This window comes from Amblyomma maculatum, chromosome 8, assembly GCF_055883805.1.
Source record: "Amblyomma maculatum isolate TAMU_Amacu chromosome 8, ASM5588380v1, whole genome shotgun sequence".
NCBI classification, from domain to species: domain Eukaryota; kingdom Metazoa; phylum Arthropoda; class Arachnida; order Ixodida; family Ixodidae; genus Amblyomma; species Amblyomma maculatum.
In genome coordinates, this window is record NC_139351.1 from 106,125,505 (window position 1) to 106,348,587 (window position 223,083).

At 45.7% G+C, this 223,083-nt stretch overlaps 10 protein-coding genes across 13 annotated transcripts; 6 read left to right on the forward strand and 4 right to left on the reverse strand.

Annotated features, from left to right (window-relative positions):
* Positions 1 to 1,621: 1,621 nt before the first annotated feature.
* On the reverse strand, positions 1,622 to 81,549 carry LOC146182120 (sodium-dependent glucose transporter 1B-like). 2 transcript variants are annotated; one of them, XM_084577131.1, is made up of 5 exons: positions 81,286 to 81,549; positions 8,141 to 8,237; positions 5,499 to 5,625; positions 3,657 to 3,815; positions 1,622 to 2,757 (listed from the first exon to the last, which is right to left on the reverse strand). In XM_084577131.1, the coding sequence occupies exons 1-5, from the start codon at positions 81,345 to 81,347 to the stop codon at positions 1,727 to 1,729; spliced, it is 1,476 nt and encodes a 491-aa protein (XP_084433257.1). In that variant the 5' UTR covers positions 81,348 to 81,549; the 3' UTR covers positions 1,622 to 1,726. The 2 variants fall into 2 exon arrangements, with proteins under 2 accessions (XP_084433257.1, XP_084433258.1); XM_084577132.1 differs by lacking the exon at positions 81,286 to 81,549 and adding an exon at positions 19,786 to 19,914.
* Positions 37,207 to 41,988, forward strand: LOC146182121 (solute carrier family 60 member 1-like). The gene is made up of 3 exons (XM_084577741.1): positions 37,207 to 37,237; positions 37,470 to 37,628; positions 40,947 to 41,988. The coding sequence occupies exons 1-3, from the start codon at positions 37,207 to 37,209 to the stop codon at positions 41,966 to 41,968; spliced, it is 1,212 nt and encodes a 403-aa protein (XP_084433867.1). The 3' UTR covers positions 41,969 to 41,988.
* Positions 46,976 to 57,288, forward strand: LOC146182122 (uncharacterized). 2 transcript variants are annotated; one of them, XM_084575604.1, is made up of 4 exons: positions 46,976 to 47,228; positions 53,632 to 53,758; positions 55,169 to 55,327; positions 55,973 to 57,288. In XM_084575604.1, the coding sequence occupies exons 1-4, from the start codon at positions 47,163 to 47,165 to the stop codon at positions 56,962 to 56,964; spliced, it is 1,344 nt and encodes a 447-aa protein (XP_084431730.1). In that variant the 5' UTR covers positions 46,976 to 47,162; the 3' UTR covers positions 56,965 to 57,288. The 2 variants fall into 2 exon arrangements, with proteins under 2 accessions (XP_084431730.1, XP_084431732.1); XM_084575606.1 differs by having other exon boundaries at positions 55,238 to 55,327.
* Positions 62,646 to 79,172, forward strand: LOC146182123 (BBSome complex member BBS2-like). Its single transcript, XM_084577742.1, has 11 exons — positions 62,646 to 62,804; positions 64,711 to 64,935; positions 65,340 to 65,465; positions 66,461 to 66,523; positions 67,749 to 67,931; positions 69,786 to 69,872; positions 72,161 to 72,296; positions 73,014 to 73,111; positions 73,941 to 74,036; positions 76,943 to 76,999; positions 79,074 to 79,172. Exons 1-11 carry the CDS (start codon positions 62,667 to 62,669, stop codon positions 79,170 to 79,172), a joined length of 1,308 nt encoding a protein of 435 aa, XP_084433868.1. The 5' UTR covers positions 62,646 to 62,666.
* LOC146182124 (BBSome complex member BBS2-like) lies at positions 81,512 to 94,663 on the forward strand. The gene is made up of 7 exons (XM_084575899.1): positions 81,512 to 81,630; positions 83,075 to 83,182; positions 86,146 to 86,275; positions 88,904 to 89,035; positions 90,950 to 91,087; positions 92,935 to 93,047; positions 94,393 to 94,663. Exons 1-7 carry the CDS (start codon positions 81,512 to 81,514, stop codon positions 94,661 to 94,663), a joined length of 1,011 nt encoding a protein of 336 aa, XP_084432025.1.
* Positions 94,664 to 107,278: 12,615 nt separating this feature from the next.
* LOC146182125 (metal cation symporter ZIP14-like) lies at positions 107,279 to 137,560 on the reverse strand. The gene is made up of 9 exons (XM_084577133.1): positions 136,801 to 137,560; positions 126,223 to 126,394; positions 123,977 to 124,146; positions 123,359 to 123,484; positions 122,638 to 122,769; positions 120,832 to 121,030; positions 118,867 to 119,054; positions 116,095 to 116,151; positions 107,279 to 115,289 (listed from the first exon to the last, which is right to left on the reverse strand). Exons 1-9 carry the CDS (start codon positions 137,275 to 137,277, stop codon positions 115,098 to 115,100), a joined length of 1,713 nt encoding a protein of 570 aa, XP_084433259.1. The 5' UTR covers positions 137,278 to 137,560; the 3' UTR covers positions 107,279 to 115,097.
* Positions 137,561 to 141,695: 4,135 nt separating this feature from the next.
* Taf8 (TBP-associated factor 8) lies at positions 141,696 to 146,057 on the forward strand. The gene is made up of 6 exons (XM_084577136.1): positions 141,696 to 141,860; positions 142,204 to 142,302; positions 142,567 to 142,629; positions 144,207 to 144,331; positions 144,803 to 144,950; positions 145,408 to 146,057. The coding sequence occupies exons 1-6, from the start codon at positions 141,716 to 141,718 to the stop codon at positions 145,578 to 145,580; spliced, it is 753 nt and encodes a 250-aa protein (XP_084433262.1). The 5' UTR covers positions 141,696 to 141,715; the 3' UTR covers positions 145,581 to 146,057.
* A 3,760-nt stretch (positions 146,058 to 149,817) lies between these two features.
* cdm (importin-13-like protein cdm) lies at positions 149,818 to 199,778 on the reverse strand. 2 transcript variants are annotated; one of them, XM_084577134.1, is made up of 21 exons: positions 199,417 to 199,778; positions 191,556 to 191,678; positions 190,366 to 190,533; positions 188,185 to 188,283; positions 184,977 to 185,030; positions 183,089 to 183,354; positions 182,063 to 182,171; positions 181,265 to 181,393; positions 179,297 to 179,510; positions 177,734 to 177,783; positions 177,363 to 177,634; positions 175,043 to 175,241; positions 174,169 to 174,444; positions 169,777 to 169,878; positions 168,933 to 169,071; positions 162,183 to 162,235; positions 161,747 to 161,813; positions 160,640 to 160,698; positions 157,497 to 157,586; positions 156,489 to 156,673; positions 149,818 to 152,641 (listed from the first exon to the last, which is right to left on the reverse strand). In XM_084577134.1, exons 1-21 carry the CDS (start codon positions 199,462 to 199,464, stop codon positions 152,530 to 152,532), a joined length of 2,814 nt encoding a protein of 937 aa, XP_084433260.1. In that variant the 5' UTR covers positions 199,465 to 199,778; the 3' UTR covers positions 149,818 to 152,529. The 2 variants fall into 2 exon arrangements, with proteins under 2 accessions (XP_084433260.1, XP_084433261.1); XM_084577135.1 differs by having other exon boundaries at positions 149,819 to 152,641; positions 182,063 to 182,147.
* Positions 199,779 to 200,181: 403 nt separating this feature from the next.
* On the forward strand, positions 200,182 to 212,899 carry LOC146182128 (protein FAM151B-like). Its single transcript, XM_084577137.1, has 7 exons — positions 200,182 to 200,246; positions 200,390 to 200,464; positions 201,964 to 202,027; positions 204,320 to 204,695; positions 206,547 to 206,713; positions 207,535 to 207,823; positions 209,209 to 212,899. The coding sequence occupies exons 2-6, from the start codon at positions 200,458 to 200,460 to the stop codon at positions 207,821 to 207,823; spliced, it is 903 nt and encodes a 300-aa protein (XP_084433263.1). The 5' UTR covers positions 200,182 to 200,246; positions 200,390 to 200,457; the 3' UTR covers positions 209,209 to 212,899.
* Positions 212,900 to 212,943: 44 nt separating this feature from the next.
* On the reverse strand, positions 212,944 to 222,528 carry beta4GalT7 (beta-1,4-galactosyltransferase 7). Its single transcript, XM_084577138.1, has 2 exons — positions 222,027 to 222,528; positions 212,944 to 221,432 (listed from the first exon to the last, which is right to left on the reverse strand). The coding sequence occupies exons 1-2, from the start codon at positions 222,291 to 222,293 to the stop codon at positions 220,836 to 220,838; spliced, it is 864 nt and encodes a 287-aa protein (XP_084433264.1). The 5' UTR covers positions 222,294 to 222,528; the 3' UTR covers positions 212,944 to 220,835.
* Between the last annotated feature and the right edge of the window lie 555 nt (positions 222,529 to 223,083).

Genomic DNA, 223,083 nt, shown 5'->3' on the forward strand with positions numbered 1-223,083 from the left:
CAGGGAGACTACACCACATCCGCTCCAGGCGCGCAGCACTGCACGCGACGACTTTCACGACGGTCTCGACGAGTCTCCATCGACAACTGGCCGATCGCCTTCTTTTATGGGGCCCAGGAAGCTGTTGATATTCGAACTGTCCAATCGGGACGCTGTAGGTGGCCGCGGGTCAAGAGGCCCAACGAGCGCGCTGGGTTCCCGCCGCGGTGCGAGAAGGCGGGAGAGGAGAGCGCGCCTCCATGACGCCGACCATCGTTGAGGCGCCGAAATGTCTGGCAGCTGCTCTGTCAAGTCCAGACAAACCCGACGTTGAGACTCCTCCTAAGTGCGCCGGTGCCATGCGGCGCAGCACTAGGCTTGTAAGCGGGCATATAGGCGCTCGCCCGCACCCGCTTGGAAGCCCGATCATAACGGCTGGGAGCCCGATCATAACGCTACGCTAGCGACAGGCGCTTTTGTAGACTGACGCGTGTTGTTCCGTAGTTATTCCGTGCCCCCTGCTCACGCATGTAGGCAGGCAGTGAAATGCTAATGGGATGCGAGCGGCCCTCGTGGGCGAGGTGCGACGCGGCGAGGAGCGAGCGTTGACCGATCGCACAAAGGTGCATTAAGGGACAGAAAGGTAAGGTGTACAAGATTGAACAATCCTGTTTCCCTGTATACCGAACATTCCTGCCCTTCGATATCCTGCCAGCAAAAAACAAATATCAAGTGCTACTACCGGTGGCGCCACTGTAAGCGATGTATTTCGTTCAAGGTTCCGTGTTTTAATGAGCCTTCCTTATTGCGTCGAATACGCTTTCCTATACTTTATATTTTAATAAGCTGGGGACGTAGTTGAAAACCTTTCAACCGCCGACTTCTCCATGCACTAAAGAATACAGAGATCTACATTGCGTTAATTACGGCAAAGGCAAGGTGTACAGCTTCTAAATTCAGACAGCATCAGTGGAACAAGCTAAGCTGCTCTCGAATGAAAACGAACAAAATTATAATATTCATTTATGATTACTCCAGAAGTATATTTGACCGGCAGAAAGTTTAATGTCTAAATCACGAGTATTCATAGTGACTCCAAATATCCAAAAGCCAATTTAAAAGAAATCGAAAATATCCTTTTTCACCATGCGATTGTTCCCGTTCAAAATACAGTGAACTGTGCAGCACCAGAAGAATAATCATATTCAGAAGCAAGCGGTGTACGCATCTCCAAAGCATAGGCGCGAAAATTTCGTAGACAGTAATGATAACGCAATCACTTGACTTGTTATGGTGATATCTTCCCCAGTGCAGGATGGAAAAAGAGAAGATGTATTTCAGTGTTTTGTTATTAGGATCATATGGTGAAACATTCGGTTAAATAGAATTTCATTTAAGAAAGTCTCCCGAAAACTGCAGTGATATTTCCTTAAAATTCAAGCAACCGATTTGCTATTTAATTTATGTTTGACTGCAAGCCGACTTGCAGTTTCCACAAATGCAAGACATATCATATGTTCGCCAGCGTCCATCCTGTTATTCTCCTAGAAAGAAGACCGCAAATAGGTTTTTGACTTGTCGAGCACTTAGGATTTACCTCAGGCTCTGTGGGCTAAAAAGTAATAGAATATACGAAGAAATATCTATGCAGCAGGATTATTTTATTAAACTACGACAAATGTTTGCCATTCTGCAGCCTAGGGCCACGGTACCAGCGCGCCCGAGGCACGGAGTACACCGGAACCGGCTAAATCGACAGCATTTCTTGGGGCTTCTCATAAGTCCCGTTGACGTTTTCCTTTTCAATGGTTAGAAGGGGCCTTTTCCTGACATAAAAATATATAGCGACAAAAAAGACCACACATAGCAAGACCGACGCGAAGCACACATACAGAAACACGTTTGGTACGTGGTCCAGAAACTGGCCCACCAATAGTGGCGGCGAGAGAGCGCCGATGCCCGCCGTAATAATGACAATGGACATCATAATGTTGCTCATGTTGATATAAGACACTGTCCACGCGACCGCTGCCGCGTAGACGGGCCCCTGGCCAATGCCCATGAGTGCACTGCTCACCCAGAGCACGGGGGCGCTGCTGGAGCCCCAAATGAGGAGAATGATGCCCGTGACAACGAGAAGCACGTGGGACAAGACAAGCATCTGGAATGGTGACATCTTGATCGTGATCAGTGCGGCTACCAGGCGGCTGGCCGCAAAGCAGAAGAAGTAGACGGCCGCCAAGCGTGCACCCGCAGACTTGGTGAAGTGTAGGTCACTCTTGACGGAGTACGCGGTCAGCATCTGAGACGTGGTGCACTCCAGCGCCACGTAGACACACACGTGCGTGCTCAAAAGGGCGAGAAGGGCGCGGCTGAAGAACACGTCTTCTGTCTTGGGCGCGCCACCCTCGCCTGCGTGGGGTGGTTTGACGTCGGAGCTGTCGATGAAGTACAGCACGACCATGGCTATGGCCAGGAGCAAGTGGAAGGCACTGACGATGCCAAACGAATAGTAGACCTTGCTTTCGCTCCCGGATAGCTCATCGACGCCGGTTCCGTTGAGAAGTGGCTCGAAGGGGCTGTAGCCGGAGTCGTTGGACGTTAGGTACGTGGTCAGGTTAGCCGTCTGATTCAGTGCCTCCTGACCGACACCGGGAGAGAGGAATGGCTCTGCGATGAGCGGCGCCACCAGGCAGCCGACGCCAAAGGCCAGGTGGAAGACCTGCAACGCCGGGCTGCTGTTCTCCGGCCACAGCCTGATGATCCATACGTTTGCACCTGCAAAGAAGGTGGTTAGATCGTGGTAGTCCAAATGCTTTACAGGTCTCATATCATACCAAATGTTTTGCGCGTCCGCGGTATCCAGTGCCGATATACAATCGCCATGCAGTGCAGTTCACCACCCTGACATCACCCCTGACAGACGGTGGTCAGGGGTGAGGTGACCACCACGATGGTCAGTCTTGAGAGCATATCATCAAGCAGACTGTTTCGCCTCCTGAAGTTTTGCACGGTGGGCTATATATAGTTTTATCGCAAACGTATTTATGACAGATGCCGTTCCTAATTAAAAAAACATTTTTAATCTGCCTTTTTAGATTCCATTTTCCTTTTTCTTCAAAATAAAATATAGAAACAGAACCCAGTAATCCCTCAAAAAAGGAATCCGTGTGGCCAAGGGCGCCGATAGATTTTCATGACGGTGCGGTTAACCCGTGATAAATAGCCTCTAACGTTAGTGCGACAAGGAAGTATCGGATTACTCTACCACTAAACGGGATTACCCACGGGTTAGCCTAGCGTGTCAGTGGATTAGTCACGGATTAAAATTGACGTCTTTGAATCGTAGACCTGCTTTGTTCCTGAGTAGTATCCGACTTTATACACCTAGTAGAGGCCATTTATACTAAGCCTCGTCCTCTATGTGCAATACGGTGCTGACAGCAACGCATGATAAACGGCAACTTATCGACGTAGTTATTTGTCCTAGACAACGATCTCTTCAATTCTCTTGGCTTATGCCTAGGCTATAGATAATTTTCTAAATCTCATCCCTTATTTTTCTTTTTTCTTTTTTGAAGCTTTGTCTATGCATTGTCAGGCACACAAGACCGGGTAGACCTTTTCGACAGAGGGCTGTTACTTGAGGAATCGGTTCGCCAGTATAAGAGGCTCACCTGTGTCAACGGCGCCAGAGCTGATTCCGCCGAAGAAGACCATGGCGTGGGCAAGCCACAGGCTCCCGCTGAGAGGGATCATGAGCACCGCCACACAGGCGATCACCATCATCAGGATGGTCATGATCTGCACATTGTACATGTCGTACAACTTGCCTCCTGCACATCGGAGAAGAGCGGACATGTTCAGTGTCGACTCAGAGAAGGGAAGAAAAATGCCTCATTACAGTAACTCACTTCTAGGCCACCGTCGTAGCATGAGAAAGAGGTCTCTTAATAAGTGAGCGTCACTTGTTCTCTCCAGTGGCTTACCTTCCGGGATGCAAATGATGTGAATCGCTAAATGTTGCAGTTGAAACCTGCTATGTTCTGTAGCTATAGAGATGTACGAGAAAGCGGTAAATATGCACTGGAGGCAAATGGCATCAGATAGGAGCTGAGTAGCACTTATAAGAGGAGGAGCAATTTGATGATTAATAGGTCCCGTGGTGCAGATCCGATAAATATCGTTGCTTGTTGGAACATACACAATATACATGCCTGAAACTCTAGATGTCCGGAACGCGACTGGAAGCAGCATTATATTGGTGTGGTATTCAGCTGTTTCATAACAAAAATAAAATTAACGTTCGTCGCTTTGAATTGAGAATGTATTACATGGAATATACATATACAAATGTATAAAGAGTTCTTCTGGGCGTGGAAGCAGGAATCCGCAAATGACTCTTCTGCGGTATCAAACATTAGACGAGGCTCCCAGTGCCAACGCACGAGCTATAGACTGTTTTTAATCTCAACTTTGTAAATGTAATATTTGAATTCGTTCGATGAGATTTCACAGGCGACATAGTTAGTATAGACAAACATCATGTCACTGTATTGCTATTAATCACGCATGGAGTTGCTAGACTAACATTTCTGAAAGATATGTATGTTCCACGAGGTGTGTCTATGGTTCTATATTCGATTACAGGTAATTCATATACGAACGCTGCTGACCCCTGTTGCTGCATGTGCTAAAATTATGTTTGAGCGCTCTTTAAAGGTGCTCCTTCTGAAACCTCCCCTGCTTGGGCTGTCTGAAGTATATTGAAATAAATAAATAAATAAATAAATAAATAAATAAATAAATAAATAAATAAATAAATAAATAAATAAATAAATAAATAAATAAAACTATTTCCACTGAAAGGAGTGGAAAGCTCATATAAAGACATTCGCAAGAATAATATGGCCTACAGTGATAGTGTCATAAAATTAGATATATAACAAGGAAGAGTGGTTTGAATAATGATTCCCAAGTCGCAAGTATATCATCAATGATCCTTTCACCATTTGTCGTATGTACGCGGCTCTCATTTGAAGCCTACAAAACGAAGATAAATTGTATAAACTGTAAAGAAGACAAAGAACAGAAAAACGCTGCGGCATCGCCATCACCATCGCTTGTCTCCGGCGCCCATCTCGCTCGCGCTGAAGCTGTGCCCTGCGGCTGGTAATTCGACCCTGCTGTGCCCGAAGTACTGCCAGTGCTAGACGTTCCAGCCAACCATTAAATCCACATTTCATAAGGAACAAATTTCCAGTTAATCGCAGTTGAATTACAGTTGGAGATTCATTGTTATCCACCTGGGATGAACTTATGAAATGTGGATTTAATGGTTGGCTGGAACGTCTAGCACTGGCAGTACTTCGGGCACAGCAGGGTCGAATTACCAGCCGCAGGGCACAGCTTCAGCGCGAGCGAGATGGGCGCCGGAGACAAGCGATGGTGATGGCGATGCCGCAGCGTTTTTCTGTTCTTTGTCTTCTTTACAAAACGAAAATTTGAAGGTCACTCACCGACCAGAGAACCCAGCAGGCCACCAACACATCGCGTCGTAATCAAGTGCGATACGCTCCCTATGTCGGAACCGTAGATCTCCACCAGGTCAAGCAACGCCACGCCGGTCAGGGCGAGTATGAGGCCCTGCGTGAAGCATGAACATGAGGCTGGAGGTGGCGGACATAAGGCCCGGTCCTCCGGCACGGGTAATTCAGCCCTGATGTAGCTGAGTTACAGACGCGCGCCCGCAGCGACGCCAAGAAAGGTTTTACAGCTGCTGGTCTCCCGGTCGGTAATAATAGTAAGGTGTCTGGAAACGAAGAAATGCAATCGCAGCTGGCCAGGCCAAAGCAGGTGAAACGAAAGTTTTTTTGCCTTTGTATATTTTCTTCACAGGAACGTAAACAAGGAACCAGTTCATTTTGAAGGTAGCGCGAAAAACTAGGACCGAGAATAGAAGGACACAGCACGAGCGCTCGTGTAGCGCTCGTGTTGCGTCCTTCTATTCTCGGTCCTCGTTTTTCGCGTTCCTTCAAAATGAAGCAGATACAACTCGCCCAACTTTCATTGATCAAATTACCTGGGAGTCCTACATCCGCATCCCAAATGTGGATGAACAAAAGATCGTCCTACGCCTGGCGGAGGAGGCTTACTTCGAGACCTTCTCTGCGGCCACGGCACAGGAGAGCCGGCAAGGAGACCCTCCCCCTAGCTGAGTCCCTGCCCCGAGGTCCATGTCGGTGTAAATAAAGTCTTCTCACTCACTCACTCACTCACTCACTCACTCACTCACTCACTCACTCACTCACTCACTCACTCACCAACTTTCAACCTTACTAAGGAACCAGTAATGACCCCGAAGCACACTTTCTACCATCTTTGACTAGGTCGCTGACCACAATTCTTCGTCTCCGTAATGATCACCCTGACCAGATAAAATTTTATCGAACTCATGACTACTAAGGGACTTTGCTCTTCCAAGTGTTAGCACAGTTTTAACTGCTGTCCACAAGTTGAAGAGATGACAGGAAAATTTTGTAGGATTATCTCATAGTTCAGAGTCGTGCGTCACCGTTGAAAATTGAGCTTTTGCATGTATTAATTATTAATTGCCTTCTTAGATACGCCCCGGTGAAATCTTAAAGGTAAAAAGTTAGATTCCTCCGGCCCCACAAGAATATTGAACACCATTTCATAGCTGCCCTGCAGCATGTGTGAACACGCTCATCAGCACAGCGAGTAAGTCGAAGTATCGCGCTTGCACACTCGCATCCCTGCCATATACCATACACTGTTCTTCAGCGGACAATACGCCGTAATCAATCTCGGCAACAACGGCTGCATTTAGAAGGAGGAGGAATGCGAGAATATCCATCAAGGCACGTTACTAAGCCCCAGGGGACCAAGATTAATCAGTTGCAGTACATTAGGGCGTCTCTTACTACTCATGTGCTGCTTCGAGACGGCAAACCCGACACGTACAAAGAAAGGAAGTCCGCGACAAACGTTGCTGCTCAAACAGAACAGCCAGCTCAAGGATAAAGGCGCATTTCTCCCAACTCCAAAATCCTCACAAGGCCGGATAGATCAAAACTTTTCAGCAGTAGCCCCAATCGGGGTCCATCATGAGATAAGAGAGCCCATATAGCCGGTATCTTGCGTGACCTAATCAATCGACAGCTCTCACATATTAGGCGACTCCGTATTTCCCACTGTCATATTCATGGCAGTTAGACCGACACAGAACACACTTCCTCAGGTCCATGCGTCACCCAACCTGCTCTTCCCACGTGTTCTTCATGAGCATGTTCTATTCACATGGGAGATATGTACTGCTCTACCACCAGACCTGCGCCCTGCTCTTTGGTTTCGGGTCGCACGACGCATGGGAGGGTGCTAAACTTTTTACGCATGCCAATACATATTCCCAGGAACTTTGTATTGACAGCCTGGACGTAAAAATTTACGTAACAAAAACTCTACACTCACTCACTCACTCACTCACTCACTCACTCACTCACTCACTCACTCACTCACTCACTCACTCACTCACTCACTCACTCACTCACTCACTCACTCACTCACTCCGAGTAACTTAAGGCTAATAGAAGCGGTTACTTTCCTTTCTGTTCGTATTTGCTCTGGTGTATGGTACGATATGGCACGGTGTGGTATGGTATGATGTGGTATGATACGGTATCTGAGATCTGACGTCTCAAAGCTGCGCTCATATGTTATGACAAACGAGGACTCCAGTTTAATTCTTGATTTTACGTTGGCACTACAGAGTAGACGGAAATTTTTTCCTTCGTCCTTTCTTTTTCATTTCGCAATTTCCTTTGATACGCAGCTTACGCGACCGTAATCCTAACCTACGTCCTCAAGCTCACTAACAGAAGACCACAGCCGCGGCGGATATGTTTTCAAGCGAACGAATTCGGAAGCGCGACCGTAAATGCACCCATCACACAAGCACTCTTTCCACTTTCACTCCGACCTTCCTCCCTTCCCTTACGGCACGGTTCAGGCGTCCACAGAGCAAGTGTGACAAATACAGCACCTTTCCCTTCCTGCGAACCAAATATTAATAATAATGCACTCCAACAGACAGTTCTGTGCCCACATGAATTTGTGCTGGCAAGTACAGAATGCCACTCACCATTCCCATGCACGCCAGGCAGAGATTACAGGTCCTACCCAACCGAAGTAACATCTGGCCGCGTGGAGACAGCATCCTCTTTCTGGGGCCGTATTTGCTGTCAGGGCAAGAAGAAAAAGGGACAGTCTCGTTACCGGACAGCGCAGATCTCTATGACCAGGGAAGCAGTGACAGGAAGGCGACTTGTTTCGACAGGACCCCAACCAGGAGCTTACAGGAGGAGAGCGAGATTAGACGCTCATCTGGCTGCTAGGATATGTCCACGTGTCAGGAAAAAAGGCTTATCTCGAAATTACGCGCCCTGGAACACAGTCTTATTGCCCCTCATAATACCTCTAAATGTTGCACATCCCGGGCTCCTGGAAGTGAATGCACAGACAAGAGGGTTTCTTAGGGCAGTAACTCGTTCCCTTGAGCTCTCCAAGAACTATCCATTTTGCTTCGCCTTGAACATATTAGGACATACTTTAATTGAAACAGATAAGATTACAGCGTCTCAGCTTTCCTGCGATCGCTCAGGAAAAAAGTGCGCGTGCGCTGAAGTCTGATTGCAGCAGTAGCCTTTTTTTTTTTTATTCATTCCTCAAAGGTCTCCTGTGAGACATTACATGAAGGAGTAGGTGTTACAGGGCAAATAAGTATAGCAAAAATTATAATAAGATGTTTTCGATGAGTCGCTTGAAAGTTTTGAGGTCGATGATCAAAATGAGATGTTTTCAATGACACACTTGAATATTTTGGGGTCGATGATTGTAGCGACATCGGCGGGCAGGCTATTCCAGTCCTGTGCTGTGCGCCAGAAAAATGACTGTTTTAGTTGAAATGCTCTACAGATTGCACCCCTGCGTAATATTGTGCGTGTGACAGCAATTTACGCTGTAGTTTGCCCTCAATTCGGGAATTTCAATAAACTCCGTTCTTAACTTTCACTTTCAGGAGACGCGTGCACCGGCTGCGGTAAATTCGGTTATATTTGCTCGAAAAGGGTAAATTAGCCAGCGTATGGTACACCTGTTTGAGCACTCGAGGACTACACTTGAAGCAGCTGTGTGTGTGTGTGTGTGTGTGTGTGTGTGTGTGTGTGTGTGTGTGTGTGTGTGTGTGTGTGTGTGTGTGTGTGTGTGTGTGTGTGTGTGTGTGTGTGTGTGTGTGTGTGTGTGTGTGTGTGTGTGTGTGTGTGTGTGTGTGTGTGTGTGTGTGTGTGTGTGTGTGTGTGTGTGTGTGTGTGTGTGTGTGTGTGTGTGTGTGTGTGTGTGTGTGTGTGTGTGTGTGTGTGTGTGTGTGCGCGCGCGCGCGTGCGTGCGTGCGTGCGTGCGCGCGCGCCCGCGCGCGCGCGAGCACGCGCAAAGGGGGGAGGGGGGTTGTGTTTGGCCACCAATTCATGTACTGCGTTTTAGGTCTAGATCTGCCAGAGTTATGAAGCGTGCTTAGTGCTTTATACAACGTCGATGCATACAGCTCCACGACTGCTCTTTTGCAAGCACATTAGTAGCGTACTAGTTCCGTTGAGTGAATTAGCAACTCTCATTTTTCTGCTGTGTAAAACGAACAAAGTACCATTTTACCTGAAAATGCTTTAAAGCTAGTGACATAAATGGGCGTTAGTCTCGTGTAAGTGCTTGTTATGATATACTGGGCTTAATGCTCCAAAGCGTCAGCGCCTATATAAAAGCCGTAATGGACGTTTTCGTATTAACTTCGACCCTCTGTGGTTCTTACTGGGCACTGCACAATATACGCGTACGTCGAAAGGCGGCCGTCGTGTACAGGATCTAACCCGAGCTATCGGCCTCAGCATTCGAGAGGCGGCACTTTATTCTTGGAAACTTACGCTTGCATACAGCATATAAAAATGCATCAACACCTGGCTTACCGTACTTTGATGCGCCTTCCGCATTGCGGAGTACTGTGTTTTCATTATTTTGTCATATTGAAAATGCCAAAACGTGCGATAGTAGTGCTGCTCGTACACTTCCTTTCTCACTCTCCTCCTTCCCGTAGCTGAATATTTCCCGAGCCCTTTTCCAGTCTGCTCCTGCTTAGGATGAGGCGTCCGGTTGGGCAGCGAGCAGTGACGGGTGGCATTCTGAAAGTAGGGTTGCGTCGGTCAGCAAGTGGCATGCGTTATAGGAGAGGTGAGGTTTATGGCGGCGTTCACAAGTTCGCACGCCGACCCGTCATAGTGAAAAAATATATATGCCAATTTTACTGCCGACGGAGTTGAAATATGGAAACGCACAGTCGACGCCACCATGCATGAAATGAGGGCTACGAAATTAAATTTCCAAGTGTAGGTAGAGCATGCGATGTAGCGACCATGTTTTTGATTCGACACATCTCCGTTGTTAGAATCAAAAGTACTGGATTTCATTAACCCATGTAATCAGAGGTGAAAGTAAAGCCTACTCTTTGGTGTTGCCTTAAACGCCGTGCAGACGCAATGGCGACGCTTTGGTTCCTGCATGAATTTTCTCTCCTTTTTCTCCTTAGCCACTACTCGCGGAATCCGGATATCGTTGCTGCAGAGACTACCCGCTGTTATCTTTATTGCGGGTAAGCAAGGCTCAAATGCACGCTGACGGCTTTCACAAGGGCACGGAGGTTTCGTTACAGTGGTGCCTCTTTTCAACAGTTCGCTAGCACGCGAAACCTCGGAATAGGCCGTCCAAGCAAACAAATCGCATTATCCCCGCGCAAGGTTCGAACTCAAGCAACAGATTAATCGCTAAACTGCACAGTGTCAGTGTCCTCTACTGCGGGTGACCCAGGCGCGGTATCTGCGGCGTACATCCATAAAGTATGATGCATGGCTTATGCAGTGGCTACTGGGCTTCGCTGCATCGTCAGCATAAGCCGAGCGAAGAAAGGATGCTGGCAGCAGGCATTCATAACGCTCGCTATTGCTACATTGTGCATCGAAGCACTAGAGTTTACCTGCATGTACGCACCTGTCAACTCTTCCGAAGTTTCCGTATAATATGCGAATATGAACCCTATTTACAATTTTAGAAATCTCTCTTTACAATTTTCGGGAAATAATCGTTTAGAAACACATCGTTGCGGCTGGTCCCTTGATTGATCCGCTAGGAGAAAGCAAGGTGCATATCATCCATGTAATCGCCATCAGCAGCTGCAATGTTGTGACTTATATCGTCATGGGGAACACGAATCAATGTCCGGAACTCGATGGGAGCCTAGCAAAACTGCCTTTGTACTTGCATTATTCTAGTTTTGTTGGCTTTGCTAGGTCTTTGCTCGCGGATACAGTCTTTGTTATCACCTCGCTTTCTTTTTTGTACGACTAGCTGCCGGTCCTGAAGCAACGTGGCTGATGCTTTTCTCAGCTGCCTTTCGAGTGTGCTTTCGTGCTCTAAGCCTCATTTGTGCTACCGAGTATTTTTGCATCTTACACGTCAGAACTTCTACGCTTCGCGCCGTCTAACAAAATGAGAGAAAGTGTGCAAGTTCTCCTTGTGCGCCACATGTAGATGCGGTGTGAACGTTCCACACGGTGGCAAGGCTGACATCATGGCCCGCATTATCCCCCCCCCCCCCAAAAAAAAAAAAAAAAGACGAAAACAAAAAACCAGACATTAATGAGCGAGCTGCGGAGAAGCAGCCTATCCCGGCACGGTTGGCAGGAAGAGATAGCGAAATAGCTTTGATGCGTACAGAACGTGTCTTCAAGTTGCTGTTACTTGAACACAACATCGCGCTAAGTGATAGTGATCCCGCTAGACAATTATGCTGCAAAATCGTCGCCAAACGCCGCGAAGATAAGAGCTATAATCTTGTGAAAACGTCAGAAAGCTTCTTGCAAACATAACAATGTGAAAAAAAAAAAACACGATTTTTTCCATCTTTTGCCACCCCTCCCCGTAGGCGCGAGGAAGCTGAGGAATTTTAGTCTTCAGGTCAGCAGCTAGGATTTACGGGTGGCTTCGATGAGACAGGAAATAGAATTTTAACGTAATAGGGTTTAAGCGGTACAGAAAGCCTCGGGATCACAACGAAATTCCTGATTGGTCAACAAACTGATGACGTCACACCTCGTGATCTCGTTTGTGGGGATTCACAATCCCCTTCCTCCATTATAACGCCCGCGCGTAATTAACACGCGTGATTACGCGCGCTGGCAGAGAGGTTGGCGGAGGAGAGGGCACGCTGGCCACCCCCCGCCGCCTCCCGGGACTGCGGCGACGCTGCCGCGGGCTTCCCTCTTTCCTGCCGGCGTAACCGGGAGACCTCCTCTCCCGTTCCGTGTCGAGGAGCGCGACTGTAGCAACTCGCTTGGGGTTCTTCGGCGAATGGGCGCGCAGCGCGCGGTTCATGATTTCCGCCGAGGAGTCCACCGCCGTCACCGAGAATCGCCCGCTGACCGTAGGCTCTTACCGCAACGGGATGTGAGCGAGAAGCTGTGTCAGGTGAGAAGACTCCTCCTCTCACCTCCTTGGCGCGCTTCCCCATTAGGTGGTTGTTATTGCACCCCCGTACGCGGCTTTCGCTCGCTACACGGCGGTTGTTCTTAATTGCTATTCTCTTGCCGTGTACTCGAGCAGTGCAATAAACTCTTGTTCGAGTACGCAACTCGGTGTTTGTCCCCTCTGGCCCGAACCCGCCGCAGTGGCGATTTCTCGCACCGCGGGTTGGGGGTCACAGCTCTGTCTGCTAGGGCTGGCACGTCGGGGCTAGAAGGCGACCGTAGCGTCTAGTCCCCTCGTGGCGCATTCTCTCTCTTACGAGAATTAACACCCCCATATTTTGGCGCCCGAACGTGGGGCCAGAGGTGTGACAAATCGAGTGTCTGTGTGTGTACGACGCCACACATAGACTAGCCATGGCAGTGAGCAGGACTGACTTTTCAGTATCTTCTCATACTGCAGTGGTGATTGCACAACGGCAAGCGAGCAAAACCACCTTAACTGTTATTATTGCGAGAGATCAGGAGCTGACGCTAGCCACTGTGATCTTGTAATTTTCTGCGAGGGCAGGATGTCATCTCACACGACTCCACCGCTCTGTAGCAGGGTGACGCGCGGACGCTGGTGTGACGGGCATTCTCTCGTAGTGTTTTGACTTACCATGCTCTACGGGAGAACTGGAAACGTTGTAGCGTATGTACTTTTGCACGCGCACGTTGAAGGCATGAGAAGTGTTATTACTATCCTTTCTGCCGCGCCCGTTAGCCAGTTCGTCGCGATGGCTCGCAGCCTCAGAGAAGGGCCGGCCTACCCGGCTTCTCTGAGTTTAAGTGCTGACCGTTTTAATTCCATCAGAGCAGTGGGGAGCCTAGTCAGCCTTAAGGGAGCTTTATGAGGAAAGCGGTAGGATCCTGTTTTTTATTTTATTTTGTCGACCAGTGTTCGACGGGCTCTGGGAGCCGAGCGGCGCGGCCGCGGCGCACATAAGGGCACGCTGGTATTGCTGCCTGTGCGGGCGCTACACAGCTTGTATTGCTGTGAGCGCGTTGGATCCCTGCCGTCAGTACTACAGCACCTTGCGCAATCCTTTCCCCACGCGAAGGATACACTGAGTCCTTCGAGGTTGGTCACGCTGAGACGAGCTATATCGCACATGTGCATCGCTGAGCATGCGAACGGCCCTAAGACTTTTCTTCAAGTTGTGTCATTTCGCTGCCTAGTGATGTGCATGGTGACGTTGTCGAATGGGTAAAACTTGCTCTATAAGTTCGCAACAACGCCACGGTTGCTGCGTTGGGCACACGCCGACGCGCGACAGAGCTGCAAGCAAAGATGGCGGAGCTAGACTTTCACAAAGCGCACCGCAATCCGAGCCCCGCTGCGTGGCCCGAGGAGGACGCACTCCCCCACCAGCAGGCAGCTGCAGCGAGAGGCAAGGCTTGGGATTTCGAGCATCGCGCCTCGTTACGACTTGCGCCCACGGCAGACGTACTCTGACCAATGCGCAGGGAGTAATTTCTTGTGCTGAATATGGATGGGACGCTCTGTTAATATTCAGCGCATTTTACTTCCAGAGCAAGCACGCGCTTTCTCTTGGAAAAGATCGAGCGGGGGTAGATTTGAAAAAAGAAAAAAAAAAATGTAACTAGGGAAAAGACAGCATTGCAGCCAGCAAGGAGGGGAGCCGGCGGAGGCCACGACGACCGTTGCAGCATCGAGGAGCAGGCCGTCCAAGGAGTGGCGTTCCCGTAGCCAGAGCCTGCTGTCACCGTCAACCGGGCCAAGACAAACGGTTTCCGGTCGGCTACGGAGCGAGCCAGCCGGAGTTCGTGGAACAGGCCCCTGCGTCCAGCACGACGAAAGCTGCAGCAAAGAGCCCGCCTCGGCGCCGTTCGGTGCTCGCGGCCGTGGCTTCACCAGCAGGAGCAGCTTGGCGCCCCGCTGCCCTCGCCATCGGCGGCGTCAACGACGGAGGGAAAAGAGGCCGACCGGGAGCGAGCGGACGACCCGCTGAGGGGGGCCTGCAGCATGCTACGCAACGCGAAGACGCAGTTCCTAACCGTTCCCCGGCAGGCTGCCCTGGCTGACCGACGATGAATGCAGTAGCAGGCCTGCAGCCATCGACACTTCCAAGCCTGGCCGAGTGACGGTGAAGAAGCGGGACCTGCGGCCGCCGCACGTGTGCCCCCGGCTCCAAGGTCGTCTCGTGTGGTCGTCGGCCTTGCCTCCCCCTCCGATACCCGTGGCTGTGAGCTGTCTGCAACTTTTTGTATATTGGCACTTTTCTTTGGGTTTAAACGGTTTTCTTTGAGTTTAAAAGTTAAACGGCGTTTAGCCGGCCCCCTCGATATATCCCTCGGTGAACGTGACTACTTTTAGCCGTACGGCGGTTTTAAGGAGGGGGGGATGTGGGGATTCACAATCCCCTTCCTCCATTATAACGCCCGCGCGTAATTAACACGCGTGATTACGCGCGCTGGCAGAGAGGTTGGCGGAGGAGAGGGCACGCTGGCCACCCCCCGCCGCCTCCAGGGACTGCGGCGACGCTGCCGCGGGCTTCCCTCTTTCCTGCCGGCGTAACCGGGAGACCTCCTCTCCCGTTCCGTGTCGAGGAGCGCGACTGTAGCAACTCGCTTGGGGTTCTTCGGCGAATGGGCGCGCAGCGCGCGGTTCATGATTTCCGCCGAGGAGTCCACCGCCGTCACCGAGAATCGCCCGCTGACCGTAGGCTCTTACCGCAACGGGATGTGAGCGAGAAGCTGTGTCAGGTGAGAAGACTCCTCCTCTCACCTCCTTGGCGCGCTTCCCCATTAGGTGGTTGTTATTGCACCCCCGTACGCGGCTTTCGCTCGCTACACGGCGGTTGTTCTTAATTGCTATTCTCTTGCCGTGTACTCGAGCAGTGCAATAAACTCTTGTTCGAGTACGCAACTCGGTGTTTGTCCCCTCTGGCCCGAACCCGCCGCAGTGGCGATTTCTCGCATCGCGGGTTGGGGGTCACAGCTCTGTCTGCTAGGGCTGGCACGTCGGGGCTAGAAGGCGACCGTAGCGTCTAGTCCCCTCGTGGCGCATTCTCTCTCTTACGAGAATTAACACCCCCATACGTTAAGCCACAGTTGGGGAGTGCTCCCTAAGAAATAAAAACATTCTTGTGGAAAACAAAAAGTTGTCGAGTAGGAATCCAACCCCTGTTCCATTTGTTGCAAGCCGGGCGCATAACACTTCAACACAGAGGAGCTTTCTTGCTCTTTTTAAGCACATGGTATTTATTACAAGCGGTTATGTACAGGAAGGAATGTGTGTGTGTGTGTGTGTGTGTGTGTGTGTGTGTGTGTGTGTGTGTGTGTGTGTGTGTGTGTGTGTGTGTGTGTGTGTGTGTGTGTGTGTGTGTGTGTGTGTGTGTGTGTGTGTGTGTGTGTGTGTGTGTGTGTGTGTGTGTGTGTGTGTGTGTGTGTGTGTGTGTGTGTGTGTGTGTGTGTGTGTGTGTGTTTATAATGCACTCAGATGATGGCTAAGATGCGGAGCTTGGCACTATAGCTTGACAGAAAAGACAACTATGCGGGCGGCAGGGATCGACACCGCATCGACAGCGGAAACCAGCTTAATAGAAAATCATTTTACACATAAATGTCCTTTAGCTGATTCTTTAGCAGGCTGTATAGTCCAGTCTGGAAATCACGCCATATGTGGTTCATGATCAGCTTGAGTTACCGGAAGGTATCGCACACTGCTAGAAGTTAGGACAAAGTATTTCATCTTTGCAACATGTTCCAAAATATAATCTCGTCTTTCCAGTTAATAAAACGGTGTTCAGTGGTTCCAGGTACATCGCACATACGGCAATTAACAGATACTAAAATTCTTTGTTACCGAGCCACTCTTTAATAGGTGGAGCTTCGGTGTGTAAGTTTAAAAATAAGCCATTCGGTGCAACAGGAAATTGTCATTTTGCGCACCCCCGTTATAACGTGATGACCTTTGATACCAAATTATGAATAACGATAAAATGGCGGCATTCATCAAACAGTGCGAGACAATGTTTCATATGAACACGTAAGGTTGCCCGAAAAGAACCTTGTTTCTAGGCTCGTGTTTGCCACTTGATATTGAACAGGGTGGCCACCCTTTAAGCTTTAAGCGTTGTGGGGTCCTTCAGCATCACAAAACTTCCGAACATCAGACTGTTAGAGACGCCTGTGTACTGGACGATCATGGAGGATTTCAGGCGGTCGAGCAGAATCTTGCGCTCCAGATCAGCCAGTGCCAGCAGTGCCAGCTCTGCTAAGGATACCCTCCTGGGCCACCCTAAGTCTACCCACTCGTTGCGTCGACGGTGACAGTCGCCTGGACACTAAGTACGCTTTGACCTTGAACACGGGCTACGAATGGCCAGCTCGACAACAATAGTCGTAGTGTGACAGCTTCGGCGTAGTGTCCGTGTTCTCCACAGGAAGAAAAGCTGCGCGGCGAGCTACAAGGCAGCGAACCGCCGCACAAACTCGCTCCCAGAACATCCTATAGATTAACACTGTTTCCTCTGCACACCGTTCTAAACAGGTTTCAGAGAGAAGTCCTCAGCCTGGGCAGCCTTTTGTGCGCTACTGAGCATCGGTCGCTTTCTGACATAAAGATAGGTAGCCGCGAACACCGCTATCGAGAGGAACACAGTGGCGAAGCACACATAAAGAAAGATGTCCGGACACGTGTCCAAGAACTGTCCCACCAGCAACGAGGGCGACATAGAGCCTATGCCTGCCGTGACTATTACCAATGACATCATCTTATTGCTCATGCGTATGTAGCTGACCGTCCAGGCAACGACAGCCGCGTAGTTGGGCCCCTGGCTCAGGCCCATCAGCGCACTGCCGACCCATAGCACAATGTCGTACGTTGAGCCCCACACGACCAACAGGACACCGGTGAGTGCCAGCACGATGTGGGCCGCAACCATCATTTGGAAGGATGTGACCCGTATTGTGATGAGCGACGCCACCACGCGGCAGGCGGCGAAGCAGAAAAAGTACACGGCTGCCAGGCGCGAAGCGGATGTCTTGGAGAAGTGAAGCGCGCACTTAACGGCGAACGAGGTGATCATCTGTGCGTAGGTGACCTCCAGCGCCACGTACACGCATATGTACGTGCTCAGAAGGGCCACAAGCGTGCGACTGAAGCGTAGGTCGGCCTTCGCCTGGCGTCTCGCTTCGTCGCCACCGGACTCCTTGGCGGGAGTCTCGGACTTGAAGTCGCTCCGGTCCATCCAGTACAGGGCGACCATGGAAGCCAGGAGGAGAAGATGCAAGGCGGCAGTGATTCCGAAGGCGTACTGTATTCTTGTTGCGTCGGCCTCCGGACCGAGCACAGTATCGTTCAGAGAGGAGTTCTCGTCGAGTCGCGAAGCGGAAGACGAGGTCCAAGCGGCGACTTCGGTAGTATTGGCGCCGGAGAGCCCTGGGCTCGAGACATAGGCGGACATAAACGGCTCGGCGATTAGCGGTGCCGAGAGACAGCCCAAGGCAAAGCTCAGGTGAAACACTTGCAGGGCGGGACTGCTGTTTTCCGGCCACAGCAGGATCATCCACACATTAGAGCCTGAAATAAAGCAAATAATAAGGCACGTACATCGCAACACAGCGCGTTTGTGCAGGAAACAATAAGCGTAGGAGTCAGAAGCATATGTAGTAGCTACCTGGAAACCGACAGCGTTTCGCTTTGATTATACTGAACACTGTTTGCTGTTTAACTTTCTTATACTGACTTCTCGTGTATAGGCACCCACAAAATCATTAGGAGCGCTCGATAGGCACCAGCTCACCAGCGAAGTGCGTCGAAGAAAGAACACGGCTATAGTCTGCGCATGCGCCTCCCTAGAAAGCGACTTTTGTCCCTTAGTGAACCTAGACTAGTTGGTTTGTGGGGTTCATCCCGAAGCGACTCAGGCTATGAGAGACGCGAACCTAGACTAGTTGCGTTGCTAACAATTCTGAAACTCTAGGGCATAGCCGCCTCCTATGAATAATATAGGAGGCTATGCCTAGGGACACTCTAAGTGTACTACAGTGAGGTGAAGGGTGAAAGCTGCGTAACTTGACGGTTCGCATCGTGAGGAGCAAGTCGTGGTTTGGTGCGTACGGCGTGCGGCACATCTCGCGTCGTTATCTTTAGCCGGCCGTGCAAAAGCCATTTGTCGTATTGGAATGTTTGTGTTCCGCAATCTGCCTTCCCATATCACTGGAAGCTCCTTTCCTCAAATCCCTTCTCGTGCAGTTAATCGGCAAATCCGAAAAATGAACGTGAAGAGCCCTGTTTAGACAGGTTTAAAATTCTTTTAGGGCGCTGAACATATTCACCAGGATAATGAAGGGTCTAAAGATAATACATTTAAACGACTCAAGGCCGTACCAGTGTCGAAGGCTCCCAGGCTGATGCCTCCACCAAAGACCATAACGTGCGCCAACCACAGCGTTCCGCTCAGTGGTAACATGAGCACAGTGACTGTAGCCAGTAGAGTAGTGGCAATCATCATCAGCTGAGTGTTGTAAGTGTCAAAAAGCTTGCCTCCTGGAGAGAGAGAGAGCGGCACAGATCAACTAACATGCAAGAAGGGCAATCAAACGCTCGTATTGTGCCTACATACACGACGTGGCATGCCAGTGCAGTCAACTGCTGTTTCCTAAACTTTATTCAGTTTCAAACGCAGCAAGAAATACAAAAAAAAACTAAAGTTGCGTGTAACCTTACAGAAGATCATGTACGTAGCTACAAAAATTGGCTTTTGCCAAAAAAGAAAAAAAAGAAGGAAACCTGGGTTAATTTTTAGCTTCAGTGCGTTCCTATTTGAGTATCTGCCTCTCCTGACGAAATAATCGGACCTCAAGCTCTCATATTACCTGAAACTCAAATATCAAAATTTTAAGTATACAAATAACTTTATTTTACAAGCTGCGCTATTTTTATAGGGTAAAGTACATGTATGGAACACTAACTACAACCTGCTGCAGTGAGAAGAAAAAAAAGACGTTATCACAGTTTGATGCAATTTTTTTTCGTTCTCATGATTTTTTTTTCACGCACACTCATCTGCGGCTACGGCTGGTTTATCAGAGAAACCTTTTATCAGAGAAAGCGCGGATGAGTATTCGGTAGATGCTTAGCGGAGACCAAAATAGGAAAGAAAAGTTGCCCCAACCATGACGTCACGAACGATAGTGGGCAGTGAAACCTCACCCAAAAGAGATCCAACCAGGAGGCCGACGCAGCGGGTGGTAATGAGGTGGGACACGCTTCCTACGCTGGACTCATAGATTTCGACCAAGTCGAGAAGAGCTACTCCAGTCAGAGACACAATGAGACCCTGCGAGGCAGAAACCATCGTTCACGCAACTGACGGGCTTCTTCGAGCATGTTTATTTATGCAAGAAAGTAACAGTTCTGCGCAACTAATTTATCGTAAAAAAAAGTATGTTCGACCTTTCATTCTAGCAACCAGTTTATCTTCAGAATAAAATAAAAATAAAACGAGGAAGTTGTTGACGTGTATCCAGTGACGTCAGCACAGACATCGCTGTCCATACAAGACAAGCGCAGTTCGTATGATTGTATTGTATTGTATTGGGGTTTTTTGGCGCATAAGCAACTGAGGCTATCGATGCGCCAAGAGCAAGGTTAAAATCTGTTCTTATTTTAAAAGGGGAAAAAGGTTCGTTAAAGTTTACAGTTTATTCAGAACGTCTGCTTCTTTTAAAGCTACTAAATTCCTCGTAATAAAATAACACATTCAAGAGAAAGGTTTCATTGCTCCCTGAGCTCCGCCGCGATAGCTTAGTGGTTAAGGCACTTGACTGCTGAGGCCAAGGACGTGGGCTCGATCCTGACCGGCGTGGGGCGAGCTGCGTTTCGACGGAGGCAAAATGCTTAGAGGCGCTGTGTGCTGTGCGATGTCAGCACACGTAAAGATCCACAGTGCACGTTGAAGATACCCAAGAGACCAAAATTTTTCCGGAGCCTCCACTACGGCGTCCTTCGTAACTAATTTCCTTGGGACGTTATAGGTAAAACCTGAGTGGATGAAGCGCGCGCGCGGGTGTGTGTGTGTGTGTGTGTGTGTGTGTGTGTGTGTGTGTGTGTGTGTGTGTGTGTGTGTGTGTGTGTGTGTGTGTGTGTGTGTGTGTGTGTGTGTGTGTGTGTGTGTGTGTGTGTGTGTGTGTGTGTGTGTGTGTGTGTGTGTGTGTGTGTGTGTGTGTGTGTGTGTGTGTGTGTGTGTGTGTGTGTGTGTGTGTGTGTGTGTGTGTGTGTGTGTGTGTGTGTGTGTGTGTGTGTGTGTGTGTGTGTGTGTGTGTGTGTGTGTGTGTGTGTGTGTGTGTGTGTGTGTGTGTGTGTGTGTGTGTGTGTGTGTGTGTGTGTGTGTGTGTGTGTGTGTGTGTGTGTGTGTGTGTGTGTGTGTGTGTGTGTGTGTGTGTGTGTGTGTGTGTGTGTGTGTGTGTGTGTGTGTGTGTGTGTGTGTGTGTGTGTGTTTACCTGTGTGTACCTGCGCGTGATTTCATGTGCTTTCATTCTAAATAAACTGACACTTCCGACAAAGAACTGCCTAAGGTAAAGTCTACTAATGACAGTACGAAATCTCCTCAGACCACGGCTCCGTAAATTGTCACCGAAACCACTGAGGTATCAGTCGTGGCCTGCCCTCAGGCATGCTCCCAAAAACGCGGAAACAGTTCCACCCTAATCTTTACCAGGACAACAAACCTCACCTCATTACAGCAGTCTGAGGACAATTCTGTCTAATCTTTGTTCTGCCTAAAATTATATTTGTGCCTGTTTCTTCCCATAATAAATTTGTTCGGGAGCAAGACAAGAAGCCGTTGCCAAGGAAATTGAATTTAAGAACGGAGTACATTTCCACAACACACCATAAAACTCATTTTCAGTGATCGCTGTTTGGAAATCAATGGTGGCGTAACTTAGCTTAATAGATGCGTGTAGAACTCTCTTGACATCACCCCAGTTTTCTAGCAAAAGTGGTCACTCGTGGCAGTGCCCGCATCCAGTTTTCTGACCTTCTCTATCATATCAGCTGGTCCTTGAGCGAAAGTAGACTATGTCATTGTAACGCGGTAAGCTATCAACACAGGCTAGGTTGGGTCTATGCGATTCAACATCTCAAAGAAACGCAGGCTTTGAAGGACACCGCAGTAACAGGCTCTGGATAATTTCCACCCCCTGGGTCTTCTTTGTAGACACCGCGCTGTACACATGCACCTTTCTTTTAGCCTCCATGAAAACGTGGTAGCCGCAGCCAGGTTCGAATCTGGGTCCCCCGGCTCAGTAGTCGAGTGTCCTAACCATTCAACCACAGCGGCGGTGGTACAGGGAAACTCTAGTTCGTCCTTAAATTAAGCCCCTTAATACGAACAGGCTAAGAGATGAAAGGAATTCCTGCACGTACCATTCCGAAGGATCCAACATTAAGATTGAAAGTCCGCCCCAACTTGAGGAGTAGCTGCCATTTCTTGAACATCATTTTGGTGCAGCACCGTGCCTGTCTATCGAGCTTGCTCGACTGCACTCCTTTACCTGAACAGCAGCCCCTACGCGCAAGCTTTAGCACAGATAGTGGCTTCATTAGGCGACCGGAGGTCGGCTTTTATACCATGGTCATTGACCTCAGAAACCTTAGGGACATTAAAACATCGCCGGTGACCGCGTGCCTTGGATCCCGGAGACGCAATCTCAGGGACTGCCTTATCGCACAACACGCGCCAAGGGTCTAAAATGGTACACGCTTGTTTTTGAGGTCGTATAAATAGTTGACCCGCCGCAATACACGCCTCAGAGATGATAAGTTGCTCCGTTCTTTTGCAGTCAGCGTTGCTGGCAGACCCGCAGCGTATTTCATGACTCTCGCACCGTGTGTTTTCTTTTCATTACACAGTCTGCTCTTATCGAGAGCCACTAGCCTCTTCTTCAGGGTGGCGACAAAGGGTTGTCGTGCCTTTGAGGTAAACGGTGTTTTACAACTGCCACGAGGTCTCTAACCGGAACGAACCGGTTTACCCAACCTGAGACGTCTTTGACCGACGCGAATTCCCCCAAATGAGCGGAGTCAACATCTCCGAACAAGTCTTGAGTTTCAATCAGTTACGCCATAGCATCGAAATTACCCGCAGCTATAATAAGCCGCCAGTATGGTGCGACGATCTCATGCAACAGGAAGTGTCAAAAGTCTTACAGCGCTCCAATGGGAGTGAACCCTCTTTTTGACTTCAGATCGGGTACTGCCGGTCGTAACCGTAGATTCAGTGCGAGGTATTACGGCTGGCCGGCTTGAAGATGCCGATAAGCATGGAAAACTAGTGAATGTGAATGAGCGCCCTCGCAGAGTGGGCGAGCTGATAAGCGGCCTGCTTCTCTTGTTAGCCGTCCGGTGCTGCAGTATACGGGTGGTTTGTGACTGTGTGACCTGGCGTATACCGATCCAGTCAAGGATTCTTAGGAAAAGCAGAGCTTCTGATCGATGGTGCTCATCAGTAGTCGTGAACTGTCCAAGGAAGTGGACGCGGCTCTAAGATCGTATTGGTTCTCGACTCTTTTCTTCTGGCATCTCGTCTTGGAACCTGAATGAATGGAACTGGCACCAACGGTAAATTGCAAGCGCATTCAGTTGCTTCATAGGTCTCAGATGCTCCGAAAGTGCCAAGTCTTGAAGCTCTTCGCCAATCTCCACAGGAGGTGGATGTAGCTCCGCCCTCCTTGAGTGTATATAGCACTATACCGACTGGCTAACATTGGATTTCTTACGCAATGGGATACCGACGAACTACATGTCCCACCAAACTGCGGTACCTAGCGCAATTGCGGACAATTCCGAAGCCAACTGTATGAGAAAATCTCCCAGCAATATCCCAAAAAGTCGCACATCGCTACAGCTTGACTGAAGCAATTATCAGTGTCATATATCTATTTACGCATAATGAGTCAGTGCACGTTTCTGTCGCTGGCTCAGTAACAACCACCTCTTTAGCAGAAGCGTTTATAATACCTTAGAGCGCCTACAGCCACTCTTGTTTTAAGCTCGTATACACAAAACATCCTCCACAGCAACCAAATTCGTAGGCACACGGTAGGTCATCCGCTATAGAGTATTGGTATTATTGTAGAGCAGGGAATTAAAGCGCTGGTGCGGAAGCTGAGCTTGCCCATGCTTATCAGGCTTCCACATAAATCTCTTTTTCGAGGAGCGACGCCGCAGCTTTGCCGACTCAGTAAATAATGAAACGATATCAGCCATCAGCACGACAACATTTCTCGCCTTGATGAAGGTTTGAGACTTCGCCTATCACCAAAAGGTGATCTACTACAGGAAACTGCCGCATCGTTTACAGCTCAATGTAACATATCCAAACTGCTGCCTTCATAAGATTGGAGTTCAAGCCAGCCCGAACTGCTTGAACTGTAATGTTCCAGGGAGAATATGTGCATGTTTCTTGCGAGTGCACTCACTATATTGATGAAAGGATGACCTTGGAAACTGCTCCCGGCCAGTTGGACAGTCATCCTCTTCGGAGAAAACTATTCTAGGCGTCAGGGCGAAAACTGGCTTGCGATGAGGGCTGTATTCAAAGTTTTAGGAAAAACTGGTAAAGATTCCCGCTTGCGATATTTGCGTAGGTTCTGCTGTGCGCGAAGACACGGTTCAGAGTGTGTAACCAACGATCACACACGTTTCTGGTGGAACATGTGAAGTGCCTTTTGAAATTATGGTGTGCGCGCTTACGAGTTTGTGCCTGTACATGAAAATGCGGTGCTCCTCTTAGCAAGTGCGCCGGTATGTGTGCAGAGATGACTGGTGTGTGCGGACGACATGTACTGCGTGTGCGTCAGGCTTGTTCTGGCGCAGTGCGTGATGTACGTGTTTGCATATTTGTGCCTGCAACAAAAGTGCAGAGCTCTTCTTTTCAGCTGTGCCGGTGTGTAGCTGAGACTGTTGTGTATGAAAGATACTTGAAGCATGTTGCGTAAGACGAATGTCACCAAGTGTGTAAGTGTGTGCGAGGCCTCCTCAATAACTTGGACCAGCGCAAATGATTTCATTGGACTGTGACATCGCCACCCTCCTTTCGCTCCTTGACTCTTTTACTTCCCTCCTCATCCTCCCTCAGTATGGAGACAGACCAGCGTCTGTACCCCTAGCCGACCTCTCCACCTTTTCTTTCATTAAATCTCTCTCTCTCTCTCTTGTCTCTCTTATGCGTGTTCATATGTGTAATCAAAGTTGTTATAGCAGTAATAGCTCAATCTCTCCCCCAATTCATCCTCATGTCACAGATCAGGGTTCCCCAGAGTGAAGCGCATTGATGGCCATGCGCAAGTTAAGAACGATTCGATCCGTCTTGTTGTTGTCGTTGCAATAAAAAAAAAAAAAATCGAGGAAACTACGAGCGTTTAACCAACTTTTCGATCACAGTCTAACGCATCAAGTCGTGCGTTGCTGTCAATGAACCAAGGCCTCGCTTTAATGGTGGTTATGACTGACCTCTTTCAGTCGTCTTACGACTGAAACAGTTCACAGAAGTCATGCTAACCGTCGAGAACTTCATCACATCGGGAGGGCCGGAAGATACCGCTGTCATCTGAGCCTTTTCGCACTTTACGGTGTACTAGTGCCCTCAAAATAAAATGGAGCATGGACCTGTGCAAAGCGTTTTCTCCGTCCGGGCTGCTGATAAGGTGACCACCAAGAGTGTCAAGCTGAACGTCCGGATGTCCCACACGCACCCAAAGTATACACATGCGCATCCGCTTGCAGGGCGCGCCGCGAAACGAAATTTTCTTCGTTCGTGTTCTCCGTTTTATTTTGAGGGCACTAGAACTAACACCGGATCAATACGGCTGATGGTGACTGGTGACTTCGATCTGCGCCAGATAATATAATCTCTCGTTACACCTCCAGAAAGCACGGCATTGTGGAATGAAGCAGATGAGGCGAATTAGTGATCCACAAGCTGTCGAAGATCATTCAGTCGAGCGTAAGAAGCTATAGCACTTGTTTTGTGATAGCTATACAAGCTTATGTGCTGTTACTGATCATGTTAGCAGCCGGCGCGGCATATCTTGAACACAGTTCAGTGACTGAAATTGAGACAGCTGTCCGAAGCTTGTGAACTGGTGTCAAGCATTAGAGGAGACGTCCGGGTAGATAAAGCCTGTGATAGTTTCGCAGTGCACTGAGTGCGTTGTTTACGTTATTCTTTCTATGCGTGCAAACGATGACAACCGATTTCCACCGATTTTTTTTTCCATCCGTGCGAATACCGAGGTTTATACTCTGAAACACATCTGCGAGTGCCTTCAAGACAATAACGTTAATTTCAATTAGGCGTCGTTGGAAGCTCTGACAAAGAATAAACAATGCGAGATATTTCAAGGCCCCTTCTCTTGAAGCCTAATTCCTTCCAAGTCGCATGGGAACTCGAAAGTCAGCCTAATTCCTTCCAAGTCGCATGGGAACTCGAAAGTCGTCCTGAATATTTCTCCGCTGGTATTATAAAATATTTATAAACAAGTGTTCCATCTATTGCCGCGTTTCGACAAAGGAGGAGGAAGATGAGGAGGAAAGGCAGGGAGGTTAACCAGTAAAAGCAACCGGTTTGCTACCCTGCACTAGGGGAAGGGGATGAGTGGATATAAAAGTTGTGAGAGAGGGATAGTTGAAGTTAATACAGTCACATAACAGACACGCCACATCACATCACGTTACAGTCATGTGATAGCAAACTCATAGTCTTTCGACTAGGCCTGTTATTCTCATAAAGCGGAGCAGTGCCTGGGAGGCCTTCACCGCAGACGATCGCCGTGGCCAGGGACCTAAAATCTTAGTTTCAATGGGCGTCCATCTAGATGCTCCAGCGAACGGCACAGACACTGCCTTTAATCACTATATATCGGACACTCACAAAGAATGTGGCCTATAGACTCGTCGCATCCACAGTTTGTATATGTAGGGCTGTTTGCATGTCTATCATAAAAAAATACGAGTTTGTGAATGCTACACCAACCCACAGGCGGCACAGCAAAGTTTCTTCGCGTCGGGGTAGGCAAGGTGGAAGGCGGAGCTTCAGGCTAGGGTCCAGGGATTTTAAGCGGCAGTTCGCAAACTGGCTAGAATTCCACAAGGAGAGTGTGTGTTCCCGCGCACGTGCGCGAAGCCTGCCCGCTGCGTCTGCCCTGGAAAAGGGAATCAACACACAATCGCCGTCTTGGTGGGCTGTTCGTGCGACTTCGTCCGCCCGAAGATTGCCCGCTATGCCGCTGTGTCCTGGAAGCCACTGGAAGATGATGTCATGTCCTCCATTAATTGCACAGTGATGAATTTGTCGTATTTCCGCAACGAGTTGCTTTTAATGCTTGCAGGGCTGCTTTTGAATCTGTGAAAATAGACCACCGCTGGGGGCTCTGCTGACTGAAATGCCTAATTGCGACACAAAGAGCGATTAGCTCTGCAGCTGTTAAAGAAGTCTGGTGGACTGTCCTAACTTTTATTTCTGTATTAATTGAGGGTATGACCATGGAGCCTGAAGAACTCACGGCATTCACTGAACCATCGGTGTAGACGTCCAAACGATTTGCATGGTGCTCATGGAAGTATTCAAGAGTGATTTGCTTCAGTTCTGCTGTCGATAGCTCGACGGCAGACGACAAAGGCGAAACGCAAAAGGCACACGCCTGTTTCGCGATACCCAGGTGGTCTAAATTAAACCAGATCCGGTTCCCCTCGTAGCTTGAGTCGCTTTGGAACGTTGGGAGGTGACACCCCACATACCATATTGGACCTTTACGTCTGCTCCAAACTCCACTCAATCCCCCACCGTGACCAAGAGTAATGTCAACGGAATGCAATCGCTACTCTGGTATCCCCCGTTCTCAAAGACTGCGCTAAAGGCGAAGAAGACAAAGAAGACGTCAAGGTACAGTGGCGTTCTCAAACGCCTCACGAGACGGCACAAGTGGCAAACGTAAAACAACCAGCAAGAGCGCAGTGGTGCCCGGCAGAGGTAAGTACATTTACGGCATTTCCAATTGTGCCCTCCTGCAAAACAATTTGGAACGGTGCAGTGTTCCCACACGCTTCAACGTCGTCGTCTTTGCCGCTCGCTGCGGGACTGGGTAGGCATCGGCGCAGCCGTGGGGAGCAAGTCGGCCGAGCAGTCCGGAGGCTGCTCCGTGAGGTGTACACACCGTCGCCTGCAGGGCCAGCCCTGAGAAGCGACGTACGCCATGGCAGACCAGCAGCCGCCGAAGCAGGAGGACAACGAGGAAGAGGGGCGGCCCATGATTACCTACGAACCGGAAACCGCCGCTCCCAAGTCGACGCAGACCTCGCCTCAGGTGTGAACGCTATGTTCGCTCCCAGACACCTAGCGCCCTCTATTATGAGCAATGCGAAGCATTATCGCATTATCGCATTATCTTACACGCGCCGGCATTTTGTGCATGCCCGTTTCGCCACACAACTACAGCACGCAAGTCTTTACAAGCGCGGGGAGTATTATTGAATTGAAGTGCACTTTTTCCACTTGTTAATTCTCTCGCTACGACTTCAGTGCAGTCTAGTTGTAGAAGTAGAGCGATTTGGGCGAGTTGTTAACGATCCATCGCATTGGACAGCGCTTTAGAACACGGGAGCGCTCGTCCTGTGTCGTTCTTTCTTCAGTCCTCGTGTTTTCTCGCAACGTTCGATGCGATGGCAGTCCACGTGATTCGCATCGGTTGTACTTCTTCGTGCTATAGGAACAAACACGGGACTAAGAAATGCGCTCAGTTGTAACGCATGCAAGTATGCATCTGTTATGTTGTCCTTAAAGAAACCCGTGGCATGAATTTTCTGCGCTCTAGTTAGCAGTCAGTGCATGTGTTACGAATCATGCTGCCTTTGTTCCTGTACAGTTGACATGTTTACGTGCATAGCTGCTCCTATGCTCTGTTGCCTTTCGAGCACCCGAGCAGGGATAGGCCTTGATGTATTCTTTTCCACCAGGAACGCGGCGCCCAGAGCCCCTGTGCAGAAGACACGTCTCCGCGTGCTCAAGGGCACGTCCAAAGTCTAATTTGGCATAAATTTATCCGGAACGCTCCACTGCATCGTACCATAGCCCAATGAAGCTGTGCATCTGAAATACGAGTACTATATAGTATTGGGAGCATAATTGTTTTCATTACTAAAAAAACGGTAATAATCGGCTGTGCTTTTTCAATGATACCAGTAATTTCAGTGTCTCGACACATTTTGCCCCTCGAAGGCAATTCATGCAAGAAGTTTCTCTTTCCATAACTAAAGTCAAGACACCGGTATTTCCGGTGCTGACGCCTTATGTCAAAGACGTTGAGCGCGTCAACTACTATACGCTATTTTACCACTTCGGTTTCCTCTTCTGAAATATAACTCGGCATATCTAAGAGACACCCAATGTGATCAGGTAGACTTGGTGTGGCGCATGTGAGTACACTCCACTCACACCAGTCGTGGTATTAAAACTTTAATATCCGACATATACAGGATAGATGTTAGACTATCCACCTAGACGGCGGCCTGGAGTCCCTGGACCCGGACGGCGTGTTCGGCCAGTCCGATTAGGCTCTAGCTGAGTTTCAGGGTGTGCCGGGATATATCTGGTACAAATGATACGGACGTGTCCATAAATCCAAAATATATATCAGGAGAAAAAAAACTGAAGAATTTTGGGAAATTTACTGTTGAGTTCACACTCAATGCGGAACGCAAAATTTACGGTATAAGATGCGAGTCCATGCGGAAACATTGGACACAGCAGTGCACTCCAGTGCATTCTAACTGCATTGTTACGAATCCTGCTTGTTCATCGCGCCTCGCGGAAATCGTGCGCATAATCACTTTTTGAGCGACATATATGTCAATCTCCATTGGCAACAACAAGCGTCCTTCTCAAGAGATTGATTTAACGAGTGAATTGCTTTATATATAACCAAACTCGCTGTGAAGGCAAGACACCCGAGCATGTAATGTTATCCCGGAAATGACGCAAGCGCTGTTCAGACGAACGGCGCTTGCGTCAACACATATTATATATATATATATATATATATATATATATATATATATATATATATATATATATATATATATATCATGTAAAATAGACAGCTCTGTAGCAGACATAGAAAAATATCAAAAGAAGAAATCGTACACTAGGAATCAAAAGATGTGGAATCGGATCAGATCAGGCAGAAGTCGCAGGTACCACGTGTGGAAGAGTCCATTTCACAGGAGGTGTCTCTGGATTGAGGTACTGATGCACCCTTTTTGTGGGAGCTAGGTAGGTTATAAATACGGAATTTACCTTTAAGTGTACAATTTTGTTTACAATGTGGTATCTTAAGGTATAAGTCGCGTACAGGCTGTTTCCCACTTAAAGGGAAACTGGGAACGCCCGACCATCGCGCTTTGCGAATCCCCACCATGCACCAACAACGAGGGATAATCGGCGACAAATGTGTATATGCGCAGTAAGCATGGCCAGCTGCTTTTCCGCACATGTGACATGATTCACGCTTTTCTCGTCGGCTTTCGGCGGCGCACTTCACAAAGTTTCCACAAATCCAGATGGCTAGGCGCTTCCAGTTCCTCTATAATTGTGAACCAGCCTGTAAATACGTGGGATATAACGTCTCGAAGCCGTGTGCGCGCTATCCAGTGTTGCCTAGGTGAAGGGTTCCGAGTTAATTTTAATCACGCAACTTTTAACGTGCACTGGCGTCACTCAGCACACAGGTGTTCTTGCATTTTGGCTAAGCATCCTACCTATCACGAATGGCCACCAGTCCACCGCAGTTGGGAGCATGACGAGGGCCCTGAAAATACTCGCAAAACGACCTGTACCCAGGGGTGTGAAGCATCCTATGCTTCGCGTAACAGTAACACATGCCCTCACTGCCACGGCCAGTTACATCAGTGAGGTATACGGCGTGCAACTGAGCAATGGCATAATATTTTACTTGGACTTGACGTAACACACAGAAAGCTACGAAGCACTACCTTGGGCTAGACTGGTAGAAACAGAGGAACACTTTACTGTTTATGATCGTCCTGTCTGCACTCTCTCACTCCGCAATGGCGGGCGTTATCAGGTGCTACTTAGCCCAATGCCTAAATCGGAACCGATGCTACCGGTGTCGCCTGGTGACGACATGCACGCATCGGAACCAGAGTCATCGGTGCCGCACACGATGGCCGACTCCCCTCAGCACTTTGGCGGGACGCCAGAGCGCGGTCCGGTTGTCCAACCGCCGCAAGAACAGACAGAGCAGCCTAGCACGCCGCCGGTCACCGCTTTGCCCCCGGCCACGTTGTCCGAGATGGGCTCTCTCGGCACGGCAAAGACGCACTTCGAGCCGCCACCGACCACCGCGGCCCACAGTTGGCCGTCTCAGCCAACGTCGCCGTTCGTCGCGACGCCGCCAAAGGCCTTTACACCGCTGAAGACCACTGGAGGTCTACCAAACGCTTTCGGAACACCAACGAAAGCCGGAGAGGCACCACCGAAGACCGTTGGCACGCCACCCAAGGCTACCGCGACAACACCGAAGGCCGTCGCGATACCTCCCAGAAGTGAAATGCAAGGTGTGCTTCGTTCACGGTAAAATTTGTTAATGCCACGTTACAGCTAACTTTAATTTTTTCTGGAGTGTCAGACCCATTTCTCCCCGCACAGGGCTACAACAAACAGCTTGACCACACGCCCCGTTACAAAAAAAAAAAAAAAAAAAAAAAGTAAGTTTCAATCACCAAACCTATCGCCAAATGAAGGCAGGATATACCAGATAGCTCCTCCTGCCTGCATCAGAAATAATGCTAGACAGTTTAAGCGAAACAAAAATGCAGAAACTGACAGAATCTGCCAACATTGAAGAAAGGCAACAGTTTTTCTATACATGCTTCAAATTTCTTATACAGTATTGAAGATAGGCAATCGGACCGATATCTGAGCAAGTGAGTTTTTCAGCCCCCCGAAAAACTTCGGAAATTGTCCATACTAGATAAAGCCGAAGTATAGCTACAAAAGAAACCAATGAACATGAGACTCATTTGGTCGCACATCAAGTAGCTACCATCTATTTTATTCCACTGCCATGCGGTAAGCAGTACATCGGACAGACGGGAAGATGCCTTAACGAGCGCCTAAGGAAACACAACAGGTATGTTTTCAACACAATTGAAGAAGTTTGCGGCGCCTCTTTTCATGCCTTCTTGATTTCAGCAACTTCAGGGTAGGTAAAAGTCTAATTTCAAACCACTGGAATCACGGCATGGACATGCGCACTACTGCCACGATGAACCGATGCTGACCAGCTGCACCAGAACCAGTTCTATTTTTTTTTTTTTTTTTGCGCTTACAGAGACGAGCCAAACCTCCGCTTGGGCAAAGGGAACCGCAGTTGCGGTCATAGCATGCCACGAGCTGCTAGCTTCACGTGTTGACCGGTGAATATGCCGTCTAGCTGAGCCGTATGCCTTAACGGGTCGGGCGTATATTTGCACATGAGTACAAATCTCTAAATTTAGGGCGTCCAACTCTTATAGTTAACAATTATTTATCAGAAATTAGTTAACCAGCTTGCTAGGTAAAATTGTCGACCTTTCTTTTTTCTGCTGTCACCGACAATGTATTACGACGCTGAAGAAGCAGTCTTCATAACTCTAAAATCCAATTTATAAAAACCAGTGGCCGGTTTCCCTGAAAAACCTGGTATGCTATTCTTTTTTTTAATGTACAGAATGTAGTGTACATTCCGTAATCACACAAGCAACTTGTGCTTGGGAGTGACCGGCACGGCGGGGGTTAAATGCATCTATTGCTTCCACTCATTTGCTCCGCAGGACGACTGTTAGAAAAGCTTAATGTTCTGAGTGCTGTTTCACTTACGCACATAGCATGTTATGCTCTGCGAAACAGTGCATGTGCCAAGAACGATGTGAAAGACAAGGCAGCGTTATTCCAAAATAGTGCGTTGCTTCTTTGGGCCGACATCAGCACGTCAGCATTCCCCAAACCACGTTTCGAAATTCATAAATAAGGATTTGAATCCCTTCTGCCGCTTTTTCGGCGAGAAAGAAAACTTCGATCATATAATCTGGGCGCGCAAAGTCCATAAGCCTCCCTCGGAACCCTTGCCTGATCCCTGTAAAGAAGCTTGGGATAAGCTAAGGTCCAGAAATGACCCTGACATTCGGTCCAAGGTCGTCGAATGGGCCGGCATCGCCAAAGGTCTCGATGGCCTGCGCCACGCTAGCTAACTTCCCTCCATTCGTCCACACTTATTCGCTATAAAATTCTATCAGCCTCAGCCCCTTACAAAGACAAGTTGCTGCTGTTGTCTTCATTTTTTTTTTTTTTTTTTGCGTTTGCCACTTTCTATAACATAGTGTGTCAAAAATTGCTCTCGTCCCTGTGTAGCGGGTCCTGTGCCTGCAACCGGCGTACTTCTAAGATCGGACTCGGAGCCAATCGCGATGCCTGCCAGTGGCCCTGTACTGACGCAACAGACAGTCCGGAAGTCTGCGACAGTGGGTGACGTCACGAACGTGACGGAAAAGCAGGAGCTGCAACGGAAGTGGGAGGGTCATCAATACTTCGAATCTGCACCAGCCAAAGAGTACCAATTGGAGGTCAGCCGCCGAGAGAGAATCGTGAAATCCATGCAGACTTTCAGCATCCACCTCAGCTTCTTCGGAATGGTGAGCCATCCCTGACTCGTTCGAAGCCCCGGTATAGCTGGCCACATTTAAAGGCGATATACGAACCGACTCGCATATAACACCGCACACGAAGGTCGCAAGCAAAAAAGGGTAGTCACCACAACGACTCTAATGAACCGACAAACAAAGGATACACTGCAGTAGACAGACTGCGGAAGCCACGGGAGCGAAAACAGGGGCAGCTTCACGAGATAGGTAAGGATTTCGAAGGTCACGAGCATGAAACAAAACACTGCCGTAGCTGTGGTTGCACTGACACAACGATTTTACGAACACGTGAAGGAGCACGACATAGTGACCGGTGTCGCAAAGTCAGGGCACCCAAGGCAACACCGGCAACGCGGCTGGCGGAGCTCACGAAACATGGAAACCAAATGTTCAAACTACGCCAACGACGCGCGAGAGTGCAGCGGTCGCGAGGTGACGGCGGCGCGCCAGTCGAGAACTGGAAACAGATAGACAAAATAGGTAGAAGAGAGATAGGGACTTTTCTCCTGGCGCCAACACCCCCGCCTCCAGGTGATAGGAGGTTCTTCGAAATACCCGGAACAAAAGTGGTCCATGCTTTCCTCTCCCTGATGGTACGTGGTTGCGGTGGTAGTAAAGCAATGCTGACCCTTCATTTAGCATTCCGTGTATAGTGGTACCGTTACAAGGACACAACAGCACACGTGGGAGATTTGCCGCGGGCGACGGCGGTATAGCTAGACACAGCGTAACAGCCGACGCCTTGCACCTTAGCTGAAGCAGAAATTTATAGGCTACTGCGAGAAGAACACTCCGATAGAAAGCTACGCATTTACATTTGCAATAGTGACTAAATTTTCATAAAAACAATGCGTTATTTCTGCACAATCGTAACTTGCGGACTATGAGGAAAGAAAAGAAAGCTACCGAGCGCTATACTGGCAGTGGCCTAATTGAGGTTTCTGGCGCATGAATAGTGGCCTTCCCGCAGAGGTAGTAATGTAATGGTGGGCCTGCGCGCAACTTTGCTCCATGCGGAAGCAGATACAGGGATATTGAATATATAGTAACACTACTTGAGAATGTTCACCAGCGTCAACTTCTTTCATAGCGCCGGACGTGCTATGCCTTGTATTATACCGCGGGTGTCACGTGGAACGTGACTGAGCAGGAAAAGCAGCATCTGTGCCACAGCCTTCATATGATATATACCTATATCATCCGAGGCTTTCAATACAGGTAGAGAGATCGGGACAGTGGAGAGAGGGCACGACGTGTCACACGGTGACAGAACGGTGACCTACAGACTTGATCACAGTCAGAATATTGCCAACACACTCTCAACGTCGGGCCAAATGTTTATTTTGCCTACACTCCTGAACTACGCATACACTCACACGCATACGCATACGCACTCCTAACGCATACACTCCTGACGAACTCCTGCTTACACAGCATAGGCACTAGTGTAAGTTGTTGAGCATCACAAGCGTGATCTGGTGCACGTTGTAGAAAAAGAAACAAATTGGTACATTCGTGCTTCCATGCGCGTCTCTCTCCACTCTGCTCACACCTGACAGGGCATGTACAACGCGCTGTTCGGCCCAACTCTGCAAGACCTGGCGGTGACACTAGACGTCGACCTCTACCACGGGCTGTTTCTGCTAGCCGCCAGGGAAATAGGCTACTTTCTTGGCGCTGTAGCAGGTGAGAGGGCTTCTCTGGTCCCTTGTGGGCCGTTCGCAATGCACAAGATTCGTTCGCATGCTCATATTTGACGCGATTTCATTTAAGCAACCAACAATTCGTGCTCGCGCTAAGGCGCGGGTTGGGGGGGAGGGAGGAGTGAGATTATTTGTCGCAATACAACCCATTTTATGGTGCTACCTAGCGATGCTCTGGTTCAGGCCCATATATGACAGAAGCGGTTACTCAGCTATAGGCCTGGTCAGCGCAAGCAGAGCGCCATGTCTGGCCGTGCAGGTTCCCAAGCAGCACAAAGATCGGTCCAACATTATGACTGTGTTGGCAATGTCCGGTCTTATGTAGGGCTAGTAAATTTCCAACGCACTTTAATACTGAGCCGGTGGTTTGAGCTGTTTGTGTCCATCGCGCCCAGACATGCTTAAGCCTTTATGATTCGCAACATTAGCAGTCTTTGGACAAAGAAGAAAATGACTGAAAACAACGGACGTGCCGATGCCCACATAAAAAAGCAGGTTTGGATGAGCGCACACGGCCAGCCAAGTCTGCAGGCGCCTGATGACATCGCTGTACATCGATTTGGCCCCAAGGCGAAGCGGTGACGTCACGTGAACTCGCCGGCTGCGCGACTGTTGCGCGACTGTTGCGCAGATTCTTTGTAATGGATAAAACGCGTCGGCGTAACTGCGCTATGTCGCAATCGAAAACTCCAACGTTTCCCCGTTAGACCCTGGCAACGCTCTGCAGCTTTGTCCACAGTATGTTCTACACACTTCAACACACAACAGTGGTGTGTATAAAGACGCCTCCCTTGAGACTCAGTCTACACACTGTCTATATAGTCATTACAGGTCATCTCAGGGTATATATAGTCATTACAGGTCATCTCAGGGTATGTGCCCATATGCCTTATCAACTGCCCGTTTCTGGTGTGCAAGCCAAAGCTTCGGTGACCCGGCCGAGCCTAAGGAGCTGTGTTAATATCAGTTTCCAAGCTGCACCGCACGTGACCATGTGATGTAACGTCGACCGCTGCTTAAAAAAAAAAAAAATGGCTTAAGTTCCGCCTTTAAGGGTATGACGTGATAGCGTAGGCTACCACCTCACTTATAATCACCGTTTTAACCAAGCCATATAAACGTGCCTGAGTGGCCTAGGGGCAACGTGAATGCAATAGTTCTAGCAGGCTCATTCTAATATCGCAGTCCCACACGAAAGGAGAGCTCCGAGTTAGTAGCTAACCCTACGTCCAGTCATTGCCCGCCAATTCAGCTACCGCTCACAACGCCAACGCCGCCAACGATGCCGGCGACGACTCCAGATTTTCTGTTGAACGGGGCCTTTAACGCTATCACGTTAGAAGTGTTAAATTAGACACGAAAGGCTCCAACTCGTAAAGTATGCGTATACGTTTATATACCTCCTTCCTCACAAGGACAGCAACAAACACTACATTCTTAAGTCCAATCTCTGAAGTGCAACTTAAAAGAGCTCTTTTTTTCTGAGTATGTCAAGTCGCTGTCTATTTGGCTAAATGACAAGCACAAAGCAAGCTCTTATTAGGGGTGGAAAGCATGCACTGCAGCTACATGACTACACATGCAAAACTACATGCACTGACTGGTATATAAACTGAACGTGCTTGTGTACCATACATGGCAAAATTACTTTTGAAAAGGAATTAAATTGCATTACTAATTAATTTGCTCAAAATTGCATAAAAGGAATTAAATTACATTACTCATCACTGCTCCTAAAATGTAATGAAATTCCATTGCAATTACTTCGACTGAGTAACTCAATTACTTTCTAAATTAATTTCTAGGTTTCATCCATGCAAAAGCTAAGTAAAGCTACGAAACAAAACAACAACTTGTTCTCCACACACGAAGCACGCACATTCTTTCGTCTTCCCGCCAAATTCCGTCCCAGAGAACTATTCCTTCCCTCTTTCCTACAGGACACCTCACGTTGAAAAAAATAACACAACCGCAAAAAGAAAAACAACAAAAGCAGAAGCATGGTCGAACGATCGTGAAATGAGCGGCGAACCTGGCGTCTTGCTGGCCCGGAGCTGTCTCCGCCATTTGAAGGTTCCGAAGAAGCTAGCTATTTATTGCTTCCGTAGTCCCAAGAATCGTCCTCGGCACCATGCGCTCAGTAATGCTCACGCCACGGTGGCTCACGGCATGGACCCTTCTGCCTGTCTACCCCTGCCATGTATGTTGTGTATGTGTATACACTTTCCCTTCATAACTCCCTGGATATGTAGTTTGTGCATACAAGCACCTGCAAACTTCTCGCTTTTTCGACACCATGAATGAACAGCGGACGAAGGATACATAAAGCGCCGCTTCCTCGTACAGGATGACGGCCGAAAGCTTCGGGAGCACTTGCTTCTCTATTTTCGATCGGATGTTGTGTGAGACGTTCTTCTCCATTCTACATCCAGGTGGCGTGCTCCTAAGACCCCTGAACCCTCAGGTTCTTCTCATCATGCTCGACTTCTTCCTAGCCATGGCCTGCCTCGGCGTGTCCTACTTCGACACGCTCTTACAGAGCCAGCTAGTCTTCGGGCTCGGAGGCTTCGCTCTGGGAGCCATCAACATCGGTCAGTATGCGTGAGCAAGAACGCACCCGTACACTATAGCCGTTAGTGGATCTATATAGTGTCAAATGTGGCAACGGCGTCAGATGCGGCAATAGGGTCAATGGCGGCACGTCCATATTTCACCCGCCTGGGCGTAATAGGACCCCGGCAAAGCGTTTTGCTTGGGTGAACAGATCAATTTCTTGCCGTCCGATTTTATGGGAGAGAGATGCGCAGTTTGTTTGTAGTTCAAAGGCCTAAAATCACAGCAGAACTACCGCAAGCGGATAAAAATATTGCCTCAGTTCTAAACAACTGCACTGCGACAATATCATACTGCTTGCTGCGCAGGGCTAAACCTTTAGTGTGCTTTTTTAAAAATGTAAATTTGTTCATAGAAAAACAAAGGCGCAGTATATGTTGCACATCACCGTGCAGTACACATGAATCGCGCTGTATAAGGGAAGGGAGGAAGGTGGCGTTGAAAGAAGAGAGAGATGTAGTGGACGGCTCCGGAATAATTTCGACCGCCCGGATCTTTTACGTGTACTGACACAGCACACGGACGCCTTGACACATTCGCGTTTAGCCTCCATCAGAACATGAACGCCGCAGTCGGACTGAAACCCGGGTATTCCGAATAGCCAAGCGTATTAACCACTCGGTGACCGCTGCGTGTCAGAGGCTTCCTGGGCCCGTGTTTCGAAATGCGCAATTAAGTGTCGCTATAAGAAGATGTGAGGACATTTTTGGAAATGCTTGAAGCTTCTACTTAAGAGTAGACGCGACAGCGCCTTTAACACTGTTTACGTTGTTTTTCAAGTAACGGAAGGCTTAGTACCTGTCTTAATTCTCGATGGATGCCTACAGTTACAACTAACGGCATACAATTGGAGGTACATAGTATATCGCAGATTCGAGTCCTTACTCAAACTAGCCTCCAACTTAACTAGCAGCAACATACGTACCTCCGATTGCATGCCATTAATAGCACGTGCACGCGTCCATGCGCACGAAAAACACACATGCCCCGCCGGGGTGGTGCAGTGGTAAGACGCGCGACTACTGTGCCGGAATTCCCGGGTTCGAACCCGACCACGGCGGCTACGTTTCGATGGAGGCGAAAAGAACAGGCTTCCGTGTGCTGTGCGATGTCAGCGCACGTTAAAGATCCCTAGGTGGTCGAAATTACTCCGCAGCCCTCCACTACGGCTCCCCTTTCTCTCGTCCCACTTTTAATCCCACCTTCTTCCCTTCCCTTACGGCGCGGTTCAGGTGTCCACAGAGCGTGACAGATACGGCGCCTTTCCCTTCCTGTGAACCAATTATTATTATTATTATTATTATTATTATTATTATTATTATTATTATTATTATTATTATTATTATTATTATTATTATTATTACCGCGCGTTCCTCTCTATAAGAAGCAGCTTGAAAATAAGTATATAGATAAATCGCGAAATGAAAGAGTGCTGCAAAAAAAACCATCGCGTCCTCCGAAAACGAAGACTGAGCATTGCCAGCCTCGTCCACTTCTATAGCTATAACACGATCACTGCTTTATAAAAGCTCCATTGCGCATTGCACGGCCACGCAATAAAGCTAAGTGGCATGTCATGCAAAGCATCACCGCAGGGCACTTCTATGTTTGTGTTGCTTTGCTTCCATATAAGCGCACGCCGATATAAGCGCAACAAAAAGAATAAGATTGGGATGGAGCGCATTTGGCAAGCACTCGCAGATTATGTCTAGCAGCTTACCGGTATCGCTAAAAAGGAAAGTACATAACAGTTGCATCTTACCTGTACTCACCTATGGCGCTGAAACGCGGAGGCTAACCAAGAGAGTTCTACTTAAGTTGAGGACAACCCAGAGGGCTATGGAACGAAAAATGGTAGGGGTAACATTAAGAGATAGGAAGCGTGCAGAGTGGGTCAGAGAAATAACTCAAGTTACTGACATTCTAGCGGAAATTAAGAAGAAGAAATGGACATGGGCAGGACATGTAGTGCGAAGAGAGGATAACCGATGGTCGCTTAGGGTAACAAACTGGATTCCAAGGGAAGGAAAGCGTAGCATGGGGTGGCAGAAAGTTAGGTGGGCGGATGAGATTAAGAAGTTCGCAGGGGTCAAGTGGATGCAGCTAGCACAGAACCGGGTTAAGTGGAGAAATATGGGAGAGGCCTTCGCCCTGCAGTGGGTATAGTCAGGCTGATGATGATGATGATGCTGATGAAGCGCACGCCGGACGCAACGTTGCTTTTAAAGCTGTGCCCGTGTTATAGCTAGAAGTGGATGACCCTGGCCATCAGCGTATGGTTATAATCACTGAAATACTACCTGACATAGGTACAGTCTTCGTCAAAAGTTCAAAGGCCAGGGGGTTTGCTTCTGAGCCGCACCGTGTGGCTCGTAAGCCTTAACAAACTTCCAGTGTTCTTAATCTCCTGAAGCGAAGGTAAGACTTTTTTGCCCGTGTTCACCAGCGAAGTCACAGATCGACAGTGCCTGCCGCCTGCCGCTCTGGCTAGTTATGAACTTCAAAAAATAATTTCTCCCATCGAACAAAATTTACATAAAATCTTCTAGATTAAAAGCTAAGGCGTTAAAGTATATATTGAGCCATCAAAATGTACTTCTTTTTTTTTCTGTAAGGTCTTCATTCCGAATATAGGTCTGAATATCAAGGAAAATTTACTTTTTACGGAGTTCGGACGACATTTATTTAAAAACCGTTTCATTCAACAAGATCAAACTATTTTACCATAGCAACGTGTGAAAGAGTAACAAAATTGTTTCGGCTGAGACTTTATCGAGGTTAATATTTAAAAAAAAAGTTCTAGACGACACCTTTTGCTTTTTAGTGATCCAAGAAAGTACGACAACTTCTTATGTTTCATTTATGAAGTTCATTTTAGCATTCTAAAATAACAGCTGTAATGACATCTTGCTTCACATACTATTTATATTTTTCTCAAACCAACTTTCTTCGCCAGAACTTCAAGATGCACTAGCGTACGTCCGCAAAAAATAAATCAAAGATACTTCAACAAAAGGCATTTCGCACAATTCCCAACACGGCCAACGTATTTATAAGAATTTGTGGCGATCGCTTGTGGAGTCTGGGATGTTTAGCATGGATTGGCCCTAATACGACCCCTGATTCCGAGGTCGGCATCATCCATCTAACGGAGCAGTCGATCGGCCACTGAAGGGGTCTCGAGACCAGAATTGCTTCGTCAGGGGCACTCGCATGCAGTTTGACGTGGTTCAACACGTGGTGGGCGGGGCCTTTTACTTTAGCTCACGATACCACATCACAGTAACGCATTTCAGAGTCCAACTACTTCGAATTCGTTCGCTTTGACGGCGAAGCAGTCTCTTGTCTTGCGCGTGCAGTGGGTATCCTATGGATATCAGCGCTGCACAGGGACGCAAGTGGCTTCCTCGTGCAGACGCTCGGCTTCATGTACTGCATCGGCTGCTCCCTGGCTCCCATATTGGGGGAACCGTTCCTGACTCAGCGGAGCCTCCTGCAGCCGCGGGTCGACCTACCGCCTGCCATCGAGAGCGAACTCGCCTTCCTTACGAGTCTCGAAGATAAAGACTTCATTTACGTCGCATACGCCTACTGGGTAGTGGGCCTCTACGTCTTCGTCGTCGTCTTCCTTACTCTTGTTGCCTTCTCCTTCGACCCTCGTCACCAGGACCTCAGGCCCATGGAAACACAATGTCCTATCGTACCTTGCAATGGTCTGATAGTCGTGCTGTTCTTATACCTGCTCACGTCAGTCGCCATGGAGATCATATACAGCCAGCTTGTCGCTCCGTATACCCTCCTGCTGGGACACAACAAGACCACGGCCGCCTACGTGACGTCGGCTTTCTGGGCCGCGTACAGCTCTGTTCGTGGCGTATCCATAATGTGCCTCAAGCAGCGCGGTTCCTTCAACGTCCTCTTGTGCTGCAACGTCTTTCTTGTGGCAGCGACCGGCTGCGGATCCGTCTTTGGCTACCAGACCAGGGTCATGTGGATCGGCACGGCCCTGGCCGGCGCTTGCATGGCCCCCATGATGCCGTCCACGTTACTGCTCCTGCACGACTACTCGGGCGTCTCTGTGAGCAGGTTCATCCTCGCGGTGCTCACCGTCACAGCGAGCTCGGCGTTCGCGCCTCTTTGCCTCGGAGCGGAGCTGGAGCGCAAGCCGATGCTTTTCTACTACACACTGGCGGCGCTGGCCGTTCTCTGCCTTTTACTTGTACTCGCGGCAAGGACGATGGTGCGACGCACGGCCATTGAAGATGGCTATGCTCTGCTGCGTGTCGACCGGCGGCTGTCGCACAAATCTTCGAAATGACGCTGACGCCGCATCTCCGTGCCCCCTGCACATAGCAAGTGAGCCAGAACTCATTTGTGAAAGGGGGGAGGCTCTCTCAGCACAGTCGTTGACAAATTTCTCGGGTGTCCTGGACTCTTATGAGTACCAGAGGTCGCGCGCCAAATTCGCCTCGTGATGGAAAACATGCATGTTTCGTGTGTTCTCATTCGACGTAGCTGCCCCATAATAAATCAGCACAAAATGTATGCACTAAGCAATGCTCTATATTTGTCCAGACAACTCGGCGCAGCCTCAATATAGAACACATACATTTTTTTCTGACTGCCTCATACGTTTGTTCTAGGCCGTACCATCACGGTCAAATGAATCACGATCGATTCTAGCTATTTAGGTTGTGACACGTTTTCTTTATTTGATTTTCAAACAACAGCGTTGAAAAGGTAATTTCATGTATATTTTCCAGGTCCCCAAATTACAAGTGGTATGTCAAAATGATTTATGTCATCGTTGTACTAACTACTAGATTGTTAATCTATTTTTATAATTTGCTACATTGCTGACATGTTCCAAATATCATATTTGCATCTGAAATAGTATGCACTTAATCCCCCTACAATAATGGCATATGGACACAGCAAATACATGCAATAAATAATAGGTCAGCTTCCTTGGAACTTTCGTCGGTAGCAAGGCCGGCGTTATAGTATGTCAGGACATCGCGCGAGGCAATGACAAAAAGCGGAGAAAAACAAACGCCCAAATTGGAACAGCATTGTTCTAATACACGAAGGTTAAAAGTGCTTTCCGCGAACTCTTGCCGCTTCGTCACTGGAGTTCTTACTTGTACAGGGTAGGAATTACCCCAATGTTGATAGCACATGTAAAGTTTTTAAAGATTTAAGCACAGTAGCGGCGAACGGTTGCGGCCGGAGCGCGCCCAGCAATCGGAGAACACGCGCGGTCGCCGCCACGGAGGAAGAAGGGGGATACACGCAGCGGCGAACGGTGGCGGAAGGAGCGCAGGGCTTTAGCGCTACGCTCTAAAGAGCTGCGCTCTAAAAGGGTTCACCTCCTCCTTTAGAGTAGTCTGTGGGGTTGTGGTATGTCCGTATTTGCTCAGAGGCAATTCGCAATGAAAAGTGATAAAACTGCATCCTATTTAGCTAACTTGAGTAAAGGCAAAGTACGTGCGATGGCACGTCACGTTTCATTTGGTTTTCTACTTGAGTCTATAGGATTTCGAGGTTATGTTTTCAGGCGAATATCAGAGAAATAGGTTACTGGGGGGCCTTAATAGTAGCTCCTCTCAAATGTTTGGACTATATTTTTTTTTTCATTACCGATTTCGGCACTGAAATCAATAGGTTACAAGAAAGACTTTTCAGCTACACTTCGGCCAACACGGCTTCAATTTTTTTTTTTTAACAACACCAATTCATCCAGCAGAGACATTCATTGTGGTGGATCAAGCAGTGCTTTATACACATTTCTTAAGCATGCAACACTCTCAATGAAATGTTCACGAATCGGGCGAACAACAAAGCGCGCGTGTTAAACTGCATTCAAGTTTTTTACACAGCGTGGAGGCTGAGGACCAGAATGAAGTCATACGGTGTATCCTCTGATGTACCCACAGGCAAGAAGCGTATGCGGTATGTGTCCACTGCTTTTTTTTAATTAATTTCTTTGAAGTACATCCCAGTGAACGTTGAATCAAAATAATATTCACAACTGATCTGAGCTACGTTGTGAATCCTCTTATCAGGTTGACTTATGTGCATCTCGTAGGTGCGCACCACAAACTATTGAACGGAATTTTTGTTCTCACGCATGCCCTGTTCAGAGAACGAGTTACAATTTCACACGTGCAACATACGCTTAAAGCAAAAATTATAAAAGTTAACATATTTTGATTTTGGATTTGGATATGCGGTTTAACTCATCTTGTTAATTTGATGCCAGCCGATTTTTATTAAAACTTTGGACCCTTCAAAAAATTCGGTATAGTTACTCCACATTTGCCTACTCTGCTCATGTGTCACCAGTGTGGTGCGTTGTTTTTTTACCGCATATTCCCGACTATAGTCCACGGAAAGTACATGTTTGGAAGCTGTAATTTAACGAGTTGCTGACTATCTATGGGGCGGTCTATGCATAACTTTTTCTCAGATCATTCGACAGTGCCTATGAATCCCAACTTTCATCTTAGAAATGGACTTCGCCTGTGCGCGCCTGACGAAGAGTGTAAAAAGAAAGTTGAAGAACACAGCCACTGCAACTGTCATGATTATACAGATGGTATGACTGAACACATTTAGCATTTTTAGCATTTGGTACCTTCACTAACCCTTCTCAAAAAGTTAGAAGCCTGGAGCAAGATGGATCTTATGCGTGCACAATAAGTATAGACGGAGACCTAGGGCAGCTTGTACAGTTTTGAGTAAGAGGGTTACTGATTCGTGACATGGGCTGTCCCAAGTCAAGTTATCAACAGCCTCACAGACCCCGTACTAAAAACTGCTGCAGAAGATATGTCGGATTCTTAAGGTGGTGAAGACACTGAGAGGTGCGCGTCACAAGTTTAATTTGTTTTATTCCTACAATCTCAGGGAAAGTGATTTCCACGAAATTTCAGAGCAAATGTTCAATTTTACTGCTTAAGATTTTTTTTCCTCGTTGAGTTTGTACTGTTTGTGGAGAGACTAAGTAGAAAACCTTTTATAAGCACAAGTTCATGCCTGTGGAGTATATATAAGCAAAACCTTTTAGAGCGTTCAGAATAACGGCCTGGGGGTCGAGTTGGTGCATGATGCACATGTGGTGTCCCTTTTTTGTCCGTGTCCGTGTTGCGCCGCCGTTCATTTCCAGCATTTCTACTGCGTTCATTTGCGAGTTTCACGTTATTCCTGGAGTTAGTACCTCATGTGTTCAACAGATGGCGCCACGTAATCCTATGCCGCCCTCCGGAAAATGAGCATGATAGCTACTGCTACCACCCCGTTTCAAAGGGGACGCTCCTATATTCCATCCATCCATACATCCGCATGTTTCATCTCGCGCTGCACAGCAAATAGCATCGTCTTTATAGTCGTTCCCAGACACGAGAGCACTATGTTATCGCCGCAGTCGGTCACGCCTCGTGTAAAACTGCAACACTCTCGCGCTGTGCAGTTGAACATCGTCTTCCTCAAGTTCTAATCGCAAAACACTCGTACTGTGCAGTGAACATCCTCTTCTTCATAAAATTCCATCTGCGCCACTCCTATATTTATTCTAGATAAATAATCCGTACACATGCGACACCGCGCTAAAGACAGACTGCAAACGTACATCTATCATACATCATAAATTCTATTCTTAACCCTGCATGAACTCTGGTCAATCCCCCACTGTGGGTATGTGCCATATGCACAGATGGTGATGATGATGATGATGAAGGCTGTCGCCGTGCCGGACAGGCTGCCAACACAATCGAACAAAGACAGACTAGCCCGTTGCCGAGAAGCTTACCAAGCGTGGAAGCGAGCCAAGTGGCAGCAGCGACTGCGGCCGATGACCAACGCTTATGAAACTTGCTTCAAGGATAGCTGAACGCCTGCTATTTTTAATTATTCCTGGCTAATTGAATAGATATTGGAGAGGCATTTTTCCCTGCAGTGGTTATAGTCAGAATAATGATGAAGTTTACGATGTTTTCATTTAAGCTAAGTTGGCCTGCTTGGAATACACATCACGCTCGGACATTAATCCAGACGACGTCATGAGCCAATATAAAAATAAAGTAGCCCAACACGGATAGAGGTGCCAGAATAATTGTCATGAGTTATTGCCATGTTGAACCTCTCTTTATGGAAGGCTTAAAAAAGAGCTCATTAAAATAGACAGATAAGGAGTCTATCTCCAGTTAGAAAAAGACAGTTCCTTGCCAGAACGACCTCAGCCAGCTCGTCGGCGGCCGCCCGCTATTGGGGAGGAAAGGAGTTAGGGTGGTCACATCCTTTAAAAAAAGAGCTGTCCCTAACCGCCTTTCTCATGAATCGCTAATCCGAAGCTAGATTGAGCGCCGGAACTAAATTATTTTGCAAGGGAAGATGGCGTTTCAGACTAGACCAGATAGATCAGTAATTAGGATCATTGAGCATTTCTTTGCAACCAGCAAGATTGCCAAGGTTGCTGCTGCAAGATTGCCAAGACTACCAAGATTGCCAAGCGGACTTTCCAGTTTCTTTACGTTCTCTCACGCCGTCCATTCATTTTTGCCAGGAGAGTTGCCCTCTTTCTTCCCCGAAATAATGTATTGCTTGCCTTCGAATCCCAAACATTAATCTTGTTTTCCTGCCCCTTATATTCCTTTTTTTTTTATTGTCCAAGTTCTTCCAGAGCCTGAACAGTGAAGAACTCTGGTTCTACACAGCTTTCAAACCGCCGGATAACCATTTGGTTAAAAGAAGCCAATGTCTGGTACAGCAGCAGTAGGAGCAATATATCAATTGCACGAAAAGCTATTTTCGCACGTTTTGTCCATTCTACGAATGTCTTATCATTTCCCTCCTCTCAATATGATCCAGCTCTCTCCGTGCATGTACACAATGAGCAGTGGTAAACCTCGCCTTTCATCGAAGACGGCCTACTAGCAAAAAAAAAAAAAAAACTATACAACGGTAAGGCTACCAGACCCCTTTCATAAGCAAGTCAAAAAGAGGTTTCGACCAGGACTGCAGCCCCGCTAGAGGACGTCGTTGCTTGCAAAATACCTTTAAAAAAATAGACTGCGATGGCAGCGCCGCAGGTGACGTAAGGAGAGCGGCTCGAAGAGGAGCTGTTATAGATAAAGCCCCTCAATAGTTATAGAATGCCAGCAGCACAGCACGAGATCTTCGGCACTGGATAGAAGCCCTTATCATGCCGGCCTTCGTACCTTCCTGCTTATCGGCGACCAGCCGATCGGGTGCGTCACTTATCGAATTCCGTCGGCCGATTGACTCTCGTGCCGCGCACAGAGTAGTGCTCCTACACCGTGCCGCAGCGACGAACGCGGGAAAGAGGGAAGCGACCTTCGCTGTCGGCGGCAGAGGAGCTGCTATGCGCATCCACACGTGTTGCTGTAGTTCCGTGCGCCCAGGAACAGGTGCGTGCGGCGACGGTGTAGGGCGCGCGCACACGGAGTAGCGCGCAGCGACCCCACGAACCCGAGGCCGTGGACCATGCCTTCATGGAGGACGGCCGCTGTCGGCGAGCGGCCAGAGCGCTGGTGCTTGCCACCGCCTTCTTTGCCACGGTGAGTGGCCTGTTTCAGCGAACATTGTTTCAACCGGAAGCAACCCCGGATGGGGGCGCTGCTGCCTGCGCCATAGCAGTGAAACAATTGACCATATTATACTCGAATGCAATGGTATCCATCCGGAAGTTGATGCAGGCGCAATCACTGTTCCTGAAGCTCTGGGGTTTAGAGATAACAGTGGCCGGGTGAATAAACCGGCGGTGGAAACTAGCAAAAAACGGCTGGAAGATTGGTGGCTTAAAAGCAGAGAAGTGACATAATGTTAGTAATGTAGGAGCAAAATTTAATAAATAGAATGATGGTTTAGTTAACAATTCTAAATCAATAATTAAGATATATGGAGAAAAATGAGCATGATAGCTACTGCTACCACCCCGTTTCAAAGGGGACGCTCCTATATTCCATCCATCCATCCATCCAGCTGAATTCCTCACTAAACCTATATATATATATAGTAATGCCCTCTGTATCGCGCATGTGGTGCAGACCGTAAGCACTTCCGTAGTCTTACGATCCTGCTGTGAAACATGTAAGAAATAACGTTACTCTGGCGTAGTCTTACGGTCCTGCTCTGAAACATGTAAGAAATAACGTTACTCCGGCAAAATTAATGTTCCAACATTTTTTTCACGCTAAGCATCAGCCGCAACAGGTGAGGAAAAGGTGTTACAAAACTAAGCGAAATTCTTCTCTACAACCTGATGAAGTCTTGCTGTAGAGCTTATAAATGTAGTCGGATATCACATTCATTTTACTGTGTTCTCTGTTTCGCAAGAAATAAATGTTATGACTTCATTCGCTGAGACGAAAGCAACACCTACTGGGAACAAGACGCTCCAACCGTTTTAAGCCAAGTGGAGAGCCTACTGTGTGAACTGTTTGTTTAGCCTTGTCTCCTCTTCAGTAAGAGTGACCACTGCTTTCTCTAGCGGCTATCTCATGTTCCAAGGACTCTGACCTCCCAAAGCCCTTCCCGCCACAAAGGCTGAAGCGAAAGGCAACTGCAAATATATGTCAGCGATGCTTATACTACCGGTGGGGCAGTACCACAACAGACAGCTCCTTGAGTATGTGCCTTTTCATGGCGGTATATTAAAAACGAATTCTACGTTCACAGCGGACCTCACGGATGCAGCTAAGTTACCTACAGTGTGAAACTTGATAAATCAATGCAGGGTTACTAAAATATATTTTCGCACAAAAGAAGGCACATATGAAACATAACTCTCTTGTTTTCTTGGGGCAGTCGCTTCGTTCTTTGGTTTGTCTTGTTTGCTGTTAAGGTGTTTCTTAGCAATCAGCACTACCTAGCCACGTAGAAAGCTTGATTAAATGTCCGACTTCGAGACGCGCGTCTAGAACCTCTGGAACCTTCCTAAGTCAAGCACGAAACATTCAAATATGAAATACAAAAGTCAGATCACATTTATTTACAGAACCCTTATCTCAAGCGGCCACATCAAATGCTTTTCTAGGTCACCCTTGTCCGTCGTTCCCATCACGCATAGCGGTCTGAAGTTATCGCGCGATAAGCTCCAGAGCAAAGCACCCTGTTCGGCAGAAAAGTGCATTTCAATTAGGTCCATGAACTGTTATTTCTATCACATAACTTTTTCGACGGATTGGGAATAAAGTCACAACGCTGAATTCCGCCAATACATAACGAATTGCAATAACGAATTCCAGACTACATATACACGATGCGGAAAAGCATCAGCGACTTCAGTATATCACAGTGCACCTTAAAATCGGTTGCTATTATCAGTCCAGCAGTCTTCATTTAAAAATACCAAGAATTGTGCGAGACAAAACTCATTGCTGGGCTAGTTGGTGAAGCATGTTAAAAAATATATTCAGCGTTACACAAAGACACGGACACTGGAAGACAGCGCCCGTCCTGTGTTTTCTTCCAGTGTCCGTGTCTTTGTATAGCGCTGAATATCTTTTTACGAAAATTATGCGAGACAACGCTCAACTCGTGTACAATGCAATCGGCCTCAGCGTACAAAACAAAAAGACTGACGTCCCCTGGGAGAATATCTATCATTCCTACCCATCGCGCGATTTTTTTTTTTTTTTGAGCGCCAGTCATCGCGGCTATCGTAACATTCCACACAAAAAAAAAAAAAAAAGTAAAAAATGAGACCTGTGCAGAGCGGCTCGTATCTTTTACTTGCCAAAGTCCACTCTAGCATGCTTGCTATATCACCTTTCACAGCAACGGTTACTTCCACAAAACAATATGTTGGGGCGAGTTGGTTCCGAACATCCTTAATAGCAGCTCACTTGATGGCAGAAACGAGTAGAGAAGAGGACACAACGGTTACTTACGTTGTAAAAGCACGGCCCACGGATATTTTAATGAAAATTACCGCTTCCACGAAAAACCATAACCGCTAAAAGCCATCGGCATTCCGGTATACGGTTGCAACCAGCCTTTACAGACGCCTCTCAGCCTAGCTCTCAACGAAGCATCCCAATCTCTGCGCGCTGCGTGGTTATGATTTACGCCTATGACTTTCAATTCTTTCGAACCAATAATTATTTGAAAATTTGGTTTAGCTTTTAACGCCTCGAATTCATTTGGTGTTCGTAGATTTTTTTTTTTTCGTATAACTGAATGAAAAAAAAAAAAAGACCCGCAAAACCTTCGCCCTGCAAATTGCAGAAGCACAGCCGAATGGCCTGTGGACGGCACGAACGAGTGATGGAGTCAATAACGCCGGATAGACGGGCAGGACAGATGCGTTTCACGTGTTCTCCGTTCAGCTTCCATTTAAATCGCACCGTCGCCTGCCGCTAACAGCTGTGAGCGTGTTTTTTCAAATAGACGGAATGCGCACCCAACGAGAAAACAAGCCCACGTGCTCATGCGTACGGCAACAACAGCTGCTCTGCCGGCGTGGGGCCATGTGTGGCCTCATATCTGCCACACGCACGACCTTGTTCCGCACCACGGCTCCCGACAGATCCTGGTGGAGGAGCAGCACTCGATTACTTCTGTGCCGGCATTGCAGGCGACACCATTGTTCCGTCCGCTCAAGCTTTCGGAGCAGCACTTCAAAGAAATCCGGTGAAGCTGAAACGGGCAACGAACGCTTTTAATGCACCCCGCCGTAATTGCGCAGTGGTTAGGCGCTCGGCTGCTTTACCAAAGGCTGCGAAATCGAGTCCCGGCCACGGCGGCCGCTTTTCCATCGAAGCCAAAAGCAAGACGCCCCTGTTCTGTGCTGTGCGAGTGCGCGTTGGAGGGCCCCAGATGGTCGAAATTACTGGAGCCCTGCACTACGGCATCTCCCATAGCCTGAGTCGTTTTGAGTCGTCAAACACCATAAACCAATTCAAACCGCTTCTAATGCGCCGTTCACGTCATTTTGCATACCCCAAAGAAAGCGCAGCCGTGAAGCTCATGATCACTGCCTTCAACAGGTTGGCAAGTGTATGAAGCACGATGAACGCAAAAGCACAGGAGGATGGTTTACTAGCGAGGCGTACTTGGTCGGCCCCTTTGAGGATACCAACCTGTGCGCAATCCACGCCAAGCGCGTCACCATCATGCCCAAGAACATCCAGTGCACTGTATGGTCTGCGGTGAACGCAGTTATTTTTCTCCAAATAGCCGGCGGTCGGCAAGGCCTATTACTAGCATTGATTCGCAATGCTAAAACGATCGGTATGAAACAATGTGCTGCTCCTGCTCGCGCTTTAGAAAACATGTCTGATCTTCTTCATATGACAAGGTGTGGAAAGGCATATTCAAGGAGCTATAAAGATATTTTGAGTCAAAAGAAGAAGTTAAAAATTGGCCTTGGCAAATGCTTTTTATTTTGTTCAAGAAGTCTGGTTGTCCCATTGAATGTCACACACACGTCGACTACGCATTGTGTCTCTGCGTTGTTGCGCCTCATTCGGGAAGCAAGCAGCTTAAAGTTTGGCTCCGACGACGAAGTTGCAACCAATGGAGCAGTTAGGTTAGGTATTCGCATGTAAAGGTCTTACGCTGTTTTCACTTCACCGCTTTCACTGTTGGGAAGAATACGGCACATATGCCATATTTAGACAGCGAGAGAGTCGTGAGTCGCATTTGGCCAGTGCCCCTGGCATATAGCGTGCCGGACGGAGGTTAGCTGTAAGGCTCTGTTGCATTCTGCTTAATGGCGCTGCGGAGGAGAAATGACGTCAGTGTAGTATAACGAAGCCATGCGAATGAGATGACAAAAGGGCTCGGCAACCACCTAGTTAGCAATGCTCGGAAATGTGGCCTTGCAACGCATCTTGAACAATGCGTGTTATCATGAACGGATACCGCGAGAGAAGAGCGGGACGAATTCTTGAAGCTGTTCTGATACGTTAGTTACCGGCGTCGATAAGTTATCAGTGTAGCTGAACAAAAGTTAGCCTGCCTAACCCGGTGATAAAACTCCCACATATGCATCCTTTATTTTTAATTTGCGTAATCTGGTCTTGCGTGGCCCCGTTTAACTCGAGCAAATGTACGAATTGTCGTCATTAATTCAAATAAATTTCGTCAGCCAAGGCTTCCAACGAGTGTATAACAACAACGAAAAAAAAAAAACACACCAGCTGTAGGGTTTTTTTTTTTTTTCTTTTTTACGCATCTTTAGTGAAATACTTGCACTGCAGTATGCGTATATGACTCAAAATTGTAAAATAATCCCATTGTAGAGGACGACAAACAGGAGCGCTATACAACAGCTGGGAGCAGAAATCGAATTCAGCCAAAGCAACCAGAATGCAAGGCTTCTCAGAGTGCTCTTTTTCCATCACTGTTCATTAGGCACAACGCGTACGGCCTACTGCGGTAGCTCATAGGAGCTAAAAGAAAAATGTGCGTAATATGTATCGAGGCCTGATGAATATTTATACCTTTCTAATCTCGGACGTTACACTGCGAACCTCTTGGCCGGCGCTGGCAGTTTGTCCTTAAATGCATCCCACTCTGTTTCTGTTTTTTTACTCATGTGACCCCCGATCAAATTAAACACGCATTTCATAAAAGATAATAATGGCGTTTCAGCAATGCGCATTCATCGCAGGTAAGTGCCCCTTTGACGCCCGCTGCCGCGAACGTAGGCACAACCGATGAAAAACGTACACGCGGAAACAAAGGATAAGCGTGTGATGATGTGTGTGGTGGTGTATACAGCAGACGACACTCAACGAAACAGAAAAGTACCCCAGAAAAGTACCCCTTCTACGTCCGTTTGCTTCTCTTTTATGTCGCCTTCCTGTAACGTATCCACTTCGCTGTGCACCTCGAGAAACCGGAAACCATGTTGTTCCAGTCCTCCTTTCAGCCTTAGTCGCTTCGGGACGTTAAACACTACAAACCAAACATTTTAGCAACGCTTTACTGTTCTCGTTGTTTACAGAGGATTTTATTTTGATCGTAAAGTTTTAACATTATATATGTGTGTGTGTGTGTGTGTGTGTGTGTGTGTGTGTGTGTGTGTGTGTGTGTGTGTGTGTGTGTGTGTGTGTGTGTGTGTGTGTGTGTGTGTGTGTGTGTGTGTGTGTGTGTGTGTGTGTGTGTGTGTGTGTGTGTGTGTGTGTGTGTGTGTGTGTGTGTGTGTGTGTGTGTGTGTGTGTGTGTGTGTGTGTGTGTGTGTGTGTGTGTGTGTGTGTGTGTGTGTGTGTGTGTGTGTGTGTGTGTGTGTGTGTGTGTGTGTGTGTGTGTGTGTGTGTGTGTGTGTGTGTGTGTGTGTGTGTGTGTGTGTGTGTGTGTGTGTGTGTGCTTTGCATGTTAAATTATTCTTTTTTTAAGAATTATTTCAGCAGCGCTGCCTTATGAACATTATGCATCGTTGCTAAGTTATAGTCTTGTGCTAATCAGTAGGGCCAAATATAGCATACTGCTACTTAGCAGCGCGAAGTATAGTATAGTAATAGTGCCAGTCAGCAGTAATTAGCGGCCTTAATTTCAGCTAAATATTGCTAGTAATTAGTATTAGTGTAATATATAATGGAGCCCGCCCTATCGTATGAGGCAATTCTATAGGGCCTATTGTACTGCACGAAAGCTTCCCCTCAGCGGTGCGATGTACCGCACCCTAGCCGCTTGCAATCGAAAGGCGGCAGTGGTTCAACTTCATCTCTACCACTCTTTTTATTTTCCACAAGAGTATATTTATTCCTTACGAGGAACCTCGAGACGGTGATTGAATTACGTCACTACATGTGACGTCATCACTGCGTTGACAATCGTGAAATTTTGTTGGCCCCGGGGTTTTTGGCGAACGCGCGCTCTGACGCTTTTGCGTTATGAATTCAGCCGGTAATTGCGGAACATCACCGAACGCCTCTGGTTAGACCGTTGATCTGGCTTTAAATCAGAGCACACGAAAGCGGCGTGTTGGGCCTCTTGGTTCTACGGTTGCAGGGCCTGTGCTTCTGCCTGCCGGGACCGACACTGGTGGAGCTGGTCGACCAGACCCATTCCAACTACTCTCGCCTGTCGTACATCTTTGCGGCGCGCTCCTCCGGGGAACTGCTCGGATCCCTGATCGGTACGACGTCACTCTGCTCTATAGCGCGATTGTTGCGAATGCCTGTTACCGTTCCTATTTTAATGCATTTTCAAACTCTTTGTCATAACGCAGGAAATCATTTTTTGGTGCGAATTCCCTTCTAGCCTAGCACGATGGATTTCGTCCATTTTCTTATTCCGTCCACCTAACCGAGTGTTGATATGGCAGATAGCCAAGCCCAGCTTTGCTGAACATGGTAATAATATCACTTGCTCTGAATGACCATGGATAAAATGAGTATCATGATCAAGGTCAACGTCGTGGTCAGGGCTAAGTTGGCTTAATTATCACTAGTTATAACTTGCGCGAAGCATATTTTAGAAAATTAAGTATGGGCGTGGCTGAAGTTCTGAACACAACATGGTGCCGTAATTACGTCTTCCTAAGCCTAACTGAGCGTGTTAGGTTTAGTTAAGCCTAAAGGCCTGTGAGGCCTCAATACAGTGAATGCACATTGATTGTAGTTATATCTGTCTAATCATAAGCAAGCTTGATTAGACTTATCTAAATTTACAAGAGCCTAAATAAGCCTATTTAACTCGAAAACACTTCTAGCCTTCACGCGTAAACCTTGCACTTAGATATGATTAAAGCAGTTTTTTTTTTCTTTTCTTTTTTTGCCGTTAGACCATTACTTGAGAACGTCCCGCAACGGGCTTCCGGAAGTAGTTATTGGACAGAGTGGCTTAGCAAGTGCGGCAGTGTGAGGTACGGTTTCAATAAATCCCTGACACGGAGCGGAAGACGGTTCGTTCCTGAAAAGGCATCCGGGACAGTAAGAGGTAGTAGATGATGTAATGAAACCTTTTAGATAAAAAGCATACTTGCTTATAGAGGCCACACGCTTAAGAGACAAAAAGAATCACTGAAATGGGCTTCTTTCGGCAAATTGTGTAAGTGCATCCAGTCGCTGCCGAAATGCATTTTCCCTGATTGTCCGCAACAGACCCCCTAATTCTCTGGATGCTATATCCTTCTTTACATCTGATTATTATCGCTGCTATGCGGACTTCATAGAATTATGCCACGAAATGTGGATGCCAACCTGAATTTGCGGAAACCTGCATATGCGAGGCCTAGAAAACGCGTTTCTGCATTAAAATAACTGCGTGAGCGCTCTTTTTCTTAACCAGTTAAAAACAAAAACTGCCTTTGCTTTTCCCCGAGGGCCCTCAAGCTGTGGTATAATGCTGCCATTCAAGAGCTCGTGCCCACTGAGCTTAACAAACGTTCGGGATATGACGCTTCCCATATAACCTTAGCCCGCCTCTCGCGAGTTGACATTCTATAACGCCCGAAATCAATCAAGCTGCGCAATAGCTCTGTGCGTGATGTCAATATACGGCGCTTCGTAAACTTCGCTAATCGATCTGTTTCCTTTTCGAGCAGGTGAACAGCTATTGAGCCACTGGAATGGCGAAGTGGTGCTGAGCGGCTCGCTGGTGTTGGCTGCCGCAGGCGCGGTGGCCGTACCCTGGTGCCGAGGTCTGCCGCTGCTCATACTGGCCTTCACGGCGACCGGCATCGCACTGGGCTCCGCCAGCAGTGGTACGCGCCGCATCTGATTCTCCGTTCCGTTACTGCCATAGGCAGCGTGAAAGAGCGGCAGCCGGCTAAAGAGTACTGTGCTTCTCTTCGAATTTACTTCGGCCGCCACGACGAGTAAAGATTCACAAGTTGGTTAGGACATATACATATCTGCGTAAACATTACAAGCTGGCCCAAAGACAAAAGACAGGCCTGCGTGTCTGTTTTTTTTTTTTTTTTTTTCTTGCGTCAGCTCGATCTTGTGCTGACTGTGAGCGCTAAACAGGCTGCCGATATTGTGAGTATAGTGCGCCGAGGTCTCCTCTTGAGATCTTTGAGGGGAAATGCATGCATTTACCCATTCGCGAGGCCAAACGTCTAGCCTACAATTGGCAGGCAACTTCAGCCATATCTAAGCTATTCCCGGTGTTGGTAACATAACCACATAAGAAGATAGTATTTCCTGTCACGATCGCTTTCACTGTTATACTGATGCACTCCATACGGGCCGCATTCAAAAGATCTTAGCATTGTTTTAAAGTTCCTCTTGTTTAACTATATTTAGTACATGACTGAGTACAGCGAGATCTTGCTTGTGTGTGCCGATCGATGCCAGAATTAGTTAACAAAGGCGATTGTTAATTTTTCATCTCTCACGAATTCCAGCGGGTGCGAAGCTGGTTGACGAAGCGACGCTGCACAAGCTGCGCCTGCTCAGCTTGCTGGGCGCCTGCGCCTGTCCTGTGCTCTTCATCGTGATCATCCAGCTTGGAGGGCAGTCGGAAGTCGTCTACCTGGCGTCGGCAGTGTCGCTGGTGGCAGCCTCACTGCCGCCTTTCTTCTTCCGCCTCAAGCAGCACCTCGAGCAGTTGGCCGAAGCGGAAACGGCGGCACCCCAGTCGCAGAGAGCCGATCTGAAGCCGAGCCACGTGTACGTTATCAGGGGCATGGGCCTTACGGTGCTGTTCCTCACATCTGGCTCGCACCTCGCCGTGGGCCAGCTCCTCGGAGCCTTCTCGGCCACATTCTCCGACCCCGGCGCGATAGATTCGAAGCTCGTGACGTCACTGTTTTACGGCTCCAGTCTCGTGCTGAGCGCCATGGCGGGCGTCCTGAGGACTTCCTCCTTCTGGCCTTTAGTAGTGGCCCAGTCGGGTGCCGTCTTGGGCGCCATCTTTCTGACGTCTCTGCCAGGACTGTGGGCCGTGCACTTCCTGGCGGCGGGACTCCTGGGAAGCTCGCTTAGCTGCGCGCTCTCCTTCGAGCCACCGACGGACGCGATACGTAAGATCCCAACCCTGCGGACGACGACGAAGCACGTGGGTGAGATGCTGGTGTGCCTCGTGCTGGGAGCCAGTCTGGACAACGAGGACGCCAGAGCGTTTGGTATTAGGACGTGTGTAGTCGTTGCGCTCGCACTGACAATGCTTCTCGTGCTGTGGTGGACAACTGCGCGCCGGCGCGACGCCGCTGCGACGCCGAGTGACGAAGCGCGGAACGACCAGCGCAAAGTTGACGCGGCCACATCAGTCGCACGCCGTGGAGGTACGACTACGTGGTACGTGCAAGAGACTCAGCCCAGTATCAACTGCAATGCGGTGGCACCTGAATCACCCGCTTGTGCTCCCAAGGAGAGTGATGGTGTCCGGCAGGAATAAGATGCTGCTGGGCCCGGTCGTCACGCAGCGACTAACGGGTGCAAAATAAGGTCATGAGTGTAACACGTGGCAATATAGCGCTAATATTATATAGTGATCGGCGCTTCGAAGCAAGAGACATTTGCGAGCAGAATCGGATGGATTCAAGTGCAAGAGTGCATAAAATAAATATTTCATCTCTCACTATTATCCAAACCCTCATCCCCATAACTGGACCACCTGGCTTCCAAAGCCCAAGCGAGGACCTATGGCGAGCCATGGTCGGACTGGTGATCGATACCTTAGGCTCCTAAATTCAGATTCCCAATAAAAGTGTTTCCTCCTCGCCCACACATTGCATATATAGCAGTTTTCTTTTGCTATACGTAATTATAAAAAATATTGAGGACACTTAACCTCCGCATTTATACACATGATAGTGTATATGCTACCACCTCACAAAGAAAGCCCCGCTTTAACCAAGCGTATGATAGTGCATGCGTGCCATAGCGGTAATGTGAATGCAAACGTCTTAGCTGGCTGGTTTTGATGCATTCTCTCATATAAAAGAACAGGCTAGAGTTGGCAGCTCCTGCCAAATGTAACGTCAGGCAACCCTACTGCCAGATAGTGTGCGGCCATGTCAGCTGCCAGCTGCCGCCTGCCAGCGCCATGATTAGAGAGATTTAGCACACCGTGATCCGCGATCCGCTACCGTGATCCGCCACCGCGCGTTCCATTGCGCATGCCCAGATCACTTTGATGCCGATAGATGGCGCCACATACTTGATGTCGGCACATTGACCTGCCGCATCGGAAGGGTCGCAGCGGCGGATCACGGTACGCTAAATCTCTCTATTGTAATTTTTGAAGCGGAAGCTTTACTACTGTAGCCATCTCGAGCCTTCAGCGTCAGTGTCGGTGGTTGCCTGAAACAGCGCCAACCCGGGCCTCTCCTTTCATGTGGGAGGGTGACATTAGAATCGGCCTGCCATGACATTTGAGTTCACGTCATCCCGATGCCACAGGCAGGAGCTGCCAACTCGGGTCGCTCCTTTCACATGGGAGGGTGATATCAGCACCAGCCTGCCAGAACCCTTGCATTCACGTTACCCCTACGACACGCAGGCACGTTCATACGGCTTGGTTAAAGCGGGATTTTATATGGGGGCTGATAGCCTCTCGCGTCATACCCTTAAAGGATGAGCTTAAGTGTCTCCAATAATGTAGCGCCCTACACTGATGGGGTGTGACAGTGAAATAATATAGCAGGCAACAGAAGCTTCCGCTTCCATCCAAGTTTAACCAGAGCTAAACCAGAGCTAATTGTTTTTCGCTCACAATGCCGACGCCGGATTTTCGGTGAACAGGACCTTTAACGCTATCGCCTTAAAAGCATATTTATTAAAGACATGTATTCGGCAGTGAAGAATAACTGGTATAGGAAACTCCAGTTAATCATTAAAAATGAGAATGTGCCAGTAGAGGCATCAAAGCAACTATCGTTTGTTAGTAAAATAGAGAAAAATAAAATAGCTCCTCAATAAGAAAGTAATCATACATTAGAATCCATCCAAGCACAACCATGCAGCTACAAATGAAAGAGTTCTTAAAAAAAAAGCTCATAGTTAAAGAATATTTCTTCTTGGCCTGGGGTTGGCTCTATGCATTTCACCAATATTATCCGTACGCAAACAAAGACCATGTTTGTTTTCTCGGCTTACACGCAAGTGCAAACAAATGTTTATTAAAAGCAGTAAGACGTAAGAGCAATAAGGCTTGCATGGAGTCATTTTATTCTGCTTAAATAATTGCATGTTTCTGGATGTCAGAAGCCGCTTTCCTAAAATGCCTCTTATATACTTTCGGGTCAGGTCGCGCTTATGGTGCCCGATATCTGTGGCGCATTGGCCGAAGTATATGTTTTCAGGAGCCACCAGTGCACAAAACCATGCAAACACGTTAACATAAACCATGAGCCCAGGGCCGGTTTCTCCCCCTGTCGTCATTCACCCGTAAACCGTTAAAAAGCAACGTGTTGCTCCCGCTTGTTATTAGCTGCTGCTTTTTTTTCTGTCTTCGTTGTTTTTTGTTTTTTCTGGTTTACTGAGCCGTACGTAAGTGAGGGTTGACATCCTGATGCGGGCTGCCAAGGATGTCGTAGCTAGCGAAGGGCCGAGAACTAAATTGGACAATCAGTGGTCAATGTGTGCTGAAATCGCACGAGGGCCTTTTTCCTCGATTGCATTGAAAGTAGGCCACGGCGGCCAGGGTTTGATTCTACGGCCCTGAATTCAACAGCAAACGCCAAAGATCCCAAGCCACTGCGGCGAGAAATTTTTCCTCGATTGTTCGGCTTCTGAAATAATGTGAAAGTCCCTGATAAAGCAACGAAAAGGAGCGACATTTTCAGTTAACTTCCTGTTAAAATAAAAATCTAATGCCAATAACCCAGTGTACACGGCGACAATCCAGGCAAGTACTGCGAAACCAAAACTGGTCTAAAGTGGAAGAAAAACAGCGACCTGGTGAATTTACAGCCTCTTGTTTTTGTTTTGTAAGAGTGACGTAGAAAATTCACAACAAATATTACGCAATCACGATGTCCAACAGTAAATAGGAAGTAGCAATGTTACGTTCTAAGACTGTAAACTTTAACGATATCCTAACACTATGACAATTTATTAATTTGTGTTACTGCTGTCGCGGCAACCAAAAGCTACCCTGTTGTTTCGCGAAGCGCATCACTGCCACGCATCAAACTTAGTTTAGGTACCACACTTCCTTTCAACTTACGTTAGATGCGTTTTGAGGCAGTGGACTCAAAGTCTGCTGATGAGGTTATCATTTTCCATTTATCCTCCTTGCTCAGCCCTCTCAGACTTAAAGTCGAGTTACGATGTTGCAATAGAATATAATTTCATCAAACATTCGACAGTTTCCTCAAAAATATTCAGGGACAGCGCGCAAAAAAAAATGCGGTATCAGAACTTCCACGGTAATTAAACGGCCCAAGAAATTCTGCAGCTAGCACCAGGGCGAGGTGCGGGGATGCGGAGCCGGTGTTTTGCGCCCCGCGGTGAAGAGACGGACAAATATTCGACGTTTATCCAGTAAGCGGGCTGAGCTCCCACTACAGCGATATCGAACATGCGACCACTCGCGTAGAGCACAATTTCATCGGCAGCGACGCAGCTATGGATACATTTTTTACTGGGATACCTCCAGGTGAAATCTCCGCTAACTTGAGCTACCGTTGCAGGCGACAAGAATTGAAGCACGTAGAGCAAGAGCGAAGTTGCCGGGTCAGCGCTGCAGTCAGACACCAACGCTGTTTCTGAAACCTGTCGCAAGATGAATTTCAATCAATCCGCTGAAATTCAACCAATCAATCAATCAATCAATCAATAGATCGATCAATCAATCAAACAATCATTCAATCATTCAATCGATTGATTGATTGATTGATTGATTGATTGATTGATTGATTGATTGATTGATTGATTGATTGATTGATTGATTGATTGATTGATTGATTGATTGATTGATTGATTGAATTTCAGCGGAGTCCGAAGAGGCAGCGCGTGCAGTGTATAATCCGATTGTAAACGCCTAAGATCAGGCGTACGATGTTCCATGCACATAACGTAACTGCGGAACAGAGGACTAAATTGCCCGGGGTCTAACCTGATCAGACCAATGATGCCGTGCGAAGGATTTGATTACCCGCGGCAGGACACGTGGACTGTGATGTCACGATCTCACGGGCCAAACAGGAGTCAGGAACAACGATGGTTGACCAGATTTTTGTTAGGCTCTGACGTTCGTATGAGCATGACAATTACGGCCTTTCTGCTGGGCGGGACCGAAGAATTGTATTTGTAGACTGTACACTCCTGCAGTTCCACAGAATAATTTGTACTCACGTAAAACGGTGAATAATTAACCGCGACCAACAGTTTCATGAACGACCAAATTTCGTCCCCTGCAGAATGCCGCCCGCTATAAACCCCGACAAAGCTTTGCTCGTCTGACGTTTTTTACTTATATACGCATTCTTAATATTTTGAGTGGATTTAAGAAAATATAAATTACTGTCATCCAATCGCAAACTCGGAAGATCATGACCAGTGAATATACGAAAGGTTAGCAAAGGTTTGAAGGGAATTGTGTGCGACAGGCCGCGCTCGAACTTGCCCCTTGTGATTACTCATGTGTGAGCCAGAACACAGACCAACAATGTTTGTTTTTCGAAGTGAAGACAAAACATTGAGATCTGGCGCATCCGCTGTTTTCCGCATTGGTCATGGCCCGGTGATGTCAGTCTTTGTCTCCAGTCACATTTCGCCCCCTAAGATTCGCAGGCGCCTTCGAAAGCGATTACATTCATAAATTCCGCGGTTGTATACGCGGCTATCGCGGCACGCAAGCACACGATTCCGTGTCCTGCGCGCATTTTCTTCAACCGGAAAAGGTTCTTTTATAGCCCACATAAAACAAAAACTGATGAATTTGGACTTCTAGGAGGATCGCTGTACAATTTGTCGCTGGAACTTCCGCCGGAAACGCAACTGCTAATTGATTTTTTTTTTTTTTACTTGGTTTGGTTTGGTTTGGTTTGTGGGGTTAACGTCCCAAAGCAACTCAGGCTATGAGAGACGCCGTAGTAGAGGACTCCGGAAAGTTCGACCACCTGGGGTTCTTTAACGTGCACCGACATCGCTCAGCACTTTTTTTTACTTGATTGACTAATAAATTGAACGCAAGAAACTGCAACTTCAACTACATGGTTAAACTTGCCTCCACTTTTTTTCTGCTTCGGTATACTTTTAATCCTTAGCCAAAGTCAATGTGACAACTGGCGTACGTTAGATGCACATGAAAGCGACAGAAACGCAAATAAGTAATATAATCAGAGATGAAAAAAATATGCCTGCCCGAATGCGTCGAAGTAGAAAGCTTACTGCTTTCATGAACGTTTCCTGCGTTCCCCCGTTAACGTGTGCAAAGAAGCAGAGTTAAGATTTCCAAACAGCTAAATATATCTTAAGCAATGTAGCCATTTGGCATAAGTGATCATAATGTAAAGAACTAAACACAAAAGCGCAAGCCTGTGTCCAGTGTCAGTCATGGTGCCCTAATTCTTCATCCGGCACTAATATTGTTCACTGGTTCATCTATATATGCTGGAACAAACAAAAATTCTAACTGTAGTCCACTTCCAGAAAAGAACAAAACCAATAGTGTTATAGTATTATTTGCTGCGTCGTAAAAGTGTAAACTGGCACACAAAGGTGTTTTATGTCGTAGAAGGTCATTCGAATTCCAGCACGGGCATCCAAAGTAATGCACTAAGGAACAATGCACCAAGCACTACGTAGAGGAGTGACCACGGCACTACACCCTTCGAGTCAATTACAGATGCAAGGAAAACGTCACGAGTGTCCAGGACACTGCGACGAGATGAATTCTGGGGTCACCGCTCACAAAGACCGACCCAATTGACGACATCGCATATGTCGACACAAACCTCGCGCAAGTATTCGCTATTTGTTTTCGCCGATCCGGTCGGTTAAAAGAGGAGCCGTTTCGCTGTCAAGCCACGGGAGACAGCGAGTACGCGACCACTCTGTCGTGTCGGGGAGGACGCATCTCCATGGTGACGCGCGATCAATTCAGGGGTCCCGCAGCAAAGACAGCCGGCGTTCGGAGCGCGGCATAGCATGACGTCCAAAGGAAAAGACAACCTGGTGCCGCTGTTCACCTTCCACCTGAACCACAAGATCTTGCCTCGCAGGGTAGTCGTCGGAAAGTACGATGGCCTGCACCCGTGCCTCACCGCCGCCACCGCTTCCGACAAGGTATGCGCGCATATCTTTCATTTCTCCGTTCCTCAGTTGCTATCAAAAATGATAGCGTGCTGCTTTCGGCTGAGCGGTCCCTCCACATAACCTTGAGCAAAGTAGTAAAATGTCGTTTCCATTTTGGTAATCTAACTTCAGCAATGGGACACGGACAGCATAGAGGGCATACGACCGCAAGGCGACAGTTTTCGGACAGGACACATTGCTTGTCCCGTCTGCACATAGTTGATGTCCGGTCCTCCTCCTCTACGCCGTCTCATCTCTCAGGGTGGTCTACCTAAATGGAGCCAAACCAGTTAATACAGAACCGTACATTTCGATAAGATGATATTTCTTACCGCATGGCTGTGCTCGGACTCCCACTTTGGGCTCTTTCGCCCCCTATGTCGAGACGAGCGCTTTAAACTATCGATTACGACATAACCACTGTACGCCATTTACTAATGCACGAACAACGTAATTCACTTTGTGTCTTTGATTTCGCAGCTTTTGCAACTTTTTATTATACTCAGTTTGGTACTGGAACCGTTTTCAGCGTTTACCTCGCAACCCTTACTTTCTTACGTTTCCCACCTTTTAGTCAGTTCAGTGCGTCATGTGTCTCATTACTAAGGTGAACGACTCATAGGCTGAAGAGACGAATTCATGTCCTCAAAAGTTAGTTGTCCGCATAAAATCTAACCGGAAATTCGGTGACGTCAGGGCGAAGTAATAGTGTCAATGGTTTCAGAGAAGGTAGAGGATTCGAGTCCCAAAGTATGGTCGACTTGCATGCCTTAATTAAGGTCTGGGGTTTCAACCCTGGTTATGTTAGGGTTCCGATCCTACAGAAGGTCACCAGTTCGCGTCCCAGAGAAGGTCGCAGGTCCGAGTGCTTACGTCACAAATGTGATGCCGTACTAGGAGGTCACGGGTTCAAGTCCCTCGCTCACAGTTGTCATTGCAATTGTGACACCAGCCGTTGTCAGTCCACCGAAGCGGCAAGTGGGAGAATGGCAACAGGTACCTCTGTGTCAGGACTCTTCCCCCCCCCCCCCCCCAACCTCTTCTGTCGCCACTGGCGCGTCATTGGCTCTTAAAACACCACTAACGGACACCCATGTGGCGCCAGGATTCATCTCTTTCGCATCAAAAGTGTTCATGTCAAGAGCTCTGGATGGTGTCATAACATTTCGCTGCCCAAATGACATGTATCTCCTGGCCTGGTTAAGTGATACAGAGTCGAACCGACTTATGAGCCTCCAAGTGTTTTCCCTAATCCCCAAACTAGTTCAGCGCTCGTTTACCTACTTGTCTTACCTAGCGTTACCTAACGCAACGCTCGCATTCGAATTGAGCCCCGCTGCGAAAGCAAGCTCTCGCCTTCATACATATTACCGGTCCAAGGTATCTCGAATTTCTCTCCACGAACCATTTTTATTTTCTTTCAACAATAAGCCGTTCACGGTGTTATGAAATAGCGCCATTAAACGGGACTTGCACCTCTTCCCGCGGTAGTCTTAGTGCCAACCTTTTCACGTTTCCTTGCTCATTTTCCCCTATCTTTTTGTAATCAAACCAAATAATAATGAATGCTTATCAGTGCCAAACAAATGTTCACAGACTCTCTCCGGTCGACGAGACTAAATGTGAGTGCAAGAACATTTCTGATATCGCTGGCTGGCTAGTCTAAACATTGCGGGGCACCTAAGTCAAAGTTGTCCTATCATCATCATCATCATCATCAGTCTGACTATACCCACCGCAGGGCGAAGGCTTCTCCCATATTTCTCCAGTTAACCCGGTCCTGTGCTAGCTGCATCCACTTGACTCCTAAAGTTGTCCTAACTGGACATCTAATCCTTTATAGCGGCTTTTCCAGCAGGGAAGTGTCGTGAAAGGTGCTCTTATGTGCTTCACGCAGGTTCTGGTGCACAATAACCAAGGAGCGGCCCGGCAGCGCAGTGGCGACCGCTGGGAGGGCGTGGCCAGCGGGGATGTGTCCCTGTTGAACGTCAACCAGACGGTCAGCTGTGTGGCTGCCGACAGTCTCAAGCCTGGCGCCAAGGAGGACGTGCTGATGGTTGGCACACCGACCTCGCTGCTCGCGTACGACGTGGAGAACAACTGCGACCTTTTCTTCAGGGAGGTATGACCTACACTTTCCCAACACGCAACAATCCGATACGTATTCTCCTCTTATGAGGCTACATCGGTGGTTGTTCCCTCGACCACTGACGTGTTCATTGGGTGTACAGTAATATAAACTGCTATGTGTGATAAACCAATTGCGACCTCAGCCCACACTATACATTGAAGCGCATTGGTTGAATTATGCCAGAAAAACCTAACAGCGTGAAACAGACTTAAACAGAGACGGTAGTAACATTCACGGAGCAACTTACATCGAGAGGGCAAGAAAATAGAAGTATTGACAAGGTGAACGTAAATAGTCTAACCGTCATGGAAATATGTCCACGAGACACCGCTAAAAGCCGCTGTGTCAATTTATTTTATGCTAAATTCACAGTTTTGTTGTCTTCTGTGACGCAGGTGGCGGACGGTGCGAACAGCGTGACCACGGGATACCTGGGCAGCTTGAGGAATCCCGTGGTGCTGGTTGGCGGAAACTGCTCCATTCAGGGCTTCGATCACCAGGGAGAGGACGTCTTCTGGACGGTACAGTTTGTAGTGATTGTAATGTTACAGTTTAAAGTAACTCTCGGGCAGCTCTGGTATTATAGCTGCGACCCCGCTCACGATGCCTGTGAAATAGACACTTGGTGGGCCCGTCGGCGCTCGGCGTTCCCGTGGATGAAAAAAGTGTAAAATTATAGACGAGCCGCATTGAGCAGTCGAATGTAAAATTTACTCATTTTAAACTCGGCAGCTAACCGCAACGCGCTTCCCTCACCGGCTGCTTAAGTAAATTTAACCACTTTATCCATCTTTGAGCGTTGAAATGCTGTTTTACTTTTCAAATAATTTCATGTAGGCCCCACCTGGGTGACGCAGTGGTTAGGACGCTCGACTACTGTGCGCAAGGATTCGAGGTCGAATCCCAGTCTTGGCGGCCGCTTTTCTGTGCAGGCAAAACGCAAGGAGCCCGTGTACTGTGCGATGTCAGTGCACGTTCAAGAAACCCCAATGGTCGAAATTTCCGGAGCCTTCCACTACGGTCTCTCTCATAGCCTGAGTTACTTTGGGACGTTAAACCCCATAAACCAACCAATTTCATTTAGAAAGGAATTTTTCAGACAGATTTATTTGTAGGTTAAATTTATCGTAGATGAAATTTTATTTGTTTATACTCGATCAAGGTGTCGGCTACTGACGTGAATAAAAAAAAATTACTAGTTATGGGTACCTTTGGCCAGTGCTTCCTTCCTCACAGTCTGCTTACGTGTACAGTTGGTAGACAAGCACGCATTAGGTAATAACCATTCACAAGGTATGAGCCAGCTCTTAAAAACAGGACCCCTCGACAAATTACGGGCGAGAAATAAACGCGCATCTGTTTCAGAAGCGTCACACAACGCTACGAAGCCTTCTTCGTAAATCTCTTCTGGTCGTCGTCTTGTACGCGGAACGCCGGTCCTAAGGAGGCTGGACCCTAGCATAAGTTCTCAGCCACATAGGTGTCATGACAGCGTCGTCTTACTTACTTTCCACAGGTGACCGGAGACAACGTAAGGGCGCTCGCCCTCTACGACTATAACAAGGACGGCCTTAACGAGGTGAGACTTCTGCTTCACAGCGAATCTAGCTCACTCACTAAGCAACATGGACGACGCAATGTTTGAGACGAATTCAGAAGCAGTAGTCCACATAGGTCACATTCATCCCTCAGAATGCAGAAAAACACGCAGAATATAGTGAAGTCTTGTAATTATATAGTCTTGTTAGAAATGGGATACAAGGAGCGTTGCTATACGACGGCAAGCCAACATAGCCGCCATGGCCGAAGAGCTAGGCAGTGATTTGGGCAATGACTCGGACACGGAAATATATGATCATCATGGAAATAAACGCTGCATGCATTAAGCAAGAAACCTCGATTTTTTTAGAGCGCACGACATAAACTCGGATCAAAATGGCTGTGGGTTTTTCTTTTTTTTTTTTTTTACTAAAGCGAAGTGTGTCGAGGAAACTCGCGCAGGAAAGTACGCGCATCCCGGCTTCCCAAAGTGCGCGTAGTCATTCGTTCCAGCATGCAGGTCATAGTCCAGACTTTGGAACTCACGCTAAAGTTAGTACAGTGGTGTTCAAATGTACAGTTTCGCGATTTGAACACTCGCTTGCCGTATTTGCTGATCCCATTCGCTTTATGGTAGTGGGATACGTGACAGCGAACGCCGCTTCCTTTCCCATGTATCTTCAGTTCAGCGTCCCACAACCGCGGAGGGTTCCACGTCGCGCTAACATCATCTAAAAAAAAAACGTTCCCCATGTATGATACTCTTTAGGCTATGCAAAAGATTTGGTACGGCGGTAACATCAGCGGGCATTCAAACTTTGCATAACCAAGACATAGAGCACTCATACCTATATATGCTAAAAAAAAAAAAAAAAAAAAAAAAAAACACGAAAGGCTAGCACCTACCATGCGAGGAAATACCAGTCATATTCTGTCAGGCTGGGAGACACCTTTATACACTGTGATGTAACCACATTGGCGAACACCTTACCAACCTAAAATGCGCAGGCGATGTTGGCCTCCACCGCAGCTTGGACTCAGGCGCGGAGACACATTGACTATAAAATTACTACAGCAAATGCGCACATTCTGCATTGCAACTCATAATTCGAGTGGAAGTAGTATTCGCGTTCCTGGTTAACCGAGATAACCGCTCATGTAATGCCCCTCGTGGGCCTTTGGGGGACTAATAAATAAATTAATTAATAAAAAAATAAGCCTGTGCGTCCGGCTGTCAGCTCGAAACCGTGCGCGTGTTCGCACAGTTGCTCGTGGGGTCGGAGGACTTCGACATCCGAGTGTTCCGCGACGACGTCATAGTGGCAGAGATCACCGAGACGGAGGCCATCACGGCGCTGTGCCCGCTGACGCAAGAGTGCTTCGCCTACGCGCTCGCCAACGGAACCATCGGAGTGTACCGGGGCACGGAGCGCATCTGGAGGATCAAGGCAAGAAAGATCCCTTCTCTCTGTCCGCTGCAAGAAAGCATACACACCTGCTGCAGGTTTTGCTTCAATATGTGCCGTTAGAACAGCGTTATCATACTCCTGATACAGATTTTGCACAATTTTGCTTTTCCTGAGACAAGAGCTAAAAAGCCGCTTCTTATCTTTGTGTTTTCCTTTACAGCTTAAAGGCCGTTGCAGCTATTTATAAACCAAATGCACCATTAGAAAGGAGAGGAAATAAACTTTACAAATATATTAGTCACATTTATAAACTATACGAGTGAGGCGCACTAGGCTTATGAATATCACCAAAAGGGTCGCCTTTCCACCACTGGAGTGGGACCGCCACCTTAATGTCGTCATGCACACACTCGCACACATGCGTGTCTACACCTTGCTTTTTAATTGTTGCTGCTGTTAACCTTATGCAGCAAATAACCCATACCCACAGTGGAGAACTGGTCAAGAGTTAGGAAGCAGAGAGAGCTATTCAGGTGTACATTGGAAGTTGATGAAAAGAAAACAAGAGAGAAAGTAAAACCAAAAGAAAAAAAGTCGGACATAAAAAGAGAAGAGGTCATACGCGAGCAAGAACACAGTGGGATCTGTAGTTTAGTGATACTTGCAAAATATACCAAGGCAGTAGGTGAGATTTCAGTAAGAAATTTCGAATTTTATTCTGGCTTTGCTCCTTTGTCAGGTGTTCTTTTTTTCCTCCTCTGGGCTCGTACAGTAAAGATGTTCACTAAATACGCACTCCCAATTAAACTGTGCGCGTCCTTCCATGGGCTGCGAAGAAGGCAGAGTTCGCCTCTGCCTCTCCAATCACGTTCTTTGCTTACAAGATCCTACCGCCTTCAATGTCAAAATTATCGACCTGATATTGATTTCGCCCGATCACATGCCGTAATTATTATCGCCTAAACACGTCCACTACAGAAAAAAGATTTCTCCCGTATATTTCCCACTAACCTTGTCCGATATGTGCTGAAACAACCCTATTATCCCGAGCGTCCTGATATCATCACCCCCCTTTTAAAGCCTCGAATTTCTCTTGGTATATGCTTTAATAAAAATCTAAGGTGCACTTGATTTAAACTGGGCAGTTCTGCACTTGAATTACCCAGATGTGCAAAGTCACCTGGGTACGGTATAACAGTAAAAGGGAGGCCACTTGCTGGAACACTCCTAATTGGTGTTCCGACCAGTCGGCATGGACCGATGAGATGACTTGTCTATACCCAGTAAACACTCCAAGCAGAATACATACGTTCCCTGGCTCTCGATTCACGAGGGAAAGCATTCTTGAGCGCGATATTATAGCGGGGCTCATACTGCGTGAGACAAATATCACACATTGCCTTTCCGTATAACCTCCTCCCAGTCTTTCCCCGTCGCCTTCGCTAACTACGCTGACATCGTGTCCTGTGCAATGTAATTACTGTAGAACTTTCCATCATACGGTTCTTTTTTTCCTTATTTCGCTCCCTCCTCCCACCCTTCCCTCACGGCGCGCCGCTCAGGTATTATTCTTTGAGAAGCGAGACATCTATATCGCGAATTTCCTCTCCTGAAAAAGTTTTGATTTCGGTTGTCGTCTCAGGACGATGTCAGACATAACCTTTCATGACTCCTCCAGGGATGTCCGAACCTTTCTTCGCATAATATACGCTGTTATAAGCTCACTTGCTGTCCAATCAGAGAGCACGCATCACAGCTCGACCTGTCGTTCTGCTTGCTATGTTGCCATGAATTGTACCTTCCTAAAGCATGCATGTTGATCTTATCTAAAGTTACGGCGTCTGGAGCGGTCGCACATGCGCCGTTTGAATGAATCGGTGTCTTCGTGCGCAGTCCAAGAACCACGCTGTGTGCCTACACGGGTACGACATCGATGGCGACGGACAGCCGGAGCTCATCACGGGCTGGAGCAATGGCAAGGTACGACGAACTCCCCGCTCTTCCGTAGATGTGCTTCGAATTTCAATCCGCCTTTTTCACAAAGTGTGGCGCCCTCTGGGAGTGGTTGAAAAGTCGTCTGCTACTGGTTGAAAACGTCCTTGTTCTGGACAGCTACCGCCATCTGTCGCATACGCCTGTCAAGAATATTAACTACACATGGCCTCCGAGATCAGTTACGGCTGTGTCGATCACGGAGGCCAAGAACTGTGCATGTGCAGATTGGGCTGGCGGTTTTTTTTTTTTTTTTTTTTTCAACCAGGGGAGGGGCGCGCATGCGTAGAGCGGCCTTGTGAAAAAGGCGGATTGATGGCTCGACCGAAGCGGGAAAGGAAAAAGCTGTTAATGCCGTATGTAGTGTCAGTAAATAAAACTTGAAATTTCTCCAACCAACACTTTTATTTTAGCTACATTGGCGAAACAAAAAACCTAAAAGAAAGAATTCGGCAACACAAGAACGATGTACGAAATTTTTCAAGAGAACGCAACCCCGTAGCTGAACATTCAGAAGACTCCGACCACAGAATAAATTTCGAAGAAACGTTCATCTTGGAGATCGAGACCAATTACCGCAAAAGACGCCTCCTCGAGTCATGGCACATACAGTCTACCGCAAATAACATCAACCGGACAATAGGCAACCTCCCTGCTGTATACTTGCAAGGTCTTCGCTCTCTCCTGGCCACTTCACAGAAGAAAAGAAAAAAGTCGCCAGCGAGCACACCTGCACCTGCGGCACCCTCACTCGTCTAAACCCCCCTCCTTCCTTCTCATTCCTTTCACACACATCTCACCCCCTCCCCATTCTCTCCCCCCCCCCACCTTCTTCTCCCCCTCGACCATTCCTTTACTTATAGCTGCACGCAGCACCGCGTCATGCAACCCTGAAGAAGGAGCCGAGCCGGCTCCGAAACGTCGGGTTTTATAAAATAAAAGTGTTGGTTGGAGAAATTTCAAGTTTTATTTAGTTATCAACCCAACCAGACAGGCAAATCTGTCGAAATGTTTAGCTTTCGTAGTGTCAGTAAGGACAGGATGGCAAAGGAACATTGCGTTCACATAAACTAATGATAGCCACAGCTGTGCCGAGGTATATTACAGCATGCACTCGGCACGGGACGCGTTGATTTAGGTATTCCACCTTTTCGTGTGTTTTTTGCTTGCACTGCTATAACGTGTCATGTGTCAGTACACGTGCTGAGCTGCTTAATGCAAGATTGATTCGTATGCTCGTTCGTTTCTTTGAAGATTCTTGAATATAAGACTGTGGTTTTCGCTGGTTTGATAAGATTGTTCCTCTCAGGAGGAATCCTGAACGAATATCTGTTTGTTTCTCAGCGGTAGATGAGTATGGAAATTTCTCCGCTTTCGGCGTCGAATGCCCTCTCTGGAAACTCCGGCGCCCCCTGCCGGCCGTTCACAGCATATACTGTCCAGATGGGCCTGGGTTTGAAAGTGTATAAAGAGGACGGTGTAGAACTCACGTGCTGTATAACTCTTCACTATCATATATTTCTGCCACGGCAGACAAGCCGCGAGCATAAAAAAAAAAAAAAAAAAACCTCACATCCTCCGTGTTCTAAAATGAATTTCATAATTTTTTCGCCACTTTCAGTCGATGTTCTGAGAAGTTTGTTTGCACCTTCCTCTCAAATGACCGCAATGCCAGTTAAATCCTTTTAGGTTTAAGCCGATCTGACTCATTACGGAATTAACACCCGGTCGAAAAAAAGTGCATGAAACTTATGTTGTCACAACAGAGCCTCTGTACGGTTAATTCTGACAGTGAGCCTGTTGTGACAACAGAAATTTCTGTAGTAACATCACAATTTTCTGCAGTTACAACATAAAAGTACTCTACAACTAAAACTTAGAGAATAGAAAAACTGCAGAGCTACAAATAGGTATTACGAACGAAAGAAAAATCTGACGTTACAACAGAGTTATAGGATATTTTGCCCGATATGGTTCTGTAATTTTTCGACTCCTTACTTGCATTGTATTCTATGTATTGTATTGTATTGTATTGTATTGTACTGTATTGTATTGTATTGCATTGCATTTTATTGTATTGTATTGTACTGGGTTGTACTGTACCGCATTGTATATCTCTTCGCAGGATCATATTATTTCAACAGCAAAAAGCTAAAAACACCTTTCGCCACCTTAGGCACAAAATTATTCTACTACAGTTCGGTTATTTTCCCAGTCGTGTATATTTCGCTTTCCGAATGGGAAGTCACACCTGATCCTATATTAACTGCCCACAGGTGGACGCCCGGAACCTGCTGACGGGTGAAGTGGTGTTCCGCGACAGCTTCGCGCACAGCGTGGCGGGCATCGTGCAGGCGGACTATTGTCACGACGGCCGCGAAGAACTAATCGTATGCTCCGTCAACGGAGAAGGTTTGTCCCACCGTGCACGGAATTCATATCTTGACTCTAAAGCTCAATCGGCAACCGGAGTTCTCGCTATAACCTTGGTGGCAGTCATTATGGCTACGCGCCACCTGACCGCTAACCACTCTTTTCTATTTGCATCAAGTTGATAACATACTCGATTATCCTGCGGTTCCAACCGGTACCATGATGACTGGTCTTACAATAAAACTGACCTTTACAAGCAGTATTCCCGCGTATAGTTTAAAACATTTTTGCTTTCGCTTGTGCGAAAATTTTATTTTCAAGAACTTTAAACGCTTGCTGATGTCATTGTTCTTTTTTTTTTTTTTGTATCTGCACTTATGCAACCAACGTGTGCTCATCAAGACCTAGTGGTCAAACGCGCGGCACCCAGAAGGCACTGCAGACGGGTTAGCAAATACAAATCTGCTATTACTAATGGATGCCCAGTTTCGGGAGCTTAACAGATAGAAGTGCCACCTACCAAGGAAAGTTTTCCACGATGACCCCCTCCCCCCTACACACACACCTCCGCTATGTGTTCAGAGCAAAGCTCTTCGTCTGAATTCCGCGGGAGGTCTCACAGTCTACTAACCTTTCCGTTTTGAGCCAATCACAGTGTCAGCTCTATACGCCCTAGTGGCTGCAGAGAGTTTCGAAAGGAGTGTGATCAAAGCGCTTTCGAGCAGCACGTTGACGGCGTGTATCCTATTCACGCAGTGCGGGGCTACCTGCCGACGACCACCGAACTCCGGCAGCAGTTAGCGGACGCCACGTTCGAGCAGGACACAATCCGGGAACTCAGCCACAAAAAGCAGGCGAGTGGGCCCTCCTGTGAGGAGGACAGTATTGCAGTTGGGCAACGCCATCTTACCAGAAAAAAATCGTATTTGCTAACGCTGTTATAATCTGATACTAAGTTTTGTCAGTCTGGTGCTTGCACCTTATGAGTTGCGTGCTAGCGCTGTTGGGATGTATAGTGTTTATGTTGTGAGGCTGGACGCTAACGTTTTGTAACATTTGATAATAGCACTGCCAGCAACCCCAGCGCGGAGCGGCTAAATTGCTCAGACAGGTGAAGCTGCTGAACCAAAAGTTGCGGGTTCGTGTCCCAGCCACGACGGCCGATTTCTGACGGAAGTGAATTGCGGAAACGGTCCTGTGACATTGTTATTGTCACTGCACGCTAATTTCTAACGTATACAACGTGGTAGAAATTAAACCGAAAGCCCTCTACAACGACAACCGCCATGCAGCTTCGAGATATTACAAGCTATGTACCATTACCGCAGCATAAGAATATTATAGCCTAATACAAGACAACGATATCACAGCCTAATACAACTAAAGTCTGCACTAACTACCAGACACATTTCCTTCGTGGCAGGAAGTAGACCACTCTTCAGGCTTTCCTGGTTATTAAAATGAAAGGCTAACCATCAGACAAAATTATAAGCTCGGGAATTTTGATGCCTCTGAATTGTTTGGTACAGTGAAATATTAAAAACTGTTTCCGTTTAAATATCCAGTGCAGTATTATACACGCTGCGTACCATTACTATACACATCACTTTTGCAACGTGGCTCAGGATGTGATGCTAATGTCGCTGTGGGATTGATGATAAACGAGCTAACCCGCATGCGCAGATGCTACTGCTCGAGATGCGGAACTACGAGGCAAACGCCAAGGGACCCACGGCAGCGGGAGCAACTGCCACAGACCAACGCTACGGGTCCATACCGGTGAGAGCGCACCTTGCTACGTAACTGCTGCGCCACATCGGCAGCCTGTGCGCAACCACTGCGTGCGCATACATGCAGAGGCTCAAGAAAAGCTTTCCGGACCATAGGTTCCGCCGCAGAAAGCTCACTGCTCTCGCAGCCAACGCGCACAACCTGAAAGAATAATAAGTTGTGCTACTAGCACAGGTCATTACTCTCCGCGTATCCACGGTCCGCAAACTTTTGTTGGCGCATGTAGAGGGATGGTCAAAAGTTCTCAGGCCACAGTATTGGCTTTTGAGGTGGGGCAGTTACGACACCCCCGAAGCTCAAAATGGCTGTGGAGGGTAGGAGAAGTATCATTTTCGGAGCCCTGCAAACTTTATAAGCATCACCTTTACTGGCATATCTTGGCCGCACCTGTATGCATGCGCGTAATGTATGTACTCAGAATTAAAGTCATTAATATATCTTTGTTACGAATAAAAGAAATGCGAATGTGAAAGTCTTTGTGGACTTCGAGCCGCGCCTTGAAGAAAGGAATGATGAAAGAAGTGGAAAAAAGGAGAAAGAGCCATGAACGTAGCGGACGGAAGCAATTAACAAAAGCTCTCAAATTAAACGCTACCATTAGCGGAGGGTGACATCTACATTTTTTTTTTTTGTGGTTTAATTTGAGATACGTTGGGACGGTTGCGTGAACAGAGGCTTGAGTTTGAAGCAATAATTTCGATCTGAAAAGCAATTCCAGTCGAAAAAAAAACTACAGAACCGTGTCAAAAATGCGACAAAATATTATTTATTTCTGTCGTAAACTTCAGATTTTTCTGTAGCTTTGTAATACTTTTCTGTAGTTCTATAGTTCTTTCTGTAGTAATTTTCTGTTGCAACGACAGAAAGGTTTGATGTTACTACAGAAAGTTCTGTTGTCACAACAGGTTTTCTGTCAAAAACTGTACAAAAATGCTGTCGTAACAGAGAATATTCTGTACTTTCTTTTCCGACAGGGATTCATCAAGGTCATTATTTGCTTAACTACGCCTTCTGTATGCAGAGCCCTAACTAATCGATTTGTACTTTCTTTCCTGTTACAAGTTGCAGCCGTCTTAAACTCGCCGTTCGCATCCAATAACTGCTATACAGTCACTTATACTTTAGTGCGTCTATGCAGGCGAGGACACCGAGAGCTCGTTCCTCGCATTCACGTTCCCCCGTTCAGGAAAAAGGCTGTTTCAGAGATGTAACACTATGTGAGGAATAACACTATCGTCATAGGAAACAACTCCATCGAGCTGCTCGTTTCATTCTGTACGAAGCACGGCGCAGCTCGACTCTTGGAGACACTTGAGGAATAACACTATTGTCATAGGAAACAATTCCATCGAGCTACACATTTCATTCTGTACGAAGCACGGCGCAGCTTGACTCTTGGAGACACTTGAGGAATAACACTATTGTCATAGGAAACAACTCCATCGAGCTGCTCGTTTCATTCTGTACGAAGCACGGCGCAGCTCGACTCTTGGAGACACTGTCCGCAGTGCTACACAAACTCCGTCGCACATTCAGGGTCGGGAGCACTCCTCACAGCACGCACGCCATGTGCGAGCAAAGGTGTTGTCAGATAAAGCTCTCCAGTGTTAGCGATAAGTGTCCCCTCACGCCAGTGGCCTTTGTCAAAGCAAACACAAGCGTAACAAGAAACGCTCGCGAAACGAAGCGGTTGTAACTCGCAGAGACCGAGTGCGCTCTTGCATCACCCAGCCGCTGTTCGACATGCTCGTTGAAGAAGCTCAGATAGTAGAAATACCAGCTGCCCCACCGAAAAGTGTGACAATTACTGCGTCTTTCCTTTCTTGCAAAACCCCGCCGCGGTAATTCAATGGATAGGGCGTTCGACTGTTGTACCCAAGGATGCGGGATAAAATCCAGGCTACGGCGGCCGCCTTTCGATGGAAACGAAACGGAATCACATCCGTGTGCTGTGCGATGTCAGAGCCCGTTAAAGAACCTCAGATGGTCGAAACTTGCGGAGCCCTCTACTACGGCGTCTCTCATAGCCCGAGTCTGTCTGGGACGATAAACCCCGCAAACAAAACAAAACCTTTCTTACAGACCAATTTTACAACTTATACCCTTAAACAGGGTAACATGATGCCAAGACAAGTTCCCTTTGCGCAGAAGGTTCACGCACCTTCACGCAGCTGCAAGCTTGCTCTGTGGATGCCGTATACTTACCGAACGTGTTCTGTGTTCAGCACACCAGCGGGATATAATGTATGAAATTGTGTATATTCGTGTAACAATTACGCATGCGTATATTCTTTGGCAAACTTGCGAATTGGTTTTATATGGTTGGATATTGTTGCTGGAATCTAAATGATAAACGGTGCTTAAAAAGTTAATGCATGGAACTCTCAAGATAAATGTTTTCACTATCTCATGAACACACATTTTGTCCATCTGTCCGTGTGCACGATTAGAAACGCAGACCAATGTTGTCCTATAAGAGCACCGCTGTCTTCATTAAGCTCACATTACATGCATCGCCATGTGCAGCGAACGTCAGTGCACAACTGGCCGAATGGCACAGTAAACGCGGATGATACGTTATCAGCAGTATTCAGGAAAACTCGGAGGAAGAAAGTAACGAACGGGAACATGTAGATGAGGAAAAAAAGAATAGGTGCCTTGAGAGAAGCGCAACAGAGGGAAAAAAAAGTTTATGCGTTACTCCAGTTCCGGAGTAGCACGGATCCGACCGGTATTTTTACTGATATGGGGTATGGTGCTCTCATTTCCGGTCATGTTTCCCATCACTAACTACACAAAGAAAACAAATATTTATTACGAACTCCAGCGATGGTTGTCACCAACTTTAACTATGCATCTTGATTTAACCGTGACGACCGGTTTGTACTGCGCAGGCCAACACGCAGCTGAAGACTCTCCTTGCCATCAATTCAGGCTCCGACGGCGTTCCGGTGAGCACCAGTGAATGCGCCCTCATTAAAAATCAACTGCTATAATTAGTTTTAGGCCGTCATTTCACCCGCCACTGCTTCGGTGGTGGACGACGCCTGTTGTTGCGGCGCGCGTCTTTCTCTCCCTCTTCTTTTTCTTTCTTCTCTACTTTCTCACTTCTGTCCGCACGAGGCTGCGGAGGTGGCTCAGCTACAGAGCCAGTAGCAGGCCCGTGCATTTTCTTTTCCTTCTTCCTACAGCCACAACAACAACAACAATTGCGGCTGCAATTGTAGTGCGATATAATCCGTGCGGAGCTCACTTCGCTTCCATCAGTTCAGGGGCCCTTTAGCCGCTGCCTGTCCAAACTTCATAGCCAAGTATACCAAGTTTATTTTTCCTCTTTCTCGTCGCTTTTCCTTTCTTATACGCCAAATCAGACCAGGAGGATAAAATGAAATCAGTAAATGTCGTTTAGCAAACTGGCGTGCCATTGACATGAGGAGTGATATTTTATTGATTTCGTTTCATAACACTTTCTCATGCACATTATTTCCGCAAAAGCGTCCATGTTTACCAGTGTTGTTACCAGCGACTGTGTCGGGCTAGGTTATCTATATATCTGCACTGGCTATTCGTAAGAGACCAAATTTATTCCAGAGCCGTTTCTTCAAGTACATATCGTATGGGAAAAAAAATTAGGGGAGACCAGTTAGATTTAGACGCAATGCGAACGCATGCGCCTTTCCTACTTCGTTTACATCCCATTATTTCTTTATATCTGTCTACCATTATATCCGAGTCTTTCTTTCATTATACTGACTTTTCTTAACCATTATGGGGACGTAGCGCGAAAGGACGAGGTCAAAAAAATGGAGGGACAAGACACTTTTTGTCTCCGTTTTGTGGCGCTACGTTCCGAAAATGCATGTGCACCAACTCGCCCAGTTTAATCCCAGCCTTTTGCTATATACAAGAATTTCGCTATATCCAAGTCCCGTTTATGTCTTAGTCTCGCTATATCCAAGTTTTTTTTTTGTTATATTTTAGTCTATAGTTAAAATTTTGAGGACACTTTGGCGACTAAAGTGATGAAAGGCAAAAGCCTGAGTGCTGCATTCTGCTATGCGACTGTTGCGCATGTAGCGACGAATGCTGCTACGAGTAAAGCGAGCGATTACTCTTTCACATTCTGCGAGTGCATTTATTCAGTGAATTTTGCTTGGCAGCGACAAGGTCGCGCTCCTTGTATCTTCGCGGTTTTACGTTCACTGTCATGCGGTTGATTTTACCGGGTCCGCGGCATTAATTAGTAAATTAACATAGTTATACCTAACAAGTATTAATTAATAAGTCAATAATTAGAAATTCGTCAGTAATTGGTAACTGGATATGTATTAATTATTTATAATCAGTTAGTAATTAACAATCCGTTTTAGCGTTTAGTAATTAATTATCAATCAGTACTTAGCAATTTATTAGTTGATCAGTAACCAGTAAAATCGTTAATTAGTAATTTATAATTGATTGGCATATGGCCATATAAGGCACGCATTCGCGAATACTGTGGTGGTGCTCTGTGATTGGTCGAGACCTCCATGATGTCATCCCGTCTCGACCAATCAGAGCCGCCGCAAAAGCGTGACAGTTTTGCTGACGACAATGACAACGATGGGGCAATAAAGGTTTTCGCCTTAATACAGACTCACGTCACAAAAACCTCACAGACAGCTTCGACCATTAGGCTGGAGACACACTGCGGACAGCGTTCACGTTTATGGCACTCGATTCTAATGCTTTCGCATTCAAAAGAAAAGTATAGACTAAAGAATGTTTGAGATGCAATTTCGCTCAATGATGCAAGGGTAATTTTTCATCTGTCAAAATTACCTGTCGCCAGTGTTTTCCGTGTATAGTCTCTTTTCGCGCAAGCACGTAGACGTGTTCTCGCATTTTCAAAAGCTTCGCGGTAACTATCGTTTCGCGCAGTCTTCACTTCGCTATAAAATTATAGGCGTCAGTGGGAAGACCATCATTCTCTTACTTCCAGTCTCTGAGCACGCGTCAAAATGATGGTGGCTTGGCGCGATGCAGCCGCACGTGGAATTGGCACTGGAGACCAACAACGAGACCGTCATCCGGGCTGTGATCCTCTTTGCCGAGGGCATCTTCGAGGGAGAGAGTCTCGTCTAGTGAGTACGTCCTCCATAGACTGCGAAAGCTTTCCGATTTGTGCATCACGCGTCCGGAGATGTACACACACCGAGTCAGCAAAAGAGGCTAGAGAATTGTGCGTTCGCAAGCCATGCGTTGGTTAAAGGATAACGAAGAGGGCATTGCCGGATCCGTGCTCACGGACATCACGACAAATAGTACAGCTCTCCTAACCTCGACCTTGCCAAATTAAAAGACGAAGAACGGATGCAGTAGATGAAAGGTGTCCGTAGCGTACTGCTGTTATAATTTTCTTTCAGGACGGTAATATGCGAGATCAACAAAAGTTATAATTGTCGCCCGATGTCTTGTGTCACGTGCGAGTGGGTGTTCCACAAATTTAATTACTTCTGAAGTGCGCGCTATTGCTTGACACCGCGGGCGTGGCATGCATTTCAGCTTTTCTGCGAAGACTTTCTGCAGCAGCAATAGCGAAAGAACGTCACGGCGCTAGCGTTGAATCCGCGCGCAGCGTTTCCTTTACGCCTTGCTATTAATAGACCTTCTCTCGACCTCCGTTCTCTGTGCACGTGGAACTAGCGTGGAAGGCAAAACATTCGGTTGTTGCTGACAGCGAGACGCGGAAGATGCGAGGGGAAAAGCTGTGGCGAAATGCATGGATATATGTATGTATGTATAACTTTATTAGGGAGCCGGCAAACGACGGGTTAAAGCGTCGTGACGCTGGCCAAGCGTCTACCCGGGGTTAAGCCCTACTCTGCACTACCTCATTTGACCCGTTTGTGGTGGGTGTGAGGCTTGATACCTAAATTGGTTTATTTCGATGTCAGGGCGTGCACCTCTAAGCCACGCTGTTTGCAAGCAGGGCAAAGTCCATCGATGCGCTAATGAAAACAGAATGGGGCAGCTACTAACCTAAACGTGCATACATGCATGTCAGTGTTACTCTATATTTATACAAAATCGATCACGCATGATGGTCTAATGGTCAGATGGGAGCTCCGAAAGTCACCGAGTTCGAGATGGTTGCCCCACTACACGTAGCCTTCTAGTACACAGTCGATCACATTTTTATCTATATATAGAGCTCCGGAGCAGCCCTTGGAGCAGCCTGCCGTGGAAAAAAAATAAAATCTTATCGGGGATGTTCTGACAAGGCGCTCTTCATAGGTCTACAGGTGTATTCTCTGTCCCCGAGCGCCAGCAGCGAACGTGTAGCACTGCCGCTACAGCGCAGTGACCATAGCCTCGCGCGATGCGATAACGACGGGTGCACGCGTGCGTGCTTTGTCATGCGCGTTTGCGGCTGTCAGCAGTACGCTTCAAAGATACAGAACCGACTCGCGCGACCCGAAAATCAATTAAGCAGGCCTGTATCTCAGGCGACCCGACCGCGAATAGCGTAGCATCACGCTTGTGACCATGCTTGGAACGCTTCTCTCAGAGATATCGAATATAATCCACACATCCGGTACCATCGCTCAAGATTTCGGGATTGCTTAAACTGAATCTTTTTATATAGTTCTGCTCTCAGTATGATAAATCGCGTCATCCGTGGACCCAAGCATGTGGACTGTGTGCTGGTGATGAGAGCGCTCGGCTGACACGAGATGGTCTACAGTTACTACCATTACAACTGGCAAAGCATGGCCTAGGGTGGCATGGCCGTAAGCCTGGCGCCATCTGTCGGAGGTGCAATGCAGAAAGCACGCAAGCCAGCACCTGGCCGCATGACAGAACGAGCACGTGCTCTGCGCGCTCTTCCCGCGTCAGTCGCTGAGCTGCGTCACGTGTCGTCGACGAGCCGCCGCTGGGGTAGAGAGCAACGCTGACGGCTGCACGCAAACCTCGTGTGTCAAGCAGAAAGCAGCCAGGGTTCGGTGCTCTCGTTCCGACAAGAGCGCGCTCAAATTCCGTATCTGTTCTCTTCGTTGTAGTTCAGGTCAAGGGATAGGACAGCTTCTAGACAGCCTATTTTAACACACCACTGCTGGCCTTGCAATGTTGCAAAAGAGGAATTAGGCAAACTTTCCTCTTTTTGTCACAAGTTGTCTGCAGCACCGAAAGTGCGGGCTGCCTGAAATAACGAAGAGGTTAGCGAGGATGTCACCTGTATTAAAGAATAGCTCACCTCTGGTGCTGCTGTTGGCGGTGGTAGCGCACGTCGGCAAACGCACCCGTGTCACGAGCCATGGTTCACCTTGAAAAGTCGCAACGCACACTCACGACAGTGCAAGCATGCACGGCTACTAACCGCGTGGAAGCGATTGCCGCTGAACACGGGGCGACGGAGCGCCAAGATTCCGCCCGGAAGGGAAAGGCCGAGCACGGCGAGGAGGGCGAGGCGAAGGATGAGGATGAGAGAGGCTTGGGAGAAGAGGAGGGGAAACCCAGGCGCGGAACGCAGGACTGACGCCGTCAAAGAGTGGCTGCCAGCAAGTACAGGCTGGGTGTGCAAGACGAGCGAGTGGCTGCTGTGAGGACTGTATGACGCGAGCAGTTCCGGGGAAAAGGAAAGAGGGCGATAGCAAAACGACCGAACGCGCGCATAAAGCGAGATAAAAGTGTCGAAGAATGGAACGGCAAGACTCGAAGGCGGGAATCAAGGTTAAATTTCGGCATCTTGCTTTTGCAGACCACGTCAAGTGACCCCTGCTTTCTTCAGTGAACTACCGTTTCTTGCAGGAGTGGTCCTCTAGAAACTGATTCAGGGGATTCTGTGTACACAGTCTCTGGTTGTACTCAAGAAATGATGCACGCTGTATTTATTTTTTCGTTAATAATGTAAAAAAAAAAAAAGATGAGAATACAATCGCCAGGTTTTATCTAGGGAAAAATGCAACGTTAAATGATCACAATGTTCGTTTAGAAAAAAAAAATGAAATCGTTCGCAGCGAAATCATTGCCGGTTGAAATAAATTAGCTAAAGAGGCTGGCACCAGATGATTGCAGTATCTGTATCTAATAATACACAACGTGGATATAATAACCGCTCTGATGTACAGATTCCGTCGGAAGACACAGCTGACAGAGGCGCCTGTTCGAGGAGCGCTATAGAGCTTGGCAAATCGCCAACAGTGAGCGGCGGCTGCAAACCGCACCGCAGTCGGCGTTTAACCCCCCTCCCCCCCTCCCGTTTCCAATTGCTGGCAGAGAGTGATTTCAAGACGGACGTCAGCATTTAATTGACTCGTTTAAACTGCCGTTATGCGCGTCGCCGATAAATAACGCAGTTTGTGAAAGTCCAAGGGGAAGGCGCTTCGTCGTCTATATCGGCCGATGCATGGGCCTATATACATGTATAATGTCGCCAGACTGCATATTTCGCCACAGACTGCAGGAAAGGGCAAATGTTCCCCAGTAAGCGTTAGATTGCATGGAGTTTTTTTTTTCTTGTTTTGTTTGTTTGTTTTTTTGTTTGTTTGTTTTTTTCTCGCGGAGCATGTAAGAGGCGTAGCTCGTATATTAAAAAAAAAAACTGATGCCCAATAGACCAACTGAGGAACGAGCGAATATGTTTTTTTTTTTTTTTTTCGAAACGTACAACCCCCTTCCAGTCATATAAAAAGGTTATGCCAACGAGAGGTTCGACAACTCTTCAAAATAAATACGTTTCTGGAAGCAGATTAGTCATCGTACGACAGCCGTGTGTTTTGGTACCCGATCTGTTGGTGTCATTGGGCAAATGGTCTAAGCTGATCCTGGTCGTTCACCAACATCGACTTACGTACAGATTCTTATGACAACATATTTAAGAAAGTGACTAACAGCGCCAGTGTTATTTTCTCCTCGCAGTGTTACACTTTTTAGCCAAAATGTTCAGCTTGCCTCAATGCGTGGCACCAATAGCATGTCATGCGCAAGGCATGAAATCAGCAACATTCCATGGTCGGAGACACGATGTGACGCCTCTTGTGCAGCCACCCGAAGGGCGATGCAGTCCGGTCCGAGGTGAGTCTACCGCTGTGTCCGCCCAAGGACCTGCCCGTCGACTTGCACCTAAAAGTCCTCGTGGGACACCGCGACAGGCGAGTCCGATGCCTGCCATCCTTATATCGCGTCGGCAAGCTTTGTAGCGCAAACCTCCAGAAACGGTAAACAGGTTACTCCTGTCCGTTTAAAAGCTATGACCCATTGTTGACCTACGTGGAGTTTCTGCGGGTGGTCGTTAGAAATATTTTTTATGGACCATAAAGTCGCCATACTTCCTATATCATAGCGACCGTACCTGGGGACCATAATCTAGAGACCACAACGACCGCGGCTTACAAGTGGACACATCAAGTGGACACATCAGTGGCTATAGAAAAAACACTGATAGCGACAATGCAAATGATGAAAAGAAAAAATTAGTTGTGGTTTAGCTGTGGTTAACCCTAGTTGTATTGCGAAAGCAACGGCGGAAGCTTCTTTTGCCTGCTACATTATTCCCCTATCACGCCCTATCAGTGTAACATGTATTATTGTATTATTGTATTATTGTATTATTGTATTATTGTATTATTGTATTATTGTATTATTGTATTATTGTATTATTGTATTGCATTGTATTGTATTGTATTGTATTGTATTGTATTGCATTATGTATTATCAGTGTATTATTGGGGACACCTAAGCTAATCATTTAAGGGTATGACGCGAGAGCGTAAGCTACCAGCCCACATATAAAGTCACGCTTCAACCAAGCCGTATACGCGTGCCTGCTGGTCGTAGGTGTAACGAGAATGCAAACGGTTCTGGCAGGCTCATTCTGATATCAACACTCCCATATGAAAGGAGCGACCCGAGTTGGCTGCTCTTGCCCGTGGCATGGGGGTAACGTGATTTCAAATGTCATGGCAGGCTGATCTTTTTATGAGGAGACCGTACATACGCCTCTTCACGGCGTAGTTGCGGCCACCCAAGGTCTCGCTTTGGCTGTCGTGGTATTGCTTCCGCAATAAAAATGGCGCAGGGCGCAAGAATGACCTCCCTGCTATCTGTTTTGTTTCATTATTATCATAATCGTCATCATTGTTCTGTTATTTTCCCGATAAGTGACCTTCCTATTCGCGCTATGTAGTGCAGTGCTACTTCGTTTGATCCGACATTGTAACTTGCTCGAAAATATGCAAGGGCCGAGATAGTGAATGCACAGAGAACGTACGCCTCTTGACGGAAGCTTATCTGAACACTACCAAACCACACGAACAACCTTGATCGCATATGTCGAGGCATTTTTTGACTCCAACAGCAGTAACAGTTGCACTTGTCGAAAATGTCAGCGTTGTCTGTCTGAAGCCTCCTTATCCCATAAGTCCCGCCCACTTCCACTCACCAACGCCTACCGCCAAAAACGCCACCCACCCATCTATATCCACCTTCTACCGAGTATAAGACCACGCAGCAGCGGAGTGAGAAACCGACAGCAAATTCGGATTAAGCCTCGCTCACCAGCCACCATGACACCCTATCCCCCGCCTACACATTAAAGAGTCACACATAATTAACTACCTACTAGAAACACGGCGCAAACTGAACAGGACGAAAGAAATGAACAAACACGGAAGCACCTTGTCCGTGTTTGTTTCTTTCTTTCTGTCTGTTCAGTTTGCGCCGTGTATCTACTCTTGTCAAGTACCAACTAGGCCAACAGTCGATTCTTCTAACCACCTACTTCCACCTACCTTCACTCTCCAATAAAGTAGAACCATCAAATTAACCACTGAGGGCAAATTCAACTGCTATATCAGCTTTCTCGCATGGTTTCATAATCACTGTCATTTTTTAATAGAACGAAATCCCGTGCGCGAGAGTTGTGCGCTATAAAGCCCCTTTAGTGCGCTTAATCTGTCAACGCCTCCTATCGGGAGGCGGAGGCGTTGACAGATTTCAACAAAAATATTGCGCACAAATCCTGTTAGGAGGCGTTGGATCTCTGCGCAAGATTCCGCGAGATGTGTTCTCCTTGTCTAGCGTTCCTGCCATCTGCAATGCCGCACTTGAAAGCGCGCCAAGGAACGCCACGCGACAGAAACGATGGGGTACCGTCCAAATTCACACTTGCCGGAGAAAGTGCCTTTCATTTCCTGGAAACCAGTTATAATTATGTAACACTGCAACGAACACACACCGATAAGAGGCAAACGCTGAAAGACAAATGATAGGAGATGAAAGGTAGGCTTTCGTCATTCTCCTCTTAAGAGACATCAAAGAATATATGGTCGCAATGGTTTGTTTAATTCCATTGTCTCGTGGAAAGTGCCACATCGGCTAGACATATATGCTGGTGTTTAATAATAATATTAATAAAAATAATGTTCATTTTAAGTAGTTGATACAATCTCACACGTGACACAATCACAATATGACACAATCGCATATCGCGGGAATCTGCCCCGCAAGCATGAAGCAATGGGGATGAACTCCTAGTTAAGGAGTTCTGATGCCGATCACGTGGTCGCGGGATTCCTCCCGCAGCCACCGTGGCAGGCTATCAGTGGAGACGAAATACATAAATGTTCATGCTAAATCATCAGGATTAGTGAACACTGGCATTTTTGCAAGACATCACCTCTGAAAATGATACCGGTATCGTTTTTCTTCACATTTAGAGATAATTCCCAGTCGAAAAAAACTACAGATCCTTGTCAAAAATACGACAAAATATTCTGTAATTCTGTCATAAACGTCTGATTTTTCTGTAGTTCTGTGGTATTTCTATAGTATATATCTGTTGTCTGTAATTCTGTACCACTTTTCTGTTGTAACTACAGAAATTTCTGATGTTACTACAGAACGTTCTGTTGTCACAACAGGTATCCTGTCAAAAACCACACAGAAATTCTGTCGTAACAACAGAAACATTTCTGTAGTTTTTCCCGACTGGGAAAAGGCGCGGATTCAGGTTTTCCGTTCCCTCCCGCTGGATGTCGTCATAACTGCAGCGTGTGTAATGTATCCTCACGAAGTTCACGCGTTCTACTCTCCCTAATCCTCCCTCTTGGTGCAGCAGCGAGCACTTCCACGTGTTCGAGCTGTCCCGGCAGCTGCCGCGGTACGCCGCCTACCTGCTGTCCGAGGAGCCGCGCGACAGGCCCGCCGGCAGTGTACGGTTCCGCATCAACGACCGACCGTACAGGGTACGGCTCCGCGTCCTGCATTCCACTGAGGACTCCAATGATTATGGGCATATGCAGCGATGTTGTTGCTTAACAATTTAAGCCCTTCCCAAAGTTGTACGGCTTAACCTGCTGCAAAACTACCTTGCCGCAGGTTAAACCCTAATATAATTAAGGTCAATTGGAGGCTAACGGATTAAACATTTGCCCTATAATCAACGCAGAGTGGTTAATGATGACCGGAAGTTAAACTGTGTTGTATATGCGTAGCTTCCTGATTGCACTAGATACGAAGTTCACCATAGGCATCATGCATCAGAACCGTTAAACAGAATGGTAAAGATAAGATAGCTGCGGCCGTCATTTGTGCTTAATTGATAGTTATGTTGTACTACATGACAACAGCGCCAAGGCAGCATGATTTAATCAATACTTAGCTTTGTTGCTTCCAAAGTGATAAGGAACGGTGGGGATAGACCGACTCACAGAGGTGCAATAAGTGAGACGGAAAAAGTCAGCATTTCCACACGTGGAATTGAGGTGGGCTTCGATGTTTCAAAAGCTAGCGGTCCTGATTAGTATGCCTGGATAGTACCGCGATGGTGGCGCTGCTATCGAGGCACCTTTAGGGTGCCTCGATGGCACCCTAGGCACCTTAGTTCCGATACCCTGCCAAATAAACTCGCAACAACGCTGTGCCCAATTAGACAAGCCGTATTTAAAGAACATTTGTGACAAATCTCTTCCACATGAATGATATAAGGTGGGAGCGTTGTACCAATCAGCCGGGCTCCCGCCATGACGTCGTGAATCACCGACCACTGTATTTGACTTTTCAATTGCCTGCAAGATTTTGGAGCATATCTTGCGCACTCCTATTGTTGCGTATATTAATGATAATTGCATATTTAACCCAGCTCAACATGGATTTAGTAATCATTTCGTGTATTACGAAATTAACAGTATATTCACGCATGACATAGCTGAAGCTTTAGCATTTGATCATAGTCTCTCCGTAGACTGTAAACTTTTAGATTTCCGGAAAACACTTGTCACTGTAAAACATGCTTTAATAATTGGAATACTAGCAGCTTATAACTTTATTCCACAGTTTATTTTTTTGAATATCCTTGTACCTAGCGTTACGTAAGCAGTTTGTCGTTATTAACAGGCTTTAATTTCGAGTCGCGAGCGTCACCTCTGGTGTACCTCAGGAATCATTCTCAAGTCCACTATTATTCTTACTGTCCGTGAATTATACAACTGATAGCACCCAATCTCGAAAGCGATTGTTCGCTGACGATTGTGTACTCTTCAAGAAATAAAAGGCGCGAATGACGTACATGTTCTCCAAAAAAGTTGAAAATAAAGTCTTCTGCGCAATTACTCTTCATTCACGCGCCATCTTACTTTTTCACTCCATGCTGTTCTTTTTTTTTTTGTTCGTTATTACTGAAATCCCTGCCCGCATTTAATTGCTTCATTCACAGACGCGCACAGAAAAAAATAGACGGGGGGGGGGGGGGGGGGGAAGCTGTGTCACTACGACATCTCAGCTTATGCGTTTATGCGTTTGTCAACTTTCGTCCCACAACATCATTAGTCCCCAAATCCAGCTGAGTCATTATGAACCCGACACAGCGCAGGAGCAGCTGCCAACACTTTATTTACGACGCCGTTCGAGAGCTGCTGCCAGCTACGGCAGCGAGACATAAATGATGGTTGGAGCGTTCACGTGAGAACAAAAGATGTTGCGTCGCAGCAGGACAAACTCTTAGCCAGTGCGTTTCCCAGCTTTCTGCAGTCTAAGTGCATGGAGCCATACCGGGATCCTATACCGCGACTAGTTCCTGACTCTCCCGTGGCTGCCTGGCAAGCGGTTAAAAAAATTAATGAAAAACAAAGGGGGCAAATACTACGTGAAGTGCAGGGTTCAATTAATTTCGCACTTTGCAACACTTCAATCCCGTCCGAGGAATGAGACTAAGTTTGAAGTAGGTAAATCCACAATTTTATTTAACTGCATAACGAGGCTAGGAGTGCAGCCTGATTTAAATGCCTATATAGAGTCATCAACGCACTAACTCGACATTACAGGATTTGACCATGCTGGTGTCGTTACTGTCGTATACTTGTCCATCACCTACTGTATACACATATAATCAGCCCACGGCCCTCAGTTTCCAACGGCTGCGGAGTAGCTGTCAATGGCGGATGTCAATCATTCAGCGTAAGTGCTAAGAATATCTCGCTCCGGATATAGGTCGCCATTGGAAACTGAATCTGGCAATGCTTTATAATCTGATCTAGCGGGTCTTATCCAGTTATACGATCGAGCTGATGGCAATAATTAAATAAAAGGAGGCTAGCAAAAAGAGGTGCAAAGGGCTTCAAATTAAGCGAACCTCCTGGAGTTATTTAACGTGCGCGCCGGCATCGAACGCGAAACAACTATGGCACTTTTACATTCCGCGTCCGTCGAACTGGGGGTGGCCGTCGTGGCCTGGTATTCGGATCCGCGCCCCACGTGGTGCCAATCAGCCGACCTCCATGACCACAGACATCCCCATCTCTACACTGATCAATGCAAGTTCTGAGACCCAGTGTTGAGTAGAAGTCGTCTGAGGTCCTCGCGGTGAATGCGCGCAGGTGGCGTCGTGGGTGAACAAGAACTTCCTGCTGCCGGAGGACGTGCACCAGGAGGAAGCCTTCCGGGTCAGCTTCCTGGCGCTTCGCCACCACTTAAAGCCGCTCATCATCGGTGTGCTGGACAACGGAGAGGTGCGTGCTCGTCACCACTAAGTTTGCCCCAACTTTAACCTCTATTACATTTTTAAGGCGAAAGCCTTTAAGCTCTCATCGCTCGGCAGAGGGTCTCACACTTTCGAGGGAGATAGTTAAAAATAAATAAATAAACCTTGTCTTCACCGGGAATCTAATCTCCATCCCTTCGATCTCCAGCCGAGCGCTTTACCAACTGCGCCACGCCTTTTTTTTTTCTTTATTGCCTGTTTTGAGTTCACATCAATTCAAAAAAGATCCACAATAATGGTAAAACTCGCAACAACCAGACTTCGGCTGTCACGAAAGGTTTAAAATTTCTTGAGGACAGCCAGTTCATCGAGCACACTGATCCAGTCAGGTGGATCAGAAAGCACCCGGTACGTTTCTCTAAGGAGCAGCACACTCTCGATAAAGTTCTCGCGTACAGAACGCGTGTTGACATCTGCATGTTGCACTTGCATCCTTGTTTTCCACAGGCTGTGGAGGCCCAAGACCATGACTAAATCCAAAGGAATACCCTCACTCTCGACTGGAAGGAACCGTATGCCATACGGATCTAACGGGAGGTCTTTCTTTAGTGTTCTCTGGAGAACATCCCAGTGAAAGACTGGGTCCCAGCAATCCAGAAAGATATTCTGGATGTGACGATACCGTTGCCGATTTACCGTGCACCACACCGTGGAGGCCCCGGACAGGATGTCTTAAAGCGTGTGAAAAAGATGCCAGTTAGGCCTTCAGTTAAAACGTTCTTCTTTAAGCTACATTCCAACACATTACCTGTTAAAACCTGGTTACATGAAAGAGGCTTATTCGTTCCCTGCACAACAGACTGTCTCCTTTGCAAAAAACCAGAGACAATCGAACTGCGCCACGCCCCGGATCGCGAAACGTTCATAATTCCCCTTGTTTACCGTGCGGATAGCGTGATTCCGCGAGTTACATTTCCTGTAAACGAATTATAGAACGCCGGTGAACTTTGATACGTTCAATGAAATGCTGGTTGTGTTCGACAAGGGCGCGCCATGTACCGTCACGACTGGTCATGACGTCACAGGCGATTCATGACGAAGCTTACCCCGCTGGCCGCCCGATCCAGGCGTCCGTGCGGTGCCTTTCACTTGCCGCTTCCTCGAAGGCCGCACCACACAGCAAACAGAAGCAGTCCCAGATATCTAGGCGACGTTAGAACATCAGGCATCAGCGGCGTTTGAAATTGATTGACAGTATAGAGAAGGCGCAGTATCTGTCGCAATTCTCCGCGGACACATGCTCCATGCCGTAAGGGAAGGGAGGAAGGTGGGAGTGAAAAAAAAGAGAGGGAGATAGAGGTGCCGTAGTGGAGGGCTACCATCCACCGCGCTATAACGGCTTTCGCCTCATCGCACCTTAGTGGTTCAGTACTCCCCTGATGGGGCTGGGACAGGTAGGTCACCGCCGCTTGCGGCGGGGGCTAGCCTGCCACAGAATTTTTATCTGTTGTAGGCCGTCATTGCACCCGCCACCGTTTCGGTGGTGGACGACGGCTGTTGCGGCGCGCGTCTTTGTCTCCCTCTTTCGTTTCTTCTCTGATTTATAACTAACTGATTTATTTATAGGAAGGGAAAGGTTTCTTCTCTATTTTCTCTTCTGTCTGCACGAGGTAGCGGAGGTGGTTCAGCTACAGAGCCAGTAGCAGGCCCGTGCATTTTTTTCCTTCTTCCTACAGTCACAACAACAACCATAGTGGTTCAAAGTGCGCACTAGAATTTTTTTTTTCACTTCTTTTACCTTTACTACCTCTACACAGTCATGCAGTTCACTGAGTTTTTGTCCTAATGAACGCCTTCCGGACACGAACCCTTCATAAGGGGGTTTCTGTTAGCAGTCCCAGTCGGGCGATCGACTGGTCTGCGAAAGAGCACCGACGTGCAGGTAAGCATCGAGACGGACCTTATGGACGTGGCAGCTGACATGGTCCAGTCGCTGGCCTCCTACCTGGAACTACAAGAGCTCGACTCGCGCGCAGACTTCCCCGAGGAGTATGAGCGCCTCCGGTCGCTCGTCGCCAAGGTGCGTAGCCTGGGCCCTCCGGCGAGAACGCAGTTCACCCAGTTTTCATCCGCATAGCATGGTCGTTCATTCTACCCTCACGAAACTAAGTGAGGAGTTGCCATTTTTTTTCGCAATAAGTCAAATCCAGAAACTGAAACTATGAGTAAAACTCTAATGCAAACACATCCAGATAAATTTTCTTTGACAAAAAAAAAAAAAATATTGTCGACAGTTCTCTTTAACGCCTTGAAATCCAGGTGCAAATCATATGTATAATAAAAAAAAAAACAAGCTAGATATTGATGGACGAAGTTTAGTCCCATTTGTCACAGCCGCTTTTCTACATAGCTTAAACTATATACAGCTAGCACAGAACCGGGTTAATTGGATAAATATGGAAGAATCCTTCGCCCTGCAGTGAGTATAGTCAGGCTGATGATGATGATGAAGCTATATAAAATGATCGCGGTTTCATTTATCCCTTCTCCGACTCTACTTCACTAACGACTGGATGGGATATGATGAGATTGGGAAAAAAAATTGAACCCAAAAGACGACGAAGGAATCCTTACTCCGTTCCCGAGGAAGCAAGGGTGCGTCTTGGCTACACTGACCACTACAGCGTTTAATTGGGCTAGTTGGTATTGGCTCCTTAAATTTATTATTACTAACGAAATGGTTGACGCAGACAAGAAACGACAAGAAATACAATTCTTCTGTCGTTTTGTGCGTGTCTGCGTCTACCACTTCGATATTTCTTTATCCAAATAACTGGCAGGTTCCTTTTATATAGATGTATTGCGCGAGTTGGACATATAAATTAAATATCAAAATGCAGGTACTAAAGATGTAAGAGCAAACGAATTATTTATTCAGGGTGTTCCAGTGTCTCAAAATAACAGCTTGAGGGGCTAGTTGGTGCTGCATAATACCCAGAAATGTGGAGCAACAAACACAAACACAAACAAAAGAAGAGGAGTGGTGAAGAGGAAATGTGTGTTCAGATCCATATTACAGTTGGTAGTGTGCGCGTATGTTGTTACTCTTTGCATGTGTTTGTGTTTGTTGCGCCACATTTCTGGGTATTGTGTTCCAGTGAAGTGGAATAAACTCTAGATCCTTTACATTCTATAGTTTGTCAGCCCTTCGCACTATGCATGTCCTGCCCATGCCCATTTCTTCTTGATTTCGACTAGAATATCAGTAACTTATTTCGCTGCCCACTCTGCACGCTTCGTATCTCTAGACGTTACACCCACGATTTCGTTCCATAGCTCTGTGTTATCCACAACTTACGTATAACCCTTTTTGTATAACCTCCACGTTTCAGGTGAGTACAGGTAAGATGCAACTGTTGTATACTTTAGTGCTGAGCGATACCGATAAGCTGCTAGTCATTGGCCTGCGGGTGCTTGCCAAATGCGCTCCATCCCAATCTTATTCTCCTAGTTGTTTCCCTTTCGTGGACTGGATTTGCAGCTAGTACTTCTCCTAAATATAGACACATTTCCCTACCACTTCCACGTGCCTCGCTACCTATTGTAAACCACTATTCCTTTCCGTGGCTGTCAATGACAAAGACTTCTCTATCTCGCCGAAAATTCCCTCATCCAGGCCCAGTGTCGCTTGATCCCCTACTGCACTGTAGCAAACAGGTGAAAAGACGGAAATTCTCTATCATGATGGTGAATGTGATCACGTGGGCCCTAGTTTTTGACGTCAGTGGAACATTTGTTATATTTACTACCAATGCCGACTCGACCACAAATGATAAGCCTCTCTGATAGAATTATACCGCTGTGAAATGTCTCAATACAGGATAATCATCCCCGAAGTAAATCTCCACCGTTTTGTCCTCTCCGTAGGTACGTGAGCACGAGTCCACGAGGCTTACCATCTCGGCCAACATGGCGGACACTGCGAGCATCGTCCGGGGCCTGCTGTTACGAGCCGAGGACTGCCGCCTAATGAGAGACTAGTGAGTCATGGGGAGCGAGTGAACCTACCTTATGAATCAAAAAGGAAAAAAAAGAATACATAGCTTGGTGGGGAGAGACTGCATTAGACCTGCAACACTCACTGAACATGTGACAGTGTGTGGCTCATTGACTTTTCTATTCCGCAATAATTTGCAACAAATTCCGCTGCTTTACTATGCTTATCTACAGAATTATATTAGAAAACGTATACTTACTGCTTGAAATGGACGCATAGTCTCAAAAAGAGCCAAGCTGGATCCGAAACATTTGGGCTCAGTTTAATAAAATTCTGGCTAGAGATGACGCTACATTTACGAGTCCAATCTCAATTATAGACAGGCAATTCTATCGAAACATTTAGTTTTCAGCATATACCTAAATTTTTCCGTTCCGTTCAGCACGCTTCAATGGGCCGGCACCTGAATGCCAACTCTGCACCGTTTGAGGAAGGACATAACGTACGAAGTCGGGAGCAGACACCAGCCGCATGATTTATACTGACATTACATCGAAACCCGTAAACGGGCCTGCGGTATTGAAACAACAGAAAAGGAAACAAAATGAGCAGAACAGCATTGAGCTGAAATAAAAATAAATATTTGGCATTTATTTCCAATATGGACCAGGTAAGGAAAAGAAAAATTGCATCCCGGCCCCCACAATCGTACATAAGAGAGATGCATTCGATAGCAAGGTTGCGCATGGCAGAACAGCGCGGATGTGTTGAAAAGCATGAAGCGCTCCATGAGCTTCATATACTCACCGCTAGCTGAGCTACGTCCACTCAAGTGCGCACCTGCCGCCGCTAACAAAGTGACCCTGCGTTGATCCAGTTGCCACCAACTTAATGTATCTCGCCGTATAACTCTCTGCATAACCTCTTACCGTGTCATCAAATGCATCAGTCTTAATTAAGGGCTATATAGATTTTCTGTTTCTATTTCACAGGTCAATGCTTGTTTCTTCATTTCAGCTAGGATGTCATTAACATTGTTTTCCGGCCCATTGTGCTCTCTTCCTTTCCCTTGGCGTCAACTCTGTTGTTTCTCTTGATTTTGCTCAATTCATACTCCTCACCATCCATTCCAACCAACTCGACCAATAGAGAGATTTATCTTACCGTGATCCGCGATCCGCCACCGTGACTCTCTACCGCGCGTGGGCGGGGCGCTCAAGCTGATTGGTCCCGACGCGGCAGGTCTGTATGCCGACATCTATCAAGGGGCTTTACCGACATCCAGCATGTGGCGCCATCTGTCGGCGTCAAGGGGGGTCTGGGCATGCGTGGCGGATCACGGAAAGCTAAAACTCTCTAAACTGTTCATCGATAATTCACTGTCGCAGCGACGGCATGCGCCGCTGGTACCAGGAGCTGCAAGCACTCAACCGCGAGCTGGTCAGCGACCACCGAGTGCGCTGCCAGAGCCACGAGGAGCTGTCTCGCTGCGTGCGGCTGCTCAACAGAGGCATCGAGCGAGCTGCCGCGCTGAGGGCGGGCACACACAAGGCGCGCACCGTGGCCGCCTGCCGCAAGGCGCTGGGGCCACCCGCGGACGCCGACGCGCTGATGCAGGCCCTCTTGCACGGACACCGAGAGGAAGCCGCCCTTCGGTAGCTGATTATACAAGCAGACTGCCCGCTTGCATCATCACGCTTACAGACGTAAGACGTGTACTGGACGACGCCCTGCCGCAGGCCCTGTTGTATGACAGCTACGAATGAAGAGGCCTCCCTAGAGACACGCTTAATTGCAAGCGGATTGCGGGTTTCTTTATAATGCCGTGAACGCAAGTGTGGCTGACCACAGCTGGCACACTGATGCAGGCCTTGCTGCATGCATGCCCAGTGCTAGAAGGCTGCTTTGTTCTAGTGTCACGCTTATAAGCGGACTTCGGAGGCCACTTACGTCACGCTTACGAGAGCGAGACCGACCGGAGGTCTCCGAATGATGCGATGTCGATGTATAAACACACAGGGTCTTTCTGTGGAAACTTTGACCCTGAATCAATTGTGCCGCACCACCTCTCGTTGTACAAATAAATAGATACTTTTGTTACGCAATGCAGTAAATTTTAAACGGGCTTAGCTCTTCTGTGTCCAGCATGCATGCTTACTCTTTACTGGTACTGGGTTGTATTACGGGAGACGTCAGCTTGCGCGTGAGCTGTCTGTGCCTATCGCAGCGCAGGTATCACTTTGTCCTTTCTATATATACCCGTTGCCTTTCCCTGTGACTCCCATCCCATTCTATCCTCCCCTATCCACGCAAGAGGGAAGCGCAAGAGCGGAGGGTAGCAAGCCGAGGGTCAGCTAAGAAAGACACCGAAAGGAGGAAACAGGGAGATTTCTGGGTGCAGCGGAAGCGCCGCAACGAGAAGCCCCAGTCGGGAAAATAGCAATTGCCCCGCCGGAGTGGTGCAGTGGTAAGACGCCCGACTACTGTGCCGGAGCTCCCGGGATCGAATCCCGGCCTCGGCGGCTGCGTTTCGATGGAGGCGAAACGAAGTGGCATCCGTGTGCTGCGCGATGTCAGCGCACGTTAAAGATCCCCAGGTGGTCGAAATTACTCCATAGCCCTCCTCTACGGCCCCCTTTCTCTCTATCCACTTTCACTCCCACCTTCATCCCTTCCCTTACGGCGCGGTTCAGGTGTCCACAGAGCAAGTGTGACAGATACTACGCCTTTCCCTTCCTATGAACCAACCAACCAAAATAGCAACATGTTGGAATAAATTCTCTCTTTCCACTTTCACTCCCACCTTCATCCCTTCCCTTACGGCGCGGTTCAGGTGTCCACAGAGCAAGTGTGACAGATACTGAGCCTTTCCCTTCCTATGAACCAACCAACCAACCAAAGAAATTACATGATGAGAAGTGCCTAAAGCGGCGGGAACTGAAGTTTTCTTTCCCAAAGCGCAATGCGTGTTTCATGAAGCCGTTAACGCCTTTCGGTCAGAGTTAACACACACTCACGAAGTAGAGCGAGAAAAGAAAGGTGACGAGCACGCAGCCGGGACCGGGTGTCCCGTCGTGGACGCGCTTCCCTCTCATGCTCCTGGTTTTCGTCACTGTTGTGCTGCCGAACTGCCACATTTTGCACCCCAGGCGGTCCGGTCCGCATGTCGGCTTCGCTTTGAGTCAACGATGCGGCCTTGACAAGGTCTTTCTTCGTAGTCGACTAGCCGTCGTTCTAAACTCTTGTCTTTGGAAGTGGCGGCGAGAAGTGGCCGATGAATCGCGCGCCGATTCATCGGCCAGTGAGGAGTTCGTGCTCGAGTTAGACCGACACCACCACGCCCACCATCACGCGTGTCATGGTGAGCGAGTAGCTTCAGACTTCACTACAATTTTTAGAGGACAACGATGACAAAAATAATACACTCAAAATTGCCGGTGTTCTGTCGAATCTTGAGTCCAGTGCACACCGTTACGTTACGTACAAAAGCAGTCATTAATTAGTACTTTTTTTTTCTCAATAAAATCCTGTTCATTTTTATTCATGACTCCTTATTATGGATGACTCGCTTTATGGACAGTTGGTGGTGGACAGGGGTGGTTGGTTTCGGGAGGTTGCGGGAGGCAGCGCGTGGGCCCATAGGAGCGTTGCGCTGCGAAGAGACCAATGTCACAAGCTGCAGACGAGAAGAACCTTCGGAAATATAATCCGCACTGCATAAGATTATCGGATGGTACCCTTAAACAGCTTTCAATCGACATGCGTCTGTGGTTTTCGGGATTAGTATGGTGTGACCAGTAGGGATAGCAGCGACTGAGTGATGCCGCTGATGCCGCTAGCGAGTCAAGACAACGTGGATCTGCGTTACAGCTTGGGATACACGCACTGTGATCCGCTGATATCGAGCCAGCGCTTCGGCAATCGATTGATTGATTAATTTATAGGAAGGGAAAGGCGCGGTAACTGCCTCACTTGTTTTCTGTGGACACCTCAACCGCGCCGTAAGGGAAGGGAGGAAGGTGGGAGTGAAAGCGGAAATAGAGAAAGTGGTGCCGTAGTGGATGGCTGAGGAGTAATTTCGACCGCTTTGGGATCTTTAACGTGCACTAACATCGCACAGCACACGGTCGCCTCCTCGTTTCGCCATCACCGACCGAAACGAAGCAGCCGGCGATCGGGACAAGAAAAGAAAATTTCCACTGTGCGGCACCAGCCCTGGCCTTGTTAGGGGCGCGTGATATACCCCGAGCAACGCTGAAGGCTTCGCATTTCTCCAGTGCAGATTCTGCAGTGCTCTCGCAATATTTTATCAGTCAGTCAGTCAACGAACTTTATTTAGCCAAAGGGTGGTATAGCTTCTCCCCCGTGGGCCTGTCTAAGCGAGGTCCCGGAGGTTGGGCTACCGGGCCGGGAACGGTGGCGTTGGTCGGACACAGCCTCGGCCGCTAGGCTGATGAGTTTTTTCTGCGTAGCGGGATCCTCGCTTAGCAGCAAATCATCTCAGGCTGTTTCATTATTGAACTCAGCAGCCCCTGGTGAGCTGCCACATTCTATAGTTGCGTGCGAAAGTGCCTTTAGCTCCACAGTATTTACATGCCCTGTCCTCTACATTGTGCTGATTGTATATACCTAGAATTTCTGGCGAAAAATTGGTGTTCGTTTGTATCTTCTTCCAGGCCATTGCTTCGTTTAATAAAAGTGATTTGTCTGGGTGCGGTAATTTCCTTCTATTGGGTCTGTAGCCTGCCGTGATTTCTCGGTATGAGACTGGTGCTTTTCTTAGGTTTTTGCATTCTTGTTGCTTCATCGTTACCAGGCGGTAAGTTGCTCGGCCAAGGATGTGCACTGCTTTGCTCCCTCTGACGTGCCCATAATAATGCTCAGATTCTTCCCTTATCCAGACCTCTCAGGATGCGTTCTGCCTCCTTTGTGATTCGGCCTTTGCTGTAGCTGCGTAGAACTCTTTTGCTGTCGCCGATTATCTCTCTTGCACAGGCTGGCGCCACTGCAACTTCTGCCATTTTGATGTTTTGCGTGTTGATAGATGCGGTGATGACTGGATTGCCCTCACCGTCTACAATCGCCGCTACAGCAGCTCCATCCTTGCCTAATGCGGTATCCACGTAAACGACGTCTTTTGCCGGCATTTGCGGTATCTTTCTTCCAGGGTTCTGGCCCTTGCATGTGTTTAGGTATTAAGAGGATCCTCAGTAGCTCCGTCTGGAGTCCAGGCTGATTTTTTTTTTCTCCGACCCATTCTAGGCCCGCCATCCTTAGGATGGTCCTGTCTGCTCCCGTGCCACTCAGCCTCTCAATCTGTGCTGTTCTTACTGCTTCTCCGATTTCTGTCCATCTATTGTGGACTCCTCTAGTTTTTGAGTTGATGTTTGGACAGGAAGTTTTAGTGCCTTCTTGGTAGAGTCCCCGATTGTTACAACTAGTTTTTGAATTTCTACCTGCGTGAGTTCCATATATGGGTTGGCATAGCTGATTCTACTCATTACAAAGGCTTGCATGATCTGAAGAACGTTCCTATCCTTTATGCCATGCCCCTTGAGCGATATTCTTCTCACTATACCTTCGACCCTCTTGCCTCCCGCTTCTAGTTTCTTTAGTGTGTATTTTTACCGCATTCATGGATGGAGAATCCTACTATTCTAATTATGCTGACTTTTGGGACCTCCCGCCCACTCATTATGCTTATTATTGTGGCGCGGTGGTGGTAGAAACATTTTATTGCCATTGAACAGACAGTGGGGACGAAGCCCATTGCATGGCACTTCGGTGCTCCCTTACTATGCGGGAGGCACCATTATAAAGCAAAAGAAAGTCCTTGAAGAGCAATCATCCTCATAGAACTGGAGATAATCTTCTGTTGTTCTTGACTTGAAGTGCTCTTCATGAGAGACTCCCAGTAGGACTCTGCGACGTTTGGTGATGGGGGATGAGGAAAGGTGGGGCATGTAAGAAGGATGTGCATGAAGTGTCCTGGTTTGCCGCAGAGTCTGCATGATGAGGAAAACTGGTCTGGGTCGGCATGTCATCAAGTCTCCATCGGAGTTACCAGCTGGCAGGCGCGTGGGTTGTTGATACACAGCAGCGCAGCTAATATATTGGCGCGCCGGGTGGTCAAAATTAGAGCACTCCATTATCACACCTCTCTTTCAATTCCACCGTCCTCCCTCCCCTAAAGGCGGAGTCACACTGCGGAAACACAACAGCGACATCAACCGAACAAGTTCGCCAAACAAGCCGCCAACAAGTTTCCGAACCAACTTGTTGCCCAACAGCATGTCACACCGCAGAAACAGCAGGGAAGCCGAACAAGTTGCTGCAGTGTTGCCTCGGTGTGACAGTGTTCAACCAAACAAGTTTGCCAAACAAGCCGTCAACAAGTTTCCGAACCAACTTGTTCCCCAACAGCATGTCACACCGCACGAACAGTCGGGAAGCCAAACAGGTTGCTGCAGTGTTACCTCGGTGTGACAGTGTTTGGCAACCAAAACAAGCAGGAAACAGTGTCCGTCAACGGTGTTCGGCCTGTTCGCTGGCCGGGCGAATTTCCGGACGACAACAGACCAACCAAAGTACTCATATTTGAGCTGATTGACTCATTCCTGCGAATTTCCTACTTGCAGATACGGTTTTCTTTTTTTGCAGAGTTTCCATGCAAACCATTTCCCCCGTTGTGGCGTCTTGCAGGCAGCGCATTCACCCGTTGGCAAGGGCGCGGAGCTTCGGCAACGGCGCCTCCCGCGGGTGGCGATGATATGCGCTGCTGCCTGCCAGCCGTAACGTCGCCGGCTGACTTATTGCGCCGGGAATTCCCGCCTTGGCGGCGGCTGTGTGAACCTTGAACCAAACGTGAGCGTCCCGTGTGTGTGCCTGGGAACATGTAAACTGACAACCCCCATCTGCAGCGTCCCTCCGACGATTCGGCGCCGCGGTGGCTGGCGCCGTGCCATTCGTGTTTACCTTGTTTTGGTAGTGGTGTTTTCTTTTTGGAATGGGCTTAGTGCGCAGCAAATACAGCGTCCATGCTTTGATGCGAGAGAGTGCGATCACGGGACACCGAGCAGCAATGCGTGGTGCGTCGACAATGAGAGCGGGCACGTGAAGAAATGGGCGAAGGAGTGAGTGGTGCGTCAGCACGGAGAACGGATGTCTGAAAACTGTGTGCGAACGTGCGTGTGTGAAACGAAGAAGTGTATTTGTAATCGAGTGGTTAATTATTGATAAGGTGTATCACGTGATCGGATCAGCGAAGCTCGCGTGGGCGAGCTGTATGGTTGTGCGGTCAGAACGCCGACTCGACGTCCGGACGAGGAATTTCACTCGTGTTGTGTTGCAAGCCAAGGTGGTGGTCTGTCGGATTCGCGTTCTCACGGTCGAGGCTTCACAAATGCCTCTCATATGGCTTCCCTGTACTCCTGTAAGTATGTAGATAAATCACGGCAGAGATGCCGTAAGCCTCTGCCCATTCCTCCAAACTGCTCATAATTTCTCAGGACGGGACCTGAGGAGATCGACCACAGTGAGAGCCGAACCGAGGGTCCCACAATAACAGTGTAACAGTGCCCTCGTTCATCATTAAAGCAAGCTCAGAGTAATTGGGACAGCCTCTTTGTCTATAGAAGTTTTCACAGGCACGTGTATAGCGCATGAATTTGGGCGAAATAGTAGCAAAATGGGCGGCTCCTGACATCAGCGCCTCAACGAGCAGCAAGTTTCCGCGGTGTGACACGGTGTCGCCCAACTGTCGGAGAACAAGTTCGCGGCAGCTGTTGGAGGGCGACAACGACATGTTTCCCAATAGTTTGTGTTGGCGCGATGTGACAGGGCCGCCAACACTGCGCCAACACGCTGTTGACGGACAGAGTTGACCAACTGTTTCCGCAGTGTGACTCCGCCTTTACAGCATGGTTCAGGCGTCCACAGAAAAAGTGTGACAGATACTGTGCTTTCCTGTAAGCCAATTACTGTGCCCTGCCGCGGTGACGCAGTGGTTAAGATACCAGACTACTGTGCCTTACGGCGGAGTCACACTGCGGAAACACCACAGCGACATCAACCGAACAAGTTCGCCAAACAAGCCGCCAACAAGTTTCCGAACCAACTTGTTGCTCAACAGCATGTCACACCGCACAAACAGCAGGGAAGCCGAACAGGTTGCTGCAGTGTTGCCTCGGTGTGACAGTGTTCAACCAAACAAGTTTGCCAAACAAGCCGTCAACAAGTTTCCGAACCAACTTGTTCCCCAACAGCATGTCACACCACACGAACAGTCGGGAACCCAAACAGGTTGCTGCAGTGTTACCTCGGTGTGACAGTGTTTGGCAACCAAAACAAGCAGGAAACAGTGTCCGTCAACGCTGTTCGGCCTGTTCGCTGGCCGGGCGAATTTCCGGACGACAACAGACCAACCAAAGTACCCATATTTGAGCTGATTGACTCATTCCTGCGAATTTCCTACTTGCAGATACGGTTTTCTTTTTTTGCAGAAAGTTTCCATGCAAATCATTTCCCACGTTGTGGCGTCTTGCAGGCAGCGCATTCACCCGTTGGCAAGGGCGCGGAGCTTCGGCAACGGCGCCTCCCACGGGTGGCGATGATATGCGCTGCTTTCTGCCAGCCGTAACGTCGCCGGCTGACTGCGCCGGGAATTCCCGCCTTGGCGGCGGCTGTGTGAACCTTGAACCAAACGTGAGCGTCCCGTGTGTGTGCCTGGGAACATGTAAACTGACAACCCCCATCTGCAGCGTCCCTCCGACGATTCGGCGCCGCGGTGGCTGGCGCCGTGCCATCCGTGTTTACCTTGTTTTGGTAGTGGTGTTTTCTTTTTGGAATGGGCTTAGTGCGCCTCAAATACAGCTTCCATGCTTTTATGCGAGAGAGTGCGATCACGGGACACCGAGCAGCAGTGCGTGGTGCGTCGACAATGAGAGCGGGCACGTGAAGAAATGGGCGAAGGAGTGAGTGGTGCGTCAGCACGGAGAGCGGATGTTTGAAAACTGTGTGCGAACGTGCGTGTGTGAAACGAAGAAGTGTATTTGTAATCGAGTGGTTAATTATTGATAAGGCGTATGACGTGATCGGATCAGCGAAGCTGGCGTGGGCGAGCTGTATGGTTGTGCGGTCAGAACGCCGACTCGACGTCCGGACGAGGAATTCCACTCGTGTTGCAAGCCAAGGTGGTGGTCTGTCGGATTCGCGTTCTCACGGTCGAGGCTTCACAAATGCCTCTCATGTGACTTTCATGTACTCCTGTAAGTACGTAGATAAATCTCATGTAATGAATTCTCTGCCGTAAGCCTCTGCCTATTCCTTCAAACTGCTCATCATTTCTCAGGACGGAACCTGAGGAGATCGACCAGAGTGAGAGCCGCCCACAATAACAGTGCCCTCGTTCATCATTAAAGCAAGCTCAGAGTAATTGGGACAGCCTCTTTGTCTATTGAATTTTTCACAGGCACGTGTATAGCGCATGAATTTGGGCGAAATAGTAGCAAAATGGGCGGCTCCTGACATCAGCGCCTCAACGAGCAGCAAGTTTCCGCGGTGTGACACGGTGTCGCCCAACTGTCGGAGAACAAGTTCGCGGCAGCTGTTGGAGGGCGACAACGGCATGTTTCCCAATAGTTCGTGTTGGCGCGATGTGACAGGGCCGCCAACACTGCGCCAACACGCTGTTGACGGACAGAGTTGACCAACTGTTTCCGCAGTGTGACTCCGCCTTTAGTACCCGGGCTCCAACCCGTCCATCGGAGGCTGCGTTTCGATGGGGGCGAAATGTTGATGCGACTGTAGGAAAGAAAAGAAAATGCATGGACCTGCTACTGGCTCTGCAGCCGAGCCAGCTCCGCTGCCCTGTGCGGACAAAGGAGGAAATAAAGAAGAGGAGAGGGAGAAAGACGCGCGTCCCAGCAGCCTTCATCCACCACCGAAGCAGTGGCGGGTGCAATAGGGGAGAAAAGCTGGGCCAGGGGGCGCTGCGCCGCTCTGTGCGTCAGCGCCCTCCATGGAGACCCCGTCAAAATCTACGCGCAGCCCGGCCGCGTCGTCTGCTAGCCGCCGCATAGAAAAGCATGTTGTCGTCTGCTCCGCGCTGCTTTCTAGCACGTGTTTGCGCGCGCGCGCTCGGTTGTTTCTCTCCTCCTCCGGCCGCATTGTGGCCACCGTCGCGCTCTAACAATGAGGGGGGAAGAAGAAAGAAAGAAAAGAACTAGAAGGAAAATAATGACGGCGCACTTTTTTCGCGAAGCTTGTGTGGAAACGGTAACGGGATGGTTGTGGGCCTTTCTTTTTTTTTTTTTTTTTTTTTTTTGGGGGGGGGGGGATATCTCGTACCGTTCGTGTGTCGTACTTCTCTAACTGGCGGTGCTGAAGCAGCCATCGTGGAACCGGGTCGGCCTCAAGAAACAGATATTCGTCATTAATGCGATCACTTTACGTCAATCATCCTATCCTCATACGCGATCCTGCTTCGAGAGCTCAAAACTGCGCGTTCGCTATAGGAGATAACTGAACTAGGAATTGCGCAGCGTAACAGTGAGCAACAACAAGAAGACAGCAAGAAGACAAAGATTTCCGTGGAGAGATGTCCCCGTCTGCATGGAAAGTCGTCAGACATTTCCTCGCGGTTCGTCTCGCGGAGAGGAAACTGCCGCAAAAATGGCATGCCTCGGCTTCTGGGGAATGACCCAGGTCGTTAAGAAACCCCTCATCTTTAACAGTAGCTAGGTCATTGATTTCGGATGGCAGCGCTGCAGCAGTGAACTTCCCCTGGCCGGTGTCGGCAGGAACCAAAGGGTAAGGCGGCATGCTTTGTGCCTTTGTAGGGAACGCATCCTAAACGCGCCGAAAACAGGCCCCACGGCGCCGGCAGCACTGCCTAAAACGTTTGCCCCAAAGAGCTGAATAGGCCCCTTTCAAGTGACCAGTCACAAAGGGAAAGGAAGGAGCACTCGAAGGCTGGACCCTTCATTCTGTGAACATGGACAGAGGCATCAAGAGGTGCCGCCTCAAGTCCTTCAAGATACCTGTCGTTTGCCTCCCGCCTTCAAGCAGCGAATTCGCGTTCATTTTTTTTTATGTATGTCTGAGCCTGCCAACAAGCGCTCTTTGAAAACAATGTCCGGCGATCAATTAATCATAATTTCTTGCTTTCAAAAGCACCGATAAAAAACATGCCTCCAGCCAGCCTCTATGTCAGCCGGGGCACAGAAAAAAGCAAAATTAAATCCCACTGGCAAAGAGCGCCGGCTTTGCGCGCGAGAACACGCCACCAACCCCCCTCGTCCTCACTCTCCTTCTCCCGCTCCGCGTGCACGCGCGGCTGAACGTAGCACGCGCTCCCGAGCGAGCGGGCTGCGCAGACTCCGCAGACAGCCACGCGCAGCGCGGGCGCGGATGCGCGTAGGTTTTGTAGTTCCTCTCCGCTCCGCTGGAAACCGAGCGCTGGCGTCGCGGAGCAAACTCCAGCTTTGGTTCCCTATGATGGCCTACAACAGGTACAATCGCAGGTGGCAAGCGAGCCCCCGCCGTTTACCATTCCCAGCCCCATAGGGACAGAAGCAGCCTCCCAGGCATCAGTGTCAGTGCAGTTAAAGATCCCCAGGTTGTTGAAATTACCCAAGCCCTCCGCTATGGCACTTCTTTCCACCTTCCTCTCTTCCTTTACTGCCCGGTTCAGGTGTGAAGAGTGACAAATACTACACCTTTCCTTTCCTGTAAAACCAATTATTATTATGCAAATGCTATACAAGTTGTAGGTGGTGGTACACCCAATATACTACACCACAGGATAATCTCATATTTATGGGCGACTAACAAAAGCCCAAGCAAGGACCCTGCATTTATATAGAAGGTATGCAACAAAGATCTCACTTTGAATTAACCCCATTCAACTACACAATTGGATTCCTGCACAATCTCGTCTCAACAACATTTCATTATGTCAAGCCTGGTTGCAGCACAATTTGAAAGCCAATTACTTTACATACCACAAGACCGCCTTCATGGCTATCAAAGAACTCCTGAATGAAAAAAGATACTTTAATTTACACGTTTAATCATTTTTGTCACTTTGTGTATATCATTTGCCTAGGCATAACAAAATCTGGCAAAGGTTTAAATCAGCTAAACCTTGCAAAAGCTTAGGGTTGGGCATGGTTTGGCTTGGCTATACCATAAAGTATCAACCGAAGCATAGCCAAGCTAAACCAGGCTTAAGCCCAAGCTTTTGTCTTGTCTAGTTAGGTTTAGCCAAGTGAAACCTTTGCCAAATTTTTTTATGTAGTAACATGTGCGCCACAAACGCCTCACATTAGTCAATGCAGCTTTAGACTAGTTTAGTTATGCAACATGTTTTGATGCTTAGGAATATATATATAGAGTTTGCATCTGAAACTAGTGCATAAAAACAATACAATAGTACCCTTTATTCACTATCCAAAGTTCTGGTGATTATGTATCTTCCTGAAATTTATGAAATATTTCCTTTTCTCTTAAAGATTTACAAGCAAACTTTATATTAGCTTGTGACAATTTTGCATAAGATTCACTGTTATATGCCTGCAACTATAGCTTAATTAATAATGCAAAAGCACTACTAGGCTATGTTGGCAAGGTCGTGTATGCAAATGTGTGTACGGAACGCATGTACAGTCGTGCGTCACTCCCGTAACAGTTAGAATCAAATGAGTGGTAATTGAAAGAGGATGATGTGAGGATGCTAAACAAAAATAATGTCATCCAAATGATTAGTTAATTAATTAGAGCCAAAAATGTAAAAGTAAAATCAATCAGGTGTTCAAATAGTCATACGATTAATGTAGACATCCAAGGGATATAATGTCATGCCAACTGGAAGTGAACATGTTTCTGACTTAATGAGCCAAATAAATGTGTGATAGTGATCAGAAGTGTGCAATGAGTGTCAATTAATCAAATAAATGTATAATTAGGACATAAAACAGCAAAACAAATTTCTGAGAACACTGCAGAATCTGCACTGGAGAAATGCGTAAGCCTGAGCATTGCTATGTTGTCCGCGAGATTCTGTGTCTGACAAATACTCTTTCCTTTCCTGTAAACCAATTATAGAACACCACTGAACTTCAATGCATTCAACGGAACGCTGGTTGTGTTCGGCAAGGGGCACGCGATGTACCGTGGACAGCAGCGCTAGGGCTTCCGCATTTATCCACTGTAGATTCTGCAGTGTTTTCGGAATTTTTTCTCCTGTGAGATAAAAACTTCAATATTATCAAAAGGATTTTCCGTACGCCATTAGACAAAAGAATGAAACTTGTAGGTCACCAGAAATAACCGGGCAGCTTCATACATACTTCACAGTATCATCATACATCCCACATGAGTCAGGCATCTTCCCATAGCTAAATTCTAGTTAGTCACAACCGAAGATGAAAAAAAAAGCACTACAATTAAACACGAGATTCATCTCTGTGTTTGTGCCCCAGGTATCTTTTCTGAGTAAAATATTTTCAGATCCTGCTTTCTTGTGATCAGTACTGACATAAAAACATAGTCAAGTTGTCAAAACTCATCCACTATGTGACTATCTTATCTCAAATCACTCATTACCAAAACAATGCAACAGAGTTTGGCTGCTGCAGCTGTTTATCAAATGCTACAGAATACAGCATGCAATCAGGTATCTAGCAATGAGGTTAAATGCTTGAAAAAAGAAAAGGGCAGAAAAGCCATATCATGGCATCAATGTTTTATTGCTAAGTGGTCAAGAGCTTCCACTTCACATAAACGCAATTCAATGATATGTCTGTGCTTCTACACAACCCTCTAGCTGGCACAAGGAGCTAGAAACCATGACAGAGCAGCCACATGTGACAAGGCAGTCGACAGCTGGGAGTAATATATGTCATGGCAAGCTACACAATGTGTGCCCGTCAGTTGGAAATACAATATCTGTGCCAAAGTCTCGAGTAGCACAAACATGTGAGCTGAAAAAAAATGAAACTTTCTGTTCTTCATGTGTGACAGCGCACTGTACAGTCCGACATTACAGCTTCTCTGTGAAGGTACATAAGTTCTGCATACTATAAGCACAAACTGCCTGAAGAAAATGAAAACCTTAAAGTACAAAAACAAGTAACTGAGGCATGGTTATGCAACAATTACTGGCAATATCACAGGGTAAGTTACCACTCCAGCGAGTTGCTCCGTTTAGTTCTACTGCTCACATAATGAAGAGGCACGTGGTTACACATTTCAGCACTAAGGTAACAAGTGTAGAAAAAAAAAAAGAGAAAAGAAACTGTAGGAACGCCAATGTACACATGCACAAAAAAAAAGGCTAATTTAAATACCACTAAGACAGAACCAGCTGCAGATTTTATGTACACACTAGGCACAAAGTTATGTAAGGCACATACAGAAATGCTACCTTAGGGAATGGCAGTCATTTATGATGGTTGGAGGATAATGCATTCTCATGCCCCATTACAAAAGCCCTAGATGACAGCTCTCGGATGTGGCTGCTCAGGTATTCATATCGCCGGCCGTTTAAACGTAATGGTGGTTTCTTTACGACCTTCGCGAGGCATTCTTCCCTTTTTTTTTTCTCTCTAGTATGCTCCAATTGACCTAGAAGTCAAGAAAACATACACTAACAGCACAACAGCAAGGCAGCAGCATTCAAAAACCATGGTGTCGAATGCCCATGCACCAACTTAATAATTGTAATTTAAATTTCCTTCATGAAGTTCCGGTTTCAGTTTCAGCTGCCGAATTACAGCTGTGACATCACTGACACGCTGAGATCACGTGGACATGACTACTGCTTATTGATTTATTTGTTATTTTAATTTTTGGCTAGACTTGCGTGAGAATTTAAACGAATTAATGAGAACAAGGTAGTGATCATACTGCAGTTCTTGTACACCCCACATGACCTCAGCAACATCACAGCTATCACTCTGAAGTTGAAACAGAAACCAAAACTGCATGAAAAGTAATTTATAAATTATTTGCCGCTTTCTCACGCAAAACCATGCAGTTATTCATGTCTAGTAATGTGTTCACGCCTAGTAATTCTACAGACATACTACACAATAAAAATTTGCTGTGTCTACTCCTTTATATTCAATGAGAACATAGTTCAATGTGATGCTATCAGGTCGCCTAGTGCCCTACGAAATCGAATAAAGTTATTTGGTGTCTGCTCATGACAAACACGTTAGAAACACATTGCAAGGCCAAATAATGGCGACAAGGCAACACAACCAACTGAATTGACACATATTGTACAATTCATTATAAAAAAAAATGCTGTAAAATGATAACTGACACAAATGGAAGAACAGCCACAGGAATGAATTAACATAAAGTTGCAACAAGAAGTTACTATATAAACAGTATAAAGAACATGATGACTATGCACAACAAAGGTGTAAAACACAATAAAAAGGATCCCTATGAAATATTAATAAGGCTTACCTTAATCTCAACATAAATTTCAACAAATCATGCAAAATGCAGAATGTCACGATTAATCTTTGGTGTTCTCTCCTGTTGCAAATGAAAACAAAAGACAGCACTGAAGAATTATATTTCACTTTTTAAGTGAAATGCAAAGAGTCAACTTTACACAGAGCTCTTTAGCCACCATGGCTCCTGTCCTAAACTTTAGAATGCAACCATTTTCTACTGACCACATCTCTAACTAAAGCAGAATATGAATAAAAGAAAGGCAGTAGTCTGTAACAATGGGCACTTATTTGATTAAAATCAGCTATGGATTTGATGATCAGCTATTGCAAACAAGCAAGGGGAATCCTCGAGCTCGTAAGTTCATCTGACGGTTAGTTAGCTGCTTGTTTAGATAGCTTTAAAAGCAGACTGCTTTTTGTTACTGAACTGAGTGTGCTGGTCAATGCAGTCTCAAGCTGTATTCGACTATAGCGCTTCCGCACCCCTGAATATGGCAGAACCATACAGCACACTCGAGACTATACAAAAAAAAAAAAGGCTAACATGCTACATTTCACAATCCAAACCCTGGATTGCCCGAAACTAAACTATTGTCCCAGTATTCTTTGAAAAGACAGCCAACACCAGAACCATTCATTCAGCAGCTTACCTTGCAAGAATTGCCGAACTAGATTATTTCTCCTGCTTATCCTTTAGTTACAAATTAATTACAGCAACTAAAAAAGCATGCAATCTATTATTAAAGGGTCCGTCTCATTGTTCTCGGTAAACATTACGTTGACGTTTCACTGGCACTAAAAAAAGGCATTCATCAGTGAGGAAATATTATTTTGTTGCGAAATCGACCGGCAACGGCACCACCTTTATTTCATTTTTGGGACGTTTCTAGCTAACAGTAACTCCTTTTTTTGGTTAGAGTGGTCTCTTCGTGATTAAAACATGGAACTATTCTTTTGACAGAGAACTTCTATTTGCTCTTGGTGATCCTCCATGATATACTACTTAGGCATTAAAGGCAAGTGTATATTCAAACTCGCATTTCTTTACTTTTTATGCAATTAGGGGTTGTCTCACTGAAAAGCTGTGAGCTGGTTGTGTGTTCTATATAGTAGTCAAAAAGGAATTGACTTGAACTGGACATCACCAAACACAGCCTGACTACATCCACCGCAGGAAAAACGCCTTTTTCACATTCATCCACTCAACCAAAACCTTTGCCATCAGCAATCACCAAATCCCCGCAAACTTGCTAATCTCATCCGTCCTTTCTGAACTGGACAACTCAAGTGAAAATGTAGCTTGGGTCATTTGCAGGGTAGAAAATAGCTGCAACCTCAAAACTGCTCAACAAAAAGTTCTATAACTAACACCCAAGGACACACCAATTGCATACTGCAGAAATGGATGCAACATAGAAACCTTTTTATAGATCCTTTTGTAACGGATGTCAGGGATCCCATTACAAGGATGAATATAACTGATGATGCTCAGGTAGTCTGTGATAGCTATTGTGATAGTGATACTTTCAGTGACGCAGCAGTCTGCCAAAAAATGAACACAAGAGCATACTGACTTTCTCTTACACCCTTTTCGTTTAACATAGCAATTACCAGGCCTCTTCCATGAAGGTGTGTCTGCTAAGTACAATCAAACAGCACACAAAACTAGTATAAATGAGTATAAATGTGCTGGTCCCCCAAACGTCTGTAATAAGAAAAATGAATCAAAATGAAACTCCATGGCATCTCTTGACTAGCTTGACATCAAACTGGTCAGTATCCATGAATCTTAAAGGAGCAGAAACAGCAATATTTTGGATGGGTGTTTTTCTTCAGTACAGAATACAAAACAGTAGTGTACAGGACACCCATCTATGCAATATAGGTAATTTATAATGTGAAATTTTTTCTCGTGTGGTTCTGGCTTCGGTTTCAATGTCCAAGAACAAATGTGACGTCACAGAGGAGCAGAGGTACTAACATTACAGCCGCTGCTTGGAGGTTGAAGCCGAAACCACAACTGCACGGTAAAAAAAAAAAAAAAAAAGAGTGCAATTATAAATTGTTTACTGCTTTCCGTGCAGCCATCGCGACTATTTATGTTCTACAATAAGTAGCACATTATTCGAAAGACAAAACATACTATTCAAATTCGATGTTTCTGCTCCTTCAAGATGGGTCTGCAAAACCTAACATGAACACAACACGAAATCATTAACCGGTAGCCCATCATAACGAAGAAACTGCATCCTTTGGCCATGCTCTCCCACCTGCTTCGCTGTTTTCCCATAATTTTCTTTTCCATAGCTTGCTCCTCTGTCCATATGAATTTCAAACCTTTATATAAACCTTGAAACTTGTATATTACAGGTGAGCATGGACAAGACGTACCATAAATAGGTAAGATGCTAATAATAGGTATGGTAATAGGTAAGCCATAATAGGTAAGGGAGTCTATTACAAGTTACACTTGTATAGCTTCTAGCTCCAGTTTTTCACAACAGATGGCGGTAGGCATTTTAATTCTACAGTTTCCTCATCAGATGAAAAGGGTCCCAAACTCTGGCAACAAAACGAGAGTGCAACGGTTTCAAGCAACTCTCTAGATGAGCTACATCCCTTAACACCTTCAATACTTCAAGACACAAAATAAAATGGAAGCTAATGTCAGTAGTGTTTGACAATATAGTAAGAATGTGAGGAAAATGTTTCAGTTTAGTTACAAATGATCTGTTAGTACATGCAAAATATGCAATGCACATAAACAAAATTCTGCTTTATATATCCTCTCAAGAGCATTCTTGAACAAAATAATGCTACTTTATTGCATGAAGCATATTGTCTTAAGCAAAACGTAAAAAATGTCTTATAATACTGGTACAGTACTGATCAGTTCTCTCTGCAGGGAAAGGGATAAAAATTATTGGCCAAAAAATTGCAAATTACAAAATTTGGAAGTAAAGTGTGTTGCAACACACATGCCCTCGTATGTTTTTTCGTCTCCTTCAACCAATTCCTTTCCCACTGAACTGGTGCCTACTTCACAAACGAAACTTATTAGTTATTGCAAATGAAAGATTTGCAATAACTGCTATGGTAGCTACTGCGGCTGAGTAACCTTTTATTTATGCATAATATGCAACCAAATTTCGCACGAACATTTTATGCCGACTTCAGAACTACACTTCATCTTAGGCTAGCATGCTATAGTTGCTTAGTAATTGTAGCTAGGCCCTTTACAATTTTTCATTCACACGCCCAAGACAGATTCCCTACAGAACAAAGCCCTTAACCCTGTAATCTTAAAGCAGGAAAATTATTTCTAGATACAAAGAGGGAATGGTTGTAAAAATGCACTCCGGCCGAGTGCCCACAGCACTCTTTTGAGCCTCTTTCCTTTATCACCTACAGACGATTCCCAACTCAACTGCACAAGATGTATAACCCACCCTCCTTCCTACCATACGAAAATTTTTCTTGGAACCACAAGTATCCTTTGAATCCCTTTAACTGGACTCAAGCAACCATTAATATATAAGCTGTTATTCCATAGTTCATGCTTAATATATAAGCTATTATTCCTTATACCCAACTTGTGCAACCTTGTGTTTTGAGCTTTACGGCCTCAGTTGCAGATTATGTCATTAACCCCAAACTACTGCTTACTACTAGTAAAATGTCAATTATCGCCTAAAGGTCATTTCTTCTAAAAGCGAAAGGCTGCGGTAAAAAAATCTAATGACTGTATTTCAAGGTTGAAACTGTCTACACCCCGAAGGTTGAATGTAACACCCCGAAAAGGGGTCTTTAAGGTAAATAAAGTGATGTGATGTGATACTGCATGCAGCTTGTATCTACTACTCTGCATTAATACAAGAACTGTTACAGCTCATTAGTAAAAGCAGTTTTTATATCGCACCCGACAAGAAACTTAGAGGCGCAGCAAAAATAACTAGAAACACAACTGCAGACTGATAAGATGCCTCCCAAAGCGTCGTGCATCTGGAATACAAAATAAATACAGGAAACAATGACATAAAAGTTTTCTAGAATCAATATGTCCGTGTAATCTGCAAACACTCTCAAACCTCACTCGGCGAAGTTGTTACATCACACAGAAGCCTTGCTTGTCAAGTGGCTTTTCATTATAGGAGATTTAGTGAACAGGCGTTTGAGGCTGTGAAAGTGCTAGTACAGTCGAACCCGGATAATTCTAATTTTGGTTATACCAAACTCGCGAAATATACCCTTGAAAATCCCATGTAAAAGTATAAGAAAGCTGAGTTGTATATCGAACTCAATTCCACCGGTCATTCGATATATCGAACTCCGCACCACGCATTGGACGGTGCGCCTTCCTCAAAGACGAATCACCCTCGGCCGTTTGCTGCGTGACGTTTTCAAGCCCCGTGCAAAAGGAACAGTTTGGTTTTGGTTTTGTGGGGTTTAACGTCCCAAAGCGACTCAGGCTAGGAGAGACGCCGTAGTGGAGGACTCCAGAAATTTCGCCCACCTGGGGTTCTTTAACGTGCACTGACATTGCACAGCACACGGGCGCCTTACTTTCCGCCTCCATCGAAAAGCGGCCGCCGAGGCCGGAATTCGATCCCGCGTCCTTGGGAACAGTAGTCAAGCGCCGTAACCACTGCGCCACCCCGGCGGGGTGCAAAAGGAATGAGAGGACACAGTTCGGCGATGGCTAATCTAAGGCAGCGCCACGCCCTTTCTTCAAAGGCACGCATCTGCGGCAATTGTTTGCCGTGTGCCAGCACGTGACATTTGAAAGCCATGTGAGTGAAGAAACGAGAGGGAACCAATGCAGCCGTGGTGTTCGAGAGGGAAAGAACGCGATGGAGCGAAGCGCAAGAGTGTGCCCACTCTTCTGCTGAGCTTTATCTCTCCCCTTTCTCTCTCTCTCCTGGTCTTCATTCATAGCAGCATGCACTACGCATGCGTGAATAAGCCAGCTCAGCCCGTGGCAGGCGGCTGACGTGCGATACGCGTCTCCTGTCGTCGTGCTGAACGTGCATAAACTATGGCGGCTGCGGACGCTAAGAAGCAGCAGACCTCTTTTTTTATTATTATTTTTTATTTTTCGAAAGTTAGTCATTCTTGCCGCCGTGCTAAATGTGCGATGTAATGCATGCTATGGTGGCTGCGGACGTTAAGGAGCAGCATTTTTTTTTATTACGAAAGCAATTCTGCTTGTAGTTTGAGTCTTCAACGTGGAACGGCGGTGACCACCTTTGATCTTTAGACGACCCCCGTAGACGACCCCAAGCTAGCAGGAGCTGCCAACTTGGGTCTCTTGTTTCACATGGGACTGTTATGTCAGAATCAGCCTGCTAAGACCCTGGCATTCACATTACCACTATAGGCCACTAAGGCATGTTCATATCGGTTGGTTAAAGCGGGGCTTTATATGTGGGCTGAGGAAGAAGAAAAAGAGAAGAAGAACGCTCGGTCACCCGCACCTAATGCTTTCGCTCAACCCTTGTAATTTTTTTCTTTTGCTTTTGCAAAAGTTGTCCGTACTTTTCGTGCTGAACGTGAGGCACAGCGTAAGCTATGGCGGCTGCGGACTTTAGGAAGCGGCAGATTTTTTTTTTTTTCACTAGAGTTGTTCATTCTTGCATCTATGAATGAACGAAAGCATGTGGTCAGCTGCGATCATGACATTGGCTTTTAGCATTGTTCCCTTCAAATGGCATTTGCAGCTATCATGCTTTTCAATAATTTTGTGGCAGTGGACTAAGTGCGGCGCGATAGATCGAACCAGGCTTGTGCAATCCAATCAAGCCATCAGGGACATACTACCAAGTTCGCTCCCTGTCATCGCAGGATCTATGAAAAGTATAGTAAAAAAATAAACATGCCGTGACGTTTTTCTGCGCAGCATCTTCGCGCGCTGCCAATAAATGAGCTGTGGATGTGACGGTCAAAACGGAGAGACGCCCCACCAAACGCTTTTTTTTTTTTTTTTTCAAATTCTCGGGGGCAAAAGTGAGGAGTAGGTTCATTATGCGAGAGGGTCGATTACGCAACAAATACACTATCATTTTCACGATCACAAGTGGCGTCTCAAGCCAATTTCTGTATACGAAATTATCGATATATCGAACCATTTCCCCTTCGAGTTTGATGTTTGATATATCCGGGTTTGGCTGTACATGTAATCTTATCCACTCAAGTTGCCTTTTATAAAACAAAATTCCATATAACTATATATTATTTCTATAGAACTGATATACAATAGTCAAAAAGAATTGCCGCTAGACTGATTCTTGCATCAGAAATCAAGCTGAGGATCCAGGAAAACAATTTTCAAAATTTCAAATGAGTACTAAGCCTAAAAACAAGTTGCTACTGGTCAGATTCGTAATGTCGCTAACTAGTCTTGATGGCTGCGACGAGTTGAAAGCACCATGTGCCAATCCCTAAAAGTTCCACCTGGCCTGGTTCTCACGCTACTAAAACCAGGTTGAACGACCAGCACACAGCTCTGCGCACATCCTGTGTCCTCGGATGGCTCACATAGTCTTCAGTCAGCCACAACAGGCTTCCGCTGAAACCCGCATGTATGCGCTGTCTCGTGGCGTCCCCAAACATTCGGGCGGTTCATTTCACATGCCCATGCCCCCAAAAACGGCCTTGGAGTCATCGCGAACACCGCCAAATGAAGCAGCAGCAACACTCATGCCTTGTGGTAGACTGGAGAAGTATTCAAAGTTAATCTTCTCGCTGTACTTGGCCATCACGAACAGCAAGGCCACTCCGACCCCAATGCCAACATTCTGCAGTAGGAAAAGCTTCACCTGCGATATAAACAAAAGTACATTTTTTTTTTTGTACTTTTCCTGACGCTGCCAATATAATTTCCGTTATAACTGCAATTACTGCTTGGTCCCACCCAGGCACTGTAAGACAAGGAAAATGAGGGATGTGAAAAAATATAAAGTGTAAGGGTAGTCCAGGTTACTTAGTAGTGTGGCCTGCAATCCTTTGCCGTGCATTATGACCTCAGGGCGCGCACACCACGTGAAATGCAGCTGCTACAGCCAATCCAGGTCGCAGCTGCAAAAAGGCACGACTGCTATTTTTTGTTCGCTACTTGACTGTGAAATCAAAGCCGACCGTCACGCCAAATCCAAGCTAGGTGAGCGGCAGTCAAATGACTTATCAATCGTCATTAAACCACAAAGCCAACCGTCACACCAAGTTCCAAGCTAGGTGAGACTTGGCAGTCAAATGACTTATCAATAGTCATTAAACCCCAAAGCCAACCGTCACGCCGAGTTCCAAGTTAGGTGAGAGACAGTCAAATGACTTATCAATCGCCATTAAACCCCAAAGCCAATAGTCACACTGAGTTCCAAGCTAGGTGAGCAGCAGTCAAATGACTTATCAATCGTCATTAAAACTCCAGCCATCAATTAACTGAAAGTTTCATTTTGAAAGCCTGCAGCAGAAGACGCACTTTCTCCCTAGCGATCAGCTTTTCTAACTGGACAAATGAAAGCGTTCTCCACAGTGCAGGAAAGCCGAATATCGGATACGTGCAACATGTCCAGAGCATTCTTAAGAAACCCCGTATAGACAGATGTGTTGACAGCAACTCACAGTGGCAACCAGGCCCTCCTTGCTGGATGCCTCCAAAGCCTCGTTCAGCTCTCCCATCTGAAAAAATAACAGCCACTTTTTTTTTATGTATGCTTAAAAAATGTGAGCTTGTGAAGAAGCATAACTCTGCAAGAATAAACATATTAAATTCATGTTCCTTTCTGAATTCACAGTGCCTAACAAGTCTGTCACAAACTTGGATACAGTCGTGCCTCGTTGGTATGGACATTTTGGTTTCCACACAAAATTCCATAAAGTGAATCGTCCGTAATAACGAATCGGAATTTTTTTCTGAACAAAAAAAAAAAGTGCTAAGGATAAGGTCTGCTTTAGAGCATATGGTATGCCAGCAAAGTTGGCATTATGAGCTACAAGAACATTATCCAAGTCACCATTATGCTTCAAATGCGATGCAAGTGATGCAGTTGCATATTGTTCTTGATGGCGTTTCATTAATAAATTACTTGACTTCTATTTTTCATCTCCCACAAATTCCTGCTACGTATCAGCATTCAGTCGGCTGAAAGTTGCTGAATCCAACTTTTTAAGCTGCTGTCAGAGTTTTGTTAAGTGAATTCATGCATTAGAAGAAATCGCAACGGGCATCGACTACGCAACTTCGCAGTGCAAAATATGAAACAACAAGTGAAAAGGGCAATCAGTCATTGGCCCTACGTTCATGTGGTGCCTGTCAACAAAATCTAGAAGAAAAATTATCTTTGAAGCAGTGTAACGATTTGGTTTTCCCGACTGTCTATATTAACGCGACAAAAATACATGGACCCTAATGCTATTTGTGCATTTTCTTTTTGTTCATTGTCCGGACAGTGAGTTTTAATATTAACGAGACATAAATGCATGGAAAAGTTTAGTCCCCAGAAAAACTGTCCCTAATTCGAGTCATCCATATTAACAGGGGTCGTATTAACGAGGCACGACTGTATTCTCATTTCAAAATACTGCTCTTAGGAGCAGCCTTTATTTATTTATTTATTTACAGAATACTGCAGGCCTTTAAGGGCCCTTGCAGAAGGAGCAATAAAAGCAATTGAAAAGACAAAGCTGATAACACTGATGCCGTTATTCTTCGGTTTGTTCAATGGAATCTGTGGTACGTAATGCAGACATAGGTAAAGCATTCCAATCACTTATGATACGAGGGAAGGAGTACTTAAATAAGTTAGTTCTGGCGGTAAATGGGGTTAGTGAATCGAAGTTACAATGCCTTGTTGACCGTGATGTGGAAAGTGACTTAATATAGGAATCTGGGCACACTGACAACTTCCTGTGCTTTAAAAGAAAAAGAAATTTTAATCTGAAAATTTTGAGTCTTATTTGCAATGCTTGAATCCCGTTCTCTTGCATTATGGCAGTTGGTAAGCCTGTTGAGCGCTATTTAGAAAAGATAAATCGGGTCACCTTGCGCTGGATCATTTCAAGTGCTTGTATGTTAGTTTTAGTAAATGGGTCCCCGACGACGCATGCATATTCTAACTTGGGTCTGATTAATGATGAATAAGCCAAAAGATTCAAGTCAGCGGGAGCATTCCGTAGTTTATGTTTGAGAACACAGAGTTTACGGAAACCTGATGCGCCACAGCCCTCCTCTACTTCATACGCAGCGCCGCACCCCCAGAATGCTTAAAGACACAGCTTTGAAGTTTTGAAAAATGGACCAAAAAAAATTTATTTTCTAAACATATTTGTATCCTCTTGCACGTCTCCTTTTTATGCTGTCCTGAAGTTTCACTGTTGAAATCTGCCAGGAAGTATTCAGAATATACTGTATATTGAGACCCGCTTTGGACCAGCATATCGAAGAATTTCTCGAACAATCTGTCTTTGCTAACTCTACATGCTTTTCCCAAGGATTAAAGCAAAAAATATACTGTATAAAAAGAAAAGTTTTTGAGCTATAACCACAAACTTTTTTTAAGTGTAGTCATAATATTGTTTTGAATAACGGCGCAAAACGTTTCGTGCAAAATGAACAAGAAACAAAACAAATTTACTCCAAGCTGTGTGCCCCCCAACATTCACAAACTTTAATGTTACGGGAATGTACAGTCGCAGCGCTGTGAGACAACATGACGAAATGAATGCGAGGTGCGCTTAGGGGTGACCTTCAATTTGTTATAGTCCTAATTTTTCGTGACACATCACTGTCATGCCGTAAATCTAGCCTAACTAAAGGGCTCAAGAAGCCCTCAACCAACCACACCATTGGATTATCCTCTCTATAGTGTTCTGGCCACAGCGCCAGACATCTTATGGTAGCCAGTGACTACTACTAAAGCAATGTCCACTGACATTTCAAAGCCAAATAGGTTAGTCTTAGCAACACCTAGCAAGTGGTGCACTGACAGCATGCCATCAGGTTGCACACACAAGTGCATCAATAGTGTGCGTGCCGTGCATAACTGCTCTTAGTGCCAAATTACGTAAGGTTATCTGACACTATTTTTATATATCTATAAAACTATCGCGCAGTACCCTTCGAGTTCCCAGTTTCCAGGTTTTATTGCAACTACCTTACAGCCCCTAAGCAGGGTAAATTTTTCTTCAACTGCGTAGATCACAGAGAGGCGGGCAGCTTTGCTCGACTGTCATTAAACTGCATTTGTTTTTCTTTTAGTAGTTATTACCCAAAATGATTTTTAAATTAAATTTAATTAATGGTTTTAATTAACAATTATTCCCCAAACTGAATATGCTTTACCTGTGGAAATTCTCTGAAACGCTAAATAAAACTGATCAAAGATAATCAGTTACCATGGCAACCAGGGATATGTAGAGGAACATGCCCGCAGCCAGGGCAAAAATGTGGGGTGCCCCCTCGGTCAGGTCGCCCACTAGGATGCCAACTCCCAGGCCCAGGAAGCACGTGAGCGCCGACAGGAAGTTATACGACACGGCCTGGCGTGTGCTCATGCCCGCACTCAGCAACACCGCGAAGTCACCTGCATGCAGCGCAACCATCAATTGGAGACTGTGCACCGGCTGCATTTTCCTTCTTCCTTTTCCCCCTTTATTGGCACAGAAGAAGAAAGTGAAGAAATTTCAACGCTGCTAATGGCTACTCAAATCACTTTGTCTCAACAAAAGTGGCTGCCTCATTATTTATTTACATGATTTGTTGATATTTTTTTCCTAGCTTTCATTCTAATTTCTCCCATTTATATTCTTTACTATTTCTATGTTATAAGACTGAAAGAATCATGGCAAATGTTTGCTCTAAGAATAGAGCACCAACTTCAAATATGTGACCTGAGCAGGATGAAATGTATGAATGGCTAGCAGAAAGATGATCTTTTAATAGAGAGTTGCGATGATACATTCTGTAAAAAAGACAGTAAAAAACACTTCCAGCACAAGAAAGGTCCGGTAAGGCAAGTGTGTTTTTCATGCTGCAAGATTCTGAATGGCTTTAGTGCGTTCATCACTGTTATCTGTGGCCATACTAATACTAGATACAGGGTTAGTTTTTTTGGGCGAGCTGCAGTAGAAAAATTAAGACACAAGTACCCAAGAGTTCGATTAGCATTATTAAGGACGTGTTCAGCGTGCCTATGCCATGACAAGTTACGTGAAATATGAACACCTAGGCATCTGTATGAGCTGACGCATTCAAGAAAAATGTCATGAAGAAGGTAAGTGCGCTTGTTACCTATCAGTGATGCTAAGGCGATGTGATACATGCATCATTTTGCATTTATTAACGTTGAGTCGCATGACCCGTTTATATTACACCAGTTGGATAAGCTTGTGAGATCATCCTGAAGATTATAAGAATAAGCCTGGTTAGCTATTTTGTGACAAATGACGCAGACATCTGCAAAGACCCTGATAGAAGAATGAAAAATGCATTCAAGAAGATAAATTAAGAAGAGGAGAGGCTCCAGTATCAATCCTTGGGGTGCGCCCGAAGTTACGGAAGTGTGAGAGAACGAAAAGCCATTAGCAGAAACATACTGGGTTCAATTTGATAAGAAGCTTTTAATCCAGTTCAGTATGTTGGGGCCGTTGCCAAGTTTACGAATTAAGCGAACATGAGAAACAGTATCGAAAGCTTTTGCAAAGTCCAAAAACATGCAATCTACATCGAGGCTCATGCCAGTATGGGTAAATAGATCATTAGTAACTTTTAGAATGTAATTCTAATGGCCGATTTACCCATGCTATATTGATTAGAAAATAAAAGTTTCTACTCTATATTCTCATTTTGCTTTTTTTTTTTTTTTTTAGCAATTCTACTTTCCTAACAATGTTGAGCAATTTAGCAGCATTAAATGCAGACGCACAAATTCCACAACAAACATGTCAGCAAACAAAAACAGCCTTTAATCCTACCTTACCTACAAAACAACCACATTAGCTCACGAGATACAATGCTCTGCAGGCTGTAACCCCTGCACAGCAACCGTAAAGCAACAGATTTTGACTGGCAAACGAAAATGCTGAATACAAAGAGGGTCTGAAACATTCTTCTTAAGATTACATGTGAAAGCTATGAATAAGAAAAAAACATTGAAGTGCACATAAAAGAACTTAGAGGACAATTTATCTGCAACTCATATCTACTCCTACAGAGCACCAAGCATACATGACACAAAATCTCTGCGTTGTAGGAGTAGATACGAATTACCAGCAAGCCCACATCAGCACAATATTATCAGTGATTCGTGAAGAGCGTGTACACCAAAGCCACCAAGCATCATGTACAATGCCTCAACCCACCCAGTTCGTGAGGGAACTCCTCGCACACAACTGCCACCGAAATACTCGCTCCGGCTAGGAGGCTCTCAGAGAAGGCTGCCCCGATGGAGAGACCATCGATGAAGTTGTGCATCCCGTCGCCGAAAATGATCATCCATGCCACGGCTGCTATGCCATCACCTGCCTTGATCCCATGCTCATGGTTGTGAACAGCAGCAGCCTGCAACAAATAGGAGCCACGTTGGAGGGGATTCTACAACTGGCACGCAACCAAAACAAACTACAATAATATCCTTAAAGAGAGTGAAAAAAATAATGCTTCAGGCACAGGACACACATAGGCAAATGTTAAAAAAACGAAGGAACAGATTAGCAATGGTTCAAGCACTCAATAAGCCTGTAAAGCGCTGTAAAGCAACGTAGGGGACATAAAAAGCTATTGAAATGCATGTACACATGACATATTTGACCGCACCTTACATCAGACAAGTTTGGTACCTTCACAGAAAAAGAAAAGAAGAAAGAACTTCAATTAATGAAAGAATTACAGAAAAACATCAATTCATTCAGTCACCCCTATGAAACCACAATGCAGCCTCATTGAAATGACACGATATGCTGTAGGTATGGAAATTCTCTACGAAACATATTAAACATTCACACATACCGACAGTCCCAATTTCAGCACCACAAGCTTTCAAATCGCACAGCTGCTTCTTCCCAAGCAGAATGCACCAATAGCAGGCTGGCTTTAGTGTTAAGCGAAGTGAAAGTGCTGTTCCTCAACACTTGGCTAGTTAGGTTAGGTTAGGCCAAGCAAAACATTAAAGTGCACTGAAAAGGACTTTGTAGATAATCACAAAGGACAATCACAGACAACTCAGAAGCTAGGGTTAGGTTTGGTTAGGTTCATTAGGTCAAGTTAACACCTGACTAGGCTAGGGAAGGCTACGTTAGGTAAGCTTGGCTTTGGTCAGGTCATGCTACGTGCACCGTACATACCCTACTCGCACGTTCATTTAAAGAACACAACCATTGGTGCCACAACCTGCAGAGCTGTCTGACATATCCCCTGCGAATCAAGTCTATTTGCAGGATGCTGACTTAAGCCAGTAGGTGACCATGCAGAGCTATAGGTCATAAGATTGGGCTACACAGCGACCTCTTCACTAGTCCACAATTCATGAGGTCTGACTATGTTAGCTGGCACATGGCTAGCCATGACACAGGCTACTTGTCTTCGCTTGCTTTGCTTGAGCTCCAGTTTTGTGAGCCTGTCCCGTCCAAACTAGTGAATAAGCTCCGTCATCTATTTACCAGCTGTTAATGACATTTTTGGCGGAGGTATGGGGAAGCCTGTACCCTTACTACTCCATGCAACACCCAATGCCCCAGTCAATGTCCAGGCTACCTGTTTCAACTAGCTATGTGCCAATATGTTACAAGTGTCCTGCATGAATGGTACTCAATAAGTCTTTCTTTTTTAAGGTCACAAACATTTCTCTAGCCGACTTTGAAGCGTTCTGTTGACATCCTGTGCGTTCCTATTCTTCACGCTTTCATCTAATCCCTATGTTCTTCAAGTAAAACATACCATAACACTTAACACTTCTTGCTCTTGCTAAAGTTTGCATATAACCACTTTAACACCACTAAGAAAAGCATTACACCACAAAGGCTTGCAAGGCAGACAGAAGGCGCCTAAACTCTGTCTGCAAGCGTTTGCTTCTACTGTCGAAGCCTCTGCAACGTGGGAGTTTTTCCTCAACCTTAGACCGACTAACTCACAACCAAAGTCACCGCAAGTGGCATCAACGGAAAACCGACCTGGACAGGCTGTGGTTCAACCACGGCGAGGTTGTTCTTGATGGCTGGTGGGTCCCCCGAGGCCAGCTCCAGGACACACCCATTGGTCAGCACACGTCCGAACGACGTCTCCGATTTGTTATCACTCCTCCTCTGTAAAAGGGACACTGCAGGTTGGAACAGAGAAGTCCGAGAAAGGTTTGAGACTATCGCAGAAACTCAGCTCGCAGATAGGCACATCCATATATACGTATATTATTACCGTACTCCTGAACTGCTCAATACACATCCGGACTAAGTGTTTGTAGCAACTGCAATGAATGCGCTGAAGTGACTGCTGATGACTTAATGTAAAGATCTCCTTAAGGTTTGTTTCTATTTGCCTGGAAATATGCGATGCGATAGCAGCTTTTGGTTAAAAAATTCGGTAAGTTCTGAAATTGCGTTTATATGCTGCCGTGAACTATTTGGAAAGTTTGCAGTAAACTGTTTTGTTCCTTATTTGAACCGTGAAGCCAACAAGCCCTTTTAGGTTTTGACTGGCCTACAATATTCTGCAGTTTGTCTCCTGTCAGCAGTGAGCGTGGATCTCATATGCCACTGGGCATTTTCCAGGCAAGAAAGAAACCTTTTATGAACTCCATCGACACACCACATAAACCCAGTTTCCAAGGGCCTGGAAAGTCTTGAGGTGACAATAGCAAGTGCAAGTGACAGGCAGCGCAAGAAGAGTCCCCCTCACCTGACGGTAGTCAGCAATGAAGCGCATCACTTTGTCGCTGAGGTAGAACAGGTACACACCCAGGAAAACTATCAGGGACTTCCATAGGTAGTCATGTTCTTGGTCCTGGCCCAGTAGATTGAATGCCTGCGAGATGAGCCACCACGCACATTTCGCTCAACCAGCACCTCCTTCACTGCATCACTCCACCTCTCTAATCGCAATTATATTAGTAGTGAGGGAAGAGGAAAAAAACTTTGTTGGCCATAGATATTTTTGCTAACACTACTACACTGTAATCTCCGTGAACATGGCTGGGAGGTAATAAAAGCAAAGGTGACATTACAATCTCTGTTAGCAAGCCACTGCAAGGTGAAAGGTATTTCACAACTTTTATTAAGGCTGAATTAATGCAAAGGAAGAAAACGCAAGCATTTAGCACATAAATGCATCGGGCTATGCATCCAAGTTATGAGCTTAAAGGACACAGCAAATCTGTTAACACTTTGGCTCGCTTTATTCAGTCCCAAGAATTCAGTTTATTACGATACGCTCTTTAAATGGAATTTAGATGGAACCTGTGTATTACGGTACGCTCTGTTTAATTTCAAACAAGCTTAATTGGAATTTAGGTGGAACCTGTGGAATGAGGTGAAAGACGGCGCTGCCCAGCAGTGAGCCGACGGCTAGGCCCTCGAACACCATGAGCAGCCGGTGGTAGAGGGAGTGGCTCAGGAAAGGCACAATCACCAGGCCGGCCAGGGAGCAGCAACTGATCACCAGCACGGAGAGCATGCCAAAGCCCCACACTGCAAGGCAATGTAAGGGACATGCATGGCAGGGACACACAACATAGTAGTGCCAGCCCAGTTCATGTAAAGTGAAACCTCACGTGAAGCAAGCCCCCTCAACTGCAGGCATCTACTTGTTGCCGTGAAATTCCGTCAACTGCCTTGCACATGCTGGAGCAGCTGCATACATTCCTCCAAGCTAGATCTATGAAATATGCGTCCCATGTCCCCCCGAGCCTTAAGATGGTAACAAGACTCAAAATGCCCGAAGAGGGATCCAGGGAGGGTTCCAGCTAAAGTTTTAGACTAACAAAAAATGCCATTCGGCCAAGACTTCTACATTAACAAATCACAAAAGCCATGCACAGCAGTTTTCAAAATCTCTATGATGACAGGAGAGCAACCAATTGCTGTGTATTGCTGCAGATTCCTAATTCGCACTTTGGATTAAGGTTGTGATGAAGTGTGATTACAGAAGTGGGCCACACAGCAACAAACACATTCAAGGGTAAGTTTCTCGAAATACCACAAGCAATTCGAAGCATTCAGAAGAGCTCACAATTTCAGTGGGGGCAGAAAACTGCATGCTGTGCACCAATCTGAGAGTTGCTCGAAAGAAAGAAATAGCTATGATAAATAATTAGCTGAGCTGCAAGAAAAAGAAAATTAAATTCACGCATAAAGGAAAACAAATGGCTACAAAAAAAAGTTAGCGAGCAGCTGAAGAGGTATCAAATTTTGACAAGCTAAAAGGGGACAAATGAATGATACTTGCACGTAAAGAATGCGAAATATTTTTGTGTCAGCATGTGAATTGCCGATGTCAACGGCGTATAAAGCAACGTAGGCATTCAGTCTCCACAGTGTGCCACACCGGTCTGGGGACACAACAATGACGTCGTAGCGGTGCTACATTTCCAGCGAAGAGACAGTTGCTTGAACGGAAAAAACCAATACAACTGAATATATAGCTCCCGAAGAGTTTCTTGGTAGCATCGGACAACGCGCGGCAGCATGTCGGCTAAGCAAGGAGAGACATCTAAAAATTTGCAGCAATGACACTCATTAGAGTTTTCCTGCACAACTCCTGCGCAGTGAGGAGAAGGTCCAACTTTTAATTTGAGATTACTTCATCATTTTTAATGGCAGTGCAAAATCAGTTCACATGCTTTATCCACAAATTTCGTACATTCAAACCATTGTATCTCCTCCAAATTTCAAGAAACCACTTCAGCTTCCCTTTAAACAGCTAACTAAAGCTTTCACAGCTGTGGGAATAGTATTCGTCCCGATTAGGGCGTCCTGACCAGGCTAGAATTATCGTGCATAGGAACACGATTAAGAAATCTGTATGTTGCAAAGAAACAATTGTTTTTAAGAACACTTCCTTGTTTTAGATACATGAAGCCATGACAAACCAACAGTTATGCTCTTACCTCAGAGCAAATCAGAGAGGGGAAAGATACATGTTTGTTCCAGAACACAGTGAAATTACTTTTTCATAATTTCTTAACTTGAGAATAAAACACATTTATATAAAATGTGCTTTACTGCCACCCAATCTCTACATGTTTTGCACAAAGATCTGCCATGCATTGCGGGCACGAAGTGGCGTGTAATGTGTGAGTAACCAAATGAATAACCAATGTGAAGAAAACATATCGCTTACAATGTTCTGAAGTTACTACACGACTTCCATCCCTCTAGGACCGACTTCACCAGATGAAATTTGCTGCTGACTTCGCTGTCCCAGTTTGTCTGCTATTTGGCTCTTAGTTTACTTTCTGTACTAGTTTTATGCTGTCTTTGCAAGGCAAGTAAGTTTCCTTTTTGTAAGTTTCCTTTTTTTCAATGCCAGGCAGAACATGTAATCTAGCTCACTGCTGTGTTTTTAAGCAGTTAATAACTTACAACATATACCCAGTTCTCCAAGGTTGCATAGGATACCAAATCTCCAGGTGGCATCACAGGCCTTCTCCGCATCAAAAACACCACTAGCTAGTGCTGCCACTGCACTAATATGAATATTCCTCCATTAAAGCAGAGGCTAATGCATGCTGGCATGGAGTGGGATTGTGGGAAGGGTGCACTCACCCTGAGCCGGTGTGGGTCGCGTCTTGCCCCGGGGCGTCGTGGGCGCAGCAAAGTCGCACGATTGGTGCTGCATCTGGAAGAGCAGCACGGGGCAGAGGCGAACCAGCGCCTCGGCCATGCTGCTCTCAGCTGCTTCGGGAAACAGTCGCAGCAGTTCACCCACCGGAAGGCACTGCATACGGGTGGTGGAAGGAAAGGGGGCAGCAGTGTGAACCTGTGGCTATGAAGCAGCCAGGCAAGAAGTGGCCAAACATTAATTTACAGAGATCTGGACTTAACAATCTGTTAAAGATCTGGTGTTACCGACCCGCCAGTTTCCATTAAGGGTGTGTGAATTCCAATAATAACTATTGGATCGAATATCGAATCGAATCAAAAGAAAAACCCAAATATTGAATCAAATATTGAAGTTTGTTCAGCAAAGTCAAATACATGCAGTGCGTTCAAAAAACCTTCATTTGGCGCTCAAGGAAGCAGAAAAAATGTTCGAATTGTTGAATCTCCCAAAAACACTACTAACTGTTTGGGTCACAATAACTTTATCTAATTGATGCTTGGAGCATCCATGTCTATATATGAGATCTAAGCGACAATGAAGATATTTTGCGATTTCTTCAAGTGTTTTGCTTTTCGCACACTATAGGGAATGTCGAGGAAAATCGCGAGTGTCTCCTTGGCCATTTTTGCAGTGCGATACAGTAGCAGTGATGCCCCTTCGCAAATGGCCCTGTCACATTTTGAGGTCGCTTCACTGCATGTACCTTAAAAAGTGAGATGGGTTGGCGTGCTTCAAGCGCGGAGAAAGCGTGTGGATGTGAGAGAGGGAAATATGCGTAGATGTTAGAACGACATGATGCCATCCCTAAGTGCAACTAAAGGAAAAGCGACGCACAAAACAGTGACTGAAATGGCGTAAATTTAAGAGAGGTGAAACTATGCCGCTGGGCTATATTTTGAGATTTTCAACCACTGTTGTGCCTGCTACAGAGCGCACATTAGACTTGCGCGGACACCGCTGTTGCAAGCGATTGTTCAGAGGTCTATTTGGACGATCACTGGCTTCGCAGACCGAGCCTCAATCAGTGTGATCCCCGTCCAAATTAATGAGTGTAATAAGGAGGCAATTACTCATTGACGTCCACCCAAACGAGAGCCATACAGCTACAAAAGAAAGCTATACAGCTCTTAGAAACTTTGTAGTTACAGAAAAATTCCTCCTAGTCAGGAATCGACCACGGGACCACCACCTTTCTGTAGCAGTCACTTTACCAAATGAGCTAAGTCTGAGGAAGGTCAGTAGATCAGATGGTAGGGCGAGAACGAATTGGTCATTAACTCGTGGTAAGAATGGTGTGTCGAATATTTAGGGGAATACCCCAAGGTGGAGTAGATGTGTAATAAGGAAGTAATTAACATCCACCCAAGCATAGCCATACAGCTACAAAGGAAATCTATAAGGCTTTCTCAGAAACTTTGTAATGTAGGGGTGCATTTATTCAAGAAGCCCAGATGGATCCAGCTGCTCAGGATGAACTAGCAGCGGAGCGTCAGGTGTAGACAACCACCAAGGGAGAGGACAACTTCTGTACGACACTCCGGCAAAGCATATCGTTCAGATTATCAACAATGACTTGGCGCTCAGAGGCCAACAAGTGATAAGGACGCTGGCGCAAAGGTGGAGTTGTACTGGTGTCAATTGTGTGCGTAACGATAAACATGCAACCCAAAGCAGTGTGAGGAAGGTCGAAGGAAGATGTGAAGTTCTCTAGGAACGCAGCGCGCTGATCGCGTTGCGTGGGCGGAAGATCTGCATCAATGGTCTGTTGGAAAACATTGTGTGGTGTCGAAGCGGTCACTATTCGCAAGAGCTGATGACATTAACATTGAATGAAGTAGGAGGTTGGAAAAGTATTTACAAGAGCGGGATCAAGTTCTTCAAAACGGCCGAGACACTCGCCGCGTAGCATGATGGACGGGCAAGAAAATGGATTCAAGACGTAAATTGCACTAAGGCCATCTTCGAACTTGAGAACAGCAAATGGAAGCAGAAGGCAGGGATGATGTGAAGTGGCGACGGAAGGTGTGAAGAAGACAACCGAAGTAGTATCGCTTTCATAGGAGAGTGGAACAAGGGCAGAAAACGGAGGAATATCTGTGCCATTGACGGCAAGGAGTTTTGCAGACCGGGTAAGGACGTCACACAAGGTGGTATCACAAAGATGGAAAACAACTTCCGCGTGGGTACAGTCAAGAACGGCACGATGAGTGGAAAGGAAATCGTAGCCCAGGATGATGTCGTGTGAGCAGTGAGACAGTACAATAAACTCGATGGTGTATAAAACGTCTTCGATGAGAACCCGAGCCGTGTACGCCACTGAAGGATGAATACGCTGTGATGAAGCAGTGCGAATCAAAAAGTGCGGCGGTCACCTTGCGAAGTCAACAGCAAAGAGCTTCACTGATGATGGGTATGGCAGCGCCCATGTCAACAAGAGTGAGTATTGCACAAAATTCATGCAAAATTTTGTGTACCAGGAAACCGCAGCTGGAAACATCTTTTAACTTCCACTGCATGAGAGCAATTGTTGGTTATGTGCTAATTAAAATAATCATTTTTCCCCCATGCTGACCTAATCGTCGTTCATTCATAACAATTTGCTGTTTATTATATACTGGAACAGGAAAGAAAACTGGTATTAAAAAAGTTGAGTAAAAGGAATACACCCAATGGTTTTTTTTTTTTCTGAACCCGTTTGGACCGGTTCAAGCAGGGTTGAACCGGTTCGAACCAGAACGAATTGTCTCTCCGGGGCCGAACCCGAACCTGAAATGAACCCGAAAAAATTCCGGTTGAACACCCTGTTGTAGTCTTTTTCCTGACCAACTAAACTAACTTCTGGTACAACTAACATAACACTATCAACAAATCACTTCTGCAACCAGCCACTAACACTGGAATAAACTGCCGGAAACCACTGCTAGTGAACACCGCCACCGTGACCTCGAAAGAGGGCTACAGCCTATACACAGCTGCATCCGTTGTTGCTGTGCAAAACGTTCATTGGCACACCGGTGTTTTTTTTTTTTTTTTTTTTTTTTCCTTTTATGTGAGAGCCTTACTCCGTTATGAAAACCTGCATGCATTGCGACACTCAACAGTAACCATAAAATATGACGTCACTATGCAGATGGCCGGTGAATGCAACCGGATGCGGCAGCAGGTGGGGGACTCACGCCTTGAAATAAAAATGGATTAAATTGCCAAAACACCTCAAAACTCTGCAACTCTCAATGCTTTGAAGCGCGAAAGCCCAAATATCACCGCTCTGATGTGTAAACCACATGAATTAATTGCAGAAAGAACTTTGATTCATGTGGAAACATTTGTAGCAAAATTGTAGCCACTAAAAGTAATGTGTTCGCATTACCACCCATTAGCAGTCGTGTCTCTACCGAATTGTTTTGCTTTTCAAGGATCCTTTTACGTACTTGTACTGTGCGCTACATGTTGAGCTTTCTTCTTGAAAATCCTACAGTCCTTTAACCCTTGAATATCCAAATTACGAAACAATCAGAGCAAAAATCCTTACCTTCGCCCCCCAGCCAAGTGTTATGATAACAGATGTTCCCACTTTCAAAAGCGGCATCCCATATAATTTGGTACATGCCACAAAAATATTAGATATCGGCATATCGCCAATGAACAAATATTAGCATCCATTTTGTGCCCCCTAGTGTGTGACGGAGCAACTAAAATACCCCTAGACAGTCAACATTTCTTTTTTTGACAAACACCTTTCCACTTTCCTCGCAGCATTTATAGAAGAAGAAATTCACAGATCTTTCCTGTTCATACAGTCTGCTCACGGAAACATAACATATACTGACCAGCAGGCACTAGCTCGTGAGAACATGTTACATCAAACGTACCCAAGTGTCATGTAGTCCTTTAACGGCACATGGTGCATAAATGGTATGTCACAAATTCACGGCACTGAGCAGTAAGGTGCTAATAATATGACCCCTTTTCACTGGTGTGTCCTGCCTTGTTATACTTTACTTCCTTTTTTCTGAGTTTTGCATGAAACATTCCGCTTTAGCAATCTGTGTTGTAATCCAGCCTTTGTGCACCTAACTAACACCACAGAAAACCATTCTCATTTTCAACTCCCTCTGTAAGCAATGAAGATTGAAGTTTCAGAAAACTAACTAGAATGAACAAATAAACAGAATGCCTCCTTCTCTACACATGCACCATGAACACACAATATGTTCTGAAACTGGCATTCTCTGACCTTCTCCCTCGAGTTGTTGCAGTGCATGTTTCTTAGCAAGGACTACAGATTAGCAGATTTTTACAGGCACAAAATGAACCAAACAAATTATACCAAAACACCCTCATTCTTTTATGTGCAAACTTGGCATATCTGTTAATAGAGCGAAAAGTCCAGAACGGACCAGTTCAGCGAACCAAACCCAGCCTAATGGCCCATTCACGAGGGGCCGTAGCAGCAAGTTACAGAGCTCCTGTAGAGACGCCAAGTCCCACCTCGGGTCAAACGCATTCCTCACATGTCACTCCAATTTAAAACAAAACCTCTCCCGTCACACCACAAAAGCTGCTCGACGTTTGCGCACGCTAGTCTCGACTGGCATTTTGAGCCCAGACAAGACAGGCATTTTCCTCTTGCCTACGTGCGCTCACAAACTCATTCACTTTCACTTTGCTGGCTGGCAGGCTTCACTGTTGAAATACCTAATGCAACGCTAACTGCACAATGCACTGAGCCCGAAGTGTCACTGCAGTATGAGCCAGAACTAACGCAAACGCACACAAAGCAAATAAAAATTAAAACATGCACACCATTTTGGCTAATCTTTCTTCGCTTGTTAACCATACACAAGACATTACTGTATATGGATCATCACTGAATTTAATTTTCTCATCAGTTTTGGCATCAACAGCTGAGCAATGACTACCATAATTTCCGGTTTATAAAGCGCACCCCACCTATTTAGAGGCTTTCAACAAAAAATTTGTCATATAAGATTCATCCTTGTATAAGATGCGCCTCAATTTATTCAGATCAGGGCAGTAGGACTGTCTTATATACCTGAAAGAAGATTTGTTACGTGCACATGCTAATGATAGAAAAAAGAGGCAGCACTTATGCGGGAGAAAACTCTCGCTCAGTAAGAGCAGGAACTTTATTACTCAAAGCCTTGAAAGGCTTCATCTTGGTACGCGGTTGCCGATTTCTCGCGACGTCGCTCAGGCGACCTATTTCTGCTCATAATCACTCCCCTGAGCGTCGCTGTGTGCGGGGGCTCTGAAGCACGCGGCAAAGCACATGCAGGAAGGACAAAACACACATGCAATAGTCACCAAACAATGTTGTAAATAGTAACTGAAAAAGAGAGTCTGCTCGATCTGGCTTGGCAGCGTGGAAAAGGGCGGGGAGCACAAACGTCACCAGCTTTTGGCCTTTTGCCAGCGAAAAGAATTGCACAACACTATAACGACTTCAGATATTGTAATTGCAGGCGTCACTACCATTACGGTTTACAACAAAGTTCGCCTATGAACATTGTGCAAAACAAAAAACAAAACACACATAAGATGCACTGTTGTACAGGACGTACTACTGAAAATTCCGTCAAAACACCGCGTCTTATACACCGGGAAATACAGTATTACATATGGAGTCTAGGTCATGTGAGAGATGGAAAAACAGCAATATCATTGTGGCTTCTTCATTTGCGAATTCCTGTTCTTGAGGCAGGCTGAGTTCCAAATTCAATTGATTTACGGCAAAGGAGCTATTACGTCACAATTTTTACACCCCTCACATGACCTGGAGACTCCACTCTGACGTCACATTCATCGCTCGGCTGTTGAAACCAAAACAGGTGAGAGATGAAATTTAATTGTAAATTATTTGGCTGTCATAGGCAAATAGCTTGCGGCGATTCTGTGCGTAGTAATACCTCACATATCATTACAAAGCATGAAACATGCAACGAAAACTTATTTGGCTTATCTATGACTTGAATGCTGACGTTGCTTCCATTTATCCTGACCAAAAATGAAGATCTTCAAAGTACAAAATGAAATGGCAATAGGTGCCCCTAACACAAAATGCCAGCTGGAGGAACTACCCTCACGCTGACGTTAAAGAAGCTTGACGTATGTGTGCCAGTGTCTTCCTTTGTGTCGTGTCCTTTCCACATTGCCTGCATCACGAGACGAGAGCTGCTATGCCCAAACTTACACATTACGAAACAAGACTGGAAAAGGGCACACGCTTTGCCTTCTTTAAAACAGTTCACACGTAGCGTGCTGAGCTGCCAGAATGTGCCTTGCTTAGACAAACGGGAATTATCGCCAAGTGGCACCTTTCTGTGAAATTTATTTGCACGCATTTCAGGCCCAATGTTTGCAATCAGCACTATCAGTGAAAAAAAAACGTATGTCTGGTCAAGAGCACGGGCGGAACACGTGTGGCATGGACAGCCACACAATATGGGTCAAACACTTTCTATCAAAGAGATAATAAAGAGAAGGAAGGGTGCCATCTTGAAGGTCAAAGCAACAATTTACAGTCTACCACCATAATTCTTTCCTCTCTAATCCACGAACTACGAAACTTGCAAGCAGCTTGCTTGTGCATCCCGTATAGCCATTTCACAAAAGTTAGGCACTGTGACAATTTCATTTTTCACTTTGCAGAACATCATTCATCTCAGGCTTTACAGATGCCGGCTCTACCGCTCAAGCTTAGCAGCGCAAGCCAGCATCGAGGAACAATGCCGAGTTCTTCAGTTAACTTAAGACACAAAAACTCTGTGCACTGCAAAGTTGTTCCTTTATCTCAAACGCTCCAAGATGTTCAATTCTCCGCATAAAACAAGCCGTGCTGTGTTGTCTCCTTCCAAGGTGCTTACCATGCGTCATGTACGTAGTATACATCGTAAAAATTCATGCGAACTGAAGGATGGATTGTACAAAACCACCACCTATAGCTCTGAGGTTCATTTAAATTGAAGCTAGTACACACCTTGCGTTCTGAGGCCGATAGCACAAGCGGCATCAAATTTTTTTCAAATAAAATAATTCGGGCTTACCGATCATGTGATCAACACTTTCAATGCCCATACATGGTCCCTTAAAGGGCCACTGTCCAGGGAAGGACCTTTTAAGCGAAGGAGCCCAGTGTTTCGATCAGGTACCGGAGAATGTCTGTGCAAGATGCTACAGTGACACGCGCGCCGCAAAGCAACGAAAATACAAATCAAACCTATCTCATGCTCTCCTTCGGGAAGCCAGCTTTCCCATTCCCTGTGCTGGCCCGTCGAGCTGCAGCTATGACATATTTGTCGGAAACGACGTCCATTGGTCAGTCTCGCTGTCTGAGGGTGAAGGATGGGTATCTACCACTCGCTGCACGCTTTTCCCTTGCCATGGCCAGACTGAACTCAGCGGCGCGTGTTCCCTCGCTCTTTTTTTTTTTTTTTTTCGCGCATGCGGAGTGCCAGTCCCACCTCCAGCCAAACGTGGAGGAGGAAGGGGAATTTGTCTTGCGGAGGCTAGACGAGCAAGCAGGAAAGTGAAAAACTTTTGCGAGGGAATGGAAGGAGAGAAGCACGACAGAATCGGGTGATTGCGGTAGCTGTAACTGCGTTATTAGTTACTCCTTTCAAAAACATTTTGCGGCCTTGCATTCTGGGGGTGAAGTCTCAGTCACCGGGGAAGAAAATATTTTCGACCGGAGGTTGGACAGTGGGCCTTTAATACACAGCCTGAAGGGTACTGCCAATGCAGGTAGAATACCTGTGCACATTTTTACAAGTTTATGGACTTAAGCCAATTAGACAAAGTATGAAAATTGAGAAGCGTTCTTAAAACGCTTTCTTACAAGTTCGGTACACAGCAAGAGTGATATACAGACCAAAGACTGTAATGCCATGTTAAAACAGGATGCAAAGAAATGCAGAACTACTGACAAAGGCTGCACCCCATGTTTTAAACAATTGAATTGTTTTGTTTCTCTCCTCAAAAGCCACCTATCACCTTAATCAAAGCATCACTCACACTTTTATTGACACTGGTGGTGGTCGTGACAGACTTTAGGTTAGAATTAAACGCTCACGAGTCACAAATAAGGAAGCTTTCATCTGTGAATGCTTATAAACTTGACTCAAATGCTGTGATGTGCACAGCTATGTACAAGTAAAACATCAGTGAGTTAATATTAGCAAAGCTTATACTGTTTAGCCTCACTGGTTTCAACATTCTTATGTTCATAAGATCATCAATTTCTTGTGCAGCACAAATTTTTTATATGTCTGTTATAAAAATTGTTTTCGAATTCAATATGCCCATTTGCAAGAATTGTCCCTATACTGCTTAAAAAGTAGCATCTAGAAGCAGTGGATCCTGTGGCTTTTTCTGGCTATGCCATCGTCTATCCAGCAACAAAAGGCATAGTTATCGAAAAAAATTGATTTAAAAATACTCCCACCAGTCAATTAGGACTTGCAATTTAGTTACTGCAACGGGCTGGTTCAGTGTACGGCAGCCTCTGATTTTTGCTTAAAACAGGCCTGTGGTTGCCAGTACCTGCATTTTTGTTTTTTTTTTTTTTGTCTTCTGTGGCTTCCAGCTAGAATGACAGTGGCATCATCTAACACTATTGCTGAAGAATTAGCAGAAAATAGCTCAGAAAAGGAAAATGCACCAAGAATTGCAGATGGGTGTTTGGTGAAAATTTTGGTGGGGACAGAACAAAATAAGGTGAAATGCATAAGAAAAAGAATATATATATTAGACATTTGGGGGGTTTAATGGTCCAATGAAAAATGTGCTTGCCAAGCTGCAGTGCAAAATTTTTCTTATTTTAGAACGTGACATCACACTTGTTTTTAATAAATTGCCATCCTGTCAGTTATTGTGACTCTTCTATGGTGCCTTGTTTAATGAATGCATGGGGAAAAGATTAATTCAGCAATGACGGTGTACAGATAAAAGGCTTAATAATAATGAAAAACTGGGCCAGCAGATGTGGATTCATATTTAAGCCATGCGAAAAACGTGGGCAAAGAGAACGAGGTGAGGCCCTCGCAAAAGGTAGGCAGTCAAATATTCTTTCGTGGAAACAAACACTTTTTGTTAAGAATGTTTAGAGGCTTCAGCACATCTAGACTAATTTTCCGTCCTGCCCAACACAGAGCAGACAGACCAGTTTACAAGCTAAAAAAGGTAAGCAGAATTTGTGCTTTATGTCCGGCAGTTATGCATTAGTAGAATGAAGCAAGCTTTACAAGCCATCTATTCCAAAAAGTACTCTTGACCCTCAAGATGTCAGGCTGAACAAACTAAATTTAATCTTTAATATTGTAAACAGTATACTCACAACAGTGGCATCTCCTGGTTTAAAAAAACAAACATTCAGCCATGAAGATTGCCATTAGAATGTGATAAGTTACGCATGGTACAGATGCAAGGTCACTCAGCTACTATGTCACTGCCATAATCACAAGGTCAGCTATCTAAGTCCACCTATGAAAAGTGGCAGATCAACTCGGCCCTTACTGACGCACCTTCCCTTTTCACTAAGATAGCGAAGTCGGAGTAAATCCCAGACACCACACCAGCTACGGTGTGCTTGAAAACAAAGATAAGAGCCTCTTGCGATGCCAGCTTCAGCAAATAGATTGTTGAGATTAGGAAGCCACTCAACTGGACATGTTCGCTGATCGGAAACGTGTGATGGGGAAAACACACCAAGCAGGGAGCACAAACTTTAAGCGAAGTACGAACAAGTACCACCCTATCTTCGCAATTGTAGTTTACCTAATCAAGCTTACCTTGACAATTAGTCAAAATCACACTAAGTAACCAGAATTACGCTCACATCTGTGTCTTACGTCTATTCCTTGGGAATAATGCACAATTCAGGCCCGTGTATTTCCTACAGTGTGCACTGTGCATGGTGATAAATTCAAAAGCAGTGAATAATCTAAAATGCTTGTTTGTTTGTTTTTTTTTGTTATTAACTGTACTCATTAAGACCTGCTGGTGCCTGCAAAATAAATACAAAATATAGTTAGCGCTAGCCGGAAAGATAATCCATCACACGGAAGCGCTAAGCGAATCAAGAGAAATGGGAACACGTCCGCACTTCATTAAAGCACGGTACGGTGCATCGAGTACACGCCCGACAAAGGATCCTAGGAAAAACCAGAGGATGCGGGCTACTGTAGCAAGACTAAACAACAGGAAAAACAATGGAATATGAGACACCATTGAGGCAGAACGAACCGTTTCCTCCGTCAGAGTGCAAGCTCTACTTTCAATGCGCATAAAACGCATAGGGCCACATAGAAGATTGCATGCTGGGTTTGATTTTTATGAGCAACGCTCTCCAACAGATACTTTAGTGTGTTTTTTTTTTTCAATAAAGTAACGGCGATGCGTACACAAATAGTACAAAAAAAAAAAAAAGTTGCCTCGTGCGAGCGCGCTCAGGAGGTCGTCGGAATGAATTATGCTCGTGCATGACAAAGTCGACAACTCACCTCGGCACCTTCGTCACAAAGTTCACTACCATTGAAAGGCGGCGAGCAGTTGAGTGCCTCAAAACGGTGGGACAGTCTTGACGTTCGGAGAGCGTTTAGTAACGACGCCAGCGCGTCACTCACGTTGCCCGGCGCTTTGAAGAACGGTTTGTATCGATGCAGTGCGAGTTCGGCAAGTTTTGTAACGTCTTCGAGATCAGCGGCGCGGGCAGGCTGCGGACAGCACCACACCAGTAGCAGCAGTAGCGCGAACGGCGAACACCACCAAGCACAAAGTAGGTTTGCAGCGCGAACTTCGTACATGTTGGCGTCAGTTGAAAGTCTGTGCCGCCCACGTCGTGCCTGCGAAAAACACGTCTCAACACCCAACACGTCAGGGCCGCGAGAAGACCGCCCGCAGGCCACAGTCGCTGAGTAGACTGTTGTGCTGTGCTGATCCACCGTCACAGAAGAAGACGCGGGTATATTTGACCTCATGCTGACTTTTGAAAGACGCCCGCGCTGACCGCTCCACAAGTTACACGCGTGGATCCGCGTTTACGGCCGGAAACCATGCACCGCTACTCGCTAACGTGCGCTGACAGCTCTGCAGACGAGCATATTCGCACGCAGCTCAAGGCTTGGCTTGCCGTTGCCGGCTTGCCGCGTCAGCGCCGAGCCAACCGAGCTCGAGCGCCGATTTTTTGCACGTCGGACGGGAAGGATCACGTGACAACAAGGGTGTTCGCGCCAGCGGCGACTTTTCCGCGCGTCAGCGCCGTATGACGGGGCGAAGCTGGAAACAACACGGCCGGTCTCGAGGGAGAGCGCGCTTCTCGCTCTCTCCTCGAGACCGGCCGTGTAAACAGTTTGAGGCGCGCGCCGACGAATCGCGCTCAGCTGCGCTCAACTGGGTCTGTCGTCTGCTAGGCTGTTCCTTCTTAAGGACGTCTTATCGCACCTCAGACGAACAAGCAGCGTGAGTAGGCGAATGGTTTTGCTCAGATTTTATCTTTCGAAGATCAGCGCCGCAAAAACCAAGTTAGTAAAATATAAAGATACGCCGAACACGCTCCATCATGCGAAAAGACGAAGAACGCATATCGTTGATTTGTTATACTTCCTGCGTAAAGGCTCTTTTCATCTCTAGAAAGAGAGGGTAGTTATACAGCACGCTTCCTGTTCGTCTGAGGTGTGAGTGAGAAGACTTTATTTACACCGACATGGGCCTCGGGGCAGGGGCTCAGCCAGGGGGAGGGTCTCCTTAATTGCCGGCTTTCCTGCGCCGTGGCCGCAGAGAAGGTCTTGGAGTAAGTCTCCTTCGCCAGGCGTAGGACGATCTTTTGTAGGGCGGCGGATGTAGGACTTCCAGGTAATTTGATCAAGGGGATCAGTTTCTTTAGCTCCCGAAGAATCGGGGCATTGCCAGATTAGGTGATTTTGACTCAGAGGTACGTTGCAGAGATTGCAAGCCTCTGGGTCCCCTGTCAACTCATTATGCTGAGCTGAGGTGTGATAATGTGGGGTGACGTCCTTAAGAAATAACAGCCTAGCAGACGACAAGCCCAATTGAGCCACAAACTGTTTCCAGCCTCGCCCCGTCATACGGCGCTGACGCACGGAAAAGTCGTCACTCGCGCAAGCGTCAGCTAAAGGCATACAAGGAGGGGGAATGAATGAAGGAATGAAAACTTTATTGGTTCTTTAAGAAGTAGTAGCGGTAGAGGGAGTCTTCGTCTTGAAGTCTGTGTCCTCCTTGGCCGTGGGTGGGCCCCTAGTCCAGGGCTCCACTGAGTCGGGCCACCTCGCTTGCGTGTGCTATGAGTGCCCTTTGGGCCTCTAGCTCGCAGCTGGCGAACCGGCTCTCCCATTGCTCCGCACTTGGTGTTTTGTGTTTGTGAAATGCTTGATTCCTTCCGCACTCCCATGTGACATGATATAGTGTTGGTTTTGCTCCGCACCACGCACAGTTGGCGCTATATACTGTGTTGGGAACATCTTATTTAATATGTATAAATTTGGGAAGGAGCCTGTTTGCAGTCTTCGCCATCCTCAAGCTTCCTCCTTAGATAAATGTTTCTGTGGTGGGGGTACTGGAATTAGCCCCTTATATAGGTTTAGTAATTCCGAATAGCTGTCCCCGCAGTTAATCTGGGGTTCATTCAGGGTTAGTGACGTTCCTGCTCGGATAGTCATTCCTCGAGCTAGGCTGTCTGCCCCTTAAAAAAAAAAAAAACCTTGGCGACGTATAACCTACGTCACGGCTATTGCCATCCTGGTCCTCCTTGCCCTCTCAGAAGAAAATATTCCCCACCCCACAAGAAACTAACCAGAGAAGAAGCAGTCACCCTCCGAAAAATCCAAACCGACATGCCACGTCCACGGCACCTTACTACACATAAATCTCGCCCACCACCTACAGACATGAATGCGCATTTTGCAACGTACCAAACACCCTACTGCAAGGGACCAAATGGTATACTATAACCCAGTATCATGGCCATAACCGAGGTGCAGTGGGAGAGACAGCTGTCAAGCCCCAGCCTGGAGGATCAGCGAAGTCTGGTCAACCGAACTCGGGAGATGGCTCGGGTCCACGGCTTCCTGGACTGAGGAGGCTGCCCAGCTAGGGCTGAATATTTCACGCCTGCTCATAATAAATGTTTGTCTCTCTCTCTCGGTTGTGGTACAGTGGCTGGAAGGGTGGGGTAAAGGCAAAGACAGCCATTGATGCACGACCGACGGACGTCCTTTTAATCCGTTTATGTTCGATGTACAGCCTCGTCCACTTCTAGCTGTAACACGCTCACTGCTTTCAAATCGTCATTGCTTCCGGCCAGGCCAAGCAATAAAGCTAAGAGGCAGGATGTCCGGGTCCCTGTGTGCTTGCATCGATTTGCATTAATATGTGTCTGCGTCGGACGCAATGTTGCTTTGAAAACAGTGGCTAGAAGTGGCTGACACATCCGTCGGATTACAAGGGGCTTTATATTATCGCCGATTATCGTCTGGAGCTCCGGATCATACTTGAAGGCGGACATTCGGACGTTTCCTGGAACTTATTCGCAGGGCTCCCTTGTGGTGTAAAAATTTGCCGTTAACATTTGTGTAAAGCTCAGCAAGCATGTGTTACGGAAATTTCACTTACATGCTAATGCTGCAATGCCTCGTGAAGGGATATATGCAATAATGTTTGTAGTTTCGTTTTCTGCTTTACTTTCATTAACAAGCACTGACAGCAGTACGTGGTACGTGTGCAATTAAAATTTCCATTCCAGGGCCACATATGTGAGCTGAGCTTATACAAACGTGATTGTAATATTAGCATTTTCGATCCCAGGGATTGCAACTGTCTACACTAAAAAAATATCCATATTAAAACTGCAGATAAAAATATTTCACAGAATGGCATGGTAAAGCAGGCCAGCTGGAGTATACTAAAAAGTCTACTTGAATATTTTTTTTTTCTTGGCCGTGACAGGATACATTCCCAATTGGAGATGCGGAGGTAAAGGTATATTTATTGAAACCTATAATATTTCGGAACTGGTGAGGAGATGACCGAGTCTTCAGGCTACTCTCCTCATGCAGACCGCGGGATGCCAGGAGCAGCCGTTGCGGTCTTACAAGTCTAAGCTGTACAAAGCTTCCCGGCAAAAGAAGGGAGGATAAAATTCGAGTTAGCTGCGCTGAATTTTGAATAGATCCAAGCACGCGCGCATATGATGCATCTCATTCAGAAATTAATAAATAACTGCAGCCATGCAGAATACCAATTGATACAGAGGGAGAGAGAGAGAACTTTTATTCGTCCAACAGAGTGACTATTGATCCGCTCTTCGGGGCTTAGACCAGGAAGGTGGGACAGTCTCCTTATGTTGCAGGCCGGTAGATTTTGATTCCGGCGGCATCTTCGGCCAATCGAACAATTTCTCTTTGGGCTCTTGGGTCTGAGCTTCAAGGGTCTCCCAGGTGTCTTTAGTTATATTTTTAGCCCTGCCTGGTGACTTTGCACATTCCCATATTATGTGATCTAGAGATCCCCTTTCCTTACATAATGATCGAACCAATTGATACAAACATAGTTTGACCAGAACCTGGCATTCAGTTTCATAACGTTTTTATGTTGTCTTTTCCAACATGCCACGCAGACGAAACATAGCATGCATGTTATAAATGTTTGCTGATATGGCCAAGACGTGGAGTGCATATGCAGAGGAACTGACTAGCAAATTTTTTCAGGCAAAGACAGCCATTGATGCACGACCGACGCTATCTGGAGAAAAATACAAACAAACACATTCCCTAATCTTCAAATTTTAAATAAGATAAGCCCAACAAAATACACGAGTTACTGTCCTTGGTGCGGTGCAAGCCCTTTCACATCTCTTGGGAATGCCAGGACAAACCTGACCCAACGTTAATAGTGCCATGCCCGACACACGAGCAGTGGGAGGCGGCCCTGACCAGCGACAACCTGGACCAGCAAGCCTGGATTATCCAGCTAGTCCGCAAGTCAGCTGCTGCCAGCGGAGCCCTGGACTAGGGGCACCGACCACCCAGCTCCTGCGAATATTTACTGATTATATGCTCATTAAAAGTTTTCTCTCTCTCTCGGTGAACACATGGTCCTCAAGGGACACGTAGCAAGGGAGCGCGCGCAAAGATCGAAATGAGTGTAGAATCGTTGGAACGGCAAACAATTGAGCGAGGGAGCGAGGGGATACCTAAAATTACAAAGCACAATGTATAAATTTGCCTAGAACATAAACAATTTATAAAATGCCTAAAAAATATAGTGTTTTCTTTTTTCTTTTTACTTCTGTTGCCCTCCGAGTTATTTTATCTGTCTAGAGGTTTATAATGTTGATGCTTTGACGATGTAGCTTTTGGAAATATTGAAAGTTCTTTGTTGTACAGAAGGAAGCGTGCGAAAATGGCGTCTTCCACAGTGGACGCAAGCACTGTGAACGCGAGAAGAAAAGCACTTTTCGCGGCTGTGTGCTCGATCTGCGTTGAAAGTGGCTTCTCGGGCGCAGAGCGAGCGGCAGTTGAATCTCTCGTTGAAATGCTTCAGAGCTGTAAGTGGCGAAGCGAGCGCTAACTTGGCCAATACAATTGTATGGTGACAGTTGTATTGCTTACGTTATAGTGTGTTTGTACCACATTAGGAGTTTGACGCTTCTTTGGGCTCGCTACTGTGATTAATTTTCCTTACTTCGTCGATGCTTACATGTTTCTAAGTGCTTGCTGAGTGTCATCACTCTTCGTACTCGGAGAAAGCGTCAATACAGCAAGAAACGAAGTGCACAAGAAACGAAGTGATCGAACTTGCACATTGCATTGTAAATGCAGGGTAAACCTGAAACTGTGCCCAAGCATCACTTGATAAGTGTGTAACATTGTACCTCTTGATTCTCCTAGGTCTTTTTGAGCTCGCCCGAAGTAGCAGGGCCTTCTGCGAGCTATCTGGAAGGACGGTGATCTTGTCCGGGGATGTCTTCGTGGCCCTCATCGAAATGGGTACGAGTAGTAATTGCTACATCACTGTATAGCTTGTATGAAACATCCGAAATGAGGAGCAGAGCTGTATTTTGCCGGATTCCGTGGGAGAGCGCTTGCTGGCAAAACTAGAGCAGATCAAATTTCGTTTCCATAATGTTATGCACATCTAGCGTCGCCAAACTGAAGTCGAATTTCGTAAAAAGAGACCCGTGTCACTTTTCCTCTCCTGTCTCATTGTTATAAGTTATTGGAGCTACTAAAATAGCAGCATGTGCATTGCAGGTATCAACGTGGAGTCATTATGGAGCTTTGCCAAGCGTCCCAACCGCATCACACTGCCAACGCGTAAGAATTGCAGTTTATTTTTCTGTGCTTTACTATGACGCATTCATTCCACGACTGTTTTCATTGTAGATTTGTTTAATCACACGGACATTTTAGTTTGCATATTTGAGTGCTCATCACTGAGGCTCTGATCGTTTAATGCAATATCATCAGAAGCCTCATTGGGGAAAAAAAAATGCAGTGTTGGTCATAAAATTCGATCATTGCCTGAAGGGTAGTATGGTTTCTGCGTATCTTCATTACGTCCATGTCACCACCCATAGACAACTGTAGGGAAGCGTAACCACCAGCTTGGTGAACCGAAGAGATGTTGGCTGTGTGTAGGCAGACAAATAAGGATCCACTAGTACAACCATTAAACCCGACACAAAAATCAGATGCAAAAGCACCAACAGCTTCTAACGCTACTGCACTGCACGCACATCACGTAATTAGACATCCTTGTGGATTTTTGAGGTGATTTTTTCCTTCTCTGCTAAGTTTTAATGGATGCAAAATTAATAAGACGCATAAGCTGATAATCTTTTTTCTTCACAATTTCCAGTTTTTTGTTCTAAATGTGTTGATGTAGCTTGCACTTCTTCACTAATAATTTTTTGCACATTTATGCACCAAGTTATCACTGATGATGCATGCCAGCGAAGCACTTGATTGTAGTGTCAGTGCAATTTAAGTGGCAGTTGCACTGACATCCAAACTTATCAATATAATCAGTGGCTCACAAATGAACAGACATATTGTTTGCGGTAGTCCTTAGAAGGGTCGTGATATGTTAACATTTTTTCTTTATGTTTGCGAAGCGCACATGCCTACGAGTCGGATGAAGAATACGAAATGGTAGCGTGTGAGCAAAACTTTCTCCACACCTGCTACAGGCCTTTTCTCGACCCGTCAGAGCGACTGTCTTTTTGGTCTGTAGGGAGGGCATGGGGAGCCTAATCCTGAACTAATTCCCATTGTACGAGCACAACTTAAGTCTTCAATAGCACGATGCTATTTGACCTCAATTTGAAAAATTTTATATTGAGCGCAGCATGGATGGGAGGCACACATCACAGTAGTCATGATGGAGCACCACTCAGAGCTTGCACGCTTACCGTTGTCGTAAGAAGACTGTAAAGCACATAGCCTCATGTTGTGGTGACTGCCATTCAAACATAGAGGTCAAGGTGACACCTGCACCAGCTACCTTTATAGCCAGTAACATAAAAAAGAATGTTCTTCCAACAGTCATTATCTGGTTAATGTACATGTACAGTAGGATACGAAGGAACAGCTGTTGCTAACTATGGATGGTAGAACGCAGCGTGCGTATCACTCCACCAAACAGCCTTTTATCCCAGACATCGAAATTCTTAAACTTATAACTTAGGCTGATGGCTAACTTTTTATTTTGACAAGCAGAATAGCTTTAACAGCAGACTTTGTCAGAGAGGAATTGTGTGTGGTGGCTTTTACAGTCTCAAGTCCCATCACACTATAGTGCTGTCACTGTTGTTTGACTTAGGCGTAAAACACCAGTGTCTCTGTGCCTCGAAGTGTCATGTCTAATTGCACCTTGTTCTGGGCCTTGGTAGCGGGCTTGCAGACACGATCGCCAACACCAAAGATTCTGCAGGCGGGCGACAAGAAGCCTCTGCCACCACACATTCCTGAGCACATGGCACCCTTTCCCGATCCGCATGCGTACATCCGGACACCCGTAAGTGAATCGAAAGCAAACTACATCCTTTATATGCTTATACAATTGGTTCAGCTGCTTTTATTGTTACGATTACTGTCACCCATATCAAGCTCCAGTTTTTGGGCATTTTTCTACTTGCGTATCTCTCTCCTTGTATCGGCAATCTGCATAGCATGCTTCTTCAAGACTGCATTTTTAGGTGTACACCTCGAAAGGTGATTGTGTTCATGTATTTTTGGTGTTTCAACTTTCCGTATTTATTGCAGCATTTCATGAATGCAAGCAATTGCAAAACTGTTGTAGTCTGCTGTTTTGTCCCGCTGTTGTCCCGTTATTTCGGTGCTTTTCCATCTGTAACACCTAGGCTTCTGCGAGAGCTTTCAGTAATTAATAATATATAGCGTATTATTTTATTGGGCTGCTTCATTATGGTGTAGTGTAACCACATGCACCTGCTGCAGATATGCTTATTTCTTTTCATTGTTGCAGACCCACAAGCAGCCTGTGACCGAGTACGAGGCCATTCGGGAGAAGCTCGCCAGCCAGAAGCGAGATGTGGAGCGTGCCCTAACCCGTTTTGTGGCCAAGACTGGCCCCACTCAAAGCCTCTTTGCCGACCAGTCAGCCCCATTTCCCTGTGAGTACCATGTAGCCTTCTTTTTTTCGTGCTGCCTTTCGGAATGCATTAGCAGATCTGTGAAGATGCTAAATAATGCGACTAAATGATTTGTTAAACCTATTATTACAGTGAAGCAGTTAATGGCTTGCTTGACATCAGTGCTGTTGTGGCATAATGCGTCTCATTGCACTGATGCCTGTGGCAGTGGGAAGCTGTCTGAGCATACTTAGAAACTAGTTGCCATTTATACACATACAGCATTCACCGTGTGTACAAACTGCATTGAAATTAAATTTGAATACCTTTGATAAAAATCTGGTTTCATTTTGTACAAGGGTCGCTAGTCCTTGTGCTTTTCGGCAGAACACTCGGAAAGCATGTGATGAAAGTCTTTGCCGCATGTAGAAGAAAGTTTGGCACATCTGCTCCTGCGAAGATAGCAAGAAGCCCGTTATGCTTTCTGCTTTGTTTGCAGTGATTGCTTGCAAGCCCATGTCCCAACCATACTTGGCAGCACTGTTGCCCAAGGATCAAGTGTTTGAACAGCAAGAGGAGGAACAGTCCAAGAGCAGCCCTGAACGGCCACCAGAGCTCGTAGACAATCCTTACCTGCGTTCGGTCAAGATGCCACGGAAGCGGAAACGGTGATTTCGCTCGCCAGCAAAGCGTACAGCTGCTTTGAGGGAAACTACAGCGCATGTTCAGCGAGCGGAGTCCCAACTGTGCCTCAGTGGACACCGCATCAGAGTCGCGCGTGCAGCCATTGTTCTTGGCTGGGTGAACGGTTCTTCACGGCAAAAAAAATCTGGTACCTGATGGCTTGCTTCACCCAGAACAATGAATGTGTGCCATGCAGGAAGGAGGTGTAATGTGACACTAACTGCTTTCGTGAACGGCACGTGCCTGTGATATTGGATTTCAGAGGTGTTTCAAGAACGATTTTTTTATTTTTTTTAGGCGAGTGTGCCCGTCTTTTGATCTGCTATCACTGAAGCATTGCTAGAAGCTTGACTAGCATCATGAACTGCTGCAACAAATTGCGATGTGTCAGCAACAGCACTGTGTGTACGTACGTGTGCTAGGCCTCAAGCAAGTCTTTTTAATAAATTATGTGGACTGATGCAATTGCTTTTGTCTATAGAAATATTTGGCCAACATTGCATGCTAGGCACTGGCTGCTGATTGGCAAATTAGATGTGGCAAAGCTTGATGCAGTTCTAGAGACTGCCATTGTGGCCAGTGGGGTCAGCAATAACTTAACATATCGCTGCAGTACAAATGCTCTCAATTCAGCATGCATTAAAATGAGAGCACAAAATGTTTGGGCATATCCAGAAAATGTTTTTGGAGCATCCTAGTGCTGAGGATACGGACATTTCAAGAGGACAAGGGCAATATTTTTCAGCTTGTACTTAATGACATGAGATTAGCGTAACAGCAATCCTTTCCTAGAAATGGTCTGACTGTTAGAATATGTTGGCTGAACTGAATGCACGTGGTTTTCTGTGGACCAAGCTCATACAGTTTTTATGGGACAAATTCTGCGGACTGACATATAACATTTTCTACCAGTTGGTGAAAATTTTGACAGCATGCTTTAAAGGCTGGTTACTATAAAAATCAGGGCAACCAATTTTCCCACAAACTGCTACCTTTTTTTTCTCAACTCCATTCATTTAATTGACTAGAAAAAAACCGTACCATCAATATTCACTACGCTGGTTTCCTTTTTTTTTTTTTCTTGCTGCACTGTTCTATAATGGAGGGCTGAGGAGCAATTTTGGCCACTTGGGAGTCTTTAATGTGCGCTGACGTCCTGACATCGCTCAGCACAGGGCTGCCTCTATTTAATTTAGGCTTTGTGGAAAGATAGGCACAGTATACTTTTGGGTGAACAGCTACACTTATTCGGGTCTAGGTCACACCACCTTTTTAAAAATGTTGACACAAGGTACAATTTCCATATTTTTTCCTTGAAGTTCAGTTTTGGGGAAAGAAAGGTGTCATATGCTTTTGGGTGGTCACATCAAGGTCACATCTTTTTGAAGGTCAAGCGGACACTTTTTAATGAAGCTGCGGAAGGGAGTGTAAAGCTTTTGCTTTAAAACCTGCCTTGATGGCATCTCAGTTTGCTTATAAAAACGACCATTGGTAACAATACCTGTACAGTTAAACCTGGATTTAGTAGATCATTTAGAAAATTCTTCGATGTTGCCAAGTTTACTATTTCTAGTTTGAGCTTTCGTCCTGCATCACCCTTTCGGATCTTGACATGAGAAGAGCACATAAAAAATTATGGACTTTTCCAGGACATCATTGCATCCAGGTTAGACTCCTGCCCATTTTAACTCCAAGAGTGAAAGCAGCCCTTTTGTCTTTAGGACCTAGTAGTGTACTGGTACAGTCAAGTATAAATTTGACCCCAGTATCTATATAACTCTGTGTACCCTTGTAGGGTACCTAAAGATTAGAGGTGCGCCAATATTCAATATTACGAATCGAATCTGTTTATTGTTCGATTTGTATCCATATTTGCAAAATACCGAAGACACGGCAAATTCTCGAATTCACAGCAGTTTCACTTCACTGCTTGACCGTGTGGACCAAAACGCAATGGGGCCTAACCTAACGTAACAAAATGCAAACATCCATTGTACAGGTGTTCACCAGGTGAAATTATTGTGATGCAAATGGTTTTTGGCACTTTCTTTAGGCCCATTCGATAATAGCTTTTGGTTAATTAGGGTATCTTTTTCTAGTCCCTTGAAAGCCGAATGAATGAGAGTTTACTGTATTCAGAAGCGATATGACAGCTCGTCCGATTTCAAGCACTTCCTTTTTGCACTAGAAAATGCTACTATACGAAATCCTGTATAAAATTTATACTAGATTTTTCAGTAGGGTATACACCTCCGTGCAATTGTAGTTTAATTGTATTTGCAAATATGTGAAATCTGAAATAAACAAGACGAACAGGCTTGCTATATATATATATATATATATATATTTTTAGTTGATCACATATTCAATATTCGAAGGATTTTTTTTTCGCATATTTATATTTGATTCATATTTGAAATTTTCAATATCATCCTGAGTTCTAAACTGTGGTCTGCTGGATTACATAAAATGGGGCCTACAAAACGAAATGCATTTTCTGGGTGGTGCTTGGTACTCGCCAAAGCCCTGTGTGATTACGTGGAACATTGCAGCCTAGCACTGTTCTACAATCTCACGCTGTCTACCAAAACAAAATTGTGGTTACAGCTCAGTTCAGTCGTGTCAGATTCTTTAAGACTCTATAAACCATATCACCAACTTTCAAATACCACACAGATTCATTTCAAATGCCTCGAGGATGCCATCTAATCACCGTGTTCACTGCTTACTCGTTCTCCTGTGCCCCTCAATCTTTTGCAGCATCAATGTTTTCTCCAGCAACTCCTTTCTTTGCATCAGATGACCGAAGTAGCTGAGCTTCAACTTTAGAATTTGACCTTTTAATGAGTACTCAGAGTTTATGGTTGCCAATATCAACTGATTTGATCTTCTGGCAGTCCAATGAACTGTTCAAAGTCTTCGCCAGCACCACCCGAAAACCAATAAATGAATGAATTCCTTCGTTTCCACAAATTTTCAAATAAGCAAGCTGCAACTAATACCGGTTTCCATTGGGCGAACAGGAGCACTTTTAGCTGCACTAAAAGTGCTCTCGAGAGTTTCGGTGCCTATCAGTAGTCGAACAGGAGCAGTAGCGTTCTATTGAGCAGTTCTATTGGCAGAGGAGGTGCGCTTTTGCGGTCCCGAGAGCAGTCCTCGGTGCTCCGTCGCCAGCGACGGAGTACAGGGAGAACGGAAGAAGTCACGTGACCTTTTTGACATCACTTCTGGTTATTCACCCGGAGCCCGGGCAGGACAGTCGAGAAATATGGCGGAAGACGGCAGCGGTGGCATTCGGCTGGCGGATACGGGCAACGCGAGCGCGGGGAAAAGTTTGATCATATGACGCCTGACGTCACGTGCTCCCCCTCGCTATGCTGCTCTCCGAGCAGCGTGAATGTTCCGTCGGGGAGACGAGAAGGCGCGTTCCCAGTGCTCTCGTGCACTGCTCTGGCTGCTCGTTGCTCTTGCTCCTGTTCACCCAATGGAAACCGGTATAAGGTGCCCAAGTGCATGCATATGTACAAGCATTTGAACTCTGGAAACCTAATCCTAAAAGAACAAAAATAAAGATGCATACAACAGGTCCTTCGTGAAATTAAAAATTATTACAGTGATCACGAAAACTGGTTGGCCCTATCAGCTGTACACCTGTATCGTTTAAAATGTGCAAGCACACCAGGCGGGTCCAAGTGTCTAAAAATAACCAATGAATGTAATATGACCTTGCAGCAAAATTGCAAGAACTGATTTATTTCGCTAAATGCTGACTAAAAACTGCTGGGAAACATAAGCAAAGATTTCTTTTTCCATCTGTTTTGTTTCTCTGAAGGAGAGGAATGCGTTCAGATCTTTTCCTCTCCTTGCAGTTCAAAGTGCTATTAAGCAGGTTTTTCCTGCATTGTGTTTAAGGAAAAAGAAAAAATGTCTTCACTTTTGTTCTATCTGAGAATTCAGTGAACATAGTTTAAACAGCGTCTGCAGTGGTTCTACCAAACTATCAACGCAACTTACTCTACCAATGAAGTGCATGTAAATGAAATGGGACAGTAGTGGCAGAGTTCTGTCAACATCCTTCGAAATGAACAAGTATTAAAGGGACACTAAAGGGGCTACGAAGTTCAGCCATATTGAGAGATTAATGTCCGCACTTCACCCGCCATGAACGGGAACATTTGCAGTAAAAGAAAAAAACAGCATTGTGAAGAGTCTCAACTTTGCACACCATAAAACAGTTGCAGAATTTTTTTTTTTTAATTTGGAAGCAAGAATTGGCTGAAAATTACCATCAATCATCTCTCACATGCATCTACTGCAAAATGCTGGAACATATGATTTCATTACTTGTTCAGTGTTTTTTATGCCGTGATCAACATGGATTTTAAAAGAATCATTCCTGCGAAACAGCAATTCAAACTTACCAATTTGTAGATAACATTCAAACTGACCGTATGCTCATAGACTTCAACAAAGCTAACTGTGCAGCTGACTTCCATGTGATTTCGAAATAGCTCCAACTAGACTCAACTTTATCATGGCTTCATAACTTCTTGCACCGCCAACAGTTTATATTTAATAACCTGTTCTCCAATCTTTCTCATTACCTCTGGTATGCCGAGGAGCTGTGTGCTCAGTACCTTATTTATATCAATGATTTACAGAATAGTATATGTCTTCCACCATGAGAATCTTCACAAACTGCATTACCTACTGCCCGGTTAAATCTACTAATGACCATCTGGTTCTCCAATAATTTCTGTAACGATTAGAGCAGCTCACTGCTAAATCCTTAATCTATCGAAGTATGTACACTTCAAAAGATCGAGTTCACTTAATCTCTATGCTCCAGCCTGCAGTCCAAAAGATTGCACAATAATATGCTTTAATCTGTTATATTTCCATTTCTTGTTTACTTTACTGGAGCTGTTAGGTGCCATTCTATTTTTTTTATTATTTGTCTGTTATGCGTTTGGCTTTTTTCCTTTCAGAATTGTCTGCGCTGACAGCATATGACAGTGCATTTCATTTTTTTTTATTGTGCTTTAATCTGTGTTATTTTATTTTCATGTCATCTTACATGTTCATATATTTACCATGAATTGTATTTTCCCCTTTATTATTTACATACTTTCGTGATTAATGCACTGCTTGAAATTTTATGCCCCCTAATACATGCCCAACAGGCTTGTAAGGTACATCAAGTAAATAGGCCCAGCAGGCCGTCATCACAGCATGCGTTTCTGGACAGATGGGCAAAACCAAGAGCACACAGAGGGAGCTTAAAATGGGAAAAGAAAGGCAACAGTACGCTTGTAACTAGAAAAAAAAAAAAAGAAAGTAAGAAAGAAAGAAAGATGCAGCACAAAATATAGAGCGTTAGCTCACTGAAATTATCAACTGATAGCACTCTCGTTGATTATCACGATGGCATGAACTGACTTAGCAAGTTCTTCCTCCGGTTTTGAGCACACTTCCTTTCCGTATTTGTAGTCATTTCCTCTTCGTGAAGCTGCTTTTGGAACGGATCCTCAGAGGCTGCCTGGCATCAGCGATAGAGTAGACAGGTGTGGTCCAACATCTGGTTCTTCTTCCATGGCTGTGGCTGATGAGTGATGAACACAACTGTTTATAGAGCCGATTCATGTGACATTATGAGGCTCTACTGGCAACCATGCCACGCAACGGAGAAGTATTGAAAGACTCTGGTGATGCTACTATAGGAGACATTTAAGGGTATGACACACTCTGGCGCCGCTACTCATTAATGGCTCCCATCTGCAGCTCCCCTTGTAGTTCTTCATACAAGTATTTTCAAAAAATGCAGTTTCGACCCGATTAGTAACCAAGCTCTTGACTTATGCCTCTAACATCTCATACATTCTTATTAGCATACCGTCCCAATTAGGCTACATCGCTCAGCCGTTGTTCGTAATTGAACACACTACGCCCTGCGGATGATGAGACAGTTGTGCGGTGATAGAATGGGTGGCGTCATCTGCCAATAAATACCGTAATGAAGATATAATTAATTTGTGGGTCAAGCAGTTTCGTTTTTTCTTCAATCTGCTTCGCAGGAGTTCTCAAACTGGGTTCTGTGAGAACCCACTGGGAAGATCCCCTTGGCACGGTGATATTACTTGGTCTTTTACCTACGTTTAGGAAAGGCAGAACAGCATAAAAGTGGCACTCGTGAAATGTTCCCAAAGGGTAGTTTATCAGTTTAATGTAGCTTTTTGCTATCACGTTTCGTAATGTCAATTTAAAGGTGGTTCCACCTCCAAGTCCAAAGGATAAAAGATAAAGTTGTCAGTTAAAATCTAAAAGCATTCCCCGTTATAAAACAAATTAAATAAAAAAACTACTGCTTCAGAGATTCCACGGAATGAAAATGTGATCTCAACAAACCTTTGCTGAAATACAGCCAGTCGGCGAAGTTTTCAAGAGGCAGACTATGCAAAATCATGTTTACGGCAGCACCATTAAACGAAAACAGGCTTCAATGCCAACACCAATGCAACATCCAAAAGGGAGGTGGACAAGTCACTTTTGCACTACCTCAAGGTGTCCATCACATTTTCCCAACGTGTGCCAAAGTCAACACTGGCCCACTTAGTCTTGGCGCCCAGTCACCAAAATGAAAAATTCACTTTTCATTGCACTTTGCCCTCAAGGAGAACTCTTCAAGGTTATTTCACAAATGTAACAACAAAAACTGTTCCAGAAATGTTTCGCAGCAGGTCCATGATGTCGGGAGAAACACTCAGCTCGCTCTCTTGCAGCAGCAGAAGTCTCGACAGAGACACTGAATGCACTGATGAATGGATGGACAACACCGTGAGGGGGGAGGGGATTGACTTTTCCGCACCTCCCTCGAAGTTCTGCACACCAGAGGCAGTCATTTTGAACAACCAAATCACAAGCGGTGCTGTTGGATAGCCTACGGCAAGCGTTGTGACGTCTGGGCTGCGTACTCTGTGCCAACGAGCCCGCGACAAACGAGGCTCATCTCAACAAGGGCTTCCTTCAGGAGGCGCTTGTTGGCCCTTTCTCTGCAGAGAGACAACATCATACATGAGGAAAGACAAAGGAGGATTCTGCTTTAGATGCAGCTTCTGAAAGCTCAAGTTTCTGAGTGACTAAGGATTAGCTAAGCTTGCCTAAACAAACTTGAGTTGGGAGGGCAAGGTTAGGTGGAACAAGAACTAAGTAAAAGCATCAACTCAAATGACACAGCAATGGACAGAAATCAAGTGCAAAGAAAAAAAAAAGGGGGAGGGGGGGCAGTTTTCAATGAAACAAATGCAATAGGCTTAATGAAATGACAGTATAAACGTCGACAATTACCTAATCAGCTACACGGAGTTTGAACATTCATGAGCATAGACTAGGGAACAGCACAATTCACTTTTACATCCAAAACAACCACCACCCTGTGAAACAGACCGCACGATTTCATGCTCTAAGGCCAGAGTGAGCAGTTGTCCCCAACTTTGCATGAAAGACAACAGGCTAGTCATTTGTCATGCAGCATAACCAAATACATGCCTTTTAAGGCACCTGGACGCTTGTGCAAAGTTAGCAAATCTTGACTCTCATATTGTACGCCATCACAATGCCCCGTTTATGCCACATGCCCTGGGTGCACTGCGCACCGTACAAGGTCCAAAGCAGCTATTTTGGAAGAAAAAAAACAACAAAAGAACTCCTCCATTCATAAAGAAGTAGCTGCCAAGTTTCCGCAGCGAAAATCTATTCATACATTCAAACTGTGCACATTAGCAAAGCTATGTCAGCTTGGCTGTTTCATAACGGGCAAGACAAGCTGGCTCGTTCAGCAGTGCCAGCAAAGAAGGCTGGCTGAAATGAGCCTTCCTGCACGAAATTAAGCGCTGCTGCTTAACACTTTCCTGTCTGTGGGAAAAGGGGTGGTTTTTGGGTGTTGTCACTAATATTTTTTTCTTTAATAAAACTTGCTTGGTACAGGAGTGTCTAGTATCAAATTGTAGAGGAGGAATTCCTCTTCACAATGGTATTAGTGACAATTAACATAATTATTGAGTAAGTGATGAAAAAGAAAAAAGGACTATCAGTAAGAAATTGTAGTTAAAAAAGAAACAAACACAAAATCAAAGTTTGACACAAACAAAAAATAAGAATTTTCAAAATATATGTTTTCTTACAACAGGAACAGCAAATTCTAGCTTTCTGTGTGCATTATTCGCTGAGTTAGGAAAGAAAACAGTAGTTGAGGTTGACTAAGTCGACCTGGCTGTCCTCTAGCATAAAACATGACTCCCTGCGCTGCCGGCGGCAAGTACAGTCGCCGACCGATATTTCGGATGCCCAATTTTCCGGACCTCGCCATGGCACCGCCACACGCTCCATAGAGTCAATGTATAAATAACACCAACCAAAATTTTGGACGTTTGAAATCCGTCTCGTTCGATTTTTCTGACTTTTTCTTTCGATTTGCGACTCAAGAGCTACCGAAAACGCAAACAACGTCGGTGCCATTTCGCTTTTCTGGCTGCTGTCATTTTGGTTCTTTGTAACCTCGAACCCATGCGTCGTATCGTCCACTCATCACGCCATCAGGACCTTGCATACCCGGTACAGCCTCGATAGCAGGCACCGCTTTCTGCACCGTCCTGCCAGTGCCTGCTCTGCCGTCATGCACAGTCATAGGTCGTTGCGGTCGCCATTCACGTGTGCTTTATGACACCCCTACTACAGCTCATAGACCAAGGCATTATCCGGACACTCAAGCATCTCTATTGGTCACGCGTGCCCAGTGGCAAAACCTAGTGTCGACTTTTCGGCGCTCTGCATGCTTTCCAATGCATGGAAGGCGGTGACCCAGGAAGCACTGCTGAACTGCTTCCGCCACGCAGGTTTCGCGATCAGAGATGAAGTGCCGTCGTCATCCGATGATAGCGCCTGTGAATCCCATCAGCAGTCTTCATCTGCTAACCTCATGACCTCATCGAGCACTTGCGCGCTGCAGGAGCCATTCTCATGATGTGACGCTGGAGCAGTTTGCTAACACTGACAGTGAGATTGAGCTCTGCGCTCAACTCACCGACGACGATATTGTTCACCAGTTGCTTGAAAGTGATGACTCTGGCTCTGACAGTGAGGAGCCAGAGGCTGTGCTGCCAACTAGCAGTGAACTAACCTGAGCTGTGATGGTGCTTTCCGCTGTGTAGAGCGAGAATGTCACCCTTGCTGGCATGCAAGCAGACTTGTATGGCAACATAGCGCCCCGCAGAGGCATATTGACCACTTTTTCAAGCCGCTCACTAAATAAAGTGACTTTTTTTTTTTGCGTGAATTCGTTTTATCGGACTGTGTGATTTTCCAGACACTATCTCGGCTCCTTGAGGGTCTGAAAAATCGTTCGGTGACTGTAATGCCCAAAAGACATTGTCACCCTGCAGATAACAGGTGCGACCTTTAGTACAGTGATCTCTTCCGATCAGCGCGCAGCAAAAGCGGAACTTTTCAGGAACGAAAGCAAACTTATCGGGACATGGCTGTCGAAATTCTGGGTCGGTTTGACGTAGTTTCGCCATCAGAGCTAAAGACTGAAGAGCTGAATTCGTCTTCCGAGTCATCACTGCTCGCACCCAAAAACGAGCTGTCTGATGCGTCAACTACAGCGGAAACGTGCAGTTTCCGCGCAGCAGGAGCGCGTAATGTTGACGCCATGGTGTAACCAAGGAGCGCTGATCACCTGACTCCGGAGACCATCTGGACAGGCGCACCACGGCAGAAAAAATAAAATCAAATGCAAAGTTGAAAGAAGGGTTCCTCTATTTCCCACTGGATGATGCCACTTGTGAAGGAACGCTTCGAAAGCGGAAAAATTCGAATCGTGAAACCATCGATAGCAGGCTATCGATGGGAATAGGCGCAAACAGGGAAGTGTTAACACATTTCAAATGTTTCTAAATTCGAAGGCAACCCAAGCTGTGACAACAGCTGGATTCACTAGTACAGATGTCTGCTTAGCCACTAGTGGCCTCGCTTGCAAGGTACTCAAGCCATAGCAGTAGACAATGTGACCTATCTGGTCAAGCAGTGGGGAAAAAAAATTAGAAGAGTTCAATGCTGCTGAACCGAATATTGAGCGAAAGCAAGAGCTGCGGGTGACCGAGCATTCTTCTAATTCTTCTTCTTCATCTTCTTCTTCCACAGCCCACACATAAAGCCCCGCTTTAACAAAGCCGTATGAATGTGCCTTAGTGGCCTAGAGGGGTAACGAAATTCCAGGGTCCTAGCAGGCTGATTCTGACATAACCGTCCCATGTGAAACGAGAGACCTAAGTTGGCAGCTCCTGCCAGCTTGGGGTCGTCTACGGGGGTTGTCTAAAGGTCAAAGGCCAATGGTGGTCACCGCCGGGCCACGCTGACGGCTCAAACTGCGAGCAGTACTGCTTTCGCAATAAAATTACAAAAGTTCAACGCCGCTGAACCAAATATTGAGCGAAAGCATTAGCTGCGGGTGACCGAGTGTTCTTCTCTTTTTCTCCTTCCTCAGCCCATATATAAAGTCCCGCTTTAACCAAGCCGTATGAACGTGCCTTAGTGGCCTATAGGGGTAACGTGAATGCCAGGGTCCTAGCAGGCTGATTCTGACATAACCGTCCCATGTGAAACGAAAGACCCAAGTTGGCAGCTCCTGCCAACTGAGCCGTGACTCCGACTGCGCCACGCCGACTGCTTGCGTTGAGAGCCCATCTCTCGCTTTTGTGTCACGTGAGGTGTGACATCACAGCGTCATGTGGGTAAAATGTGGCTACCGCCGCGCTATGCTGAAGGCTCAAAACCTAGAGTAGTATTGCTTTCGAAATAAAAAAAGGGATATGAAACAGGGAGACAGGCCATTAGCCTCACCGTAGCAGCAGGCGCACATAGCGTTGTCGATGCTCTGCGGTTAGCCGCCGACTTGGGAAGTCTGGCCGCATCAGCAGCTGTGTCAGGCACTCGCCAGTGGCCTGCAGATTCTGTTTGGTCAGTGCAAGAACCACGTCTGCCATGGGCTCCACTGCCGACCGTGGGGATTCGCCCCCACCCACCACCTGCAAGATGGTGCAATGAACGGAAGTAGTTCACTGGTGATGGAGCAGCTGGTCTGGCAAGAGGGAAACAGCAATACGAGCACTCGCCAAATCAGAAGAAAGGAAATGCATTGATGTTTCTCAGCCCATGGTCACAGCAAGCCACAGGCTCTGAAACGTCAATGCATTTCTTTACTTCTAATTTGGCGAGTGCCCGTTTTATTAAGCTGAAATTCTTTCTTGCCTCATGGCTGGCACACGAAGGAATGCCTCAAACAAGACAGTTCCATAACCAATCCAGCAGTAGCCGCATAGTCCACACATCGGCTAAATTGGCTAAAACATCTAAACATTGGGTATTAAATAGCCAAAAGTCACAAGCCAATGCAGAAACCCAGATTCCAATCCAGTAGCTGCATAACAAGCAAACATTGGTTAAAATATCTAAACACTGGGTAACTGATAGTCAAAAGCCGTACAAAATATTAAAAAAGAGAGCATATGAAATAAAATTATAGAAATCACAAAATTAAAAAAGAAAATAAAAATAAATTTAGAAAGGCTTCCACCTTACTGTAACTAAGCAGTCTTAAATGCCTCCCAGAATTTTTGTAGCATTAAAGTGAAGCGAACCGCTGAAGTGAAGTTTTGCTTCGTGGCTATCACTTTAATGTCACATACAAGTGACGACAGCCTTAAAGAAAACGCATAACAGGAGAAGAAAAAAAGCTGCAAATGCGCAGTGCTGCTTTTGTTTTTGCTATGACTAAAGTACACAAACCCTGTCAATATGAGTGCTTTACAATTAAGACAGCGTTCGTTACTCTCGGAGGTAAGAACTCACCGCAAGGAACTTCTCAGTGAGCGCCATTCGGTGAGCATTGACAACCAACTCCAGAGACTCTTGCTGCTGACTCTGCAGGACCATTTCAGCCTGCGCGGAGAAAATGACGCTCACACTTTTTGCTAACACCAAGTTCCCACGATGTTCATACTGTGACATCGCGCACTCGCGAGAGGTAGGGAGATTAGAAATGCCATCATGCTCATTGCCATGCATACCTCCTGATGCCATCATCAGTGTTACGCCCAATTAGGGACAGAGGCTTCTAACCTCTCCGGTCTCAAACTGGCCCCTTCCTGCAGCCATCCCAGCCCCACAAAATTTTCAACTGCGCCTGCTCCAAATAAAAAGTTTCTCTCTCTCTCGCTCATCTCCCTAGCTCAATCTTTCTGCTGGCCCCATTTTAAATTATCCTTCTCTTGGAATGCACTCCACTGTTAAAAGCCCAACCACCATGTGTTTGCAGAGTTGCACGCTTAACCCGTGGCCATTTCCATTTGAATGTGACGGTCACTTGCGTTTGTTCCACTGTCTGTGCTACCCTCGTGTCTCTAGAGGTGAGACGAGTTGAAAAATAACAGTTTTCGCTTAAAATTTCTTTAATTTTTACATTTTACTGTTCGAGCCACCTTGGTACATCTTCCTTCACGTATGAAAAAAAATAATAAACAGAGAACTCCACATGAGCATTCACGCCTGCTACGAGAGGTACAGATCTGGCTCATCTTCAAGTGCCTGACGCGTCAAATCGTGATGTCACAAGCAAGCTGGCTGATGCTCTCTCTCCCCAAGGCAGCAAGTAGACGTGATAACGAGAGAGAACATTTTCACCGTGAAACCAAGCTCTTTCGCTCAACGTTTTTATAACTTTCTGTCCTGTTTTTCTCAACTTCTTATATGTTGGGCCAAATGCTGCCTATGTGCACACTTTGTGTACTGTCTGCTGCAGAAGTTGAGGGCCCACCACGCCGTTGGAATGAACACCACGATGGGTTGAAAATTTCTGCAACAGATGGTACTCACTGCAGTCAAACCAAGACAATGATGCGTAGAATCCAGCTACAGTCAAACCCACTTATAACAATATTCAAGCACCAACAAGGTATCATTGTTACAACCAATAATTTTTATAACTGGGTTATGCCAAAAAATAAAGAAATGATAAATTTCATAGAATGTAATGACAGGAAAGTAGCTTACAATGTTAATTTCTTAAGAAAAAAAATCATTAGTCAGCTCTGAATGCTACATGGCATACATAGTTCACATCTCCTCGTGGTGTGCCTAATTCTGCACATGTTAAAATAAAGTCCGAGAAGGACCCTATCATTTGTAAGACGTATTTCGCATAACCTCCTGATCATCCCTACGCATCATCATTGTGCAATATTTCTTCAAGTCTCGACATCTTACTATTATCATTACATAGTTGGGAGCTTCATAAACCTTCACATCACTGGCATTCCGAATGAAGCCTGCTTTTCAGAAGAAATTCTTGAACTGAAATCCGATGAGTTTGCAGAACAGAGGAAACAGTGACGGCTTCGTTGGAGGTGAAACTAGGGAGTCGTCCCTTTGCTGTGAGATGTCAGCGCACATTACTCCGGAGCCCTCCGCTATGGCTCCTCTTTCTCTTTTTTCACTTTCACTCCCATCTTCCTCTACAGGTGTCCACAGAGCAAGTGTGACAGATAATGCGCCTTTCCTTTCCTGCGAACCAATTATTATTATTATTATTATTATTAAAAAGGAAAGCATCCTCATTGTGAGTGTGGTTTGGCTGGTGTAGCTGCAGTATTTTCATGTTTTATGTCTCTCTTAAGGTTGGTTCCCGGTGAGCAGGATAATTTCCAAGACAGCATTGTTATAGCCAGTTTATTCTACTATAGAAAACATCAAAAAGCTGATGGTGCCATGTTAGTCTATTGTTTTACCCAATATACTGTTCTAAGCTGTATTGTAATAAGTGGGTTTGACTGTATTTAGGTTTCATGCAGCCAGCCGGTGATGAACAAGTGTCACTTACACATCGCACTTAGAAAATGAAAGCAACAGATATAAAATGAGAAGGCCAAGGTCTGTAAGTGGTACAATATTTTTCGACATAGTAATGAAATTAAAAAAAAAAAAGAGTTTTTGAGAAACATCTCCCCCCCTTTTACTGTTGGCTACCCCATTCCCCCATTTTCTTTTTCATAGCTCAAAGCAATGCCTACAAATTTCAGACCTCCAATTCCCAGACAAGCAAGTAGCTTTACAGCAGGTCTGACTAAGAAGATGTCTCCCAGTCACATATTACAGAGTGACCCTGCAGTATTATGAATACTACTTTCTTATATTTTCGAAAGACGGCGTCATCACCTGTAATGTGGCTAATTCATGCCAGTGGCTAGATTTAAACTGCACATGATAATGGAATTTTTTCCGGCCAATCTTCTGAAATCAGCAAAGCGAACGGTGCAACTTGCCAGAAGCACTGACCTCACTGTCTTTTTTACTGAAAACAAAATGTTACCGCCCCGTGCCTCCTGCTAGTTCCAATGTGCATACCGCCACATGAAAAAATAAAAGAAAAAAAGATGTGCCTTTGTGCATTTAGCCTGATGGTACTTGGGTTATGGTTTAGCCAACATTTTCGACACCAATGCAAATGAGGTCAATACAGGCAGTGCAAAGCGGAGAGCACTTTGAACTTGAAACCAGTGCCAATGTAACACACGGCTTTCACATTTCTGTTCAGGCACCACGCACAGCCCCGCCGGGGTGGTGCAGTGGTAAGACGCCCAACTACTGTGCCAGAGTACCCGGGTTCGAATCCAACCTCGGCGGCTGCGTTTCGATGGAGGCGAAACGAAGAGGCGTCTGTGTACTGTGCGATGTCAGCGCACGTTAAAGATCCCCAGGTGGTCGAAATTACTCCGTAGCCCTCCACTACGGCTCCTCTTTCTCTTTCCCTCCCACCTTCCTCCTTTCCCTTACGGCAAGGTTCAGGTGTCCACAACAACAAGTGTGACAAATACTGCGCCTTTCCCTTCCTCTGCACCAATTATTATTATCATGCGCAACCAATGGTGACGGAGGAAACCTAATGCTCAGCGCTTGCTGACGCGCGCAACACAAAAGTGCAAAGCCTTGCAACTTACCAGGAACAGCGCAGCAGACCTGACTGTGCCTTTTTCGGGGAGCCCAATAGCCGTGATGGCTGGGGAAGAAAAAGAGTACGAAAAGAGGACGAAGGGTTAATTAAACAAGGCAGAGTTCTAAACTAGGGAAAGCAGCCGCGCAAAAGCTGCGCATAGTACCCTGCAATGCGGCGTGCATAAAAGTTGGCATTTTTCCAGATCAGAAAAAATGTGCATGTTAGTTCCACTGTTTGACATTTTCTTTTTCTGCAAACATCGTAGTAAACATTGTTACCCCAAGATACAATATATGCCTCTTTCAAGAAAAAGAATAGGACACAAATCCGGCATTCATGATGATCAAGCAAGCATACAAGGTATTTCTCTGACAACCGTGTGAACAGGCTTGTCAGCTTGGGCGAGCTCACACTAGAGTGAAACTTACATTTATCAACTTTGGCAAAACAAGGCTCCTTTACAAGGAAGCGTGACTTGTTATTATGTTGGACCTAGCTGATGACCACAGAGACTAATTTCCATTTCAATGGCTATTGTTTTGCGACTCCCGACCAAGTCCGACAATTCTGTTCACGTTTTCCATTTGCTTCACGAAACACCAGCCGCTTACTGTCCTTTGAATACTAATAGTATCTGAAATAGTAATGCACAAAAAGTACACTACAAGCTTTTATGCTACTTTCAAACTGAATAGTATATTTAATCCTTCTGCAAGTTTTTTGGATGCAAGTCACCCCGAGTCTTCTTCATAAGCAATGCACATCCTATTTTTTGCTCGTTAGTAAAAGAAAGTAGTACTATTTACACCATAACATGCAATAAAAATAAAAAATTTTAATTTATGGCTAATTTTTATTTTTACCCACACCGCCCAGGAAGAAACTGCGCCTGTGATGACGTTATCTCACGATAAGAAGAGTTAAACATGAGGTTACCCGGCTTTAACCCTAATGGATGAAGCATGTCCCCCCTCATAGCTACAAAGCACTTCACGCAATTTCAGGAACACAGTTCCTTCTGCAAGCCCGCAACACGTAAGCGCATAGAATCAATTGGTCAAACATCATGAGAGAAGACATGAACACAGGATGAACAAAGCAGGCAGCTCACCGCAGTTGAACAAGAGCACCAAGTTGACACATTTGCTGCACAGCAATGCTACAGCCTTGCGCGTCAGCTGCAACAAAAAAGTACACCGGTTCACACTACCCATATCAGGACCACCATTCATGTTTCTTTCATGCAATTTTTTCTGTGTGTGAGGGATTGTTTCTTCGCAGCACGCAACACTCAGCTGACGAGTCTGCTAACCTGTTACACATCTTCTTTACAAAAAGACTGATGGTATAGTTACAATAAATAAAGCAACAAGTATCAAATGAAAAACAAAGGCTAATGAGGAAAAGAATAGATGTGTCTGTCCCACTTCCAGAACCACATCCTGTGTTCCAAGTAACTCTTCTTTCGCTTCCCGTTTGCATTAGCCAATACACTTAATGGAAAACAGATGTGCATGAGCTTGGAGGAAAACTGTTTGAATACTTACAGCCAGCATTAACTGGAAGAAAGAATCCAGAATAGCAGTGTGCTCACGGAAGCCTGCACCATGAACGGAAACGAGAAAAATTAAAATACTGTATTTACTCGATTCTAAGCATCCACTTTTTTTTTTTTCAAGACTGCAATGCTTAAAGTGAAGGGGGGTGCTCAGATTCAAAAATATAAAATGAACCCCTCTTTTCACGGCAAAATCTCGACGAGACGAGAGCAAAAAATAAACGTTCATATTTGGCAAAAAAACTTGGTAAACACCTTGAGAAAACGCGACTACAATTAGCTTAAACTCCAAGCTGTAGGCGGCTCTTTGCAAACTCTCTTTACAAGCGCACCCACGATGCTCGTGAAACCTACTGAGCGCAGCCAATACCAGGCCCTGTAACAATATGCTGATAGCGTTATTGGGGCCACTTTCTACTCTCTGTATCCATCCTGTATTTAGTGTTGGAACACAGCAACACATGAAGCTGATGTTCATGTCACGAATGCCTGTCCATCTTGGGACCCTAACTGCTACGGTTCAACTACCGAAAGAGCAAGTGCGCTTGGCAGCCTGAGATGCTCTTCTTTGCAAAAAAGGGGGTGCCCGTGCCTGGGCACGACGAAGGCGATGAGGTTTCCTGCATAGCATGAGAGGAAACAACATGCGGCACCATCTGTGAAACGCGTGAGGTTTTTCCTGCATAGCGCGAGATGAAACATGCGGCGCCATCTGTGAAACGCGTGAGGTACTAGGTACAGGAACAACGATAACGTGGAGTTAACGTGAAACTCGCAAATGAACACAGTAGAGCTAATGCTCTTTGTCAGAAGTTTGTAGCCATATGGGGTTATCTTTCGAGCCACACCGCGTGGCTTGAAATGCATCTGCTGTGTCTTAAATCACACAAATTCTGCAGGAGCTCCACCACACAGCTCAAAAGCAAGCCCCCTGGGCTCCGAACTTTTAACACAAAGGGTACACATCTTGTTTGGTGTTTTTTTTTTCCCCCGCTCACTTGCAGTACAGACAACACAGTTCTCTGAAATTTCTAACGATTTGTGGCTGGCGCCATCATTCACGTTCACAGAATGTCCCAAATACCCTGCGATGGTTCTCAAGTCGAGGTATACGCTTGCACTTCTTCACTACTTTCATAGTGGCCATTTAATTCGATAGCGTTAAAGGCCCCGTTCACCAAAAATCCAGCGGCTGGTGGCTGGCGTCGGTGTCATGGCAAAAAATCACAAACATGGCGTTGGCAGGCAGTAGCTGGCAGCAGACATGGCAGAGTACTATATTGGACGTAGGGTTGCCTGACATTACATTTGGCAGGAGCTGCCAACTCGGGCTTCTCCTTTCATGTGTGAGGGCGATATCAGAATCAGTCTGCCAGAGACACATTACCCCAAGGCCACGCAGGCACGTTCGTATGGCTCCGTTAGAGTGGGGCTTTATATGTGGGATGGTAGCCCATCTTGACGGAGACGAAATGCACGGCGGTTGCCTGAATTTTCAGTGAACAGTAAACAACTCCGTGTGTTCGAAATAGTCCATAGCCTTCCATTAACATGTCCCTCGTAGCCTGATTCACTGTGAAACAAACCCTATAAACCAAACCACTTTAATCTTCCTATATGAACCTAGCAACTGTATTTTTAAGCTGTAGGTGACATTTGTATTCGATTCAGCTCTGTCCCTGTTCGATTCATATTTGATTCGGTTTTTAGCTACAATATTCATATTCAACACAGCAGCAAAGGCATCAATCATGCAAAGGGGCACTTGCCCCCTTCTCCCCCACAAGCCACATCAACCACTGCACCTCTCCCCCTCCTCAGATTTGCTTATTTTCTCGCTGTCATCAGCAACAAGAAACTTTCTGAAGTGTTTATTTTGACCAGCAATGACAAAAAAAAAAAAAAAAAATAAGAGAGAGAGAGAGAGGGAATGTTTTTCAACTACACTAATGTTGCGTGCCGAAACATGAGATTGGGTTCACTATAGCTAGGAGTGCTAACGGGATACAGCTGCGAGTGCCAACTCTGAAGCATGCTTTTGCTCTCCGCGTTTCACACAACAGCGTTAAGGGTATCATATTGTCGTATTGCAGGAACCTTGGTGGAGTTAGCGTGCGCGAAAAATCCTGAGGGGCATCGTTTCATATTCCTTTTGCTTGATGTGGTATAGCGGCACCAGTGTGGAGCAGCCACCGAAAACCCCTGCAATCTGATGCACGCCACCACCCCAACAGATGGTAAACAAATAGTGTAAAGTGCACATTATATTCACTTTATTTCTCATTGGTATTCCACCACTCATCTCCGCAATGCAATAATTTATAAGCTAGCTTCACTAACACCAAAGATATTGGCAATAAAAAATTACGCTCCCCTTTTTCTCCTGAACTACTAAACAGACGACAATGTGCAAAGAAAACAAACAAGGAAACAGCTCATGACTGCGCCCCGTCGACCATGCGAGCAGTGCTCAGTGTACGGGCGCTGCCAAAACAACTAGTAGAAATCAACGGGAAGGGGCAACTAAGAATACTTGATGAGATGTCTCCCTAATCGATCGCAAGAAGTCACCGAGTATAATTTTTAAACATTTTTTATAACTTATAGCATTCCCACAGAGCTTTGTACTCAAACACAAATATAGTGCAGTACACTTATAATGATACCAGATATAGCGATATATTGCTTATAACGATCAAATTCTTGAGATTTATCATTTTTCCTATAGCCCCAATGCACAAATAAACCAGATATAACGATCGATTATCGGCGGTACATCGGACACAAAGATAGCTTATCGCCGCCTGGTAGGTGCTTACCACGAAAATTTCACTGAATATTTAATAAAAGGTAACATATTAAGAAGACAATGACGTGAAAATTCGACATATGCAGCGAAAACGCAAGGAAATTAGTACTATCATCATCGCAGTCGCAACAGCGCAAAGGGTGCGGCTGCGGCCGTATTGTCATCGCCATCGCTGATTGTGCGTCCATGGAAGATGAAGGCGACCACATTGACGAATGGCGTGATAGCTCTCGAGATGAAACAGCAGATTCATGGGGATTTTTGGCAGACTTTCAAGGCTGGAAGCATCATGAAAAAATATGGGTATTTGCACTGTACGATTTTACAGATCATCAAGGCTGGGGATGTCCTTCAGTTCATCCAGTCTCTAACCGGTTTCGCGCACACAAAAAGGACTGCCAACAGCGTACATACTACTGGAATTGATGCTCACAACGGATTAAGCTTCAGTTGCTGCTCAAGCAAGCTCTAATTTCTGACTTGTTAAGTATGCTTAAGTTATTTTATGGCTATTGATGTATACTGTAGTAAAGTGTTTAGTGCTCTTTACGATGATTAGTGTTGTTCAACCCCATTTGCTCATCAGTAAGTAGGCAAGCCTACATGCATGGGAAAATATGTGGGTGTATTTTTGTTTCTTTGACAGTCCACATACAGTCGAACCCGGATATACCGAACTCGAAGGGGATCGCGAAATAGTTCGATATATTGATAATTCGATATACAAAAATCGGCCTGTGACGGCACTTACGATGCGAAAAAAAAACGATACCGTATTTGTCGTCTAATCAACCCACTCGCATAATGAACCCACCCTCCACTTTTGCACCCGAGAATTTGAAAAATAAAGAATGCGTTAAGACCAGCTCGCTCACATGCAAGCGATTGAGCGATCTCAGCAACGAGCGGCAGCGACAGAGCGAAAAATTTCAAACTTGTTGGAACTGCGTCCCTCTTGCCGCTCGAGCCACCGCGACAGCTCAATACAAGGTTTCTGTGTCGCTGCGGCAGAAATCGCGAGCGTTTTCGCTTGCATGTCGATGGTGCGCGTCACTCCGTTTCGGTCGTCGCATCCACAGCTCATTTCTTGGCAGCGTGCCAAGATGCTGCGCAGCGATAACGTGATAACGTCAGGGCGCGTTTATCTTTTTATAGCTCCTCCGGTGGCGGGGAGCGAACTTGGCAGAGTGCCCGTGATGGCTTGATTGCACAAGCCTGGCTCGATTTATCACGCCGCGCTTGGGGCGGGCGTCATGATCGCAGCAGCAGACTGAGTGCTTCCGTTGATTCATACATGCAAAGATAAATGGCTCCCGCAAAAGAAAAAAAAAAAAGCCTGCCGCTTCTTAACGTCCGCAGCCGCCATATCTTACGCTACGTCGCGTGTAAAGCACAACGGTAAGAAAGAATGACTCTCGAAAAAAAAAAAAAGAAGAAAAACGGAGAGCTGCCGCTTCTTAACGTCCGCAGGCGCCATAGCCACGTCAGCCGCCGCGCGCAGAGGGTTTGCAACATACGCTGGAGAAAGAAAGCGTCCGACGTTTGTCTTAAAACGGGCTGAGCTGGCTTGGCGCATGCCTAGCGCGTGCTGAAGGAGAGAGATAGCTCGGCAAAAGAATGGGCACACCCACGCACATGGCTTGCAAACGTCATGTGTTAACGTGCGGGAAACGATAACTGCAGATGCGCGCGCCTTTGGGGAATGGGCGCGGCGCTGTCCAGAACTGTCCCCTCTCATTCCTTCCGCGCGTGGCTTGAAAACGTCACGCGGCAAACGGCCGAGGGTGATGCGATCGTCTTTGGGGAAGGCACACTTTCCAGTGCGTGGTGCGGAGTTCGATATATCGAACGACCGGTGAAATTGAGTTCGATATATGACGCGGCTTTCCTATACATTTACATGGGATTTTCAAGGGGATATTCCGTGAGTTCGATATAACTAAAATTTGATATATCCGGGTTCGATATAACCGGGTTCGACTGTATAACAATAATCACTTATAACGATCAGATTTTTTAGGTTTTCTCAATATCGTTACAAGTGGACAGCACTGTAACACCTCTGCAGACCTGTTGCATTAAAATATGACACCAAGAAGCTTTTCAAGAGGCGAGCGTCGTACCGTACACAGTGTGTTGCCATCGTGCGAAATGTGATAACCGAAGTAACCACCCTAATCCACTGCGAAAGATGCGACAAGTGCGTGATCAAGAGGACATAATTCTGAGCCAACTAGAAAAAGCGCAACGTTTTGGCTTTCGATGGATTGGAATTTGGTTTCCCTCGTACCCACATTGCCAATGTAACATGGTAAAACCGCGGAAACTGAAACCGAGTGGTGGATTCAAAATGGCTGCACCCCGGCATTGCTTTAGCCAACCGAATCGCATTATTCGATTATAATGCGAGGAAAGACTTTGAGAGCCAGAAATAATAAAAAAGAACAATACATTCGAGTAAATATGGTATTGCTTGAGTACTGCAAAAAAAGTAATTGGGAACCGTGATGACCAAGCTTTCAGCAATACAAATCAATCATTAACTCAGTACGGTCGAAAAAGCACCGGAGTTTCTCTAAGTGTCAACGACATTTTTTTCATGACACCTGCAGTTTAAAGGGACCACGAAATGCTATGCAATAAAACTAAAAACGCGCACGAGCAATAGACATTTCATCAGTCCTTTTCACAACGCAATTTTTAAGCTAGCTTACTTTTTTTTTTTTTTATTAAATAAAGTTGTTTCCATCCATCCATACACTAATACCGAACATATTAGCGATCGAAAATTTATGCTCCTCCTTTCCCTGTCAACTCAGTATGCATGTGGAAGAGTTGCCTTAATCGGCTGCCAATGATACCTAGAACCCCTCTTTAAAATTGTTCGTAAATTATAGGCTTCACGCAAAGCTTTCAAATCTCAAAAACCACTGCCACAGCTTTCCTGTATTAGAATATTACCGCAATTACTGTTTCAGGATTCCTTCAAGAATGCGATTTCCTGGTTCAACAACTTTGCTACTGCCTCCATTCTACCATAAACTGCTCAGGAAGAGACACTCATAGCAGGGCATTTCACTCTAAGAAAATTGAAAACGAAGGAGATTGTTTTGTGAGCCATGGTGGCTCTGAACAATGGGGAAGCGTGCAAATAATTAGGAGTTTTCTTTGCTCTGAATTTCTGACTATAAGCTCGTCTTGTGGAGCAGATTTCTTCCCAAATGATTTGTCTATTTTGACCCTGCTCCTATTGCTGCACACTTAGAGCCATACTGAAGGTCAAGACATTCCTTTCTTTTGTAATTTACTGATTTTTAAATTTCCTGTATAAAATTGTGTTCGAAATGTCCGTTTATCCACACAAACTGCCACATTCCAAAAAACCAAAACAATCTATTGCAGGACATAAACTTTTAAAGAATGCCTTGACTTGTGGCAAGTGAATGCCTAAGCCTTTTGCCACATTTCTGAACTTTTCAGACTTTTCACAAGAATCAGGAGACAAAAATTAAAAAGAGAGTGGTTCGTGAAATATATGACAAATTTCGTGGGAGTACTTATATTATTATTCTTAATATGATGAAAACGCTTCGTGCGAATGCATCATGAAATGAAAATTGAAGAAAGCTGCATCCTCCTTAATTTCGGCAAAAGGTTGTTTGCCACGCTAGACAAAAAAAAAAAAGAGAGAGAGAGAATGTTTATTTAGAACTCTGCCTTTAAAATTAAAACCACAAAAAGAGACATCCCAGAAGCATAATTCTTGCAGCGGATATGTTCCAAGATTTCAAATACCAAATACTTGCATCAAGTCGAACATTGAATACTTCTCCGTTTTTTGAAATATTGGATATCAATGAACATTCACACGCGACAAGGCACACATTTACAAGCAAGCAGGCAAAATAAAAAATAAAGAAAGGTACGCACTGCTCAAGGAAGCTGCGGCTGGCAGCAAAGTGGCATCACAGATCCGACCGAGCGCCGTTGCAGACTCCGCTAAGTGGGGCTCTTGGGGTGACCCGGCCAGCAGCAACAGAAGCGACCGGCAAGCTTCAAGAACGCTTGCCTGCATAGGCAACACGCACAGCAACAGAAATAACAGAGATAAATAGACTTAAGCCGAGGGTTAGCACTTTTCCTTGCCTTTTCATACTCCCATCACCTTCATTATGGCTACTTTTCAAGAGAATGTTCGCCAAATTTCCCAAAGATTAAATATTATGCATGCGGGCCATTTGCATTAACACGTTTACATAACAAGCAATGCACAGCACTGAGGTTTTGAACATAGTTCACAAGTTCTTATGACATACAGCTTAGCTCTTATGGCATGAATGGCAAAGTCAACAAGTCAAACATGACACAGCCTTTCCACTTCATTTGTGCCCTAACCTTGGAAAACTTAACATCTCTAAACGGAAGAATTCTGATAAAGAGGTAAATATTTGCATCATTTTTTGAAGTCTATGCTTTTCTTGTAACACAGTCAAGATTTTTTTTTTTTTGTTATTTCATGTTTCATACCATGTCTTACCATCAGTCCTATAATCATCCTCTAATCACAAATGTGGGCTCACGCCCATACAAAGAAACATTTGCCCACAATCAATGGCAGCTACTGCAAATTGCACAAACATAATAGCTTCTTCCGTAGGGCCTTACGAGAGATCTGAATAACAAACCATCAGACTGACGAGAATGAGTGCCCTGCACAGTTAGAACTCAATATTTTGTAGCCTGCTGTCCATGGCTGCCCACCTCCAACTCTCACCTGGGGACATGTCTCTTGCACCTGGACCAAGAGAGAGAGGAGCTGTCCCCCGGCAACGGGACTCAGTGATACTGCGGACCGCTTCATGACTTCCGACAGGGCCTGCAACAGAGCACAATCTCGCGATGGCTCATGAGTGGAACTACAAAAGCTTTTTCAGCTCTTTCTCTGAATTAACGATACAAGCCCTCCCATGTCTGAATTATTGAGCATCCAATGCCGTCGGCTTTTACATGGGCACTGGCTGGAACCATGATCTTCGTTCAAACTGCCTGCATTTCCACATTAAAGGGGGTCAAATTGACAAGGTTTTACCCGAATGAGGAGGAAATTGAGTTTCACCATATTTAAGTTTTTCATCTCTCCCACCTCCTTATCATGTCAACCGTATCAGGTGGCACGTCTGTGCAACAACCGTCTCGAATGATAGAGGCTTTAAATAGGCGGTGGACAATGTTCGCCTCTGTAGCACCCCAGGAATGCAAGAGGTAAGCCTTTGCAATAAATAAAAATGTTGTCGATACTGGAACAATTTTTTGTGGCTATGTGGCGAAAGCTACCGAACCGAAATGCACCAACTCATTCAGCAGCTGAATATGCAGTATTTTCAGAAATTTCTCAGATCTTGCTCCTGAATATTATGCCATTGCAAAACTAGTACTAACATTACTACGTCAAGACTATACTGCAATACTAGCTAGTAAGGCACAAGTATAATGCGCCGTGTGAAAGCCAATGGTTGTGCTATCTGTCGGCATGCCAACGTAGCATGGGTGGACCGCGCATACCACGCCTGCCCACAAGTACCTGTATGCTTTCACAGTGTTCTTGTACAATCTGTATCAGTAGTCTTTATCAAAAATACACGGCCAATCATAAAAACCCACGAGGCTCGTTACGCACATTTAACTTTTGAAATCTCGTAGATGACAAATCTCGTCCTCATTGCTCTTTAGTTTACCTATATAATTCCAGTATTGCTTCCAGCAAGAAGCAATAATAGAAGCAATAAAAGTACATTCAGCCAATAAAGTCAAATACAGTCGAAACCCAGTTTCGAACCTCGCAGCCTGCAAAGGTGGTTCTGTTTGTCTTGCAAAGGTACTTCCTTTGACCCTCACCTGAAGTGCTCCCTTAGAGCCTCAGCTGCAGCAGCGCAAAGTCAGACAGGCCGGAAATCCGGACTTGCCGTGGGACTGCAGTGATCTCTGAGAAGTGAACTTCATCAGTGACAGTGAACCTTTACGTCTTTCGACACGCTGGCTTAAAGCGTTTCGCACTTGAAACAAGGCATTTTCTGAGTTTTCGCGTGTGCAGGACACGACTCGTTTTCAGTTTTGAACCCCGTGAAACACGGTAACTCGAACCACCTTTGCAGGCTGAATGTTCGAAACTATTTTGCCCCAGAGGGAGCGCAGCGGGGTTTGCGGAGCCTCTTCCAAGCGCACACCCCTGTGAGAGCCGGGCGCCAGGCCGGGGGACGCTTGTACCCATTTTTACCGGTGGGTGTCCGGCGGCGGGTTTCGAACGAACCACCTCCCGCAGCCGAGACGGACGCCCTAACCACTAGGCCACTGTCTGTTACGTATAAGATATTTACTAAGGTAATCGCTAATAGAATCAGGACAACCTTAGACTGCAATCAAGCAAAGGATCAAGCAGGGTTTCGGAAACGGTACTCTACTATCGATCATATCCATACCATCAATCAGGTGATAGAAAAATGCTCGGAATATAACCAGCCCTTATACATAGCATTCATTGATTACGAAAAAGCATTTGACTCAGTTGAAACCTCAGCGGTGATGCAGGCATTGCGAAATCAGGGGGTAGACGAGCCGTACGTGAAAGTGCTGGAAGATATATATAGTGGCTGCGCAGCAACCATAGTTCTGCATAAAGAAAGTAACAAAATTCCCATAAACAGAGGTGTTAGGCAAGGAGACACAATCTCCCCAGTACTATTCACAGCTTGTTTAGAGGAAGTATTCAGAGACCTGGAATGGGAGCAGTTGGGGATAAGGGTAGATGGAGAATACCTCAGTAATCTGCGGTTTGCTGATGACATTGCCTTGCTAAGCAACTCGGGGGATGAACTGCAAATAATGATTGATGACCTAGACAGGAAAAGTAGAAAGGTAGGCTTGAAAATCAATATGCAGAAGACTAAGGTAATGTTCAACAGCCTCGGGAAGGAACAGCAGTTTACATTAGGTAGCGAAATACTGGAAGTAGTAGGCGAATATGTCTACTTAGGACAGGTAGTAACCGCAGATCCGGACCATGAAAAGGAAATAATAAGAAGAATAAGATTGGGATGGAGCGCATTTGGCAAGCACTCGCAGATTATGACTAGCAGCTTACCGGTATCGCTCAAAAGGAAAGTATACAACAGTTGCATCTTGCCTGTACTCACCTATGGGGCTGAAACGTGGAGGCTAACCAAGAGAGTTCTACTTAAGTTGAGGACAACCCAGAGGGCTATGGAACGAAAAATGGTAGGGGTAACATTAAGAGATAGAAAGCGTGCAGAGTGGGTCAGAGAAATAACTCAAGTTACCGACATTCTAGTGGAAATTAAGAAGAAGAAATGGACATGGGCAGGACATGTAGTGCGAAGAGAGGATAACCGATGGTCGCTGAGGGTAACAAACTGGATTCCAAGGGAAGGAAAGCGTAGCAGGGGGCGGCAGAAAGTTAGGTGGGCGGATGAGATTAAGAAGTTCGCAGGGGTCAAGTGGATGCAGCTAGCACAGAACCGGGTTAAGTGGAGAAATATGGGAGAGGCCTTCGCCCTGCAGTGGGCATAATCAGGCTGATGATGATGATGATGATGATGACAGTCGAACCCGGATATATCGAATTTCGGCTATATCGAACTCACGGAATATCCCCCTGAAAATCCCATGTAAAAGTATAGGAAAGCCGCGTCATATATCGAACTCAATTTCACCGGTCGTTCGATATATCGAACTCTGCACCACGCACTGGAAAGTGTGCCTTTCCCAAAGACATTCGCATCACCCTCGGCCGTTTGCCGCGTGAAGTTTTCAAGCCGCGCGCGGAAGTAATGAGAGGGGACAGTTCGGCTAGGGCAGCGCCGCGCCCATTCCCTAAAGGCGCGCGCATTTGCGGTTATCGTTTTCCGCGCGCTAGCACGTGGCATTTGCAAGCCATGTGCATGAATGAACCAGAGAGAACCGGTGGGAACGAGTGGGGAAAAACGCGACAGAGCGAAGCGCAAGGGTGTGCCCATTCTTTTGCCGAGCTACCTCTCTCCTTTCTCTTTCCCGGCCTTTGTTCGCAGTAGCACGCGCTACGCATGCGCCAAGCCAGCTCAGATCGTTTTCAGACAGAACATCGGACGCTTTCCCCAGCGTGTGTTGCGAACCCTCTGCGCGCAGCGGCTGATGTGGCTATGGTGCCTGCGGAAGTTAACAAGCGGCAGATCTATCTTTTTTTTTTCCCGAGAGTCGTCTATTTTCATCGTTGTGCTGTACGCGTGGCGTAGCGTAAGATATGGCGTTACGAAGCGGCTTTTTTTTTTTGCGGGAGTCGTTCATTCTTGCATGTATGAATTAACGAAAGCACGCGGTCAGCTGCGATCATGACACCAGCTTTTAGCATTTTTCGCTTTAAACAACATTTTCAGCTACTGTATCACGCTTTCCAATATTTTGTGGCAGTGGACTACGCCCGCCCCAAGCGCGGCGTGATAAATCTAACCAGGCTTGTGCAATCAAGCTATCACGGGCAGTATGCCAAGTTCGCTCCCCGCCGCCGCAGGAGCTATAAAAAGATAAACACGCCGCGATGTTATCGCTGCGCAGCATCTTGGCACGCTGCCAAGAAATGAGCTGTGGATGAGACGACCGAAACTGAGTGCGACATGCAAGCGAAAACGCTGGCGATTTCTGCCGCGGCGACGCAGAAACCTTGTTTTGAGCTGCCGCAGTGGGTCGAACGGCAGAGTGACGCAGTTCCAACAAGTTGGAAATTTTTTGCTCTGCCGCTGCGGCTCGTCGCTGAGATCGCTTAATCGCTTGCATGTGAGCGAGCTGGCCTTAACGCTTTTTTTTTACTTCCGAATTCGCGAGTGCAAAAGTGAAGGGTGGGTTCCCTATGCGAGTGAGTTGATTACACGACAAATGCGGTATCGTTTTTTCGCATCGTAAGTGCTGTCCCAAGCCGGTTTCTGTATATCGAATTATTTCGCGATCCCCTTCGAGTTCGATATATCCGGGTTCGACTGTATATGCTTGAAATGAAAATACTGTACATACTTGCGTAATGGACCCACTTTTTTTTTTTTCAAGAAACGTCGACGTAAATTTGAGGAGAGGGTTCAATATGCGGGAAGAAGTAGACGTTTTTTGTTATATGAGCACTCACCTCGATTGCGGGCTCATCACAGGCGTGCCTGGCGGCGGCAACACCCAGCATGGGCAATGCCCGCGCTAGTACCAGCTCCACAAGGGAAGGTGGCTCTTCGCGGCATGCGAGCCCCGAGACTAGTGCAGCCAGCTCATGTAGTGCCTGGCTCACCACAGGGGCTGCTGGTGCCTCCAGCCTCGGCAGCAGATGGTCCAGCACAACAGAGAGCCATGACTCAGAGAGTTGGAGATGCCAGGACGCCAACAGCTGGCCTGCCAGGCTTAGGAGGCGCACCTGTGACAAAGAAGAAAATTGAAGGAGAGCACTCAAGACATCCTACGTGCAGTAAGTTAAAGCCCTTTGGGCACCTTGCTGTGAACCTTGGAATGCCCCTGATTTTTTGAGAGAGAGATGCAGATAGAGTCTTTCTCTATAGAGAGAGAAAGAGAAACACTGCCGGATACAATTGCATTGCCTTCATAAGTGTCATTATCATTATTGCCATCGTAATTGTCATTGCCATCATCAATTTCCACTATCATCACAATCATAATGATCACTAAATGTCTTATTTTTTTTAAAGGTCAGGCAGAACCCAACCGATATCTCGGGGACACGCCTCGTGGACACACCTCGTGGAAGCACCTCGGGGACGCACCTCGGGGACACATCTCACCCACGCGATTTCCACCATGAGCCAAGTAAAGCTTTCGCCTTAATAAATGGGTGTGTACTCTCAAAATATAGATGACCTGCACTGACATCGTACAGCCCACAAGGGCATTTGGCATCTCGCCTCCCTCGATCGAAATCCTATTCCACTGCAGACCATCCCAACAGCCCTCCTCCGCCGAAGGAGCCTCTGCAAATGTGTAAGCGCGCGTGAGCTCACCCTCTCCTGAGGACGCAGTTGGTCTCCCAGAAGCAGCCGTTGAGAGGCCTCTAGCAGTAGCCGCGTGTGAGGTATGATCGCCTGGGGGCAGTCCCTGGCAAGGTCTTTGAGGGCCAGGGAGGCAGCGACCGACGTCCTGGGGCCAGCCTCCAGGCCCTGGAGAAGGACGGGCAGCACCGCACCCAGCTGACCGGGGTCCCTACACAAAGTATGGGCAGCCACAATGTATCCATGTGTGTGAGCGAAAATATTTCCTTGCTAACAAAAAGGAGTGTTCTACAGGAAACTGCTATGACTGGAAGTAGCAAGCACGCTGATCAACATCATTCTTGACTGTGGTGAATGCACGCAGACAGACTGATCAAACACACATCGTAACACATGTGCCTGTGATAGACATTCTCTACAAGTGCCACGATTTCCAGCACACAGTCCACACCCGACACATGGTCCATGGGGCTTAATTGACTAGAAGCCATATATGCAGCCGCCTTAGCAGCCAGTGTCACAAACTTCTTAGCAGAATAAGTGCGGGAGAGATAATGAAAAAAAGTACTGCACATAGTTCGCATCTAGACAGTTAGCAAAGAATAAAATTTCAACTTTTAAGCATGCGTAACTAACTATATTTCCAGAACTCAGCATTACACTGCACACCCCTCACTTATGCCCAGTGTGAAAAAATTTGTTGTAACGTTTTCATTATGATTTGGCACCATCACCAAATAACCTGCACAATCGAATCTATGTGACCTCCAGAATATGCATTTTCAAGTTGCATTGTTTTGAGAAGCGTTATTTTCGTCCTCTTTACTGCAGCATGTTATAAGCAACCTTCCTCTGCCTGCACAGTAAGACCTGGTCATAACGAAATTTTAAGAAGTTGACGATTTTTCATTAGCCTCCACCGCGGCTTGCACGAAGCGACTACGAAGGAGACGGAGGAGCTGGAGTCTGTCCGCCTGCACTTTCAAGCACGATTCCATTATCGGTCTGCCCGCTACTGTCGACTCTTCAACTCACAATGCCGGTGCTCTCCGCTGTTCCAGCCACTGACATGTGACATATATCGGCAAAGGAATCTTTCAAACAACTATGTGATGGCAAAGGCATAGCAAAGAGCGCTCACTGCACACCCCCATCTTTTTCCTGTTATTTTTCATCGTTTCTGAATATGAACTATTCTAGTGTCATGTACTAAAAGCGAAAGCAGTGGAGACTGCTCCGTTTGACATGTTAATGTGCTGTCAACACTGCAGTCACTTATTGTGATCATACAAATTTCTCTTTTGTCAGTTCATGTTTTATCGTGAAACATGCACAGTCCGGCTAAATTTCCTATAGTTCAGCATTAGCTAAGGGATAGTCGGCGTAGCAAGTTCATTGTGTCAAGGTCAACTATAGCAACATGTTCGTTACATGGAGCTTTTGAAATACACGCTTTTCAATGGAAGCGGCATAGAGGAATAGAAAATTTTAACATTAAATTTTCAATTTAAATTTTAACATGTAGCTTCGTCACATAGAGGTTTAACTATTCTTTACCCGTGTTTTGTCGGCAAAAAGCAACAAAAACGACTGTGGCAAGTGGAATGCAGCGACATCCAGCGCCACTCGTAATCAAAACCAAACTGAAATTCGCTCCTGCCATTTTCACCAATCAGGTGAGGACGAAAATGACCCTACCCAAACCAAAGCTACTTTGAATGGCAAACCCATGCTGGCATTTCGCCAGCTCTCAGCTATTTTTTTTACACACACTGTTAACAGAGTACTACTTGCACTGCACATGTGATGGGCAGATGAATTATCTTATGAACTTAGTATCTAAACTGTTTAAGCTTCTTCAAATTCCACTGGCTTTCTTGAACGCAGAGAATTTCATGGTATGGTGTATTGAGTCTCATGTCTGAAGGTGATACATTGGCTATGAAAAAAAACACTGTAGTGGAGAGATCCGGAATAATTTCAACAACCCTGACCCCTAATGTGGACAGACACCAAACAGCGCGTGGATGCCTTTTGCATATCACCTCCACTAAAAAATGGCTGGCACTGAACCAACTTTCTTGATCCCCAAGCAGCTCAAAACACGGGCCCAATATTGGTACTGTGCCGGCAATGCCAAGCCCTACATAAGACCAGCTCACTGCCAACAATCTCCAATATTGGGCCAACTGATTGTGCCGCAGAAGTTGGGCTTAGCAGTCAAAGGCCCTAACCATTCAACCCCTGCAACAGGTCAGAAGAAAATCAAACCAGTTCAGATTTCACAAACAAAGAGTGCAAGTGCTCTGGGGACAAAGAACGGCCACCCAACTGGAGCCAGGAGCCGAGGGAGCCGAGGCAAGACAGAGTGGCAGGCTGCAAGTGTGGGTTGGACACAAGGCCCGGCAAGGCCGCTCGAAGCTGGGGGCCCAGGTACCGCTCCTGATGGGGACGGACGTTCTCGGCAACTGCCTGAATGGCCAGCAGGCAGGCCTCGGCTGCAGGCCAAGCCTTGACATCTTTCTCCAGCATATGCATGGCCAGCTGGAGGTGGGCACCCAAGGCCGCGAGCAGAGATTCCCGCATAACGTCGAACACGGACATCTGGGCAACCATACGAGGGGAAAGGACCGTGTCATCAGCCAACATGTCAAAGCGGGCACTGCCCGGATCCCGCTACATCATCCATGCCACAGCACTTACATTGCAGTCTCCGATGTCCTGCCGATAGCAACGCAAGGCATCTTTCTCTTCTGAAAAGCAAAGATAAAAATTGGTCGATTATCCCTGCAACACTAACACGAGCACAAAAGGGAGCATTCAAATGCCAGCTCAGTGACAATATTCATCGTTCTTGGCCAATTAACAATTGCAGAACAATACACAATGACAGGAAGCAGTGCACACATGGCTTGTTACAGTGCACTGCTCATGTGTGCAGCATGGAACAATGCCAAGATCCTGGCCGACCGGGATCAAACCCTTATCATCTGGCTCAGCTCTCAAGCCCCCAATCACTAAGCCACCACAGGGGGCCTAGTGCATGTGAATGTGGCCTTGTATACAGAGTTCTATATATAGTCCCAAACCTATACTTTCTCAATATCCCTTTATGATTTGCCTCCCTATCTTCCCTTTTATCTCTATCAGCCACAGCTCATGTGCCCAGCACAGTGGATAGCAACTTCTAACCAATTTCATTTTATTGTGATAAAACCACTACACACGCGCAATAAAAAGAGCATTTAACCCTTTCGCTGTCGGGTGTTTCTGGCCGTGACGCACCCCCAGTGTCGGCTTGGTTTCAGGGATCAAGTGCATCAGAAAACGAGCATAGCGATTTATTTTTATTATGATTGCTATACAAATAACATTGTCATCGGAATATGCGCATTTCAGTGCTCTGCAGGTATTGTTAACATAATTATTGTGATTATAAATTAGATAAATGAGGATAATATATGAAAAAAAAAAAAACTTCTTGATACTTCTTGACAGTCTGATTCCGAGCTCGGCTCATATTTATAATGAAAAGAGCCATCGCTCCGGTCCGCAGTTGAAAGTCTTGTGCAGACAGCCATCCGAAGGTAACCACGCGCACGAAAAGCGCACAGCCCGTGGCCCGCACAACGGAGAGAAATGGCACGTTGTGAAATCCAGATGATGGAGGGAGGTGGAATGAGGCTAAAACTAAAGCCCCTCGGGCTTTAGCTAAATCAACCTCCTTTGCTGCTGCTAGCCACAAGCAAGGGCGCGGCAAGAGAGAGCGAAAGCAGCGATCGAGTCATGTGTCGACCTATTGGAGAGGCAACGGCGTGGCAGACATGCCAACTGAATAAAAATAAAAACCTGCAAACATGTGGCAGATGGCAGAACAACCCTTGAAGCCGTGCACACATACACACACCGCGAAATGCGCGCGCGGTATGATCGCTTAGTGCGATAGAGTAGCGCGCGCGGAGCAACTGCGACACCAGCAAAGAGTGTGGCAGGGGTGGGCTCAGTTGCTCCATACTCTTCAGTATATACGCACAACGCAATGCGGGGTGAAAATACGAACTTGTAAAAAGATGTTACAGATGGCACAGCCTGTCCAAGAGTGCCACCTTCGCGCTGAGGCATAAAGTTTTGAACGCACAATAGGGAATGTACCGGTACATCCATGACACTATGTAGGGAAAGCGCGAAAACATACCGGTACGCTTGTGACAGCGAAAGGGTTAATGGCACCTTAGCTAAGCCAGGCCTAACAAAGCCAAGCCGTACCTGAATCCCAGTGAGAGTCATCCAGGGGCAGCTGTGCCTTGCGCAGAAGGGCTTCAAAGAGATTCTGCCAGACTGGTTGCAGCAGCAGAAGCAGCACCTCATGCTGGGGTCCGTCACACGAGGAGACCGCATCCCGTAAGCTATGCCACGCGGGCAGAGTGTGCCGGCTCCACGTCTCCTCAATCGGGTACTGGCGAGGAGTCCCTGTGCACCTCTGCAAGAGGGACATCCCAGAGTCATGCAACAGCCACTAATGATTAAGGATGCATTGCACGGAGTAAAACATCAGGTTAATCACTCTCACTCAATCACTTTTAAAGTCACTCTTAACTGTCACTGTTAAAAACGCTAGCATGGGCAATCAAACCCTCCGCACACTCTGTCACTCTTAAACTCACTATTAACTGTCACTCTTAAAAACGCTAGCATGGGCAATCAAACCCTCCGGACCCTCTATCACTCTTAAAAATGCTAGCGTGGGCAGTCAAACCATCTGCACACTTTGTAACTCTTAAACTCACTCTTACGCTAGCGTGGGCAGTCAAATCCTATGAGACCACGACAGCAGCAATACACACCAGATAACTCCCAGCCACCACACTTCCCTTAGCTAGGTGGCTGTGCCTACAGCAACTTCTGGTCCACCTCCCCAACCAACCCTGCCTATCTGAACCTCGCACCACGCAACTCAACTGTCCAGACAGGGCCTTGAACCACTAGAGGCCTACACAGCAGCGGAATGAAAAACTGACAGCGAAATTCAAAGCCACAGTAGGAAAGTCAAGACAACTCATCGGCTACCATCTCCACCCCCTAATTGGAGGCCCATCCACCTACCCACCATAACCTCAACACTACTCCCCCTTTAAGTTTCAAGACAGGACACTGGAAGTTCCAAATGCAAATGAACATTCCTTGCATATTCATTGGCACCTCTTATGTATGCTAATTGTTGAGTTTGTCACAACAAAAAGTTGGCGCTATTCAACTGCAATGAAAAAATGCCCACATCTCTCAGCTGGAACAATTGTGTTAACACAATTGTAGTGCGGGGCAAAGTGAACAAGGGATGCTTCCGACAAAAATCCCTTCTCTGAGTTGGCCGAGGTTACCCTATGCTGATACTGCTGTTCGGCCAACTGAACATTATCAAATATAAAAAAGGAAGCTAAAGCTAATATGAACAGAGATGACGAATCCCATCATAACTATTCAAGCTGGACTCTTAAAACAAAGCTCAGGCTACTAACTGCTCGCAAATGCAATTCAAGATATCGGCAAAATATAAAGGTGTGCGTTGGCAGCAGCAGCAAAAATTCGTCACACAGTACTCTGTGAACCAATACGACATGACTTTATGCAAGTGAAAATGTCAGCTGTTTATATTCAGGAAAATCAATTTTAAGTCTTTAGAATGCAGGCCAAGATACTATTCCTGAAAAATTTATTTGCATTCCGAAGTTTCCGGTCAAACGGTAAAGAGGTGATTTCTATTATATTACTATTTATTACTGTGCAAAAGCTAGCTTCTTGATGCAAGTATTAAATTTAGCAGTTTATAGCGGGTTTTGGGGCTTTCTGTTGTGGGTTTCCTGCTTGTGAGTTGGCAAGACTGCAAGCAGCCACTAGTGTTTGCATCAGCAGTTCTTCGATGCAGCGTCTTCTGGCTAGCCATGCAAACTTGCACTGCTAATTATTTCTCCTTCTGTACACTAATACGGCTCTGTACTCATGACAGAGGGGGTTAAACCAGACCATCAAACACAACAGCATGGAGTAAGCCGAAATTTTCAAACATACATAGCATTTAAGCCTAACAACTTTTTGCACTGCTGTGCATTCTACAAATAATTAAATAAATAAGAGGGCAACAAGCATTTTCTTTTTTTCTTAAAGCTAAAGCTAGTAGCCACTCTTGATTTTTCTGGCCCGCTTGTGTAGTCACCGTAGAAACTGCTTCTGACTCACCAGTAGGAGCTCCAAGAGCTTGAGGATGATGGGCTTGTTTTCTGGCTTGGCCAGCAACATTGAGACCAGGCTCTGAGCGTGACAATCCACTATCTCAGTAAGCAGCCTGCACAGCTGGCCACACGAATCCTGCAATGGTTAGTTAGTTACGGTTAGTTCATGGGGTCTGATGTCCCAAAGCGATTCAGGTTACGAGAGATGCCAAATGCTCCAGCAATGGCGAGAAGCATCACACAAGAGGGTATACTAGCTGCAGCAGCACCATCCAGAAAAGTTTCTTGAACAATGGCAACTAATTGTCACAATAATAGTAAAAATAATAATAAAAATACAAATAATCGCTATCATGAATGCACCATCCGGCAAGTGGGAAGCCGCTCTTTTGGAAACTCGTCACATTAAACCATTCGAGGCTTCGCTCAAACTGTCAAGATTACTACGGGGTCAGTGGAAAAATTATAATTTAAGATCACCTTAATGCTTTCAAATATATAGTTTTAAAGAAAACCTAAGCAGTTAAGGTGATACTTAGTAATGAAACAGTAACTGCCCACTGCTCAAGCAATGAGATGGTCAGGGAAGCAGGGCAACGCTAGGGTTAGGGGACACAGATTGTGACGCTTGCTACAGACCTTTTCAAGACCCTGGAAGAAACCGGTTTGACTGAGCTGTGTGAATTTGTAGCCAAGCATGCACTTATTTGGGCAAGGAGCTTTTGCACATTAAATAAGAAAGAAAAAGTATGGTAGACTGAGCCGGACTGAACAATGCCAAACAAAGGTCGACAGATAAACTAACCGTGTCATCAGAGGCCAGCCTTCCCATGATGACGTCTTCCAGCTGCACCACCCGTTCAATCATATCAGACAAGAACTTTGGGTACCTGCAGAAACAGTGCCAACTTCCACTGAAGGAAGACACAAAAAAATGTATTCAAGAAAAAAAAAATAATGCGGCTACGGTGAATGTTTCTATGAAGCATTGCTTCATTTAGGACAACTAGCCAATCGGTGCGTGCCATTACTAGTTGCTGAATTCAATATATAGTATTACTATAATTCACTAACAGTTCCGAGAAGTGAGTTGATCCATTACAACCTTACCTCTATATTTAATAAAATATAACAGTCTATAGCACCATCACTAGCTAGGACCACCAGGTATTACCTAGCACCTGTTTTTGTCGCACACACCTGCCTTCCAAATCCAAACGTACGCCACTCGCACCAGAACTAGCGGCACTAATTATGGAATGAGTAATAACAAGCACCAAAATCTTTGCACACAAAAACGAGTAATGTGGCTCCCATTGAACAAGCAAGTACAGTCACCACAGTAAAATAGGCGGAACAACGATTGTGGTCCTAATTGACTAAGTTCAAGTTTTGGGGGTGACCCAGCCCAAATTTGGAGGTCGCCATAGTCGATTAGGCTAGATAACAATTTTGGTCCAAATCGACAGAGGTCAAATTTTGTGGGTGGACTAGGCCAAATTTAGGGACGACCCAGGACAAATTTGGAGGTGACCATAGCATTTTCCATAGTCAATTTAGGCTGGACATTGATTCTGGTTGATAAAGGACTGAGGTCACCCCCTATTGTGTTCATTACAGCTGAATTAGGCTGGACAACAATATTTTGTATACGTGGCAAACGTGCTTGGTGAGGCATCCCTGCCACAGCGGTAGCGTACGTGACTAGTACCTGCATTCTTTCATTAGACGTCAAACCCCAGCGTCACTTGACCTTTAGGAATGGTAGCAGTAGAGCTAATGTTCTAAAACTCATTGCCCAAAGTATCCCGACCAAAGCATGTTCACCCACTTATGAAGTTCCGGATGCCCGGCAACACAGGTGAGCACATCGGTTGCTGGTCTGCAGAGTTCCGGTTTGCGGACGCACGCCATCACCCGTGGTAGCAGGGCTGTCTGCTGTTCCCAGTCGAAGCTCAGTTGGGACCATGAGCCAATGCAAGTCAGGGTGTCAGCGTCCATCACCGAAAGCTGGTTGATAAAGGACAGGATTTTGCCACTCGACTCCTCCAGTGGCTTCCGGCTTGGACCTCGCATCGAGCGTTCCAATGACTGGAGCTGCAATCGAATGCCAGTGAAGCTCAGAGAGCCAACTTTGACCACACAGTGCAAGTCCGACGAGTAAAATGCTTTCCTTAAAAGGGATAGACAGTCAAAACCGCTTCATCGACACTATGCCAACATCCGGCTGGAAAGAAGACTAGCCCTACAGCTTGGAGACATGTCTGAAAGCGTTGTATACAGAGACACTGAAAGCAGTTTTATAAAATATATGCTCTCGACAAAAATATATTCTGCGGCTTCTTACGAATATCTTGCTATAAAAATGACTCTGTAAAAATGACCAAAAATGACTCACAAAAAAGCACAGAAAAGTCACTCATCAGTTAACTCAGCAGCGTTGAGCAAAAAAATATGTAACAAAGTATGCAAAAAAACGTCTGAGGAAAAGATAAGACTTATAAGAGAAGCAGATAAAAAAACCAAGAAGACCTAATGCTAATGCAATGTCCTCCAATAATGATAAGCACCTCCTAATTTCCCATGGCATTTACTTCAGAACACAGTTTGTTTCTTCAGCAACCATGCTACACAGACGAGCTATTGGTATCTTGTGGCAATATACTGCGGTATTCCTGTGCGATCAGAACTTGAGGAAAGCACATTTTGGTCCTTCTGCCAGTACCGGCAGTGAATCCACCAGTCATTAACACATCTACGGTCGTGCTGTGCCTGTCGAAGGAAGTACCAATATACCACCATTGAAGCGAGCAGCAGAAGTTCTATGATGGCAATGACAGGCAAAAGCACAAACTAGATGTTATAGCTAAAGACTGGGTTGTGATACTAGTGTTATGTAGTAGTACACGATGCTCGCATCTAGTCCGTGTTCACTACAAATGGTACTAGGTAGAAGTGTTGCACTAGACGAAACCCAACTCTCTTCCATGGCAGTAATACACGATGCTCATATGAACAGTGCAGGTGCCACGAGAGTGTGGTGACAGCAATAAGAGGTACGGTAGCAGACATATGGCAAGGAGTGCAGCCTCCTAGAGTACAGAGGCCTGTGGTACTCCCCTTTACTGGTTAAAAAACGAATTCAAAAATTGAATTTGCAGTACTTTTCAGTTTAAACCAAAAAGCACGAACCTACAGAAACTGCCACCTGAAACTGTCTTTGTTTTTGCGTCAGGTGAATTCTGCAACCTTCAGATTGCACGTATACTAGTAGCTAGTACCTGTTCCCAGCAAATAGTAAACGTAGCAACCACTATTTCTCAAAAATGAAAATGACAGCATTTTTTTGCCTTAGGGGTTTGCTGTCAATACTATAGCCAATTTTTCTTCCACCCCTGTTTCAAGCATCATGTGCATCTTCAAAAAAGATGATTGTATGCTTAGAATGTAATTTTTGCAAATCCTAGTGTTTAAATGTGAGTTTCAACTACTATAATTGACAGTTTGCAACAAATTTTATGCATGCCCATAAAAAATAGAATCAACCAATGGCATGTTCAGTTAAAAAACTAACAAATTTTCTGCCTTGCAGTCTGGATGTACTATATGGGCAGAAAAACGTTTATGATAAAAAACGAATGGCATCTGAAAAGATTAAAAGCAAGCCAAAAAGGTCTAAAGAAATATTAGCCCGCTCAACGTCGCCAAGCATCACATACCTCCTCGGGAATGACGGACAGCATCTCAAGAAGTAGCTTTAGAAGGTCGTCCGGCTGAGAGAAAAAAAAAGAGGATTTAGCATCATCCACAACACAGTTTCCACTTAAAAGGTGACGTGCCGAGCTTGCCCCTAAGAAGGGCATTTTACTTTGCCCTACAGAGCCCAAACTGATCAACGGATTCTGCAGCCGCTTAAAGAGATGTGAGGACCTTGAAAACTTGATCTTTATTTTTCAGTATATCTTGTTGAAACTTAGAATGAAAGTGCAAAATAGAATTCTGATTTCAAACATCTCATCTCAAGCAGAAGATAGGGCAAAATAACTGTCCTAATCAGGTTGTTTCTTACTGGCTGTTACGATAATTTCTTATTAAAAAGGACCACTTTTAGGAACGTACAGGCATTTAAAAAGCTCCACCGCATATCCTAAAGCTTTCCTTTATTCCTTAATTGTGATAGATTAGCAATTAGGACTTTGGCAAATTACTGCCACATACATTTTTCTACTTTTCTTATTTATAATCAAGAATGTGACATATAAATTTCCTCAGCCTTATCATATGCACTGGACTTTTCGAAATGTGCACACATTAGGATCCACATTAGAATCATGCACATGATCCTAATTCTAAAAGAGGCCTTTTGTAACGAGAAATCACCAACATGACCTGTAAGAAATGGCCAAGTTATTTCGTCACATCTTCACTTCCAATGAAATATTTGAAATGTAAATGCACATTTGAAATCAAAATTCTATTTTGCATTTGCACGAAAAGTTTCACCACGGTATGTCGAAATATAAAGAAAACGTTTTTCAGGACCCTAAACTGCTGCATGATGTGGCATGAGAAAATTCAATGGGAACGGACAAACTAAAGCACTACACTCTGCAGTCTTGTGTTTTTCAAAGAGACACCGAGCGGCATTTAATTTCCCACAGGCTTAGACTACAGGCTTGAGAATGAAACGCAAGAAGTGGCTGTAAAACGAGAAAAGTCGCTTCATAGCGGCAATTCCTGTAGATTTTAGCTACAACAAATGCCCCCATATCTCCATTAGCGGACAGAGCAATAACCTCCACTAGCTGTCACGCAGAAATGCACTTTTGCATGCGAGTACCAGCTAAACATCTTAACGCTTATTCGTCCAATCGTGAGAGGCCTAAGGATGAAGAAAAGCAGCTGTCTGCATAACTTTCTTGCATGAAAGTGCTGAAATCAATAGTCCAAATGATCTTAGAGTGCGAGTCACTTTGGAACTGGCGAGAGCGGAAAGCCCAGAAAAACAGGGGAGACATGAGCATGTGTACCGCTAGGAACATTACTGCAGTAATGAACAAAGGATGGCTTACTATATATAATGCTTTATTTGTAAATGCTAGGTGCTAGCAAGAATATTTTGCAAGCCCACTGTCATTATGAACGCTACCACACAAATGGACCACGAACGCCGCTGAGCGTTTAATACCACACATATAGGTTTGTATAAAAGGTATCGGGAACAGGTTTTTCTTAACGTGAGTGTGCGTTGCAGCGTGCTCGCACCGTGCATGTGCTTTGGTGGGGGATGTGACCTCCTTCAAGACGCGCCAAGCGCCAGTCATCTGCGCGCGTTCGTTCAGGCTAGATGGTGTATTCAGTGGATCCCTGTCGAGTGACTGGTGCAAGCGCAAAATGCAGCGAACAACTGAGCAGCGGTACGCCATCAAATTTCGTGTTGGACTGGTGAAATCAGGTACGGAGACGTTGGGCATGATTCGCCAAGTGTTCAAGAATGAAAGCATGTCACAGACTGCAGTTTTTAGGTGGCACAAGATCTTCAAAGATGGCTGAGAGTGCGGACGAGCCCCGCGCTGGACGGCCATCGAGGTCAAGAACCGACGACAACGTGCAACGTGTGCATGAAGTGCTGAATTCAGACCGTAGTTTAAGTGTGCGAATGGTCGCACAGGCAATTGGCATGGACATGATGACAGTGCACAGCATTATCACTGAAAATTTGGAGATGCGAAAGATCTGCGCTAAACTCGTCCCGAAGGTCTTGATAGACGAGCAAAAGCAGAGGAGAGTGTCTGCTTGCGAAGACCTTCTGCAACGCATTGAAGAAGACCCCGGCTTTTTGGACAGCATAATAATGGGAGACGAAACTTGGATATTCGAATAAGACCCAGAAACAAAGCGGAAAAGTGCCGAATGGCACACTCTGGCATCACTTCATCCAAAAAAGACTCGAATGAGCAAATCCAGAGCAAAAGCAATGCTCATCGTTTTCTTTGACGCAAAGGGCGCGGTCCAATACGAATTTGTACCTGAAGGACAGACAGTGAATGGTGCTTTTTACAGAGAAGTGCTAAGAAGACTGCAGAGAAGGGTCAACCGGGTGAGGCCAGCCATTGCCGGACATGGAAATTGGAAATTGCATCATGACAATGCAACCAGCCACACCTGCACCAAGGTCAGAGACTACCTGATGATAAACAAAATCGCTACGATTCCCCAACCCCCTTACAGTCATGACTTGGCACCAGCAGACTATTTTTTATACCCAAAAGTGAAATCCTCCCTCAAAGGGTACCTCCATGGGACCCTAAGAGCTATCAAAGGAGCTTGCACGAGTGCCCTTAAGTTAAGCACCTTCCAGAATTTGCCTACCGGGGAGCCTTCGAGTCGTGGAAAAGCCGTTGGCAAAAGTGTGTTGCCGCTCAAGGCATGTACTTTGAAAAATTTTGAGGCATTGCACCAATATCTCCAATAAATCTATTTTTCCAAAACCTCTCCCGATACTTTTTATACAAACCCTGTATTGATCGCTACATAATGGTATGCAGCCTCAGTGTTGGTCCTGGTTTTGCAACATTCGCTGGAAAAAAATACCACAGTGGAAGACTTGTTCGAATCTCGCGCTGATTATTCGAAAATTGTTAAAAAAGTTGAAAGCATATTATATTTGCTTCAAATAATTTTCAAATTACACTTATTTGATTTATTTGAATAACCGAATACCCGATTTGCTGTTTAGGAATTTCTGAACATTCACACACCCCCAGCAAATGCTTCTCAAAGGAGGCCATGCCGTCAATGGAGCTGACAGATTTCCATAACATTGTGCTTAAGCAGTGGCTAACCATGTGTCAGACTAGCACAATTTAAGATTAAACGTGCACTGACTGCAACATTATGATAATTGGTTCTGCACCTCTCACTCACCGCCAGAATAGTGAAGATCTGTGGACGGAATGACGTCAGCAAGTCATCGATGGCACCGGGCCAATAGCCAGCTATGGTGTTTACAACAAATGAGGCCATCTGGAAAACAAAAGCACTGAGCTCAGAATGCAAAATAAGTCTAGATTGCCAAAACCAAATTCCCACCAGCACTACTGCTGACCTTTGATAAAAGATGTGCGTGCATCGGTACAGAAGCCACTCAGCAAGAGCTGGATCCCCATTTTAAACATGAGGTGTTTGAAGATATTACTTGACGAGCATGAAATTAATGAGACTAAAAAGAAACCTTTAAACATCTAAAACCTCCACTGTCCCAGTGCAATCATAATCATGCCGAACAGGATTTGAAACAGTGGCACCAGAAAGGTGAAAGCATCAATGACAGCCGTGCGGTGCCTCGAGGCATAGGACTCAGCCACAGCGATGAAAATGAGATGACAGTGGGGTAAGTATAATGAGATGACATCGGGGAAAACAGATGCAGCTGCGCGTAGTTTGTTTTCGTTACCCGCTCTTGATGTCTAAATTGACACATTAGGGGAGAGAAGAGCCACAACTTGGTTGTGGAAACATGCCGATTTTCGATCAATTTTAGGACCCGAGGTTTCGTGCAGCAAAGGCACTAATGCATGGAGATGGCAGAGAAAACCTGTTGTTCCTTCGATAAGCATTGGTGCCCAATTTTTATCTTCGATAAATTGCACAGGTGTGCACACAGGTCTCCACTACCCCACGGGTCCAACACATCACACGGGTTTCGGGGCAACTCTAGCGCAAATTTACCAAAGTTGCCATCAGGACACGAACAAATGGCAGACAAAATATGACCCCACAAAGGTCTAGGAATGAATGTGTTCAAGATATGCAATAAACACAGATTCATGAAACTACTTAATGGAAGGGCAAAAAAAAATAAAGCGCCTCTTATTACTATACTACTGTTACTAGACATTTAGACGAAAACAGAAAGAAAATTAGCTTGGAAAACAACTAAGCTTGGAAGATACCACAAACTTGCCTCTGGCAAAAATGGTGAAAAATGCAGGCAGTAACAAAGAAACAAAAAATGTTAGACTGTATATTATAGTGCAAAGCAAAGCATGAGCACAGCTCTTAACACTTAATGAAAATTTTACATCACTCAAATAAGTGCGAAGTTCAAAGCATAAAAAAAGAAATGAAATACTATGCTTATTTATTCGTACAATGGACACCCCCGTATTGAATGCAGCAGCTACTGTTGTTATTAAAACAGTAGCTTTTTTTTATTAATCACCCGCCGCAGTGGTGCAGTCATTAGAGCACTCGACCACTGCGCCCAGGGATGCAGGATCGAATCCAAGCTATGGCGGCCACTTTTGGTGGAGGCAAAAAGCAAGGCACCTACCAGCAAGGTATGCGCTGTTTGGTGTCAGTGCACATTAAAGAACCTCAGATGGTCGTAATTTTGAGACTCCTCAACTACGACATCTCTCTCATAGCCTGAGTTGCTTTGGGACGCTAAGCCCCATGAACCAAACAAACTTTTTTTTTTTTTTCTAGACAATATGCTACTCAATCATCGGTTATTTATTCTTCAAACTACTACATGTCCCAGCCATGCCCAGTTCTTTATTTCCACTAGAATGTGATTAACTCAAGTTATTTCTCAGACCCACTCTGAACGCTTCTTATCTTTTAATGTTACGCCTACCATTTTTCGTCCCATAGCCCTCTGCGTTGTTGCTAAGGGTAACAAATTGGATACCAAGAGAAGGAAAGCGTAGCAGGGGAAGGCAGAAAGTCAGGAAGGCAGATGAGGTTAAGAATATTGCAGGGCCAAGTGGATGTAGCTAGCACAAGATAGGGTTAATTCGAGGAATATGAGAGATGCCTTCGCTCTGCAGTGAGTATAGTCCGGCTGATGATGCTGATGATGATGATGCTATCTCGTGCAATGAACACATCCCTTGAGTTTTCAAAAAAACTGTCAGGGCAGAAAAAAAAGGGGGAAGGGGCAGAGGCATATATTAAGTGAATGTACAGCATGCATTGTATTGCCACACATTTCCCTCGCCGCAGCATGTGGCGAGGAAAATGTTGCCACAGCGATTGCCGCAGCATGCCACACATTTCTCTCGTGTGCCAAGTGGCAGTACTGCATCCAGCCCTACTACTTACCGACACTAGAACTTTGGTGAGGACGAGCTTCGGCCCACGCGCGTAGTGTATGACAGCATGGATCAGCCGGTTTCGCATGTCTTCATACTTCCAGTCCGGCAGCTCGTGCCAGTGCCGCGACAACTTGGTGTGCAGGGTCACCGCGCCAATGTACTGCACCTCCACTGGCTGAAATGGTACACATTGGTGGATTTTTCATCCTACCCCCTCATTTTCTCAGCAAGCCCAACATTTCTGTTGGCACCCAGTTTTCATTCTTACCGAAGGATGGTCCTTAAGAGTCTAGTGTACTGCTCCCCCCCACACAGTTGCAGTGATGTTTGCCACCGAAATACTATGGCTTTTGTTTTCTTTTTTTTTAAACAAGAAAACTAGACTTTAAAACTGTCCCACCACTCAATTCAAACTCTTTGTCTCAGGACCATCAATATAGCCCTGCATCAGAGATCCCTGCACAGGAAACTGCCTTGATGCACCTCGATTTGTTTGCCAAAATATGACACTGATGGCAACACTTGTATTTTCTTTTGTTTTTTCTAACTCATTAAACTTCTCCTTTGAATGTCTGCACACAATTTGTAATTAGGGCGCAGTAATCTATTGATGCAGGACAAATTCTTCAATTTTTCAATTTCAATTCAATTTCATGGCATTTTCATTAGTTCCTAGGAAAAGGCTGGAGTACACATGTGCTGTATTGGTCTAATGATACACACTGCGCAGAAGGGAAAGTCCTGAAGGGGAGTTGTGAGGGGTACACCTTTTGGGTTTGATCCCAGCTGCGGCAGCTGCGTTTCGATGCGGGCAAAACTGAGGGCGCCCCCATATTGTGTGATGTCAGCGCACATTAACTTTCACGTTAGAAGAATTATGATGTTTACACAAGGTCTAGAATATGATCACATAAACAGTCGACACTCCTTGGCAGAGTTGCAAATGCGTCCCAGTTACAATGACTCAAAGTTTCAAAGAGCATGACAAGCAGTAAATAAATAATGAGTCGTTCCTTGAACTTTAGCTGTATTATTTCAGTTAAATGAGACCAAAAAAAAGACAATTATTACACAACAAAAAAAAGGGGGGGGAGGGGGGGGTGACACCAGAAACATGATGGTACATAAATTACTACCCCTCTAGATGCTTGGCAAATTAATAGACATTATTGGCCTTGCCAGGCTGCCGAGACTCACCTTGGCCAAGTCGAGGAGGTGCCAGGCAATGTCCCATGCCTGGACTGAACTCTGCATTGACATCAGGTACTCATTGGCTGCAGTGGAACCAGTACCTCCATTACAGTACAGCTCACGCACTGCCTGCAATGGATAAATGCAGAATTCATGAGCAAAATGAAAAGTTACACGCATGCATACAAGCATAAAAACATAGGCAGCTCTATACTTCCTACTTAAAGCTCTGATTTTGTTGGTTGTTTGTTTATTGGGTTTAGCGACCCAAACGACTCAGGCTATGAGAGGCGCCGTAGTGGAGGGCTCCGGAAATTTCAACTGCCTATGGATCCTTAATGTCCCAAACAACTCAGGCAATGAGAGACGTCGCAGTGGAGGGCTCCGGAAATTTCAACTGCCTAGGGATCCTTAATGTGCCAAACGACTAAGGCAATAAGGCGCTGTAGTGGAGGGCCCCGGAAATTTTGACTGGGGTTCTTTAACGTGCACTGAAATCGCACAACATGTGGCCATCTTCAATTCCGCTTGTATCAAAACACAGCTGCCGTGGCTGGGATTGAACCCGCATTCTCGGGATCAGCAATCGAGCGCCCTAACCACTGCGTCACTGCATCGGGGTCTGATTTTGTCTTCAAGGTACACAAACTCTCGTCTGATGGCAAAATGCAAATTTTCTCATTCCACTTCACAAAACAGTACCCTCAAGGGGACACCCATATTCACTCTTTGTAGCAATGATGTCTTTTTTGGCAGAAATTTGACAACAATAAATTTTGCAGTCAGAAATAACTCACTGCAACTATGCTTGAAGAAAGAGTTTAATAATAATGATATACCAAATGTGCAATTGGAGCTCCAAAGCTGCACACAATATGATAATGATGATTGACTTTAATGCGAGCAAACAGAATTCACACTTAACTAATAACCATTCCAGGCCAACCCCTACACTTTCAACTCCTGGTGCGGTCAAACCCTGCGCAAAATTCTTTCGTTTTCCAATCACAGTAAACCATACGTGCAAACCAAGGGTATCATGTTTAAGAAAGTGCCATTTCTAGCTGAAACAAGGCTCACGGCAGTTCACGAAACACAACAAGCAGCCAATGTTGTCCCTGTTGGCTCATCACATATCTCTAAATAATTATAAAAACTTCTGAATTATTCCACACAAGTATGTACCAGATAAAACCAGCAGTTGCAAGTTGTCACATGAATTTACTGCAATTGTATTACTAAACTTAATCATATGCCAAGCACACTAAAGAGGCATGCCAGATGCCAGAGAAGAAATATTAAGCAGTGCAATACAGAATGAGATACAAAGTGTGTAAATAAAAATGCTCCATCATGTCGCATGCATCTGTGGCTGCAAAAATGGCTCCCAATCAGGGGGTTCTCTCTAGAAACTCTCAAGGGATGGACATCTGTTGTCAAAAGAGGAGGGGCGTCAGAATGATAGGTACTGAACCAGAATATAAATTATGCAAGGATATAATTTCTTACTAAGAACGATATTAGATTTAAGAGAGTAGAACACCACTATTATGTTGTTCATAGGACCCATGAAAGAAAGATGCAAGTATGGGCTGGGAAAAATATAGCCAAGCACACTGAAAAGCGAAGCTGTAGTAGTCAATTCAACTAAAGCTAAGTTCCGCCTCCCAGCGCATGAAAAAAAAAATCAGATGTCTGTGTCTCCCACAGTTGTCACTCGTTGCCAGCTAGCAAACTTCTCTAAAATTTCTCGAAAACAACATTGTCAATTTAGGTGCCCTGTCGTCCAATCATGACACAATCCAGTGGTGGTTGATGGCACACAATGATTGTATGCACAGTATGCAATCCACCATTGAGAAATCCCTCGATTCGACAATGCAACTACAAGGTGACCCGAAAAGCTCAGGAAAAGTAGCAGAAATCATTAATTTGAGAAGTTGAGACATCAGTCCGATATGGTTTTCACAGAAATGGCGAAAAATTTTGTTGCCCCATTTGCCACTTAAGGGCGGCCCAGTAGCTCCACAGCCAAAAATATGGACCCAACTGAAAGGCCGAGCCGCCACACTTCAGTGGTAAATTTAACTATTCTGGTAATATAATCTTTTGCTATGAGAAAAACTTCAGTCGAAGTATGTTCTTTCATAGCCTCCTTTATACTCTCTGTGCCTGGCAACTCCACGCTCTGCGGCAGTCGTCGCTGCTCCTCCTGCATTGGAAAATTACGCCGCTGGCTGCCAAGAGATGGCGACAGTGACGTAGGGTCACCCTCGCCAGGCAAGTGCCAGGTGCACAGTATTGCAAAGCGGTGCGGATAGCCACGCGCTGTCGCTCTCTCGCTGTTTTGTGGACTGTTTTGCAGTGTGCAAGGTCATGCTTCTACTTTTATCGGCCTTCGGGTGCAGCAGGAATACAGCATTGCACCAACTGGTAAGTGCCAGCTTTGCTTTATCCTTCCAGCGATCGCTGCATAGTGTTCAGCTGCTTTGAGGCTTGTGAAAAATAGTGACAGCACCAAAATCTGTGTTTATTAACCGTCAACACAGCAATAATAATGTTAGACGTGCACGTGTGCTTTCTGGACTGAAATACTAATTGCTTCCCTGCCTAGCTCGTCTGCGTTGTGTGTTGGATGTGCTCCTATACAGATTTTTTTTTTCGCAGTATAAACTAATTACGAAATTTTGTGATAAAGTAGAAACATAAGCTTTACTTATTGTGAAGATGACTACATTAATGTGAGTTAAACCGAATCGGACAAAGCCTATAGTTTCCCTTGTCAACTAAATCGCTGTGTCCCTCTCTAGTATCGGAAACTGCAAAACTCGTACTCAGCAGCATTGAGGCCTGTGAAAAATAATGACAGCACCAGAAAATGTGTTTATTACGTGTCAGTAAGGTAATAAAAATATTAAATATGCACATGTATTTTCTGGACTATGGTGCTAACTTCCTTCCTGGTTAGCTCGTCTGTGTGGCATGTTGCATGTGCTCCAGCGCAGTATTTTTTGTTTCGCTAACTGCACAATTCTGTGATAAAATAAAAGCACACACTTTACCTATCGTAACGATTACTTTGGAGTGAGCGAAACAGAAAGATGCAACGCGTATATTTGTCTTCCTTATTTTTCAAGTTAAAAAAAAATTGTTTGTATGACGCACTGAATCATTGAAAGTACCAGCTGATACCGAAATTGTTCTCCTTACAGATCTCAATGGCATACTGCGATGCAGTTGTTCCAATCATCTGCAAATCAAGCTGGCTTCTGAAGTGCTTTATCAGTGACAAAAGTCACTGTGAACATATTGCCCTAAGGGTGGCAACCATTCATCACACCCCAATCTGGTACTCTTGTAGCACAACTGCTATTGTGCAATGTGTAAATAAATGCTGGTGCCTTTCTTCTTAAATTTTGTTTTGCCGCAGCGTAGACTAGCATTGTAATTTTTCTTCTGCCATTGGTGCTAGCACAGCAGTCGTGCAGTTTTTCGAGCCATGCGCAATTACTTGAAACTGCCTCACATAAAATGTCATAGCGTTGGTGTCATTGCCTAACAAATATCATGATCACTTGTTATGCTTAAAGGATGTTGGCCTTACAAGTAAATATGCTGAATATGCACAATTCATGCTTAGGGAGAGTTAACCCGCGAGCGGATAACAGCACTCGCGCCGACGTTCGTACCCGTGCGCCTCAACACCTACATCAGCGGCGCCCTCAGCGACCCCAAATTTACCAGACGGCGCCGCTGTATTGTTCGCGCGTCGCGTTGACAGGCACAGAGAGTATAAAGGAGGCTATGGTTCTATGTTTCTCATGATTTTGCTCGTGCGCTCACAGAACTAGCTACAGCAATTCCACATTAAAAAAAAAAAAAAAAAGAAAAAGAAAACATCCACACGACAGTGAGGAAGTCATGCTCTCCGAGCGCAGCTTAGGGCAGAGAAACTTCTGAAAAACAATATGGACGACAATGTCGCGTCCCTTGCATGGATGCGCACAACATTTTACAGTATGCCTCCAAAAACGGAAGCAAGCCGAGTGCTGCGGTGATGGGTGCAAGATTGGTGTAATCAATGTAATGAATTTTGTTTGAGGTAAATGAAAAATCTTTGAATTAACCTGGAGAAATTTTCTTCACACCCACAGTTTCAATAGTGCTGCCAAAAAGGAACTCTGTGGTATAGGCCACACTTGGGTGAGGAGCACTTCCACGAATGTACTGCACAGGATGAACAGTAATATGGGCAGCAATGGGTCAAGTATGCATAATCATCATTCTCTCTTTACCTCGGCGGATCACGTAATGTTGCGGTTATTTATAAGCTGGAATGCTGTACACTACGAGACACTGCATGGGATATCACCTGTTGGTCATTTCTTTTACCTTGCCATTGACCCATCTTACTGAACTAGTGTAGGGGAACCTCTACCACATCACCATTATTTGTCCCTCCCCTATAGCCACACTCGCAATGACTCTAAATAGCTCAACTCCTTGCTTACCATGAGAAAACGCCAACCTCAGGGTGGATGAGAATAAGAAATGTCCAACCACAATATTTTTTTCTTCATAGCACGTCCAATTGACAAAAGCTGAGAGAATCACATGAGCATTCACAATGTTTATTAAAATAAAAACTTTCAAGAGCACCGCAGAATCCTGAACTGGAGAAATGCGAAAGCTTAAGCGTTGCTGCTGCACATGCTACACCGTGCGCCCCTTGTGTAGCTTTCCCTAGTAATGCCACAGCATGTGCCACGCAGTGGAAAATTCTATTCCTTGGTGTGCATTAGTTGCAGTGCTCCTGCAAGTGAGGGATTGGACTGTACACTGTCGCTTCTGTTGCATGAATATCATAGCCAGGTGACACAGTTGTGCAACTTGACCGCCCGTGACCTTGATGTAATAACGTGAATGCTGCACAGTTGAGAATTGAATTAGCTAACAAAAAAAAGTAGTTAATCATTTCTTAATAAAATAATAAATCAATTGAATTAAATATTGCTGCTTCTCGTATGCTGCAGTTGTCTATGAGCTCAACAGCTGCAGTAATCAATTGCCTAATTATATTAATTAATTCACAAATTTTGTTTCCTATCTCGCCACAGTATATTTATGCACCAAGTAATCTATTTACACACTATTTACCAACACATTCACACAAGACATCACTTTGAATGGAGCATTCAAATTATTAGTTTGATTTAATTAACAAATTATAATTGGTCAACCTAACAACTACATATTACACACTTCTAATGTCATTCAACATTTTCCCATTCATCCAGATGGGGCGACATTTTCGGGTCGACAAGGTCTGCAGACACTTTTCGCTACAGGACATATTCATGTTATGCTTTCGCGTTATACGACAGAAAACAGAAAATAAGTGAAACGGAGAGGCGCCCATGTGCTGTACGATGTCAGCACACGTTAAAGATCCCAAAGGTGGTTGAAATTACTCCATAGCCCTCCACTACAACTCCTCTTTCTCTCTCTTTGTGCTTTCGCTCCCACCTTCCTCCCTTCCCTTATTGCGGCACGGGTGTCCACGAAACAAGTGTGACAGATACAGCGCCATTCCTTACCTGTGAAACAGTTATTATTATTATTATTAACTCTAGAATACGATTTTTAACAAGCATGCAAAGTTAAGCTCTTGATGCTAGACATTCTAATCAGTTAACAAAAAATTGCTCGAGCAAAGCATTTTGAGCTACTCTCCAGTGCAGCATTGAACTAGATCCCTGGCAGTCTTCGAGAAAACTTGATCCGTTACAATGTTGGTGCCATGGAAAGATTTACAACATGCCCAGTGCCTTCAAGGGCTCGCAAAAGAAGTGAATCAGTGTGGAAATGGGAAGAACGGCAGCTAAAAAGGGGACATGTCGATAGCCTGAGCTGAATGATGGATGGACATCATTTTTTCGAACAAAACTGTGGATTGTATCTGCAATATCAAACGTCAACGTTGCAGGATGACAAGAATTCCCTCTTGCTGAGCAGGTTGGTTGGTTGGTTGGTTCACAAGAAGGGAAAGGCGCAGTATCTGTCACACTTGCTCTGTGAACACCTGAACCGCGCCGTAAGGGAAGGGAGGAAGGTGGGAGTGAAAGTGGAAAGAGAGAAAGGGGAGCCATAGTGGAGGGCTACGGAGTAATTTCGACCACCTGGGGATCTGTAACATGCGCTGACATCGCACAGCGCACGGACGCCACTTCGTTTCGCCTCCATTGAAACGTAGCCACCGTGGTCGGGTTCGAACCTGGGAACTCCGACGCAGTAGTCTGGCGTTTTACTACTGCGCCACCCCGGCGGGGCTTGCCGAGCAGGATCACTGCAAAATGTGAACGTCAACTGGGGTGCCATGCTCCTCAAAATCACTCTTTGCTGGCAGGTTGTGGAAAGGTTTAAAAATACTCTCCTAAAGCTGGCAAAATCCAATCCCAAACACAGTACTGTTCTTTTGCAGCAACATGTTGGGTAGTATAACTTGAAGCGCCTGAAAGGATAAGCATGGATGCATGTACTAGGATAGAGGGAGCAGGCAAAGACGCCCTGCACTTCTTCTAGGAGGCTACAGAAACACCATTTTCACACGTTTTTTTCTCTCTCACGTGCCTGTTTCTAGAGTGAGAATTTTGATTCCACCATGACAGGTTACTGCAACCTGTTCGATTACACAATCATTTTGGTATTTGTTTTGATTTCAACAATGAAGATTGCATAATGAAGCTCAGACACGAATTGGCCTACCTCCCAGGGAGCGAGTTCATTTCAATTAGGAAGATGGCAAAAAAAGATGGGACAAGAAATATGTGGTTTTTTTTATCCATTCAAAGGGAGGAGAAGCGACACCACTGCCCAACAAGATCACACCACAAATTATGTTGTTAACACGCCTACAACAAGGCTACCTGGCTAGGGTCATTAGCTAATACAAGAATTTGAAGCTGAGGCATGATACACAGACCGCATTTACATGGGTCCCTGGTGTGATGATGGTGATCACGAGGTTGTGATGACGGTGAAGTGAAGTGCGGCTGCGTGCGGGGCGAGCCAGTGCACGCGAGTTCGTTTGAGGCAGGGGAACAGGAAGGACATTTCAGAGCGCAGCTGGGCGGTTCTCTTCACCGTTCTGGACCAGACAATGCTGTCGCTGTTCTCACGGGAAATTATTTTAGGTGAAGAAATTTAGCATAGTACCACCCACTTAAAGAGAGAGAGAGAAAAAAAAAAAACTCTTCTCGGAGGCATACGGATGTAAACAGTCACGCATTATACTACCAGAGCGCATGTGTCTGTCGTTCACGTGTCTCGTCTTACCTAGCGCTGTTTTACTCGATTAAACTACCAGTGCGCCTTCTTGGTCATCCTGGTCGTAGTCAACGTTTGGTGGTTTGGTACAAGGTCTGGCACCAAGGTATCCGAGGTATATTGTGTTCGATGGAAGCCTCCGCAGCAGCGTCTCAGATGAAAGTCGCGACACAAAGCAAGAACCACAGTGCTGCAGCTAACAAATACTTTTTTTACTTAGACGCAATTTCAGCATCTGAAATTGCAAGATAACCCTTGCAGTTACCATAATATTGGGCGAAGCTTATGCCTTGCGCAGTGCAAGAAAACGGGGTGGCGCAGTGGTTAGGGCGCTCGACTGTTCCCAAGAATGCGGAATCGAATACCAGCCTCGGCGGCCGCTTTTCGTTGGAGGTGTAAAGAAAGGCGTCCACGTGCTGTGCGATGTCAGTGCACGTTAAAGAACCCCTGGTGGTCGAAATTTCCGGAGTCCTCCACTACGGCGTCTCTCATGGCGAATCCCTTTGGGACGTTAAAACTAACAATTCTAAAATGAACTTACGGCTTCGACGGTTTCCACACTGTAGTGCATTGTGTGGTGCGAGTGCATTGGTTACAGCAGCACGTCTGAAAAAGGCCGCCTCACTCCAGTTGAAACCTTCCCTGAAACACGGGAATCTTGCAGGGAACCGAGACACGCTGAACGGGAGCTCAAAGCTACGTCAATGCCGTAACGGCGGCCCGACGAAACCAATACAGCAGGAACACGAGAACAGGCTAGACAAGGAAACGAGATCACCAGTTGATTTAGTCACTATCACGTTTTGTTCTTTGTCAATGAACGAGAACATCGCCCGCACAGAACCAACCGGTGTTCACGGTGGGCGCCACCATGACACCGACCAGGTGCGATCACAGCGACGTCAACGTAGTGGGGACGGCGATGGTAGAAACTACCGGTTCTGCAACCTAAGCAATAGAGCACAAGTCCTAGAACAATAATTTTTGTAGCTCAGAACAGAAAGTATACTTTCTAAAATTGAATTGTCATGGTGTACAAAATATGTGCACGTTTTCATTAAGTATCGCTAGCAACGACAGCGCTACTTGATTAAAATGCGGTGTTCTGTAACATGACGCCTTTTTTTTTCTGAAGCGTAAGCGTTGCCACACTAAACAATTATTTATTATCCTGGCACGTGTGACGCCGGTCGGTTCCGTTTTCGCTGGCGGCCGCCGCCGCGCGAGGCATACCCTCTCCGCCGCACGACGCGCGGAGCGTTTGTCCAACGCACTGCCAACTTCCCGCCGCCTCGAAAAGCGCACTGCCACAGCGAACCCGGGCTCGTCAAACGCGGCGTCCGTCCTAAGGACGAAGACGCCGATGATCGGGTGAGAGAGGGCTTCCCACTCTGTCGCGGTAGCGCCGAAAAAGAGGGAAGGTAGTGAAAAAACGAGGAGGTGGGGAGCATTGTTTCTGTGTCAAGCGGCGCGGCGTTAGCTCAGCTGGCTGAGGGTGTCATTGACCTTCCCAGTCGAGGCCAGTGCCCTCTGAATGGAAGCGGTACCGTTGCCCGCCCGGACCTGAGGAGCTCCGATCCGAATGTCGGGTAAGCGCTTCGGCTCTTTGTGAGGCACCGTTTGGTGGGCTCGCTCTCCTTAGGGCCTCGACGCCGTGCATGGGGGCAGCGCATATGCGGTGGCCGGTGAACATGGCGCTTTATACGGTGCAAATCACGCACGTCAGGCGTTTTGATTTCTGCTCTTTCGAGCGCGCGCGCACTTTCGCGCGATCGCTTAATGGTTTTATAACGCGCGTGCAACGATCGCGTACTAGCTGTTGCGCTGCGGAAAAATGCTGCGATCACTCGAGTGCAAGTTGGAAATATAACCAGACAGTCGTTAATCCGATTTTGCTCGTGCGGTCACATTCCTGGGCGCTGGTGCGCCTAATGAAATTATAGTAGGGACCGTGACGTTGTTAACATTTCGGATGAACCTATATACCCGGAATTAATTTTGCCGACATTCGGGTCTCTTTGTTTTTGTTTTTTCGTACGTTTTTTCTAGGTCAAATCGCCCTTGATGAGCGTCGACCACTGTTTCTTGACAAAATTGTCCTTGTGAATGCTGTAAATGTGCAAGTGATACACTTAAATATATTGAGCGCTATGCGATAAAACGTGGTTAAGTGTGTAAAGCAATAAAATTAATAATGAGGTTGTGAAGCTTTTTTGTTCACCTCATGTGAACCTCAATGTAAATATTTATCATTATTTGATTATGTTCACCATACATATTTTCCTACATGTATGCCTTAATTTATTCAGTTGGACCAGTGTATAGTGTGTAATATTAGCATATAAATGTAATGTGACCATCATATATATCAATAACGTAACTAGCACACATATTTCAAGCATATCGCCCAACTGCATGGTGAACTGACTGTGTTTTTCCACATGCTTGAGTACCTTAATTAGCTTATATAAATTCCGCTGGAACAGCTAGGTCATCTTTAATATATGAATGACATTAAAAGGCATGCTTCTACCTGATTAGGTCGATTCATTCGCAGTGGTTCTCCTGCGCATGAACATTTTTTTCTCCCTTTCTCTGATCATTTGTATTACTTGTGCAAGCGAACCGGCACCATTTGCTGAAAATGTAAATATGCTAGGTGCCAGCTTTCCTATGTGTTTCAGGTGCAGAATTAAATCAGTGCAATTTCATATGGCTTATTTCTGTCTTTTTCACATGAAACTTCATAGAAAAGATCCAATACAAAAATTGCTACCTGCATATTTTCTGTTTTTGTGAGCTGCCATATTCATCAGAGTGTAAGAAGCATCTATTAAATTTTATCACCATATTGGCAGTAAGCTACTGCTGCATGCATCACGTTCTTCCCTCTATTATCATTTTTTCATTGTTTCTTTTCTCAAGCATTTAATATTAGTGTGCGTATGTGCGCTCCATTCTGCAAGCGAAACAAATTTTACTCAATCTCCGAGCATTTATGTTGACACATATTAATACAGTTAAGAACAAAATTTTTGCTTCAGCGAAAGCAGTTCATCTCTTCTTGTGCTCCCTTCTTATCTTCAAGCCACACATTATGAAGACTACAAGGCGGCCCACAGAGTACATTGTCCTGGGGCCACCAATGCTGGGTAAGTGTGGATTAAGGCATCGCAACATTTATGCCTAGTAGTACTAGTTAGTGCCAGGCAGTGTGCTTGGCCATGCTGAAACCAAACGAAACACATTTCTACACAACAATGTAAACAAACAATACCAATACCAAAAGTGCACTCACTGCATGAACAACAATAAAAAAAAAAAACATCATTTTTATGCTCTTTAATCTAGATTTAGGGCAAGCTCTGTCTTATTTTCTTCACATATTTGATGCTACTAGTCAATATGCCTTTGAGTAGTTCAGTTGACGTTTCGTTTGCTTAAGAGGTTATACACATAATGCAAATCAAATTTATTGTTTAAGTGCAACCAACTGCACATTGCATGACTATTAAAACTATTTGAATGGTTTTCGTCTCTTACACATTTTAACCCCAGCAGACTGAAGTGATATCTCATAATTAATTGCGTAGTTGGAATTGACACTGCACGATAAATTCAATTATAAAATGGTTGGCCACCTTTTTTCACGCAACCTGCATGACTATCAAGTTTTATGGTATGCTGCGAATGGTTCCAAAGGTAAACTACACCATTAAAATTTGCCGTCTTGCTTTAAGGCAGGTACGCTCAAAGTGCGCAACACTTTCTCTTTCATCAACTAAAGGATATTTTTTATGCCAGAATCTTTACATAGAGGGTATTCATCTGGTACCACCCTGTTGTGACCCCCTGTATTAGCTTTTCGTTTATTAAACAAAACTTAGCTATATGTCACTTCACTAAAGCTTCCACAAGGAGCCTGTTTTTACAATAGCCTTTCTTGTTCTCTTCTGTACATTAGGAGGACATACTTTTAGGTGGACAGTACTGTCCTGTGTTATCACCTGCCTATTCCGTCTCTTCTTACAGTTTCTATTCTTCTTTACCTTACCCTGGGTGAACACAAGCATTGATAGCTTTAGCTACTATTCTAGAATGCAACAGCACTAACAGCAGCGCAGTGATCTACTTTGTTCTTAACTGCCTCTATTTTTTTTATTTTTATGGCAAATTACTTTTTAACTGGGCAATAGTGCACTTGAGAAAGCCAGAAAAAAAAATTAAATGCGTTAATAAAAGGTGGCATGACAAATAAAATGGCTGAGCTCTCAAAAATTTGACTTTACATATCAGTATAGCTTTGATTCCTTTTTGACAACTCTAACAGTTGCGAGGTATTTCAGCAAAGCAATCCAGTACTGAAATGCGTTATAATAAAACAGTCCTATTGTTTGTAAATGAGTTCTGAGACAGTAAAGGAACAGGAGGAACAGTAAAGTTGAAAAATTTTATTTGAATTATAGCAGTCAATATTTGTTTTCATTTTTTTTTTTCTTACAGAAACAATCACATAAATGCAGAGAGTAATCTTTCCTATTGCATAAATGCCTGTAGCCTAAAAGGAACTTCATTGCATATAATAGGCCTTTGTAAAACACTTACGCAAGTATGGAACAAAAGCTTTTTTCTTCACTACTAAAATTACTTTGTTAGGATGTTTCTATAACTATGAGCGGCTGAAAACTGGCTTTTGTTGCAACATCTGCGCAATTAATAAGATTGTTATCTGTGCCAAATTACGTAAACTTGCATGTGAAAGTTACCAAAATAGTATTAGTTACCACGTTGTCCTTCAGCAATGCAATGTTTAGTTTCAACAAACATTACTAACTTATTGCCACCTAAAATGCTTTCCCAGCTTTAACAAAGTACCAACTGGCCAATCAAAAGGTGTCAGATGAGTCTCTTTGTTTCTGCCCTCAGTGTATGGCAAACAATCAAATGAACATTCCACATTTTGGAAACTGGGGAGCTGAAATGCATTCTTTCAATTACACATGCAACCACAGACACTGTTGGTGGTACAGTTCCATATGAAGAAATGGAGGTACCCCAAAGGCGACATCTGCTATATTTTACTGTGCATTGTAGTTCTATCCCTAAGTCTGGAGGCATATGGGTATCACTTGAGGCCTTTAGGAATAAAATCTTGTTCTTGTTCTGTGCTCTAACCTGATCACACATTTCCCGAGGCTCAGTTTTCTATTCAAAATAACAGATGGCAAGGCAAGCATAGACTAATGCATAAATAACTCTAGGAGAGAACAGCTCAAGTACAACTTGTCTCTAGGGGTTGCCAAGGTGGTCTGTGATGGCTAGCACAACAGTGCTGCTACCTTGCCTAAGCTTGCACCTTGAAGTAAATCACTGAAGCACTGAGTGTACCCTGACATGACTTGTTTCGATTTCTGCTGGGAATCTACCTCTGATTGCGCATGCAGGGGTCGTCCCAGCACAGGCCCGGTCGCACCGTCGCTGGTGGATTACTTTCCGCAAGCGGCCGGCGACGGGCTGAAGGTTGTCTGGGAGCATGCGGTCAACAGCCGCCAGAGACTAGGGATGGCGCTACGTGGTCCCGGTATGGTGCTCGAGGGGGACGTCAGCATGGGTGCCAGCGGCCGCTATCCGGTGCCTGTCATGGCGCACTCGCCCATGGCGGCAGGTTTCGGGGGTAGCGGCGGAAATGGAGACCTCACACTGGACGAGTGGCTGCACGAACTGGCTCTGTGCGGCATGCCCAAAGGCCTAAAACTGGACTTCAAGTCCACAGAGGTCGTTGAGCCCGCCTGCCGTATACTGGCCCGCTACATCGACAAGGTGACCTGTGGGTTGTGTGCTCGTGAATGCCATCTCGCGCAGAGCCATGGAGAACAATGCCTGCTGTGCCCTACAAACAAGGGGGTCCCAATGTTATAATGCTGTTCTTGTGTCTTCCTCAAAAGCATCCTCAAGCAACTTGTAAAGTGGCAGTGGCTTTGCAGATATAACCGCTGCTAACTGATCAGGAAGAGAAAAGAAAATTCTTAGTGCATGAAAGTCGCTCCTAGCAGGGAATTGGCAAGTATGTTTCCCACCCCAGAATACACGAGATCAGGCTTGAAATGTTGGCACTCTCAGAGCACAGGTGGTGTAATGTTTTACCTCTTCAACCTGTCATCTGCTAGGCTGACTTCTTTACAAAAATATTGATAATAATGTCTTCTTTCTAGAGCGATGCCTAGGAGCATGGCGTGGACACACATTGCAAGTTGACAATTTGGTCTCTCCATTGCAGACGTCTGCTGCACTACATTCCACGAAGTTGTCCTAAGCAAGTATTGCAGGTTCAAGCACTTTAGTTGCAACATACTCCCCACTAGCACCCTGCAGCTACATACTTCGAAAGTGAAAACTTGGAGCAACCCTCGTCATCTGCTTACGAAAGCATTGCTGCCACTTTACTTGCAGTCACACAGTTGGTGTCTGTTGTTGATATACCAACAGGACAGGGTATTCCAGCCAGGCCAACACTGGCAAGAGATTGGCACGAGATTGGCAGCCAAGCTAACCAGCCTAGACACTGCATGTGGCTGCTGCCTACAGCATCTATCTCCCTGCTTATTTACGTGCAGTTGGAGAGGTTTTGCATTTTAGCTCCGTGTGCTTACGTTCCACACTGCACTAAAAGGAACACATACCCATAGACAACTATTTGCGCTTACAAGAAGTCGTGAAAATGGTAGGCACCAGCAGCAATGATAAATTCGATAAAGTGTACGCTCATATCCCTTTAAGAAAATTATTGGAGTGAATCCCTGGCCATTATGAGAGTATGGTGGGCAGGTATGCCAACACACAAATTACTGCAACTCCAGTAATATCTCGCTGCACTTCAGCTGTTAACTCATGCGTTTTCGGCTTGCACTTGTGACACTGGAGAAATATGACCAAAAGCTTTTCTTCTCTTAAACTTGTGTCATAAGTGCAGCTGGATAGAAGAGACTATCTATGCCATGGTGGCCATGAAAGTTTTTGGGAATGATAAAAAAAGATTAATTTTTTAGCATCCCAAACACTTAGCCACCAGGCAAAGGGTACACTGCGCAATTCTCTACATAACGTACACAATTTTACATTGAGGTGCTGCCTCACTGTTAGGCGCGGCATTAAGAAAAAGTATTTTCGCGAGTTCTGTGTATATTGAAAATTTCCCCAGTAACAATATACTTATGTACAGAACGTCTTTTGTGCTTTACTACGGGCCCCGCCGCGGTGGTACTGTGCCGGAGTATCTGGGTTCAATCCCTACTGTTGGTGGCTGCGTTTCAATGGAGGCAAAACGAAGTGAAATGGCGTCCATGTGCTGTGCGATATCAGTGCAGATTAAAGATCCCCAGGTAGTAAAAATTACTTCGTAGCCCTCCACTACAGCTCCCCTTTCTCTCTTTCCGATTTCACTCCTTTCCCTAATGGTGGGGTTCAGGTGTCCACAGAAACAAGTGTGACAGATACTATGTCTTTCCCTTCCTGTGAACCAATTATTTATTTATTTATTTATTTATTTATTTATTTATTGCTTTACCATGGTACTCGCCTGGAACAGTGCCAGCGCAGCGCAAGCCATAAGAAATGAATTTCCTACTGTTGTAGCAGCACGTTAGCCAGCCTTTGGTTTACGCTTAAACACAGTTGCAAGGGCCCGTGGTGCTCAACGCTGATGTGCTGCCGGGACCAGACTGTGCAGCTGTACCTCCCGTGGATGCCTGGACCTTCTTGACACTTTGCCGAACACGTTTTCCCCGCTCCATCATTTCCCTTGGCTGGACAACCCAAGAGGGCTCCTGTCTCAAGATGGGGTAGGTCTCTTGGCATGCTAATGCTCTGATATGCAATGTCTGCACATGCCTCTGTTGGGAGTAAAATCAAGATTTCTCTTTAAAGGCAAGCGCAAAAGGTCCATAGTGCGTCGATTCAGCTAAGATCTAAAGCAAACTGTATACACAGGTAGCCTCAGACTTTCAATCATGAATGTGCTGAAGCAAAAAAACTGCATTTTGTTTACTTTTCCATCTTTTCTCCATTGACGTTTGCAATTTTTTCTGAAACGGGACGATGTTGCCTCAGCTGCTGCTTAAAAACCATTTTAAAGGACACTTTTTAAAAGCAATTGTTCAAAAGCAGTTTTTAAACTTGTACGCATCTTTTATGCCATTATATCAACAGCAGTACTCAATGGTTTTGGAGCTTACTGGCAATATTATGTTCTCCCTGTTTCTTTTCCACATGTGCCACAAATTATTGGTGATTCTTCACTTATCACATATGCAGGGACAGATGCAGTACATTTTTGTTAAAATAGTAGAGAGGAATTTGCATGTGAGTCACTGTAGTGGCTCAGCAGTTGTAGTATTCAAGATCCAAACTGAAGGCTTTCAAACTTCGCCGCTGCGTTTCAGTCTGGATGAAGCGAGAAAGTGGACGTGTGCCATGTGATATCAGCACGCACTACAAAAAAACCCACGCCATTGAAATTAATCTGAAGCTCTTTACAGCAGCATCACATTAAAACCAATGCACACACCAAAGAGTGATGGCTCAGGAGGAAGCAATACTCACTTTCTCAACATATTAGTATTCGTCAGAAACAAAAGGCTCCTCTCTGTCACCTCTTTTCCAGGTATACACGGGAGATGGTCGAGAGCATGGGCGCTCTCGTTCGAGAGTACAACCTAGGTCAGCCCGTCAGCTTTCCAGTGTGGCTTCCACTCGCGCGCCGCTCATTGAGCGACTTGCAGCGGCTGTTGGCACAAGTGCCACGGTCCTCACTGACCGTGTTTGCGCGTCGCGGCGAGCCCTGGGCCGCCGCGTTGCCAGATCTCGCAGCACTGCGCTCGGCCTTCAGTCCCTCCCTCGTCTACTACGACCTGCCATATGATCTGCTCCAGGCCTTCCTGCCTCTCTGCTAGGTAAGTGAGCTCTGTAAAACAATTGGCCAATCACAGTTACACCACGGACTGTGTATTGTAAGAGTTTGTCTCATTTCCCATTTTGTTTTGTCGCAACACTAGCCGTGACAAAGGAAAAAGGAAGTAGGACAGCAGATTACCAATCACAGTGGGCCGTGCACTAATTTCTTCTTCATGGTTTTGATTATTTGGATATAAATATGCCATCATGCCAGCTTACTTGGAAGTAGAGGCACAATTACTCTCCATCAGCTCAGAAAACACATTTTGATCATAACTAGTAAAATGAAGTGGCATTGGTTTGTTTATGCAAATAAGCATGGTGCCATACACTGATGCCTCCGTAACTGGCAAGACACAGCCAATGACAACAGGACCAAAACAAAAACAAAGAAAACAAAACTAACTGTTACGAACTATGGCCCCAGCCGTGAAGAACAGTTTCATATGCACAGACGATTGCCCTCTTGAAATGAGTTGCACATGCAGCATATATTGACACTGGTGCTTCTTTTGGTGCATATCCAATAGCTAAATCCTTCTAACATATTGCCCATTCTTTTGTGACCTGTTCCACAAAATAATTTTGATACATATAGCTGCTTTAAAGAGGATGCCACTGTCTGCTGTTTGCTTACGACTACATGGCTGCATGTTTTACTTGAGATTATGCGATGCAGCCCGCCAGCAGTAAGCAATATATATACTAGTTAATTGCCAGTGCTAGACAGTAACATCCGCATTGGTCAGCTTAGTTCCGAATTCTGGTAAAACAGCATGGAAGGCATATTGCGCAGACAAGACCAACAACATATCTGGTCATCCATGTCCTCCTTTGCTCTGTTTTGCCAAGATTCATTGAAAAACAACTCACCAGAAATCACATCTTGCTGTCGTTTTGTGCAGGTAAAGTCTGCAAGACTCAAGAAGGAATAGCTCGCTTATTTTACAAAGCAATTTGATACATTTAGGCAAGCACATTCTATATGTTGTGCTTCACACATAGTAGCTGAGGGCAGTCAGCTTGGTCAGGTACCGTATGAAGCCAGAGTACCTTTCACCAACAGCTTGCACTTTTTTTGTTGCAAGACTTTTCTCAAGTAGCACAAACCGCCGGCCAATATTGGTATCGTGCTTGATAATACAATGGTCCTATGTAGGGCCAGTGTTACCAGTACAGTGCCGATATTGGCCCCACAGTTTATGCTGCCTTGCATTGCAGTCATTAAGACAGTGAATTCTAGAAACGAACAGCTATTTTGTGCATAGAGCATAGTCACATTTCTTCCACCTGCTAGAGCGATGCAAGCTGTGGCTATAGTCGATTCTCGGACAGAGAAATTTGAAGTATAAATTTTCCAAATCTTGCTCACGCATTCTGTCAGGTCACCACCTCTGGAGCTTACCACCCGAGTACTATCTGCTGTCATCTTTGGCCAACTATTAGAAGCTGGCAGTACCCTCAAAAGTGACACATCCACAGCCCGTACCTGTGACCATGAAGCAATCAAGGAACTTCTGTCACTACAGTGATCCTGATGACACTTTCCCACAACTCTACACTCAACTGTGGCACCAACTGCAAGACCACAGGGGTACATAGGAAGCATATAAGCATGACTGCAGCAGTCTCAAGGCAGCACCTTCTTTCATGGCCATTTTGATGAAGCTAGGACAAGGGCTGCCGGCATGCTGAAGGTGCTTACGCAATGGTGTCTTTACAACGAGCTTCATACCGTGTGCACTGCAATTTAGAAGAAAAAAAACTGAACTACTTGTTTTGCGCTGACTGTCCTGCTGCAGCTATGGTGCTAAGATGTTAGCAAAAGTAGTCTGCCTGTGTAGAGGCAATCATAAGAGTGTATTTTTTGTCTTGCAATTTTTATGCTTGCTCTCCCAGGGCGCTTTGAACGTGCAGCTATTCTTCCAGACCTGCGGCCCTCGGAGCTGTAGTAGCGAGCTTTTACTCGGTGCATGTGCATTATTCCTGTCATTATTGTACTGCTGTGCTGTGACTTAGCCAGAAGCCAAATCAGTAATGAAGATACATACTTGTACATGGCCCCAGGATGTAAAAAAGGTTTTCGGCGTGACTGGCAATTGTGCTGCAAATTAACCCCAGGCAGAATCAAGATACTCCCTCCAACACTTAACAGTAAATTTATTGGAAGCAACGTAAAACCTACACAGTAACTGGCTGATATTTCAAACATTTGATTAATCTATCCCCCCCCCCCCTTCTTATCCAAAATATGTCTGCACGTGTACGTGCTCAGGGAAAATAAACAACACAAAAACAAGCTTAAACACCGATCGCGGGAAGAAACAAGACAGCAGCAATCCCTCATCTGCCCACAGCACTCCTTCTCTAGATTACAAACCAAATTAGCTTGGTCAGCCATCCTTGCCACGACAGTAAGCTTCGCAATGCTTGGCACTGTTTCTTTCAAGAGCAGTCATACACTGTAACAGCTGTTCTTGTATAATAGTTATTGGGCACAACTTTTCAAACTGGCACAGCTAATGTCGAAACTTCTGGCTATTCTACAACACGACAGTACACCAGCAATGGCAGCATTAGTTAATGACACTAAAGCTCCCGGCAAACTTGGCGAGCAAGGCTTGCAGCTTTTACATGCTTGACGAGCAGCGCACCCATTGGGAACCTCATCCCGACATTTGCCTTCACAGTGGCCTTGTTTAAAAAGCCTAGCAAGGTGTCGTGGCCCTTGGGCTATGGCTTGGATTATGGCAGCAATTCTGGCAGGTGGCACAGGATTACAAGTGGCCTGCTTCTGATTTTGTGTCATCAGTGTACGACGGGAGCACGCAAGGATAGATGTGGTGTGTTTACGAGTGTAGTTGTTGAAGATGAGTTTACAAAGATGTGGTTGTTGAGAGATGTTAGTTTTCTAAGTGTGGTCCCAACACTGGGAAATAGATTGCACAGAGCTGTGACAATATCAAATAATGCAGTACACTTAGATTGGCGTCAGCAATGTAAAAAAAAAAAATTACTTGAAGGCGCCCTACTTCAGTCTCATCTGCTTTTACTTTAAACTTCTCTCAGTTCTCACCATCCCTTGATACCATATTTGTGAAGGCATTCTGCAAGCATAAAAGTCAAGGCATGGTATAGTATAGTTTACTATGCATTGAGAACATGGTACATGCTAAACTAGGCATGTCCCTGTAGCTTCCAATAATATGCTAGCAGTGCCAACAGGACTGAGGAGACTTCAAAGGAATGCAAAGAACAGTGTTCGCTATATGTGGTTCGGAGCACATTTAAGCCCCACAATCTTGTAGTTCCTTACCACGAAACACATTCTTTTTGTTAAAGAAAACACATCAGCTGAGTGGAATTGTCGATGCGCAACTTGGTTTAATATGGTGAAGGTAAAGGAGCCGTGAGAAAAGCACATTCTGTTCTCGGGAGAAGTTTAGAGTTAAGCTTATATCTTGTGTTGCCTATAAAAGGAAATCATGTAATGTTGTCAAAGCTCTGTGCTTTGGGATGCCTTATGAGAGAGCTAAGAGACTGTGAAAGCGTGCATGCTGTGAGGACTGTTTTGAAGCATTGTTGACTTGGAAAGTGCACGGGGGACCACAGAGATTGAGACTAGTTAGCAAGAGCAGTGTGTTATGGCACTGTGCATGCATGTGTGTGTGTATGTTAAATCATCATGTTTTGATGTTGTCCAGAGTACACTGAGCTACGCACTGTCAGTGTGCACGTTAGAGGACTGAATGGCTAGCCACTTTGTATAACACAAGACGCGGAGTGCCCTTTCTCAAGGTTTGGGATGTCATCAACTGAAAGAAAGCAGAAACGAGGCCCACGTGCTGAAAAGTGGGCTTTCCTTTACCAATTTACAATGGGGCAAGCCTGGTATGGTTACCGAAATACAGAGGGTCATAAAACTGACCTTTATATGAAATGAAATGTCAATCTATACCTCATTTGAATGCTTCATATCACTGCAGCCATCCCTATTCAGCTCTCGCTGCTCTTACTTATCTGAATACGAATTTTTGCAGTTTTCAAGATGCTTCAGCAGCACATAGAAGTGGATTACAATAAGATGTTTGTATTGGCCCGAAATGAAGCATTTCATCGTTCCAAGCATTCAGGTTTTTATATGGCTAACTTATTCTACAAAAGAAAAATTACGAACTGAATCCATTGCCATATTTTGAATACCCCTTTTGAGTAAATATGGGGCTCTTAAATTCATTTAAATGCGATAAGTTAAGGTCAAGTCAGTGGACCCTCGGAATGTGAGATGTGCAGGTAATAAATTAACAACGGTGCAAGAGCTTGCTATTACCATGAAAATGGTTGCTGTGGGGACATTGATATCTAGATGCAAGATACAATTATTAGCAGCCAATTATTTTTTTTCACAGTTTTCGTGTTCGTTGTTCATGTTCCATGTTCAATGAAAAGCATATAGATGTACAGAAATAAAAACAGCTGTACTAGCTTGACAAAAAAAGTTTTCCTGAAACCACTGAGGCAGGCGTTTCTTCCTGAAAAAATATTGCAGCTGAATAGACTTAATTTCACAAGAAAACTTGGCTTAACTACCTCAGTCATGTTTGAGCTCAAATTGAAAAATGAAGAGCTCTTTTTTTTTTTTTTAGCATCATTCCTGTTAGAACAATGGCTGCAGGTGCCTTTTCTTGAGCGCATCTCCACAAGGTGTGGATTAGAAAACCAAAACAAACTGCATTACACAGTGAAGAGATTCTGGGCTATAACATGGCAGAAAGCAAATAACTGGAGGCTCTCCAGATAAAAGGAATTTCATTGTATTTGTGCCTTCAAGTTTCCGGTTGCAGGAAAAGAAATTCCGGCATTAAGCTTGAAACCACTCGTGTACTGCAACCATCTTAAATAATCTCGCAGCATTAAGAAAGTAAGCTACTAAGCTTTTATTGAAAGTGTCCATGTCAGTTTGGACAGTTCTATGACTAACTACTGCATCTGTTTAACATTGGTTAAGCAATATGCAGTGAGACAGCTTGGCAATGGCCAAAATGTTTCTTTCGAGCCAGAAAAAAAAAATAAAATGCTGCTGTGATGAGAAATACACGTACAAAGCCACAGCCAAATGTCCACCACAGCACAGAAACAGTTTTATTCAAGAATGCAACGACGGGATTGCGTGGTACTATGTGGTATTTTTCACTTACACAGAACAAAATCGCCGTGATTTTTGTAACTTTCTTGCCAGTAATGCACCACCTTTTCTGGTTAACTCTGAAGTTAAGTGGTAGTACAAAAGCGATGCACTTAACGGAGACAGTTTGTTTCTGGAGCTTCTCTGCGAACCGTGAACCCTGAACAGAGTTCCTATGGCACACAATCAGTGACAGCTACAAATCCCCAGTCCTGCAAGTGAAGCCTATACAACGCATGAGCCTTGTGATGTGCAGTGGCCTTTCAGCAGTTTAATTAAGCACCGCATTCCTAGCAATGTGTATAGCGTAGAAATGCACGTTTGTAGTGAATACTAGTACTAGTAGCAGTAGTGTAGTAGTTGTTGCTTCAAAATGTTGTTGTTGTGAGCAAAGTGACTCTGCTAAACTACGAAACAATGCCTGTGAAAGTATGCCTTTTCAATGTCAAATGCTGACTGAAAGCACGAATAAAGAATTTTCTTTTATGCAGTACAACTCCGGGAGGATGCAGCACTGTCTTGCTGTCCAGCAATTATCGTGTTGTTTTGTGCTAATAAATAATTTTAGCAACTGTTACGCACACATTTGAAAAAAGCAGCAGTCTTTCAAGAGCCAGTTGATATATCTTAATGGCACAACTCTGGTCTCACAAAGGTATTTCAAAAAATGCAAAGCCAAAAAATGGCATGACACAGCATAACTTATCCAGATGAGGGAATGTACAAATACAAACAGGACCAGCTTTAGGTTAGATATTTAGGGGAATCCCCCAAGGTGGAGTATATTTGTAATAAGGGAGTAATAACTCACTGACATCCACCCAAGTGCAACCATACGGCTATAAAGGGAAGCTATACAACTTATTACTCCCTTATTAGGGCCAGCTTTTGCAAACAAGCAAACAAAAAGCTAGAGAGCTCTGCACAAAGCCTACGTGTATGGTTCGTGTCATGTGATTTCTGCTGCAGCTAACAAGCACAGCTTTGCCGCAACAAAAATCAGTCCGGCGATGTCTGCGTGCCACTAAAAATAATGACACTGCATAGCAGAACACTGTTTTCTTCGTACAGCGAACAGCATGGAACTGAAACCACACTGCATAACAACCTTATTCACAAAAGTGGATTTGGAAAGTCTCTGTGAAAATATAACAAGAATAAATGAGCAAAGGTAGAGCTGTAAAGCAAATGACGATTATGATCGACTATGACACAATATGTAATATGAGGAATGCCAAAACATTATGCGTAGCTAGTATTAGTGAGTGCGAAGTATTCTCAGGTCTACAAACTTTGTGCACAACAGTGTCATATTTTGCACAAGATGCAGACCTTTGCAAGGTAGCTGCAAAAAGCCACGCCCGCCTTACTTCCGCACAGTACCTAATGCCTCTACCTTTGCGAGCCCTGCCAGTAACCTTCGTGGCAAATGAAGAAAGGAAAAGATTCACAATGCCCTACTTCATGTCGAATGTCACTTGCAAAAGAAAGAATCTGCATTTAAACCAGAACATACAAGCAATGCTAACTGAACTTTTGGGCAAAGACGGCAACCTGTGCACCAGAAGATATGAGAGGTCTCTGTGACACGAGCAGAGCGGAGACAACACACAAAAACAACACGCACATGTAGAGTATAAACACAGCAGCTAAAATGAGAAGTTGCAGCATAAAAAGGCACTGACAATGTTGGGCAAGTTCACTTCTGACTCCAGTCACTCTGCTGCGTTAGTGCTGGCCAAATATTTTCTTGAGCACTAAACTATCCCACCAAGAATATAGCAGAATGACCTTTCCATACTAAGCTGTACCATGCTTTATTTAGTCACCAGGTGTGACAAATGATACATATAGGAAACTGGACCTCTGACCCCACCAGCTGAAAAACTCACCTTAGCAACCTCGCTGTTCACCACGGCCACTTCCACTATGGTGCCATCTGAAAACTAGGGCGGCCTTCTATTGGTAATACCCCATGACATTTGATTTCTATTCAGGGTAAACAGCGCAAAAAAAGACGAGGACCTAAGAAGTACACAAACGAGTGCTGATACCACACCGTGTTGCAACCAACGCAGCGCAGTTTACTTGACCACTACAGGCAGCATGAGTCTGCTGACCTCTAAATTTTGATCCAATAATCATGCCAAATTTTGATAAACGGATTCTTTCCGAACTCCTACAAACAAAGAGCTATGTCACCAAAAGGAATCAATCGCACAAACAGAAGAAGTGAGCAGTGAGCCACTCCTAAGTGCTGTTCCTTTTTTGATGCAGCTAACTAAAGATACCATGCAAAAGAAAAATACTAACAGCTCCTGCTAAATGCAACATGTAGCCATAAATGTATGCAGCACATCTGCTCTTTGTTAAGTTAGTAATACAGAAACTTGACCCAACTGTCAGACAGCAAAATGAATTATAGATGCTACTGGCAGGCTGACAAAAAGTGAGTTAATAAGTGTGTCCATGCACTGCTTATGGCAATGAAATTAGCCTGCCCTTATTGGGCCGCTATGCTTTTAAGGAAAGATTTGGCTCTGCATCAGAAGAATGGAGCGTTCTCTTTAGTGTCCCCACAACAGCACCTCGTAATACTCCACAGGTGCTCATAATTTAAGGTGATATCCAACAAAGGTGGACTTTTACTCAGCTTGCATAAGAAATGTCACAGTTTCACTCCAACGTAAAATACATAGAAAGTATAGGTAGACAAATGAGGTGTACCACAAAACAGGTGCTAACACTCAGTAACTACTATCATTTAGGTACTTGCAATTAAGGGGAGGGGGAGTAAATTGAAGAAACTAATAATTTGGTGGTCTCCTGGATCAGTGCAATGTATGTATTTGTAATAACACACGCACAAAAAGAAAGCTTGACCGAACTCTCAACCAACAAGACGCTTCTGAGAGAAAAGGTGAAAATACAAAAGTACAACTGACTCGCATTAAACGGCCTGGACTATCTGGCATTTAAAATATATGAACCTTACATAAATCTACACTTCAAGGCATGACTTACACATTCAGTTATAAACACAAGTCTAAGCTAGCTGCAGTGCTCCAGCATTGGATCTTCCCTGTATTCTATGCATCAATCTAATAAATGACTCCTGAAAGTGTTCTTGTATGCCATTTTCATTTTGCAGGAATGCTAGAGGAAAAAAATGAAAAGAATAATAAATTAACTAAAAATCGTGCTCCCGTGCATGTTCCCAATTGGCCATAAATGTTCAGTGTAAATAGTAGATACTTGGCCAATAAGTGGAGGAAAGGAGCGACATCACACAGATGACAGTAGTACTACTGTCACAGCAAACGTGACAGTAATTCCTGCAGCGACTGCACAATGACCTTGCAGATGCCACTGTCATACACCTTATGGGATAGTGTCAGCACTGGCTATTGTCAGTGCCTCACAGCCCCTTCGTCAATGTTTGCCAGATAAACATTATCTAGATTGTGCTGTGGTGTTAAAATGTGACATAAAAGCCCTAACGTTAATTGGCTTTGAAAATTCCAAGAAAGCGCAGTGAAGATATAAAAAAGGACGCAGAAAATGTTGCACAACCAATTTTCTTTTTTCTCACATCTACCATCCGTAACGTCATAAATGTTCTTTCTTGATTCAACCAAAATGAACGAGAGCAAAAGCTAAGCATGGCCTTCTCTACAGAACAAGTGAAAGCATGCTCAGCTCAGACAGTCCACCTGAATGGAGCAAAACAAAAATAATGAAGGCCTGTCACACTGCAATCCCCATTTGAAAAAGTATTTCAGTCTCCCAGTGGCTCTGGACGCAAAGACTGTGCCCTTTGCCTTTCAAGACAATTCTGTGGATCACTATGCCATATCCATGATATCGGTGAAGTGGAAACTTAAACTTGCTCACAAAGCACGCTCCCCGCTATAAAACCCTGTTCATTATTAAAACTTCCCACTAAACCCCTTTTCAAAAGTAGTTTTATGCTTTCAAACATACTGCTTTGTAAATCTTACAAACTTGACTCGCAGTTACTGGTCTTTATAATCAAAGCAAATACTCTTCATGCACGCACAAGAAAATATTTTTTAAACAAAAATGCTTAAACATTCTCCCTGTTATAACTTAGGTGGCTATCTGGTCTACTGACAGCTTACAACCATATCGGCAGCACATGGAATCGAATGTTTAACTATGCTTACAAAAACATTCTTGCCCTACAGTGTCTTTCTGCAGTTAAAAGCATTTTCATTGACAACTACACGAGATAACACTAATAAAACTCAAGTAGTGATTTGAGACAATTGATTCATTGAGTCCCTATACATGTACCTCCTATTATTTGCTACCTCAAAAATTCAATGTACACTCACCCGCTGTATTTTAGAGTGAATTTGCCTCTCTCAAGACTAAAATCTCAGCTGAGGACCTTTGTTCACTTCGAACCCCAGCTTCCTAGAAATACTTTTTCTCCTGCACGTCTGCCAGCAGACCGTCAGTACAATAAGTTTCAATGCGAGGAAGTCGCATTTTTCAGCTCCACAAGGCTGCTTCGCTTTGTAGACACCAAGCACATGGCCAGCATGCAAAAACGACAAATCTATTCCAAATAAGGCCAGCTCAACACTTTCTCTTCTCAGTTAAAACTGGATCCCCAAAACTTGACCTGCAAAAGCGTAAGCATGAGTTTGGTAGAAAGCGTGATCAGTCTCATTGTGTAATGACGAATGAAAGACTAAGAAAGGATCAAAGAATGCAAGCATTGGCTGCCACATGAAATCTTATCGTGAACAATGCTTCAGTACTTTTTTTAATGGCAATAACAGCTAGTATGAGTGAATTTTTCTGAATTAAAAGGCGTCGTAGTGTGCTGTGTCCAAAAACTCTCATGTTCCTTTGCTGGCTAAAGATAATGTTTCTAGGTGAGCTTGGACCCCATTTAAATTGATGTGACCTTGTGATAGCAGGTTTGGTTTATGGGGTTTAACATCCCAAAGCGACTCAGGCTGTGAGAGACGCCGTGGTAGAGGTCTCCGAAAATTTTGGCCACATGGGGTTAGTTAATGTGCACTGACATCACACAGCACATGGGCGCCTAACTCTGCCTCTGTCGAAAAGCAGCTACCGCGGCCGGGATTCGATCCTGCATTCTTGGGCACACCAGTCGAGCGCCCTAACCACAGCAACGCCACAGCAGGGCTCATGGAGATAGAAGGTAGGGCAAATATCGCTACCATAACTAATTTTCTTTTCTAGCTAATGTCAAAGGCACAGAACATTGCTCTTGTTGTCTCACCATTTCATGTATGTACTTCCACATTTCAAAAAAGAAAAAAAAAAAAAAGAGGTTTCACAGTCAATGCTTTTGTCCATCTAACCGTTCTTCACCTTTCGTGGGCCATTCACAGAAGATGTGCTTAACTTATCATACTTCCTTGATATTAACCGATAAAGTTGAGTTTTACTGCACACAATCAAGCTTTTCCCTGCACCTCAAAACACATATAAATGATCCAACCTACTGCAATTCATGATATCCCATGTGATCAGTCCTGCAATTTCCAGCACCGCTTCATTGCTCTGCACACGAATTAAGCCCAATGGCTTCTTACCAGCAAAAGTTGAGATCATTTGCAATTAACAATTTGAAAGGTGGCATACTTGTTGCTTTCCCTGCACCTAAAAACACATATAAATGAACCAACCTACTGCAATTCATGATATCCCATGTGATCAGTTCTGCAATTTCCAGCACCGCTTCATTGCTTTGCACACGAATTAAGCCCAATGGCTTCTTACCAGCAAAAGCTGAGTGCATTTGCAATTAACAATTTGAAAGGTGGCATACTTGTTGCTAAACCACTTAATATTCAAGCAAAAAGAGGCAATGCAACTGCCTACTTTACACCTCTGTTAAAAAGGGGCTGCTGAATGGAGCCCAGACATGGGGTTTTACATTACCGTCAATAAATCAATGCGTTAGGTATATCAGCCCAACCAGATCTCATTCACAAGTGATTCCACCTAGGAGGTCCTTACCACGACTTACTGTCGTGGTCCTTACACTGTTAAATTATGCTTCTCTCAAGAAGTAAGGAAAGTTATTGAATACCAAAAACTTGAAACTTCTATGTCTTTCTCATAGAGTGAGCACGCTTCTACATTACTTTAATAGAAATGCTGAAGCACTACTGGGAGTTAGTGACCTGCTGCAATGATCACAAGAAAAGTAGCTCAACCAACATCAAAGCCTCTAAAAAACCCCAGTGCTAAGTTAACCAGCTGTGAAATTTTTCATACTACAGGCATCAATACAGAGCCTTCAAATCAAGTAAAATCAGCCCAGAATGATGCAATAGCACAAGGTAAAATAAATGGGTGTTACTTATTTTTTGAGGTAACTATGCCATCTAGTTGCTGATTTAATAGCAGAGAGCATCGCTCATCGTTTGTGCTTATGCAACATGCTTATAAACCCTGTATGGTAAGCAGTGCTAGTCATAATGCTGTGTGCAGTGAATTAAATGATACAAAAGCAAGTAAAGTTGAGAGTAAAGCTCAGCCAATTTGTTTTGAGTAACTGATATTAACGTCAAAGGACAACATGCACAAGGATGCATTTTTGACACTACAATGCACCTACTTTCCAGCAGGCTGACGAATACAGAAGAAACACCACATGAAGCCAGTCGGCTCATTCAACCTTCTAGTATATATCTTGATGGTAATACTTAAAACAAATTCCACAAAAAAATGTCATAATACTCAGTGTCCTAGCACAGCTGTGAAAAGAGCTAGATGACAGTTCACCTTGTTGGAAAAATGCACTGCACTCTTAATGTGTTCATGTGGGCAATGGAGCCCTTTTCAAAGCCAGGACAACTGTACATACTTCACTTCAAGAGGCAGCGTGCCATAGCGGCTCCTTGTTTTGCTCCGACGGCAGGGGCGAGAACTCTGCTCAGTAGGCAGAAATGAACCTATCCTTTTGCATATATATATATATATATATATTTTTTTTTTTTGCAAGTGTAACCTTAGCACTGTTTTGCACACTTGAAACAGTTGGAGATTTTTTTTTTGCACAGTAGATGCCACTTTGTTCCCGCTCTTTTCTTCTTATAACCAGTGGTTTGTATAGTGCTTCACTACAAGGGTTGGATGCAGCTGAGAACTGGACAAAGTTGTATACAGTTTTGAGTGCTTGTCCCTAACCCTGCCAGCAAAATTTGTACTTACTGAGAGGCAGGACATTTCCTCTCGAGACTCGACATTAACTGTCAACAAAACGTTAAAAAACATGGCACCTTGGTGAACTGCGAACCCACTTAATGCAGGGCAGAAAATTGCAACCTTTTTTTGCACAGAACCAAGAGTTCTGTCAGGCTAGGTGCAATTTCCATTATTTACAAGCAAGCACTAACTAAGCACAGAAGGGTGCATTGCTTGCCTAGTTGGCATACTGTCCAGAAAAGATGAAAGACAATATTCACACTTTAGAAGAAGCAAGAAAGAAAGCTCACACAAAGTGAGAAAGCATAGTTTAGGATTCCCTTCATATTTCGTCTTTTTGCTCTTCCTTTTTTACCTTTTGTTACGAAGTTCCAGATCACAAAAAATGATCCTCAGCTATCGGTCAGCATTCTCTCTATGATCTGCTTGCTGCCTCGCCCCCTTCTGTGTATTCCATAATTCACCTTCCATACTACAGCCCCTTCCATACTACATGCACTCCACATACGAATACTATCACACATCTTTCAAGAGCACGTGCAAGCACTGCTCCACTTGGTGACTACAGTAGAGAGAGATTGTTGGCAAACGCAAAATGCAGCACTTCGTTAAGTCACCGGCAATTCACACCAAGGCGTGTCGGTGCGGTTGCAGAACAGTCGAACGTCAAGCACGTCCACAGGTGCCCCGTCAACTCTTAGCTTGTGCCTTGCCTCAACCCGATACTTTATGTTACCTAGGCCAGTCCGACGATCCCTGCGCCGGTTCTCCCGCCTCTGCTGTGCTGTACGTGCTGTGTCCCTTGGTCGCCGTCGGCGATCATGTAGGTGCCTGAACGTGTCCTTTGTGCCCGTTGTAATGCCAACAGGTCGTGTCACATTGAGCCCAGCCTCACGAATGCGTGCGTAAAACTCGTCGTCTTCAAGGCCCCAGCCCCAATAGCGGTTTGAGATGCCGTTCAACTGGCGAAAGCGGGCTGTGCTCAGCAGAAGAATGCCGCCAACAAAGGTCGGATAGTGGTAGCGTGGATGCAAGCCCGGTGCAGCGAGATGATGCGGACCTCCACCAGGGGGGAATGCATAGCTGAGCTGAGGGTTCAACGGCAGTAGGTCAACATCATGCATGGCAATGTAGTCGCAGTCTGCCTCGCTTTCAAGAAAGCCAGCGTTGATGAGCGAACCACGATTGAACCGCAGCGTGTCAATCTGTAAGATTTTAAAAGTTCAGGCTCATACAGTGAAACTAACTACTTGCCAGTCAAAAACATTGACAGAGTACATCTACAACTGTCTCTAAAGTATAGCTGATGGAAATTTCTTGTGTGAGCTCTTTACAGACCCTTACAAAGCACTAACAAGTACACTTGTATAGTACAATTGCATGCACACTTTCAAATTTATTTTAATGCTGCACTTCCTTTCTTTGTACGGCAACAAAGGCATAAACAATAAATGACTGAACTTCGAACTCATGTAATTCCACTCCCACAAAAGGTTAGCCCGAAACCCCATCGAAATAAAGCTAGCGTTGCCAACTAGCTCAACATGAGGATTACTCCGTAGTCATCGCCGCAATGCACCTTTCCCGAGCGGCCGACAGATGTCATTCGTAAGCTGGAGGCGAGCTTAAATCATCAGGTGGTTAAGCAACTTGTCCAATGCAAAAACTGAAAGTGCACGATTGACAGGAGTAACAGCGTCGGGAATTGATTAAAAACTCAATTCCTCCAAGTCTAGAGTGCGGAGCAACCTTCTACTCTCCGCTGCCGAGCAAATTATTGAATGACGATAGCCATATACCTGATTCACCACGACTAGTCGATGTCGAACACCTTGCCTGCGAAGAAAGCGGTGCAGATGCGGCGCCAGTCGCAAGAGCTCATCGAAGCGATCGCGAAACGGGATGATCACTGCTAATCGGTGCCCTTCTCCGAGCTCGTCGTCATCGTCTTCGTCGCCGGCGCTGCAGCTCGTCGGTGACCGAAGCACTAGCGTGAACGACACGAGCAGCGTGCAAAGCAGACCGCACAGCAGCAGTGCCAGAAGCATGCGCCGTCCGTGCACCATCGTGGAGGCTCGCCGACCGACACAGCGGCGCGGCGCGTTCACTGCGTCCCGGCGCCGTTGTCATGCGGTCTCTCGCATGCATAGGATGTTTGCGCCGTGCCGATCGACACCTGGCAACCACCGCAACATTGCAGTATTTTTCCCGTTACACCTCGAGTGTTTTCGACTGACATGTCCACCACCAAACAGAAATCCTTAAAACTTTAGTTATCCACCAGTCTTTCTCTGAGTTGATCAACTTTTACGGACTGCCGCTACTAATATTTTGGCGCTGCAGTCAACAGCGTTAATCGCTTTTTATCTATGATGTTACGGACGCCCAAGGAGGAAGAAGCGGGCAGTGGCGCGCTTGCCGCATCGTAACAATATGTTTAGAAGAGCCGTCGGCTGATTTGCATGTCGCCACTGTTAAACCGTGGTGAATTACCTTTCGTCGGCCGTACCTTGCGATTATCCACGACGTCATGGGAATCGGTCGACGCTATCGGATATGCTGTAAAGCCAATTTCGAGGAGCAGTTGCCTCTTCGTTCTTGTTTTCTGATTCGCGATCTGCCGAAAGCAGCCGCCACGGTGAGTTTGATTATAGTGTAATATAATACCGTCCAGTACACTGCAATTTGATCCTTCGTCTAGCTCCAGCGGGGTGCGGATCGAGAGCGCGAGACCGTTCATCCCACGGCGAAGGGCCAGATCATGAGAAAAGAAAGGCATAGAGCGTCGTGATATCAATCACGAAACCTCCGAGAGTACACATCAGTATATACAAATGCGAGGAAAAGATGAACAAG

What these genes read in the sequence shown, in the direction of transcription:
- LOC146182122 (XM_084575604.1), top strand. Translation starts at nt 47,163, where the DNA reads ATGGAGGACGGCCGCTGTCGGCGAGCGGCCAGAGCGCTGGTGCTTGCC. An exon ending in CCACCGCCTTCTTTGCCACG is followed by an intron (nt 47,229 to 53,631) that starts GTGAGTGGCCTG and finishes CTACGGTTGCAG; the next exon opens with GGCCTGTGCTTCTGCCTGCC. An exon ending in ACTGCTCGGATCCCTGATCG is followed by an intron (nt 53,759 to 55,168) that starts GTACGACGTCAC and finishes CTTTTCGAGCAG; the next exon opens with GTGAACAGCTATTGAGCCAC.
- beta4GalT7 (XM_084577138.1), bottom strand. Translation starts at nt 222,293, where the DNA reads ATGGTGCACGGACGGCGCATGCTTCTGGCACTGCTGCTGTGCGGTCTG. An exon ending in GACTAGTCGTGGTGAATCAG is followed by an intron (nt 221,433 to 222,026) that starts GTATATGGCTAT and finishes AAAATCTTACAG; the next exon opens with ATTGACACGCTGCGGTTCAA.
- LOC146182120 (XM_084577131.1), bottom strand. Translation starts at nt 81,347, where the DNA reads ATGGCTCGTGACACGGGTGCGTTTGCCGACGTGCGCTACCACCGCCAA. An exon ending in GCCTGGCGTGCATGGGAATG is followed by an intron (nt 5,626 to 8,140) that starts GTGAGTGGCATT and finishes TGCTTCACGCAG; the next exon opens with GGCCTCATACTCGCCCTGAC. An exon ending in CCTGCTGGGTTCTCTGGTCG is followed by an intron (nt 3,816 to 5,498) that starts GTGAGTGACCTT and finishes TCCGATGTGCAG; the next exon opens with GAGGCAAGTTGTACGACATG.
- Taf8 (XM_084577136.1), top strand. Translation starts at nt 141,716, where the DNA reads ATGGCGTCTTCCACAGTGGACGCAAGCACTGTGAACGCGAGAAGAAAA. An exon ending in CGTTGAAATGCTTCAGAGCT is followed by an intron (nt 141,861 to 142,203) that starts GTAAGTGGCGAA and finishes TGATTCTCCTAG; the next exon opens with GTCTTTTTGAGCTCGCCCGA. An exon ending in CCAGTCAGCCCCATTTCCCT is followed by an intron (nt 144,951 to 145,407) that starts GTGAGTACCATG and finishes CTTTGTTTGCAG; the next exon opens with TGATTGCTTGCAAGCCCATG.
- LOC146182128 (XM_084577137.1), top strand. An exon ending in CCTGGGGCCACCAATGCTGG is followed by an intron (nt 202,028 to 204,319) that starts GTAAGTGTGGAT and finishes TTGCGCATGCAG; the next exon opens with GGGTCGTCCCAGCACAGGCC. An exon ending in TGGCCCGCTACATCGACAAG is followed by an intron (nt 204,696 to 206,546) that starts GTGACCTGTGGG and finishes GCTTAAACACAG; the next exon opens with TTGCAAGGGCCCGTGGTGCT.
- LOC146182121 (XM_084577741.1), top strand. Translation starts at nt 37,207, where the DNA reads ATGGACCCTTCTGCCTGTCTACCCCTGCCAT. An exon ending in TGCCTGTCTACCCCTGCCAT is followed by an intron (nt 37,238 to 37,469) that starts GTATGTTGTGTA and finishes TTCTACATCCAG; the next exon opens with GTGGCGTGCTCCTAAGACCC. An exon ending in TCTGGGAGCCATCAACATCG is followed by an intron (nt 37,629 to 40,946) that starts GTCAGTATGCGT and finishes AACGCATTTCAG; the next exon opens with AGTCCAACTACTTCGAATTC.
- LOC146182123 (XM_084577742.1), top strand. Translation starts at nt 62,667, where the DNA reads ATGACGTCCAAAGGAAAAGACAACCTGGTGCCGCTGTTCACCTTCCAC. An exon ending in CCGCCACCGCTTCCGACAAG is followed by an intron (nt 62,805 to 64,710) that starts GTATGCGCGCAT and finishes TGCTTCACGCAG; the next exon opens with GTTCTGGTGCACAATAACCA. An exon ending in AACTCAGCCACAAAAAGCAG is followed by an intron (nt 73,112 to 73,940) that starts GCGAGTGGGCCC and finishes CCGCATGCGCAG; the next exon opens with ATGCTACTGCTCGAGATGCG.
- LOC146182125 (XM_084577133.1), bottom strand. Translation starts at nt 137,277, where the DNA reads ATGAGGTCAAATATACCCGCGTCTTCTTCTGTGACGGTGGATCAGCAC. An exon ending in ACATATCCCTGGTTGCCATG is followed by an intron (nt 116,152 to 118,866) that starts GTAACTGATTAT and finishes TTATTTTTTCAG; the next exon opens with ATGGGAGAGCTGAACGAGGC. An exon ending in AGGAGGGCCTGGTTGCCACT is followed by an intron (nt 115,290 to 116,094) that starts GTGAGTTGCTGT and finishes TTTATATCGCAG; the next exon opens with GTGAAGCTTTTCCTACTGCA.
- LOC146182124 (XM_084575899.1), top strand. Translation starts at nt 81,512, where the DNA reads ATGAGAGAGGCTTGGGAGAAGAGGAGGGGAAACCCAGGCGCGGAACGC. An exon ending in CTCGTGGGACACCGCGACAG is followed by an intron (nt 83,183 to 86,145) that starts GCGAGTCCGATG and finishes CTCTTGGTGCAG; the next exon opens with CAGCGAGCACTTCCACGTGT. An exon ending in TCAACGACCGACCGTACAGG is followed by an intron (nt 86,276 to 88,903) that starts GTACGGCTCCGC and finishes GAATGCGCGCAG; the next exon opens with GTGGCGTCGTGGGTGAACAA.
- cdm (XM_084577134.1), bottom strand. Translation starts at nt 199,464, where the DNA reads ATGCACTCGCACCACACAATGCACTACAGTGTGGAAACCGTCGAAGCC. An exon ending in AGATCTTCACTATTCTGGCG is followed by an intron (nt 185,031 to 188,184) that starts GTGAGTGAGAGG and finishes TTTTTCTCTCAG; the next exon opens with CCGGACGACCTTCTAAAGCT. An exon ending in TGTCCGTCATTCCCGAGGAG is followed by an intron (nt 183,355 to 184,976) that starts GTATGTGATGCT and finishes ATTCGATTGCAG; the next exon opens with CTCCAGTCATTGGAACGCTC.